Genomic DNA, 231,776 nt, shown 5'->3' on the forward strand with positions numbered 1-231,776 from the left:
CAGGAAGTAGACATAGAGTGAACTTTCCTCAACATAATAAAGGCCATATATGACAAACCCACATCCAACATCATCCTCAATGGTGAAAAACTGAAAGCATTTCCACTAAGATCAGGAACAAGACAAGGTTGCCCACTCTCACCACTCTTATTCAACATAGTTTTGGAAATTTTAGCCACAGCAATCAGAGAAGAAAAGGAAATAAAGGAATCCAAATCAGAAAAGAAGAAGTAAAGCTGTCACTGTTTGCAGATGTCATGATACTATATATAGAGGATCCTAAAGGTGCTACCAGAAAACTACTAGAGCTAATCAATTAATTTGGTAAAGTATCAGGATACAAAATTAATGCACAGAAATCTCTGACATTCCTATACACTAATGATGAAAAATCTGAAAGTGAAATCAAGAAAACACTCCCATTTACCATTGCAACAAAAAGATTAAAATATCTAGGAATAAGCCTACCTAAGGAGACAAGAGACCTGTATGCAGAAAATTATAAGACACTGATGAAAGAATTTAAAAATGATACAAATAGATGGAGAGGTATACCATGTTCTTGGATTGGAAGAATCAACATTGTGAAAATGACTCTACTACCCAAAGCAATCTACAGATTCAATGCAATCCCTATCAAACTACCAGTGGCATTTTTCACAGAACTAGAACAAATAATTCACAATTTGTATGGAGACAGAAAAGATCCTGAAGAGCCAAAGCAATCTTGAGAACAAAAAACGGAGCTGGAGTAATCAGGCTCCGTGATTTCAGACTGTAGTACAAAGCTACAGTAATCAAGACAGTATGGTACTGGCACAAAATGAAAAGGATAGATCAATGGAACAGGATAGAAAGCCCAGAGATAAACCCAGGCACATATGGTCACCTTATCTTTGATAAAGGAGGCAGGAATATACAGTGGAGAAAGGACAGCCTCTTCAATAAGTGGTGCTGGGAAAACTTGACAGGTACTTGTAAAAGTATGAGATTAGATCACTCCCTGACACCATACACAAAAATAAGCTCAAAATGGATTAAAGACCTAAATATAAGGCCAGACACTATCAAACTCTTAGAGAAGAGGAAAGCATAGGCAGAACACTCTATGACATAAATCACAGCAAGATCCTTTTTGACTCACTTCCTAGAGAAACAGAAATAAAAACAAAAATAAACAAATGGAACCTAATGAAACTACACAGCATTTGCACAGCAAAGGAAACCATAAACAAGACCAAAAGACAAGCCTCAGAATGGGAGAAAATATTTGCAAATGAAACAACTGACAAAGGATTAATCTCCAAAGTTTATAAGCAGCTCATGCAGCTCAATAACAAAAAAACAAACAACCCAATCCAAAAATGGGCAGAAGATCTAAATAGACATTTCTCCAAAGAAGATATACAGACTGCCAGCAAACACATGAAAGAATGCTCAACATCATTAATCATTAAAGAAATGCAAATCAAAACTTCAATGAAATATCATCTCACACCAGTCAGAATGGCCATCATCAAAAAATCTAGAAACAATAAATGCTGGAGAGGGTGTGGACACGCTTGCGCAGCTGGTGCGGATGTGAATTGGTACAGCCACTATGGAGAACAGTATGGAGGTTCCTTGAAAAACTACAAACAGAACTACCATATGACCCAGCAATCCCACTACTGGGCATATACCCTGAGAAAACCATAATTCAAAAAGAATCATGTACCAAAATGTTCATTGCAGCTCTATTTACAGTAGCCCGGAGATGGAAACAACCTAAGTGTCCACCATCGGATGAATGGATAAAGAAGATGTGGCACATATATGCAATGGAATATTACTCAGCCATAAAAAGAAACGAAATTGAGCTATTTGTAATGAGGTGGATAGAGCTAGAGTCTGTCATACAGAGTGAAGTAAGTCAGAAAGAGAAAGACAAATACCGTATGCTAACACATATATATGGAATTTAAGAAAAAAAATGTCATGAAGAACCTAGGGGTAAGACAGGAATAAAGACACAGACCTACTAGAGAATGGACTTGAGGATATGGGGAGGGGGAAGGGTAAGCTTTGACTAACGAGGGAGAGGCATGGGCATATATACAGTACCCAACGTAAGGTAGATAGCTAGTGGGAAGCAGCCGCATAGCTCAGGGAGATCATCTCGGTGCTTTGTGACCACCTGGAGGGGTGGGATAGGGAGGGTGGGAGGGAACGAGACGCCAGAGGGAAGAGATATGGGAACATATGTATATGCATAACTGATTCACTTTTTTATAAAGCAGAAACTAACACACCATTGTAAAGCAATTATACTCCAATAAAGATGTAAAAAATTAAAATTAAAAAAAAGAATACAGGCCTATATTCTTCCTATTGCTCAATTATGATCCATATTTTAGAGAATTAGTATCTGTAATAATGATAGAACTGTGGTTACTCTAAGAAACCTAATGCCATTTGTGTCAGGGGTATTTCATTGCTTTTCCCTGTCAGAGAAAGTAAATGAAGCCTGAAAAAGAGTCATGATTAATCGTATAGTGAGATAATATATGCTTTCATATGCCATTTCGATGCTGTGTTGGGGAATATTTTAGGTATGCTATGGATAGGCTGATGGGCATTTTTAAGTACATAAACTGTAAATCTGTCAGATCATTTAACTTACATGAGAGAAAGAGGAGGAACAATGCTAGGTTTTTACATACAGAAAAAATGTCAGCCTTATAAACTTTCTTCTTTTGGCTGGTTAACAGTTTGTGGGTAGGCGCAACCCTCGATTATTATTACTTGGGTACCTCAGGATCTGAAAGTACTGGCCAGAAGGAAGTGTACAGGAAGTAGGTAGAAAGATGTATGGAATAAACTATTTGATTGAAAAACAGGCAAAGGGAAAAAGTTATCAATAGTTTGAGAAAGAGGTCTTGGAAATTAGGTTATGTCTTCTTGAAAGCAATGGCAGAAACAGAGGATTTACTTGTTTGTGCCATTCTCATTCCAAAAAGGATTAGAGACAAAGTATCAATAGATAGGTTACTTATGTTGGTAGTAGGGTTTTAGATCAAGGTGAATGGTGCGTGAGAATGGGGAGAACCTGGTTTTCTAACTGCAAAGTTTTTTTCTTAACTTGAGCTCTGGACTTGCTGCCATCTTCCAGGGGGAACTTGTTCATCTCCTGATTGAAGAGTATATACTTGGGCAGTTCCGTGGGAGACTACATGATCTTTTCAATTCCTCTCTCTAGTGTTAATATCAAATGAGCATTTTCAATAATATTTACCAAGTCATTCCATTTAGGTTCCTGTATCCTAGTGAAAAATGTCATGTCTCAATAATAGTCTGTTACAGGTAAGCCTTTAAGCTTTTAGCATGTAATACGTTTTAATATCAGAGTTACTATATATATTAAGTAATATTTCACTTTAAAGCTCTAATCTAGACTAAAACTTGTACTTTTTTTTTAGGACAGCCAGTAGAGGGGACTTCATGTTTTCTGCGGATCGTTTGGTAGGTGGATGGAGGCTTTCCATTTTCATTTCACTGTTGTTCCTAGTGATACAATCGTAGTAGGCCAAGGGGCTGTTTTGTTCTAGAGCATTCTGGGGTCAAAAGAGATTGTACCAAGTAACCCACATCTTGCTAGACTTTGCAAGTGTTGTTTCTACTGTTGCATTAAAGCTCTGCCTCAGTCCCATTCACCTCAAAGCATTGTCCATGAACTAATTCTCTGTAGTTCTGAGGTACCACTTACTACCTTTCAAGTGGATCTTGGTAACCTGATCCTGAGGCTTAAATGCCTCCTCTTAGGGCAGTGAAGTGAAGTAAATTAAAAGGAAATCAAAGATGTAAAAGACCTAGTAGTTACCCTTGTGGGATCCATCGAATGCACAAAAACTAATACCTAGCTTGTAGTTTACATGGGGTTGAATATCTATTTTGCCTCTTCTTTTCTGTAGTATCCTCACACGTGAAATACTAAGTTGTACTGTCTATGCTCAGGGACTTGCTGTTAAGAATTGACCAAGCCCAATTCTGTTTAGCTAGTGTCATCTGAGAGGATCTCAGGCCAAATTGGGCTGTCTTGGGTAAGCCCTGTTTACTTCTTGTGTTTATATCTAAATTTGTTCAGTGCTTAGAATGAGGTTGACACATATTCTGCTGTGGTTATTAGTATTCATCTGTTCATGAAATATACTTTGAACTCATGTGAGTCAGACACTGTGCTAGACTGTGTTGTGGGGGGAGGAGATACAGTGGTAAAGCATATAGCATGGTCCCTGATATTGTGGGGTTTACAATCTAAATACTGTTCTCAGTATTTAGTTTGGGAAAGAAAGAAAAGTGACTTATTAAGCTTATAGTTATAATCAGATAGTAGAAGATATATTATTAAAGGGAATGTGATGGTGTTGGTGGGGGGAGGCATGAAACTCTTTATTTACCTTTTCCCTAGGGAAATCTTTATTCCAAAAGAGTGTGGACAACTCCTGTTCCATTTTTGACTTTAAGTATTCTTGGTTCAAAGGCCACTTCTATTTGAGCTTCCAGGGCCAGTAATAATCCTTGGACTGCATCAAGATAAATGTAGTTGACATTCTTGGAGTGATAGGTTATTCTGTCTTTATGCTTTCATCAAACCAAAGGGACAGGTTCAAGGCAATTGTGTCAGTGGCTGCTGTGGGGAAAACAGAGGTCTTGGTGTTCACTGGTAGAAAATGATTGCTCTTTCTTTTGCTCTCCTTGTTCCATTTTTCTGGAGAACATAGGAAGTAAGTTCATGGTTATTGTAAAATGCTTGCCTGGAAGGGCAAGTATTATATCTTAGTCAAATGAGATAATAAGGACCCAGGGCATAATTCACCTCAGGGGATGGTAATTAGGACCTGTCTGTTCTCTGCAGTTGGATTTGAAGGTCCTGATATTGGGGGTGGGGGGTGTGGAGGGTCAGTTGTGATTGTGGTAGGGACAGGAGCTGTTGAGGTTTCTAGTGTTGAGGATTTCTAGTACACTGTCTCTTCTAGCACAAGGGTCCTGTTATAGTGGACATTAATTCTATCCTGAATTTGTCAGGATTGGCTCTCCTGGCGCTCAGATCTTGAGTTCTTTATATTTTAGTCATCCTTCTTCTGGTTTTATATCCTCCTGTAAGGCTAGGACACACTAATTTCTGTCCCAGAGTTGCAGGAGATGGGCAGGAGGTAAGACTCTTTAGAGGAGTGTTACTAGGAGAACTAGGCTCTTCAAAGAAAATGATCCTCTTCTTCCCGTGTACTTTTTGCTCATAAGAAACATTAACCTCCACAGAAGGTGGTGGCTAGAGGTGAGTATGCACACACACACAGTATTCATGAGCTTCCTTGACCCTCTGGTGCTGCAGGTTGACAAAGTGCTGGCCCATTTAGCATTGATCATTTTAATGGCAGCAGGATGTTTTGTTGTGATAACAGAGCATGGGGCCTGACATTTCTCCCTGATGTTCCTGATTCTCAATCAGTAATGTAATATTGATTGGAGAAAATGTGCTTTGCAGACTCAGCACTGCCTTTTTGTAATGGGCTCTGGGTAGTCATAGAAATACCATAACCGGTGGGTTTTAGAGGCTATTCCTAGTAGTTCTGATGGATTCTTTCCTCTGTACCACATATTAAGATCATTAGGAGCCTTTTTTTTTTTTAAGCTGGGAAGTCCCAATGCATTCGACTGGATCCTTCTTCAAGTTCAGTAAATTGGTTCAGCCCCATCCACTCATTTATTTCCTCCTAAGAAATTCAGGCTTTATTTTGCATTATGGTGGGCCTTTGTTAAAAAGTGTCTGACTTGACAATTTCAGAGTACTAAACAAGGCAAAGAAGTTTCCAATGAGCACTATTTCTAGAGTAGCCAGAAGTATATTACTTCCAAGTGTTCCTGCCATGACTCTTGACACTTGCTGTAGTTTTGCATTTCTCATAATATAGCCTGGACTGACTGAATGAGAATCAGAAAGCATACTTGAGCCTTTTAGTGGCAATCATTGCCTAACCGAGGTTGGATACCTAGCAGCAAGCAGCCTGGCATTTGTTTCTATCTCTGTATCTAACACATGATAGGGGCCCCCTTCCTACTTCCATAAGCTAAATCCTTGCCTCGTATGTTACTGACTTTTTGCCTAGTTTTCAGCTCCTGAGGCTTACAGCTAACAGGAGATTCTTAGCAAGTTCTCAACTTATTCTTCCTTTGACTCTCTAGATCAGACTTGTTGTGGAAGAGGGATTGAATCAGCTACCATATAAAGAATGCATGGTGACCACTCCAACAGGTAACCAGGGCTGTTACTCTCATATTCGCCTCATAAAAATTCTGAGATAGAATTGGGGGAAAATGGAAAAAAAGCAGTCTGAGTAAATCAGTATGCAAAATGAGGAGTCTATGTGGAGCTGTTCTTTTAAACAACTTAATAAACTTGGAGACATTTAGCAAAGAAATTTATGTGGATGACCTTTTGTTAATGGCTTGCTGGTCAGTTCAAGTTAAAGGTTAATAAATATTCTTCAGCATGCAGGTGTTGCCTTTGATGATGGCACATTGGGACCAGAGCTAAGAATTGCTGGCAGCTTATCTTCACCTCTGTAGGGAAGCTTCTGGTGTTAACAAATGGGTGGGCTGGTTTGGCATTGAAACTCCAGGTAAAAGGATGAAAAGTAAAAAAAAAAAAGGAAAACTAAAAATGATGAGGATTAGAGAAGGGGCTTTGTTCTGCTCTAATAGAAAGAAGCCAAGGATCCCTATTTTAGGGATTTGAAATTCTGATTTGGTTCTTTAGTAAATAATGGAAGCTGTTATATCCAAAGGTTGATTTTATGAAAATTGGGGGCTGAATTTGCTGCATCATAATTGATACAAATTCAGGATGAGACCAAGGCATGAACATGTCTTGATAATTACTTCAACCTTTCTCTTCTGCTTTTTAATGCAGAATGGAGGCTCATAAAAAGGGACCGGAATGAGGAGGCTCTCTGCTGTGGCTCACAGTGGGGTCCCAGTTTGAATTGATGGGCTTTCTAGCATTCTTGGAGTACAATTCTTGTCTGGATTCAGTTTGAGGAACATGTATGTGAATATCATTCTATCATAAGGCCTGTTCCCAGTCGATGAAGTCTACCTCTCCCAATTATTCCCACAGGTTTTTTATGAAGAATTAAAAAGTAAATATGAAAAATCATGGCTCTTCTTATTACTTTCACAGGGAACCTAAGATGTTATACAGTATGTCTGGACAAGAGTTGCTCTGTACCCATCTGCTTTAAAGCTTAGTTACTTTATTAAATAAGTAGGTCTCTCCAATGATGAAAGATAAATTCTTCGGTTTTATTCCCCAACAGGGTACAAGTATGAAGGAGTGAAATTTGAGAAGGGAAACTGTGGGGTCAGCATAATGAGAAGCGGTAGGTTTGCATATGTGTGACTTTGTCTCTTTGCGTGCATAGATGCAGTTGCTATTTTCCAGGAGAGAGGCGGTCTTGTCTGTCACAATTGCAGCCTTCCTTAGCTTAAATCTCACCACCTGTGTTGTCTATCCTCATGGTGCCTTGGAATCATAGCCTATGTGTCGCCGAGTTTGGCTAATTTTAACTGCAGAGCATCTTCCCTAGTGGCCTATCCCCATGGGCAAGCCAGCTTTGAAAGATTCAGAGGAGGGTGGGAGAACAAGAGGATGCAATGATGCTATCTATCTTGGAGAGAACAGGGCAGCTTGAATTTTGAGGGAATACAGCACAAATTCAGGCCTGCAGAACAACTAGAGAAAATCTTTGTTCTGTTTTTTTAAATTTCTTTTGTGAGGAACAGCCCTACCCTGTCAGGAACTGGACTGAATGGCTTGTTTAATATTTTTAGTTTTATATTTGATGAGTATATGACTATGTAGGCAAAAGAACTTAACTGTGATTAACTCTAGGTATTTCCAATTGCTAGTCTTATAAATATTTGTGTTTGAGTCCAACCGATTATCCTTCTAAACCAACCTTTGTGCAGCAAAATCACATGCCTGTAATTAGGACCTATACCTGTTACATGGGGATGATTATTTCCATTCAGCAACTTAATTCCTTAATTATTCTTTGTACAGGATCCAAGGTATGGTAGAAGCCCCACTTGCTTGCATTGGAAACAGATTTTTTTTTTTTGCCATACCATGCAGCATGTGGGATCTTAGTTCCCCCACCACGGATCCAACCTGTGGTCCCCTGCAGTGGCAGCATGGAGTCTTAACCACTGGACCACCAGGGAAGTCCCCGGATTTTTATTTCACATATAAACATTCCCTTTTCTTCTCTGGCTATGAAGTTCTGTTTGTGAACAATTGAATATCTCCAATAAAATAGGAGCTTTAAGCTCCCTTTTTTATAGAAGGTAGCTCTTAAGCAACGATAGGATTTTCAGGACAATGGTGTTCAACCTTTTAAAACTGGTGAAGACAATGGAGATGGGCTTTTAAGGCACAATTTCTTCTGTTTTAGTCCAGCTTCTGCCCTAAAGGCAGCAGCATGGTCCTCGCACCCCTAGTGTATACAGGATGACCTTGGGGGTGATGCATAGACAGGGTGTTTTTAACCTTAATAGCTATTGGTTGATTTTCATACCTAATAGAAAGAAACTGTTTTTATATTTTCACTAGTGATATAAAGTTTCCTTTTAAAATAAATGTAAAAAAACCAGTTAATTTAAAGAAAAATATTAAGTAAATAACCATACAAGTAGAATTTTGGTGTGGCCTAAAATCTTGACGATGGTATGAAAATGGTTGACTTTTGGCAAACACTTCCTTAAAGGAATTCAGACTCAAAAATAGCTCTGTGTTCAGAAACCAAGGGTGTGGTGGTGGTGTTGGTTGTGGTTCTCTAGGGGGGAGAGGGAACATATATTACTTTTTCACTGTTTGCCAATGAAGCCTCTGCCATTGAAGTCATTGCTGGGTCTAAGTGATATCTCTTGACGCCAGCTTAATCTAAATGGAGAGCCTTTGTTCTGTAGCCCCCATTCTTCCATAAATATTTATATTTTTGCCAGATGAAAGTAACACAGTTTCTTTAAAATAATAGGAGTAAAATGTTCCTGATATTAGAAAAGTTCAAGGAGCAGCTTAATAAAACACTTTATTTACTGTAATCATGGAAGCACGACAGCTCTAAAACTTGCAAGCCAGCAATAAAACTAGCGTATCCTAGTTTCATTGACCTGAATTAAGTATAAAATATGAGCATATCCGAAGTAAAAGCTGTTAGCTTAAGAAGAATTGCTTCCATTTTGACAATGTCTTTATTTATTGTATTAATAACAGTCAAAAACTCTGCTTTGGCCTATTCTTGGACTTTCACTGTATCTCCTCCTAATCCCTCTTTCCTTCTTTTTTATTTCCTTCTTCAAGGTGAGGCAATGGAACAAGGTTTACGAGACTGCTGTCGATCCATACGAATTGGAAAGATCCTGATTCAGAGTGATGAGGAGACACAAAGAGCCAAAGTATATTATGCCAAGTTCCCCCCAGACATTTACAGGAGAAAAGTCCTTCTGATGTATCCGATTCTCAGTGAGTGGCTTGTGTTTAGTTTGTAACCTTTGGTTAGGGTTTAAATTCAACTTAGTGCCTGCCTTCTAGGTACCCTTATATAAAGGCGAAAACCGTTTCTAAATGTGTTTTTTGTTTTTCTCAAAAACCATTCTTTAGAAAACCATTTCTAAATGTGTTTTTTGTTTTGATTTGGAGTTGCCCTGGGAAGTTCTCTGGGGAATTCTTATTTTGTAATAAGAGAATACACATTAGTCAAACTTTATTAGCTCCAAAAACTTCTATCTTAAAATTAACACATTGAAGCAAAGGATTTAATGAGGCAAAATATATAGAACACAGAAAATACATTGAAATATGTCCCTTCTCTAGCCCAATGAGTATAGCAATGATTTTCTCAAGGATTTATCCTCTTTGGAGGTAATTTTTTTTTTCCTATTCTAGTCTGTTTCCTAAGCTTACTCATATCCTGGGGTTAGGGGTGGTGGGTGGGTGTTATATTTGATATCTCAAATACTGAACGAATTTAGGGCTTGTTGTGCATTTGAAAACTGAAAAGTATATGGGTTATGTCTGTTATTGAAAATAACATCATTGATAAAAAACAGGCACCTTCAAATGAAGCTTTGTCTTGTAGTATCTTTTTTGTTTTAACAGCTTTATTGGAGTGTAATTCCTTTACAATGGTGTGTTAGTTTCTGCTTTATAACAGAGTGAATCAGCTATACATATACATATATCCCCATATCTCCTTCCTCTTGCATCTCCCTCCCACGCTCCCTATCCCACCCGTCTAGGTGGTCACAAAGCACCGAGCTGATCTCTCTGTGCTATGCGGCTGCTTCTCACTGGCTATCTGTTTTACAATTGGTAGTGTATATATGTCCATGCCACTCTCTCACTTCGTCCCAGCTTACCCTTCCCCCTCCCTGTGTCCTTAAGTCCATTCCCTACATCTGCGTCTTAATTTCTGTCCTGCCCCTAGGTTCTTAAGAACCCTTTTTTTTTTTTAGATTCCATATATATGTGTTATTAGCATATGGTATTTGTTTTTCTCTTTCTGACTTACTTCATTGTATGACAGACTCTAGGTCCATCCACCTCACTACATATAACTCAATTTTGCTTCTTTTTATGGCTGAGTAACATTCCATTGTATATATGTGCCACATCTTTTTATTTTATTTTTTATTTATCTATTTTTTACATCTTTATTGGAGTATAATTGCTTTACAATGGTGTGTTAGTTTCTGCTTTATAACAAAGTGAATCAGTTATACATATACATATGTTCCCATATCTCTTCCCTCTTGCATCTCCCTCCCTCCCACCCTCCCTATCCCACCCCTCTAGGTTGTGCCACATCTTCTTTATCCATTCATCTGTTGATGGACACTTAGGTTGCTTCCATAGAAGCTGCAATGAACATTGTGGTACATGACTCTTTTTGAACTATGGTTTTCTCAAGGTGTCTAGTAGTATCTTTTTTTTTAAATTAATTTATTTATGGCTGTGTTGGGTCTTCATTTTTGTGCGAGGGCTTTCTCTAGTTGTGGCAAGCGGGGGCCACTCTTCATTGCGGTGCGCGGGCCTCTCACTATCGCTGCCTCTCTTGTTCTCAGCGGAGCACAGGCTCCAGACGCGCAGGCTCAGTAATTGTGGCTCATGGGCCCAGTTGCTCTGCGGCATGTGGGATCTTCCCAGACCAGGGCTCGAATGTCCCCTGCATTGGCAGGCAGATTCTCAACCACTGCGCCACCAGGGAAGCCCTCTAGTAGTATCTTGTATTACATTACTAAACTGCCTTTACTTCAAAGAAGCTCAAAGACATTTTGAGATGAATGTTAAAGTTGCCAATGCATTTGGTTGTCATTTTATTTCAGGCACTGGAAACACTGTAATTGAAGCTGTAAAGGTTCTCATAGAACATGGAGTTCAACCTAGTGTTATTATCCTACTCAGTCTGTTCTCCACTCCTCATGGTGAGTTCATGCTCTTGATGGTCATGGGGTGGTTAAGTGTACATCTGCCTAGCCTCTTATCCTGAGGAAAAGTTCATTTGCTTCCACATTAAATTCAAATTGAATTTTGGTAGTTATAACTTGTGTTTGTCATCTCTAAGCTTAGTGGTAATACTTTACACCATTCTACTGTTGTTCAAATTCAAATGGAGAAGTATGAATTAATTCCATTGAAGGGGATTGCAGTTGTTTTCATGGTGGCCCTGTTTGAGTAGAGCTTGCAAATGGCTGAAAGGTCACTATTTCTCCTGCCTCCCCACCTGAGCCTGAAAACTGCTCTCAAACAGCAAGAAACTCGAGGTTCTAGCTAGCCCTGTGGTCTTACTGAAGTAAGCTTTGCAGTGTGAAGCAAAGATCAAAAGTTTGTAAAGTTAGACTTCTGCTCAAAGGGCACAGTGAAAGAACTTGTGTCCTCCATTTCCTGAGAGAGGTAAGCCTAATTTACGACCCTAGTTTTTTTTGCCATGTAATCTAAGACGATTGTGAAAGTATCCTAAGAAAATAATCATAAAGGCATGTAGAAATTCAGCATTTAGGATAGTCACTGTAAAGCTGTATTTCATGTAAGAGAAAATTTGAAAGTATATAAATGACTTACTTGGAAATGGTTAAATAAATATACAGTTGACCCTTGAACAACGTGGGTTTGAACTGCGTTGGTCCACTTATACGTGGATATTTTTCAATACTGAAAACTACAGTACTACACAGTCCATGGTTGGTTGAATTCATGTATGCAGAGGAACTGCAGATACAGAGGGTCAACTATAAGTTATATATGTGGATTAACCCCCATGTTGTTCAAGGGTCAACTGTATATTCAAAGAGTATAATATTATATAACTGTTAGATCATGTTTTTGAAAAAATATTTAATGACATCAAAGAATCTGGTAAATGTAAGAGCAGAATAAACAACAGCATTAGAATAGTATAAAATGTCATCGCCAAGTTTAGAGATGACTAATACAAATTATGACTATTATGACTACCAAAATCAGGCTTGGATTAAGATGGGACCTAATAAATCTTTCCTCAGCATGAAAGGCTAGACAGATGCACAATACTATTTCAATTTTCATTTTAAATCACATAATATTAATAGTGGTTGTCTTAGGGTGGTGGGATTCTAAGTGATTCATTTTCTTTTTTAAGCTTTTTTTTTGTATTTTCCAAATGTTCTACAATGAATTTGTATTTGTTTCATAATCGAGAAGAAAAAGAAATATGTGGCTTCTAGTTAGGGCGTTTCCTCATTTCCAAAGGTTCCAAGTCTCAGCCAACCCTGAAGAGGCTACAGAGAAACCAGTTGGGATGGCTGCATTTAGTATGCCATTGATTATCTTGCTGTTTCATAATAAAAAATTACCTGTAGTTCAAATGTTGATGGTGACAAAGGGTAATTTGCTTGGTTATCCATCCATATAACAGAGGTGGCATTGTAAACACTGAGATAACCAAATAATTATTGGGTTTTCTGTCTTTGGGAGTAGAAAAGTAACCGTGTTAGTTGTAATAGTATACATTAGAATAGTATACTAATTCTTTGACATTATAGATGAAAAAATCTTATTCCGTGGCAGCCTTGCTATGGCTTTTTAGTTTGACTGGCATCCTAGCTAGTCCCTTTCCTTTCTTCCTCCATCTCCTCCCCGCCCAAGCTAGAGTCATAACTTCTCAAAAGCTAGCTTTCTCTAACATAACAAAGAAGTCTTTGCACTTGTTTCAACAGTGTTCCAGTTGAGAAACCAGCATCTTATGTATGATCCTGTTTCCAGAAAGGACTGTATTCTCTGTATTCCAGCTGCCTTTAAAATAAAACAAAAAAAGACTCTTCAGGGGAAAAGTTGCTATAACTGAATATATTTTTCAGATCTTGGAGAGAAAACAATTTGATTCTAAGAATTTATTAGTGAGTGGGTGGAAACATAGTCTGACTACTATCAAAACTTTTCAGATACAGACATTATATAAACTAAGAGATTAACCAAGTCTGACTATGTGTCCAAAGGTCATTGCTCTTGGTCTGTCAATATTAGATCTAGTGACTGATTATAAAATTACTGAATTCCAAGTAATGTTATCAAAAAATTCCGCCATAATGACAATTCTCTTTTATTTTTTGAAGGTGCCAAATCAATCATTCAGGAGTTTCCAGAGATCACAATTTTAACTACTGAAGTTCATCCTGTTGCACCTACACATTTTGGACAGAAATACTTTGGAACAGACTAAGTTATTGAAGGAAAATTATTCTATTGTGTAATATTACAGTTATGAGTTTCTACCTGTTTGACTAATTCATTTGAGGAATGACATAGAAAATCATTTTAAAGATACTTTGTAATTTTTGGAAGTAGATATATTAAAAGGAAATACTTGAGGTTTGTTTTTTTATTTAGCTATTTCTTGACCGTTGGCACCAAATTCAGCAATGAAGCACACGCAACTCTTCAAAAATATTTTAATAATGTTCTTATGCAAATTGCTGATCCATCAGTGCATTAAACTGTTCCCTAATTTATGAACCTCAGTTTAGAGGTTGCTTGCAGCCACAAATAAAACCCAAATGGGAGTCAGTTCATTGGCCCACTCTAGTTTGCATTTTGTTTAGTTTGCTTTTAGTTCTAGGGAGATTTCATATATGTGGCTGTTGTCACCTTCCTCTACGCTTTACTTCCTAGTACAATACACACTGGTAACTTGGAGAGGATGAATAAAGAATGCCTCATAAAATTTTACGTTTCCATTAGTGTCCTTACTCAGTTGGCAGATCCAGGGTATACAGTTAGCTCTTCGTTCAAGCCATTATGTTCTTCATGGCTCACTTCCTACCATGTGCATTGTTGGTAGGTGCCTTGTCAAGTGTAATGCAGTGAAGACGATGGTGGGGCATTCCAGCAACTGGAAATGTAACACTAATTGCTCAGATTGAACCAGGGATGTCTGGATGTTGACAAGGGAGGGCTAAATACTGTTAATGCCATCAATGACCTAGAAATGAATTGGTGGTGATTTTTCTGAGGTGTGGGGGAATGGATGGTTTTTTGCTGGGCGTATGGCCAATAAGTAAATTAAAATGCTTCATTTTTGTGTTTTCATACAAATTGTGAAATTTTTTGTTCTAGTTCTGTGAAAAATGCCACTGGTAGTTTGACAGGGATTGCATTGAATCTGTAGATTGCTTTGGGCAGTAGAGTCATTTTCACAATGTTGATTCGTCCAATCCAAGAACATGGTATATCTCTCCATCTATTTGTATCATCTTTAATTTCTTTTATCAGTGTCTTATAATTTTCTGCAAACAGGTCTTTTGTCTCCTTAGGTAGGTTTATTCCTAGATATTTTAATCTTTTTATTGCAATGGTCAATGGGAGTGTTTTCTTGATTTCACTTTCAGATTTTTCATCATTAGTGTATAGGAATGCCAGAGATTTCTGTGCATTAATTTTGTATCCTGATACTTTACCAGATTCATTGATTAGCTCTAGTAGTTTTGTGGTAGCATCTTTAGGATCCTCTATGTATAGTATCATGTCATCTGCAAACAGTGACAGCTTTACTTCTTCTTTTCCAATTTGGATTCCTTTTATTTCCTTTTCTTCTCTGATTGCTGTGGCTAAAACTTCCAAAACTATGTTGAATAAGAGTGGTGAGAGTGGGCAACCTTGTCTTGTTCCTGATCTTACTGGAAATGCTTTCAGTTTTTCACCATTGAGGATGATGTTGACTGTGGGTTTGTCATTTATGGCCTTTATTATGTTGAGGAAAGTTCCCTTTATGCCTACTTTCTGCAGGGTTTTTATCATAAATGGGTGTTGAATTTTGTCAAAAGCTTTCTCTGCATCTATTGAGATGATCATATGGTTTTTCTCCTTCAATTTGTTAATATGGTTTATCACATTGATTGATTTGTGTATATTGAAGAATCCTTGCATTCCTGGAATAAACCCCACTTGATCATGGTATATGATCCTTTTAATGTGCTGATGGATTCTATTTGCTAGTATTTTGTTGAGGATTTTTGCATCTATGTTCATCAGTGATATTGGCCTGTAGTTTTCTTTCTTTGTGACATCCTTGTCTGGTTTTCGTATCAAGGTGATGGTGGCCTCGTAGAATGAGTTTGGGAGTGTTCCTCCCTGTGCTATATTTTGGAAGAGTTTGAGAAGGATAGGTGTTATCTCTTCTCTAAATGTTTGATAGAATTCGCCTGTGAAGCCATCTGGTCCTGGGCTTTTGTTTGTTGGAAGATTTTTAATCACAGTTTCAATTTCAGTGCTTGTGATTGGTCTGTTCATATTTTCTATTTCTTCCTGATTCAGTCTTGGCAGGTTGTGAATTTCTAAGAATTTATCCATTTCTTCCAGATTGTACATTTTATTGGCAGAACTATCAAACTCTTAGAGGAAAACATAGGCAGAACACTCTATGACATAAATCACAGCAAGATCCTTTTTGACCCACCTCCTAGAGAAATGGAAATAAAACCAAAAATATACACATGGGACCTAATGAAACTTCAGAGCTTTTGCACAGCAAAGGAAACTAAACAAGACCAAAAGACAACCCTCAGAATGGGAGAAAATATTTGCAAATGAAGCAACTGACAAAGGATTAATCTTCAAAATTTATAAGCATCACATGCAGCTCAATAACAAAAAAACAAACAACCCAATCCAAAAATGGGCAGAAGAACGAAATAGACATTTCTCCAAAGAAGATATACAGACTGCCAACAAACACATGAAAGAATGCTCAACATCATTAATCATTAGAGAAATGCAAATCAAAACTACAATGAAATATCATCTCACACTAGTCAAAATGGCCATCATCAAAAAATCTAGAAACAATAAATGCTGGAGAGGGTGTGGAGAAAAGGGAACACTCTTGCACTGCTGGTGGGAATGTGAATTGGTACAGCCACTATGGAAAACAGTATGGAGGTTCCTTAAAAAACTACAAATAGAACTACCATATGACTCAGCAATCCCACTACTGGGCATATACCCTAAGAAAACCATAATTCTAATAGAGTCATGTACCAAAATGTTCATTGCAGCTCTATTTACAATAGCTAGGAGATGGAAACAACCTACGTGTCCACCATCTGATGAATGGATAAAGAAGATGTGGCACATATATACAATGGAATATTACTCAGCCATAAAAAGAAACGGAATTGAGCTATTTGTAATGAGGTGGATGGACCTAGCGTCTGTCATACAGAGTGAAGTAAGTCAGAAAGCGAAAGACAAATACCGTATGCTAACACATATATATGGAATTCAAGAAAAAATATATCATGAAGAGCCTAGGGGTAAGACAGGAGTAAAGACACAGACCTACTAGAGAATGGACTTGAGGATATGGGGAGGGGGAAGGGTAAGCTGTGACAAAGCGAGAGAGAGGCATGGACATATATATATACTACCAAATGTAAGGTAGATAGCTAGTGGGAAGCAGCCGCATAGCACAGGGAGATCAGCTTGGTGCTTTGTGGCCGCCTGGAGGGGTGGGATAGGGAGGGTGGGAGGGAGGGAGACGCAAGAGGGAAGAGATATGGGAACATATGTATATGTATAACTGATTCACTTTGTTATCAAGCAGAAACTAACACACCATTGTAAAGCAATTATACTCTAATAAAGATGTAAAAAAAAATCTCCCACGTGAAAAAAATAAAAAAATAAAATGCTTCATTTTTAATTTGGATGTTTCTACTAGAGGCTTTTAATTTGGAACTTAGTTCTTTTGCATGTTTGTCAATTGTAGATGTATTAAAATGGGAAAAAATACCATGATATTAAAAAAAGCCCTAAGATTTATATGTGTTCATATTTAGGCTTCTGAAAGGAAGATAAATCATTTTAGGAAAGGATGTTCATGTTCTGAAACTTGCTTGTAAAACCCTGATCTCATTTTACATTGATATTAAAACATTTTAACAATGGTGGCTGGCTGTTTACTTGATTAATTATACTCCTATAGCCCCATAGGCAGCTCTTGTGGCCTTCTGATTTTTTTTTAAAAAAAAAAAGCAGAAAAGAACAGAAGCCCGTTTCTTAGAATCAAAGCTGACAGAAGTCAGCAAAAATTCCGGGAAAGGAAGGAAAGCTGGTGTAGAATGGACTGCATTTTCCCTTTGGAGCCTAGAAGGACTTCACTATATTTTTCCCTTTATTTTTGAAGACTGTCATAATAAACTGAGATTAATTGATAGATTACCCATATTACAATTCTTCCAAGGCAAATGTTGCTCTCATGTTCTTGTTGAAATTATCATCTGTATTTGTCAGTTAAGTATGTTGATACAATGTATATTTTGTTTATTACTGATTAGCAGAAGCTCTAACTGAAGCCCATTAAAACCAAGATCTTTATCTCCTTGTCCCAGGAAAGATGTGAGCCAGAAAATTTAGATAGAGACCAGATCTGCTTCAGGTTGATGCACTGAATTAGTTTGGAAAGGTGATGTCTACCACTGTAGGAATCAGTGCTTCTGAGTTAGTGCTTATATTAGGGTTTCAGTATTTTGTTTGAAGTGACTTTCCAGAACATTAGACAAATTCATATTCGAGTATAGGTATAAAATATTTCAAGCAGATTAATTTTATATTATCAGCCATTTAAATTTAATGTGTCTCTCTGTTCCTTTTCATCACTGAACATGATTGGGAATTGACTACATTTGGTTCCCACATAAACGGAATTCCTACTATAAGCAGTAGGAATTATTCAGTGGGGTCACATTTCCCACTGGTGATTGTCCTCTACCCCTCTGCAGATTTCAAGAGCAGTTGTAACTATGTCTTTTGAAGTTTGAATCTTTTTAGCAAATGAGGCATTATTTGTAGGGTTAACCAATTGCAGGACTCTTTTGAACCCATGAAATTTTCTAAATGACACAAAATTAGCAGTCTATTCAAAACTAGTTGTTTTTAATGACGTGAACTTCACAACAGTATAAACTGTGTAGATTCCTTATTGAAGAAAGAAACCCTAACACAATAAAAACAAGAAGCAGTATACATGAGTGTTTATCAAAAGTTGAATGTGCATCAGAATCACCTGGAGGGCCACAGATGGCTGGGCCTCACACCTAGAGTTTCTGACTCAGTAGGTCTGGAGGAGGTCCCAAGGACTTGCATATCTAAGTTCCTAGGTGATACTGATGTTGCTGGTTGGGTGGCCACAACTTGATTTCAGACATTTCTTCTTATATAAGCATTTAATTATACAAATTTCCCTATAAATACTGGTTTGGTTATACCCAACAAATTTTGATATGTTGTGTTTTCATTTTTATTTGGGTCAAAATACTTTTTTCATTTCCCTTTTGATTCCTTCTTTGATCTAGGGCTATTTAGAAGTGTGCTATTTAATCTTCAAATATTTATTGGATTTTCTAGATTTCTTTTTGGTATTGATTCCTAATTTAATTCAGAGAATATACATCATATAATTTGAATCCTTTTCAATTTTAAATTTATTTGTCTTATGGCCCATAATATAGTCTCTCTTGGTAAATCTTCCCTGTGTGCTTTAAAAGTATGTGTATACTACTGTTGTTGGGTGGAGTGTTCTATAAATGTCAGTTAGCTCATGTTGATTGATGGTGTTGTTCAGGTCTTTGATTTATTTACAAATTTTCTGTTTATTCTATCAATTATTGAGAGGGGTGTTGAAATCGCTGACTTAAATTCTGGATTTGTCTGTTTCTCCTTTCAGTTCTATCAGTTTTTCCTTCATGTATTTTGAAGCTCTGTTGTTAGGTGCATAAACTTTTAGGATTGCTATGTCCTCTTGATGGATTGATACTTTGTCATTATGAAATGTCTCCTTTTATCCCTAATAATATTCTTTGTTCTGAAATCTACTTTGGCTGCTGTAAATATAAACATTCCAGCTTTCTTTCGATAGTGTTAGTATGGTATTTGTTTTTTTCATCCTTTTACTTTTAACCTATTGTGTTTTATGTTTATTCTGGATTTCCTGCAGGCAGCCTAGAGTTGGATCTTGCTTTTTCATCCAAGTCTCTTTTTTAATTGGGATGTTTAGATCATTTTAATTTAATGTGATTATTGATATGCTTGGTTTTTAAATCTACCATTTTGCTATTTGTCTTCTATTAGTCCCATTTGCTTTTTCCTCTTTTTCGACCTTCTTTGGATTAATTGAGTATTTATGATTCCATTTTGTCTCTTTTAATGGCTTATTAGATATAATGCTTTGTTTTTTAGTGGTTCCTTTAGGGCTTATAGTATACATCTTTAACTTATCACAATCTATTTCACATTTCAGAACTTAAACAATATATTGTACTTCCATTCCCCCCTCCCCAGCCTTTGTGCTATTATTGTCATACACTTTACTTCTACATGTGTTACACTCCACAATTCATTGCTATTATATTTTGCTTTCAACAATTATCTTTTAAAGAGATGTAAAAAGAAATAAGAAAAAAAGAAGTCATTTTAATTTATCTATTTTGGGTGCTTTCTATTTCTTTGTGTAGATCCAGGTTTCCATCACATATTATTTTCCTTCTACCCAAAGGACTTCCTTTAACATTTCTTATAGTGCAGGTCTCCTAGTAAGAGATTCTTTCAGCTTTTGTGTGTATGAAAAAGTTTATTTCACCTCTGCTTTTGAAAGATATTTCTCCAGTGTGGAATTTTAGCTTGGCAGTTTTTTCTCTTTCAGTACCATAAAGATGTTGCTTCACTCTCTTTCTTGTCATGTTATTGATAGGTCTGCTGTTATTCTTCCATTTATGTTTAATGCAATTACTGAAAAGTAGGATTTACATCTGCCATTTTGCTATTTGTTTTCTATATGTCTTATATATCTATTTTGTCCCTCTGTTCCTCCGTTACTGCTTTCTTTTATGTTAATTGGATATTTTCTAGTGTGCCTGTGTCAGATATCTTCAAGACCACTCTCAGGGCTCATTAGGACTCAGAATTCATTATAATTATGGTTATGATTTATTACAGCAAAAGAATATGAAGCACAATCAGCAAAGGGAAAGGCACATGGGGCAAAGTCTGGAGGAAATCAGGTACAAGCTTCCAAGAGTCCTCTTCCAGTAGAACTGCACAGGATGCACTTAATTCCTCTATCTATAGATTGTAACATGTGTGAAGTGTAGTCTACCAGAGTTCACTTGCTTAAGATTCCAGAGTTTTTACTGAGGTTTGGTCACATAGGTACCCAATGCCTGCATGATTGATCACAGTTATCAAAACAGACCACCTTAAGGAAAGCAAGTGTTCACCATAAATTACGTTATTTACAGACTATCTAAACATATTGATAGACTGTGTTTCAAACCTCCAAGTGTGCAAAAACACTTTTATGAGTTAAAATATTCTAAGAGCTCAATTCCTGGTAGTTGGACAAGGGCCATTTATGAAAACAGACTCTTAATGGGAATGTGCAGATTTTGAGCAACTTAGACCTGCTAAGTCAACTCTTTCTGCAAAATTCACCCTCTTGGCCTTTGGCTCTCTTACAGGAAAATGATTGTATTTTTCTGAGTACCTACATTTAGTTTAGCATTTATATTGATATAAAAGATGTAGTAATATATTAACATGAGTATGCCCAGCATGGAGGAGCCAGTGCAGGATAGGGATAGACATGAAGAAGCAACTAGGTCATCCTATAAAGCCATTATATAAATCTCCATATTTTTGTATTAATTTGTCTTTGGCTTATAGTTATTTGTACCTTATGATAAACTTGTGTAGAACTATTTAGCACATTAATTAACTGATGCTAACTACATCAGATTCCTCTTAACATCAACCATTTCCCATTGATTTCACATCCTGGCGAGGCTTTAATTCAGTTTCCCAATACATATACTTATCAATATATATATGAGATAATTGAATCTTAGGAGCAATGCCAATATTAAACTGTATCACACTATGGTTATAGTCCAGTTTTGTTTCATTCCACAGGCCAGTAAGAATCAAGAGAGGTACTTATTATACCTTCCCAGCATAACTGACCTTTGCTCGTTTACAAGGTGTTATTATGGATGGGTATTGTCACAACTGGCCAGGATTGGGTTATTTCCAGGTTCTAAGTCACGTGTATTAATTTGCTAGTGTTGTTATAACAAAATATCATAGACTGAGTAGCTTAAACAACAGAATTTTATTTTCTCCGTTTTGGAGTCTAGAAGTCTAAGATGAAGGTGTTGGCAGGTTTAGTTTCTTCTGAGGACTCTCTTCTTAGCTTGCAGATGGCTGTCTTCTCTGTCCTCACATGGTCTTTCCTCTGTGTGTACATATCCCTGGTCTCCCCTTGTGTGTCCTAATTTCCTCTTATAAGGATACCAGTCATATTAGATAAGGGCCCACCCTAATGGCCCCACTTTAACTTAATCACCCCCTTAAAGGCCTTGTCTCCTGTACAGTCACACTCAGAGTTACTGGGGGTTAAGGCTTCAACATATGATTTTGTCCCTAATAGGGAGACAAAGCTAGTCATCTTTTTGGCGTTTACATGATTTTACTGAGACTGTTTCCATTATGTGCTGTTGTGTAGCAGGGCCCATCTCTTTCCTATGGCAAGGACAAGAGTGTAATTCAGTATGGTTCTTACTCTTGCTGACTGCATTACAGGGTATATCTGATTTTGATCCATTCTTGGGATGAGGGCTAGCAGAGTTGCATCAATGCAAATTACTCTTTGCCCCTAGAAAACTTCCATACGTCTGAAGGTCCAAAAGTTTTCATAAGTGTGCCCTAGGTGAAGAGTCATTGCTCCATTGCTACTTAAGGCTGAATCTGTTTTAAAATAGTCAAGAGACCCTGTTGGGGATTAGGGTACAAGCCCTTTCCCAACATCAAGGCCTAGCATTGTCCAGCATTATTCATTGAATCTGCCTGATTTAGTTCACTAAAGCCTCATCATCTTCCCAGGCTGATTCCCATTCTTTTCCTTTCTTCTGAAAGAGAATCCCTTCTAATTGGTCTGTCCTCACTAACACAACTTTTTCTTCTGATTGCCACTCATTAAAAGTGAATTGAGTTTGCCCTTTGATGCTTAAACTGGCACCTATCTCTCCTACAGCTCTCTTCTATATCATGACCAATGTCTTCTATCTCATGGACCAATCTACCAGGCATGTTGTTGCCGTTGCACACTAATTGCCTGATTTTGATTAGGATACATGTTTTGTACCCAAAAATGTTGGCTCCCCCATACTAAGGTTATATGTGTAGTAGTCACACCTAGTTGCAATTTACTCTGAGTATGCCATAAAGGCCTCCCCGGGCCCTCCTTGTCTCAAGGTAGGGTCATTTCCTGTGGGGATACAAGCCTACCAGAACATTTTCATCAACTCAGTAAGAAACCCTGTATTCATTACAGGAAGTCCCCTACATACGAACAATTTCCGTTCCAAGAGCATTGTTCATAAGTCCAATTTGTTTGTAAGTCCAACAAAGTTAGCTTAGGCACCCAACTAACACAATAGGCTGTATAGTACTGTACTGTAATAGGTTTATAATACTTTTTACACAAATAATACATAAACACAAAAAATAAAACCTTTTTAATCTTACAGTACAGTACCTTGAAAAGTACAGTAGTCCAGTACAACAGCTGGCATACAGGGGCAGGCATCGAGTGAACAGGCAAGAAGAGTTACTGACTGGAGGAGGGAGAGGAGGTGGGAGATGGTAGAGCTGAAGGATCCTCAGCAATAGGAGACGGAGGGCAAGCTGCAGTTTCACTCACACATGATGTTGATGGCACAGGTTCTGGTTCCTTGCTGGATTCAATTCTATCTACCCTCTTGAAAAAACGATCCAGTGATGTCTGGGTAGTAGCTCTTTTTTTCTCGTCATCCTGGGCTTGAAATAAAGACACTGTACTACTGTCCTCTATACAGTACTGTACAATAAAGTACACAAAAGCACAACCACTTGTAGAAGATGCACACATGTGACAACGTATGCCAGACATGTGAATTACGTGATTCGACATGCAAACATACGTTCACATCTTTGAAAGTTCGCAACTTGAAGGTTCGTATGTAGGAGACTTACTGTAGTAGTCACTCTCCATTTTCCCTCCATCAGTCCCTGGAAACCACTAATCTACTTCCTGTCTTTTTGGATTTGCCTATTCTGAACTTTGATATAAATGTAATCGTATAATATGTGATCCGTTTTCAGTTGATTTTCATGTATATTGTAAGGAAAGAGTTCGACTTTATTCTTTTTTTTCTTTTTGGCTGAGCTGTGTGTGGCATGCAGGATCTTAGTTCCCCAACCAGGGATCAAACCTGCAGCCCCTGCAGTGGAAGCATGGAGTCTTAACCACTGGACTGCCAGGGAAGTTCCTGACTTCATTCTTTTGCATTTTGTAGTTATCCAGTTATCTCAGCACCATTTGTTAAAAAGTATTTATTCCCCACTGAATTGTCTTGGTACCCTGTCAAAAATTAATTGACCATAAATGTAAGAGTATACTTTTGGACTCTCAATTCTGTTTCATTGTTGTATATGTCTATCCTTATGTCAGTTTTGATTACTGTAGTTTTTTAGTAAGTTTTGATATCAGGAAGTTTGAGTTCTTCTACTTTTTTCTTCTTTAGGATTATTTTGGCTACTTGGAATCCCTTGCAATTCCTTATGAATTTTAAGATAAGCTTTTCCATTTCTGCAAAATGGGCCACTGGGATTTTGATATGGATTACATTGAATCTGCAGGTCACTTTGAGTAATGTTGACATCTTAACAATATTGTTTTCCAATTCATGAACATGAGATCTTTCCATTTATTTGTGTCTTTAATTTCTTTCAACAATGTTTTGTAGTTTTCATTGTACAAGTCTTGTACCTCCTTGGTTAAATTTATCCCTAAGTATTTTATTCATTTTGATGCCATTGTAAATGAAATTGTTTTCTTAATTTCCTTTCAGAATGTTCATTGCTACTGTATAGGTATAGTAGTGATTTTCTGTGTTGATCTTTATTTTTTTCTTTAAAGTTTTTTGATGTGGACCATTTTTAAAGTCTTTATTGAATTTGTTACAATATTGCTTCTGTTTTTATGTCTTGGTGTTTTGGCCATGAGGCATGTGGGATCTTAGCTCCCTGACCAGAGATTAAACCCGCACCCCCTGCATTGGAAGGTGAAGTCTTAACCACTGGACCACCGGGGAAGTCCCTGAGTTGATCTTATATCCTGCAACTTTGCTGAATTTGTTTATTAGCACTAAAAGGTTTTTTTTTGTGTGTAATCTTTAGGATTTTCTATATATAAGATTATGTTATATGCATATAGAAATAATTTTACTTCTTCCTTTTCAATTTGAATGCCTTTTATTTCTTTTTTGCCAAATTCTTGTGGCTAGAATTTCCATTATAATGTTGAATAAAAGTGGTGAAAGCAGACATCTTTGTCCTGTTCCTGATCTTAGGGGGGGATAATTTCAGAATTTCATCGTTGAGTATCATTATAAAATGTATACCTCTTCATCTCTCTTAACATGTTTTGTTTGAAGTCTATTTTGGCTGATAATAGTATACTCACTTCAGTTTTCTTAAGGTTGCTCTTTGCATTATATGTCTTTACTTTCAGCCTATTTTTATTTTTGAATCTAAACTGTCTCTCCTGTTTACAGCATGTAGTTGGATATTATTTTATCCATTCTGACAATCTCTGCCTTTTGATTGTATTGATTAATTCATTCACATTTACTATTATTATCGATGTATCAATACTTGGGTTTATGTCTGCCATTTTACTTTTTCTTTTCTGTATGTCTTATATCTTTCTTGTTCCTCCATTCTCCCTTCCCTACTTTCTTTTGCATTAAGTTTTATAATATTATACTTTAATTATTGTTCACTATATTTTTGTGTTATTTTCTTATTGGTTACTTTAGACTCCAGGGCTTACCATATACATCTCAACTTACCAGAATCTACTTTAGATTCACACTGAATTCCAATGACATATAGAAATGTTACTCTTGTATAGCTCTATTCCCTCTTCCCCCTCTTTGTGCTATTATTGTTATATATATTACATCTAAATGTTACAAACCCAACAGTTCATTGTTACAATTGTTACTTTGTATAATTTTATGTCTTTTAAAGAACCTAAGAAAGAATAAATATATAGTCACAGAGTTTGTTATATTAACCTTCCTATTTATCATTTCTTCTTTTCTCATTGTTTTGTATAGATTCAACTTACTATCTTGTATCATCTCCTTACTCTGATATGGCTTTGCTCCCCCCTACCTCCCTTGTGCTTCAATTGCCAAATATATAATATTATTATATGTTATAGGTCCAACAGTACATTGTATACAAATTGTTTTGTACAATTGCTTTTATCAGTTAAGAAAGGAAAAAATATGCATTTATACATTTATAATTATATTATGAATTTTAATTGTGTATATTTATATTACATATAATTATAATTACCTTTACTGGTACTCTGTGTGGGGATTTGAATTACTGTCTGAGGTCACTTGTTTTCATACCAAAGAACTTTCTTTCACATTTCTTACTAAGCAGGGCTGCTAGCAACATATTCTCTCTTTCTTGTTTGTCTAGGAATGTATTTATTTCTCTGTTTTTTATCATGGTAAAATATATATAACATAAAACTTGCCATTTTAATCAGTTTAAGTGCACTGGCATTAATTATATTTACAGTGTTGTACAACCAAGCCACTATTTCATTTTTTGTTATCCAAACAGAAACTCTAACCATTAAGCAATAATTCCCCATTCTCTCCCTCCAGACCCTGGTAACCTTATATCTTCTTTCTCTCTCTATGAATTTGCCTAATCTAGATATTTCATGTAAGTGAAATCATACAATATGTATCCTTTTGTGTCTGGCATAATTTTTCAAAGTTCATCCACATTTTAGCATGTGTCAGAACTTCATTCCTCTAAGGCTGAATGATATTCCACTGTATGTAAATAACAGTATCTGTTTATTCATTTATCTGATGATGGACACTTGGCTTGCTTCTACCTTTTGGCTATTGTGATATGGCTGCAGTGGGCATTAACATACAAGTATCTGTTTGAGTCCCTGTTTTCAATTTTTTGGACATACATGTAGGAGTGGAATTGCTGGATCATATGGTAATTCTATGTTTAGCTTTTTGTGGAGTTGGTAAACTTTTCACAGCAGCTGTACTATTTTACATTTTCAACAGCAATGTACAAGGGTTCCAGTTTATCTACATCCTCGCTAACACTTGTAATTATATATATAATAGCCATCCTAATGGGTGTGAAGTGATATCTCATTGTAGTTTTGATTTGAATTTTCCTGATGACTGGATTTTGATCATCTTCTCTTGTGCTTATTGCCCATTTGTATATCTTCTTTTCAGAAATGTCTATTCTAGTTCTTTGCCCATTTTTAAATTGGGTTGTTTGTTTGCTATTCAGTTGTGGGAGTACTTATATAAACAATATTAAGCCCTTACCACTTATATGATTTGCGAATATTTTCTCCTATTCTGTAGATAATATTTTTGCTCTTATTGTTAATATCTGTTGATGCACAAAAGCTTTTCAATTTGATGACATGCAACTTATGTAGTTTTGGTTATTGTTGCTTGTACTTTGGGTGTCATATCTAAGAATCCATTGCCAAATCCAAGGTCATGAATATTTCCCTCTATGTTTTCTTTTAAGAATTTTGTGGTTGTAGCTTTATGTTTAGGTCTTTGATCCATTTTGAGTTAACTTTTTTATATGGTTTGAGGTAAGTGTCCAACTTCATTCTTTTGCATGTGGATATCCAGTCATCCCAGTACCATCTGTTGAGAGGCTATTCTTTCCTCACTGAATGGACTTAGCACACTTATGAAAAATCAACCAGCCATAGACATATGAGCTTATTTCTGGCCTGTCATTTCTATTGCACTGTCTATACGTCAGTCCTTATCCTAGCAGCACACTGTCACTGTTTTCATTACTATAACTTAGTAGTAAGGTTTGATATCAAGAAGTGTGAGTCTTTTTAATTTGTTCTTCTTTTTCAAGATTGTTTGGTTGTTTGGAGCCCTTTGCAATTCCATATGAATTTAAGGATCAACTTTTCCATATCTGCTAAATAGGCTGTTGGAATATTGATAGAAATTATATTAAATCTGTAGATTATTTTGAGTAGTATGAAGGTCTTGACAATGTTAAGTATTTCTGTCAATAAACGCTTGATGTCTCTTCATTTATTTAGGTTTTCTTTAATTTCTATCAGCACTGTTTTGTAGTTTTTCAGTGTACAGGACTTTCATCTCCTTGGTTAAATTTAGTCCTAGTTATTTTATTCTTTCAGATGTTATTATAAATGGAATTGCCTTATTTCTTTTCTCAGATTGTTAATTGCTGATTTATAGAAACAAAACTGATTTGTGTGTATTGTTCTTGTACCCTACAACTTTGTTAAAATCATTTATTAGCTCTAGTAGCTTTCTTGCGGATTCCTTGTTGTTTCCCCTATATAGGATCATATCATCTGTAAATAGGGTAGTTTTACTTTTTACTTTCCAATTTGGGTGCCTCTTATTTCTTTCTCTTGTCTAATTGCTCTGGCTAGAATTTACAATACAATGTTGAATAACGGTGGCAAAAGTGGGAATACTTATCCCTGATCTTAGGGAGAAGGCTTTCAGTCTTTTTCCATTGAATATGAGGTTACTTTTGGGGTTTTCATTAGTGTCCTTTATAATATTGAGGAATTTCCTTTCTATTCTAATGTTCTGAGTGTTCTTTCATGAAAGTGTTAGATTTTGTCAAATGCCTTTCTGCATTAATTGAGATAACCATGTGTTTTTTTTCTTCGTTCTATCAATATAAGGTATTGATTGATTTTCTCATGTTAAACCACCCTTGCATTTCTGGAATAAATCCCACTTGGTCAGAGTGTATAATCCTTTTAATATGCTATTTGATTCAGTTTACCAGTATTTTGTCAAGGCTGTTTCCATCTATAACCATAATGGATAATGGTATGTAATTTTCTTTCCTTATGATATTTTTATTTGGCTTTGGTATCAGAATAATACTGGCCTCATAGAATGAGATAGGAATTGTCCCTTCCTTTTCAATTATTGGGAAGGGTTTGAGAAGGATTGGTGTTAATTCTTCTTTCAATGCTTGGTAGAATTCACCACTGAAACCACCTGTTCTAGGGCTTTCCTTTGTTAGAAGGTTTTGATTCAGTCTCCTTACTTGTCATAGGTGCTCAGGTTTTCTGTTTCTTTCTGAGTCAGTGTAAATAATTTGTGTGTTTCTAGGAATATGTCCATTTCATCTAGGTTATCTAATTAGTCGGTGTACAGTTCTTCATAGTAGTCTCTTATAATCCTTTTAATTTCTGTAAGGTTGATGGTAATGGCTCCCTTTCATTTCTTATTTTATTCCAATTCTATTGATAAATAATTGACATGCATCACTCTATAAGTTTAAGGTGTACAGCATGATGGTTTAATTTACATATATTGTGAAATGATTATCACAATTGGTTTAGTGAACATATGTCATCTCATACAGATACAACAAAAGAAAAGAAAAAAATTCTTGTGATGAAACTCTTAGAATCTATTCTCTTAACTTTCCTATATATCATACAGCAGTGTTAACTAGAGTCATCATGCTGTACATTACATCTCTAGTACTTATTTGTCTTAAACAGGAAGTTTGTACATTTTGACCGTTTTCCTCCAGTTCCCTATCCCTCACCCCAACCCCGCCTCTGGTGACTACAAATCTGATCTCATTTTCTATGAGTTGGGTGGGGTTTTGGGGAGTTTTGTTTTTGTTTTTTTAGATTCCACCTATAAGTGAAATCATACAGTAATTGTCTTTCTTGGCCTGACTTATTTCACACAGCATAATGTGTTCAAGGTCCATTCATGTTGTTGCAAATGGTAGGATTTCCTCATTTTTATGGCTGAATAATATAAATATAAACATATACATATGTATATATATATATATATCTCACAACATTTTTATGCATTCATCCCTTGATGGACACTTAGGTTGTTTCCATATATTGACTACTGTAAATAATGCTGTAATGAACATCTGTGCATATATCTTTTCAAGGTAATGTTTTCGTTTTCTTTGCATATGAAACAAAATGAAATCGCTAGATCATATGGTAGTTCTATTTTTAATTTTTCGAGGAAAATCCATACAGTTTTCCATAGTAACTGCACAAATTTACATTCCCATCAATGAGCAGAATTCCCTTTTCTCCACATCATCTTCAACACTTGTTATTTTTAATTAATATTTTTGATATAGCCATTCTAATAGAATGAGGTGATATTGCATTGTGGTTTTGATTTGCGTTTCAGTGATGAATAATAATGTAGAGCATATTTTCCTGTACCTGTTGCCAATTTGCATGTCTTCTTGGGAAAAATGCCTATGCAGACCTTCTGCCCATTTTTTTTTAAACTTCAAAACTCTCTTATAACCAAACTCATGCAGGGTTAGCCCTTTAACCCAGCTGACAGCAAAACAATGTCTCTAACAGGATCTAGGATGGAGGTGCACACCTAATGAAGAGAGTCTCTTATAAAAAGGATTAAAAATATATATATACATATCTCCATAAGTGTTTTTTTGGGTTTTTGGGGGGGGTATTTTGCGGTATGCGGGCCTCTCACTGTTGTGGCCTCACCCGTTGCAGAACACAGGCTCTGGACTCGCAGGCTCAGTGGCCATGGCTCACGGGCCTAGCTGCTCCATGGCATGTGGGATCTTCCCGTACCAGGGCACTAACCCACGTCCCCTGCATTGGCAGGCAGACTCTCAACCACTGCGCCACCAGGGAAGCCCCCATAAGTGTTTTTTGTAAAAGGCAAAATTCACCAGTGTTGCAGAAAAAAAAAATCCCAAAGTGATTTCAGTCCAAGCCCTGCTCCCCAAATGAAAAAACAGCATTGGCAGTCTGTGTTGGCTCAAAAACCCCAACTCAAGGTGCATCTAAGAGAAAATCATTTCTTTTCTCTTAAAAAACCTCTCTCCTCCTTCCTTTTCAACCTCCACAGCTTATTCCTACAAACACCCAAAGAATAACAGTATACATAAGCCCCAGCTCATTTTCCCCAGTCTCTGCCTATCGGTGAAGGTTCACACCAAGGATGGTTCCTTAGCAATTTTTGCCTCTACTACAGTCAGGAAATCAATCCCTAAATTCTGGGAACTTGCAAAATATCCTCGGGCTTCCTGAGGGCACCGTGAAAGATCACGGGGACAGTGTACCTAACCAAGACTAGAATGCCAGGCTGCGCAAAGGGGGCCTTTCCAAATAAAAACACCCAACACTGTAAAACCTAAAGTCTAACCTACCATGTAAAAACAAGTAGCAGCTGGCTGTACCAAAAAGGTGCTTATCTCCCCACTTTGACCATAAAAGTAATAACAAAGGGAAGGAAAGTGCAGAGTATTTGACCTCATCTCCTTTCCAAGAACCTTGACTCATGGACATGCATATTCCAGGCCAGAAGTTCCAGGGCGATCTTTCTGTTTCTGGCTGGATAAAGCAAATCAAAAAGACAACCTACTAAATGGGAGAAAATATTTGCAAGTGATATGTCAGATGAGAGGTTAATATCCAAAATAAATAAACAGCTCATACAACTCAATATCAAAAAAACAAATAACCCTAGCAAAAATGGACAGAAGACCCGAATAGACATTTTTCCAAAGAAGACATACAGATGTTCAACAGGCACATGAAAAGATGTTCAACATGGCAAATCATCAGGGAAATACTAATCAAAACTACAATGAGGGCTTCCCTGGTGGCGCAGTGGTTGAGAGTCCGCCTGCCTATGCAGGGGACACGGGTTCGTGCCCCGGTCCAGGAAGATCCCACATGCCGTGGAGCGGCTGGGCCCATGAGCCATGGCCACTGAGCCTGCGCATCCGGAGCCTGTGCTCCGCGACGGGAGAGGCCACAACAGTGAGAGGCCCGCATACCGCAAAAAAAAAAAAAAATACAATGAGATATCACTTCACACCTGTCAGAATGGCTATCATCAAAAACAACACAAATAAGAAATGTTGGCAAGGGTGTGGAGAAAAGGGAACCCTTGTACATTGTTGGTGGGAATGTAAATTGGTGCATCTACTGTGGAAAAGAGTATGGAGGTTTCTCATAAATCTAAAAATAGAACTACCCTATATCTTTCAAATGGAGAATTACTCCATTGACATTCAAATTGATTGTTGATAGGTATGTACTTACTGCCATTTTGTTACCTGTGTTCTGTTTTTGTGTGTGTACTTTGTTCTTTTCTTTTTTTTTAAGTTTCTTCCCTTGTGTTCTTTTTTTTAATTTAACTTTTATTTTATATTGGAGTATAGTTGATTTACAATATTGTGTTAGTTTCAGGTGTACAGCAAAGTAAATCAGTTATAAATATACATATATCCATTCTTTTTTAGGTTCTTTTCCCATATAGGTTATTATAGAATATTGAGTAGAGTTCCCTGTGCTATACAGTAGGTCCTTGTTGAGTATTTTATGGAGAGTAGTGTGTATATGTTAATCCCAAACTCCTAATTTACATTCACCCCCCACCTTTCCCCTTTGGTAACCATAAATTTGTTTTCAAAGTCTGTGAGTCTGTTTCTGTTTTGTAAATAAGTTAATTTGTATAATTTTTTAAGATTCCACATATAAGTGATATCATATGATATTTGTCTTTCTATATCTGACTTACTTCACTGAGTACAATTGTCTCTAGGTCCATTCATGTTGCTGCAAATGGCATTATTTCATTCTTTTTTATGGCTGAGTAATATTCCATTGTATATATGTGCCACATCTTCTTTATCCATTCATCTGTCGATGGACATTTAGGTTGCTTCCATGTCTTGGCTATTGTAAATAGTGCTGCAATGAACATTGGGGTGCATGTATCCTTTCTAATTATGATTTTCTCCAGATACGTGCCCAGAAGTAGGCTTGCTGAATCATATGGTAGTTCTATTTTAGTTTTTTAAGGAACCTCCATACTGTTCTTCATAGTGGTTGTACCAATTTACATTCCCAACAACAGTGTAGGAGGGTTCCCTCTCCAGCATTCATTGTTTGTAGACATTTTTTTTTTGGGGCCAAGTGGCACAGCTTGTGGAATCTTAGTTCCTTCACCAGGGATTGAACCCCTGCCCCATGCAGTGGAAGTGCAGCATCCTAACCACTGGACCACCAGGGAATTCCCTGCTTGTAGACTTTTTGATGATGTCCATTCTGACCAGTGTGAGGTGATACCTCATTGTAGTTTTGATTAGCATTTCTTTAATAATTTGTGATGTTGAGCATCCTTTCCTGTGCTTTTTGGCCATCTGTATGTCTTCTTTGGAGAAATGTCTATTTAGATCTTCTGCCCATTTTATGATTTGGTTGTTTTTTTGACCATAAAAGTAATATGGTTGTTTGGGTTTTTTTTGATATTGAGCTCCATGAGCTGTTTTTATATTTTGTAGATTAATCCCTTGTCAGTCACTGCATTCACAAATAATTTCTCCCATTCTTTGGGTTGTCTTTTCATTTTGTTTATGATTTCTTTTGCTGTACAAAAGCTTTTAAGTTTAATTAGTTCCCATTTGTTTATTTTTTTTAATTTTAATACTCTAGGAGATGGATCCAAAAAATTATTGCTGTCATTTTATGTCAAAAGAGTATTTTGCTTTTGTTTTCCTCTAGGAGTTTTATAGTATCTGATCTTACATTTAGGTCTTTAATCCATTTTGAGTTTATTTTTGTGTATGGTATTAGAGAATGTTCTAACTTCATTCTTTTACATGTAATTGTCCAGTTTTCTTAGCACCACATATTGAAGAGAATGTCTTTTCTCCATTGTATATTCTTGCCCCCTTTGTTATAGATTAATTGTTCATAAGTGCATGGGTTTATTTCTGGGCCTTCTATCCTATTCCATTGATCAATGTGTCTGTTTTTGTGCCAGTACCATACTGTTTTGATTACTGTAGCTTTGTAGTATAGTCTGAGGTCAGACAGCATGATTCCTCCAGCTCTGTTTTTCTTTCTCAAGATTCGTTCTGCTATTCAGGGTCTTTTGTGTTTCCATACAAATTTTAAAATTATTTGTTTTAGTTCTGTGAAAAATGCCATTGGTAATTTGATAGGGATTGCACTGGATCTGTAGACTGCCTTAGATATTATGGTCATTTTAACAACATTGATTCTACCAATCCAAGAACATGGTAGATCTTTTCATCTGTTTGTGCCATGTTCAGTTTCTTTCATCAGCATCTTATAGTTTTTGGAGTACAGGTCTTTTGCTTCCTTAGGTAGGTTTATTCCTAGGTGTTTTATTCTTTTTGATGCAACAGTAAATGGGATTTTTCCCCTTAATTTCTCTTACATTGCATTGCTAGTGTGTAGAAATGAGGCAGATTTATTTATATTAATTTTGTATCCTGCAACATTACCAAATTCATTGATGAGCTCTAGTTTTCTTGTGGAATCTTTAGGATTTTCTATGTATGGTAGTATCGTGTTATCATTACTTCTTCTTTTCCATTTTGGATTCCTTTTATTTCTTTCTCTTCTCTGATTGCTGTCACTAGGACTTCCAAAAGTATGTTGAATAAAAGTGGTGAGAGTGTGCATCCTTGTCTTGTTCCTGATCTTAGAGGAAATGTTTTCAGCTTTTTAGTGTTGATGACGTTAGCTGTGGGTTTGTAATAGATGTTGATAACCTGCAACAAAATACTAGCAAACCAAATCCAATAATACATTAAAAGAATCATACACCATGATCAAGTGCGATTTATGCCAGCAATGCAAGTATTTTTCAATATATGCCAATCAATCAAAGTGATATACTACATTAACAAATTGAAGAATAAAAACCAGATGATCCTCTCAATAGATGCAGAAAAAGATGTTGGTAAAATTCAAAATCCACTTATGATGAAAACTCTCCAGAAAGTGGGTGTAGAGGGAACATACCTCAACATATTGCCATTTTATTATTTTTTTCCAGTTGTTTTTGTAGTTCTCTGTTCATCTCTTCTTCTTTTTGTTTCTCCTATTGTAGTTTGATGACTTTTTTAATAGTGTGTGTGCATTCATTTCTTTTTGATTTCTGTGTCTCTGTTGTAGGTTTTTGACTTGTGGTTACCATGGGGTTCATCTATGTTGACCCATAATTATATCTAATTAGCTTAAACTGATAGTCATTTAAGTTCAAACACATACTAAAATATCTACATTTTTTACTCTCCTCCCCCACTTTTTGTATTTTTGGTATCATATTTTATATCTTCATGCTTATCCCTTTATATTTTATTGTAGTTATAGTTGCTTTTACAATTTTTTTGTCTTTTAGTCTATGTGCTGGCTTATTTAAGTCATCTTTAATCTTTAATATACATTTGCCTTTCCTATTGGGATTTTCCATTTTCTATAGATTCTTCTTTTCCATTTGGAGAAGACCCTTACACATTTATTTTAGGGTAGGTTTATTATTGATGAATTCTTTTAGTTTTTGCTTCTCTGAGAAGTTCTTTATCTCTCCTTCTATTCTAAATGGTAATCTTGTTAGCTAGTATCCTAGGTTGCAAGTTTTTGCTTTCAGCACTTTGAATATATCATGCCACTCCCTTTTGGTCTGCAAAGTTTTTGCAGAAAAATCAGCAGATAGCCTTAAGAGGATTCCCTTGTATATGTTTTTTACTAGGAGTTTTATGGTTTCCAGCCTTACATTTAGGTCTTTATCCCATTTTGAGTTTATTTTTGTATATGTTGTGATGGAGTATTCTAATTCATTTTTTTTTTACATGTAAGGTTTCCAGTTTTTCTAGCACCACTTATTGAAGAGACTATCTTTTCTCTGTTACATATTCTTGCCTCTTTTGTTAGATTAATTGACCATAAAAGTTTGCATTTATTTTTGGTCTGTCTATTGTGTTTCATTGACATATATGTCTCTTTTCATGTAGGTACCATATGGTTGTGATTACTGTAGCTTTGTAGTATAGTCTCAAGTCTGAGAGGGTTATATCTCCAGCAATGTTATTCCTTCTCAAGATTGTTTTGACTATTCAGGGTCTTTTGTGTTTCTATACAAATTTTAAAACTATTTGTTCTAGTTCTGGGGAAAATGCCATTTGTGTTTTGATAGGGATTACATTGAATCTGTAGGTTGCCTTGGGTATTATGGTCATTTTAACAATATTAATACTTCCAATCCATGAACACAGTATACCTTTCCATCTGTTCATTTCATCTTCAGTTACTATCATCTGTGTCTTATAGCTTTCTGAGTACAGCCCTTTTACTTCCTTAGTTAGATTTATTCCTAGGTGTTTTATTCTTTTTGATGCAATGGTAAATGGGATTGTTTCTTTAATTTCTTTTTCTGATAGTTTGTTGTTAATTTATAGAAATTCAACAGATTTCTATATACTAAGTATCTTGAAACTGTACCAAATTCATTGATGAGTTCTAGTAGTTTTTGGTGGTTTCTTTAAGATTTTCTATGTATAGTATCATGTCATCTGCAAACAGTGACAGTTTTACTTCTTTCTTTACGATTTGGATTCATTTTATTTATTTTTCTTGTCTGATTGCTGTGGCTAGGACTTCCAATACTGTATTGAATAAAAATGGTGAGAGTGGGCATCATTGTCTTGTTCCTCATCTTCGAGGAAATGCTATCACCTATTCATCATTGAGTATGATTTTAGCTGTGGGTTTATCATATATGACGTGTATTAATTTGAGATATGTTCCCTCTATACCTACTTTGTGGAGAGTTTTTTTTTTATCATAAATGGAATTTGAAAATTGTCAAAAGCTTTTTCTGCATCTATTGAGATGATCACATGATTTTTTTTTTTCGGTACGTGGGCCTCTCACTGTTGTGGCCTCTCCCATTGCGGAGCACAGGCTCCAGACGCACAGGCTCAGCAGCCATGGCTCACAGGCCTAGCTGCTCTGCGGCATGTGGGATCTTCCTGGACAGGAGCACGAACCCATGTCCCCTGCATCGGCAGGTGGACTCTCAACCACTGCACCACCAGGGAAGCCCGATCACATGATTTTTATTCTTCAAGTTTTTAATGCATTGTATAACATTGATTGATTTGTGGATATTGATCCATCCTTGCATCTGTGCAATAAATCCCACTTGATCATAGTATATGATCCTTTTGTTTTATTTTTGGGTTCAGTTTCCTAATATTTTGTTGAGGATTTTTGCATGTATGTTCATCAATGATATTGGCCTGTACTTTTCTTTTTTTGTGATATCTTTGTCTGGTTTTGGTATAAGAGTGATGCTAGCCTCACACAATGAGTTCAGAATGGTTAATTCCTCTGAAATTTTTTGGAATAGTTTGAAAAAGATAAGTGTTAAGTCTTCTCTAAATGTTCAGTAGAATTCACCTGTTAACCCATTAAGTCCTGGACATTTGTTTGTTGGGAGATTTTTTAAATTATTATTATTGATTCTATTTTATTTCTGGTGATCAATCTTATCATATTTTCAATTTCTTCCTGGTTCAGTCTTGGGAGATTGTATATTTCTAGTAATTTGTCCATTTCTTCTAGGTTGTCCATTTTAGTTGTGTGATTTACTGCCTTATTACATATGTGCCTTTACTAATATGCTTTTTCTCTTGTAATCTTCATGTTTGTTGTTGTGGCCTTTTCTTTTTCACTTAGAGAAGTCCCATTAACATTTTTTGTAAAGCTGGTTTTGTGGTGCTAAACTCTTTTAGCTTTTGCTTGTCTGTAAAACTTTTGATCTCTTTATTAAATCTGAATGGAAGCCTTGCCAGGTAGAGTATTCTTGGTTGTAGGTTTTCCTCTTTCATCACTTTAAATATATCATGCCATTCCTTTCCGGCCTGCAGAGTTTCTGCTGAAAAGTCAACTGATAGCTTTATGGGAATTCCCTTGTATGCAGCTTGTTGCTTTTCCCTTGCTGCTTTTAATATTTTCTCTTTATTTTTAATTTTTGCCATTTTAATTACAGTGGGTCTTGGTGTGGTCGTCATTGGATTGATCCTATTTGGAACTTTCTGTGTTTTTTGGGCCTTGATATCTGTTTCCATTTTCAGCCTAGGGAAATTTTCACTATTATGTTTTAAATTATGTTCTCTGCCTCTTCCTCTCTGTCTTCTTCTGGGACACCAGAATGCTAAAATTAGTAGGTTTGATGTTGTGTCTGAGGTCTCAAACTCTCCTAATTTCCTTTTACTCTTTTGTCTTTTTTTGTTCAGCTTCAGTGATTTCCACTACTCTGTCTTCTGGCTTGCTGATCTGTTCTTCTGTATCACTGAATCTACTGTTCATTCCTTCTATTGTATTTTTCATTTCAGTTATTGTGTTCTTCACATTTTTTTGGATCTTCTTTATATTTTCTAGCTCTTTGTTATACTTCTCCTCTGTTCTCCACAGTTCTTTGATCATCTTTACAGTTATTACCTTGAATTCTTTATCTTGTTGATTGCCTAGCTCCATTTCACTTAGTTCTTCTAGTTTTATTTTGTTTCTTCAATTGGAACATGTTTCTCTGTCATCTCCTTTTTCTTAACTTGCTGTTTTTAGTTCTATGTATATGATAGGTTGGTTACATTTCTTGACCTTGAGAAGTTGCCTTTTGTAGGAGACATTCTATGTGTTCCGATAGTTCATTCCCCTCTTGTCATGAAAGCTATAAGCTCTAGTGTACCCCCTCATTGGGCTGTGTGGGTCTTTCTGTTGTGGCTGGCTGACTACTGTGCATGGTCTGGTAGCGTGGTTGGCCCCTAGTCTGGTTGTTTGCCAGACCCTGATCTGTGCAGAGGCTGTTGGTTGCTGGTTGGTGAGGCTGAGTCACAAGGCAGCTGACTGCAGAATCCCAGTGAGTCCTGGGTCTAGTGCTGGCTCACTGGTGGGCAGAGCTGGGTTCTAGGATGTGTGGTTATGGGGCCAGTGTTCCTGGACCTATTGTTGGCCCACTGGTGTATGGAACTATTTCTTGACATGGCTGGCTGCATGTTCTTTGATGTCCCATAGGTGGTGCTGGCCTGCTGCTGAGTGGGGCCAGGGTCTGGAGGTTCCCAGGGCTGGTTCCAGCCTGGTTATGTGCTAGTTGTGTTCTGACAAGGCAGGCTGCAGAGCTGCAGTTGTCCTGGGACCTATGTCCAGGCTGGTGTGCATGGCCAGTGTCTAAGAGATCATTGTGGGTGAAGCTGGTTTTTAGGTTGGTAGGATCTGGTAGTTGGGCTGGGTCCTGCCATGGCAGGCTGTGGTGCTGCAGTTGTCATGGGGCTTTTGTCCACCTGCTGCTGGGCTGGTGCCTGCCCACTGGTGGGTGAGGCTGGTCCTGAGGTTACAGCTGGCTCACCAGTGGGTGGGGTCAAGTTCTAGGAGATCCTGTGGCTGGTGTCTGCTCACTGGTCAGTAGAGCTTGTCCTGTGGTCTCTGGCTGCTGGTCTCTAGGGGTCCTGGTTCTAGTATCTGTGCACTGGTGTATGGTGCTATGTCCTGGGTCCTCTGGTAGATAGGACTGTATCCAGGGCGTCTGTATCCTCAGGGGTTATTAAGGCACCCTGCTTGCTGGTAGGTGGAGCTGTGTCCCTGCACAGCTATTTGCTTGACCTGAGGCATCCCAGTACTGGTGCCAACAAGCTGGAGGGTGGGGTTGGGTCCCTGTACACATAACTGGAGGGAGGTTTTCAAAATGGCACTTGCCAGCACCTGTGTCCATGTGGTAGGATGAGCTCTGCAAAATGGCTGCCACCAGTGTCTGTGTCCCCAGGGTGAGCTGCAGTTGCTTCTTGCCTCTCTGGGAGTCTCTCCAAGATAAGCAGGTGGGTCTGATATAGATTACTTTCAAGTTACTGCTTCTGCCCTGGGTCCAAGTGTGTGAGATTTTTGTGTGCCCTTTAAGAGTGGAGTCTATTTCCCACAGCCCTCTCAGTCTCCCAGAAGAAAGCTGTACTGGCCTTCAAATCCAAATGTTCTGGGGGCTCATCTTCCCAGCACAGGACCCCTGAGCTGGGAAGCCTAATGTGGAGCTTTTTTCCCCTCACTTAGTGGGGAGAACCTCTGCAATTATAATTATCCTCCCATTTGTGGTTTGCCCACCCAGAGGTGTGGGTCTTGACTATACTGCATCTTTGTCCCTCCTACCTGTCTTGTGGTTCTTTTTTATATCTTTAATTGTAGAAGATCTTTTCTGGTAGATTCTTATTTTTCTGTTCATTAGTTGCTCTATAAGCAGTTGTAATTTTGGTGTGCCCATGAGAGGAGGTGAGCTCAGAGTCTTCCTACTCTGACATCTTTCAACAATCTTGATGATCATATGATTTTATCCTTGATTTTGTTAATGTAGTGTATCACATTGACTGATTTGTGAATGCTGAACCATTCTTGCATCCTTGGAATAAATCCCACTTCATCATGGTGTATGATCCTTTTAATGTATTGTTGGATTCAATTTGCTACTATTTTATTGAGGATTTTTGCATCTAAGTTCATCAGGGATATTGGCTTGTAATTTTCTTTTCTTGTGGTATCTTTGTCACTTGGTTTTATTATGGTAGTCCTGGACTTATAAAATGAATTTGGAAGAGGTCCCTTGTCTTCAGTTTTTCCAAGTATTTGAGAAGGATTGGTAGTAATTCTACTCTTAATGTTTGGTAGAATTTAGCAGTGAAGCTGTCTGGTCCTGGACTTTTGTTTCTTGCATTTAAAAAAAATTTATTTGCTTTATTTATTTATTTTTGGCTGCATTGGATCTTCTTTTCAGTGCACAGGCTTCTCACTGCAGTGGCTTCTATTGTTGCAGAGCACAGGCTATAGGCACGCGGACTTCAGTAGTTGTGGCTCACAGGCTCTGGAGTGCAGGCTCGGTAGTCGTGGTGTGTGGGCTTTGTTGCTCCACGGCATGTAGGATCTTCCCAGAGCAAGGATCGAACCTGTGTCCCCTGCATTGGCAGGTGGATTCTCAACCACTGTGCCACCAGGGAAGCCCCTCTTGGAATGTTTTAGATTACTGATTCAATCTCCTTAGTAGTAATCAATCTGTTCAGATTTTCTGCTTCTTTTTTTAAAAAATAAATTTATTTATTTATTTATGGCTGCATTGGGTCTTCGTTGCTGCACATGGGCTTTCTCTAGCTGTGGAGAGCAGGGGCTACTCTTTGTTGTGGTTCACAGGCTTATCATTGTGGTGGCTTCTCTTGTTGTGGAGCATGGGCTCTAGGCACGTGGGCTTTAGTAGTTGTGGCACGCGGGCTCAGTAGTTGTGGCTTGCAGGCTCTAGAGCACAGGCTCAGTAGTTGTGGTGCATGGGCTTAGGTGCTCCATGGCATGTGGGATCGTCCCAGACCAGGGATTTAACCCATGTCCCCTGCATTGGCAGATGGATTCTTAACCACTGCGCCACCAGGGAAGTCCAGATTTTCTGTTTCTTTATGATTCAGTCTTGGTAGGTTGTATGTTTCTAGGAATCTATTCATTTCCTCTGTATTGTCTAATTTGTTGACATATAATTGTTCATAGTAATGATTCTTTGATTTCTCTGATATCAGTTGTAACATTCTTTCATTTTTTATTTTATTTATTTGAGTCCTCTGATTTTTTTCTTGGTGAGCCTCACTAAAGTTTTGCCAATTTTATCTTTTCAAATAATGAACTCTTAGTTTTACTGATATTTTCTATTGTCTTTTTAGTCTCTATTTTATTATTTATGCTCTAATCTTTGTTATTTCCTTCCTTCTACTAACTTTGAGCTCAGTTTGTTCTTTTTCTAGGGGTAGGGTCCTAGGTTGTTTATTTGAGATTTTTCTTACTTCTTAATTTAGTTGATAATCGGTATAAACTTACCTCTTAGAACTGTTTTTCCTGCATTCAATATGTTCTGCTATGTTGTGTTTCCATTTTCCTTTTTCCCAAAAAACTTTTAAATTTCCCCTTTAATGTTTTCTTTAATTCATTGGTTGTTAAGGAGAGTTTGCTTAAATTCTAGGTGTTTATGAATTTTCCAGTTTTCCTCTTGTTATTAATTTCTAGTTTCATGCCATTGTGGTCAGAGAAGGTATTTAGTATGATTTCAAACTTCTTGAATTTGCTAAGATTTATTTTGTGGCCTAACGTGTGGTCTATCCTAGAAAATGTTCCATGTGTGCTTGAGAACAACATGTATTCTGCTGTTGTTGGATAGAATGTATATATATATATATATATGTATATCTGTTAGGTTCATTTGATCTACAGTGTCATTCAGATCTACTGTTTCTTTATTAATTCTCTTTCTGGATGATCTACCCATTGTTGAGAGTGGGATATCAAAGTCCTCAACTCCTCATATTGCTGTTTATTTCTCATTTTACCTCTGTTAGTTTTTACTTAATATGTTTAGGTGCTCTGATGCTGGGCACATAGATATTACACTTGTTATATCGTCTTAATGGATTGACCCTTTTATGTTTATATAATGACTTTCTTTGTCTTTTTTAATTACTAGTTTTAATTTAAAGTATTTTGTCTGATGTATTATAGCTACCCCAAGTTTTTCTTGTTGTTGTTACTATTTGCTTGAACGTATCTTTCTCCATTCCCCTACTCTCAATCTATTTGTGTTTTTAAGGCCAAAATGAGTCTCTTGTAGGTAGCCTGTTGTTAGATCTTATATTTTATCCATTCATCCATTCTGTGTCATTTGATTGGAGAATTTAATTCATTTACATTTAAAGTAATTATTCATAAGGACTTAGTACTGTCATTTTGTTAATTGTTTTCTGGCTCTTTTGTAGATCCATTGTCCCTTGTTTCTTATCCTGCTGTCTTTGTTTTGTTTTTATGTCTTTTGGTATCAGTGTGCTTTGACTTCTTTATTATATTTTTTTGTGCAATTGCTTCAGGTTTTTCCCTTGTGGTTACCATAAGGCTTATGAAAAATATCTTAAAATTATAACATCTTATTTTAAGCTGATAACAACTTTACTGCAATAGAATTCCCAAACTTTGCATTTCTACTTCTCCTCCCATTCACATTTTAGTTTATTACTGTTACAATTTCCATATTTCTATATTGTGTAACTAATAACAGGTTATTGTAGTTAAGCTTATTTTTCCTTATTTTCCTGTCAGGGAGGGGGAGGATGTGTGCTACTGGCTGAGAACAGCTGGATAGGACTTCTGGCTTGTTTCCCTACCCCAGTGAGGATGAGCTCCTCAGTTACCTAGATTCTCTGATCAGGCTTACTAGGTGGCCAGGACTGGGTACTATATTCAGTAGTAGATGGGGCTATGAATTACGTTCTCTCCCCTAGCAGGGCATTATGGGATCCAGGGCCTTTATGGCTCACTAGGAACCCAAATCAGACAATAGTGTACACTGAATTCCCTGGTTAGGTACGGCTACCAGTTTTGCTCTGCATACAGGGAAAACCAGGGATGTGCTCTCTGTTCAAGTGCCACTGTAAGCAGGGCTATTGGTTGGGTTATGCAGCCTCGCATGCACTCTGGCTAGGTTCCCTGTTCAGGCAGACTGAAAGCTGTATTCAGTACTGATTAGGGCTATGAATTAGTTTCCCTGTCCAGGTGCAATGGAAGAAGCAGCTCTAAATCTGGTAAAATTCTTTTTTTGCCTTAAGCTAACCCATGACCCAAGTTCACTGGCTGAACAAGTCCACTGGCTTTTCCCTGGAGATTATTGGCTGTGCCTGCCCATATCCTGGCTTGAGTGTTGCTGGCTTAAACAGATTCCAGGTATTCTCACCATTCCTTCTCATAAGACGGAGCTAGGAGACACTCTCTAGAGTGGGTGGGACCATGTCTCAGTTCTCCTGCCTGGGCAGGATGGGGAGGAGCTACTCTAGACCTCTCCCAATTTTTCCCAAACAGGTTTTCTTGTCAGGAGGGTCTGAGAGCTACCTTCAACCTTGGCTAATTAATCCCCTTGCCTGGGCATAGCAGGGGAACCCACCACACCCAGTACTGGCTTTCTTCTGAGGACAATCAGTTCTGCCTACCCACCTCTCAGTACCCAGCTTCCAGCTACTCTCACCAGCCCCTCTGGCCAGAAGGGGCTGGAAGACACAGTCCCCAGTGGGTGGGGCTGACTCAGCTCCTGTATGGGTGTGGGAAAACCAGCCTCTAGTGCTGGCAAAATTCCTCATTTGAAAAACTGAGTCAGACAGATCTGCACCACAATGAGTTCCTTGAGTGCACCATCTTGGTTCTGCAGATAAGCAAAGCCACTGGTTGAGATTACCACTCGAGCACTGCTGGTATGAACTCGGTTTGCCAATGCCTGTGTGCTGGTTGTTGTAAACCCCTCCCCCTTCTTTGTAACAGTCAGATTCCCAGTGGTTGAGCCCTGCAAGCTCCCCTGCAGTCCCCATGAGGCAAGACTAGAATAGGGGCCACAATGCTGGGGGTGTTTGTTGTCCTCCCTGGGCTCTTTTCCCACTGGAAGAACTGGAGGCTCAGCAGAGACCCCTCCATGTGGTGCTGCACTGGCTTGGGGTATGGGCAATGTGGTTTTGTGTATAGCTGCTTCCCTTACCCTTCTAATGCAGTCTGTCTTGGTCTCTGTAGTGCAGGTAGCTGTTTTGGCCTCACCCGTGTGTTCTAGGATTATTTCAGTGGTGTCTTATTCATGAGTAGTTCGTAGTTGTTCTTCTTGTGAGAGAGAGTAAAGTGACAAATAATCTATGTCACCATCTTGGTGACATCACTCCTCATTTTTTGTTTTAGTTGTTGGTGTATTCTCTTTTTTTCTCCCTCATTCTAGCTAGTTTTATCAATATTGTTGTCTTCAAAGTCTCAATTTTAGATATCTGTGATTCTATTGTCTTTCTCTTCTCCAGTCTTTATGATTTTCTTCTGTTCTGTGTTGAGTTTGCTCTATTTTTTTTAGTTCCTCCAGGTATAAAATTAGGTTATTGCTTCAAGATCTTTCTTAATGTAAGCATGTATAGCTATAACTTTCCCTCTAACCACTGCCTTTGCTGCATCCTGTAACTTTTGGTCTGTGTTTTATTTTTCTTTTATCTCTAAGTATTATCTAATTTCTCTCATTATTTCTTCTTTGAGTATGCTGTTTAATTTTTACATATTTGTGGATTTTCCATTTTCCTCCTGTTTTAGATTTCTAGCTTCATTCCCTTATGGTCTACATTAGTCTGCTTGGGCCACCATAACAGAATACCACAGACTGGGTAGCTTAAACAATGGATATTTATTTTCTCATATTTCTGGAGGCTGGATGTCCAAGATCAAGGGGCCAACAGTGTCAGTTTATGTGAGTCCTCATTTTCTGGCTTGCAGATAGCTGCTTTTTTGCTGTGCCCTCACATGGCCTTTCCTCTGTTTGCATATGAAGAAATAGATCTCTGGTGTCACTCACTATTCTAACAAGGACACCAGTCCTATTAGATTAAGGCCTCACCCTTATGACCTAATTTAATTTTAATTACCTCCTCAAAGGCCCAATCTCCAAACATCATTACATTGGGGATTGTGGTTTCAACATATGAATTTCAGGGGAGACAAAAATTCAATCCATATCATGGTCTGAGAAGACGTTTTGTTGATTTCAAGCTTTTAAATTAATGAGACTTTTTTGTGGCCTAATATATCGTTCATCCTGGAGAATGTTCCATGTGTTCTCAAGAAGAATGCAGATTCTTCTGTTGTTGGATGAAGTGCTTCTCTCTCTCTCTCTCTCTCTCTCTCTCTCTCTCTCTCTATATATATATATATACTACTGAATATATATATATATACTACTGAATATATATATATATACTACTGAATATATATATATACTACTGAATATACATATATATATAATATATGCTTTATGTATTTGGTGCTTCTGTTGTTTGGGTCACATATGTTTATAATTGCTAAATATATATTTGATGAATAGACACTTATCAATATATAATGGCCTTCTCTCTTGTAATAATTTTTGACTTAAAATTTATTTTGTCTAATATTAGTATAGTGATATTAACTCTCTTTTGGTTACTATTTGAATGGAATGTATTTTTCCATTCATTCACTTTGAACCTATTTGTATCTTTGGTTCTAAAATGAGTCTCTTGTAGAAAGCATATTCTTGGATTATGCTTTTTTTATCATTCTGCAAATCCCTGATATTGACTGGAGTGTTTAATCTATTTACATTCATGATAAGGATGGAATTTCTTCTGCCATTTGTTTTCTATCTTATAGCATTTTTAATCCCTCATTTCCTCCATTTCTGCCCTCTTGTAGTTAGATGATTTTTTGTAGTGAACCATTTTGATTCCCTTCTCATTTCTTTTTGTGTATATGCTTTAGTTATTTTTATTGTGCTTAAAATGGGGCTATTATTTAGTGTTTGATGTTTATAACCATCTAGTTTGTATTGATACCAACCTAACTTCAATAGCATACAAAAACTATGCTCCTATATAGCTCCATAGCTCCATTCCCTCTCTACATCACTGTTGTCACAAATTACATCTTTATACACTGTGTTCCCAATAACATAGATTTATAATTATTTTTATGCACTTATCTATTAAATCATGTAGGAAATTAAAATTATATACATACATAAAAATATAATAGTACTGCCTTTTATGTTTTCCCGTGTATTTACCTTTACCACAGATTTTTATTTCTTCAAATAGCTTTTTTTTTTTTGCGGTACGCGGGCCTCTCACTGTTGTGGCCTCTCCCATTGCAGAGCACAGGTTATGGACGCGCAGGCTCAACGGCCATGGATCATGGGCCCAGCTGCTCCACGGCACTTGGGATCCTCCCGGACCGGGGCACAAACCCACGTCCCCTGCATCGGCAGGCCGACTCCCAACCACTGCACCACCAGGGAAGACCCTCTCCCTCATTTTTGAATGACTGTTTTGCTGGATATAAAATTCTTGGTTGACAGTTTTTTCTTTCTGCACTTTAAATATGTCATCCAACTGCCTTCTTGTCTCTATTGCTTTTGATGAGAATAGTTGTTAATCTTATCAAGGATCACATGTATGTGACAAATTACTTCTCTGTTGCTGATTTCAAGATTCTTTCATTTTCTTTGGCTTTTGACAGTTTGTTTATACTGTGTCTCAGCACGTGTCTCTTTGAGTTTATCCTGCTTGGAGTTGATTGACCTTTTGTCAATCATTTGTAAGTTCATGTCTTTCATCAAATTTGGTTATTTTTCAGACATTATTTCTTCAAATATTTTTGTGTCCCTTTCTCTCTTCTCTCTCCTCCTCCTTCTTTTCCCCCTCCTCTTCCTCCTACCCTACTCCTCCTTCCCTTCTTCTTCTCCTTCTCCTCCCCCTCCCTCCTTCTCCTCCTTCCCCTTCCTCTTCTCTTCCTCCTCCTTCTTCTTCTCCTTCCCCTCCTCCTCCCCCTTCTCCTCCCCCTCCTCCTCCGCCTTCTTCTTCTTCTCCTTCTCCTCCTCCTCCTCCTCCTTCTTCTTCTCCTTCTTCTTCTACTTCTTCTTCTTCTTCTCCTTCCCCTCCTCCTCCCTCCCCTCCTCCTCCTCCTTTTCTTCCTCTTCTTCTTCTTCTCCTCTTCCTCCTCCCCCTTCTTCTTCTCCTTCTTCTTCTTCTCCTTCTTCTCCTTCTCTTCCCCCTCCTTCTTCTTCTTCTCTCCCATAATACGTTAAGCTATGTTCACTTTCCTTCATTCTTTTCTGCTCTTCAGACTTAATTTAAATGGTTCTGTCTTCAAGTTCACTGATTTCTTTCTTCTGCCTGCTAAATTGCCTGTTAAATCCCTCTATCGAATTTTAATTTCAGTTATTTTAATTTTCAGGTTCAGAATTTCTGGTTTTTTAAATAATTTCTATATTTTTATTGATATTCTCATTTTTTATACCTAATTTTTTGGTTTCCTTTTCTTATCTGTCTATGGTTTCCTTAACTCTTTTGTCATATTTATGACAGTTGATTTAAAGTCTTTACCTAGTAAGTTCAATGTCTGGGCTTCTTCAGGGTCCGTTCCTATCAATATATGTCTTCCTTTGTGCCATAATTTCCTGTTTTTTAAAAAAAGACCCTTTTAAAACAGTTGGGTGTTTGAATATTATCATGTGGCAAGTCTGAAAATAAGATTTTTCCCTTTCTCATGTATATTAATCTGCTTAGGATACCATAATAAAATACCAAAGACTGAGTGGTTTAAACAACAAATTTGGGTCTTCCCTGGTGGTGCAGTGATTAAGAATCTGCCTGCCAATGCAGGGGACACGGATTTGAGCCCTGGTCTGGGAAGATCCCACATGCCGTGGAGCAACTAAACCTGTGTGCCATAACTACTGAGCCTGCTTTCTAGAGCCCATGAGCCACAACTACTGAACCCGTGTGCCACAACTACTGAAGCCTGCACACCTAGAGCCTGTGCTCCACAAGAGAAGCCACCGCAATGAGAAGCCTGTGCACTGCAATGAAGAGCAGACCCTGCTTGCCGCAACTAGAGAAAGACCGCATGCAGCAACGAAGTCCCAACACAGCCAAAAATAAATAAAATAAATAAATTAACAAAACAAAACAAAATCAAATTTGTTTTCTCATATTTCTGGAAGCCGGAAGTCCAAGATGAGGGTGCTGGCAGGGTTGGTTTCTGATGAGACTTCTCTTCCTGGCTTTCAAACTCCTTACTGTGATCTCACATGACATTTCTTCTATGTACATGCATGCCTAGTGTCTTTTCCTCTCAATAAGGACAGCAGTCCTAATACATTAGGACCCCACTATTATGCCCTAATTTAATGTTAATTACCTCATTAAAGGCCATATCACCAAATACCATTACAATGGGATTTAGGGGTTGAACTTATGGATTTTGAGGGGACATAATTCAATCCATAACACCAGGGTTTGCTGGTTTTATTTTTTGTTTTGGAAGACTGTTGTAGTCTGTTGAGTGACTTTTTAAAAATATTGATATAGTTGCATTTTTTTAAATTTTTCTTTTTTTCATGTAAACCCTTTTTAAAGTCTTTACTGAATTTCTTACAATATTGTTTTTGTTTTATGTTTTGGTGTTTTGGCCACAAGGCATGTGGGATCTCAGCTCCCTGACAAGGGACTGAACCTGCACCCCTGCATTGGAAGGTGAAGACTCAACCACTGAACCACCAAGGAAGTCCCGAAATAGTGGCATTTATGATGCCATTTTACTTTTTATTTTCTATGTTTCTCATTCTTTCTCCTTCCTTTATTCCTCCTTTGCTGATTTTTTTTTTTTAGCCATGCAACGTGGCTTGCAGGATCTTAGTTCAAGGAACAGAAATCAAAAACATGCCCCCTGCAGAGGAAGTGTGGAGTTCTAAGCACTGGACTACCAGGGAATTCCCTGATTTTTTTTTAAAGTAAGGAAAATATTTATTTTAGTTAAATTGTAAATTAGGCAAAAGGCAATTTTATGAATATTCAGGGCACACGTGCTACTTTTTGTTTTTTTACATCTTTATTGGCGTATAATTGCTTTACAATGGTGTGTTAGTTTCTGCTTTATAACAAAGTGAATCAGTTATACATATACATATGTTCCCATATCTCTTCCCTCTTGCGTCTCCCTCCCTCTCACCCTCCCTATCCCACCCCTCCAGGTGGTCACAAAGCAGTGAGCTGATCTCCCTGTGCTATGCGGCTTCTTCCCACTAGCTATCTATTTTACGTTTGGTAGTGTATATATGTCCACGCCACCCTCTCGCTTTATCACAGCTTACACTTCCCCCTCCCCATATCCTCAAGTCCATTCTCTAGTAGGTCTGTGTCTTTATTCCTGTCTTACCACTAGGTTCTTCATGATATTTTTTTCCTTAAATTCCATGTATATGTGTTAGCATACGGTATTTGTCTTTCTCTTTCTGACTTACTGTATGACAGACGCTAGGTCCATCCACCTCATTACAAATAGCTCAATTTCGTTTCTTTTTAGGGCTGAGTAGTATTCCATTGTATATATGTGCTATATCTTCTTTATTCATTCATCCGATGATGGACACATAGGTTGTTTCCATCTCCAGGCTATTGTAAATAGAGCTGTAACGAACATTTTGGTACAGGACTATTTTTGAATTATGGTGTTCTCAGGGTATATGCCCAGTAGTGGGATTGCTGAGTCATATGGTAGTTCTATTTGTAGTTTTTTAAGGAAACTCCATACTGTTCTCCATAGTGGCTGTACCAATTCACATTCCCACGAGCAGTGCAAGAGTGTTCCCTTTTCTCCACACCCTCTGCAGCATTTATTGTTTCTAGATATTTTGATGATGGCCATTCTGACTGGTGTGAGATGATATCTCATTGTAGTTTTGATTTGCATTTGTCTAATGATTAATGATGTTGAGCATTCTTTCATGTGTTTGTTGGCAGTCTGTGTATCTTCTTTGGAGAAATGTCTATTTAGGTCTTCTGCCCATTTTTAGATTGGGTTGTTTGGTTTTTTGTTATTGAGCTGCATGTGCTGCTTATAAATTTTGGAGATTAATCCTTTGTCAGTTGCTTCATTTGAAAATATTTTCTCCCATTCTAAGGGTTGTCTTTCAGTCTTGTTTATGGTTTCCTTTGCTGTGCAAAAGCTTTGAAGTTTCATTAGGTCCCATTTGTTTATTTTTATTTTATTTCCATTTCTCTAGGAGGAGGGTCAAAAAGGATCTTGCTGTGATTTATGACATAGAGTGTTCTGCATATGTTTTCCTCTAAGAGTTTGATAGTTTCTGGCATTACATTTACGTCCTTAATCCATTTTGAGCTTATTATTGTGTGTAGTGTTAGGGAGTGATCGAATCTCATACTTTTACATGTACCTGTCCAGTTTTCCCAGCACCACTTATTGAAGAGGCTGTCCTTTCTCCACTGTACATTCCTGTCTCCTTTATCAAAGATAAGGTGACCATATATGCATGGGTTTATATCTGGACTTTCTATCCTGTTCCATTGATCTATCTTTCTGTTTTTGTGCCAGTACCATACAGTCTTGATTGCTGTAGCTTTGTAGTATAGTCTGAAGACAGGGAGCCTGATTACTGCAGCTCCGCTTTTCGTTCTCATGATTGCTTTGGCTATTCAGGGTCTTTTGTGTTTCCATATAAATTTTGAAATATTTTGTTCTAGTTCTGTGAAAAATGCCAGTGGTAGTTTGATAGGGATTGCATTGAATCTCTAGATTGCATTGGGTAGTACAGTCATTTTCACAATGTTGATTCTTCCAATCCAAGAACATGGTATATCTCTCCATCTATTTGTATCATCTTTATTTACTTTCATCAGTGTCTTATAATTTTCTGCATACATGTTTTTTGTCTCCTTAGGTAGGTTTATTCGTAGATATTTTATTCTTTTTGTTGCAATGGTAAATGGGAGTGTTTTCTTGATTTCAATTTCAGATTTTTCATTATTAGTGTATAGGAATTCCCGACATGTCTGTGCATTAATTTTGTATCCTGCTACTTAACCAAATTCATTGATTAGCTCTTAGTAGTTTTCTGGTAGCATCTTTCGGATTCTCTATGTATAGTATCATGTCATCTGCAAACAGTGACAGATTTACTTCGTCTTTTCCAATTTGGATTCCTTTTATTTCCTTTTCTTCTCTGATTGCTGTGGCTAAAACTTCCAAAACTATGTTGAATAAGAGTGGTGAGAATGGGCAACCTTGTCTTGTTCCTGATCTGAGTGGAAATGCTTTCAGTTTTTCACCATTGAGGATGATGTTGGATGTGGGTTTGTTATATCTGGCGTTTATTATGTTGAGGAAAGTTCCCTCTATGCCTACTTTCTGCAGGGTTTTTATCATAAATGGGTGTTGAATTTTGTCGAAAGCTTTGTCTGCATCTATTGAGATGATCATATGGTTTTTCTCCTTCAATTTTTTTTTTTTTTTTTGGCTGTACGCGGGCCTCTCACTGTTGTGGCCTCTCCCGTTACGGAGCACAGGCTCCGGATGCGCAGGCTCAGCGGCCATGGCTCACGGGCCCAGCCGCTCCGCGGCATGTGGGATCTTCCCGGACCAGGGCACGAACCCGTGTCCCCTTCAATTTTTTAATATGGTGTAACACGTTGATTGATTTGCATATACTTAAGGATCCTTGCCTTCCTGGAATAAATCCCACTTGATCATGGTGTCTGATTCTTTTAATGTGCTGTTGGATTCTGTTTGCTAGTATATTGTTGAGGATTTTTGCATCTGTGTTCATCAGTGATATTGGCCTGTAGTTTTCTTTCTTTGTGACATCCTTGCCTGGTTTTGGTATCAGGGTGATGGTGGCCTCGTAGAATGAGTTTGGGAGTGTTCCACTCTCTGCTATATTTTGGAAGAGTTTGCAAAGGATAGGTGTTAGCTCTTCTCTAAATGTTTGATAGAATTCGCCTGTGAAGCCATCTGGTCCTCGGCTTGTGTTTCTTGGAAGATTTTAATCAAAGTTTCAATTTCAGTGCTTGTGATTCGTCTGATCATATTTTCTATTCTTCCTGATTCAGTCTTGGCATGTTGTGCATTTCTAAGAACTTTTCCATTTCTTCCAGGTTGTCCATTTTACTGGCATAGAGTTGCTTGTTGTAATCTCTCATGATCTTTTGTATTTCTACAGTGTCAGCTGTTACTTCTCCTTTTTCATTTCTAATTCTATTGATTTGAGTCTTCTCCCTTTTTTTCCTGATGAGTCTGGCTAATGGTTTATCAATTTTGTTTATCTTCTCAAAGAACCAGCTTTTAGTTTTATTGATCTTTGCTATCATTTCCTTCATTTCTTTCTTATTTATATCTGATCTGATTTTTATGATTTCTTTCCTTCTGCTAACTTTGGGGTTTTTTTGTTCTTCTTTCTCTAATTGCTTTAGGTGCAAAGTTAGGTTGTTTATTTGAGATGTTTCCTGTTTCTTAAGGTAGGATTGTATTGCTATAAACTTCCCTATTAGAATTGCTTTTGCTGCATCCCATAGGTTTTGGGTCATTGAGTCTCCATTGTCATTTGTTTCTAGGTATTTTTTTATTTCCGCTTTGATTTCTTCAGTGATCTGTTATTAAGTAGTGAATTGTTTAGCCTCCATGTGTTTGTATTTTTTACAGATCTTCTCCTGTAATTGATATCTAGTCTCATAGCGTTGTGGTCAGAAAAGATACTTGATACAATTTGAATTTTCTTAAATTTACCAAGGCTAGATTTGTGACCAGGATATGATCTATGCTGGAGAATGTTCCGTGAGCACTTGAGAAAAATGTGTATTCTATTGTTTTTGGATGGAATGTCCTATAATTATCAATTAAGTCCATCTTGTTTGGTTTATCACTTAAAGCTTGTGTTTCCTTATTTATTTTCATTTTGTATGATCTGTCCATTGGTGAAAGTGGGGTGTTAAAGTCCTCTACTATGAATGTGTTACTGTCGATTTCCCCTTTTATGGCTGTTAGTATTTGCCTTATGTATTGAGGTGCTCCTATGATGGGTGCATAAGTATTTACAATTGTTATATCTTCTTCTTGGATCGATCCCTTGATCATTATGTAGTGTCCTTCTTTGTCTCTTCTAATAGTCTTTATTTTAAAGTCTATTTTCTCTGATATGAGAATTGCTACTCCAGCTTTCTTTCGGTTTCCATTTGTATGGAATATCTTTTTCCATCCCCTTACTTTCAGTCTGTATGTGTCTCTAGGTCTGAAGTGGGTCTCTTGTAGACAGCATATATATGGGTCTCGTTTTCGTATCCATTCAGCCAACCTGTGTCTTTTGGTGGGAGCATTTATTCCATTTACATTTAAGGTAGTTATCAATATGTATGTTCCTATTCCCATTTTCTTGATTATTTTGAGTTCGTTATTGTAGGTCTTTTCCCTCTTTTGTGTTTCTTGTCTCGAGAATTTCCTTTAGCATTTGTTGTAAAGCTGGTTTGGTGGTGCTGAACTCTCTCAGCCTTTGCTTGTCTGTAAAGGTTTTAATTTCTCCATCAAATGTGAATGAGATCCTTGCTGGGTATAGTAATCTTGGTTGTAGGTTTTTCTCCTTCATCACTTTCAACATGTCCTGTCATTCCCTTCTGTCTTGCAGAGTTTCTGCTGAAAGATCAGCTGTTTACCTTATGGGGATTCCCTTTTGTGTAATTTGTTGTTTTTCCCTTGTTGCTTTTAATATGTTTTCTTTGTGTTTAATTTTTGACAGTTTGATTAATATGTGTCTTGGCGTATTTCTCCTTGTATTTATCCTGTATGGGACTCTCTGTGCTTCCTGGACTTGATTAACTATTTCCTTTCCCATATTAGGGAAGTTTTCAACTATAATTTTTTCATATATTTTCTCAGTCCCTTTCTTTTTCTCTTCTTCTTCTGGAACCACTATAATTCGAATGTTGGTGTGTGTAATGTCCCAGAGGTCTATGAGATTGCCCTCAATTCTTTTCATTCTTTTTTGTTTCTTCTGCTCTGCAGTAGTTATTTCCAATATTTTCTCTTCCAGATCACTTATCCATTCTTCTGCCTCAGTTATTCTGCTATTGATCCCATCTAGAATATTTTTAATTTCATTTATTGTGTTGTTCATCATTGTTTGTTTCATCTTCATTTCTTCTAGGTCCTTGTTAAATGTTTCTTGCATTATGTCTATTCTATTTCCAAGGCTTTGGATCATCTTTACTATCATTATTCTGAATTATTTTTCAGGTAGACTGCCTATTTCCTCTTCATTTGTTAGGTCTCGTGTGTTTTTATCTTGCTCCTTAATCTGCTGTGTGTTTTTCTGTCTTCTCATTTTGCTTATCTTACTGTGTTTGGGGTCTCCTTTTTGCAGGCTGCAGGTTTGTAGTTCCTGTTATTTTTGGTGTGTGTCCCCAGTGGCTAAAGCTGTTTTAGTGTGTTGTGTGGGCTTCCTGGTGGAGGGGAGTAGTGCCTGTGTTCTGGTGGATGAGGCTGGATCTTGTCTATTTTTTTTTTTTTTGTGGTACACGGGCCTCTCACTGTTGTGGCCTCTCCGTTTGCAGAGCACAGGCTCCGGATGTGCAGGCTCAGCGGCCATGGCTCACGGGCCCAGCCGCTCCACTGCATGTGGTATCTTCCTGGACCGGGGCACAAACTCGTGTCCCCTGCATTGGCTGGTGGACTCTCAACCTCTGCGCCACCAGGGAAGCCCTGGATCTTGTCTTTCTGTTGGGCAGGTCCACGTCTGGTTGTATGTTTTGGTGTGTCTGTGGACTTATTATGATTTTAGGTAGCCTCTCTGCTAATGGTTGGGGTTTTGTTCCTCTCTTGCTAGTTGTTTGGCATAGGGTTTCCAGCACTGTAGGTGCTGGTCGTTGAGTGAAGCTGGGTGCTGGTGTTGCGATGGAGATCTCTGGGAGATTTTCGCCATTTGATATTATGTTGACCTGAGAGGTCTCTTGTGGACCAGTGTCCTCAAGTTGGCTCTCCCACCTCAGAGGCACAGCACTGACTCCTGGCTGCAGCACCAAGAGCCTTTAATCCACATGGCTCAGAATACAAGGGAGAAAACGTAGAAAGAAAGAATGAAAGAAAGAAAGAAGTAAAGAAAGAAAGAAGGGAAGGAAGGAAGGAGGGAAGTAAGGAAGGAAGATGAAAGAAAGAAAGAAAGAAAGAAAGGAGGGAGGGTGGAGGGAGGGAAGAAGGAAGAAAGGAAGGAATGAGGGCAGGAAGGAAAGAAAGAACGAAAGAAAGAAGATAAAATAAAGTAAGGTAAAATAAAATAATTAAAATGAAAAATAATTATTAAGAAAAAAATGTTTTTTCAAAAAGAAAAAAAACCCCAAAAAACAAAAACAACAACAACAACAAAAAAACGGATGGATAGTATCCTAGGACAAATCGTGGAAGCAAAGCTATACAGACAAAATCTCACACAAAAGCATACACATACACACAAAAAGAGGAAAAGGGGAATAACTAGTAAAGCTTGCTCTCAAAGTCCACCTCCTCAGTTTGGGATGATTCGTTGTCTATTCATGTATTCCGCAGATGCAGGGTACCTCAAGTTGATTGTGGAGCTTTAATCTGCTGCTTCTGAGGCTGCTGGGATATATTTCCCTTTCTCTTCTTTGTTCTCACAGCTTCCGGGGCTCAGGTTTGGATTTGGCCCTGCCTCTGCTTGTAGGTAGCCGGAGGGTGTCTGTTCTTCACTCAGACAGGACGGGGTTAAAGGAGCAGCTGCTTCGGGGACTCTGGCTCACTCAGGCTGAGGGGAGGGAGGGGTATGGAGTGCGGGGTGAGCCTGTGGCGGCAGAGGCCAATGTGATGTTGTACCAGCCTGAGGTGCGCAGTGCGTTCTCCCAGGTAAGTTGTCCCTGGCCCCTGAGACCCTGGCAGTGGCGGGCTGCACAGGCTCCCCGGAAGCGGGGTGTGGATAGTGACCTGTGCTAGCACACAGACTTCTTGGTGGCGGCAGCAGCAAACTTAGTGTCTCATGCCCGTCTGTGGGGTCCACGCTTTTAGCCGTGGCTCATAGCCGTTTCTGGAGCTCCTTTAAGCAGCGCTCTTAACCCCCTCTCCTCGCGCACCAGGAAACAAAGAGGGAAGAAAAAGTCTCTTGCCTCTTCGGCAGGTCCAGACTTTTCTCCGGACTCCCTCCCGGCTAGCCCTGGTGCACTAACCCCCTGCAGGCTGTGTTCACGCTGCCAACCCCAGTCCTCTCCCTGCGCTCTGACCAAAGCCCAACCCTCAGCTCCCAGCCACCCACCCCACCCTGGCGTGTGAGCACACAAGCATCTCGGGCTGGTGAGTGCCAGTCAGCACTGATCCTCTGTGCGGGAATCTCTCTGCTTTGCCCTCTGCACCCCTGTTGCTGTGCTCTCCTCCGCGGCCCCGAAGCTTTCCCCCTCCGCCACCTGCAGTCTCTGCCCGCGAAGGGGCTTCCTAGTGTGGAAGCCTTTCCTCCTTCACAGCTCCCTCCCACTGGTGCAGGTCCCGTCCCTATCCTTTTGTCTCTGTTTATTCTTTTTTCTTTTGCCCTACCCAGGTACGTGAGGAATTTCTTGCCTTTTGGGAGATCTGAGGTCTTCTGCCAGCATTCAGTAGGTGTTCTGTATGAGTTGTTCCACGTGTAGATGTATTTCTGATGTATCTGTGGGGAGGAAGGTGATCTCTGCATCTTACTCTTCCGCCATCTTCCCCTCGTCCCCCCTGATTATTTTTAAGTGGATATTTTGCACTGTAATATTTTAATTTTAAATTACTTTGACTATATGTTTAGTGACTTTTACAAACTATTTTGTGTACACCATGTTCCTTTTGGTTGTAGTCACTGAAGTCTCTGTTCCTTTTGCTCATGTTCAGCTTATGTTTTGACAGAGATTTTCTTGAATGCCAGGAGATAAAGACAAAACAAGGGATAACAAAAGAAACATAAAAGAGAAATAAAATCAACCTCTCCAACCAAACACCTTTTCCAGTTTTTGCAGATTGGCTCTGTGCTGGGGCACTCTTTTAACAGGCTTGCACTGAACCTAAGGATAAGCCCACGGTGAAAGCTGAGAACTTCTCTCTTGCCCTGGACATGAACGTGGGTATCTAAATTCACCTGCATCCATGGGTGCTTTAGGGTGCTTCCTAATTTTCCAAACAATCTCCCTCACCTTTTCCTCTCAAACTTTAAGTAGTGTATTGTCTTAGCCATATCTTTTGCCCCAGGCATCTGTAGGGTTTTACTCCTCCTTGCAGTATTTTCCAGCAATGCCCACAACTATTCCATCCTGAGTTCCAAGTTTGGAAACTAAAGATTGGTGTCTTGCATCAGTCCTTCAAGTTGCTCCCAGACAGGTTAGAACAGACATACACAGGCCCCATCAGAGTAAGTTCTGCTCTGCTCCAACTGGAACTAGAGAGCAAAGTCTCACCAGGGGGAACATGGTCTGCCACCACTTCAAGACTGCCACTGCATCAAGGAGTGGGTATGGCAAGGGCAGGTAAAAATGCCAGAAAGTTTTCCTATCGTTTTCAAATTTTCTTTTTCCTGATTCAGTGTTCACTTGGTTGCTGTAAATAGTTGACTGTTTTCCAGATTTCTGACTAAGTTGGTTGTTTATGCTATTTTTTATTTTTTAACATTTCTGTGAGGGACTTCCCGGAGGTCCAGTGGTTAAGACTCCATGCTTCCACTGCAGGGGGTGCAGGTTCAATCCCTGGTCGGGGAACTAGGATTCCACATGCCATGCAGTGTGGCTAAGAAAAGAAAATATTTCTGTGAGAGGACAGGAGCTTAGAGTTGCCTGGTCAGCCATTTTGTTGATGCAACTCTTTTAATTGTGAAAGATAGTTTTGCTGGTTGTAAAATTCTTCATTGATAGTTTTCTTTTCTTTCAGCCTTTTGCATATATCACTTTTTTTTTTTTGGTGGTACATGGGCCTCTCACCGTTGCGGCCTCTCCCGTTGTGGAGCACAGGCTCCAGACGCACAGGCTCAGCAGCCATGGCTCACGGGCCCAGCCACTCTGCGGCATGTGGGATCCTCCCAGACTGGGACACGAACCCGTGTCCCCTGCATCGGCAGGTGGACTCCCAACCACTGCACCACCAGGGAAGTCCCATATATCACTTTTATATCTTCTGGCCTACATGGTTTCTAGTGAGAAATAAACTGTTACTCTTATTGAGATTGTCTTGTACATGATGAGTCATTTTTCTCTTGCTGTTTTCTAGATTTTCTATTTGTCATTGGGTTTCAACATTTTTTTACTTTAAACTGTCTGGGTGTGGCTCTCTTTAAATTGATCCTATTTGAGTTCGTTGAGCTCTTGGATATATAGCTAAATGTTTGGCATTAAATTTGGGAAATTTTCAGCCATTATTTCTTTGGATACTTTTTGTGCTCCTTTCCCTCTCTTTTCTCCTTGTGGTACTTCCATTACATATATGTTGGTTTATTAAATGATGCCCTACATTTATTTGACTCTACTAACTTTTCTTCATCCTTTTCCCTCTCTATTCTTTGGATTACATAATTTCCATCATGTGTCTTTAAGTTTGCTGATTCTTTCATCTTCCAGCTTAAATCTACCGTTGAGCACCTCAGTAAATTTTTCATTTAAATTATTTTAGTTTTGAACTCCAGAATTTCCTATTGTTGGGTTTTTTTTTTTTTTGGTAAATTTTTGTCTATTGATTCTATTTGAAAAAAAAGTACCATTGTACTTTTATTGCTTTGATCATGGTTTCCTTTAGTTCTTTGAGCATATTTATTATAGCTGCTTTGAAGTCTTTGCCTGCTAAGTCCAACATGTGGTCTCTCTCAAAGGCAGTTTGTGTTACCTGATTTTTTCCCCATGTATTGATCATACTTTCATTTTTCTATGCATGTTCCATAATTTGTTATTGGAAATTGGACATTTCTGATAACACATTGTAGTAACTCAGGGGTACTGATCACTCTGCCTTTGGGGCTTTTTTTGGCTTGTTTTTTGGTTTAGAGACTTAGCTGTACTATTTAAATGAAGTCTATCTCTGTTGCAATGTGAAGTATTTGATGTCACTCTTCAGAGCATGCAGCCTTGGACATGCATACAGTCCCCATGGGATGACATAATTTTAGCAGGCCTCTTTATTACTGTGTCTTTCCCTTATATATGTTAAGCTGTCTGCCTCTGGTAGTATAATATCCAGCCATTTGCATCTACTAATTGCTGGGTGATTGCTCTATTTATTAAAACAGTGACCTGGGTCATAAATTGCTGTACAGTCTGATCCAATTGACTTTGGGCATTTTTGCAGCAGTAGTCTTTGAAACCAGTTTTTGAAGTTTGTTCCTACTACAGGAGGGCTCTTGTTTGCTGTGTAGGGGTGGAAAATTTTTCCTTTCCCCCTTCTAGGTTATTTGGCTGGTCTAATAATTAAATTGATATAACAGGTTAACGAGAAAAACAACAAAAGTTTAATAACATGTATACTTCCTGCATAAATGGGAGATACCCAGGAAAACTGAGTAACTCTCTGAAATGGGTTAAGTTGTCACCTTAAGTACTATCTTCAGCTAAAGACAAAAGATGTTGGGGGTGGGGAATCACTTATGGGAAGTTAACAGGAAATGCATAGTAGTTATACAGATTGAAGTCATTGCCTCTCCACTGATAAGAGTTTTTAGAGATTTAGAGTCCTCTTTCTCTTCCTGGTACAGAAAGGGAGACATGCTTACAAATAGAGATTTCCCTTATAAATGTAAATGTTTCTTACAAAAGGATACATTCTACTCAGTTTTCAGAGCTTCTCTTATGTCTGTTGTTTTTCTTTAATAACCAGCTTAAGATAGTCAATATGCCAAAGAGTCATATTTTGGAGTGGCAAAATCTGCTCCCCTTCAGTTGTCTCTTTCCATGATTCTCCCTGTTAAACATCTAGCTGGTCTATGGCTTATCTTGTTTCTCTAATGGAGCTATTGCATCCTCTTCATTGCTTACTACTAAAATCTCCATTGCTTTTAAGAGCACCATTAAGCTTGAATTACCCTACATTGTATTCCAAATAAATTCTATTCTCTTGGGGAGAGCATTGAGCTATCTGTTCTTATTTCCTGCCTCTCATCCTTGGGCAAAATCTCTACACCACTGCCCCAGAACAGCTGGCAGGAAAAGTGGCCCACTTCTCTCAGAGTGAAACTTCTGATTTATGAGCAGGACACTGGTTGGGGGTAGTAACCTCTGGCCTTCTTGGCTTACCTTTCCTGGAGCTCTCTCCTTGGCTGCCTCTCCTTGCTGCATGAGCAAGCTTGTGTGAGGATGATCAGACACTGGTATTCTCAGTCTGCCTTGCCTGGGGTGGAACTTCTGTCCCACATTTGTGGGCTGGTGGATGAAGAGTCCCAAAGTTATCAACCACTCTTGCCTAGGATAGAGCTTCTGCCACATGGAACTGGAGGGTGGGATGAGGGTGGTCTGCCACTCCAGGGCAAATTCCGTAGCCTTCACTGGTAACTTGCAGGGAGAGGTCGGCTGCACCTTCTTGGGGTAGAGCTTGCAACATGCTGAGCCAGTGAGGGGGGCAAATGCAGGGAGCAGGTTGTATTTCAAATGCCATAAAGTTGCTGTTAGTAGTGAAATGTAGTAGATTTTCTTACATCACCGTTTCTTCATTTGCTATATGCTCTTCGGAGAATTCCCAGACTTAAAATGCCTGTTTCTTTTTTTGTTTTGTTTTTGTGGTTCGCAGGCCTCTCACCGTTGCGGAGCACAGGCTCTGGACGTGCAGGCCCAGTGGCCATGGCTCACGGGCCCAGCTGCTCCGCAGCATGTGTGATCTTCCCGGACCGGGGCACGAACCTGTGTCCCCTGCATCGGCAGGCGGACTCTCAACCACTGCGCCACCAGGGAAGCCCTTAAAATGCCTGTTTTAAAAGTAATTTTTGATGGGGAAAGTGTCTGTGGAGGTTTTCACACCACTATTCTGGAATTTATCTCCTTTGGCCATTATTTCTTCAAAGTGTTTCTCTGCATCCTCCCCTTAGAACAAACAATTACTTTTATATTAAGCAGCTTGGAGTTGTCCCACAGCTCAACGATTGTATGTTCTTTTTATTTCAGTCTTTTTTCTTCTGTTTAATTTTAGATAATTTCTAAACAACTTGCTATGCAATCAAGTTCATGAATCATTTTTCTTCTGTTTCTAATGATCTGTTAATAGCATACAGCTCATTTTTCATCTTTGTCATTTTTTTTAAATATAGAAGTTCAATTTTTATATTTTTCATGTTTCTTCTTAACATGCTTATGTTTTCTTGTACCCTTTTGAACATATGGAATATAATTATAATAACTGTTTTAACATTTGTTTTTTACAATTTCTATTATCTCACTTCTGGGTCTATTTTTACCGTTAATTTTTCTTTCCTTTATTGGTTTTATTTTACTGCTCATTTGAATGGCTGGTAATTATGTATTGAGTGCCAGATACTGTGAATTTTTTCATGTTGGGTGCTAGATATGTTCTTTTCTGTTTCTTTTTCTAATCTTTTGGCCATGCAGCATGTGGGATCTTAGTTTCCGGACCAGGGACCGAACCTGCGCCCCCTGCATTGGAAGTGTGGAGTCTTAACCACTGGACTGCCAGGGAAGTTCATTAGATATTTTCATTACTGTTAATTCTCTTTTTAAAATTTATTAATTAATTTATTTGGTTGCATCAGGTCTTAGTTGTGGCAGGCAGGCTCCTTAGTTGCGGCTCATGGGCTCCTTAGTTGTAGCTAGCCAGCTTCTTAGTTACGGCAGGCAGGCTCCTTAGTTGCAGCTCAAGGTCTCCCTAGTTGTGGCTCACCAGCTCCTTAGTTGCAGCACGTGGGCTCCTTAGTTACAGCAGGCGGGCTCCTTAGTTGCTGCTCACGGGCTCCTTAGTTTTGGCTCGCCATCTCCTTAGTTGTGACATGCATGTGGAATCTAATTCCCAGACCAGTGATTGAACCTGGGCCCAGAATCTTAACCACTGCACCACTAGGGAAGTCCTGTAATTCTTGAGTTTTGTTCTGAGACACAGTGAAGTTACTTATGAACAATTTGATCTTCATAAGGCTTGTTCTTAAGCTTTGCTCAGTAGGTCCAGAGCACCCTTTAGTCAAGGCAAAATTTTCCCCATTACTCACTACATAATACCCTTGTGAACACTTATAGCTCTTGGTCCATGAGTTACCAGTTTTTTCCACTCTGGCTGGAGGCAAAATGAACTGTTTCTGGCCCAGAGATTCAGAGATTGTTTCCTGTGTTCCTTTTGGATAGTTCTTGAGGGTCTCCACTTTGAGAACCACTGCTATGTAGCATAAATTCACACAACATTAAAAGAGATATTTAAACTTTAGGCATGCAATTTGCAAGATCTAATAAATGACAGGGGGGTTGAGAGTAAAAAAAAAAAGGCATAATGCTTATAATAGAAAATTCTCCTTAAAGGCCCATTTCTGACATTTAAAAACCAGTGTCAGTGTCACTAAAAATAACACTGACATGAACTAAATATTCCAACAGCTGTCATCTTAAAACTCCTTGAATTTGATGAGAAACATTTGGTCCCCTGTTGTCTGAAGAGAAGACTTTATATAGTACCTGCTGTGTACATAGCCGATCTCTCTGATATCCTTAGCAACAGCCATTATGCTGCTCATCCAACTGCTCCAAAGCCTTGGGTAATAGGGAGGATTATGGAAATCGCAAATTCTGAAAATATAATAAACTCAGCCATAGACTTTGCATTAATTGGTAACCTGTAGCCCAGTTTGATAATGCAACACAGTATCACATACAGGTTCACTTATTTGATTTGATGATTCTATAAAGATGGGACACAATTTAAAGTAGGAATTCTTAACTAGGATATATGAACATATTTCAGAGTATCTGGAAACCCTCTGAAATTATAAAATTCTCTGTGTGTTCGTGTGTGCGTGTACTTTTCTATGGAGAGTGTCCATGGCTTTCTTTAGATTCTCAAAGGAGTGCATGACCAAAATAAGATTTAGGGTCCCTAGTTTAAGGCAACCTCAAATGAATTCAATTTCCCTCTCTCCCTACTATCCTTCTTTTCTTTCTTGACAATAGTATTCACAAAGGTAATAGCTCATAGCAGTGAGAATTATTATAAAGAAGTAGATTTAAAGCTGGATTGGGTAGCACTAGAAAAACTCCATAAAAATGCATTGTTTTATTTATCAACTAGGATTGTAGTGTCTACACCCTATGAAAACAGTCATATAAGGGCAAAGTTGTTTCTGATGACTTTGGTTGAACTGAACTTGTCTAAAACTACCGGTGAGTAAAAAGTAGAAAACTTCCCAAGTTCATGACAAGTGAAAGTATTTAAAAGTAATGTTTATCTATAGAGCTCCAGGTGGTTTTGTTACAATAATCAGACAGAGGCAGTGATGGAAATGCAAATCTGAAGTTCTCTGGATCAGTATAGGCATAGAAGAGGTAAGTTAATTTTACCCACAACAAAATTACAGTTTTAATAGATTGATAATATGTAGGTAGAAAATAGAAGGCTTCAAAGTTTAGGGGAAATCATAATCAAGTGGAAAATAGGTTAAAATGTTAATGTTTCCCATCTTGGCTTGTTTCCCCCAGTATTCCCCCTTAATTTTTTACAACTCACAGAACCCTCAACCCTCAGTACCCAGTAGCCCTGCCACACACACACTTATGATTCAGAAGCCACTTCAGATTTGCATCTGTACTCGTTCCCTCTGAACTACATTACTCTAATAAGTGCCTTCTAATTGTCCAGGGTAATTTATGTATGGTACGACAGTGGATTGGTAAATATAACTTAATAACAATTTCTGACTAATTGATATCCTACATTCTTTAATGTTCCAATAGCAAAACTTTTGCTTTCCTTGTACAATGAATTGCATTTTATTTTTCTTGAAATTCTTATATACTACAGCCATATTTATTTTAGAGTTTGCCAATGCCAACTAAAGAATGTTGCTTGCCATCTGGCTCTACAAGGCTTAAGTCACTGGACACTGTAGTCACTGACCTTTAAACACACCCTGAAATGAGTTCAGGGTAGAGATCAGGAATGAGGCACTCTGGGAAAAGCTGGCAGAACAGGCCTTCAGATAGATATTTTCAGTAGGAAGTTTTATAAACCCAAATTCTTGCATCTTCTCATACCTAGAAAAGCACTAAAATCATTAATGGAGACAACTGCTCCCCGTGACTAGCAGCAACCTTCTACTGAGATGTGTGCTTAATTGCATATACCCCTTTCACCAAAATCACACATATACTGACCTCCCCCAAACCCCAACCTCTTCAGAGTAGTTCCTCAGAGCTATCTGAGAGGCTGTCTCATGGGCTATAGTCCTTAGCCCCAAATAAAACTGAGCTCACAGCTCTCACATTGTGGGTTTTTTTTTTTTTTTTGTCAATACCAACATTGTCAGGATCTGGGTCTAATATTGTGCTAATTTGCAAAGTTGATATAAATACTTCAGTTAAGGTTTATGAGGAAACTTTCTTTTAAAACCATAAACATATTCAAATACTTTTAATAAAAGTTTGCTTAAAATGTACTTTTTACTATCATAAATTTTCCACCCCGTGAAAGTCTAAACAATGAAACATGCTACTGTGTGAGAATGAGTATTTTAACATTCAAAAAGAAACTAATTTTTCAATTTCCCTACATTTGGTGAGAAAATTAATTTGTAAATTTTGTTGTTTATAACATCAAGAAAATACATGTCTATATCTTTACACATTCCTGTATGAACCATTTTACGTATATCTATAAATTAAAGCTTCCTTTTAAACATCTATGTCTTGAATTTCCTTAGTAACCTCTACTCAAATAAGATTCCTGTATAAAGGTCTCCTCTTTTATGCATTTTTAAAATCTAGAATCATCAGCTACATTTGTTTCTGGTATTTGAATTTTTTACATTGTGTTTGTTATGCAAATTAAAGCTGTTTGTAGCTGATGCACTGGAATAAATGAAATGGGATTTTTCAACTGAGATGTTCTGAGGTCTACCTAGTCTAAGTAAGTACTTTTAAAATAAGCTTAACTGGAATAAAAGACTTCTTTCTGGTTTGTGTTAAGTCTGACCTCTACAGGTTGGGCCTTTCCAAAGTGATTCTCCATTATTATTTAGTCATGGTCAGCAATTTTGTTTCAAACTTCAGCTTTCAGTGCTCTGCATTTTCAATGACTTCTGCCTTCTTGTTGGCTAATTCTGTCTTAAAATGATTTTTTTGTGCAAATGAAGCATCTATTGAGGGGAAGCTTATCTGAGGCTTACTGAATAAGGGTCTCTCCAAATGTTTCCCTGAGGGTAAGATATAACTTAGGAGCAAGTGGACCACTGTAATCTTTTCTCAGCATCATTGTATTTTTTTTCAGGTAACATGCATCTGGAGAATAATAAACATAGTCTTCACTGTAAGAAAAAGGAAACCAGAGTTCATATCACCCTTAGACATATAAGTTTTCTCTTTCTTTTTACTTATCACAATAACAGAGGGAAAGGCAAAAGATGTGTGAGGCTGAGCAGACTGAACTTAAGTGACATTAGACTAGTCAGCATTCTACCAGAAAGCCATTGCTGCTAATTTCCCAACTAATATCCATGTAGGAACATAAGAAACACTGAGCACAGGAATAGGGGGTGTTTGGAAGATGAGATGTTACAGAAGAGTCTACATACCACATACAAATCAACCTGGGAGTGAATAAACTCCACTATTATACCCATGAAATGAGAAGTATAGAAACTTCCATCAAGGTGGTCTGAAATTTTAGCCTTTGCCAACATTGTTTAACAACTCCATAATATAGAAAAGAAATGACAATTTTATGCATGTGCTTTTAATAAAGAACTTAGGAAGATAAAGCTGGTCAGTATTTGTGGGTATTTTTGTAGCAAGACACATGGTTTTAAGAATATTATATACAATTACTTTGAGCAGATTGGTGGAAAAAAGGATTTGTAGCAAATTGGCAACTTGAGCTTAACTGCTGAGGTCTCCAGTGCTTTTCTTTTTCTGGCTCTCCAATGCATTTCATATATTACCACGACCCAGTACAGGCTTTCCTGCTGCATCCCTTTGCTGATTTAGCCAGCAGGATGACAGCCATTATTCCTTAAATGCATCTTATCTTACTGTTTTTTTTCCCCTTTAACACCATTCCCTACTAAGAATCTATTTCCTGATATATTGCATTCATGTCTAACTCAATCTGCTGATGGCCATATACGAGGCTGCTACAAAGAATACATTTAATAGTTTTGAACACTGTGTGGGACACAGCCCTAGCCCTTTTGGGGAAGTAAACGGTCATGGGTTGCATGCTATTAGGTGCCATCCGTTCATTATTATATTACATAATACCTGCATGCAAAAGACTACAATTTAATATGGTACATTATAGCTCTGGTTAAAGAAATGCAGATGTACCATACCTCATAAACTATTTACTACTGATTGGATGGAACTCATGAATTTTCAAAGAACATGAGACTTGTGGAAAGGTCTAACAATCTTGTCACATGCCTTCTGTGACTCTGATAGAGGCACAGAACATGTCTTTGGCACCAACTGAGTACCTTAGCTACTCTAGGAGCAGAAGTTTTAGAATGTATGAATGGAATATTCACTTGCAGTGACTGTTGGACTTTTTTCTAAGAGGACAGAGACTCATTCCTTTAAAGTATTTGCTCCTGATGACCAGGCAGCCTGCTTTGGGGGCACTGTGTGTGTGCACACATGTATAGATATATATGTGTGATGATAGGTGAAAGGGACAGGCTTTGCATGACTGTTACATTCCTATGAATTTGGGCCATATTAAATTTCAGATGCACATTACAATAATGTATATTCAATATTCTTATACTGCTAGGATTGTGCTTAAATATTCATTAATCTCAATGTCTACACTTTGTGCAACTTGGCATAAACATGAGGAAGCACATTCTTTTCTCTGGCAAAGACAATCCTGAGAGTGGGCTCTATGGGTGCCAGAGGACATAATGGCACTGGCTGATGCCACACAGTGTGAAATATATGTGTCACATGGGGCCAGAAGGGGAAAGAAGCACATATTACATTTCTATCACATAGAAAATAAGAATTGTATAAATTGCATACTTTCAGCTTTTGGACAAAGTGAGACTCTTCTGAAATGTGGTCCTGCCCCAATTGCTCTCAGTGTTCTAAGCTGCTCCATGGTTATCCCAGTACTGGGAAGCCAAGTCACTCTAACGGTGCACTGGACATGGCAACTGTGAGTTCTGTCCCAGAGAGCTATGTGCTTTTGGAGGGTGCTTCATTTCTTTTGTCCTTAATTTTTAAGGTTGTACCATGGGGAAAATCACTTCTATTCCGCCTCTTTCCAAGGACATTGTTGGAATGAATGGAATATCATTAATAAGGTACTCTAAGTTCTGCAAGAACAAATCATCAATGAGAGCGTGGAAGAAAGAATGGAGCACACTGATTTGCTTAGAAATACTGTTCTGGTTAAACTTTGCATTCCATTCCTGCAATGAAGGATATATAAGAGCACTGGGGAGTTACATAGCACCTTTCACCTGTATGATCCTAACAATGAGTGTCTTTGTTTTGCAGATGGGGAAGATGGGTACCAAAGATTGGGGAATGAGATCCCACGGAGGTTATTGGACATGGCCCCAAGGAAAAGCAAGCAAAGGAGCCAGATCAGGGTATGCTAATTATCAAACAAACCTGTCTGTCTTCCTTATAAATAGTCAACCAATTGGGGGTGGTGGTGGTGTCTAGGTACAGAAGTCAATACTCAATGACCAATAACGGGGATAATATCAGAATCTATAAGCTATCAGAATAAAGGTTCAGAGATAGGAATAGGGTTTCTTTATTCCCCTAAGCCCCCAGGTAAAACCCTGATTTATTTGGCCTTTTGAAAACAGTGTAAGTCTGTAAGACATTAAACAATCAACTTTGCATTATAGCTTTCCTGAGCTTTACCCTTCCAGTGCTTTTTTGTAGTTCCCTGACACTGTCTTTTATGACCTGATTTCTATGAGTGCTGAGTGCTGATACACTCTATTAATTAAATAAGTTCTTGATTCCTTCATGACTTTGAATCATAGTTAGTGGCTATTCTGCCTAAACTCTTGGCAGAAGATGATGGATGGGAAAGATTGCTTTGAGGCCTACTGGCCGTGGAGTAAGCAACAGCCCTACCTTTAGGAAAGGTGCATTTCTATATGAATATAAGGCAAGGCTTGTCAAACATAAGACCATGTGGATGATCAAATAAGCTTTCAAGATAAACCCAAACAAGAGAGTGTTTTAAAGGGAAAGAGGAAGGGGAAAAAAAATCTTCCCATCTGAACATACACGATTTCTTCATGAAACCCAGTGTGCATAATCCTCTAGGCTGGTTCTTGGCATCTGAGTTTGAGAAACAGTCCCTGGCCCTAATAGATTTAGTCGTGTCTAGTATCCTCTCAAATGAAATGCTGGCCACAATCACAATCCATTTAATTTATGCTGAAAGTCTTACCGTGACCAAAATTACCTAGAGGATTCAAATGAACATGTCTTTTGTTGCTTTAAGTAGCTGAATTGCTCACATTCACAGCTCTACTCAAATCTGAACACTGAATTGTTTGTGGCAGGCAATTCTTTTTTACTCAAAAAGGTTTTAGGGGGAATAATTTAGCAAAACTAACATCCCTCTAGGAGCTCAATAACTTGATATCAGTACGATGCCTCTAACTCACTGATCTCTGTAAGAGTTGGGACTTCTATTGTTAGCAGCTGGGCACTATGACACTGACTGAGAAATGAAAACCATCAATACTCTTAGGTATTATTATTATAGAGAAGCAGCATTAATGTCCATACTCATTGATTCAGGCACTAGGACTAAAATAAAGGCTTATTATAAATAAATTGGGAAATGGATGTAAACTATCTTAATGGCTGCACTACTACTGGAACTAAAAAAAAAAGAAAAGAAAAGAAAAAAGAGAAAGAGTTGGCATATTACTGTTAGGTTTTTCACTATCTGTACACTAATCCCTGTTGTGAAAAAGAAATATCTTTAGTGCTAATCCTTAGGCTAATTTCAACTGTGAAACTTCACCCTTATTAACAGTATTGTAATTAAACCTGAACATCATCCTTAAACCCCTTAACAAAGCCAATGGTCAATAACTTAGGCTTATAGTTTTTCTTTCATCATAAGAGTAATTCATAAAGGCTAAAATAAAGCTAGGTAGCAGAGAAAAGAATAAACGTTATTGGAGAATTTTACCACAGTGTGGCATTAAAAGTCTTTAAAACACTGATCATTATGTTAAATAAAATGGAAATCTGATCTGATCTTCTCTCTTAGCTGTGGTGTTTTCAGGAATATCACACATCTATGACAGAGAACAGGTTTTACATAGTTGTTCAATTCCCAATTTGAGGACCTTGATCACAGTGTTGAATCTCCCTCTTGAATTTTAGGTACCTGATATAGGGAAGGTGTTCACAGCTCAGCAAATATTTAAATTGCTATTTAAAAAAATATGATTGAATAAAAACTTCAGATTTTTTTAAGCCTAAATTTTCACAACACCACAGAAGAATTTTGTGTAAATATGCTGCACATATGCATGCTTATAAATGCACATGTGTACAAGCAGCAAGCTAGTCTGATTCCCCTCAATAAAACAAAGACTCTATAGATATGATTAACAGCCTTTCTAGGGAAGTTAAAGACTCCAAGGAAGTCTTTTGAGTTCCCCTTTACCTGACAAGAGTAATGAAAAGAGCCTCTGGAAAGATAAATATGTTACATTTAGGCTTTCACAGATGGGGAGAGGGGAAATGAAGAAAGAAGCAGAGGAAGACTGGCTTGAATTAATTGCTACCAGATTGATGAGTTCAGCTAGTAAATTAAATAACCTGTAAAGTCCTGAAACATCTATCTGCACAGCAAGAATTTGATGGGATGCTTTCAAATTGTGAAGCTTCCAATCTGCCATGGTGACTTATTTTGAAGATTAGAATGGTTCCCAACACTGAACTCTGTGAGCTTCATTGGAGATAGAGGGTCCTGGGAATGAAAAAAAGAAATTCACAAGTGAGCTAAACTACTGTAAATATCCACATGGTAACATCCATTGACAATAATATGCAACTGTTATATATTTTTGAAGAGTATGCATCAGCATTGAAAAATATTAAGTGAAAAAAGCAGGATGCAAAATTATATATACAATGTTATACTTATTTTTAACCCAGAATCATTATCTGGAACAAAGACCAATGAAATACACTAAGTTGTTGAAAGTGGTGGATTCATGGGTAATTTATTTTCATTTTCTCTACTTTCTATTTGTATTTTCCACATTTCCTCTAGTACATATACATAATAATTTGATAATGCAAAAATATTTATTTCTGAAATTCACAAGAAATAACATAAGCTTTGAAATTGGGCAATTCTGAATTTGAATTCTAACTTTGCTATTTGCTATCTCTGTGATTCTGGACAAATTAGTTTCTTCATCTGTAAAACAGGCATAACAAAATCTAACTAAAACGATATCTGGCATATAGTAGGTACTCAAGCAGCTATTATTAGTATAAGCTTTCTGGAAAACAATTTGGCCATATATATTAATGGTCTTTTAAAAAGTTCATACCAGTAGTTTTGCTTCTAGGAGCCTATCATAGGAAAATGATTATAAATGAGGAAAAATGTTTAAGTTCAATGATATTATTGGCAGCCTTACTCATAATAGTGAAAAACTGAATAAAATCTTAATGTTGGACAGCAGAGAATTGGTTAAATAAACAATAGCACTTTGATGTAATGGGAAATTACTTTCAGCATTAGTGAAAAAAGCAGAATTCGAAACTGAACACAATATGGTCTCAATGTTTAACAAATATATTCATATAAAATATCGATGGAATATAACAAAATGTTAACATGAGTTATCTTCAGGTGGTGGGATTATAGGTGATTTAAATTTTCTTCATAGTTTTTTCTCTTTTCTTTTATGTTTAATATACTTTTTAAATTATTTCTAACTTTTCCTTTTGGCCATGCCGTGTGGCTTGTGGGATCTTAGTTCCCTGACCAGGGATTGAAAATGGGCTCACGGCAGTGAAAGTGTTGACTCCTAACCACTGGACCTCCAGGGAATTTCTTAAAGTATTTTTTTATTATAAAAGCAATTCATGTTCATCATAGAATAATTGGAAACTATAGAAAGGGATAAAGAAAAAAATGACCTATCATCTCAGAGACTGTTTTCCACGCCCCCTTCTTCTCATTCATTCATTTGACAAATATTTATTGAATACTTACCATGTGCCAGGCATTGTGCTAGAAGCTGGCACTAAAATGTGAACAAGACATAGTGACTGCTCTCAAGGAGCTTACAATCTAGTTTGGGCGACAGAAAAGTAAGTAGGCTATTACAACACAGAATAAAAGGGCTCTCATAATGTTATGGTGGCACCCAAAAGACATCAGTCAGTGATATACCCGAGTAAATGATGTGGAGGCTGAAACCTAGAGAATAAATACTATATAGCCAGCTGAAGGAGACTGGAATGGAGGAGGTGGGAGGTTGCTGAGGAAGCATCCCAATCATGGGAAGCATCAGTGGCATGTTTGAGGGGCTGAAAGAAGTTGAGGTGTGGCTCAAGTATAGAATGTGGGGATAGAACTGGTGGAGAAGAAGCTTCAGAGTTAAGAATCTGGAGAGATGAGCAGGGGCTGGATCATAAAAGGTCTTGTAAGCCATGTTAAGGAGTTCAGACTATGCTGAAGCCAACAAAAGAGCCATTACACAGATTTAAGTTTTTCATCATTCTAGCTGCAATATGGAGAATGGACTGGAAGAGGGGCAAGACGGGAATCAGGAAAATCAGTTAAAAAGCTATTGCAGTAACACAGATGACAGACACATGGTTTGGGGTCATGGTAATCAGGCTAGAAAAAGTACACAGCTTCCAGAGATATTTAGGAAGTACAATCAACACACCTCAGTGAATAATTAGATGTGAGTGGGAGATGAAGGAGAAGGAACAAAACAGGAAATGGATTTTGGGGTGGGTGAAATTGAAAGGCACTTGGTTATTCAGGTCTGGAACTCAGTAAAGAGTTCTGGGCTGGAGATACATATCCAGTAGTTATCAGCATACATATGCCCTTTAGCCAAGAAATGGGTAGATTCCCTAAGGAATGAGTAGATTTATGTGATGGTCAGGAGAAAACCTAGCAAAGTTTGGGAAGACACTGTCTTAAGAAGGAGATGTCTGATGGTAGGGGTGGGGGGAAAAAGGGTGTAGGAAGTTCCAGAGAAGCATGAGAGAAGGATTTTTTTAATTTTTAAATTTAAATGTATTAAAATTAACTTCTGTTTGGTTTACAGTTCTGCGAGCTTTTACACATGGGTGGAATCTTGTAACCACCATCTCAAATACAATGTAGAACTTCCTCAGCCCCCTAAGCCAGGCAACCACCAATCTGTTTTCTCTCTATGTATTTTTGCCTTTTCCAAAATTTCATACAAATGGAATCATATAGCACATAGCCTTTAAAAAAATATTTTTGTTTTTTTAAATTGAAGTATAGTTGACTTACAATATTATATTAGTTTCAGGTATACAACATAGTGATTTGATATTTTTATAGATTATGCACCATACAAAGGTTATTACAATATTATTGATGACATTCCCTGTGCTATGAACTGGGATTTTTTCACTTACAATAATGCATTTTAGGTTCGTCTATGTTGCTATAAGTATCAATTGTTCATCAAATCAAAAGATTGCTGCGTAGCATACTTTGTTTACTCTTTTTTTTTACATCTTTATTGGAGTATAATTGCTTTACAATGGTGTGTTAGTTTCTGCTTTATAACAAAGTGAATCAGCTATACATATACATATGTCCCCATATCTCTTCCCTCTTGCGTCTCCCTCCTCCCACCTTCCCTATGCCACCCCTCTAGGTGGTCACAAAGCACGGAGTTGATCTCCCTGTGCTATGTGGCTGCTTCCCACTAGCTATCTATTTTACGTTTGGTAGTTTACTCTTTACCCATTGAAGGACATTTCTTTTGTTTTCCAGGTTTGGGCTAGTATAAATAAAGCTGCTATAACCATTCATATACAGATTTTTGTGTGAACACAGGTTTTCATTTTCTAGGGGAAATATGCAGGAGTAGGATTACTGGGTCATATGGTAAGTGTATGTTTAACGTTGTAAGAAACTTTATAAGGAACTGTCAAACTGTTTTTCAGAGTACCTGAGCTATTTTGCAACCCCACAAGAAATGTATGAGAGTTCCAATTGTTCTGCATCCTTATCAGCACTTGGAATTATCCCTATGTAAAAACAAAATTACCCATTCCAGTATGGGTATAAAGGAATCTCCTTGTGTTTTAATTTGCATTTTCTTAATGGCTAGTGATATTGAGCAGCTTTCCTTCCCCCCCGCCTCCTCAATGGATATCTATATTTTATTTATTTATTAAAAAACTTTTTTTTGTTTTAAAAAAATTTATTTTTTGGCTGCGTTGGGTGTTCGTTGCTGTGTGTGGGCTTTCTCTAGTTGCGGCGAGCAGGAGCTACTCTTCGTTGCGGTGCACGGCCTTCTCATTGCGGTGGCTTCTCGTTGTGGAGCACGGGCTCGAGGCACGTGGGCTTCAGTAGTTATGATGTACGAACTTCAGTGGTTGTGGCGTGCAGGTGTGCGGGCTTTCAGTAGTTGTGGCTTGCAGGCTCTAGAGCACAGGCTCAGTAGTTGTGGTGCAAGGGCTTTGTTGCTCCACGGCATGTGGGATCTTCCTGGACCAGGGCTCGAACCTATGTCCCTGCATTGACAGTCAGATTCTTAACCATTGCACCACCAGGGAAGTCCCATGGATATCTGTTTTTTAAAAGTAACTCCACTTCCATACTACCAATTTTCAAATGTGAATGACTATATTTTAACAAAGACTTTTGGCACTAATTTCATAGACTATTCACAATCAATTTTAATTTATTTTAATTGAAATATAGTTGATGTACAACATTATGTTAGCTTCAAGTGTACTACATGGTGATCTGACATTTGCATACATTATGAAATTATCACCCTGATAAGTCTAGTAACCATCTGTCTCCATAGAAAGTTATTACAATATTATTGAACATATTCGTATTTAAGGCCAGCGTTTATTGATTTTGTGTGGATGATCTGTCTATTGATGTAAGTAGGGTGGTAAATTTCCCTACAATTATTGCATTACTGTCAAGTTCTCCTTTATGTTTGTTAATATTTGCTTTATGTATTTACGTGCTACTATGTTGAGGTCCTTTTTTGTCTCTTGTAACACTCTTACACTTTGTTTTAAAATCTATTTTGTCTGATGCAAGTACTGCTACCCCAGCTTTCTTTTAGCTTCCATTTGCATGGAATACATTTTTCCATCTCCTTACTTTGTTTGTGTGTGGCTTTAGATATGAAGTTGAGTCTCTTGTAGGGAGCATGTGTATGGGTCTTGTTTTTTTTTCTTTTTATTTTTGCGGTATGCAGGCCTCTCACTGTTGTGGCCTCTCCCGTTGCGGAGCACAGGCTCCAGACATGCAGGCTCAGCGGCCATGGCTCACGGGCCCAGCTGCTCCGTGGCATGTGGGATCCTCCCAGACCGGGGCACAAACCCGTGTCCCCTGCATCGGCAGGCGGACTCTCAACCACTGTGCCACCAGGGAAGCCCATGGGTCTTGCTTTTTAATCCATTCAGCCACTCTATGTCTTTAGATTGGAGCATTTACTCCATCTACATTTAAAGTAATTATTGATAGGTATTACTTATTGCCATTTTGTGAACTGTTTTGGGGTTGGTTTTGTAGCTCTTTTTGTTGTTGTTCCCTTCTTCATTTGCTGTCTTCCCTTATAATTTAATGACTACCTTTAGTGTTTCTCTTTTTTGTGTATGTATCTATTATATGGTTTTGGTTTGTAGTTGTCATGAGGTACATATATAACAACCTCTCTCTATATATGTGATTATTTTAAGTTGATGATCTCTTAAGTTCAAGTGCATTCTAACCATCTTACATTTCTACTCCTCCCCACCCCCAGTGTTTGTTTTTGGCATCATATTTTACATCTTTTTGTTTTGTGTATCCCATAACTACTTATTGTGGATATAGATGATTTTACTGCTTTTGTCTTTTAACCTTCCTACTAGATTTATAAGTGGTTATTCTACTACCTTTACTGCATGTTTGCCTTTACCAGTGAGATTTTTCTTTTCATAATTTTCATATTTCTAGTTGTGGCCTTTTTTGCTTAGAGAAGTGCCTTTAACATTTCTTGTTAAGCTGGTTTAGTGGTGCTGAACTCTTTTTGCTTTTGCTTTGTAAAACTCTTTATCACTTCTTCAAATCTGAATGAGAACTTTGCAGGGTAGAGTAGTCTTGGTTGTAACTTTTTTCCTTTCATCACTTCCAGTATATTGTGCCAATCCCTTTTGGCCTGCAGAGTTTCTGCTGAAAAGTCAGATGATAGCTTTATGGGAGTGCCCTTATACATAACATGTTGCTTTTCTGTTGCTGCTTTTAAGATTCTCATTTTAATTTTGCCATTTAGATATAATGTGTCTTGGTGTGCACCTCTTTGTGTTCATCTTGTTTGGGACCCTCTGTGCTTCCTGAATCTGGATGTCTTTTCCTTTCCCAGGTTAGGGAAGTTTTCAGCTATTATTTCTTCAAATAAGTTCTCTAACCCTTTATCTATATCTCTTCTCTTTCTGTGATCCCTATAATGAGAATGTAGTACGCTGATGTTGTCTCAGAGGTCTCTTATACGACCCTCATTTTTTTAAAAGCCCTTTTTTTCTTTTTCTTGTTCAGCTTGGGTGACTTCCACTATGCTGTTTCATCTAGATCTCTGATCCATTCCTCTGTGTCATCTAATCCATTGTTGACTCCTTCTAGTGTTTTTTAATTTCTGTTATTGTATTCTTCTACTGTATTTGACTCTTCTTTACATTTTCTAACCCTTTGTTGAAATTTTCACTGTGTTCATCCATTCTTCTCTTGAGTTTGTTAAACATCTTTATTATGATTACCTTGAACTCTTTATCATGTAGATTGCTTATCTCCATTTCATTTCATTTAGTTCTTCTTCTGGGGTTTTATCTTGTTCCTTTGTTTGGAATATATTCCTCTGTCACTTCATTTTGCCTAATTTGCTGTTTTTATTTCTATGTATTTGGTAGGTTGGTTATGTTTCCCGATCTTGGAGAAGTGACCTTATGTAGGAGACGTCCTATGGGGCCCAGCAGCATGCTCCCCTCAGGACACCAGTGCTATATGCTCTAGGGGTGCCCCCATGTGGGCTGCATGTGCCATTCTGTTGTGTCAGGGCTAACTACTGGGGTTGTGTTGGTGGGTAGGTCTTGATCCCAGTCTGGTTGGCTGTGAGGCCATGCCTTGTGCAGTAGCTGTGGGCCTACTGAAGTGTGGGCTAGGCTTCCTACATGGCTGGCTGTGTGGCCCTGAGGGGTTTGGAGCTGCTGCCAGCCTGCTGGTAGATGGGGCTGAGTCCCCAGTGCTAACAGGCTGGTAGGAGGATTCCAAAATGGTGCTTGCCAGTGCTGGTATTATCATAATAGAATGAGGTCCCTAATGGCTGCTGCCACTGTCTCCATTCCCCAGGTGAGTAGCAGTTGCCCCCCTGCCTCTCCAGGAGTCTCTCCAAGACCAACAAGTGGGTCTGACCCAGGCTCCTTTCAAACTACTTCCTCTGCCCTGGGACTTGGAACATGTGGGATTTTGCATGTGCCCTTTAAGAGCAGAGTCTGTTTCTTACAGCCTTCCAGCTCTCTCAACCTAAGCCCTGATAGTTTTCAATGTCAGATGTTCTGGGAGCCCATTTTCCCAGTGCAGGATGCCCAGGCTGGGGAGCCTGACATGGCAGTCAGACCCCTTGCTCCTTGGGGACAATCTCTAGGACTGTGATATTCCTCCCATTTGTGGTCGCTGACCTGGGGGTGTGGATTCTGACTATACTGCATCTCTGCCCCTCCTACCCATCTCATTGTGGTTTCTTCTTTATGTCTTTAGTTGTAGGAAATCTTTTCTGCTAGGTTTCAGGTCTTTCTCATAGATAGCTACTCTGTAAGTAGTTGTAATTCTGGTGTGTCTATCGGAGTAGATAAGTTCAGGGTCTTCTTACTCTGCTATCTTGGCAACCCCATCAAGCATGTTTTCTTATGTTTATTTCCACTTCTTTGGTGAAGTGTCCATTGAAAACTTTTGCCCATTACTTTATTGTGTTGGTTTTCTTACTTTTGACATTTTAGAGCACTTTACATTTTCTGGATACAAGTCCTTTATCAGATATGTGTTTTGCAAATATTTTCTCCCAGTCAGTGGCTTGTCTTTTTATTCTCTTAACAATGTTCTTCTCAGAGAATACATTTTTAATTTTGTTGAAGTCCAATTTGTAAATTTTTTCTTTTATGTATATTACTTTTGATGTCATATCTAAGAACTATTTGCCTAACTCAAAGTGATAAAGATTTTCTCCTACATTTTCTTCTAAGATTTTTATAGTTTTACATTTTACATTTAGGTCTATGATCCATTTTGAGTTAAGTTTTGCATATGTTGTGAGGTGTAATAGTATAGGTATGTCCAATTATTCTATCACTATTTGTTGAAGACTATTTTCTCCATTGAATTACCATTGTATCTTTGTGTAAAAATCAGTTGAGAATCTTTATATGGGTCTATTTCTGTATTTTATTTTTTATTCTGTTCCATTGGCTTATGGGGCTGTCCTTTGGCTAATACCACACTGTCTTGACTACTGTAGCATTATAGTATGTCTTAAAATTGGACAGTTTGAGTCCTTCAGTTATGTATTTTTTTCAGAATTGTTTTGGCTATTCTAGTTCCCTTACTTTTCCATTTAAATTTTAGTGTAAGCTTGTCTATCTCTACAAAATATTTGATTAAAATAAAAAATTTTAATTAGGATTGTATTAAAGTTGTCTATCAATTTAGGAAGTATTGACATCTTACTTATACTGAGTCTTCTGACCCATAAGCATAGTATGTATCTCGTTTATTTAGGTCTTCCATGGTTTTTTTCATCAGTGTTTTACAAGTTTCAGCATACAGATATTGTGTATGATTTGTTACATTTATATCTAGTTATTTAATTTTTTGAAGTTACTGTAAATTGTATTGTGTTTTTGATTTTGGTTTCCCAGTTGTGCATTGCTAGTGTACAGAAACATAATAGATGTTTGTGCATTGATCTTGTATGCTGTGAACTTGATAAACTCACTCATTAGTTCTAGGAGTTTTTGTAGATTCTTTGGATGATATGTGGACAATCATGACATCTGCAAATAGAGATAATTTTACTTCTTCTTTTACAATTAGAGTTACTTTAATCTCCTTTTTTAGCCCTATTTCATGTGTTCGGACTTTCATTATGATATGGGATAGGAGTGATATGAGCGACTATATGAAGTTGTGGTTAATAAAGGAAAAAACTACTGGTAAATAGTGAAGACTTAACAGGCTAGTTAAGGTTGGAGGCCACAAATGTGTAGTCTCAGTTGTGTTATTTCTAATCGCTGCAAACAGTATTTATAATCAGTTGTGTTATTTTTGTAGTGGTTCTCAGCAGGCTGAGTACAGAAATGGAGAAGGCAGACATCTGGATTGAATCTGGAATTTGGATTTTTGCTGGCTAAAGCAATGGAGTTAGGGAGAAAAAATATTGGCAAGAGAGAGGTTGAAGTATTAAGGCTTGATAGTGAAGGAAGTAACCCATGTAAAAAATTTGTTTTTACTTATATTTTTGGTATAATTCCTTTCAGTGTTTTTCTACACATGTAGATACATTTTAATACTTAAAAGTTTTTAATTAAATTAAAAATGTAATTTTATAATGTTTTCAAGGTCCATCCCATGTTGTAGCATGTATTCTTTTGGTTGCCAAATGACATTCCATTGTATGGATATGCCACATTTTATTTATCTACTCATCAGTAGATGGATATTAGTGATGTTTCCACTTTTTGGCTATTATGAATAATGCTTCTGTGAACATTTATGCAGTAGTTTTTGTTTGGACATATGTTTTCATTTCTCTTGGTTATATACCAAGGAGTGGAATTGCTGGGGCATATGGTAATTTTATGTTTAACATATTGAAGGACTTCCAAACTGTTTCCAAAGTGATTGCACCATTCTACACTGCCACCAGAAATGTATGAGGATTCCAATTTCTTTACATCCTCACTAACACTTGTTATCTGTCTTCTGGATTATAGCCATCCTAGTGGAAATTAAATGGTATCTCATGGTTTTGATTTGTATTCCCTAATAGCTAATGATGTTAAGCATTTTTCATGTGCTTATTATTTTTTTTTTTTGCAGTACGCGGGCCTCTCACTTTTGTGGCCTCTCCCGTTGCGGAGCACAGGCTCCGGACACGCAGGCTCAGCGGCCATGGCTCACGGGCCCAGCCACTCCGCAGCATGTGAGATCTTACCAGACCGGGACACGAACCCATGTCCCCTGCATTGGCAGGCAGACTCTCAACCACTGCGCCACCAGGGAAGCCCCTTCATGTGCTTACTGATCATTTGTATATGGAGAAATGTCTATTCAAATCCTTTGCTCATTAAAAAAGTTGTATTATCTTTTCATTTATAGAATTGTAAGAGTTCTTTATATATTCTGCATACAAGCCTCCTAACAAATATTTGATTTACAAATGTTTTCTCTCAAAAGATCACATATCATATGCTTCAATGGAATCATGGATTATATTCAATGTCCAGAATAGGCAAATCTATAGAGACAGAAAGTAGATTAGTAGTTTCCTAGGGGTGGGAGTGGACGAATGGGGAGTGACTGTTAATGAGTATGGGGATTCTTTTGGGGGCAATAAAAATGTTCTAAAATTGATTGTGGTGATGGTTGTATGACTCTGTGAATATCCTAAAAACAACTGAATTGTATACTGTAAGTGATCAAATTACATGGTATGTGAATTATATCTTAATAAAATTTTAGAATTAAATGCAATCATACAGCTTTTCCACATAATCTTATCAATTATTCTTCAAAATAATTACTTTTAACAGTACATAATAGTTCATCATAATGATTTAATAATTTATTTCACTATTCCTCTATTGTTATTTAGTTTTATTTCCAATTTTCTGATATTATAATAAATTAATGATGAATAGTCATACAGTTCTCTGATTATTTCATTAAAATACATTCCTAAAATGGAGTTATCAGATAAAATTGCATGGGCCATTTAAGGTTTTGATATATGTTATATATTTTGCCTGCAAAAAATTATCTAAGATTTTAACCTTATATCAGCAGCATATAAAAGCATGTGTTTCAACGTGTTCTTGCCAACATTGTAAAAACTGGCTGCTTTAGTGGACAAAAATTGATATTTAGCATTATTTTAATTTGCATTTCTTTCTAGTGAAGTTGAATAAGTTTAAAAACATTTCAGAAGAGAACAAAAACGTAAAAAATATCTAATAATTTAGACATACTTCTTTTTTTCTTTTTATCTTTTTTAAACATCTTTACTGGAATATAATTGCTTTACACTGTTGTGTTAGTTTCTGCTGTATAAAAAAGTGAATCAGCTATACGTATACTTATATCCCCATATCCCCTCCATTTTGTGTCTCCCGCCCATCCTCTCTATCCCACCTCTCTAGGTGGTCACAACACTGAGCTGATCTCCCCGCACGATGCAGCTGCTTCCCACTAGCTATCTATTTTACATTTGGTAGTGTATATATGTCCAGGCCACTCTCTCACTTCATCCCAGCTTAACCTTCCCCCTCCCCATGCTCTTAAGTCCATTCTCTACATCTGCACCTTTATTCCTGTCCTGCTGCTAGGTTCTTCAGAACCATTTTTTTTTAAGATTCCATATATATGTGTTAGCATATGGTATTTGTTTTTCTCCTTCTGACTTACTTCACTCTGCATGACAGATTCTAGGTCCATCCACCTCAGTACAAATAACTCAATTTCGTTTCTTTCTATGGCTGAGTAATATTCCGTTGTATATATGTACCACATCTTCTTTATCCATTCATCTGTTGATGGACACTTAGGTTGCTTCCATGTCCTGGCTATGGTAAATAGTGCTGCAATGAACATTGTGGTACATGACTCTTTTTGAATTATGGTTTTCTCAGGGTATATGCCCAGTAGTGGGATTGCTAGGTCATATGGTAGTTGTATTTTTAGTTTTTTAAGGAACCTCCATACTGTTCTCCATAGTGGCTGTATCAACTTACATTCCCACCAACAGTATAGGAGAGTTTCCTTTTCCCCACACCCTCTCTAGCATTTACTGTTTGTAGATTTTTTGATGATGGCCATTCTTACTGGTGTGAGGTAATGCCTCATTGTAGTTTTGATTTGCATTTCTCTAATGATTAATGATGTTGAGCATTCTTTCATGTGTTTGTTGGCAGTCTGTATATCTTCTTTGGAGAAATGTCTATTTAGTTCTTCTGCCCAGTTTTGGATTGGGTTGTTTGTTTTTTTGTTATTGAGCTGCATGAGCTGCTTATAAATTTTGAAGATTAATCCTTTGTCAGTTGCTTCATTTGCAAATATTTTCTCCCATTCTGAGGGTTGTCTTTTGGTCTTGTTTAGTTTCCTTTGCTGTGCAAAAGCTTTTAAGTTTCATTAGGTCCCATTTGTTTATTTTTGTTTTTATTTCCATTTCTCTAGGAGGTGGGTCAAAAAGGATCTTGCTGTGATGTATGTCATAGAGTGTTCTGCCTATGTTTTCCTCTAAGAGTTTTATAGTGTCTGGCCTTACATTTAGGTCTTTAATCCATTTTGAGTTTATTTTTGTGTATGGTGTTAGGGAGATTTCTAATTTCATTCTTTTACATGTAGATTTCCAGTTTTCCCAGCACCACTTATTGAAGAGGCTGTCTTTTCTACCTTGTATATTCTTGCCTCCTTTATCAAAAATAAGGTGATCATACGTGCGTGGGTTTATCTCTTGGCTTTCTATCCTGTTCCATGGATGTATATTTCTGGTTTTGTGCCAGTAGCATACTGTCTTGATTATTGTAGTTTTGTAGTATAGTCTGAAGTCAGGGAGCCTGATTCCTCCAGCTCTTTTTTTCTTCCTCAAGATTGCTTTGGCTATTTGGGGTCTTTTGTGTTTCCATACAAATTGTGAAATTGTTTGTTCTAGTTCTGTGAAAAATGCCATTGGTAGTTTGATAGGGATTGCACGGAATCTGTATATTGCTTTGGGTAGTAGAGTCATTTTCACAATGTTGATTCTGCCAATCCAAGAACATGGTATAAATCTCCATCTGTTTGTATCACCTTTAATTTCTTTCATCAGTGTCTTATAGTTTTCTGCATGCAGGTCTTCTGTCTCCTTAGGTAGGTTTATTCCTAGGTATTTTATTCTTTTTGTTGCAATGATCCCCTTTTATGGTTGTTAGCATTTGCCTTATGTGTTGAGGTGCTCCTATGCTGGGTGCATAAATATTTATAATTGTTATATCTTCTTCTTGGACAGATCCCTTTTTCATTATGTAGTGTCCTTCTTTGTCTCTTGTAATAGTCTTTATTTTAAAGTCTATTTTGTCTGATGTGAGAATTGCTACCCCAGCTTTCTTTTTTTTTTTTTGCGGTACGCGGGCCTCTCACTCTTGTGGCCTCTGCCATTTCAGAGCACAGGCTCCGGACGCGCAGGCTCAGTGGCCATGGCTCACGGGCCTAGCCACTCTGCGGCATGTGGGATCTTCCTGGACCGGGGCATGAACCCGTGTCCCCTGCATCGGCAGGCGGACTCTCAACCACTGCGCCACCATGGAAGCTCTACCCCAGCTTTCTTTTGATTTGCATTTGCATGGAATATCTGTTTCCAGCCCCTCACTTTCAGTCTGTACGTGTCCCTAGGTCTGAAGTGGGTCTCTTCAGACCTAGAGACACATACAGCATATATATGGGTCTTGTTTTTGTATCCAGTTAGCCAGGCTATAGACATACATAACTTATTCAACCATTCTCATGTTGATAGACATTCAAGTTGTTTTCTGTTTGGGGCTTTTACAAACATTACTGTAGTAATTATGTACATTAAAAAATTATTCATATTGTTAAACTTTGAAATGATTGCCCCATTCTTCCCTCCTGTGTTCCCAAATACTTTTCTATTATTATTAGAACATGACCCTGTTATTCCCACAAAATTAATCGGTTAATTTATTTGAACAGAGTGCCCTGGGAAAAGCACTGCTTAAAGGCAATTTTGCTTACCTAGGAAATCATATCAAAAATATATTTTATGCTGGGTCACATGATAGTTCTATTTTTAGTTTTTTAAGGAACCTCGATACTGGTCTCCATAGGAGTTGTATCAATTTTCATTCCCACCAACAGTGCAAGAGGGTTCCCTTTTCTCCACACCCTCTGAAGCATTTGTTGTTTGTAGATTTTCTGATGATGCCCATTCTAACTGGTGGGAGGTGATACCTCATTGTAGTTTTGATTTGCATTTCTCTAATGATTAGTGATGTTGAGCATCCTTTCATGTGTTTGTTGGCAATCTGTGTATCTTCTTTGGAGAAATGTCTATTTAGGTCTTCTGCCCATTTTTGGATTGGGCATATACCCTGAGAAAACCATAATTCAAAAAGAGTCATGTACCACAATGTTCATTGCAGCTTTATTTACAATAGCCAGGACATGGAAGCAACCTAAGTGTCCATCAACAGGTGAATGGATGAAGTAGATGTGGCACATATATACAATGGAGTATTACTCAGCCATTAAAAGAAACGAAATTGAGTTATTTGTAGTGAGGTGGATGGACCTAGAGTCTGTCATACAGAGTGAAGTAAGTCAGAAAGAGAAAAACAAATACCATATGCTAACACATATATATGGAATCTAAAAAAAAAAAAGGTTCTGAAGAACCTAGCAGCAGGACAGGAATAAAGACACAGACGTAGAGAATGGACTTGAGGACATGGGGTGGGGGAAGGGTAAGCTGGGACAAAGTGAGAGAGTGGCCTGGACATATATACACTACCAAATGTAAAATAGATAGGTAGTGGGAAGCAGCCACGTAGCACAGGGAGATCAGCTCGGTGCTTTGTAACCACCTAGATGGGTGGGATATGGAGGGTGGGAGGGAGATGCCAGAGGGAGGGGATATGGGGATATATGTGTACGTATAGCTGATTCACTTTGTTATACAGCAGGAACTAACACAACAATGTAAAGCAATTATCCTCCAATAAAGATGTTAAATAAAATGAAATCTAAAACATATATATATGTATATATTTTATGGCTTAATATTTACCCAAGATATTCTGAAAAAAAAGGGTTACATGGTCATATAAGTTTCGAAAAAACTTATTCCACTTTAGGGGATTCACAAAATTCCTTAGCATATTTTAAGTGTTGAGAAGTACTGCACTAAAGACAAAGTTCCATGATCTGCACATAAGAAAATAAGTTCAGCCAAATAAGTTCAGAGGGCTACTATACCCCCCACTTGGAGAGTCACAAAACTTATTTGCATAATTCCTATGCTAAAGGTAACTCTCTAATTTTGATACAGGGTTTCCTAAATTTATTTCACCAGGTAACTTTTTCCCCTTTAACTTCTGTTGGCATGTCAAAGAATACCCATAGTAAAATGCGAAAATAAGAAAATGAGAGAGATAAGCACCATGGATATCTGAAATCTAGGTTCTAGTACCATACAAGTGTCACACATTTCATCAGGGCTTTGGATAAGAAGACAGATTTAATTCTTCCCTCTTTTTTTTTTTTGTGGTACGCGGGCCTCTCACTGTTGTGGTCTCTCCCGTTGCGGAGCACAGGCTCTGGATGTGCAGGCTCAGCGGCCATGGCTCACGGGCCCAGCCGCTCCATGCATGTGGGATCTTCCCAGACTGGGGCACGAACCCGTGTCCCCTGCATCGGTAGGCGGACTCTCAACCACTGCACTACCAGGGAAGCCCAATTCTTCCCTGTTTTAAACCTTTGATTATAAGTGAAGGTGTAGTAAATATCCCAAGTCAGGTTTTTAAATGTAGTGCCATATTGGAAAGGGCATGATCTGAGGTCAGACAGACCTGTGTTGCAATCTTAGGTTATCCACTTACTAGCTAGATAGGTGGTTTAACTTCTCTGGACTTCAGTTTTCTCATAAGTAAAATGGGAATAGTAACATTCACCTGACAGAGTTGATATGAGGATTAAATGAGATAACATACGTAAAGTACATAGCAAAGTGACTGTCATATAGAAGGTTTTACATAGTACCTATACTGGTGCACAGCAGGGTTCTGTAAGGTAAAGAAGTGAAGACCTGAGAGCCCATAGATTGATAGGCTTCTGAATAATTGCCAGCTTTTTCATGGGAATAGAATTGGAAGGCTTATCAGATCAGAGCTTCAAGCTCCATGGTATTTTTATTACTAAAATTTTCCTTTTAGTACTGAATTACATTGGGTTTATTTACCTGTCAATGTTTCAAAGAGAAGGGTTTTTAGCTTTTCACCAGGCCAAAGAGAATCCCATGTGTAAGGCTGCCTGCCACTGATGGACAAATAAGTAGCATTTCGGGAGAGTTGGAGTGTAGGGATGGTGCTTTTTGCCTGTTAGTGGGTAAGAGTAGGTTATTAACTGACATAATGGAGTCAGGCAAAAAGAACCTATTTGTAATCTTTTTCATTTCAGAGACCTGAAATTCACTAGGACAAGGTTTATAATTCATAGTATGAAAGTAAATAACCGAAATGAGATGTATGGCTGTTCCTGGATACCCTGGGGTCTTTTAGCCAAAGTGAATAGTGTGAGTTTACAGGGAGTAAGGGAGTCTTTTTCAGTACAATACACAGGGAAATTATGTATAGAACTTCTGCTTACGTGAATAATACAAGAGGGAAGAATTCAACATCTTGTTTGCCAGGGTGATAACTTACTCCTTTTCCAGTTCTGCTCCCCAAGACTGCCTCTTAGCAGTCCAGATGGTACTCTATGTGTCTCCCTCAGAATACTGACCTGTTTGAGAGATGCAGGAAATGTGAAAACTGCTACGTTTCCGTTTCCACAGCAAGAGATGATGATCCTTCTGGATAATCTGTAAGGTTGAAAAGTGAAATAAACAAATGTCCCTTTCTTTTGTATGGGTGGGTATCCATTTATTGGCATGTTTGTTTCTCGGTCAATCCCTGGAGGCAGCGGACATCCACAAACATCTAAAGACTGATGTGCTATATACTGAAGCATTTGTAACCAGTCCAAGCATTCACATTTCAAGAGCTGTCAGCCTGCTGTACTATGAATTAAGGTTATTTTATTTGTCAGCATTATCTGATCTGTAATAGTGGCTGGTATTTGACTTAAATAGCTGTGATGACAGCTCAACTTCATTTGTTTTTAACAGAATGTTTTGGGTCTTGCTACTCACAAAATTACCCTGTCTTGTTATTCCACTGGACATAATTGAGATAGCTGTTATAGTACTTTAGGTGTTGGTGTGTTTCTAAAAAGGAATGAAGTATCCAGAAAATAAGAGGCTTTGGAATCAACAAGCAACATCATTTACGGTACAAATGTTCTTGTTTTCAACACCCAGCCTTTTGAGGAGCAAAGTACACTCTGAATCAGCTTTCTTAATGTACAGATAATCACTTTCTTTATATTCCTTGCATAATAATATACTTGGCACTTTGAGATAAAAAAAAGTTGACAGTGGTTGTCCCTTATAGTTTCTGCTTAGTACATTCTCCTTTATGAAATTGATGTGCTGTTCGGAGTGCTCCCATAAGTGTGAGGTCTGGATCCCAGAAGATAGAGGCCAGCCAGAGTGGGTTACCCTTGCCACAGCAGGCTGGCAACTTCTCATGCCACTGAGTTAACCAGGCACACTCCAGAGACAAGTTTGCTTTCTCCCAGGAAGAGTGGAAAAGTAAAAAGTGGCTCTTAGAATGTCTGTCTTTGGAATCATAGTGGGCACGACATTCTGTCTTCTTTGGAATCCTGGGCCCAGGGTATTCTTGCCCTTAAGTCTGAACAAAAAGCAGTTGTATTGGCCCAGCTCTTCAGTGAAGGATATACAGAGAATTACTTATGTTTGTCAAACACCTCAAAAGAGAAAAAGAGGCAGCAAGTGCTTGAGCATACATCTCATCTTACCTATATATTTCTATCAAGAAAGCAATTGATAAGTGTAAAAGACAATTCTGGAACTTCAATGCACTATTTGCCTTGTTGTTTCCTCCTGACGGTTGGCTGTTTCAGAACTTTGTAGGTATGGTTTGGTAGTGCACCTTTTCAGAAATTGGCTTTTAGTATTCTGCTGAATGGGTTTCTTTTACTCTTTACCATTGCAATCCACACTTCTATTTGGCACAGAACAATTCCCCCTAGCAATTATTTAAATTAAAATCAGTCTTGCAGACATTGAAACTTGAGCTGAAAAACTCGATTATCAACTTCCTTCATAGTTTCACTCCCAGAGGAGATTAAGCTGAGATGGCAAAGGTAGAGTCATCGCCAGGTGAGGACTAAATTGAAAGAATGCAGATACTTCAAAAAAATCAGGCTCTGCATAACAGAAGACAAATGCAGAACTTAGGAAAACAATTTACTTTCTCCTTCTACCATCTGCACCTACACTGCTTTCACTACCCCCACCTGCTCTTATTGCCTATGCTGTAGTGATTTTTACCATTATTCAAAAAATGTTTACTTGAACCAAGAATGATGTCATTTTAGTCTTAGTGTATGCTGGCTCAGCTCTGTTTCTCTTCCTGTCTCATCCTCCTAGCTCTCCTCCCTTCCTTTAAAATCCTATATACCTACATAAACCTTTGATACTATGGGAAGTGACCATAACAGTATATGTACACTTCTTTGTAGCCATTGGTTCTCAGAGATTGGAAAGAATAGGGAAATGGACATAATGTGGAATCTTGAAGAACTTAGGTTGAGTTATGACTGCTTTATTGCCTTACATAAGTGACTTTACCTCCCCAGTTTCAACTTTTTCATCTGTAAAATAGGGCAATACTCTCTCATTCACAGTATTTTTGTAATGCTCTTTCCTGAATTATGAGTGTCTTTAGGTTTTATCTTTTACCCTCTGACTTTCTCTTTTCCATTTATTTCCTTGTCCACATGAATGCATGTCAACATTGCTTAGGTGATGCCAAATTTTATACTTTATCTCCTTTTCCTAGCTTTATTCTCTCTCTTGATTATCTCCTACACCATTCATGGGTTTAAACACCATCTCTATATGAATGACTCCTAGATCTCTCTAGTCACTGGGACTGTTTCCAGTTATTTAAAATGTCTCCTGGCTTTAATCCTTCTCCATTTCTAGTGTCACACCCCTCTGGAAGCCACTGTGACACATGCTCAACTACTTATTGCTTTTTCTGGTTCCTGTCTCTGCACATTTCAATATATCCTGCATGCTACTACCTAACTTTTCTAAAATTTATCTTTCATTATATTAATATCCCTCAAGATCATAAAATTAATATCTATTCCCTCCTGTAGCAAAACTACAAAACCCTCTACCATGTGGCCATCTTAATTTTCTAATATTACTGCTCACAACCCACAATGCCCACCCAGTACATAGGAATGGATGGCCTTCTTAGTGTTCTTACCACATTCAAGTCACACTTCTTACATAGAATGCCATTTCTTTCTTCCTAGCATCTACCCAGATGTTACCCATCCTAATAACATCTAGCTGAAGTCCTATTTCTTCCACAAAACTTTCACCACTATAGCCCATACACTTATCTCCTTTATTGATATACTGATATTGATATCGATATTGTTTAAGCATCACTGACAATCACACACTTACCATGTGTACCACACAGTACTTAGCATAGGGCTAAGCTTACCTAGGTATGTAATTGCTAACATCACTTTTATAGCAATGAGCACATTAAATCTTGTGTTAGACTTGTGTGCTTTTCCTATCCTTCCGTACAACTGCAAATTCCTTGAGGGCAGAGGCCATGTTTTATTTATCTTTATATCCCTCCACAATGCCTTGTCTGAGGCATACCTTCAGGAAATACTTTCTGAATTGAACTGATTGATTGGAGACCTGGAATATTTCAGGGACATGAACCAATTTAGGGCTCAGGGTTGGACAATGCAGGTAAAGCAGTAAAATGAATATCCATATTACTGCATAAGTTAAGTTTTCCAGGAGCTGAGGGCATGGCCATTCCCTTCTTATCTATAAACAGGAGGAATAAGTCTCTTGAAAAATGCCTAGGTGCTCAAAAGAGTAGCCCCTCCCTAACTCAGTATATTATGTTTTTTGCTTTCAGTGTTGAGACCTAGGATTCTTATTCTTGAGTAAAGGCAAATGACAAGTGTGAGAATAGGTTGTTTATAGCTTGGTGGTCAAAATGCTAGGTGGAGGTTATAAGAGGGAGCAACTGGTGTACCTAGAGAGGATAGTTGAAGAAAGAAATTTGGTTCCAGGATACGGAGAGTATATTAATAAATATAAGCTTACAGTGGATGCTAAAATATATCAATATCTTCCAAAAAAGGAAAAGAGCCATTTGGTGAAAGATATAAAGTTGTGATTATTCAGCTTGATTCCTGACTCCTCATTATCAAATGTGATCATAGAACATCACACCTTAAAGCTGAAGATAGCTTAAAGATCATGGAATTGAAACTGAGCTCCAGAGAAGAGAAGGGACTTTCCAAAAGTCATACATTGAGCCCAGTGGCAGAGCTGGGAAATGATCCCCATGCCAGAGTATTATCCATGTTTTTCCATCATTCTATTACCGATGAAAGAGGCACAGGAACTGAGAAGTTTTCTTTTAAATGGACCTTAAAAAAGTCTACAAATTGAAAAGTAAGTAGGATCAAAGGAGAGAAACTGGGTGGTACAGTGGTTAAGGGTTTGGATTTTGGAGCCAGATTCTGTCACTGACTGGCTGTGTAACTTTGGGATTCTCTGTGCTTCAGTTTACTCATCTGTAAAATGGGGGTAATTTAATATTTACAACTTACAAAGTGATTATGACTCTTAAATGTGACAGTGCCTGTAAATCACCTGGCATATAATAGTCATTCAACAAATGTTAGTTGTACCCTTGGATTCAAACAATCATCTATATGTAACTTTACTTTGCTAGGGATGCAGAAAACATGAAATGAAGGTTATGAAGTCTTTAACTTCAAGGAGTTCCTATCCAGTCCCTTACCATTCAAACTCTTTTATGGAGCCAGGTTACTTTCTTCATCACTTAGCTTGAGGTCTCCTGATTATTTTTGACTTTCCTTGTACCTTCTGCCTCTTCATTCCTTGCCACCAATCCAAATGCTATCTAATCTTTAACATTCAAATTCTACCCTCTCTGTAAAGCCTTTCCTGATGAGCCCAGCCTACAGAAATCACTTTCCTTTAAGTTCCTATAGCACAAACTTTATAGTTCTACTCATTTGGTCAACATCATATCCTATATTGTGTTTTGTCAATCAACTTTTCATACATGTGTCTTATCTCCCCAAATAAATTTAATAAATGTTAGTTTCTCCCTTTCCCTTCTCTTTTTCCTATATGTTCTTGGTCAACCAGCCAGACATCCTCCCCCAGAGTAGTACCGTCTTCTATATGTAGGAATGAGAGAAAACAGCCTTTTGGAAAAGAGCCACACAATTAATCATCCCAAATGTGTAATCATAAGTATATGACTCATAGGAATATCAGGTTGGTAAGATGTTAGTATAGGCCAATGTATCTTGAATTCCTATATAGAACACTGATAAAGAATTGACTGAGACTGCCTCTCGCCTTCTGAGATGGCCCACACTCTGTCTATGGAGTGTGTATCTCTCTCAATAAATCTACTTCTTTCCTATCACTTTGCCTCTCGCTGAATTCCTTCTGTGCTGAGACATAAAGAACCTGAATTACAGCAAGTCCTGAGGCCAGGTGTGCGATCTCAAAAGACAGTGGGTTCAAGTCCCAATCCGGGTTTTGGCTGGGTTTGAGTCCCAGCCAGTGGGTTCAAATCCCAATCTGAAGTGTGCGGTTTCAGCTGGCAAGCCACGAAGGGACAGTGATAAGGTAGGAAAATGTTGAGAGTCAGGTCTTGGTCCTAAATGGGCCTGTGGGACGCCAGGAGCCAGGTGTACTGGGGAGGGTGCTCCACCAACGTCTACTCATTTCTGATGGGCCGGTCAACCCCATATGCCTAATGCAGGTCCAGGACAAAATTGTTGCTGCAGGATTCGATAATCTGTACTCTTCTCCTTGACTCTGAGGTTTTTCTCCTACATTCTATGTTTATTCCTGTTCCCTTTATTTCCCTTTCTCCCTTCTTTCTTCTTTCCTTCCTTCCTTCCTTTCTCTCTCTCTCTCCCTCTCTCTTTTTATTTCTTTCTCTCCCCTCCCTCCAACCCTTACAAGTGCTGATCCTTTATTCCCGACGTACAGCTAGGCCAACTCCTGCTCATCATCGACACTATGGGGGACACCTTCTGTACCATTCGTTTGTGGCAAATTTTCAGGCATTAACACCTGGTTGGGAGACTACCTTGGAAGGGGTAGCATCTAAAATCATAAGTGCCAATCTTGACCAAATTGCGTGGTGGATTTTGACATGAGAGCAGAACTTTTGGATACCACAAGAGTTAAAGACATTACCTCAGGCTTGGGTCTGAAATGGGTCAGGTTGCATCAATCCTGACTGATACCCCTCTGGACCATATACTCCAGGATTGGGAAAGATTCAGACAACAGGAATTAAAAGAGAAAAAACTTATTAGGCTATGTAATCAGGTTTGGCCACAATATGAGTTAGGAAATTTAAAATGGGGTGAGGTACCATATGTCCAAATTTTCATGGCCTTGTATTTAGGCAATAAAACACAAAAGGAATTTAAGGCATGCATAGCTTGGAGGGATAACTCTAGGAAGGACACAGAGGACATTTTAACTGACCTACCCTACAGGGCTATGCAGTACACTGGGTGGGGAATGATGCTGTCCCTGAGGTAGACCCACAATGGAATTCTATTGATAGGGATAGATGGAGTCTGTTTGATAGATGGTATGAAGAAATTTACAGTAAAACCTGTTAATTATGAAAAGGTGAAAGAGGTCCAATAGGGACAGGATGAAAATCCTGCCATCTTCCAAGGGAGACTAGTGGAAGTTTTTAGGAAATATATGAACATGGGTCCCTCCTCCTCTAAGGAACAGGACCTTTCGGCTATGAATTTCATAGCCCAGTCTGCCCCAGATGTCAGGTGGAAAATTCAGAAAGCAACTGCTGGTCCTCAGACTCCAATGAATGATTTGCTCCTATTGGCTTATTCGGTTTTCAATAATAGGGATATGGCTGAAAAGGTTAAATGCACCCAGATAAATACGCAAAAGGCTCAAAAGATGGCAGTGGCTTTGTCCCCTCAGAGACCACCAAAGGGGAAGCCAACTTTCCTGGGCCAATCTGGCCCTGGTGGATCATTAGTCCCACGGGTACCCAGACAGGACCAGTGTACCCTGTGTAGACAAAAGGGGTACTGGAAGGAGGATCAAAATCAATGTGCCCTTTGCAAACAGCCAGGATATTGGAGGAGGGAATGCCCCAGATGCCAGACAACAATGGGGACCCCTTGGCCATTGATGGTTTTGCAATCAGAAGACTGAAGGGGCCAAAGGCCAAAAGCTGCTCTGCCTGAAACCGAGCAGGACCCTGTAGGGGCTCCTGGGCACAGAGAGCCTTTCTGTTCAGCCTCCATGACCTTCCCTAAGATTCATGAACAGCTGCTAATCTGGGAAGGGAAGGGATGCAGAGTCAAGGGAGGAACAGCCAAGAAACAATAGTGCAGCCTTGGGTCAGGGTCCTGGTTCCACCTCAAGGGATACACATAACAATATCTTTAAGCCCTTTTATAGAATTAAAAACCAATAAATGGAAGATGTCAGCATTCTCCATACCAGAGAAGACCAATTAAGGCCAGACTAAAGGAACCAGAGAAGCCCATCAAGATTACCTGAGATGAGATTAAAGGATAGGCTCTGTACACACCCTAATCTTGTCAGCAACCTCGCCCTTAACTATTGCTATAAAACTCTTCATCAAGTCCTCCCAGGTTGGGACACATAATTTTCAAGGGCAGGAGTCTACTGTGTCCCCCTTTGCCTGGCAAAGCAATAAAGCTATTCTTCTTCTTCACCCAAAACTCTGTTTCTGAGATTCCATTTGGCACCAGTGTATAGAGGCTGAGATTTCGGCATCACGCCTAGAGATAACATCTCATAACTAGTGCTGAGCCTCAGGGGGTCATTGATGTGGCAGGCCACTCGACAGAATTTCTTATAGATACTGGTGCAACCTTTTCAATCTTAACCCAAAGAGTTGGAAGACTTAGCAATCATAAGGAATATGCAGTGAGGTGTCAGGGAAGTGGAAGGGGCACACTTTCCAGGAACCCCTTTTGTGCAACATCAATGCCAGCTGTTTCTACATTCCTTTGTTTGTGCCTGATTGTCCCATCCCCTTAATGGGAAGAGACTTATAAACTAAGTTAGGGGCCACTCTGTTTCTTGAGGGGCAAGGGAACCACTCTCATCACCAAATGATTCTAACAGAAAGTGGAAAGGAATAGAAGCCTTAGTAGACCCTGGAGTGTGAAATATCAGGGTCCCAGACTTGGTCAAAGATATCCAGCTGGTGATTAATACCTGAACCAAAATGGGAGACCACCAGTCAGACTAAACTGACCATAGCTGATAGGATTTTGGGGGGAACCCTTCTCCCCTAAGGCAAATGGGGGAAAATAAAACATTCCAACATAGGTGAATGGGTGTGCCAGTTCTTTGATAACATTGAGGTAGCTACCCAATTCTTTGAGGGAAAGAAAAAAAAATTGTCTGGACTTAAGGGAACAAAATCATCCTAGAAGGAATTTGCCTGCCTTTTTCATGCCTTTGAGATGCAAATGTTCTATCTGGTCTTCTCAGGGAAACCCTTATCTCTGCCATTTTTTAAAATGCAAATTTTGGGAAAAGGGCTAGAGAATTTGGAACTTGACTTATCAAGGACAAATAAAAATCTTAAGTGTCTTCTCCATAAACATTACTAAAAAGGATTTAGACATCTAGACAGGTGACCTTGATTTGTTCCATCTGCCTTTTCCATCTGCCAGAAGCCCAATTTGAATCCAACCTCTTGTAACTGATGGGTTTTACATTGTTTTACCTGATTCAGGGCTGAAATTTTGGAATGGGAACTATGAGATCTCTGTGTTTGTTTGTGTGTTCATATGTATCTATGCGTGTGTTGTAGATGTATGGTACTGCCAAAATTAATTTGTAAAAGAGCTCTATTTAATTGACTTAAAGGAAATTAAGCACTTATATAAATACTCAGAAATGTAAAAGAATCTGGCTAGAATGAATTTCTGTTTCAAGTCATCTGAGAAATATTCAGTACTAATCAGATAGCTGGTATTAAAGGTGGCTTAAGCTTATTGGTTTGATGTCTTTAGAGTCATCAATGTTAAGTATAGTACTTCTGTTGTACCTAGGTTTACTAGAGGTCAAATAAGACCTTATATCTGTTGCAAATTTGTCAGCAAGGAAAGTAAGTGACTCAATGTGAAAAAAAACTTTTAAGGAAAGTAAGATGTGTGTTTTCAGTAAAAGATGTGTGAGGAATGGGAAAGGAACACTGAGAAAAGAGTTGTACATGATCAGGATTTTCTAAGATTGGATTGAATTTAGTTGGGTAAATGGATTTTGTTGGGAGTAAGCTGAGGCAAGACTTGGAATTGGTTTCTCTCTCTGTTAATACTTTGTTCTAAGTATTCTTGGAATGCTACTTTTGATAACAGATTGTGTGAGTTTCTTTGCCTTTAAGTGATCTGTATTTGCTTTTGAGATCTCTTGTAACTTTTGTAAAAGAATAAGTATTATCTCACAGTGACCTATGATCTTATTTGACCAAGTGTTTTGAAACATTTTGGCAAACTTCCCAAACATCGAATTTTAATTAAAGTTCTTTTGACTTCCAGCTAACTTTGGGATGCTTTAGCAGGCCCCTGAGGCATCTCAGAGAGAAATATTTAACTAGGATTATTTGGTATGTTAAATTAAATGTAATCAGTCATAATTCTGGTTATTGTAACCAAGCTTCTTTATCAATTACACTGCAATCAGATGTTTAACCATGCCTTTTAAGTCTTTTGTCATTTATAGATAGTTATTTTTGTACTTTGATGCTGTTGCAAAAGTGCTTCATCTTCAAGAAGATTCATAGGAAGGCTATGGAAACAGTTACAATAGTTCCACAACAAGATGATGGCTATGAGAGGATTCCAGCCCTTAAAACAAGGAGGCATCTGGCCCCTGGGGTCCCTATATCAGGCATCCAGAGACTTTTACTCCCTGACAGGCAGGGTCGACGCATCTGCTCAGCCTTGAAGCAGTTACAGAAGACAGACCATTGCCCCTAAGCTTCCCATAAGAATATGGGAGTAAAATCTCTGAAGGGGGAATGAAACAGGAGGGAAGGGGGCAGGGCACAACCTTTAAAAGAATGACATAGCTGTTGAGGACACAACAAAAACTAGTTAGAAACAACTAGGTCCAAGATTGTAGAAGGTTCAACTTCCAGTAGACCTTGAGCCTTATTATATGCTCACTGTAATACATTAGCATATTAAATGACACACTCACAGGTGCCATGACAGTTCCAAGGCTGACCTGAAAAGGCCAAAAAGTGGGCGGTGGCCCAATTCCTGGAAATCCCTGCCCCCTCCCTGAAATAGTTGGAATAATCCTCCCACTTATTAGCCTATGAAATTACCCAGCCCATAAAAACTAACCACCCCATATTTCGGTGCCTCTTGCCTTCCCCACACTCTGTCTATTGAGTGTGTATCTCTCTAATCTAAATCTAATTCTTACCTAAAAAAAAAAAAGAATTGACTGAGACTAAGGACTCTTCCAATTTAGCCCTACCTATTGCCACTATGCATGGCAATAAGTAAGGGCACTTTGGTGCCTTTGAAGGGGTATATTCTTTAAGGTAGGAAGCATGAATTTAACTTATGACCTTGCCTAAGTCCTGTGGTAGTATCTTAAAGTTCCTCAGGCATAATCACAGATGCCTGGTTAGGCCCAAAGAATTAAGTGATAAGGTAACTTTCTCTTCAAGCAAGATTCAGTGGCTGTCTCTGATTGGAAGGTGATTGCACAGAATATCACCCAGAGATGATTCTAAACAATAAAGCTCTTGATGTGTAAGGTCTCATCTTAGAACCAGAGTTCTTATATATAGGATATCCTTAGAGAGTCTGAGTTCTGATGAAGAGAAGGTCTCTTACCAATGCTTTCAGAAGGTACAGCATTTAGAGCAATCTCTGGCATAGAATGGAAGTGTGCTTTAGTAGAGTATCACCTCACCATCTTCCTAAACCAACATTATCCTCATAACAAGCCCCTGCTTAAAAACCATCAGTAGTTCCCCATTATCCACAGAAGAGTCCTTAGTCTTGTACCTAAGGTCCTATTCAATCTAACACTAATTCACCTGTGGCATTAAGCTAACAATCATCATCTATATGCAACCCTATTTTGCAAGGGTTGAAGATAGTACTGAAATGAAGGTGATGAGGTCTATGACTTCAAGTAGTTCCCGTCCAATCCACTACCATTCAAACTCTTTGTTGGAGTTAGGCTACTTTCTTCTTCATATCCTCCTCACTTAGCTTGGGGTCTCATGCATTATAACCTGTGGTTTTCCTTTTAACTTTTGCTGTTTCATTCCTTGCCACAAATCCAAATCCCATGTCATCTTTAAGGCCCAAATTCTCTCTCCTCTATAAAGCCTTTCCTGACTAGCCCAGCCTAAAAGAACCACTTTCTCCTTTGAATTCCTATAGGACAAATTTTATGGTTCTATTTATTTGGTCAATAACATACCCTGTATTGTGTTTTGTAAGACAACTTTTCATGTATGTGTCTTATCTTCCCAAATAAATGCAAGACGCTTGAGTTCAGACACAAAAATGCATAATGTCCCTTCCATAAGGGACATTTAAGTGTATGACATTCAATGTCATACACTTAATATGCTCTCAAATTATACTAGCTTATTTCTTCTGTTCTTTTTCGTAATGGGTTATTTATCACAGCAGAAGAAACTACCAGACTGAAAATAAATAAATCAGAAAGCTTCTACCTTGAGCAGTTACTAATTATCTCATCCACAAAAGTTTTGCCCAAAGGAGTAGGAAATTATGCTATATATAAAGCATATAATATGCTAGAGTCTGAGGTCAATATTTTCCTGGATAAGTGTCCAGCATTTGACAAGTTTAATTCTTCCAAGCCCTGGTTATCATTAACACTGGAAAGTTGTATTAGCAAATTCAAGCAAATTTTGTTTCTCATATGAAGATTTTTTAACTTGAAAAAAATATCTCACCTGGAATATTAAAATTATCAAATTTAAAGAGTTGATTTTCAGTCTCATTAGCTACAGCTAGAAAGAAATTTTGGTGAGTTAAGGAAAGCTTGGTTCTTTTCTCCTGGATGCTTTTAAAATATCATTCTTGTCATAGTTAATACATTGGTATAGAGTAACTGGAATAGGCTGTGCATAATTATTGTGTACCCTAGGACTTGATCCTGACCTGGAACTCCCTACTGGATTCTCAAACCAGGCTGATGGAATACTCATGGATAGTTGATGGAATAGTTAATGGATAGTCATCAAATCACAAGAGAACAAAAGATGAAGGGAAGAAAAAGACCTACAAAAACAAATCCAAAACAATTAACAAAACGGCAATAAGAATATACATATCGATAATTACCTTAAGTATAAATGGATTAAATGCTTCAACCAAAAGACAGAGACTGGCTGAAAGGACACAAAAGCAAGACCTGTATATAGGCTGTCTACAAGAGATCCATTTCAGGTCCAGGGAAACATACAGACTGAAAGAGAGGGGATGGAAAAAGGTATTCCATGCAAATGGAAATCAGAAGAAAGCTGGAGTAGCGATACTCATATCAGACAAAATAGACTTTAAAATAAGGACTGTTACAAGAGACAAAAAAGGACACTACATAATGGTCAAGTGATCAATCCAAGAAGAAGATGCAGCAATTGTAAATATATATTCACCCAACATAGGAGTACCTCAATATATAAGGCAAATTCTAGCAGCCATAAAAGGAGAAACCAACAGTAACACAATAATAGTGAGGGACTTTAACATCCCACTTAGATCAATGAACAGATCACCCAGACAGGAAATCAATAAGGAAACACAGCCATTAAATGACACATTAGACCACATGGACCTAATGGATATTTAAAGAGCATTCCATCCAAAAGCAGCAGAATACACATTCTTAAGTGCACATAGAACATTCTCCAGGATAGATCACATGCTGGGCCACAAAGCAAGCATCAATAAATTTAAGACAATTGAAATCATACCAGGCATCTTTCCTGACCACAACTTTATGAGAATAGAAATCAACTACAAGGAAGAAACTGTAAAAAACACAAACACGTGGAGACTAAACAACCAATGGATCACTGAAGAAAGCAAAGAGGAAATCAAAAAATATCTAGAGACAAATGAAAATGAAAACATGATGATCCAAAACCTATGGGACACAGGGACTTCCCTGGTGATCAAGTGGTTAAAACTCCGTGCTTCCACTGCAGGGGGCATGGGTTTGATCCCCGGTCATGGAATTAAGATCCTGCATGCCGTATGGTGCAGCCAACAAACAAACAAACGAAAACCACAAAACAAGCAAAAACCCCACAAAACCTATGGGATGCAGCAAAAGCAGTTCTAAGAGGGAAGTTTATAGCAATACAATCTTACCTCAGGAGACAAGACAAATCTCAAATAAACAACCTAATGCTACACCTAAAGTAACTAGAGAAGGAAGAACAAAGAAAACCCAAAGTGAGTAGACGGAAAGAAATCATAAAGATCAGAGCAGAAATAAATGAAATAGAGATGAAGAAAACAATAGAAAAGATTGCTGAAACTAAAGCTGGTTCTTTGAAAAGATAAACAAAATTGATAAACCTTTAGCCAGACTCATCAAGAAAAAAAGGAAGAGGGCTCAAATCGATAAAATTAGAAATGAAAAAGGAGAAGTTACTCACTGACACTGCAGAAATACAAAGGATCACAGGAGACTATTAGAAGCAACTCTATGCCAATAGAATGGAAAACCTAGAAGAAATGGACAAATTCTTAGAAAGGAACAACCCTCCAAGACTGAACCAAGAAAAAATAGAAAATATGAACAAACCAATCATAAGTACTGAAATGGGAACTATGATTTTAAAAATTCCACAAAACAAAAGTCCAGGACCAGATGGCTAAACAGGCAAATTCTATCAAACATTTAGAGAAGAGTTAACACCTATCCTTCTCAAACTATTCCCAAAATACTGCAGATGAAGGAACACTCCAAAATGCATTCTATGAGGTCACCATCACTCTGATACCGAAACCAGACAAAGAAACCACAAAAAAGAAAATTACAGGCCAATATCACTGATGAACATAGATGCAAAAATCCTCAACAAAATACTAGCAAACCAAATCCAACAACACATTAAAAGGATCGTACACCATGATCAAGTGGGATTTATTGCAGGGATGCAAGGATTTTTCAATATCCACAAATCAATCAGTGTGATGCACCACACCAACAAGTTAAAAACTAAAAACCACATGATCATCTCAGTAGATGCAGAAAAAGCTTTTGACAAAATGTAACACCAATTTATGATAAAAAGTCTCGAGAAAGTGGGCATAGAGGGAACTTACTTCAACATACTAAAGACCATACATGACAAAGCCACAGCTAACATCATACTCAATGGTGAAAAGCTGAAAGCATTTCCTCTAAAATCAGAAACAAGATAAGGATATCCACCCTTGCCACTTTTACTCAACATAGTATTGGAAGTCCTAGCCATAGCAATCAGAGAAGAAAAAGAAATAAAAGGAATCCAAACTGGAAATGAAGAAGTAAAACTGTCACTCTTTGTAGATGACATGATACTGTAAATAGAAAATCCTAAATGCACTACCAGAAAACTACTAGAGCTAATCAATAAAGTTGGTAAAGTTGCAGGATCCAAAATTAATACACAGAAATCTGTTGCATGTCTATACACTGACATTGAAAGATCAGAAAGAGAAATTAAGGAAACAATCCCATTTACCAACACATCAAAAAGAATAAAATACCTAGGAATAAACCTACCTAAGGAGGCAAAAGACCTGTACTCTGAAAACTGTAAGATGCTGATGAAAGAAATCGAAGAAGACACAAACAGATGGAAAGATATTTCATGTTCTTGGGTTGGAAGAATCAATATTGTCAAAATGACTATACTACCCAAGGCAATCTACAGATTCAATGCAATCTCTGTCAAATTACCAACCGTGTTTTTCACATAAGTAGCACAAGTAATTTTAAAATTTGTACAGAGACACAAAAGACCCCGAATAGCCAAATAATCTTGAGAAAGAAAAACAGACCTGGAGGAATCAGGCTCCTTGACTTCAGACTATACTACAAAGCTACACTCATCAAAAGAGTGTGGTACTGGCAGTAAATAGAAATATAGATCAATGAAACAGGACAGAAAGCCCAGAAATAAACCCAAGCACCTATGGTCAATTAATCCATGACAAAGGAGGCAAGAATATACAATGGAGAAAAAGTCTCTTCAATAAGTGGTGCTGGGAAAACTGGACAGCTACATGTAAAAGAATGAAGTTAGAACATTCTCTAACACCATACACAAAAATAAACTCAAAATGGATTAAAGACCTAAATGTAAGTCTGGATATTATTAAACTCTTAGAGGAAGACATAGGCAGAACACTCTTTGACATAAATCTCAGTAATATCTTTTTGTATCCACCTCCTAGATTACTAAAATAAAAACAAACATAAACAAATGGAAGTAATTAAACTTAAAAGCTTTTGCAAAGCAAAGGAAACCATAAACAAAATGAACAGAGAACCCACAGAATGGGAGAAAATATTTGCAAATAAAGTGACTGACAATGGGTTAATCTCCAAAATATACAAACAGCACATGCAGCTCAATATCGAAAAAACAAACAACCCAATTAAAAACTGGGCAGAAGATCTAAATAGACATTTCACCAACGAAGACATACAGGTGGCCAAAAAGCACATGAAAAAATGCTCAACATTGGTAAGTACTAGAGAAATGCAAATCAAAACTACATTGAGGTCTCACTTCACACTGGTCAGACTGGCCATCCTCAAGTCTATAAATAAGTGCTGGAGAGGGTGTGGAGAAAAGGGAACTCTCCTACACTGTTGGTGGGAATATAAATTGGTGCAACCACTATAAAGAACAGTATGGAGGTTCCTTAGAAAACTAAAAATAGAAATACCATATGATCCAGCAATCCCACTCCAGGGCATATATCCAGAGAGAGGCATACTTTGAAAAGATATATGTACCCCAATGTTCATAGCAACACTATTTACAATAGCCAAGACATGGAAGCAACCTAAATGTCCATCGACAGATGAACGGATAAAGAAGTACATATATACAGCGGAATATTATTCAGCCATAAAAAAGAATGAAATAATGCTGTTTACAGCAACATTGATGGACCTAGAGATGCTTATACTCAGTGAAGTAAGTCAGACAGAAAGACAAATATCATACGATATCATTTATTTTGGGAAACTAAAAAAAGGATACAAATGAACTTATTTACAAAATGGAAACGGACTCACAGACTTCGAAAACAAACTTTTGGTTACCAAAGGGGAAAGGTTGGGGTAGGGGGAGGGATAAATTAGGAGTCTGGGATTAAAATATACCCACTACAATATATAAAATAGATAATCAGTGAGGACCTACTATACAGCACAGGGAACTCTACTCACTATTCTGTAATAACCTATACAGGAAAAGAATCTGAAAAAGAATGGATATATATATGTATAAATGAATCATTTTACTGTATACCTGAAACTAACATAACACTGTAAATCAACTATACTCCAACATAAAATAAAAATTAAATTAAAAAAAGAAGAACATACCAAAAATAATGAAGAAAAATTATGGTAATAAGTGATGAAAGGGTCAGAATTGCCAGCAGTAGTCAAAAGGGATTTTATTCTATATATGTTTTACAACTTTTAATGATTTGTATATTCATGAATTCTTCCTATTGTTAAAGTTAATAAAAAGTCATAAAAGCCAAAGAAAATCTCCTCAGAATTATACATCGATCTGTCACTTTTGATTTGCACATTTTTTCTATGCATGTGTACACTAATCTCATCAGAGAAGCCTCTTTAAATCTCTTGACTTCATAAAGGTGTTCCTTTACCTCATATGTTGCTGTACTAAAACAAGGCAGGGACCTACCTACTGTATAGAACAGGGAGCTATACTCAATATTTTGTAATAACCTATAAGGGAAAAGAATGAAAAAAATAGATTTATATGTATGCATACCTAAATCACTTTGTTGTACACTGGAAAATAACACAACATTATAAATCAACTATACTACTATTAAAATAAATTAAAATAGATAAATAAATAAATAAAATGCAAAGTAATAAAAAATAAATTAAGGCAGGGATTTTAAAGAAGATAAAGACTGTATAAAGTTCCTGATTATGATATTACATATTTTTGAAACAGGTTACACTTTTTCCCTATTTTACCAATTTATATACATTTTAGAATGCTTTGCATTATATAATGTACAAGTACATAATTTATAGTAAACTAAATATTATATTTGGGGCTAGGACTGAAACCCTAATATTATTCCTTAAAGAAATTAAGTTCAATACACGAAATTTTAACTTATAGTAACTTTCCCAGGAATCTAAGTTGTCAAAAGTGCAAGGACTACTTGTATATAACCAGTTTTGCACAGAAATTTTGGGTAAGTGAGGATAACACAGAATCAGACGAATAGTACAGCATGAGAACGTGTGTTAGAGAAAAAGGGGAGTTTTCCAATATTTAAATTTGTTAGATACTGTAATGGGTGATAAAGGAGGGTTGTGAATCTCTTTCAATGGACTTTTAAAACACCTCACTTATTTGGGATGGTACAGTGTTCTTGCTAAAGCTATAGGTGGCTTATACTCTGTGACTTACAATTTATGTAAGAAGCAGTTGAATGAATTATATAGTAAGATGGCATGAAGTCACAGCACTGTGTCTCATGTGTATTTGTCCAAAGGACAGATACAACATTATACTGGAAAGAATCCAGTATTTGGAATCAGGATGCCTTACTTTAAGTCCAAGTTCTGCCTCTTTCTTGCTATGTGATCTTGCAAAAGTTATCTCACATCTCCAAATCTTAGTCTCCTCAGTTATAAAATGGGAATGGTATTAATAATAATGCCTACTTAACCTGACAGTTGTGAGACAAAGGATATGAAAAACAGTATATGAAAGTCCTTTGTAAACTATAAAATGGTGTACCTATTTTTTATGATTGACTAATTTTTAAAAAGTCTAGCACTGAAAACTACTTCAAGAAAATAACCTCTTTATAATGCGGTACTGCATCTATAATTAAAGTTTTCCACTTGCCAAAACAAGGCTCAGATATGAATAGTTTTTTCCATTGGGGAGATATTTCAAACCATGTTAAGACCCTAGAAGTCTATGATTTCTATTAGAGTTTGGATTTCTTAACACCAAAATAAAAGTTCTTATCACTTGTAACCACGGTAAGTCAGTCTGATAGCTGAAGGATGGTAGGTCAAAATGCCATCAGTTTTTCAATAAAGAGTCAGAAGGGTGAGGTAAAGGAGCTGCTTGTGTTATAAGTTCTTTGGGCTGGGTAAGAACTCCTTCCTTTTCTAACTATAGATTTTGGACTGTTTTGTCTTCCTTAGTCATAGTAACAATGCCTTACTCTAAAACCGGACTTCCAGGTAGAGAAGCTGGGACTAGATCACCTAACTGGGGAAACATTTAGAAAGGCTTGTTTCCCACCTCTGCTCCCCACCTCAATGCCTTTCCATGTCCTTATTCAGCTGCGTTCATCCCAGGTACAGTCTGTAATAACTACTACAAGTTCTCACTCAAAATTTCTGTCAGCTACTGTATTATTGGGACCAGTCTGCTATTAACAACATAAACAAATGTTAGAGGCACAGAAGTAAGCATGGAGACAAAGAATAGGCGGCAATGGGGTTACAGGACATGAGAACTTAACTTTTAGCTCTTCATAAAAATCTCAAGATGACTCAATAATCTGGTGGGAGAAAGGTGGAGGGCAAAGTTCTAATTCCTTATTTTTCCTTTGAGGGCTGCCTTTTAGAAAAGTATACTACGTGGATGTGTAGCCTTGCCCCTATATACTATCATTTATTTTTTCATGTACTAGACCATTCTAAAGCAGAATGGGAATGAGATTTTAAAGAAAATTTAGCCAATGTGCATGAACCAGGGCAGAGAAAGGTGAGCTGTTACCCACTGATTGAATCAATTCAAGCAAAGCACTCCAAGTGACAACTGGCAGGATTGTTTACAAACATGCACAACACTGTTTATTATGTTTCCTGATTTATCTGACTGGTTATAAATTATAGTATCACAAAGCTGGTAAGGAACCTTCCAAGCTGTCATCTAATCCTACCGAAGCCACCTACATTTGCTAAACAAATCTGGCCATACTTGCCCTTCTCCATCCAAAGGGCACTTATGAGGTTGACATGCTTATATAATCTTTCTGTACACTATTTTCTCATTACACTACATTCGTTGTGTTAACACAGTCTTTATTAGCCTGCTGAGTGGAGAAAAGACTTCCTTCTCACCCTACTTACCTCGGTTGTCATCCTCATTTTCTTCCCAGGGCTCTTCATTTGCTAGCAATGGGTTCTGCGACTCATTCATACACCTCATAGGGAAAGAGTGTCCATCACCAGGGCTGGTGGGGAAATGAAGGCAGTGAGATCCTGCAGCTGACATAGACATTTTATGAAGGTAATAACCCTATTAGAAATAGGAGTGGGGTTCTTAGAAAGACTTAAACCATTTAGCTTATTGACTAAAGCCATTCTGGAATAGGTTCTTACAATAGCATCATTTAGTTGCCCTATTGCTCTCAATTTCTATATCTGTTTGTTTGTCTGCATCAGTCTTGACTCTTTTAGTTTTTAAGCAACTCTTTAATTGCTTCCCACAATGGCCAGTATGGCAAAGTGCACATAAAGCAAACTTCATAAATATAACTTAATGATGAGGATTCCAATTTATATCCCATTATACTATTGATTTGGCTCTAAATTTTCAAGAAAAATTAGCAGATTCAGAATCACTGAGAGAAGAAGAAGAACTACAATCCTGCAGCCTGTAGAACAAAAACCACATTCACAGAAAGATAGACAAGATGAAAAGACAGAGGGCTATGTACCAGATAAAGGAAAAAGAAAAAAACCCAGAAAAACAACTAAATGAAGTGGAGATAGGCAACCTTCCAGAAAAATGATTCAGAATAATGATAGTGAAGATGATCCAGGACCTCGGAAAAAGAATGGAGGCAAAGATCAAGAAGATGCAAGAAATGTTTAACAAAGACCTAGAAGAGTTAAAGAATAAACAAACAGAGATGAACTATACAATAACTGAAATGAAAACTACACTGGAAGGAATCAATAGCAGAATAACTGAGGCAGAAGAACGGATAAAGGACCTGGAAGACAGAATGGTGGAATTCACTGCTGAGGAAGAGAATAAAGAAAAAAGAATGAAAAGAAATGAAGACAGCCTAAGAAACCTCTGGGACAACACCAAACACAACAACATTTGCATTATAGGGGCCCCAGAAGGAGAAGAGAGAGTGAAAGGAACAGAGAAAATATTTGAAGAGATTATACTCGAAAACATCCCTAACTTGGGAAAGGAAATAGCCACCCAAGTCCAGGAAGTCCAGAGTCCCATATAGGATAAACCCAAGGAGAAACATGCCAAGACACATAGTAATCAAATTGGCAAAAATTAAAGACAAAGAAAAATTATGGAAAGTAGCAAGGGAAAAACGACAAATAACATACAAGGGAACTCTCATAAGGTTAACAGCTGATTTCTCAGCAGAAATTCTACAAGTCAGAAGGGAGTGGCATGATATACTTAAAGTGATGAATGGGAAGAACCTACAACTAAGATTACTCTACCCAGCAAGGATCTCATTCACATTCGATGGAGAAATCAAAAGCTTTACAGACAAGCATAAGCTGAGAGAATTCAGCACCACCAAACCAGCTCTACAACAAATGCTAAAGGAACTTCTCTAAGTGGGAAACACAAGAGAAGAAAAGGACCTACAAAAACAAACCCAAAACAATTAAGAAAATGGGCACAGGAACATACATATCGATAATTACCCTAAACGTGAATGGATTAAATGCTCCAACCAAAAGACACAGGCTTGATGAATGGATACAAAAACAAGAACCATATATATGCTGTCTACAAGAGACCCACTTCAGACCTAGGGTCACATACAGATTGAAAGTGAGGAGATGGAAAAAGATATTCCATGAAAATGGAAATGAAAAGAAAGCTGGAGTAGCTATACTCATATCAGATAAAACAGACTTTAAAATAAAAAATGTTACAAGAGACAAGGAAGGACACTACATAATGATCAAGGGATCAATCCAAGAAGAAGATATAACAATTATAAATATACATGCACCCAACATAGAAGCACCTCAATACATAAGGCAACTGCTAACAGCTATAAAAGAGGAAATCAACAGTAACACAATAATAGTCAGGGACTTTAACACCTCACTTACACCAATGGAAAGATCATCCAAAATGAAAATAAATAAGGAAACAGAAGCTTTAAATGACACAATAGATCAGATAGATTTATTTGATATTTATAGGACATTCCATCCAAAAACAGCAGATTACACTTTCTTCTCAAGTGTGCATGGAACATTCTCCAGATAGATCACATCTTGGGTCACAAATCAAGCCTCAGTAAATTTAAGAAAATTGAAATCATATCAAGCATCTTTTCTCACCACAACGCTATGAGATTAGAAATGAATTACAGGGAAAAAAACCGTAAAAAACACAAACACATGGATGCTAAACAATATGTTACTAAATAACCGAGAGATCACTGAAAAAGTCAAAGAGGAAATCAAAAAATACCTATGGATACAGATACACCAGAAATATATCTACACGTGGAACAAATCCTACAGAACACCTACTGAACGCTGGCAGAAGGCCTCAGACCTCCCAAAAGGCAAGAAACCCCCCACGTATCTGGGTAGGGCAAAAGAAAAAAGAATAAACAGAGACAAAAGGATAGGGACGGGACCTGCACCAGTGGGAGGGAGCTGTGAAGGAGGAGAGGTTTCCACACACTAGGAAGCCCCTTCGCCGGCAGAGACTGCAGGTGGCGGAGGGGGAAAGCTTCGGAGCCGTGGAGGAGAGCACAGCAACAGGGTTGTGGGGGGCAAAGCGGAGAGATTCCCGCACAGAGGATCAGTGCAGACAGGCACTCACCAGCCCGAGAGGCTTGTCTGCTCCCCCGCCGGGGTGGGCGGGGCTGAGAGCTGAGGCTCAGGCTTCGGTCGGAGTGCAGGGAGAGGACTGGGGTTGGCGGCATGAACACAGCCGGAAGAGGGCTAGTGCACCATGGCTAGACGGGAGGGAGTCCGGAGAAAAGTCTGGACCTGCTGAAGAGGCAAGAGACTTTTTCTTCACCCTTTGTTTTCTGGTGCACGAGGAGAGGGGATTAAGAACGCTGCTTTAAGGAGCTCCAGAGACGGGCGTGAGCCGCGGCTAAAAGCGCAGACCCCAGAGACAAACATGAGACGCTAAGGCTGCTGCTGCCACCACAAGGAAGCCTGTTTGCGAGCACAGGTCACTATCCACAGCCCCCTTCCAGGGAGCCTGTGCAGCCCGCCACTGCCAGGGTCCCAGGATCCAGGAACAACTTCCCCGGGAGAACACACGGTGCACCTCAGGCTGGTGCAACGTCATGTTGGCCTCTGCCGCCGCAGGCCCGCCCCGCATCTTTACCCCTCCCTTCCCCTGGCCTGAGTGAGCCAGAGCCCCCGAATCAGCGGCTCCTTTAACCCCGTCCTGTCTCAGTGAAGAAGAGATGCCCTCCGGTGACCTACATGCAGAGGCGGGGCCAAATCCAAAGCTGAGCCCCTGGGAGCTGTGAGAACAAAGAAAAGAAAGGGAAGTCTCTCCCAGCAGCCTCAGAAGCAGCGGAGTAAAGCTCCACAATCAACTTGATGTACCCTGCATCTGTGGAATACATGAATAGACAACAAATCATCCCAAACTGAGGAGGTGGACTTTGAGAGCAAGATTTATAATTTTTCCCCTTTTCCTCTTTTTGTGTGTATGTGTATGCTTCTGTGTGAGATTTTGTCTGTATAGCTTTGCTTCCACAATTTCTCCGAGGGTTCTATCCATCCGTTTTATTTTTCTCTTAATAATTATTTTTAATTTTAATAACTTTATTATATTTTATCTTACTTTATTTTACTTTATCTTCTTTATTTCTTTTTTCCTTCCTTCCCTCCTTACTTCCTTCCTCCCTCCCTCCCTCCCTGCCTCTTTTCTTTCTTTCTTTCTTTCTACTTCTACTAATTCTTTCTTTCTACTTTTTCTCCCTTTTATTCTGAGCCATGTGGATGAAAGGATCTTGGTGCTGCAGCCAGGAGTCAGTGCTGTGCCTCTGAGGTGGGAGAGCCAAATTCAGGACACTGGTCCACAAGAGACCTCCCAGCTCCACGTAATATCAAATGGCAAAAATCTCCCAGAGATCTTCATCTCAACACCAGCACCCAGCTTCACTCAACGACCAGCAAGCTACAGTGCTGGACACCCTATGCCAAGCAACTAGCAAGAGAGGAACAAAACCCCACCCATTAGCAGAGAGTCTGCCGAAAATCATAATAAGTCCACAGACACCCCAAACACACCGCCAGATGTGGACCTGCCGACCAGAAAGACAAGATCCAGCCTCATCCACCAGAACACAGGCACTAGTCCCCTCCACCAGGAAGCCTACACAACCCACTGAACCAACATTAGCCACTGGGGACAGACACCAAAAACAACGGGAACTACGAACTCACAGTCTGCAAAAAGGAGACCCCAAACACAGTAAGATAATCAAAATGAGAAGAGAGAGAAACACACAGCAGATGAAGGAGCAAGATAAAAACCCACCAGACCTAACAAATGAAGAGGAAATAGGCAGTCTACCTGAAAAAGAATTCAGAATAATGATAGTAAAGATGATCCAAAATCTTGGAAATAGAATAGACACAATGCAAGAAACATTTAACAAGTACCTAGAAGAATTAAAGATGAAAGAAACAACGATGAACAACACAATAAATGAAATTAAAAATACTCTAGAAAGGATTAATAGCAGAATAACTGAGGCAGAAGAACGGATAAGTGACCTGGAACATAAACTAGTGGAAATAACTACTGCAGAGCGAATAAAGAAAAAAGAATGAAAAGAACTGAGGACAGTCTCAGAGACCTCTGGGACAACATTAAACACAACAACATTCGAATTATAGGGGTTCCAGAAGAAGAAGAGATAAAGAAAGGGACTGAGAAAATATTTGGAGAGATTATAGTTGAAAACTTCCCTAATATGGGAAAGGAAATAGTTAATCAAATCCAGGAAGCACAGAGAGTCCCATACAGGATAAATCCAAGGAGAAATATGCCAAGACACATATTAATCAAACTGTAAAAAATTAAATAAAAAGAAAATATATTAAAAGCAGCAAGGGAAAAACAACAAATAACACACGAGGGAATTCCCAGAAGGTTAACAGCTGATCTTTCAGCAGAAACTCTGCAAGCCAGAAGGGACTGGCAGGACATATTTAAAGTGATGAAGGAGAAAAACCTGCAACCAAGATTACTCCACCCAGAAAGTATCTCATTCAGATTTAATGGAGAAATTTAAACCTTTACAGACAAGCAAAAGCTGAGAGAGTTCAGCACCACCAAACCAGCTCTACAACAACTGCTAAAGGAACTGCTCTAGGCAAGAAACACAAGAGAAGGTAAAGACTTATAATAACGAACCCAAAACAATTAAGAAAATGGGAATAGGAACATACATATCGATAATTACCTTAAATGTAAATGGATTAAATGCTCCCACCAAAAGACACAGATTGGCTGAATGGATACAAAAACAAGACCCATAAATTTGCTGTCTACAAGAGACCCACTTCAGACCTAGAGACACATACAGACTGAAAGTAAGGGGATAGAAAAAGATATTTCATTCAAATGGAAACCAAAAGAAAGCTGGAGTAGCAATTCCCATATCAGAGAAAATAGACTTTAAAATAAAGACTATTAGAAGAGACAAAGAAGGACACTACATAATGATCAAGGGTTCGATCCAAGAAGAAGATACAACAATTGTAAATATTTAGGCACCCAACATAGGAGCACCTCAATACATAAGGCAAATACTAACAGCCACAAAAGGGGAAATCGACTGTAACACATTTATAGTAGGGGACTTTAACACCCCACTTTCACCAATGGACAGATCATCCAAAATGAAAATCAATAAGGAAACTCAAGCTTTAAATGATACATTAAACAAGATGGACCTAATTGATATCTATAGGACATTCCATCCAAAAAACAACAGAATACACATTTTCCTCAAGTGCTCATGGAACATTCTCCAGGATAGATCATATCTTGGGTCACAAATCAAGCCTAGGTAAATTTAAGAAAATTGAAATTGTATCAAGTATCTTTTCCGACCACAACGCCATGAGACTAGATATCAATTACAGGAAAAGATCTGTAAAAAATACAAACACATGGAGGCTAAACAATACACTACTTAATAACGAAGTGATCACTGAAGAAATCAAAGAGGAAATAAAAAAAATACCTAGAAACAAATGACAATGGAGACACAATGACCCAAAACCTATGGGATGCAGCAAAAGCAGTTCTAAGAGGGAAGTTTATAGCAATACAAGCCCACCTTAAGAAACAGGAAACAACTCGAATAAACAACCTAACCTTGCACCTAAAGCTATTAGAGAAAGAAGAACAAAAAAAACCCCAAAGTTAGCAGAAGGAAAGAAATCATAAAAATCAGATCAGAAATAAATGTAAAGGAAATGAAAGAAATGATAGCAAAGATCAATAAAAGTAAAAGCTGGTTCTTTGAGAAGATAAACAAAATTGATCAACCATTAGCCAGACTCATCAAGAAAAAGAGGGAGAGGACTCAAATCAATAAAATTAGAAATGAAAAAGGAGAAGTTAAAACAGACACCACAGAAATACAAAGCATCCTACGAGACTACTACAAGCAACTTTATGCCAATAAGATGCACAACCTGGAAGAAATGGACAAATTATTTGAAAGGTATAACCTTCCAAGACTGAACCAGGAAGAAACAGAAAATATGAACAGACAAATCACAAGTAATGAAATTGAAACTGTGATTAAAAATTTTCCAACAAACAAAAGTCCAGGACCAGATGGCTTCAGAGGAGAACTCTATCAAACATTGCAAGAAGAGCTAACACCCATCCTTCTCAAACTCTTCCAAAATACTGCAGAGGAAGGAACACTCCCAAACTCATTTTATGAGGCCAGCATCACCCTGATACCAAAACCAGACAAAGATACTACAAAAAATAGAGAAAATTACAGACCAATATCACTGACGAATATAGATGCAAAAATCCTCAACAAAATACTAGCAAACAGAATCCAACAACACATTAAAAGGATCATACACCATGATCAAGTGGGATTTATTCCAGGGTTGCAAGGATTCTTCAATATACGCAAATCAATCACCGTGATACACCATATTAACAAACTGAAGAATAAAAACAAATGATCATCTCAATAGTTGCAGAAAAAGCTTTTTACAAAATTCAACACCAATTTATGATAAAAACTCTCCAGAAAGTGGGCATAGAAGGAACCTACCTCAACATAATATAGGCCATATATGACAAACCCACAGAAACATCATTCTCAATGGTGAAAAACTGACAGCATTTCCTCTAAGATCAGGAACAAGACAAGGATGCCCACTCTCACCACTATTATTCAACATAGTTTTGGAAGTCCTAGCCATGGCAATTAGAGAAGAAAAAGAAATAAAAGGAATACAAATTGGAAAAGAAGATGTAAAACTGTCACTGTTTGCTGATGACATGATGCTTTACATAGAGAATCCTAAAAATGCCACCAGAAAACTACTAGAGTTAATCAATGAATTTGGTAAAGTAGCGGGATACAAAATTAATGCACAGAAGTCTCTAGCATCCCTATATACTAATGATGAAAAATCTGAAAGAGAAATTATGGAAACACTACCATTTACCATTGCAACATAAAGAATAAAATACCTAGGAATAAACCTACCTAGGGAGACAAAAGACGTGTATGCAGAAAGCTATGACACTGATGAAAGAAATTAAAGATGATACCAACAGATGGAGAGATATACCATGTTCTTGGATTGGAAGAATCTATATTGTGAAAATGACTCTACTACCCAAAGCAATCTACAGATTCAATGCAATCACTATCAAATTACCAATGGCATTTTTTACAGAACTAGAACAAATCATCTTAAAATTTGTATGGAGACACAAAAGACCCCAAATAGCCAAAGCAGTCTTGAGGGAAAAAAATGGAGCTGGAGGAATCAGACTCCCTCCCTGCAGACTATACTACAAAGCTACAGTAATCAAGACAATATGGTACTGGCATGAAAACAGAAACATAGATCAATGGAATAAGATAGAAAGCCCAGAGATAAACCCACGCACCTATGGTCAACTCATCTATGACAAAGGAGGCAAAGGTAAAAATGGACAAAGACGGTCTCTTCAATAAGTGGTGCTGGGAAAACTGGACAGCTCCATGTAAAAGAAAGAAATTAGAACACTCCCTAACACCATACAGAAAAATAAACTCAAAATGGATTCGAGACCTAAATGTAAGACAGGACACTATAAAACTCTTAGAGGAAAACATAGGAAGAACACTCTAAGACATAAATCACAGCAAGATCTTTTTTGACCCACCTCCTAGAGTAAAGGAAATCAAAACAAAAATAAACAAATGGGACTTAATGAAACTTCAAAGCTTTTGCACAGCAAGGGAAACCATAAACAAGACGAAAAGACAACCCTCAGAATGGGAGAAAATATTTGCAAACGAATCAATGGACAAAGGATTAATCTCCAAAATATATAAACAGCTCATGCAGCTCAATATTAAAGAAACAAGCAACCCAATCAAAAAAAGGGCAGAAGACCTAAATAGACATTTCTCCAAAGAAGACATACAGATGAACAAGAAGCACATGAAAAGCTGCTCAACATCACTAATTATTAGAGAAATGCAAATCAAAAGTACAATGAGGTATCACCTCACACCATTTAGAATGGGCATCATCAGAAAATCTACAAACAACAAATGCTGGAGAGGGTGTGGCTAATAGGGGACCCTCTTGCACTGTTGGTGGAAATGTAAATTGATACAGCCACGATGGAGAACAGTATGGAGGTTCCTTAAAAAACTAAAAATAGAATTACCATGTGATCCAGCAATCCCACTACTGGGCATATACCCAGAGAAAACCATAATTCAAAAAGACACATGCACCCCAGTGTTCATTGCAGCACTATTTACAATAGCCAGGTCATGGAAGCAAGCTAAATGCCTATCGACAGTTGAATGGATAAAGAAGATGTGGTACATATATACAATGGAATATTAATCAGCCATAAAAAGGAACGAATTGAGTCATTTGTTGAGACGTGGATGGATCTATAGACTGTCATACAGAGTGAAGTAAGTCAGAAAGAGAAAAACAAATGTCGCATATTAACGCATGTATGTGGAACCTAGAACAATGGTACAGATGAACTGGTTTTCAGGGCAGAACTTGAGACACAGATGTAGAGAACAAATGTATGGACACCAAGGGGGGAAATCTGCGGTGGGGTGGGGATGATGGTGTGCTGGCGATTGGGATTGACATGTATACACTGATGTGTATAAAATTGATGACTAGGGCTTCCCTGGTGGCGCAGTGGTTGAGAGTCCACCTGCTGATGCAGGGGACACGGGTTCATGCCCTGGTCTGGCAAGATCCCACATGCCGCGGAGCAGGTGGGCCTGTGAGCCATGGCCACTGAGCCTGCACGTCCGGAGCCTGTGTTCCGCAACGGGAGAGGCAACAACAGTGAGAGGCCTGCGTCCCAGAAAAAAAAAAATTGATGGCTAATAAGAACGTGCAGTGTAAAAAAACAAACAAAAAACAACTAATACTAAATTTTCTTTGGGTTATTTGTATGGAAATATGTTAATATAGATGTTTCAGACATTACATGAAATTTCTAAAAATCTTATATGTTCTGGTATAATAAGTCATAATTCTAGTTATTACTTTAAAATGTATATCTCAGAAATAACTAAATTTCCTTGTCAATTGCATTATTATGAACTTTCATCAAATCTTTAACCATGGTCATTTTTAAGTCTTTTGTCATTTACAGACAGTTCTGGGTGTACTCTGATGCTTTTGCAAAAATGTTCCTATAAAAGGGTTTCATCTTCAAGGAATTCATGGGAAACACTCTGACAAGTACAGGTTTCTGGTAACTGACTATACTGCTGAACTGAATGAATAAGCATTTTGAGAACTCCAGTGGAAAACCGATGAATTCATAAAAGTGCTTACGAAAGATCAAGATGAAAAAAAAATTAATTACATGGGACTAAGTGTACTGATGAGGATGATTATAATTTTTGTGACTTTCTGTTTGAATAAAAAAGAATCATTGAATTCACTGGAGATAAGGTGCTGTGAATTGGTGATAGATAATAATAATGGCTGAATGCCCTGTTATTTGGCTTGTATGGCAGAAACGTTATTAAAAGCTGGGAGAAAGAGCCAAAGTGAGGCATTTCTCAGAGTGCAGATCCTTGGGGCAATTATCCTACCCCAGAATTGACAGTTCTCTACAGAGGATGTAACTATATTGATTATAAGTGAGTGGGCTTTGATTTTTGCTCTTGTTCTTTATTCCAAAGAAGACTCATTTTAGACCTCCCTTTGGTGTAGTGATATTGTGTGTTTGTGTATGTATGTGTGTGAGTGGGGTGCAAATAATTGCTGGTATTAGTTATTAATCAACATTACCCACTGACACAGTTTTGTCTTGTGATTTATAGCCAGGGCATAGGATATACCACAGCTTTTAAATAAATGAGCCTGTAAACACTAACTGGTACAGAGGCACTACTAGGGCAATTAATGAAGAGGAGAAAATCTTTCTTAATTACCACCTTACTCCAGCAAAGTTTCCTCAAATAAGTGAACAAATGGCTGTATCCCTGTCTGAAGAATGGATCTAAAGGGGATTGCAAGAAGCCTATAAATAAGCTTTGCTCTAGAGCTAGTTTAGTTGATAGTAGTTTTAATCTGGTTCATGAAGTCACTCAGAGGACACAAGCCCATCTCTCCTTCATTGCTTTCTCTTCATTCCTGTGGCAATTATAAGAATTACCTAGAATCTCTAAATCAATCTTTGTTTGTTCTTGCTTTTTGTTCTTGTTTAAATTTAAAACTTTAACTTTTCCCTCCATGAAAGTAATATAAACATTTAATCCCAAAATATGAAAAGTGGAGACAAAAAAAATAATTTCTAAGGCTGTTGCCCATACCACTTAGAGCATTTTGGGGGTATATTTCCCCTCTGTTGTTTTTCTTCTCCATATATTTGTTTTTTTCATTTATAAATTATTTTAATTGTTGTATAGTTGATGTACAATATTATATAAGTTACAGATGTACAATATAGTGATATACAATTTTTTTTGTCAATCCCAAACTCCCTATCTCCCCCCCCTTTGCTCCTGGTAACCATAAGTTTGTTCTCTGAGTCTGTGAGTCTGTTTCTGTTTTGTAAATAAGTTCATCTGTATCATTATTTTTAGATTCCACATAATTGATATCATACGATATTTCTCTTTCTCTGTCTGACTTACTTTACCTAGTATGACAATCTCTAAGTCCATCTATGTGGCCGCAAATGGCATTATTTCATTCTTTTTAATGGCTGAGTAATATTCCATTGTGTATATGTATCACAACTTCTTTATCCATTCATCTGTCTATAGACATTTAGGTTGCTTCCATGTCTTGGTTATTGTAAACAGTGCTGCAGTGAATATTGGGGTGCATGTATCCTTTCAGACTATGTTTTTCTCTGGATATATGCCCGGGAGTGGGATTGCAGGATCATATTGCAGCTCTATTCTTAGTTTCTTAAGGAAACTCCATTACCCTGATACTAAAACCAGATAAAGATACCACAAAAAAGAAAATTACAGGCCAATATCACTGATGAACATAGATGCAAAAATCCTCAACAAAACACTTACAGTCTGAATCCAACAATACATTAAAAGGATCATACAGCATAATCAAGTGGGATTTATCTCAGGGATGTAAGGATTCTTCAATATCCACAAATCAATCAGTGTGATACACCACATCAACAAATTGAAGACTAAAAACCATATGATCATCTCAATAGGTGCAGAAAAAGCTTTTGACAAAATTCAACACCTATTTATGATAAAATCTCTCCAGAAAGTGGGCATAGAGGGAAGATACGTCAACATAGTAAAGCCTATATACGACAAACCTACAGCTAACATCCTACTCAATGGTGAAAAGCTGAAAGCATTTCCTCCAAGATCAGGAACAAGACAAGGATGTCCACTCTCACCACTTTTATTCAACATACTTTTGGAAGTCCTAGCTATAGTAATAAGAGAAGGAAAATAAATAAAAGGAATCCAAATTGGAAAAGAAGAAGTTAAACTATCACTGTTTGCAGATGACATGATACTATACATAAAAAATACTAAAGATAGCACCAGGAAACTACTAGAACTAACCAATGAATTTGGTAAAGTTGCAGGATACAAAATTAATACACAGAAATCTCTTGCTTTTCTATACACTAACAATGAAAGATCATAAAGAGAAATTCAAGAAACAATCCCATTTACTATCACACCAAAAAGGATAAAATACCTAGGAATAAACCTAAGGAGGCAAAACACCTGTACTCCGAAAACTATAAGACGCTGCTGAACGAAATCGAATGACACAAACAGATGGAAAGATATACTATATTCTTGGATTGGAAGAATCAATACTGTCAAAATGACTATACTACCCAAGGCAATCTACAGATTCAATGTAATCCCCATAAAATTACCAATGGCATTTTTCACAGAACTAGAACAAAAAATCTTAAAATTTGTATGGAGACACAAAAGACCCCGAATAGCCAAAGCAATCTTGAGAAAGAAAAACAGAGCTGGAGGAATCAGGCTCCTGGGCTTCAGACTATACTACAAAGCTATAGCCATCAAAACAGTATGGTATCAGCACAGAAATAGAAATATAGATAAATGGAACAGAATAGAAGGTCCATATATTTATATATATCAAAAAACATAAGCATCTCCATGTCCAGTGTTCCAGTAATTCCATTTCTGGGAGTTATTCTAAAGCTAGAGATAAACTAGGCACAAAAATGTTCATTGTGACATTATTTCCAGGCAATAATTCGGAAACAAACTAAACAAACTAAACTATGGGAATATATATTTCCCCACTGGCTGGAATACAATATAGTTAAAAGTAATGGTTATAAAGACTATGTCACAGGCTTCCCTGGTAGTGCAGTGGTTGGGAATCTGCCTGCCAATGCAGGGGACACGGGCTCAATCCCTGGTCTGGGAGTATCCCACATGCCACAGAGCAGCTAGGCCTGTGTGCCACAGCTACTGAGCCTGACCTCTAGAACCCACGAGCCACAACTACTGAGCCCACATGCACAACTACTGAAGCCCATGTGCCTGGAGCTCATGCTCCGCAACAAGAGAAGCCACCACAATGAAGAGTAGCCCCTGCTTGCCGCAACTAGAGAAAGCCTGTGCACAGCAATGAAGACCCAATGAAGACCCAAATTTATTTAAATTTAAATAAATTTAAAAAGTAAAGACTATGTCACAATAAGGGGAAATGATTACTATATTTTAAGTGAAAAATGTAAAGTTCAACGTGGTATGTATACTGTGATTAAAAATATGTACAAATACATACAGAAGAAAAACAACAGAGTTGTTTACAATCCAAATTCATTTACAAATGACTGGTACCAGTTTACACTGCTACAAACAAAGCATGAGAATGCTTATTGTATCATGCCCTCACCACCTGATTTATCTTTACTAACCTAGTAATGAAAAACTCGGGAAATACAGTTTTACATTGGACTGATATCTAGTGCATAATACAGTCAAAATTGAATTTGCTACTTCAAGGCATGGTCCAGCATCAACTTCTTTCAGTGGTAATAGTTACCTACCTGGACCCAATAGGTATTAACCAGAACTTCTTGTTATCTCCAAACACCTGCTGGATATTTTTGATGAAGCCAAGGTTGAACCCATTTTTCTCTGGGCCACTTGTAAACACTGGAGTACAGAAGGCCTCTATGGTGGGGTAGGGAAGTTGAAGAAAAGAAGAAGAGAGCAATAATCAGGACCATTACAATTTTACAGTTCTCCATGAATGTGACTTGCTTCTACAATATTTTTTGCTGTGGTAGCACAGGCCCCTCATTCTTAGTTATTGCTAAATTACTTGGTAAAAACCAGCTGAATCACTTTAATACAAAGTAAGTTTGTTATTAAACATAAAGAATTGGTACACTCTTTTTAAACAAAATGCAGAAGAAACACATGATGGTAGAAATAATTGAACAGTCACAGGGGTAGTATGTAGTTTGTACTGCATGTAAGGAGTGAAGGAACAAATCTAACAGCACTTTATTTGAATCTAAATGGCAGTAACAGCCAAATGGTCTCTATATTTAGAGCTGGGATGAAAGTAATGACGCATAAAGAGATGGTAATGACATTGATTTGGTTTTGAAACATTTCAGAAATGAACATGTTCACACTGAAGCCTGCAATGTAAGAAATTGAGTTTTACTCCAGAAAAAATGTCAATGGGTGAACTATAATCACCTCAATGACTATGAGAAATTGGACCATGTTAGTGCACATTATTTTTAGATACACATTTATCCCATTAAGCAAACACTTTCACTGTTGGACTCTGGCTGCATCTGACCATTTCCCTTTTGTTCTTTGTTTTCAGATTGTGTTATCATGAAGCTTTTAGTACTCTTCTACGTTGTAGCTGATCTCTAAGCCAAATATGCTAATCTACTACCCTAGCAACTAAGTGCTACATATATATTTGGTTTAGAAAATAAGTGCAAATACTTTCTTAGCTGTTATCATTATTAGCAAATGAATTCCAAAAGTATAGTGGCTTTTGCACTATACTTTCCTCAAATTTATCTTAGCTAAACATTCAGTATTTGGACACTTTCTCCTTAACCCTCATGCATTGATCTGTGTACAGTATAAATATTTGTTTCACCATGAAAACGATTATTGCACTGGATCCATCAGAAATGCAATTCTCCAAATAAAAGCCCAGAATATAGAGTAGTGGAAAAATTTTCAGAGAAAAATTTTCATTTCTTGTGCTCATTTTCTAGAGACTCACTTGTTCAATGTGTTTATCTCATTCCCACAGTCCCTACACAGCTCCTTGATAACTGTAGATATTCAATGATTTGTTGGTTTGGATCTTTTCTCAGGACTCTGTTTTTAGAAGTGTTCAATAAATTAGATTTTTCTATCTTTATTGACCTTGACTTCCTCCTTCTGATGCTCCCTTCTGTACTGATTCTTTCCTTCACTTCCTTATGTGAACACCCTTTCAAAATTTTCAAGCTGTAAATCTGGGGAACTATTACCCAGAATGAACTATAAAAAGCAATGGTTATTTTTGGTTTTGTGTGAGGTTTTATTCACTAATGTCCTCTTTAGTCTGTAAGCTTCATTCACTATGGCTCTCCAGTTTGGTAAAACATGTTTACATCTGTTTCCGTTTGGAGGCAAAGAGATGTCACTGCAGGTGAAATGTTTCATTGGAAGTTTCTCTCTTCCTTGGGAACAATCCATAGGTCACAGGGATATACATTCACATGTTTTTTTCCTAGTCTTAATATCCAGTCTTACCTAAGGTGGTTTTGTTTCTGCTGACAAGCCAACAATGGTAACCAAAGAGAATCACAAGGCTGACAAAAAACATGCAGGCCACAAAGAGGAGGAAAAGGACATGGAACTTAGAGCGAACACTGGGCAATTCCCCCTAGAAAAGAAATAATAAACAAACAGAAAGAAAGGATTAAAGTCATAAGGTTTGGCTAGTTTTTCTGTATAGGTTAGTACTTTCTTCCATATGTATAAAATGTCTAGCTGTAATTAAAAAAGTAGATTTTGTAAAATTTTTACAAAACAGTTCTTTCTGTGGATGACCATACCTTATTATGGATATGCTATCAGCCTACACAGCCTAAAATGGATCTTTGCTTAAGTGCAGTTCAGTGTAAAATAGAGTATATAATGTACCAATTAGAAAAGGGTAAGGTTAAAAGAGTATACTGAAGCCATAACTGGTATGCAACCTCTTAAGCTTGTATTCCATTTAGTTTGTAAATTTTGAGTCATTGGCTAGAGGTGATCTTGAGGTCATATGGTTCACCCTCTTGTTTCAAGGTGGGTTATTCTGGAATACTTTATATGTCATGTTTCTTTGGATATATGTGTGCTAAAAATGTCACAGTGATATATGTAGGAAGTTAAAACACATAGGTAGAATTTTAAAATACTCTACCTCTAAGTCGACTTGATTTTAAAGCTACTGCAAATTTTGTGTGGTTGTTTTTTATAGTTGAAGTAGAATGTGCTGGTATATTACATCCTGTGAAACAGCTGTTTAGACAGTAAAATCATGCAAGATTTGACAGGTAATTGTAAAAGTAGGTAGCTAAAGATTTTTATAGTTAGCTGGGACATCTCATTTTCCATATGGCAACAGTTTTGTTTTTTTAAAGCAGCCCCAGACTAGAATGAATTTTCTAAAGTTTTATAGCATGCACAGCATGTAACATTTTGTCTTCTGAAGAGAACATTAGGAAACATTTTCAATTTTGGAGTAAGCATTTGGGAGAAAGACTTTTCTTTATTTCCCCCTTTCCTGTGTTGATCATTGTTTTGGTGTGATGAATTGCTTTGAAATATTTCCAAATGCTCTTGAGTAGTAAAGGTGATTCTTGGTTGAAGTGGACCTTGACATTAGGATCTAGTTCTACTACAGTTTGGAAGGAGAACGTTAAGGCTTGGAAACACTTGGCAAATTCAGATGGTACAGATTTTTTTCGTCTCTTAGAGGAGATTTATATTTATTTTGATGTAAGGAAATATTGGGAATCTTCCAGACAGTATGTGTTTGAAGGATGAAGATAAAGTGAAGTAAACCAGTCAGATGCTTTCAGCTGAGGGGTGGTCTGGGTGAAATTTGCCTGGGGGCAGAGCACCCCAGGAAATAGCTATACCAAGGACTTTGACCTTCATGAACTTTTATGTGAAGCTCCTTTTTGAAATGATTCCTCTACAAAATCTTGGCCTAAGCACCCAAATTGAATTTGATTGGTTTTTTTTGTTTTGTTTTGAATTTATAGGAAAGACTTTGTAGTGGTTTTTGCCTGGCTGTGTTTTTGTTTTCATAATCTCTACTTTTTTAATAAGTTTTTAAAAGCTTTTAAAGCTCACATTTATTTTACTTCTTATCTTTCATGTTTAAATGGACAATAGGAAATGGCTGGGCAGTAGGGACTGATATAAAGTCAGTTCACACTCTGAGGGGCTGAGCTGCAAGTCTTTCCCTTCCCTAATTGCTCTTATAGAACTCTCTTCTGTCTGCCAAAGCATATCTACTGTGTTGTCCCTTGATAAAATCCTTAATATTTAACTTTCTTTTTTGTTAGAAGAGGGTGATGGCCCTATGTTCAAAATTACCTACTCAGGAGATAACCAAGCTAAATTACTCAAAGCAATAACCACCAGAAACAGTGGTTATTGGTAGATTAATCCTATTATCTCAGTTCTAAAAGAATTCATAGCCTCTATGAGGAGATTCATGGCCCAGTGTGGGAGGTGTATATTACTACTTTTTTCATAAGTCAAATATCAATTTCCTATCAAAGTGCTACTCTTTAAGTTAATATTGAGAGGAGAACCACAATCTGATGGTCTTCTGAATTCTTTATTTCAAAGGAGCTAGAGCTTCTCTATAGCAGGACCATAATGGGCAGTAGGACATGGTACAGCGTTTAAGATTACTGGGCTTAAGAGTCAGACAAGTTCAAGTTCTCACTTTGCAACTTAGAAGCTGGGTGATCCTGAGCAAGTCACTTAACTACTATGACCCTCAGTTTTATCATCTTTAAATTAGTCTAATAATTCCTGCTTTACCTAGTTCACAAGGTTGTGGTGAGGATAAGATGATATAATAGATATGAAAGTGCTTTGAAAATGGTAAAGTACCATACAAATGGAGGTTGCTATTCTTAGGAGCACAGCTAGTCTCCTTGATACATGGCTTTTAAAATACATGGCAGTGTTTACTTTTCATTTTAGGGGAGACTCAATTTGAACTGAGAAAGCCATCTTTAAACTACACTAAAGTGCTCTCTGGCTGGAGAGACTGCAAAGAAGCATTTCTCTGAACTGTCAATGCCCTTTTCATTATGAGGGCAAGCCAGGGCAGGTTTCCTCGCCTGGTATCTGTCAGCATGAGCTAGTTTATTGTGGAGAAAAAAATGAAGGAATAGGAAAAGGGCAAGGCTATTTTCACCCCTTGCTTGTGAATACTGGCACATTTCTGGAGATTAATTCATATCTAGATATTAACTTTCGAGGGTAAAAGAAGCATACAGCACCTGGCTGGCATTGTGGTATTTGATTATTGGCTGACTAGGAGGGCCAAAGGCAAAATGTTTGAAATACAACATTGTTTACTCTGTTATCAAAGGGTAGTTTTTAAACAGTAGCCTACTCTGTTAAGGACCAAGTAAAGTCTGTAGTGAAGACCAAGGCTGACACTTTCCCTGCTGAATTGGTTGCAGGAGATTTTTTTTATGGTAGTGGCTTAGCGTGTGAATAGAATGCCAAAAAGGTCATGGAAACCTGGGCAATAGATAAGAGATCCTGTGATGTGGAAAGGGGCCAAAGAAGAGACACCAGGATGATGAAGCATTTTGTATTTGGGGACAATTTATGATAAAACTTCATTTCTGCTTATACTTTTATATCCCTGGGTTGAAGATTTTGATATGCATTATATAATTCTTGATTCTTAAAGTTATTAAATATTGGAATTGATTAAGCAAGTCGAAGAGAGAATGCAAAGCCCATACCTCTATAATATTCTACACTATATTTTCTACACTACTAGGGATCAAAGCACTAATTAATAATTTAAATATTCTCAGCTATTTATGTTCTCACTGCCTTGCCTTTCTCCTTTTTTTCTCCAGTTTATTATAATCTATATTCTACTCACAGGATTTATGTGCTTCACCTCTCTCCCTGAGGTGAGATATTCCAGTTATACAGGCTCTTGTGCAATTCCTAAAGTAATAACCAGTAGCTCTGCCCACATCTGCTTTTTGCTATTCAGGTTCAGTTTGGAAAGCCCTCATCATGTAAGGTTATAATGTCTTAGTAACTGTATTGTAGTTGTATGTGGGGAAGACATATCTTCTGGAGTCCATTGGCATGAAATTAAAAAAAAATCACTATACTGCTGCAGACCCCATATACATATGTAAACTGAAAATCTGCCTTCAATTTTTTGGAAATAGATGGGATATAACTGATATCTTCAAGTAGAAGAAAGGTGAAAGTAGGATTTTAAAAAAGATTTCATTATAATGATTGAAATCATGTTTTGAAAAGTAAAATATTTTCAACATCTGTTTCATTGTTTTAAAGGTATTATCCAGTGTAAGGTTAATCTTTTTCTTTTAACCTTGCACTGGATAATATCTTATGATTTCCTCATTTCTTTCTTTCTTTTTTTTTTGATGTGGACCATTTTTAAAGTCTTTATTGAATTTGTTAGACTATTACTTCTGTTTTATGCTTTGGATTTTTGGCCGTGAGGCATGTGGGATCTTAGCTCCCTGACCAGGGATCGAACCCACACCCCCTGCATTGGAAGGTGAAGTCTTAACCACCGGACTGCCAGGGAAGTCCCTCAACATGTTTCATTTGATCTTGGCAATGAGCCAGTGAAGCAGGTAGCAGAGCCAGTATTAGAACTCAGTTCTCCTTATACTCTACCCAGAGTTTGTCATACAAAGTTCAAATAAGACTCTCCCTTTTCATTTTGGTCTTTTGTGAAGATGAGTTAATGAATCTTTCTGTCCAGTAGGAATTTTGCAACTTCCTTTGAACAGGGATTTAGAAAGTATTTTCTGACAACGAGGGAGTGCTTTGTCAGCCTTTTTCTTAGGAAACTAGGGATTTAGAATTAGTTTCAACATTTTTCAAACCTAAAATTGGTAAGAAGTCGATTTTTAAAACTTGATTAGATAAATACATTGTAAAGAATCAGTAAGTCTCAAGAGATTAGGTTCCTGGAGGCCCAACAAGATTCTCATGTATGATAGAAACTTTAACTGACATCTAAATAACAGCCTCTTAAATCTCAGAATATTTAATGTGGGAAACTTGTTTTCTGTGCTTTCCCTTCTGATCACTTCAGTATTAGCTACTTAAAAATGTAAAAAAGAAAAAGATAATGTGAACAATGTCACAGATTGGAATAGGTGTGTATTTATTCTTGGTGGGGGGACCCTTCTGGATTTTTTAACTTACTCTCCAGTATTTGATGAAATAGCTGAAGACCGTTGTAGCAATGTACAGGCAATAGAGAACAGAATAAGCTAAGAACTGAAGGAAGAATTTATAGTTGGAAAATCCAATGCAGTTATTAACCCTAAAAAAGGAAAAAAAGAAAAACTAATTTGAAATCAGGATCCATTGATTTAGAACACACTGATACAGAGTGAACTGTGTTACCCCTGCTGCTTCATTATCTGTTGTGTAGAAACTCAACAGAAATTTAAGTCCCTTAATAGGAACAGACTGGAAACACAAGTTCATGTCTCACTTGTTTTTCCTTTTATTTACAGACACAGAGACAGCTGGCCTACCTAACAGTTCTGGACTGGTTCCTGACACACCCAAGCAAACCTGGATCTTGGATGCTGAAAACCTACTACAATCTCCGCAGCTATACTTAGTATATTATGGCATGTTCTCTTTATAGTTAGATGATTTCATACTGGTTCTCTAGGTCAGACATACAAAATTTGGAGAATTGCTTAAATTAACAATCTAGAGTTTTTCAAACATCAAGACAGCTAAAAAAAGAACTGAATTATGTAATGTCAAAGGGGACAACTATCTGTACTCTCTTTCGTTATTATAGCTAATGGACAAGAGACCATTAGCTCTGTGACACCAGGAATTCACTATCACACCTTTGATGGTATATTTATTCTTGCTTTAAAATGTTACGCCTTCCCTGTTCCCCACACAAATACAAAGCCCAATGAATTATGGTAGGGGAAACAGGCATTTTACAACTATGCTTAGGAAAGTAGGCATTGAACAACTTTGACCCTATTAGAGGGGAGAAATTAATCAAAAGGACATACCAAGGGCAATGATGATCCATTTTTAATACACACCTACAAAAGGAAGAAAATACAGTGTGATAAACTTCAGAATTGAACTCAGGGTATCACCAGTATTTTTACATGGTCCCAGTACACTCATTCTTAGATTTCCACTATAGCTTCTCCAAAACTATTCTGTCCTCAGTTGTTCCTAGGATGAGCCAATCACAAAACTTTAGGATCATGCTGGCAGCAAGTTACATGCCTAAAATTCCAACCTTTAAAAGGCATTTTTAAAAGGGAACTCTAGGATACTGACACAGAGAATAGGTCCAAGATACCTCTCCTCATTTTATTTACTTAGTTTAATAAAAGTAAAGAAGAAAACATGACTGCAGCCTGTGCTTGAATCAAGGGTAAGAGAAACATGGATGGAACAAGCACTCAAGAAGAAGGCCATAAAGCTTATATTTATTAGCATAAAAATGGGATTTTACAAAGCTGGAGCAATTTGAGTAACAAAATAAAGTAGTATTGATTTATAACCCCAAATGTAAAATGATTGTCCATGCCCACATATTGATATAAGTAAATGATTTAATAAATAAATGAGGGAGAAGAGACAAATCTCCCATGTAGAGGAATTCCAAATAATTTATGTAGATACTCTGCCTGCAAGGCAGGGTGCAGGAAGCATAACTTCTCATTCCTTTAGTGTTGGCTGTACACAGAGATTTCCTTCTAAAGAGTACAGTATGGAGTGGGGGTGGAAGAAGAGTAACTTTACAGTGGAGAAATCTGGCAAACACTGCCTCAGTCAGATGATTAAGATTAACATTGCAGTGATAAGTCATGTCTATAGTATGTACCCTTGATATGATATAATGAGAATGGCACTTAATCTCTCTGGTCTTCCTCCCCCAAAAGACATTATCTAAATCTAATTATGAGAAAAATATCAGACAAATCCCACCTGAGGGATATTCTGCAAAATACCCGACAATTCTAAAAACCGTCAAGGTTATCAAAAACAAGTAAAGTCTGAGAAACTATCACAGCTAAGAGGAGCCTAGAAGACATGACAACTAAATGTAATATGGTATCCTGGATAGGATCCTGTAACAGAACAAGGACTTCAGGGAAAAACTGAGAAAATCTAAATAGAGTATGGATTTTGGCTAAAAATAAAAAATCAGTGCTGGTTCATTAATTGTAAGAAGTGTACCATATTAATGTAAGATATTACATGGAAAATGGTGTGGGGCATATAAGAACTATCTTTACAATGATTCTATAAATCTAAAACTGTTCTAAAATAAAATGTTTATTTTTTTAAATGCAGTTTTATTTCTCTTTCCTATCTTTATAATAGTTTGAATCATCATCATCCCTGTGAGGGTATTTGGCATGTGCTCATTATGATTGAAAGGAAATGCTCTTTAGGATCAACATGTTAGGATCAGTCACTTGGTTTTTAAGGCAACCATCAGTGGCCAAGCTCAGCCCAGGGGAATTATGGCTGTCACTTACATGGCACAGACAGAGCAGTGGTGGCAGCGATCTGGCTTGATCAAATGGCACCGGTCACAGAACCTTACGTCTATAGGAAAAATAAGGTGGTTAGCACTGGTTAGGGATCAATATGACACCATATATCTTACTAGCAAATCTGGGTGACTTGTTATACACTGATTACAGGCACTCAAACTCATCTCATTTCAAGTTACCAAGCAAAAGACAGATCACATAAGAGAATTGTGGTATGTATTTTTTTCCCTGTTGGATCAATCTTAAAAGCACCTTTTGGGGGATGAGTGTAAGGGGAAAAGTTTTCATATCTGGATATCTGATCATAAAATTCTGTATTATGAAACAAACTATACCGTCAATTGCTTGAGTTATCTTGGGAAAATCATTTAGCCTCTGTTTATTCCAACTTTCCTATCTGAAAACAGGATTCATAATTTATCTCCTGTCTCCAGAGGTTGGATTGTATGAGGTGGATAAAACTCCTAAAGCATGGTAAAGAAGGTGGTTCTTAGAATAAGAATTTGAAGAATAGAAGAGACATTCTAGAACAAATTAGTTCAATTGACCATTCCACAGATATAGAAAATAAAGACCTGAGCCATGTCAAGTACCTTATACAAAATCACACAGTAAGCAAGTGGCAAGGCTGTGACTAGTACAGTTTTTCTGACCCTTTAGTTCAGGATTCTTTTCACTTTGTAAGTATGATATAAAAAATCAGTTCTCCTTCCCTCTCTACCTCCTTCCTTCTTTTCTTTATTTCCTTGCATGAAAGACATTTTCCTTTCCTTCTAATTTTCTCTGTGTTCATTGATAGAGTATGACTGTTTATGTGATTATTAAGTGTAACAACTAAAATTATGAAAATTTGAGCTAATATAATAATTAAACCTAAAGTGTACCTTAAGCACACATAACTGATTCAACATAATGAACTATTAATTCAGCAGAGTTTCTGTGTTCATTCTAGCAATGTGGTGGTGGTGGTGACCAAAGTATGTGTATAACTGAGGTAACAAGGAGGGGAGAGGGACATGCATGTTTAGTTCCTTCAACATGTTTTTAAAGATACGGTCAAACACCACTATCCAGTTTAAGCCACCATCACCTCTAACTTAGATGACTGCAATAGCTGCCTAATTATTTGCTTTCACTCTTGCCCCCTCACAATACATTCTCTACAGAATAGCCAGGTGATTTGTTAAAATCTAAATCAGATCATATCACTCTCCACTAAAAATCTTCAATGGAGTTCCAAACCCTTAGCATGGCAAGTTACTTTTTTTTTTTTTTTTGGTGGCTTTGCATGGATTGTGGGATCTTAGTTCTCTGACCAGTGATTGAACCTGGCCCCGGTAGTGAAAGCACTGAGTCCTAACCACTGGACCACCAGGGAATTCCTGCAAGCTACTTTTTCTTATTAAGGTCTCAGATCAAATGACATTGCCTCAGAGAAGCCTTCTCTATTACTCTATATCATGAGCACTGCAAACAAATGCTTCAAGGGTCCAGGGAACAGTGAGTAGTGAGTGAAGAACCTGAGAATTCGTGCTGTGTTTAAAAAGAGCGGCTACTACTCAGCTCTAGCTAATTTTTGCCATGGGGAAATGCAGATCGAATGTTACCAGTGTCTGAGTTTTCAAGAGTAGCCAAAAATTGTGGATTTTCATGCAGAAATATTCTAATTGTTAAAAATTAGTAAAAATGCAAAGTTTTAAAAGACACATTAGAGGTCAAACAGAATATATCTCTGGGTCCAATTCCTCCCATATACTTCTAGTTTGTAATCTCTGCTCTATCGCACCATTCTGTTTACTACTGTTTGAAATTATATAGAAAATTTCCTATCTGTCTCCTTTTCAATATACTTCAGTATGCATGAAGACTTTTAAACAAACCATAACCACCATGACATTAATGCTCTAACAAAGTAAACAATAAATCTTTAATATCATCTAATACCCAGACTATATTAAGACATCCCCAATTGTCATATGGGATCTTAATAAATATTGGTTGAATAAATAAATGATAAATAGATGAACATAAGTGTCCAACAGTATACTTCCCAAAGCCTTGAAACACGAACTTCCTTATTAGAAACATTAGAATTATTTGTCAAAAAAGCATTCGTTTTCAAATTTTAAAAGGTGGAGAGGGCTTCCCTGGTGGCACAGTGGTTAAGAATCTGCTTGCCAGTGCAGGGGACACGGGTTTGAGCCCTGGTCTGGGAAGCTGCCACATGCTGAGGGGCAACTAAGCCCATGCATGAAAACTACTGAGCCTGTGCTCTAGAGCCTGCGAGCCACAACTACTGAGCCTGTGCTCTAGAGCCCACGAGCCACAACTACTGAAGACTGCACACCTAGAGCCTGAGCTCCGCAACAAGAGAAGCCACTGCAATGAGAAGCCCGCGCATTGCAATGAAGAGTAGCCCCCACTCGCTGCAACTAGAGAAAGGCCACGTGCAGCAACAAAGACCCAACTAAGCCAAAAATAAATAAATAAATGTATAAAAAAAATAAATAAAAGGAGGAGAATTGCTCAGCCAGTACTGTTCTACTCATGCATATGAAAACTAACAATAAAACTCCATAGTGAGTATTACTGAAGAAAAATGAAGACATATCTGCACAATCACTTGTACAAGAATTTCATAGCAGATTTACTCATAATAGTTGAGCACTGGAAACAACCCACTTGAGCATCAACTGGTGAACTGATAAAGAAAATATGATATTCATACAGTGAAATACTACTCAGAAATGACAATGAAAATACTAGGAACCAAAACCTATGGGGTGCAGCAAAAGCAGTTCTAAGATGGAAGTTTATAGAAATACAATGCTACCTCAAGAAACTAGAAAAATCTCAAATAAACAACCTAACCTTACACCTAAAGCAATTAGAGAAAGAAGAACAATAAAAACCTAAACTTAGCAGAAGGAAAGAAATCAAAGATCAGATCAGAAATAAATGAAAAAGAAATGAAGGAAACAATAGCAAAGACCAATCAAACTAAAAGATGGTTCTTTGAAAAGATAAACAAAATTGATAAACCTTTAGTGAGACTCAAAGAAAAAAAAGGAAGAGGGCTCAAATCAATAAAATTAGAAATGAAAAAGAAGTTACTCACTGACACTGGAGAAATACAAAGGTTCATGAGAGACTACCACAAGCAAATATATGCCAATAAAATGGACAACCTAGAAGAAATGGACAAATTCTTAGAAAAGTACAACTTTCCAAGACTGAAACAGGAATAAATAGAAAATATAAACAGACTAATCACAAGCACTGAAATTGAAACTGTGATTAAAAATCTTCCAAAAAACAAGAGCCCAGGGCCAGTTGGCTTCACAGGAGAATTCTATAAAACATTTAGAGAAGAGCTAACATCTATCCTTCTCAAACTCTTCCAAAATATATCAGAGGGAGGAACACTCCCAAACTCATTTAATGAGGCCCCCATCACTCACCCTGATAGCAAAACCAGACAAAGATGTGACAAAAAAAGAAAAATACAGGCCAATATCACTGATGAACATAGATGTAAAAATCCTCAACAAAATACTAGCAAACAGAATCCAACAGCACATTAAAAGGATCACACACCATGATCAAGCAGGGTTTATCCCATGAATGCAAGGATTCTTCAATATACACAAATCAATCAATGTGATACACCATATTAAAAAACTGCAGGATAAAAACCATATGATCGTCTCAATAGATGCAGAAAAACTTTTGACAAAACTCAACACACATTTATGATAAAAACTCTCCAGAAAGTGGGCAGAGAGAGAGCCTACCTCAACATAATAAAAGCCATATATGACAAACCCACAGCCAACATCATTCTCAATGGTGAAAAACTGAAAGTATTTCCTCTAAGATCAGGAACAAGACAAGGGTGCCCACTCTCACCACTATTATTCAACATAGTTTTGGAAGTTTTGGCTATGGCAATCAGAGAAGAAAAAGAAATAAAATGAATACAAATTGGAAAAGAAGTAAAACTGTCACTGTCTATGGATGACATGATACTATACATAGAGAATCCTAAAGATGCCACCAGAAAACTACTAGAGTAAATCAAATTTGGTAAAGCTGCAGGATACAAAATTAATGCACAGAAATTTCTTGCATTCCTACACAATAACAATGAGAAATAAGAAAGAGAAATTATAGAATTACCATATGACCCAGCAATCCCACTACTGGGCATATACCCTGAGAAACCAAAATTCAAAAAGAGTCATGTACCAAAATGTTCATTGCAGCTCTATTTACGATAGCCCGGAGATGGAAACAACCTAAGTGCCCATCATCGGATGAATGGGTAAAGAAGATGTGGCACATATATACAATGGAATATTACTCAGCCTTAAAAAGAAACGAAATTGAGCTATTTGTAATGAGATGGATAGACCTAGAGTCTGTCATACAGAGTGAAGTAAGTCAGAAAGAAAAAGACAAATACCGTATGCTAACACATATATATGGAATTTAAGAAAAAAAAAATGTCCTGAAGAACCTAGGGGTAAGACAGGAATAAAGACGCAGACCTACTAGAGAATGGACTTGAGGATATGGGGAGGGGGAAGGGTGAGCTTTGACAGGGTGAAAGAGAGTCATGGACATATACATACTAACAAACATAGTAAGGTAGATAGCTAGTGGGAAGCAGCCGCATGGCACAGGGATATTAGCTCGGTGCTTTGTGACAGCCTGGAGGGGTGGGATAGGGAGAGTGGGAGGGAGGGAGACACAAGAGGGAAGACATATGGGAGCATATGTATATGTATAACTGATTCACTTTGTTATAAAGCAGAAACTAACACACCATTGTAAAGCAATTATACCCCAATAAAGATGTTAAAAAAATAAAAAAATAAAAAAATAAATTAAGGAAACACTCCCATTTACCACTGCAAAAGAAAGAACAAAATATCTAGGAATAAACCTACCTAAGGAGGCAAAAGACCAGCATGCAGAAAACTATAAGACACTGATGAAAGAAATCAAAGATGATACAAATAGATGGAGAGATATACCATGCTCTTGGATTGGAAGAATCAGTATTGTGAAAATGACTATACTACGCAAAGCAACCTAAAGATTCAATGCCATCCCTACAAATTACCAATGGCATTTTTCACAGAGCTAGAACAAAAAATTTTACAATTTTTATGGAAACACAAAAGACTCCAAACAGACAAAGCAATCTTCAGAAAGAAAAATGAAGGTGGAGGAGTCAGGCTCCCTGACTTCAGACAATACTACAAAGCTACAGTAATCAAGACAGAATGGTACTGGCAAACAAACAGAAATATAGATCAATGGAACAGGATAGAAAGTCCAGAGATATACCCACACACATATGGTCACATTATCTTTTTTTTTTTTTTTTTTTTTTTTTTTTTTGCAGTAAGTGAGCCTCTCACTGTTGTGGCCTCTCCTGCTGCGGAGCACAGGCTCCGGATGCGCAGGCTCAGCGGCCATTGCTCATGGGCCTAGCCGCTCTGCAGCATGTGGGATCTTCCCGAACCAGGGCATGAACCTGTGTCCCCTGCATCGGCAGGTGGACTCTCAACCACTGCGCCACCAGGGAAGCCCTGGTCACCTTATCTTTGATAAAGGAGGCAAGAATATACAATGTAGAAAAGACAGCCTCTTCAATAAGTGGTGCTGGGAAAACTGGACAGCTACATGTAAAAGAATGAAATTAGAACACTCCCTAACACCATACACAAAAATAAACTCAAAATGGATTAAAGACCTAAATGTAAGGCCAGACACTATAAAACTATTAGAGGAAAACATAGGAAGAACACTCTAAGACATAAATCATAGCAAGATCCTTTTTGACCCACCTCCTAGAGTAATGGAAATAAAAACAAAAATAAACAAATGGGACCTAATGAAACTTCAAAGCTTTTGCACAGCAAAGGAAACCATAAACAAGATGAAAAGACAACCCTCAGAATGGGAGAAAATATCTACAAAGAAACTGACAAAGGATTAATCTCCAAAATATAAAAGCAGCTCATGCAGCTCAATATCAAAAAAACAAACAACCCAATCCAAAAAAGGGCAGAAGACCTAAATAGACATTTCTCCAAAGAAGACATACAGATTGCCAATAAACACATAAAAAGATGCTCAGCATCACTAATCATTAGAGAAATGCAAATCAAAACTGTAATGAGGTATCACCTCACACCGGTCAGAATGGCTATCATCAAAAAATCTATAAACAATAAATTCTGGAGAGGGTGTAGAGAAAAGGGAACCCTCCTGCACTGTTGGTGGGAATGTAAATTGATACAGCCACTATGGAGAACAGTATGGAGGTTTCTTAGAAAACTAAAAGTAGAACTACCATATGACCCAGCTATCCCACTACTGGGCATATACCCTGTGAAAACCATAATTCAAAAAGATACATGTACCACAATGTTCATTGCAGCACTATTTACAATAGCCAGGAAATGGAAGCAACCTAAATGTCCATTGACAGATGAATGGATAAAGAAGTTGTGGCACATATATTCAATGGAATATTACTCAGCCATAGAAATTAATGAAATTGAGTTTTTGTAATGAGGTGGATGGACCTAGAGTCCGTCATACAGAGTGAAATAAGTCAGAAAGAGAAAAACAAATACCGTATGCTAACGCATATATATGGAGTCTAAAAAAAAAAAAGTCCTCAAATACCTAGGGGCAGGACAGGAATAAAGATGCAGACGTAGAGCATGGACTTGACACAGTGGGGGAAGGGGAAGCTGGGACGAAGTGAGGTAGTAGCATTGACATATATACACTACCAAATGTAAAATGGATGGCTAGTGGGAAGCTGCTGCATAGTACAGGGAGATCAGCTCAATGCCCTGTGATGACCTAGAGGGGTAGGATAGGGAGGGTGGGAGGGAGGCTCAAGAGGGAGGGGATATGGGGATATATGTATACATATAGCTGATTCACCTTTTTGTACAGCAGAAACTAACACAACATTGTAAAGCAATTATATTCCAATAAAGATGAAAAAAATGATGTTAAAAAAAAAAAGAAATACTACTCAGCAGTAAAAGGAATGAAATACACAAGAATGTGAATGAGTCTCAAGAACATTATGCTGAATAAAAGAAGCCAGATACAACAGTACATACTGTATGATTCCATTTATACGAAATTCTAGAGCAGGTAGAAGTAATCTATGGTGGAAAACTATCAGAATAATGCTTGTCTTTGGTTGTGGTGGTGGGCTTGACTGGGAAGGAGCATGAGAGAACTTTCTGGGGTGTGGTAATGTTTTCAGAGGTTTTAGTTACACAGGTGTGTACATTTGTCAAAATACTGAATGGTACACTTAAGATTTGTGCATGTTTTGTATGTAAATTTCACCCAAAAAAGAATAATAAAATATTTAGGTGGATGTGTATTGATATCAGCTACTTACTTTGAAATGCATCAAAAAATAAAATGGCTTGCCATCATTAAAAATCTACAAATAACAAATGCTGGAGAGGGTGTGGAGAAAAGGGAACCCTCCTACACTGTTGGTGGGAATATAAATTGGTACAATCACTATAATGAACAGTATGGAGGTTCCTTAAAAAACTAAAAATAGAACTACCATATGATACAGCAATCCCATTCCTGGGCGTATATCCAGAGAAAAGCATACTTCGAAAAGATACATGCACCCTACATGTTCATTACAGCACTATTTACAATAGCCAGGACATGGAAGCAACCTAAATGTCGATCAACAGATGAATAGATAAAGAAGATGTGGTATATATATACGATGGAGTACTACTCAGCAATAAAAAAGAATAATGCCATTTGCAGCAACATGGATGGACTTAGAGATGATCATACTAAATGAAATAAGAGAGAAAGACAAGTACCATATGATATCACTTATATGTGGAATCTAAAAAAATGTTAGAATTTAACTTATTTACAAAACAGAAACAGACTCACAGTCATAGAAAACAAATTTATCATTACCGAAGTGGAAAGGAGGTGGGGAGGGATAAATTAGGAGTTTGGTATTAGCAGATACAAACTAGTATATATGAAATAAACAGCAAGGACCTACTGCATACCACAGAGAACTATATTCAATATCCTGTAATAAACCATAATGGAAAAGAATATGAAAAAGTATATATATACATATATATATATATATATATACACACACACACATTTATGTATGTTTAATTGAATCACTTTATTGTATACCAGAAACTAACACTACATTGTACATCAACTATACTTCAGTAAAAAAAAATTTTTTAAATAAGATATCTTGATGGATGATGGATAGAGGGATGGATTTGTGGACAGATATGTGATAAAGAGATATAGTAAAATGTTAGTGGTGACTCCAGTGGTGGGTATACAGATGTTTATAATTATTCCATCTTGGGTAAATGTTTGACCTTTTTTATAATAAAATGTTGAGAAAAAAATCCACAGTGTTCTTCAGAAGAAAGGAGGAAAAAGGGCTAGATTGAGGATATTTATGACTCAGTCTTTCTGAGATCCTTGTTGATCTGCCTCTCTAAGAGACTTTGGATGAACTGACCTCCACTCCCAGTTCTTGTGTAAACTGGTAGCTTCTTGGCCATATCAGAAAGCATCTGCTTCTGGACCTCAGGTCTTTCTTCATTTTCATAGCGCTCCTTGTCGGTATAGGACAGGTGGAACTGGAAGGAGAAGTGAGAGGCAAGACTTTACTTTCCAAAATTCACAGAAAAGATTAAAAACAACAATAACTATTTGGATGAAAATATTTGTTACCTATCCTTGAAGCTCAGGTACCAATTTGGTTTATAACTTTCTCTGGATAATTATCTCATTTATCTTATTTGGCTTTTATCTAAATATTCATAACTCTGTGTGATAGGTAATATTGTTTTATAACTAAAGAAAATAAAACTTAGATTAAGTACCTTGTCTATGGTTACACTCACTCAACTAATAAAAGCAGCAAAACTAAGCCCCAAACCCAGTTCACTTGACCCCAAGACTTATGCCATTTCCACTCCATTATACCATAATACGATATTGCATGTTGATATGTGATACCTTGCTGCCAGGACCCTGTTGATGATAAACTATGCTTCTTATTAAGTTGTGAGTATTTTTCATAGGTGACACTCTTGGAGTAGCTGGATGAGACTACTTGCAACATTGTCTTCACATTCTATAATAATTTTTCAAATGAATAGAAATTTGGATATTCTCACTATTTCAGAAATTTTTAGTCTGGTATGGAGCTTGTTGCCATGTTTGTGCTACACTTTGCTAATCTGGCAAAAAAAATGCCAACGATTTTCCAAAGTAATACAAACCTGTAAGTTTTCTTCTGTTTGGGCCAAAGGGTAGGCAGAGGTGAAAAAGAGAAAGATCTGTGATCACATTCTCTGGATTTAAACTTAATCTCTGCCATTTAATAGTTCAAAAATCACTTTGGAAAATCAGATACTCTCAACCTAAGTTTCTTTGTCTGTAAAACAGAGGAAATAATACTTACTTCACAAGACTGGTGTAACAGTGCTGGATAATAACAAGTAATTAAAGTCTCTTTTACAAGTCCAATTTCTTAAATCATTTAGAAATATTTGATATAGCCAATCTTTAAATTTTTAACTATTCTAGATAGTGTGTAGCAGTATGTTATTGTGATTTTAATTTGCACTCCTTTGATTACTAATGACATTCAGCACCTTTTTATGAGTTTATTGGCCATTTGGGTATCTTCCTGTGAAATGCCTATTCAAGTTTTTGTCCATTAAAAAATAATTGGGTTATGTGTCTTTTTTATTATTGATTTTGTAATTATTTGAATAGTAATTTATGTATTTTGTATACTAGTCCTTTGTTGAATATTTTCTACCAGTCTGTGGCTTTCCTCTTTACTTCCTTTATGGTGCATTTTGAGGATCTGAAGATCTTGGTGGGAGTGTATATTTATGCAACCACTTTGGAAAACTGTTTGGCATTATCTACGTAAGCTAAATATGTGCCGCCCTATGACTCAGCAATTCCATTCCCAGTTATATACCTAAGAGAACAATGAGTGTGTGTGTGTGTGTGTGTATATGTATGTGTGTTTGTGTGTATGCCAAAAGACAGGTACAAGATTGTTCATAGCAGCTTTATTCATAATAGAAATAAATGGTAACAACACAAGTGTCCTTTAATTGGTGAATGGATAAATCAACTGTGATAAAAGAGAATAACTAACAGCAGTAAAAGGGAATGAATAACTGAAACATACATCAACATGAATGAATCTGGAAAACACTGCACTGAGTGAAAGGCTTACACAAAACAGTGCATACTATGATTCCTTTTTTGTGTGAGGCTCAAAAATAGGCAAAATTAATCTATGGTGATAGAAAGACTAGTGGTTATGTCTGATAGGAAGCTGACTGGGAAAGGGTGTGAAAGAGATTCCTGAGGTGTTGGAAATGTTCAAAATCTTAACCTGGATGGTGATTATATAGGTGTAAATATAGGTAAAAAATCATGAAATCATACTCTTTACAGCTTAGTTCTTGGAATAGAGTATGTATTTGTACATCAGTAAAATAGTAAAACAAATAAATTAATAAAATATTTAAGATAATTTAAATGTATCTGACTTTTAAAATTGGAAATGTATAAAATCAAACACTCTATTTTAAGAACCATACCTGTGGTGGTGCATTTTTATGGTATCATGTCATTCTAAAGTAGAGTGACTTCCTGTGGGTATGTGGAAATGTATAGGGGAATTTTTGGCTATTACATTAAATATGGTGCACTCTAGGCATTTAATGGGTGGAGGCCCAGGAAGCCAAGGATTCTGTGATGAACTGTATAGGCACACACAACTAAGAATTTTCAGAACCAAAAGTCTATAGGTCAATATTATAAAATGGTAACTAAATAATATAAACTTAATATAAAAACAACTGGGTTTTTTTTGTTTTCTTAGAAGAACAATTATGCTAACTGGAAAGTATAAAGTTTTATTTTTTAACTTATTATTAACCTTCTTATTGAAGTATAGCTGATTTAAAAGTATAAAGTTTTAAACAATTCTTTTTTAATGTTGATAATTAAAAGTAGCACCTTGGGGCAGCGCTTTAAGTTCGGGGATGGTCTTGGGAATATAACTTTCTTGTGGTATACTGCCCCAGCTTGAAAGGCACAGGCAGTGTTGTTACTGCTTGTATGTGATGAAACCTTGTGGTTATATAGCCAGTAGGCTTTGGTTTGGAATAGGATGTCATGCCTGGATACCCTATTTCTGGCACTAACCAAGCATTTTTGAGGGTTAGAATGCAATGAGCCAGTAAATGCACTTTGGGTGGGACAACTGGTGATAGACTGGGATGTATTTGGTATTAGATAAATTAATATCATGGCTATCAAATAGGTCCAAAAGATTCACCTTTTCTTTTTACCCATTAAAAATGATTAACATGTGGTCTTAAATGTTAGACATTTGCAGTGATTATCTAAATCCTGTCATCATGTCACCCAGTTTAGGCCAACAAAATTCCTAATCACTCAGCCTTTTTACTGGTCTACAAGCTTTATAAATAGTGTGACAAGGACAATTATTTTATTGAGCTAAAATTCACATAACATAAAATTTCATTTTAAAATGTACATTTTATAGTGTACGAGTCAGTGGCATTTAGTACATTCACAGTGTTTTGCAGCCATCACCACTATCTAGTTCCAGAATATTTTTATCACTCCAAAAGGAAACCCTCTATACATTAAGTGGTGATTCCCTATTCCCTCCATTCCCATTCCCTGGCAACCACTAATCTACGTTCTGCCTCACTGGATTTTTCTTTCTGGATATTTCATATGAATGGAATCAAACAATATGTGGCCTTTGGTGTCTGCTGTATTTCAATTAGCATAATGTTTTCAAGGTTCATCCATGTTGTATCATGTATCAGTAATGTATTCCTTTTTAATGGCTGAATAATATTCCATTGTATGGACATACCACACTTGGTTTATGCATTCCCCTGTTAATGGACATTTGGCTCCTTCCCATCTTTTGGTTACAGTGAATAGTGATCTGTGAACAACTGTGTATAACTATTTGTTTGAACAACTGTTTTCAACTCTCCTGAGTATATACTTAGGAGTAGAACTGCTGGGTCACATGGTAATTCTATGTTTAACCTTATGAGGAAATGAAAAACTGTTTTCCACACTAGCCACGCCATTAAAATTCCCAGTAGCAATGTATGAGGATTCAGAATTCTCCATATTTACACTAACACTTGTTATTTTACATTTTTCTTTCTTTCTCTTTCTTTCTTTCTTTCTTTCTTTCTTTCTTTCTTTCTTTCTTTCTTTCTTTCTTCCTTCTTTCTTTCTTTCTTTTTGTCTTTGTTTTGTTTTTATTACAATTATTTTATTACATTCATCTGAGGTTGTACATATTTGATTTCATGGAATAAAATTCAAAGATGTGAAGAGACCTTCATTATTAGGGAAAGTCATGAACTGATCACAAGATGATATACCTCTAGATTGGTTCTACTCCAGTCTTGTTTTCATATTCCTGCATAGCATTATTCAGATAGCTTTCCTTATTTAAAATAATAAATTAAGACACTAGCACTTCAAGAAAGTGTGCCCAACTCCCACAGTTTCCCACCTCCCCAAAGTTAACATTTTCCTTGGTTTTTGCCTTTTTCTTATGGTTCATAATTCCTTACTTTTTGTATCAGTTATCTATGGTCACAATAATGTTTCATAACATACAACTTTGAAATCTAGAATAATAAGCATCAAGGTTCAAGGGTCTGTGTGCTGGCAATTTTGGCTGAATTGACTAAGCAGTTCTGGTCCCAAACTCACTCACGTATCTGGTAATTGTCTGACTATTGATCCATCTTGGTTGGGATGACCCTGATGACTCAATTCTGCACCCATGTTTGTGTCCCATCAGGCTAGACTGGCATGTTGTCAAGGTGGTGATAGAAGGCAAGAGGAGAAATCCAAATGGAAACATGTAAGTGCTCTTTCAAGCATCTACTTATCTCACATCTACTAACATCCCATTGGATAAAGCAAGTTACATGGCTAGATGCAGGGAGAGTGGGAGGACATAAGAGGTTATGGCAAAGTTCATGACTACAAGAAGCATGAGAAATTGGAACAATTGATGTGATCACTCTACCACACCTACAATCTTCTTTTTCTGCTTCCTGGGCAAAGGAAGACAGCTCATCTGAATAGGAATTTGGATTCAATATTGGAGGATCACTGACAATTTTTTCCTTTATGTTAAAAAAATTTCCATTCAGTAAAATTTACCTTTATATGATATATGATTCCATGATTTCTTTTATTGAAATGTATCTGGCATACAATATTATATTAGTTTCATGTGTACAACATAATGATTTGACATCTCTATGCATTTCAAAATGATCACTACAATGTCCAGTTACCATCTGTCACCATACAAAGTTAACACAATATTGACTGTATTCCGTATACTATACATTACATCCCCATGACTTATTCATTTTATAACTGGAAGTTGATGCCTCTTGATCCCCGTCACCCATTTCCCCCCCCCCACTCCTACCCCTTTTCCTCTGGCAACCTCCACTGGGAATCTGTTCTCTGTATCTATGAGTCTGAGTTCAGTTTTGTTTTGTTTGTTTTGTATTTTAAATTTCACACATAAGTGAAATCATGTGGTATTTGTCTTTCTCTGACTTATTTCACTTAGCATAATACCCTCAAGGTCCAACCATGTTGTTGCAAATGACAATATTTCTTTCTTTTTAACGACTGAGTAGTATTCCATGGTATATATACCATATCTTCTTTATCCATTCATCCACTGATGGACACTTAAGTTGCTTCCATATCTTGGCTATTGTAAATAATGCTGCAGTGAACATAGGGGTGCATATATCTTTTCTAATTCATGTTTTTGTTTCCTTTGGATAGATACCCAAAAATGGAATTCCTGGATCATATGGTAGTTCTATTTTTAACTTTTTGAGGAACCTCTATACTGTTTTCCATACTGGTTGCACCAATTTACATTCCCACCAACAGTGAATAAGGGTACCCCTTCCTCCACATCCTTATCAACTCTTGTTATTTCTTGTCTTTTTTATAACAGTCATTCTAACTGGCATGAGGTGATATCTCACTGTGGTTTTGATTTTCATTTCCCTGATGATTAGTGATGCTGAGCATCTTTTCAAGTGCCTGTTGGCCATCTGTACATCTTTGGGAAAATGTCTATTCAGATACTCTGCCCATTTTTAATCAGATTTTTTTTGTAATTGAATTGTATGAGTTCTTTATATATTTTGGATATCAACCCCTTATTGGGTATATGACTTGAACATACCTTCTTCCATTCAATAGGTTGGTTTTTCGTTTTGTTGATAATTTCCTTTGCCGTGCAGAAGCTTTTTAGTTTGATATAGTCCCATTTGTTTATTTTTCCTCTTGTTGCTCTTGCCTTTGGAGTCAGATCCCTAAAAGCATTGCTAAGACCAATAACAAGGAGCTTACCAGCTATGTTTTCATCTCAGAGTTTCATGGTTTTAGGTCTAACATTCAAGTCTTTAATACATTTTGAGTTAGTTTTAGTATTTAGTGTACGATGTGGTTCAATTTCATTCTTTTGCATGTATCTGTTCAGTTAGTCATATTTTAGCCATCCGGTGTGAAATGTTATCTCATTGTGGTCTTAATTTGCATTTCTCTACTATATATACATATACATACATACATATATGTATATATATATATATATATATATATATACACACACACACGTATTGTTTAGTGAACTATCTATTCAAGTCATTTGCCCATTTTTTAAAGGATAGTCCGTATTGAAAACATTAAGGATCATCTTTTCAGCAAACTGTACTATAACAATTGGACATAATATTAAAAAAACAAACCCTCAATATTACCTCACATCTTACACAAATTACCTCAAAATGAGGATCTTCAAGATGGAGGAGTAAGACATGGAGACCACCTTCGTCCCCACAAATTCATCAAAAATACATCTATATGTGGAACAACTCCTACAGAACACCTACTGAACACTGGTAGAAGACCTCAGACTTCCCAAAAGGCAAGAAAATCCCCATGTACCTGAGTAGGGCAAAAGGAAAAAGAAAAAACAGAGACAAAAGAATAGGGATGGGACCTGCACCTCTGGGAGGGAGCTGTGAAGGTGGAAAAGTTTCCACATACTAGGAAGCCCCCTCACTGGCGGGAATTGGGGGAACTTCAGAGCCTCAGAGGAGAGGGGAGCAACAGGGGTGCTGAGGGAAAGCAGAGAGAATCCTGCACACAGGATCAGTGCCAACCAGCACTCACCAGCCTGAGACACTTATCTGATCACCTGCTGGGTCAGGTGGGGACTGGGTGCTGAGGCACAGGCTTTGGAGGTCAGAAACCAGGGAGGGGACTGGGGCAGGCTGTGCAAAGACAGCCTGAGGGGGCTAGTATACCACAGCTAGCTGGGAGGGAGTCCAGAAAAAAGTCTGGACCTGCCAGAGAGGCAAGAGGCCATTGTCATGGGGTCCACAAGGAGAGGGGCAGGCCCACCATATGAGCTTCTTGTTCCGTGTGCTCACAGATGGCAGGGCACCACCTATGCGAGCTCCAGAGGTGGGCGTGAGCCTGAGAGGCGGGTGCAATGGCTGCTGCCACTGCCACCAAGGGTCCTGTGAGCAAACCCAGGTCAATGTCCACAACTTCCTGGGAGCCTGTGCAGCCTGCCACTGCTGAGGGTCCTGTGATCCAGGGCCAACATCCCCAGGAGAACGCATGGTGCACCTAGGCTGTTGCAGCTTCATGCCTGCCTCTGCCACTGCAAGCAGTCCCAGCACATCCCAATTGTGACTGCTGTATCCGTCCCTCTCGCTGAACTGAGAGAACAAGTGAGCCCTAATTAGTCATTGCTTTCGCCCCCTCTTGCCTGGGCAGGGAACAGACGCCTGAGGGTGGCCCACACGCAGAGGCGGGGCCAAAGCCAAAGCTGAACCCCAGGTGCCATGCGACCAAAGAAGAGAAAGGGAAATCTCTCCAAGCACCCAGAGGAGTAGCGGATTAAACATCCACAATCAGCTTGGTAAACACTGAACCTGGGAATATCTGAATAGACGAGTGTTCCCACAATTGAGCATGTGGACTTTGGGGGCAACTGTGGACTTTGGAGGCAAGTACACACAGGGGTAAGGCCAGATAAGAGTCTGAGCTGGTGCCACAGTGCCCACAGCAGGTCCAGAGACCTACCTAGAAGTATTGGAGGACTTCCTGGGTAGGCAGGGACTGGCTATGGTTCACTGTGGGGGCAAGGACACAGAAAGCTGAAGCCACAGAAAAATATTATTATTATTGCTACTTTTAAAAATTTTGTTGATTTTTTATTATTCTTTTAATTTTTATTTACTTTATATATTCTCTTTTATGCTTTTATTTTTAATATATTTTTAATTTTATTTTTTCCTATTTCTACTATATTTTTTGTTATATTGTAGTTTTTACTTGTTTTGGTTTTTCTTTGTTTTGCATTGTTTTTCTCTTATTTTAAACTATAATTTATATTTTTCTATGTTTACTTCTTTGTTGTTTCATACATTTTTCCTTTTGTTTTCATCTTTCTCTTGTTTTTAGTTTTCTTTTGATCATTTTTGTGTGTTTTATGCTTTCTTTGCCTTTTTTTTTAGTTTGCTTTCTGTGTTTGATTTGATTTTGTTTTTTTGTTTTTGTTAGTTTAATTCTTAGTGTTTGTTTTCATTATGAGGTTTGTTTATTGGTTTGGTTGCTCTCTCCCTTTTTGTTTTCTCTTTTTTATTTTTCTTTTTGTGAGTGTATGTGTGTGTGTGTTTCTTCATGTGATTTTATCTGTTTAGTTTTGCTTTTACCATTTGTCTTGGGGTTTTGTCTGTTCGTTTTCTTTTTTTCCATGCTATGTGGCTTGCAGGGTCTTAGTGCTCTGGCCAGGGGTTGGGCCTGAGCCTCTGAGGTGGGAGAGCTGAGTCCAGGATGTTGGACCACCAGAGAACTCCCAGCCCTATGGAATATTAATTGGTGAGGGCTCTCCCAGAGGTCTCCATCTCAACACTAAGATCTGGCTCCATACAACGGCCAGCAAGCTCCAATGCTGGACGCCTCATGCCAAACAACTAGCTAGACAGGAAAACAAGCCCACCCATTAGCAGACAGGATGCCTAAAGTGATATGAAGCTCACAGACACCCCAAACACACCAACGGACATGGTTCGGCCCACCAGAGGGGCAAGATCCAGCCACACCCACCAGAACACAGGCACCAGTCCCCCCCACCAGGAAGCCTACACAAGCCACTGGACCAACCTCACCCACTGGGGACAGACACCAGAAGTAAGAGGAAGTATGACCCTGCAGCCTGCGGCAAGGAGACCCCAAACACACTAATTTAAACAAACCGAGAAGACAGAGAAATATGCAGCAGATGAAGGAGCAAGGTAAAACCCCACAAGACCAAACAAATGAAGAGGAAATAGGCAGTCTACTTGAAAAGGAATTCAGAGTAATCACAGTAAAGATGATCCAAATCTTGGAAATAGAATACAGAAAATACAAGAAACATTTAATGGGGCTTCCCTGGTGGCGCAGTGGTTGAGAGTCCGCCTGCCGATGCAGGGGACAAGGGTTCGTGCCCCGGTCCAGGAGGATCCCACATGCTGCAGAGCGGCTGGGCCCGTGAGCCATGGCTGCTGAGCCTGCATGTCCGGAGCCTGTGCTCCGCAACGGGAGAGGCCACAACAGTGAGAGGCCCGCGTACCGCAAAAAAAAAAAAAAAAAAGAAAAGAAACGTTTAACAAGGACCTAGAAGAACTGAAGAGCAAACAAACAGTAATAAAGAACAAAATAACTGAAATTTAAAATACTCTATAAGGAATCAATAGCAGAATAACTGAGGTAGAAGAATGGATAAGTGAGCTGGAACATAGAATGGTGGAAATAACTGCCATGGAGCAGAATAAAGAAAAAAGAAGGAAGAGAATTGAGGACAGTCTCAGAGACCTCTGGGACAACATTAAACACACCAACATTCGAATTATAGAGGTCCAAGAAGAAGAAGAGAAAGAGAAAGGGTCTGAGAAAATATCTGAAGAGATTATAGTCGAAAACTTCCCCAACATAGGAAAGGAAATAGCCACCCAAGTCCAGGAAGTGCAGAGAGTCCCAAACAGGATAAACCCTAAGAGAAACAAACCAAGACACATATTAATCAAAATAACAAAAATTAAATTCAAAGAAAAAATATTAAAAGCACCAAGGGAAAAGCAACAAATAACATACAACGGAATCCCCATAAGGTTCTCAGTTGAGTTCTCAGCAGAAACTCTGCAGGCCAGAAGGGAGTGGCATGATATATTTAAAGTGATGAAAGGGAAAAATCTACAACCAAGATTAGTCTACCTAGGAAGATCTCATTCAGATTGAAAGAGAAATCAAAGGCTTTGCAGACAAGCAAAAGCTAAGAGAATTCAGCACCACCAAACCAGCTTTAAAACAAATGCTAAATGAACTTATCTAAGCTGGAAACACAAGAGAAGAAAAGGACATACAAAAACAAACACGAAACTATTAAGAAAATAGTAATAGGAACACACATATGTGAATGGAGTAATGATCCAACCAAAAGACACGGACTGGCTGAATGGATACAAAAACAAGACCCATATTTATGCTGTCTACAAGAGACCCACTTCAGACCTAGGGACACATACAGACTGAAAGTGAGGGGATGGAAAAAGATATTCCATGCAAATGGGAATCAAATGAAAGCTGGAGTAGCAATTCTCATATCAGGCAAAATAGACTTTAAAATAAAGACTATTACAAGAGACAAAGAAGGACACTACATAATGATCAAGGGATCAACCCAAGAAGAAGATATAACAATTGTAAATATTTATGCACCTACATAGGAGCAACTCAATACATAAGGCAAATACTAACAGCCATAAAAGGGGAAATCAACAGTAACACAATAATAGTAGAGGACTTTTACACCCCACTTTCACCAATGGACAGATCATCCAAAATGAAAAAAAATAAGGAAACACAAGCTTTAAATGACACAATAGACCGGATATATTTAATTGATATTAAGAGGACATGCCATCTGAAAACAGCAGATTACACTTTCTTCTCAAGTGCACATTGAACATTCTGCAGGATAGATCATATCTTCGGTCACAAATCAAGCCTTGGTAAAGTTAAGAATATTGAAATTGTACCAAGTATCTTCTGCGACCACAACGCTTTGAAATTAGAAATCAATTACAGGAAAGAAACTGTAAAAAACACAAACACATGGAGGCTCAACAATACGCTACTAAATAAACAAGAGATCACTGAAGAAAGCAGAGAGGAAATCAAAAAATACCTAGAGACAAATGACAATGAAAACACAATGACCCTAAACCTATGGGATGCAGCAAAAGCAGTTCTCAGAGGAAAGTTTATTGGAAGACAATCTTACCTCAAGAAACAAGAAAAATCTCAAATAAAGAATCTAACCTTACACCTAAAGGAACTAGAGTAAGAAGAGCAAAAAAAAAAAAAACAACCCAATGTTAGTAGAAGGAAAGAAATCATAAAGATTAGAGCAGAAATAAATGAAATAGAAACAAAACAATAGCAAAGATTAATAAAAACTAAAAGCTGGTTGTTTGAGAAGATAAACAAAATTGATAAACCTTTAACCAGATGCATCAAGAAAAAGAGGGAGAGGACTCAAATCAAAAAAATTAGAAATGAAAAAGGAGAAGTTACAACGGACACCACAGAAATGCAATACGTCATAAGAGACTACTACAAGCAACTCTATGCCAATGAAATGGACAACCTGGAAGAAATGGACAAATTATTAGAAAGGTATTACCTTCCAAGACTGAACCAAGAAGAAATAGAAAATATGAACAGACCAATCACAAGTAATGTAATTGAAACTGTGATTAAAGGTCTTCCAACAAACAGAAGTCCAGACCAGACAGCTTCCCAGGTAAATACGGTCAAAGATTTAGAGAAGAGCTAACACCCATCCTCTGAAACTCTTCCAAAAAATTTCAGAGGATGGAAAACTCCCAAACTCATTCTACGAGTCCACCATCACCTTTATTCCAAAACCAGACAAAGATATTACAAAAAAGAGAAAATTACAGACTAATATCCCTGATGAATACAGATGCAAAAATCCTCAACAAAATACTAGCAAACAGAACCCAATAACACATCAAAAGGATCACACACCATGACCAAGTGGGATTTATCCCAGGGATGCAAGGATATATGAATTCTTTAATATATGCAAATCAGTCAATGTGGTACACCATATTAACAAATTGAAGAACAAAAACCATATGATCATCTCAGTAGATGCAGAAAAAGCTTTTGACAAAATTCAACACCCATTTATGATAAAAACTCTCCAGAAAGTTGGCATAGAGGGAAACTACCTCAACATAATAAAAGCCGTAACAACAGATCAGAGCAAACACCATTCTCAATGGTGAAAAACTGAAAGCATTTCCTCTAAAATCAGGAACAAGACAAGGATGTCCACTCTCACCAATATTATTTAACATAGGTTTGGAAGTCCTAGCCATGGAAATCAGAGACGAAAAAGAAATAAAAAGAATACAATTTGGAAAAGAAGAAGTAAAACTATCACTGTTTGCAGATGATATGATACTATACATAGAAAATCCTAAAGATGCCACCAGAAAACTACTAGAGCTAATCAATGAATTTGGTAAAGTTGCAGGATATAAAGTTAATGCACAGAAATCTCCTGCATTCCTATACACTAACAACAAAAGATAAGAAAGAGAAATTTAGGAAACAATCTCATTCACCACTGCAACAAAAAGAATAAAATACCTCAGAATAAACCTGCCTAAGGAGACAAAAGACCTGTATGCAGAAAACTATAAGACACTGATGAAAGAAATCAAAGATGATACCAACAGTTGGAGAGACATACCATGTTCTTGAATTGGAAGAATCTATATTGCAAAAATAGCTAAACTACCCAAAGCAATCTACAGATTCAATGCAATCCCTATCAAATTACCAATGTCATTTTCCACAGAAATAGAACAAAAAATCTGAAAATTTGCATGGAGATACAAAAGACCCCAAATAACCAAAGCAATCTTGAGACAAAAAAATGGAACTGGAGGAATCAGGCTCCCTGACTTCAGACTATACTACAAAGCTACAGTAATGAAGACAGAATGGCACTGGCAAAAAAACAGAAATATAGATCAATGGAACAGGATAGAAAGCCCAGAGATAAACTCACGCACCTATGGTCACCTTATCTTTGATAAAGAAAGTAAGAATATACAATGTAGAAAAGACAGCCTCTTCAATAAGTGGTGCTGGGAAAACTGGACAGCTACATGTAAAGGAATGAAATTAGAATGCACCCTAACACCATACACAAAAATAAACTCAAAATGGATGAAAGACCTAAATGTATGACTGGACACTATAAAACTCTTAGGGGAAAACAAAGGCAGAAGACTCTTTAACATAAATCACAGCAAGATCTTTTTTGACCCACCTCCTAGAGTAATGCAAATAAAAACAAAAATTAAAAAATGGGACCTAATGAGACTTAAAAGCTTTTGCACAGCAAAGGAAACCACAAGGAAGATGAAAAGACAACCCTCAGAATGATAGAAAATATTTCAAATGAATCAATGGACAAAGGATTAATCTCCAAAATATGTAAACAGCTCATGCAGCTGAATAGCAAAAAAACAAACAACCCAATCCAAAAATGGGCAGAAGACCTAAACAGACATTTATCCAAAGAAGACATACAGATGGCCAAGAGGCACATGAAAAGCTTCTCAACATCACTAATTATTAGAGAAATGCAAATCAAAACTACAATGAGGCATCACCTCACACCATTTAGAATGGGCATCATCAGAAAATTTATAAACACTGAATGCTGGAGAGAGTGTGGAGAAAAGGGAACCCTCTTACACTGTTGGTGGGAATGTAAATTGATACAGCCACTATGGGAACAGTATGGAGGTTCCTTCAAAAACTAAAAATAGAGCTACCATATGACCCAGCAATCCCACTCCTGGGCTTAAACCCAGATAAAACCATAATTCAAAAAGACACATGCACCCCAGTGTTCATTGCAGCACTATTGACAATAGCCAGTCATGGAAGCAACCTAAATGCCCATCAACAGAGAAATGGGTAAAGAAGAAGTGGTACATATATTCAATGGAATATTACTCAGCCATAAAGAGGAACAAAATTGGGTCATTTGTAGAGATGTGGATGGATCTAGAGACTGTCATACAGAGTGAAGTAAATCAGAAAGAGAAAAACAAATATCGTATACTAACGTATACCTGTGGAATCTAGAAACATAGTACAGATGAACTGGTTTGCAAGGCAGAAATAGAGACACAGATGTAGAGAACAAATGTATGGACACCAAGCGGGGAAAGGGTGGGTGGGATGACTTGGGAGATTGGGATTGACATATATACACTAATGTGTGTAAAATAGATAACTAATGAGAACCTGCTGTATAGCACAGGGAACTGCACTTTTCTGTACAGTAGAAACTAACACAACATTGTAAAACAGCTATACCCCAATTTAGAAAAATTACCTCAAAATGGATCACATGGCTAAATGTAAATTTTAATTTTATTTTTCATTGTATCAGTATACAAGTTATTGTTTTATTTTTATAAAAGTAATGCAAGCTCATTGTAGAATATATAGACATTACAGAAAAACATTAAGAAAAAAATCCTTCTAATCTTATTCATAAAGAGCCAGTACTATTTTGGTGTAGTCTTTCCTTTCATTTGTATATACAATCATTCCTTTAATTTTCCATACTACTTTTTCACCTAATATTTTTTTCTTCCAGTTTTATTGAAGTATAATTGACATACAGCACAGTATAATTTTAAGGTGTACAGCATAATGATTTGAATTCTATACATAAGGAAATGATTACCACAATAAGTTTAGTGAACATCCATTATCTCATATAGATACAAAATAAAATTATTTGCCCATTTTAAATTTGGTTGTTTGTCTTTTTGTTGTTGAATTGCAAGAATCTTTTATGTATTCTGGATACTTGACACTTATCAGATATATAATTTGCAAATATTTTCCCCCTTCTTTGAGTGGTCTTCTCAATTTTTTGATAGTGTTGTTTGATGCACAAAAGTTTTAAATTTTGATAAAGTCTAATTTATATGTTTTTCTTTTGTTTCTTGTTTTTAATGTCTTATCTAATAATCCATTACCAAATCCAGGCTCATTAAGATTTACCCCTAGGTTTTCTTTTAAGAGTTTAAGAGGTTTAAGTTTTACATTTTGGTGTTTGATCCATTTTTTTATTGTGATAAAATATACACAACATATAGTTCAGCCATTTAAACTATTTTTAAGTGTATAGCTCAGTGGCATTAAGTACATTCACATTGTTGTGCAACCATCACCACCATCCATCCTAAACCCTTTTTTCATCTTTCCAAACTGAAATTCTATACTCATTAAACAACTCCCTATACCTCTTCCCTCCAGCTCCAGGCAGACACCATTTTACTTTCTGTCTCTGTTAATTTGACTACTCTAAGTACCTTATGTAAGTGGAATCATACAGTATTTGCCTTTTTGTGACTGGCTTATTTCACTTATCATAAAGTCCTCAAAGTTCATCCACGTGGTGGCATGTGTCAGTATCCTTCCTTTTGAAGGCTGAATAATATTCCATTGTTTGTATATATTACATTTTGTTTATCCATTCATCTTTCAGTGGACATTTGGCTTGCATCCACCTTTTGGCTATTGTGAATAATGCTGCTGTGAACAAATACTGCCTTGAGACCATGCTTTCAATTCTTTTGGGTACATAACAAGAAGTGGAATTACTGGATCATATGGTAGCTCTATTTTTATTTATTTATTTTTATTATTATTTTTTTTTTTTTGCGGTACGTGGGCCTCTCACTGTTGTGGCCTCTCCCGTTGCAGAGCACAGGCTCCGGCTGCACAGGCTCAGCGGCCATGGCTCACGGGCCTAGCCACTCCGCGGCATGTGGGATCTTCCTGGACCGGGGCATGAATCCGTGTCCCCTGCATCAGCAGGCGGACTCTCAACCACTGTGCCACCAGGGAAGCCCTGGTAGCTCTATTTTTAATTATTTGAGGAGATACCATACTATTTTCCATAGTGGCTGCACCATTTTATGCTCCCATCAACATCTCACGAGTGTTCCAGTTTCTCCACATTCTCGCCAACACTTGCCATTTTCTGCTTTTTTTAAAAAAATAGTATCCCTCCTTATGGATGTGAAGTGGTATTTCATTGTGGTTTTGATATGCATTTCCCCAATGATTAATGATGTTGAGCATCTTCTCATGTGTTTGTTGGTCATTTGGAAAAATGTCTACTCAAGTCCTTTGCCCATTTAGAAATCAGATTGGTTTGTTTTCTGTTGTTGTATAGTTGTAAGAGTTCTTTTATATTCTGGATATTAACCCCTTATCAGATATATGATTTGTAAAAATTTTCTCCCATTCCATAGGTTGCCTTTTCAGTCAGTCTGTTGTGTTTTGATGCCTAGAACTTTAAATGTATTAATGTCATCCAATTTATTTTTACTTTAGTTTACTCTGTTTTTGGTGTCATATCCAAGAAATTATTGCCAAACCAATGTCATGAAATTTATTCCTAGTTTTTCTTCTAAGTGTTTTCTAGTTTTAAAAACTATAGGTTTAGGTTTAGGTCTTTAATCCATTTGAGTTGATTTTTGTACATGGTATAATGTAAGGGTCCAACTTCATTATTTTGCATGTGTGTATCTAGTTTTCCCAACACCATTCGTTGAAAAGACCCTCCTTTCCCTTTGAATGGTCTTGGTACACTTTTCAAAAATCATCTGACCATATATGTGAGGGTTTATTTTGGCCTCTTTATTCTATTCAATTAGTTTCTATGTCTGTACCACACTGTTTTGATTACTGTAGCTTTGTAGTAAGTTTAGAAATGAGGAACTGTGAGACCTCCAACTTTGTTCTTTTTCAAGATTGTTTTGGCTATTTGGAGTCTCTTGAGATTCCATATGAATTTTAGGATAGAATTTTCTATTTATGAAAAAAGTGTCATTGGGATTTTGATAGAGATTGCACTAAATCTGTAGACTAATTTGGGTAGTAATGATATCCCTAACAATATTAACTGTTCCAATTAATGAACATGGGATGTCTTTCCATTTATTTGTATCTAACTTCATTCAGCAACTTTTTTTTAGTTTTCAGTACACAAGATTTTCACCTCCTTGGTTAAGTTTATTCCTAAGTATTTCATTCTTTTTCATGCTTTGTAAAGGTAGCTGTTTAATTTTTCTGATTGCTCATTGCTAGTGTATAGAGATGCAACTGATTACTGTCTGTTGATGTGTTAATTTTGCATCCTGCAATTTTGCTGAAATCATTTATTAGTTCTAACAGGATTTTTGGTGGAACCTTTAGGGTTGGATACAAGTAAGATCATGTTATCTGTGAACAGAGATAACTTTATGTCTTCCTGTCCAATTTTTATTTTTCTTGCCTACATGCACTGAGTAGAAAAAGTGTTTCTCCATCTTCTCTTTTTTTTTGGAATAATTTGAGAAAGATTGGTGCTAATTCTTCTTTAAATGTTTGATAGAATTTACTTGTGAAACTTTCTGGTCCTGGGCTTTTATTTCTTGATAGGTTTTTGATTAATACAATCTTTTTACTTACTATAGGTATATTCCATTTTTAAAATTTCTTCTTGATTCAGTTTTACTAGTTAGTGTGTTTCTAGGAATTTGCCCATTTCATCTTGGTTATCTAATTTGTTGGCACACAATTATTCATGGTATTTTCTTGTAATCCTTTCTGTTTCTGTAAGGTCTATAGTAATGTCCTACTTTCATTTCTGATATTAGTAATTTGTGTCCTCTCTGTCTCCCTCTCTCTCTCTGTTGGTCAGTGTAGTTATAGGTTTGTCAATTTTGTAGATCTTTTCAAAGCCCCACTTTTGTTTTCTTAATCATCCCTATTGTCTTCTATTCCCTATTTAGTTTACCTCTGCTCTAATCCTTATTATTTACCTCTGCTATCTTTGGGGTCAGATTGCTCTTGATTTTCTGTTTCTTTAAGGTGTAAAGAATACTGAATTAATATATTACTCCTTTTTATACTGTAGGTGTTTATAGCTATAAATTTCCCCCGAGCACTGTTTTCTTGCATCCCATAATATTTGGAATGCTATTTTTCAATTTCATTCATTCACAGTATTTTCTAATTTCCTTTGTGGATTCTTATTTAATTCACTGATTGTTTAAGAGTGTGTTGTTCAATTCCACACATTCGTGAATTTATAATTTCCCTTTGGTTATTGATTTCTAGTTTCATTCCATTGAAATCAGAGAAGATTCTTTGTGTGGTTTCAATCTTTTAAATTTATTAAGACTTCTTTTGTTACCAACCATATGATCTATACTGGAGAATGTTCCATGTGCGTATGAGAAGAATGTGTATTCTTCTATTTTGAGGTGGAGCGTTCCATACATGTGTGTTACATCTAATTGGTTTTTTGTGTTGTTAAATCCTGACTTTCCTTATTGATATTCTGTCTAGGTGTTCTATCCATTACTGAAAATAGGGTATTGAAATCTCCAATTATTATTGTAGAGCTGTATATTTTTTCCTTCAGTTCTGTCAATTTTTCACCCTATATTTTGGAGCTCTCTTGTTAGGTACATATATATTTATAACTGTTACACAATTCTGCTCTGTTACTATGAGTCTGACTTTTTTTAAACATTCCATATATAAGTGAGATCATGCAGTATTTGTCTTTCTGTGTCTGGTTTATTTCACTTAGCATAATGTCCTCCAGGTACGTCATGGTGTTACAAATGGCAGGATTTCTTTATTTTTAAAAGCTGAATAATATTCTATTATATGTATATACCGTATTTCTTTATCCATCTGTTTGTGAACAAATAGGTTATCTCCATGTATTTATGACTGAATGCTGCAATGACTATAGGAATGCAGGTATCTCTTTGAGATACAGATTTTGTTTCCTTTGGATATATACCCAGAAGTGGGATTGCTGGATGATACAGTAGTTCTATTACTAATTTTTGAGGAACCACTGTACTGTTTTCCATAATGGCTATACCAATTTACATTCCCACAAACAGTGTACGAAGGTTCACTTTCTCCACATCCTCACCAACACTTGTTACGTTTTGACTTTTTCATGATAGCCATCTGACAGCTGTGAGGTGACACCTCATGTAGATTTGGTTTGCACTTCCCTGATGATTAGTCAGGTTGAGCACTTTTTAATATACTTGCTGGCCATGTGTATGTCTTCTTTTGAAAAATATCTATTCAGGTCCTTTGCCCATTTTTAAATGGGTATATTTGGCTTTTTGCTATTGAGTTGTAAGAGTTCCATATATATTTGAGATAATAACCCGTTTTCAGATATATGGTAATCAAATATTTTCTCCTATTCCATAGGTTGCCTTATTATTGTGCTGATTGTTTCCTCATGTGCAGAAACATTTTAGCTTGATATAATCCCACTTGTTTGTTTTTGCTTTTGTTTGTATGTGCTTTGGTCTCAAATCCAAAAAATCATGCCAAGACCACTGTAAAGGAGTTTTTCCCTTTTCCCTTCTAGGATTTGTATGTTTTCAAGTCTTATATTTAAATCATTAATCCATTTTAAATTAATTTTTGTGAATGGTCTGAGATAAAGGTCCAATTTTATTCTTTTGCATGTGGATATGCAGTTTTTCCAGCAACGTTTATTGAAAGATATTATCATTTTCTCATTGTATATTCATGGCAACTTTGTTGACAGTTAGTTGACTCCATATACATGAGTTTATTTCTGGGCTCTTAATTCTGTTCCATTGGTCTATGTGTCTGTTTTTATGCCAGTATCGTACAGTTTAGATTACTATAGCTTTATAGTATAATTTGAAGTCAGGGAGTGTGATGCTTCCAGCTTTCTTTTTCTTGCTGAAGATTGCCTTAACTATTTGGGATCTTCTGTGGTTACAAATGAACATTAGGATTGTTTTTTCTATTTCAGTAAAAAATGCCATTGGAATCTTGATGGGGGTTGCATTGAATCTATAGATGGCTTTGGATAGTATGGACATTTTAACAATATTAATTCTTCCAATCCATAAGAATGATATGGATTTATTTGTTTTTTCAATTTCTTTCATCATTGTTTTATAGCTTTACTTGTACAGATCTTTCACCTCTTTGGTTAAATTTATTCTTAAGTATTTTATTCTTTGTTTATGCTATTGTAAATGGGGTTGCTTTCTTAATTTCTTTATTGGATAGCTTGTTTTTAGGGTATAAAAACACAACTGATTTTTTTAAATCCTGCAACTTTACAGAATTCATTTATTCTAAATTGGTTTTGGTGGAGTCTTTAGGATTTTCTATATATAACATTATGTCATCTGTGAATAGAAAAGTTAACTTCTTCCTTTCTGATTTTTATGCCTTTTATTTCCTTTTCTTGCCTAATTGCTCTAGCTAGGACTTCCAGTACTATGTTGAATGGAAGTTGTGAGAGTGGGCATCCTTGTCTTGTTCCTGATATTGGAGGAAAATCTTTCAAATTTTCACCATTGAGTATGATATTTGCTACAGGCTTGTCATATATGGTCTTTATTATGTTGAGGTACATTTGTTCTATACTTAATTTGTTGAGAATTTTTAACATGAAAGAATGTTGGAAATTGTCATGTTTTTTTCTGTATCTCTTGAGATAATTATATGATTTTTTAAATCTTTAATTTAAAAAATATGGTGTATCACATTTATTGATTTACGTATGTCAAACCATCCTTTTATCCCAGGTATAAATCCCACTTGGCTGTGGCGAATGATCCTTTTATTATGCTGTTGAATTTGGTTTGATAGTATTTTGTTAAGGATTTTATATCTATGTTGTTTGGGGATACTGGCCTAATTTCTTTCCTTGTAAGTGTCCTTCTCTGACGTTGGTATCATGGTAATGCTGTCTTTGTAAATGTTTTGAAGCATACTAAATTTTTTTGGAAGAATGTGAGAAGGTTTGCTATAAATCTTTCTTTAAATGTTTGACAGAATTCACAAGTGAATCCATCTGGCCCTGGACTTTTATTTGTTTGCAGATTTTTTTTATTACTGATTCAAACGCCTTGTTATTGATTTGTTCAGATTTTTTATTTCTTCATGTTTCAGTCTTGGAAGGTTGTATATTTCTAGGAATATCCACTTCTTCTAGGTTATCTGATTTATTAATTGTTCATATTGTTTATTAATTGTTCATTTAATTGTTCTTATGATCCTTTGTATTTCTGTGGCATCACTCATAACATCTCTTTTTAAAGTTTATTTATTTGAGTCTTCTCTGTTTTCTGCTTCTAGTAAGTGTAGCTAAAGGTCTGTCAATTTTTTATCTTTGCAGAAAACCAGATTTTTGTTTCTCTGATCTTTTCTATTGTTTTTCTAGTTTTTATTTCATTTCTTTCTGCTCTGATATTTGTGATTTCCTTCCTTCTATCAATTTAGGGCTTAGTTTCTTCTTTTTCTAGTTCTCTGAGATGAAAACTTAGGTTGTTTATTTGAGATATTTCTTTTTTCTCAATGTAGGCATTAATTGTTATAAACTTCCCTCTTAGAACTGCTTTTGCTGCATCACATAAGTTTCGGTATATTGTAACGCCATTTTCATTTTTGTCAACATATTTTTTGATTTCTCTCTTGATTTTGATTTCTCTCTTGATTTCTTCTTGACCCATAGGTTGTCCAGGAGGGTGTTGTTTAATTTCCACATATGTGTAAGCCTTCCAGTTTCCCTGTGTTATTGATTTCTACTTTCACACAATTATATTAGAAAATATCATCAATATAATTCAACTTTCTTAAATTTTAAGACTTGTCTTTTGGCCTAACATATGCTCTATCCCAGAAAAAGTTCCGTATGTGCTTGAAAAGAATATGTATTCTACTGCTGTTGTGTAGAATGTTCTGGGTATATCTGTTGGGTACATTTAGTCTACTGAATTATTCATATTTGCTTTTTCATTAGTACTTTTCAGTCTAGATGATCTATCCATTCATAAAATTGGGATATTGAAGTTCTCTATTATTATTTAATTTAATTAATTTTTTATAACATCTTTATTGGAGTTTTTTTTAAACATCTTTATTGGGGTATAATTGCTTTACAATGGTGTGTTAGTTTCTGCTTTATAACAAAGTGAATCAGTTATACATATATGTATGTTCCCATATCTCTTCCCTCTTGCGTCTCCCTCCCTCCCACCCTCCCTATCCCACCCCTCCAGGCGGTCACAAAGCACCAAGCCGATATCCCTGTGCCATGCGGCTGCTTCCCACTAGCTATCTACCTTATGTTTGTTAGTGTGTATATGTCCATGACTCTCTCTCACCCTGTCATTTATTGGAGTTTAATTGCTTTAGAATGGTGTATTAGTTTCTGCTTTATAACAAAGTGAATCAGCTATACATATACATATATACCCACACCTCTTCCCTCTTGCGTCTCCCTCCCTCCCACCCTCCCTATCCCACCCCTCTAGGTGGTCACAAAGCACCGAGCTGATCTCCCTGTGCTATGTGGCTGCTTCCCACCAGCTATCTATTTTACATTTGGTAGTGTACATATGTCCATGCTACTCTCTCACTTTGTCCCAGCTTACCCTTCCCCCTCCACGTGTCCTCAAGTCCATTCTCTAGTAGCTCTGCGTCTTTATTCCCGTCTTGCCCCTAGGTTCTTCACGACCATTTTTTTTTTTTAGATTCTATATATGTGTGTTAGCATATGGTATTTGTTTTTCTCATTCTGACTTACTTCACTCTGTATAACACACTCTAGGTCAGTCCATCTCACTACAAATAACTCAATTTCGTGTCTCTTTATGGCTGGGTAATATTCCATTGTATATATGTGCTACATCTTCTTTATCCATTCATCTGTCAATGGACACTTAGGTTGCTTCCATGTCCTGGCTATTGTAAAGAGAGCTGCAATGAATATTGTGTTCCATGACTCTTTTTGAATTATGGTTTTCTCAGGGTATATGTCCAGTAGTGGGATTGCTGGGTGGGATGGTAGTTCTATTTTTAGTTTTTTAAGGAAACTCCATATGTTTCTCCTTAGTGGCTGTATCAATTTACATTCCCACCAACAGTGCAAGAGGGTTCCCGTTTCTCCACACCCTCTCCAGCATTTACTGCCTGTAGATGTTTTGATGATGGCCATTCTGACCAGTGTGAGATGATATCTCATTGTAGTTTTGATTTGCATTTCTCTAATGATTAATGACGTTGAGAATACCTTCATGTGTTTGCTGGCAATTGGCATATCTTCTTTGGAGAAATGTCTATTTAGGTCTTCTGCCCATTTTTGGATTAGGTTGTTTGTTTTTTAGATATTGAGCTGCATGAGGTGCTTGTAAACTTTGGAGATTAATCCTCTGTCAGTTGCTTCATTTGCAAATATTTTCTCTCATTCTGAGGGTTGTCTTTTCATCTAGTTCATGGTTTCCTTTGCTGTGCAAAAGTTTTTAAGTTTCCTTATGTCCCACTTGTTTATTTTTGTTTTTATTTCCGTTTCTCTAAGAAGTGGGTCAAAAAGGATCTTGCTGTGATTTATGTCATAGTGTTCTGCCTATGCTTTCCTCTAAGAGTTGGATAGTTTCTGGCCTTACATTTAGGTCTTTAATACATTTTGAGTTTATTATTGTGTATGATGTTAGGGAGTGTTCTGATTTCATTCTTTTACATGTAGATTTCCAGTTTTCCCAGCACCATTTATTGAAGAGGCTGCCTTTTCTCCACTGTATATTCTTGCCTCCTTTATCAAAGATAAGGTGACCATATGTGCATGGGTTTATCTCTGAGCATGCTATCCTGTTCCATTGATCTGCATTTCTGTTTTTGTGCCAGTACCATACTTTCTTGATTACTATAGCTTTGGAGTATACTCTGAAGACATGGAGTCTGATTCCTCCAGCTCCATTTTTCTTTCTCAACATTGTTTTGGCTATTCGGGGTCTTTTGTGTTTCCATACAAATTGTGAAATTGTTTGTTCTAGTTCTGTGAAAAATGCCAGTCGTAGTTTGATAGGGATTGCATTGAATCTGTAGATTGCTTTGGGCAGTATAGTCATTTTCACAATGTTGATTCTTCCAATGAAAGAACATGGTATATCTCTCCATCTATTTGTATCATCTTTAATTTTTTCATCAGTGTCTTATAGTTTTCTGCATATGGTCTTTTGTCTGCTTAGGTAGGTTTATTCCTAGATATTTTATTTTTCTAGTTGCAATGGTAAATGGGAGTGTTTTCTTAATTTCACTTTCAGATTTTTCATCATTAATGTATATGAATGCCAGAGATTTCTGTGCATTAATTTTGTATCCTGCTACTTTACCAAATTCATTGATTAGCTCTGGTAGCTTTCTGGTAGCATCTTTAGGATTCTGTATGTATCGTATCATGGCATCTGCAAACAGTGACAGCTTTACTTCTTCTTTTCCAATTTGGATTCCTTTTATTTCTTTTTCCTCTCTTTTTGCTGTGGCTAAACCTTCCAATACTATGTTCAATAATATTGGTGAGAGTGGGCAACCTTGTCTTGTTCCTGATCTTAGTGGAAATGCTTTTCAGTTTTTCACCATTGAGGACTATGTTGGCTGTGGGTTTGTCATATCTGGACTTTATTATGCTGAGGTAAGTTCCCTGTATGCCTACTTTCTGGAGGGTTTTTATCATAAATGGGTGTTGAATTTTGTTGAAAGCTTTCTCTGCATCTACTGAGAGGATCATATGGTTTTTCTCCTCCAGTTTGTTAATATGGTGTATCACATTGATTTTTGTATATTGAAGAATCCTTGCATTCCTGGGATAAATCCCACTTGATCATGGTGTATGATCCTTTTAATGTGTTGTTGGATTCTGTTCGCTAGTATTTTGTGGAGGATTTTTGCATCTAGGTTCATCAGTGATATTGGCCTGCAGTTTTCCTTCTTTGTGACATCTTTGTCTGGTTTTGGTATCTGGGTGATGGTGGCTTCGTAGAATGAGTTTGGGAGTGTTCCTCCCTTTGCTGTATTTTGGAAGAGTTTGAGAAGGAGAGGTGTTAGCTCTTCCCTAAATATTTGATAGAATTCGCCTGTGAAGCTATCTGGTCCTGGGCTTTTGTTTGCTGGAAATTTTTCATCACAGCTTCAATTTCAGTGCTTGTGATTGGTCTGTTCATATTTTCTATTTCTTCCTGGTTCAGTCTCAGAGGCTTGTGCATTTTTAAGAATTTGTCCATTTCTTCCAGGTTGTCCAATTTATTGGCATAGAGTTGCTTGTAGTGATCTCTCATGATCCTTTGTATTTCTGCAGTGTCAGTTGTTACTTCTCCTTTTTCATTTCTAATTTAAGTGATTTGAGTCTTCTCCCTTTTTTTCTTTATGAGTCTCATTAATGGTTTAAAAATTTTGTTTATATTCTCAAAGAACCAGCTTTTAGTTTTATTGACTTTTGCTATCGTTTCCTTCTTATCTTTTTCATTTATTTCTCATCTGACCTTTATGATTTCTTTTCTTCTGCTAACTTTCGGGTTTTTTTGTTCTTCTTTCTCTAATTGCTTTAGGTGTAAGGTTAGGTTGTTTATTTGAGATGTTTCTTGTTTCTTAAGGTAGGATTGTATTGCTATAAACTTCCTTCTTAGAACAGATTTTGCTGCATCCCATAGATTTTAGGTTGTCGTGTTTCCATTGTCATTTGTTTTTAGGTGTTTTTTGATTTCCTGTTTGATTTCTTCAGTGATCTCTTGGTTATTAAGTAGTGTATTGTTTAGCCTCCATGTGTTTGTATTTTTTACAGACTTTTTCCTGTAATTGATATCTAGTCTCAAAATGTTGTGGTCAGAAAACATACTTGATAAGGTTTCAATTTTCTTAAATATACCAAGGCTTGATGTGTGAACCAAGATATGATCTATCCTGGAGAATGTTGCATGAGCACTTGAGAAGAAAGTGTATTGTGTTGTTTTTGGATGGAATGTCCTATATATATATAAATTATGTCCATCTTGTTTAATGTATCATTTAAAGCTTGTGTTTCCTTATTTATTTTCCTTTTGGATGATCTGTCCATTGGTGACAGTGGGGTGTTAAAGTCCCCTACTATGACTGTGTTACTGTCAATTTCCCCTTTTATGGCTGTTAGTATTCTTATTATGTATGAGGTGCTCCTATGTTGGGTGCATATTTACAATTTTTATATCTGCTTCTTGGATCACTCCCTTGATCATTATGTAGTATCCTTCTTTGTCTCCTGTAATAGTCTGTTTTAAAGTCTATTTTGTCTGATATGAGAAACGCCACTGCAGCTTTCTTTTGATTTCCATTTGCATGGAATATCTTTTTCCATCCCCTCACTTTCAGTCCATATGTGTCCCTAGGTCTGAAGTGGGTCTCTTGTAGACAGCATATATACGGGTCTTGTTTTTGTATCCATTCAGCCAGTGTTTGTCTTTTGGTTGGAGCATTTAATCCATTTACATTTAAGGTAATTATCGATATGTATGTTCCTATTATCATTTTCTTAATTGTCCTGGGTTTGTTATTGTAGGTATTTTTATTCTCTTATGTTTCCCGCCTAGAGAAATTGCTTTAGCATTTGTTGTAAAGCTGGTTTGGTGGTGCTGAATTCTCCTAGCTTTTGCTTGTCTGTAAAGGTTTTAATTTCTCCATCAAATCTGAATGAGATCCTTGCTGGGTAGAATCATCTTGGTTGTAGGTTTTTCCCTTTCAACACTTTAAATATGTCCTGTCACTCCCTTCTGGCTTGCAGAGTTTCTGCTGAAGGGTCAGCTGTTAACCTTATGGGGATTCCCTTGTGCGTTATTTTTCCCTTGCTGCTTTTAAGAAATATTTTTGTATTTAATTTTTGATAGCTTGATTAATAGTGCCTTGGCGTGTTGCTCCTTGGATTTATCCAGTATGGGACTCTCTGTGCTTCCTGGGCTTGATTAACTATTTCCTTTCCCATGTTAGGGGAGTTTTCAACTATAATTTCTTCAAATATTTTCTCAGGCCCTTTCTTTTTCTCTTCTTCTTCTGCAACCCCTATAATTCGAATGTAGGTGTGGTTAATGTCCCAGAGGTCTCTGAGACTGTCCTCAATTCTTTTCATTCTTTTTTCTTTATTTTGCTCTGCAGTAGTTATTTCCACTATTTTATCTTCCAGATCACTTATCCCATCTTCTGCCTCAGTTATTCTGCTATTGATTCCTTCTAGAGAATTTTTTATTTCTTTTATTGTGTTGTTCATCATTGTTGTTTGCTCTTTAGTTCTTCTATGTCCTTGTTGAACGTTTCTTGTATTTTCTCCATTCTATTACCAAGATTTTGGATCATCTTTACTATCTTTGTTCTGAATTTTCAGGTAGATTGCCTATTTCCTCTTCATTTGGAAGGTTTGGTGGGATTTTACCTTGCTCCTTCATCTACTGTGTGTTTCTCTGTCTTATCATTTTGCTTAACTTACTGTGTTTGGGGTCTCCTTTTTGCAGGTTGCTGGTTCATAGTTCCCATTGTTTTTGGTGTCTGCCCCCAGTGGCTACAGTTTGTTCGGTGGGTTGTGTAGGCTTCCTGGTGGAGGGGAGTAGTGCCTGTCTTCTGGTGGATGAGGCAGGATTTTGTCTTTCCTGTGAGCAGGTCCACATCTGGTGGTGTGTTTTGTGGTGTCTGTGACCTTATTATGATTTTAGGTAGCCTCTCAGCTGATGGGTGGCGTTGTGTTCATGTCTTTCTAGTTGTTTGGCATAGGGTGTCCAGAACTGTAGCTTGCTGGTCATTGAGTGCAGCTGGGTCTTGGCATTGATATGGAGATCTGTGGGAGATTTTCACCGTTTGATATTACATGGAGCTGGGAGGTCTCTGCTGGACCAATGTCCTGAACTTGGCACTCCCACCTCAGAGGCACAGTCCTGACTCCTGGCCAGAGCCCCAAGAACCTGTCATCCACACGGCTCAGAATAAAAGGGAGAAAAAAAGAAAGAAATAGAGAAAAAGATAAAATGAAATGAAGTTATTAAAATAAAAAATAATTATTAAAAATTTTTTTAAAGTAATAAAAAAAAGAAAGAAGAGAGCAATCAAACCAAAAAACAAATCCACCAATGATAACAAGAGCTAAAATGTATACTAAAAATAAACGAAAAGAAAACAGATGGACAGAACCCTAGGACAAATGGTAAAAGCAAAGCTATACAGAGAAAATCACACACAGAAGCATACACATACACACTCACAAAAAGAGAGAAAGGGGAAAATATATATATATTGTTGCTCCCAAAGTCCACCTCCTCAATTTGGGATGATTCGTTGTGTATTCAGGTATTCCACAGATGCAGGGTACATCAAGTTGATTGTGGAGATTTAATTCACTGCTCCTGAGGCTGCTTGGAGAAATTTCCCCTTCTCTTCTTTGTTCACACAGCTCCCGGGGTTCAGCTTTGGGTTTGGCCCCGCCTCTGCATGTAGGTTGCCTGAGGTCGTCTGTTCTTCGCTCAGACAGGATGGCGTTAAAGTAGCCGCTGATTCAGGGGCTCTGGCTCACTCTGGCCAGGGGGAGGGAGAGGTATGGTATGCGGGGCGAGCCTGTGGCAGCAGAGGCCAGCGTGACGTTCCATCAGCCTGAGGCATGCCCTGTTTTCTCCCTGGGAAGTTGTCCCTGGATCCCGGGACCCTGGCAGTGGCGGGCTGTACAGGCTCCCAGGAGGGGAGGTGTGGATAGTGACCCGTGCTTGCACACAGGCTTCTTGGTGGCTACAGCAGTAGCCTTAGCGTCTCATGCCCATCTCTGGGGTCTGCACTGATAGCCGTGGCTCGTGCCCATCTCTGGAGCTCCTTTAAGCGGTGTTCTTAATCCCCTCTCCTCATGCACCACAAAACAAAGAGGGAAGAAAAAGTCTGTTGCCTCTTAGGCAGGTCCAGACTTTTTCCCAGACTCCCTCCCGTCTAGCTGTGGCACAGTAGCCCCCTTCAGGCTGTGTTCACGCAGTCAACCCCAGTCCTCTTCCTGCAATCCGAGTGATGCCCGAGCCTCAGCTCCCAGCCCCCACTCGCCCTGGTGGGTGAGCAGACAAGCCTCTCGGGTTGGTGAGTGCTGGTCATCACCAATCCTCTGTGCGGGAATCTCTCCACTTTGCCCTCTGCACCCCTGTTGCTGCTCTCTCCTCCGCGGCTCCGAAGCTTCCCCCATCTGCCACCCGCAGTCTCCGCCTGTGAAGCGGTTTCCTAGTGTTTCGAAACCTTTCCTCCTTCACAGCTCCCTCCTACTGGTTCAGGTCCCGTCCCTATTCCTTTTTCCTTTTTTTCTTTTTTCTTTTGCTCTACCCAAGTACATGGGGAGTTTCTTGCCTTTTGGGAGGTCTGAGGTCTTCTGCCAGCGTTCAGTAGGTGTTCTGTAGGAGTTGTTCCACATGTAGATATATTTTTGATGTATTTGTGAGGAGGAAGGTGATCTCCACATCTTACTCTTCCGCCATCTTGAAGCTCCTCTCCTCTATTATTTTATTCTCTCTGTTCCTCCCTTCAGTGTTGTTAATATGTGCTTGATATATTTAGATGCTTTAATGTTAGGTGCACATATATTTACAACTGTCATATCCTCTTGATGAATTTACCTGGTTTAGTATTATATAATGATCTACTTTGTCTCCACTTATGGTTGTTGACTTAAAGTCTATTTGCCTGATATATTGTAGATATCCTTGATCTCTTTTAGCTTCCATTTGCATGGAATATCTTTTTCCATCCCTTCACTTTAAGCTCATATGTATCCTTAAATCTTAAATGAGTCTCTTATAGGCATGTAACTGTGTCTTGCTTTTTTTTTTATCCATTCAGCTACTCTATGTCTTTTGATTGGAGAATTTAACCAATTAACATTAGAAGTAATAATTGATAGGTAAGGATGCACTATACCAGTTTGTTAATTGTTTTCTGGCTGTTTTGTAGTTCCTTTATTCATCCTAAGTGTTTTCCTTTGTGGTTTGATTTTCTGTAGTAGTGTACTTTTATTTCCTTTTCTTTATCTTTTGTGTATCTGCTAGAGTTTTTTGGGGGGTTACCATGGAGCTTACATAAAACATCTTATATTTATAACATTCTACTTGAAGCTGTTAAGAAGTTAACTTCCACTGCATACATAAACACTATCGTATTACTTCCTCCCCAACATTTTATGCGTTTGATTTCTCAATTTACATCACTTTATAGTGTATCCATTAAAAATATTTTACTCATAGTTATTTTTAATACTTTGTTTTTTAATCTTTATACCAGAGTTAAAAGTGATTTACACACCACCATTACAGTATTACAGTATTTTGAATTGTTCTATATATTAACCATTACCAGTGCATTTTTGTTTTACTTTCATAGGTTTTCACATTACTAATTGTCATCTTTTCATTTCATCTTCAACATTTCTTGTAAGGCACTTCTCCTAGAGATGAACTCCTTCAGGTTTTGTTTGGTGGAAAATAACTCTCCTTCATTTCTGAAGGATGGCTTTGCTGGGTAAGACAACCTTTGTAAAAATGCTTGTAGTTTTTTCTACAAGCATTTTTAATATATCATTCCACTCTGTCCTGGCCTGCAAGGTTTCTTCTCAGAAATCCACTGATGGCCCTATGCAGTTTCCCTTGTGATTGACCACTCTTTCTCTTTTTCTGCTTTCAAAACTCCTTGTCTTTGACTTTTGAAAGTTTGACTATAGTATGTCCTGGTAAAGTCCTCTTTTGGTTGAAACTGGGGACTTTTGAGTTTCATGTACCTGGACATACATATCTCTCCCCAAATTTGGGAAATTTTCAGCCATTATTTATTTAAATAAGCTTTCTGCCCCTTTCTCTCTTCTCCTTTTATCCCCATAATGCATATATTCTTATGCTTGATGGTGTCTCATAAGTCCCATGAACTGTCTTCACCCTTTCATTCTTTTTTCTTTTTGTTCCTCTAACTGGATAATTTCATATTACCTATGCTTGAGTTTTCAGGCTCTTTCTTCTGCTTCATCAAATCTGTTGTTGATACTCTCTATATTATTTTTCCTTTCATTCATTGTATTTTTCAGCTCCAGAATTGTTTTTGTTCTTTTTTTAATGGTTTATCTCTATTTGTTTAACTTCTTGTTTTGTTCCTGATTTCGTTGAGTTGTCTATCTGTGTTCTCTTGTAAATTGCCAAGTTCCTTAAAATAATTATTTTGATTTTTTTTATAGATCTCTTTGCAGTTGCTTACCAGAATATTGTGCTCCTTTGGTGGTGTTATTTTTCCTTGAGTGTTTGCATTTCTTGTATCATTGCATGGATGTGTTCACATTTGATGTAGCAACCACTTCTTCCAGAATTTATGGACTGGTTTCAGTGGGGAAAGCCCTTCATCTATTGGTGGGTACAAGTCTTACAGTTGGGTGGGATGAAGCAGTTCTGACTCCAGGGAAGGTGCAGTCTCTGTGCAGCTCTGTCAGCTGTCATCAGCATCAGCAAAGATTGAAGGAGACGTTGGTGGCCAAGGCTGTGGGTGTCTGCAGAAGAAGTGTGGGCTGTTGAGGTCTTCAGTGGTAACGGCTTCTGGGGTCCTCCTGATACCTTTTTCTAGCATGGTGGAAGTCATGGCTGAGGGGATCCTTCGAGGCCCTGGGTCCAGTTTGTGGACACACTTACTGTGGTTGTGTCTATGATGTTTGATGCATGGGTGCCTATGGAGAAGCAATGGAGACAGAGTCTGGAATGGAGGCATGTGTGAAGCCACTGGAGTGGCTCAGGGGTCTAGGGAGGTGGTGGTGTTAGTGCCTGGGGCACAGGCAACCTCACTGCAGTGGTGATAATGGTGTGCAAGGTGCATGCACTTGCAGAGTAGATATGGAGCTATGGTCTGGATAGCAGGCATGCGTGGTGCATGGATGAGCCTGCTACAGTAGTGGCTTGGGTGTTCCATGTTTGAGCACTTGTGAAGCAGCTAATGGACCTGGGTTCTAGAGGGCACGTACACCCACTGCAGCAGTGCTCTCGTTTCTGTGGTGCAGGCACTTGCAGATTGGCTGTGGATACAGGGTCCAGAGCATGTGCTCATGGAGTGATAGTGTCTCTAGTGTCTGGGCCATGGGATACCCTGCAGTGTCAGTGGCTCTGGTGTCTGAGTTATTGGTGTATGTGGAGTGGCCATGGAGCCAGTTTCTGGAGCATGGGCATGCATGGAGTCTGGTGGCAGGTGCTGGGGTCAGGTGGTAGGTACACATGGAGTGGCCATAGGTCTAGTGTCTAGGGCAAGCACAGTGTTGGGGGGGGCGGTGGCAGCCCTGGTACTGAGGCGGCACAACAGCAGCTTCTTCTTGTAGAGAAGTCTCAGCAGTGTCTCCCTCCCTGGGGAGTCTGTGGCAATGTTGGCTGTTGGTTACTTCAGTGGCAAAAGCTGACAGTATCCTCTACAGAGCAGGCTGCTGGGGTCCACACCAACAAACACTATGGAGTCCTCTGCTGTTAAAGCTACAGAAATTCATGTCTGTCATGGGAGCAAAAGTTGCGAGGATCCTCCACAGAGGAGACCAGTGGGGACTGCATGGGCATCTGCCGCAGGGCTGATACTGATAGCCTTTGCCCTGTTTCTTTGTTCTTAGCCTTTTCAGATGTCTCTGCCATGCTGATTTCCCCAGCAATCCTTTCTGTGTGGTTATTCTCCATTTTTTTCCCCACTGTGTTGCTGCAGGCTCTTAATTACTTGAGCCCCCCCAGGGATATTTTCATTTCTGTATAGCTGTCTGTTGTTTTTTGTGGGGGGGGCGGGGATAGAGGCTGGTATCTCCTACTCTGCCATCTTTCTGACATCATTCAGTAGGTCTTTTACTTCTTTGTGTCTTGTAACTGTTTTTGGCTTAAAACCTCTTCGTGTGATATTAGTATATCTACCCTTGCTCTCTTTTGATTACTATTTGCTTGGAATAACTTTTTCCATCCTTTCACTTTCAACCTATTTATGTCTTTGGCTCTAAAGTGAGTCATTTGTAGACAGCATAAAGATAGATGATAATGTTTATCCATTATGCCAACGTCTGCCTTTTAATTGGATAGTTTAATCCATTTATATTTCAAATAATTACTCATAAGGAAGAACTTCTGCCATTTTCTATGTAACCTATATCTCATGTTCCTCGATTCTTGCATTACTACCTTCCTTTGTGTTTTTTAAGCATTTTATTTGAGTATAATTGATTTACAATATTGTGTTAGTTTCAGGTGTACAGCAAAGTGATTCAGTTATACATATACATATATTCATTCTTTCTTTTCTCATATAGGTTATCACAGAATATTGAGTAGAGTTCCCTGTGCTATACAGTAGGTCCTTGTTGGTTATCTTATATGTAGTAGTGTGTGTATGTTCATCCCAAGCTCCTGATTTATCCCTCTCCACCATGTCTTCCCTTCAGTAACCATAAGTTTGTTTCCAATATCTGTGAGTCTGTCTCTGTTTTGTAAATAAGTTCATTTGCATCTTTTTTTAAATTAGAATCCACATATGAGAGATATCACATGATATTTGTCTTTCTCTGTGTTTAATTTTATTTTGTATGTGTACAATTTTGATCCCATAAATGGGAAAATTAAAACCAGTACTTTCCCTAATGTTTGGAGGCTGTTGAAACTTCTTCCATTGTTTTTTTTTCCTACTTTGGAAACTAATCTGTTTCACAGTAGTCACATATTATAAATGCCTGATATGATTAGAATTTTTTATGCACCCTCCCAAATATTGCATGAAACACTTTCATTCAAGGGAACACAATTTGAAAATGATCAATTTAACTATTGTAATTTTTTCTAGTTGTCTCCTAGATTCTCACTGAGTCCTAAATTATTATAGTTTCATAGAATTGAAATAGATGAGTCCTCAGAATCCAAGTGTTTTCTTGTTTCTCTCAATCTATCACCAATACAGATAGTGGTTTCCTAGTCTTAAAGATATCCATGGCTGGTGATTTCACAAACTCCTTCAATAGACTATCTTATTCTTAATTTACATTTATCACTACAAGTCCTTTTTAAAGATCACCCTGAATCTCTCTTTTGTAATGGAAGGTTATTTGCTCCTCTTTTTGCCCTCTTCTTGCCTTATTGGCATTTCTACTTTCCTCTGTTTTTAGCCTTTGTAAAGTAACCAGTATTCTTACCTTCTGGTTTGGCTGTTGTGGGAGTGTAAAAATAGACTTCCAGTAGGTCCAGGTAAAGAACACAAAGATGGCATGGTAGAATATGAGGTAGATAACTGAAATTTAAGAAAAAAATCAGTGTTTATATTTTCATCCATTTCTAAGAGTTCAATAAGATGTAAATCTCAACAAATCTCTATTTTGTTTTCCTATTACCAAGTATTTTCTAGTATTATTATGAAAGGTTAATTCTTACCTTTTTCCCATGCAGTGACAGAAACAATTTATAATGCCAAATTTGGAACCAGAGACTTTCTGGAAGTCGCGTATTTTAAAAGTTGCCATGTGATTCTGGGAGTAAAGGGGAAATGTCCTTTATGACAATGTGGGGGAAGCTACTGTTGCCAATTGTCATTCTCTCTGCCACTATGGGTACTGAAAGATAATAATGATAGTATTTGCACAGTGCTATAGAGTTTACAATGTGATTTCATAATATTATCCAATTTTATTTTTTCAACAAGTTTGTGAGATAGGTAACAGGATAAGGACAGTTTATTAACTATCAGGGGTAATTGATTATCCGAAGTCACACAGCTACTATATAACATAGCCAGGTCTTAAACACAGGACTTCTGACTCTAAATCACAAGTTTTTGTTTCAGTAGCCCCAAAGACTACACACTTTTTTTTTTAATATTTTTTTTATGTGGACCATTTTTAAAGTCTTTATTGAATTTGTTACAATATTACTTCTGTTTTTATATTATGGTTTTTTGGCTCCAAGGCATGTGGGATCTTAGCTCCCTGCCCAGGGACCAAACTCACACCGCCTGCATTGGAAAGCAAAGTCTTAACCACTGGACCGTCAGGGAAGTCCCCAAGACTACACACTTTTGAAATGTGAGTTGTACCTTTGAGACATTTGTGGCTCCCCACCACTTTTGTTTTTATATTCTTTGCCTCCTAGATCGCTCTTCTGATATGGGAAATTTCAGTATTCTTCAAAGAGGTCATTGTAAGACTGAAGGTCATTTTACTGTTTCATTGTGAGTCCTTGCATAGTAAGGTGTGATTACTTCAATCCATCAGGAAGACTCAAGGGAACAATGAGACTCAAGACCAAGTTAATAAGGCTGAGTCTCTCACATATTTATGACGGAATCGAAAAAAGCTGGCCCAGTGCTCCCAGCCCTGTGGTATGAGACCTTTTTAATGTGCTTGTTTTGAGTAATTATGAAATCTCATTTTGAAATTCAAGCAATAGAAAGTAAAAGTAAATGTCAACCACACACATATATCTAACCTCCCCCTCTTCCTCCTAAGGCATAATACCTATTTTGTGTTTGATGTGTATCATTCCAGATCCTCTATTTGTATATGTTTATATAAGTATATAAATACAGTACACATATGGAATTTTTGTTATATTAAATTTTTTTCACTGTATTTTTGAAAGGTAATACACTCACAAGGTTCAAAATAGTACACAGTTAAAAGTCTCCCTTCTATCACTGTCCCTCAGCCACCCAGTTCCCCTCCCTGGAAGCCACAATTGTCACAGCGTCATGAGTTTATTCTGTATCCTATCAGATTTTATACATATAAAAGCACCAAAACAGTGTGCTTTTTCACACAAATAGCAGTATTCTGTACACACTGTTCTGCAACCCATTTCTTTTACACCTGCTATAAGTTGGAGATCATTCCACGTAATATAACTTGGAGAGGGGGAGCTTCCTCATTCTCCTTTTAAAAAGTGGCACGGGATTCCATTGCATGAAAGTACCATAATTTATTTAACCAAATTGTCTCTGATGGAAACTTAGTTTTTCCCCTTCTCTTGCTAATACAAATAATGTTGTAATGAAAAGCTTTGTATACATGTCACTGGCACATGTACTAAAAATATGTATAGGATCAATTCCCTGAAGTGGGACTGCTAGATACAAACACAGGCCTTTTGATAGATACTGCCAAATTGCCATTTTAAAAGTTTTATTTACTTTACATTCTCCTCACCAATAAATGAGAGTAACTCTTCTTCCACAGCATAGTCCTTGTGAAATGTTATTAGAATTTTTTATCTTTGGCAAGACTTTTAAATTTTTTCTTTCTGTGTTATCCTTTGCTATGTTTTTGTTTCTTTGATTTTATGAGGTTTATACAGGGAAGATTCCATGACTATCTAAGTTACATGGGACATATAGTAACCTCTGCTCCTTCAGTATGGAATAGGAGTATGGAACTTTTGGCTGCAAAGAAATTAGGAGAAAATAATTTTATGTTTACGTTCTCACTGTGCACTTCAAAGACAATAAAGTTCAGCAATTTGGATCACTTGAATGATGAGAACTGAACTCTTACACTTGGTAGTATTTTAAGCATTATTTACTTTGCTTTAGTTCCAGTGATTGAGATGGGAAGTGTAGGATTTTAACTTGTTCTAGGTCATAGTACAAATCTATACCTGGCTTAATCATAGAACTAGAAACAGCTGGCTCCCATTTCTGCATTCCATGGTTTCATAGAAGTTATGAATACTTTATAGATGGATGGAAAATGAGGACTCATGAGGTCAAATGATTAAGTCAAAGTCATTCAGTAGATTGGCAGAATAGGGACTATACTATAGATTTCATAAAAATCTAGAGTTGGATGAGAACATAGAGATCATCTAGTTCAACATCCTCATTTTATAGACAGGTAACTGAGGCCTAGAGAGGGTAAGTGACTTGATCAGGGTTACCCAGCAAAGTTACGGAAACACTGGGACCAGAATCCAGGTTTCCTCACCCCCAGTCCAGAGCTCTTTTCCCTAGAGGAGTGGTTCTCAAATTTTAGTGTGCATCAAAATCACTTTGGGAGATTATTAGAATGCAGATTCCCAAATTCTACACCAAAATATTCTGAATCAGTAGTCTGTGATGGAGTCCAAGAACCTACCAACTTCCCCAGGTAATTCTGAGGCAGAAGAACCATGAGAAATAGGGCCTTAGAGGTTATTGGGTTGTTCAGCTTACCATCCCAAGGAGGAAGCTCCTCTCCAAAATCCTTGACAGGCAATTACCATATCTCTGTCACATTTCATCCTGCAGTGAGTATTATGGCTAGGCTTCATGAGTCTCAATTTTATGTTTCTCCATATATATATAGTCTTCCTAAGCTATGGTCCCAAATGTATAGAAGTCCATTCTTTTTCTGTCTTAAAAATGAGCAACATATTTCTCTATAATTACTAATTTTGTACCTAGAATAATCATCCCTATAAACTGCAAGGACACCGAGTCTTTCTTTTTAAGTGTGATGCTCTATTGAGATTTCAGATAACTAGAGAAATCAAACAGCTTATGAACTGTATCCCTGAACTGCCACTATTCATTGACATTGGAATGAAATTGGAAAACATCTTTTTTAAGCAAACAGGCAAAGTAGAGCCCTTCGCTTATTTGGTAGTGATCACAGTCATGGGGCATCTGAAGCCGCTGAAGCTGTTTACCACATGAAAGCCAAAAGCCTTTCAAGTGTTCTTTTTTTCCTTCCATAATGTACAAAGGTTTTCAGGAGAAGGAGAAATCAGCCATAAGGAAATGACCAACTGTCAGAGAAAAATCCACCTCAGCATGCAGTTGTTCTGAATTTTGTCACTGTGTTGCAATGTCAATATCCCATTGTGGGAATAGCTTCTGAAATGAGAATGACTACTTGAGCTTTTTCCCTGAAATAATGACTCATAAACTTCTTGATAAAAATTATGGAATCGAAACCACATGGTGGAAGCAGCATAAAGTTGTTATTAGCAACATCTTTGGTCAGCAGGATGCCTTTCTAGGTATTGCTCCCAGGGACCAATGAGAAGTGAATGATTTTGTGTGTATGTGTGTGCATGTGTATACATGCGTATACATTCTTGTGTGAATAAAAATGAATGCAGTAGATAGACTGCTTTGAATGCAGCAAGATCAGCACCAAAATGGGGAAAATAGGAAAATAATAATGCTTTACTATATATACTCAGACATAAATGCTAAGGCTGTTGCTGTGGCAATTATCTAGCATACCTTTTTTCTTTAAAAAGCTATTGTTGGAAACTATGTTTAGTTTAAAAAGACACTATTTTCTGTAGTATCTTTTATATCAATTGAAAAGCATTTTAGTTGGTAGAAGGGGGTTATGGGGAGATGGGTGCACCTTTCAATTACATACTATAATTCAAATAGGAATATCAGCTGTAGCTTTAGCAATTGAAAGAGTCCTCACTAAAATTCCCATTTTGGCTCAATATAGAAAACCCCAGATTATGATCAGGGGAAAATTGTCAACTAGATAGTCACTTCTCCCTTTGAATGGGATACCTAGTAAAGAGGTCTTGACTCTAATATTTGACTTCACTGCTTTACTTTACTTTCACTGCCTTAAAAGCTCTAACAAAGAGCTGAACCTTGTCTCTCAGCTATTTGAAAGAATGTTTGGAGAGAATGGGGTTAGAGGCCCATAGGTTGTAATCAAGGAGCTAGGGACAATTCACAAGAATATAAGATTGGCTCAAGAGTTGTTTCTATGATTTAGCCACCCCTAGGAGAATACAAGATTTTCTAAATAGTTGTTTCTAAGGTTTAGCCAGCTACCCCCAGGAGTCTCTCTGATGGTGAGATCAAATTCTAGAGCCAAAACATGGCATCATGTTTTGAAAGAGCATGGTTTTCCTTATTGATACCAACTTCAAAAGTTAGGGTTGTCTCCAAGTATACTGATTTCCCCTAGTTACCCATCAGATATCTACCACTCATCAATTTATATAAACTTTTATGAAGCTGATTATGTCTTCAGTCTATACCAATTCTGGGGGGTGGTAAGTCTCATAAGTTTGTCAGCCACTGTGCAAAAGCAGGGCTTCATTTTAGTTGCCTTAAACTATTTTTCACTTTCAAAGAGTTTTCTAGTCCTGTGTATTGGAGTTTGGTAAACAACACAAAGCTAACAAGATATATAGCCTTCGTATGTTTACAATCTTGGATTATAGCCCCTTTCAGTTTTTGTTTTTCCATGCTGAAGAGGCCTCTCTTTTTGGTCCGCTTTGGAGATATATATATATATATATATATATACACATATATATATATATATATACATACACACACACACACACACACACATAAACGACAACCACCTTGTCAGGTTGTGAGAACTAATTGACTTAAATACGGAAGTATCTCACATACTCCAAGGACTTAATTAACATCAGCTTTCTTCCTCTCCCATCCTTCCTCTTAAATCTTAGTGATCTGTTTTCTGACATATGGTGGTAAAAATTACACAGACTTCAGGGACAGACACACCATGGTTTTGTTCAAAAAGAGGAAAATGGTTTGTTTCCAGTCCTCTTCTTGATAATATCTACTTAACATTTCATTGATTCATTCATCTTGGGGATAAAGAAGTACACAGAGCAACATTCATTGGGGAATTATCTTTGTCTGCTTTCCTGGTTTAAAATGGATAGTTGAGATGTCATCATTCTGTATGTATCATATGGATTAAGTATAGCCCAATGCCCCCATGTTGTCAGGGATATTCACAGAGGACACTGAAGCAGAACAGAGACACTTTACTGTCTTTATGGTGGCTAGGGATTTGTGAGCCAATTTTTCACTGGCTGGGGAAGTGGTAGGGTTTGTCAAAATCCCAGCTTGGTTCCCTCAGAATCTATTTCCTTTTGTTTATACAACCAATAAGAGCTCTACCTCATTAATATGATGTTGACTAGATTTATCTTAGTATTATAAAATTTTAGATTAGAAAGAGCCCTTGGATGTCATTTGGTCCAGCAGTCTCCATGATGAATAAATCTGCTTTGCATTATCCCTAACAATTGGTCACCCAACTTTCATTTGAACACCTGAAGTCACGGGAAACTTATCAACTCTCGGGCAGTCCATTCTATCGCTGGATAACTCTGATTGTTAGACATATCTTTGTCATATTAAACAGAAATATGCTTCCTGGTAATGCCCTCCTGTTGATCCTAATTTTTTTCCCATGGAGAGGAATCATATTTTCTTAAAAACATAGAGACTTGTATCTAGACATTTAAAGATCTCTTACAACTCAATAATAAGACAATTCAAAAAAATTTGGCAGAAGACTTGGACACTTCATAAAAGAAGATATACAGATGGCAAACGAGCACATGAAAAGATGGTTATCATTAGTCATTACAGAGGGTAAATTAAAACCATAGGAGATACCACTTCACACACAAAAAACCTGACAACACTAAGTGACAGTGAAGATACAGAGCCACTGGACTTCTCATATCACTGATGGAGATATAAAATGGTAGGACTGCTTTGGAAAACAGTTTGGCAGTTTCTTATAAAGATAAACATAAAATTACCACAGAACCCAGCAATCCTACTTCTAGGTATTTACCCAAAAGAAATAAAAACACACATTTCCACAAAGGCCTGTACATGTATATTCTTATCAATTTTATTTATAATAGCCAAAAACTGAAAACAACCCAAATGCTCATCAGCTGATGAATGAATAAGCAAACTGTAGTACATTTATTATATAGAACACTACTCAGCAATAAAAAGGAACAAACTACTCATACATGCACTGACAAGGATGAATCTTAAATGCATACTGCTAAATAAAGAAGCCAGATACAAAAAGCTATGCATTGTAATATTCAATTTATATGACATTCTGAAAAAGGTAAAACTATAGGGACAGAAAACTGATTATTGGTTGCCAGGGTGGAAAGTCAGAGAACTCTGGGGAAAGGCGATATTTTGAGGGTAATGTAAATATTCTATATCTTGATGGTAGTGGTGTTTACATCATTGTATACATTTGTCAAAACTCAACAACCTGTACACTAATAAGGTGTGATTCTTATTGTATGTAAATCATATCTCAATAAACCTGACAAAAACAAAAAACAAAGAGATTTTAAAATGGGCCTTTTCCAAGGTAAAGTGACGCAGCCACAAGTCAAGGAACAAAGGCAGTCACTGGAAGCTGGAAAAGATAAGATTTGGAATCTCCTCTTGAGCCTCTGGAGGGAGCATGGCCTGCCGATGCCTTGATTTCAGACTTTTGCCCTCCAGGTCCATGAAAGTATAAATTTCTGTTGGTTTATGTCACTATGCTTATGGTAATTAGTAATGGCAGCCCTAGCAAACTAATATACTCGCTATACTCAGTTTTCTCATCTGTAAATGGGCATATGATAATACTTACTTTATAGGGCTATAAATGAGAATTAAATGAATCAATATACCTAAGGCACATTAGAGCAGTAGCTGGCACACATTAAGTGCACTTGAAGTAGTATTTATTATGACTCTTTAATAGTTAAGTGACCTTAGTTATCTTTAGCCTCCAGTCCCTTCACCTGTTAACTGATAATAATCAAAATATTTAGTTTAACACCCAAAGAAAATAAGTAAGTAAATAAGAAAATAAATAAATAAGAGATTACATGGGCCTTTTCCTTTGATGTCTTTTCATCATAGATTTTCTAAAAGTTAGCTATTTATTCTTACTTCCAGTGTAATATTCTTATTTTCCTCATAGCCACATTTAAATGTGTTAGAAGTTATAGGCTGTATGACTGAAAACAGTGTTGACAGGTACACAGCTAGGGTAGGAAGCAAAATCATGTCTCTGAAACCTAGCATTGGCTGAACTCTGGATGATCTTTCCTCACACACACAGACCTCACCATTTTGGCTCCATACATGCCTGCACCAAATGGTAGCCAGATACAAGTGGGGGCTGCAGGAGACATATTGGGAAGGGCACAGGAGCATGGAAGTTCCAGCCCAGCCAACTGGGGAGGAGCAAATTGAAGCTTGGGAGAGTCATATCTTTGAAATGGTATGTCTAGATGTAGCTATAGCAAAAGAGACTTGTCAAAATGTAAGGGAGGAAAATCACTTTTTAAAACATTTATCAAGCGGTGTGTACTATACACACCACTGAATCTTGCTTCATCCTTAACCTCTGCAGTGACTACAAAGGACTTACACTTTCTATTTTATCCACTTCTATACTGTTTGCATTTTATGAGGTTCTATTACCTTTATCACCAAGAAAAACAATAAAGTTTTGTTTTCTAAGTTCATCATTGAGGAATGGTTAAATAAATCATAGTATCAATATATCCATACCATGGAATAATTTGAGGTCATTAAAAAAATGAAATATGTTTGTATATACTAATATGGAAAGACATCTATGATATATTATTAAGTGCAAAAAGTAAATCATAGGAAAATATGCCCAGTGTCATCCAGATTAAAAAACAACCAATCCTAAACAAATTATACAAATCCATAATCATATGTTTATATGTAAATACAGAGAGAAAGATCTAGAAGGATACAAATCAAACCAAATATACTAGTTATCTGTGAATAGACATTGACAGGGGAGGGGGGAGTGTGAGGAGGACTTTATTTTTTATCTTACATATTTTTGTTTAGTTTGAATTTTCAATAAGCATTATTTTTGTAACAAAATTATATTGATATAAATCAGCAAATTGATACTAATTATTATAATTATATATAATTATTATAATTACACTAATATTAACATCAACATAATATTCTTTTAGAAGTGGGTTAGCCCATAAAGAGAGCTTTTGTCTGGTTCCCAAATCCTCATTACAAAGTAATTTTACAATAATAAATATAAAATAGTGTATTATACTCATGCACTTATGGTCAATTAATCTACAACAAAGGAGGCCAGAATATGTAAAAGAATGAAATTAGAACATTCTCTAACAGCATACACAAAAATAAACTCAAAATGGATTAAAGACCTAAATGTAAAACTGGATACCATAAAACTCCTAGAGCAAAAAAAAAAGGCAAAGCACTCTCTGACATAAATCGCAGCAATATCTTTTTGGATCCGTCTCCTAGAGTAATGGAAATAAAATCAAAAATAAACGGACCTAATTAAACTTAAAAGCTTTTGCACAGCAAAGGAAACCATAAACAAAACAAGAAGTTAACTTACAGAATGGAGAAGATATTTGCAAACAATGCGACCAACAAGAGATTAATCTCCAAAGCACAGACACAGCTCATAAAGCTCAATATAAAAAGAAAAAACCAATCAAAAGACGGGCAGAAGATCTAAATAGATATTTCTCCAAAGAAGTCATATAGATGGCCAAAAGGCATATGAAAAGATGCTCAACGTCACTAATTAGAGAAATGCAAATCAAAACTACAATGAGGTATCACACACCAGTCAGAATGGCCATCATCGAAAAGTTTACAAAAATAAATGTTAGAGAGGGTGTGGAGAAAAAGGAACCCTCCTACATTGTTGGTGGGAATGTAAATTGGTACAGCCACTATGGAGAACAGTATGGAGGTTCCTTAAAAAACTAAAATTAGAGATGCCATATGATCCTGCAATCCCACTCCTGGGCATATATCCAGAGAAAACTCTAATTTGAAAAGATACATGCACCCCAATATTCATAGCAGCACTATTTACAATAGCCAAGACATGGAAGCAACCTAAGTGTCCATTGACAGATGAATGGATAAAGAAGATGTGGTATATATACACAATGGAATACTCAGCCATAAAAAAGAATGAAATAATGCCATTTGCAGCAACATGAATGGACCTAGAGATTATCATACTAAGTGAAGTAAGCCAGACAAATATCATATGATATTGCTTATATGTGGAATCTAAAAAAATTGATACACTTGAACTTATTTACAAAACAGAAATAGACTCACAGACATAGAAAACAAACTTATGGTTACCAAAGGGGAAAGGGTGGAAGGGATAAATTAGGAGTTTGGGATTCAAATATACACACTACTATATATAAAATAGGTAACCAACAAGGACCTACTGTATAGCACAGGGAACTATACTAAATATCTTGTAATAACTTATAATGGAAGAGAATGTAAAAAAAAGTATATATATATATGTGTGTGTGTATAACTGAATCTCTTTGCTGTACACTTGAATGTAAACCAACTATATTTCAATAAAAAAAGAATATAAAATGGAGAAAAGACAGTCTCTTCAATAAGTGGGCCTAGGACAGCTGGATGGCTACATGCGAAAGAATGAAATTAGAACATTTTCTCACACCATATACAAAAATAAACTCAAAATGAATTAGGTGAATAAACTCACCTAAATGTGACTGGCAACCATAAAACTCCTAGAAGAGAATGTAGGCAGAACACTCTGACATAAATCATAGTAATATTTTTTTGGATCTGTCTCCTAAGGCAAAGGAAACAAAAGCAAAAATAAACAAATGGGACCTAATTTAAATTATAAGCTTTGCACAGCAAATGAAACCATCAACAAAATGAAAAGACAGCCTACTGAATGGGAGAAAATATTTGCAAATGATAAGGGGTTAATATCCAAAATACATAAACAGCTCATACAACTCAATATCAAAAAAACAAACAATTAAAAAATAGGCAGAAGACCTGAATATTCATTTTCCTAAAGAAGACATACAGATGGCCAACAGGCACATGAAAAGATGTTCAACATTGTTACTCATCAGAGAAATTCAAATCAAAACCATAATGTCACCTCACAACTGTCAGAATAGCTATCATCAAAACGAACACAAATAACAAATGTTGGTGAAGATGTGGAGAAAAGGGAACCCTCATACACTGTTGGTGGGAATGTAAATTGGTGCATCCACTGTGGAAAACAGTATGGAGGTTTCTCAGAAAACTAAAAATAGAACTACCATATGATTTGGCAATTCCACTCCTGGGTATATATCCAAAGAAAACAGAAACACTAATTCAAAAAGATACAGGCACCCCAATATTCATAGCAGCATTATTTACAATAGTCAAGATATGGAAGCAACCTAAGTATCCATCAGCAGACGAACAGATATAGATGTGGTATATATATATATATATATACACACACACACACACACACACACAATGGACTACTACTCAGCCATAAAAAAGAATGAAATTTTGCCATTTGCAACAACATGGATGGACCTGGAGGGTATTATGCTTAGTGAAATAAGTCAGACAGAGAAAAACAGATACTCTATGTTATCACTTATATGTGGAATCTAAAAAATAAAACAAACTAGTGAATATAGCAAAAAAGAAACAGACTCACAGGTATAGAGAACAATCTAGTGGTTACCAGTGGGGAGAGGGAAGGGGGAAGGGGCAAGATAGGGGTAGAGGATAAAGCGACACAAACTACTATGTATAAAATAAATAAGCAACAAGGATATATTGTATAGCTAGCACAGAGAATAACTGAACTATAAACTGAGCATAATCTATAAAAATTTTGAATCACTCTGTTGTACACCTGGCACTAATATAATATTGTAAATCAACTATACTGTAATTAAAAAAAAAGGAAAATAAGAACAACAACAACAAAATAAATTGAAGATTCCCTATACAGTATGGAGGTAAATATAAAAGATCATATTGTGGCCCAAACTTTTTCCTCCCAATGCCCTCTCACCCTGATGGTGTCTAATATACCACCAATAAATTAAGGTTAGTATAATAAAAAAACTGACACAAAGCAGAGTTTTCAAGTGGAAACCTGAATAAGTTCTTTTATTAGTTTGCTAGGGCTGCCATGAAAAGTACTACAGACTAAGTGGCTTAAACAACAGAAATTTTCTTTCTCACAATTTTGGAGGTTGGAAGTCCAAGATCAAGGTGTCGACAAGGTTGTTTCTTCTGAGGCCTCTCCTCTTGGCTTGTAGATGGTGATCTTCTCCCTGTCTCTTCACATGGTCTTCTCTCTTTGTGTGTCTTTTTCCTAATCTCCTCTTCTTATAAGGACACCAGTCATATCGATTAGGGCCCACCCTAGTGACCTCATTTTCATTTAATTACCTCTTTAAAGACCCTACCTCCAAATATGGTCACATCCTAAGTCACTGGAGGTTAGGATTTCAACATATGAATTTTGAGGGGACACAATTCAGCCCATAACAGTTCTATTATTTAGGAATTGCACCTATTTCTAAAATGGTAAATAATTACAATCATTTTTAACTTTAAATGGGAAACTAGAGAATTTAGTATGCAAACCATTCAAAATACAAATGAATTCTCAGATAATGAGTTAAATGTTTGCTTAAAATGATTGATGGCCCTTTTTGAAGATGAACAACTGTGGTCAATACATTACTCTTGATTATATGTGGATTGCCTGACAGATTGTGCCTAATCTCATTTCTAAATTCATCCCTTAGCCTTACCAATCCTTGGACTCTACCAAATTCTTAACCTCTAGTTTATCCCATAGCCTCACTTTAGGAGTAGAGGAGGGAAGACCTTCTACTCAAGATCTTCAAAATACAGACAGTAAGATGCTGAACGAGATCATCCATGCAAAACACTCTTATGAAAGCAAATATTGTGTTTTCTTGTACGGTCTATGGAAGAACAGATGGACTCATGTCTTAAAGAATTTCTGAGTCCTGTATAATCAAGGATGACATAATATATAATATTCTGGACTGTGGTTCAGATGATCTGAGCTTTAGTCCTTTCTGTGCACTAGAATCAGCATGACTAGGTCAAAATATTTTACTTCTTTGGGTCTCAGTTGTTCTACTTACAAAATATGAGTGCAAGGATTTTGACAATATATTTACAAGGGTAGTAGTCGGAATTATAGTCCTGAAATATGTTATCCTTCTTAGAAGAAAGATATTTTAGGTCCTTTCCAACGTTAATAACAATAGTATCTATTACTACTTATTTTTTACTTATCATATGCCATGCACTATGCCAAGAGACTTACATACATCATTTCATTTAGTGCTTTGAACCATGAAAGGTAGGTATTGTTATTCCAATTTTACAGAGGAAGAAAGTGAAACTTAGCTTAAGTTCCCCAAGGTCATATATATAGTAAGTGGCAAAGTCAATATTTGATCCCTGGTACATCTAACACCAAAGTCTGCTAATTTGCTACTTAACAGTGCATTAGAGATTGAAATCTCTTATCAGGAACTGTATTAGTTTCCTAGGGCTGTCATAAAAAATTATCACAAACTGGGTGGCTTAAAACAACATAAATTTATTCTCTTACAGTTTTGGAGGCAAGAAGTCTGAAATTAAAGTATAGGCAAGGCCATGTTCTCTCTGAAGGCTCCAGGGGAGGATGCTTCCTTGTCTCTTCCAAGCTTCTGGCCATTTCTGGCAATCCTTGGTGTTCCTTTGTGGCAACAAAACTCTTATCTCTGCTTCTGTCTTCACATGGCTGTCTTCTCTCTGTGTGTATCTGTGTATCCAAATTTCCCTCTTCTTATAAGGACACCAGCCATAAGGCCCACCCTAATCCAATGTGACCTCATCTTAACTTGATTGCATCTGCAAAGATCCTATTTTTAAATAAATTCACATTCACAGGTTTTGGGTGGACATGAATTTTGGAGGGACACTCTTCAACCCAGTAGAGGAACCATTAAGCAGACAAGAAATGGAAAAACTTTTGCAGTATGTCTGACTATGGTTTTCCTAAGCTGTGAATAATGAATAAAAGGTTACGTGAATTGAGGCTTTCATTTCTTTGTCCCTTATATTTTCTTTGCTATGCCAAATGATGTTCCTACTGGCAGTCATGTTGTACTGTATTCTAAGTTAGTAGTGTAGTATAATTTGAAAGAAGTCACAGATTCACATGGTTAGAACTGTGGTTATTCACATGGTTAGATACTCATTAGGCCTGTTGGTCTGCTTCTAGGCAAGGCTCACTGATTCATGCCAGATAGTTGGGTGCCTGATACTTTCTGAATAGTTTTCATGGCATCTCCTAGTAACCTGCCCTAGTGTTCAGAAGCTCTTTTCAAGTCTAACTTTCAAACTTCTGGCTACAATTGAATCTAATTTTAGTTTATGGATTCTACTGTCTTGAGAATCCTGACATAAAATGTTACAATGAGATTGTTAATACTTAACATTTACAAAGCAATTTAATGCTGCATATTTTACTCCTATATACTTTTACTCCTGCTAGCTTACAGTAAATCTGTAAGATGTTATTAAACTAGCCTTATTTTACAGAAATTGAAGTTCAGAGAAGTTGAGTTACTTACCAAAGGTCATAGAGCTAGTAAATGATAGAGCTGGAACTCCAACCCACATCTTCTGTCCCTAAATCCTGTGCTTTGTCCTATTATACCCCACTTCAGAATAAAGAAGCAAAGTCTAATCTTATTTTTTTAGTGTTATGATAAATTTAAGAGCTATCAGGAGAGAAGTGCTTTGGAATTACAGAATTCTAGAGTCAGAGGGACCTTAAAATTGTACATTGTGGTAACAGTTTCCTAAAGAGATCAAATTCTGGTAACTGGATTGATGCTATTAGAAAGGCTTTGAACTGAGTTTGGCTTACAAATGACACTCTACACTGGTGTGGTTGAGTTCATTGACAACACACAAGAAATGAAAATATACTACTTTGGACACTAGAAAAATGATCATTTGAGCATCAATTTTCTGAGTAAGGAGGTCAACTAAGCAAATGAAATGAGGGAGTTGTAGACTAAAAAGTAAAAAGAACAAGTATAGGTTTGCTTAACAGCATGGACTTTGAAGTCAGGTAGTTCTGGGTTCGCATCCTACCATTTACTAGCTAGATGACCTGGGATTAAGTTACTTAACCTCTCTAAACTTCAGTTTCCTGCAAAATAAAATGGATATAAGAATGTCTACATCATTGTGTTGACGTAAATATTGAAAGATTATACACACACACACACACACACACACAATACTTAGCAGGGTACTCTGCACAATAAGTTGTAGTTTCCAATAATAATAACAATATTATTGTCATTATTTCTATTATGGTGGAGCATCATCTAAGCCCCCACCCAACTTATCTTGAAAGGTTATTGTGGAAAATGACATTTATTTGTAAATATTTATATATGTATACAGAAAATGATCTCTGACTTTAAGAACCATCCATAACAATAAGAGGCAACTCAAGACTTGCTCTAAGGCTGTAACAAAAGTAGCAAACATTTATTAAGTCATCAGTATGTGCTTTATTCACCACTGTTCTAAGGGCTTTACATGCATACCTCATTAAATTTTCATAATAACTCTATGAAATAGGTATTATTATTATTTCTATTCTACATATGAATAAAGTGAGCACAAGGAGGTCAAATAATTTACTATGAGGTAGTGGAGCCAGGATTTGAATTTAGACAGTTCTCATACTTTTAACTACAGTGCTCTACTATCTTCCCACCACTCTGCTCTATTGCCTCTACAGCCAACACCTCTGTTAAATGAGTAATAGCAAACTTCAGCTTTAAAACAGCATAATATGAAAGTTATGTAGTTAATGAATTACAACAATTCCCATGAAGTGAGAATTAAAAGTGGCTATATGAATACTTATGGTTATACCTGATAAAATAATGTGAAACTAAAGGTTTGTTAAGACACATGTTTAGCTTACACATTTTTTAATGAAGAATGCCTCAGTCTGTTTAGAATGGTAGTATAAATTGCAGATCAAGCCAAGATGGGGGTGAGAAGTGAAGAGTAGTATAGTAAATATAATGGAACTGTGATGGTGAAGGACTTAGCCTTTAAAAGCCCCACTGTGGGACCCTTACTCCATGCCTTGAAGAGGGAATGAACTGGGCAGAAAGGCAAGGTACCTAGGACAATAGTGATGAACCAAGAGAAAGCCTAGGGTTAGTATGGCAAACAAACAGAGTGGCTACCTGTGCCCTTTTCTATCATAAATCCTGGTAACTTCAAATTCCTGTCCTACAGCCAGAGGAGCTACTTAAAATATGTTCTGCTCTATCTCTGGGTAAGCTTCCTAAAAACCATTATCCTAAACTTTCCACTAACCTCAGTGTATTCCTGGGAAAGTTGCTCAATTTATAGGCTTTAATGTAATTCACTTTTAGACAGAAAGAGGGATACAGTCCTGACCAAAACAATTTATAATACCTGCTTACCTTTTTCTGCTGGGCTCAAAACAGTCACTGTGAAAAGAGAAAGAAAGGTCAAGATTAGTGATACTTAGAAACATTATTTTTCTAATGCATTTTTCCATAGCATCATTTTTAGTAATTTATTCAATGATACTTTAGGAAACCACCAGCCTGCTAACATAACAGAAGGCAAGGATGATTAAATTCTATCTTTTGCTACCTTCCTTCATTTTAAACCTTGAGTAAGAATTTCTACTCATTCAACAAATACAAGGATAATCTGACTTTTAAAAAGCCAACAAATGGGAAACACTCAAGCTATATAACATGGCAATAAGAACTTAAAAGATGATAAATTAGGAGATGACTATTCATTTTCCCAAAGTATTCACTGTAGAACATCTTTAAAAACCAAGTTTCTCTTGTATATTTAGAGGCAATATAGTGTAGAGGTTGCATGCCAGCTCTGATGTCAGATTTTCTGGGTTAGAAGCCCAGTTGCACTATTTTGTGACCCTGGGTAAGTTCCTTAACTTCCATAACATTGCCTACCTCACAAGGTTACTTAAGAATTAGATGAGTTAATGTATGTAAATGCTGTCTAGCATAGTATCTAGCACAAGGCAAGTACTTAATGAATATTAATTATTATATTTGAATGAAGATTTCATAAAATATTAGAACTGGAAGGGACTTTAGCGATTATCTGGTTTATCTGTCTCATTTACAGATGGGAAAAATGGACTAGAGTAGGATCATATGATTTGCCCAAGGTCACAGAACAAGTTAGTGGTGGAGTTGGGACTATATTCCAGTCTCCAGGACTTCTTCCATGTATTATGTCTACCTTCTCCAATCATTCCTTGTTGGCTTACTGTGATATATATGTAACTTCTGTTCAGAACGTCATTTGTACAAAATGGGGCCTACCTGTCTTTACTCACCACCAACATCTGTGTGCATCTGTACTAGGTGCTAAGGTAAAGTTAAATTATAAGGCATAGATCTCAATCTTGAGAAGCTATTAAATTAAAGTGGTTTTCATACACATTGTTAAGCTTTTAAGGATCAGAAAAGGGGAAAAATCCAAACAGAGAATGAGACTATACTCTAGGGGTTATTTCCTCAGGTTCTTCATTAGTCATAACTTCTCCTCTTTATTTGCAGGTCTATTTTTGTTGAGTCTTTAAAAAATGCTCCTTGTAAGGATCTTTTGAATGGACTTTGTTAAAACTGTTCCATTTTGTCTGTGCTAAAAATCCTACCAGATGATGTCCTCTTTTTCTAATACACTGGCCTGGAGATTGATACCAATTTCTTTGTTTTTTCTTTTCAGTTAGAGAATCCTGGTTAAGAATGATTGACAGAAGTACATCCTCTACTTTGACAAATGGAAGGGGAAACAAGAAGTCTTGATGGGTCAACCTGGGACTTCATGATTTTGCACATACATGTTGTGTGACTACATCAGTCCCACTAGGCCCTGAATTGGGTTAATAACATCTCTTTAAAATGGGACTAGAGAGAGCACAGTTGCTTGGAGAACAATATTAATAAAGAGTAGCTGACAAATTGCTGTTTGGTATATCTCCTTCTACCTCTATCAATGAACAATTACTGCGAAACAAAAAGTGGAGATCCTAACTCTCATTTGATTGGCTACTTGCTACAGCATTTGTGGGTGAGGGAAGGAGAACATCCGGTGCTTTGCAGATATTGGAATGAGACAATGTATATACAGAAAAATAAGTGGGGACCTGTGAAGTCTCTAGGTGGGGGATAGCTGTTTTTAAGTAATTTTAGGACCATCATGTGCAAGTGGGATTGGTTTATATGATCCAAGAACAGAGGGCAGAAATAGAATCAATGAGTAAAAGCTGCAGGTCAACACATTTCAGTTCAATAAAAGAGAAGAAGATGATGATGATAACGATGAGCAGCCAGACTGGCAGCATTGGGAAGGAGTAAGTTTCCCATTATAAACACTTGGAAATGTCCTGTAGGACATTTAGACATTAGTTAGGTATTGGACTTGACTTTTAAAGTCTTTTCACTCCTAAAATCTGTACGGAGTCAATAAGTCTAAGGGAAAAATATTTTCTTGTAAAATTCCCTGTTAGAAGTTACATACTTCTGAGAAAAAAAAAAAGGTGGTCTTTATTCTAAAACATTGTGGCACTTATCTTGGTAGTTCTGCCTTTCCTTTATTTTTCTAATATTGCCTTTTGCGTTATTAAAGGAAAAGACTAAGATACTTCAGTCATATTTAAAATGAAAATGACTAAACTTTTCCAAAATGAATCCTTTATCATGAATCTCTTGGGGAAATGTACACTTAGTCATACTATGGGTAATTTGTCATGCATGATTATAGAGTGATGTGGTGATATGTGTAATTACACACCTGCTCTGTTCCTTCAAATTTTAGCTCACTACCCGGCAAGCTAAGTGACTGGGGTTATCATCAAATAGCTTTTTTTACTCTCTCCTCTTTTCTTTTACCTGTTTACTGATTATTTGCAACCAAGTATGGAGAAAAGGTATGGAAGGGTAGAAAATATGCAAGGGCTTTTCATAAAAGACAACTAGTTTCAAACAAAAGCATATATCATGACTTCCTTTAAATAGACACATTTTAGAATTCACAGAAGGGTATCGGTAGAATAAACCTAATTTGGGATTATATGCGGATGGTCAACAATGTTAGTCCAAGGACATGGAAGAAATTCTACAACGGTGCTGTCCAAGAGAAATATAATACAAACCATGTAATTTAAATGTTCTAGTAGGAACATTTTTTAAAATTAAAAATAATAATAAAAAAGTGGAGTTAACTTTAATAATATATTTTATTTAATCCAATATATCAAAAATATCATTTCAACATGTTATCTACACAGATTATTAACTATATATTTTGCATACTTCTTTTTGCATTAAATTTTTGAAATCTGGTGCATATTTTAAGTTTTCCAGCGCGTCTCAATTCAGGTGCCATATTTCACGTGTTTAATAGCCACATATGGCTAATGGCTACCAAATTAGTGAAGCTCAAAAGGACTTGTGGAAGGAGAGTGGGAAGGCTGAAAATATGAATCTAGTGAGATGAGTGCTTAGTTACAGCATGAAGTTCTCTTTTAATTGATGACTCATTTGGGAAGGGAGTTTACTGCAGTGATGTTTAGCAATCATCACTGATGAATATGGTATGTATTCATATTCTGGCTCTGTCACTTACTTGTTCTGTAATTAATTATTTAATCTCTTTGTGCCTCAGTTTTTTTAATCTGTAAACTGAGGATAAATTAATTTATGTTATAAGGTTGTTATAGGAACTAAATTATAAAATACATGTAAAGTACTTGGGTGCCTGATACATAATAGGTAGTTCATTATTATTAGCTATTTATTATTTTTCTGAAAAAGGTAAACTGTTCAGTGAGGTTAGGTTTTACAATAGTTTGGGACAAAACAACTCTTATTTTTAAAATTATTTATGATATTGATCCCAAAGTTAAATAGGATGGTTTTAAAATAATGTATTCAATGTCAAAATGAATATATTTGATACTCACTTTTTCCAATAGATGTTTCTTATACTTTAGGTTAGGAGAGAGAATAGAATTTGAAATGCAGAACCTAGATACATTTCTCATTATGTTCTGCTTGTTGAAAGCAAACTAATCATGCCAGTCTTCATTTACTCCTCTGAAAAAGTTACTCATACTAGCCATTCATTTACTTTTTCAGCATCCATTCCCAAATCTAGATGATTTTAATACCCACCTAGGGAACTGATAAAAATATAGATTCTAGGGCCCCCTTCATATAACACATCTCTGGGTGGAGGTGTAGGAATGTGTATTACAAAAAACTCAGCAGGTGATTATGATTATCAGCCAGGTTTAAGAATCATTGGAATTATTTTAGATGTTTCATATGATACTTAACTACTCAGGTGTGATGCTTTTGACTGTTTCATATATGGATGAGTTATAAAACTATTTTAGATATAAGAATACCATGATTCATATAGGCTTAAATGGATAGCTTTTACTTATATAGAAATTTGGTTTCTAGAAACTGTTCCTTCTGGTTTTTTGCCTTATCAGTTTTCATTTCTTCTGACTCTCTTTGAAGAAATTCTAGCTTCTCAGTAGAATTATTTCCTGGACCTTTTAATTTTAATCTCAAAATGGATACTGTTAATCACCAAAAATGGCAGAGTAGGAAATTCCAGGCTTTTGTCCTTCCCTAAAAGCCATGCATGAAGTGGCAGAAACTGTCAGAATCAACTTTTGCAGAACTCTGGAAACTGAAAGTTGGGATCTTGAAAAGAAAACAAAATTTACAAATCTTTAACTAGACTGGACAAGAAAAAAGAAGGGAAGACTCAAATTACTAATATCATAAATGAAAGTGGAGATATTAATAGAGAACATTCATAAATGGAAAGGATTATAATAGAATAGTAGGAACAATTTTATGCTAACAAACTGGATAACCTAGATGAAATGGATAAATTCCTAGAAACACAGAAACTACCAAAACTGACAAAAGAAGAAAGAAAATTTGAGCATATTTTTAACAAGTAAAAGATTGAATCAGTAATCAAAACCTCCCAACAAAGAAAAAAGCCAAGACCAGATGGCTTCACTGGCAAACTGTACCAAATATTTAAAGAATTAACACCAATCCTTTTCAAACTCTTACAAAAAACTGAAGAGAATTCATAAACTTTGTCCATCCACATTTATATGTTTTCATGCAGTTCTTTGGATAAGTGGGGTTAATGTGATTTACTGGTGATAATAATCAAGACTAATACATGAATCTTAAAAATGATTAAAAACCAATAGCAGAACATTCGTGTAGGCTTAAGGAAAAGCTTCATTATTATTTAGAAAAACTAATATGATCAAATTTGATTTCATTCTAAATCCATTCACATTATCATAAGATATTATATTTGTCAATGAAAGAAAAAGAAAAGCTGCTGGATTTAAGTAAAGAATCATTTTACCCTTAAATAACAACTTAAATAGATCAAATTACATAAATTCTGGCTAGTGGTGAGGGGGAAGTTTCTGCCAGCTGAGGAATAAAAGACATTATTCTGCTATTTGCTACAACATATGTGTTCCAATGCTAACTATTAAAATCTTGATTACGATTTATGTACAGCCATTTCAAATATAAAACCCGATATTAAAAAGTAAGTTTGTGAAAGCAAGCTCAAGTTTCTCATTAAAGATTATTTTCAAAAAGTTAAAAAAAATATTGAACTCATTCTATGAGGCCAGCATTGTCCTGACACCCATGCCAGATAAAGACATCACAAGGAAAGAAAACTACATACATATTTTATGAATATAGATGCAAAACTACTCAAGTAATTACTAGCAAACCAAATTCAACAGCATATTAGAGGATTACACATCATGATCAAGTGACATGCACCCAAGAAATGTAAGGGGTGATTCAACACATGAAAATCAATAATGTAATACAGTACATTAACAGAATAAAGGAAAAAAATCCACACATTCATCTCAATTGATGCTAGAAAAGCATTTGACAATATTCCACACACTTTCATGAAAAAAAATGCTCAAGAAACTAGAAATAGAAGAAAAGTTCCTCAACTTGATAAGGGGCATTTACGGAAAACCCACACCTAACAGTATACTCAATGGTGAAAGGTTGAAATCTTCTCCCTCAGCTAAGAAATAAGGTCACGATGTTGATTTTCATCAATTCTATTCAACACTGTACTGACAGTTCTAGCCAGTGCAACTAGGCAAGAAAAAGAAAAAAGCATCCAAATTGGAAAAAGGAAATTAAATTATTTTTATTTGCGTATGATATGATTCTATGTATAAATAATTCTAAAGAATCCACCAAAAAAACCCTCTTAGAACCAGTGAACAAATTCAAGCAAAGTTGCAGAACACAAGATCAACACTCCATATCAGTTTTATTTCTAAATACACTAGCAGTGAACAATCAGAAAAGGAAATTAAGAAATCTATTCCATTTATAATAGCATCAAAAAAGAAATACTCGGGAATAAATTTAATCAAGGAGGCTCAGGACTTATACACTTAAAATTCCAAAACAGTGCTGAAAGTGACTGAAGACCTAAATAAATGAAGAGACATCCCATGTGCATGGATTGGAAAACTTGATTTTAAGATGGCATTCTCTTCAAAACAATACATAATTCAGTACAACCCTTATCAAAATTCCAATGAACATTTTGCAGAAGTGGAAAAGCTGATCCTAAAACTCATATGGAATTGCAAGAGACCCTAGCCAAAACAGTCTTATAAAAGAAAAAGTTGGAGGACTCACACATCTTGACTTCAAAATTTAAAACAAAGGTATGGTAATCAAAACAAGTGTGGTACTGGCAGAAGAACAGACAAACGAATCAATGGTACAGAATTAAGAGTACAGAAATAAATCCAGAGCTCTACGGTCAATTGGTTTTTGACAATCATGTCAAGGCTATTCAATGGGGTAAGAATAGTCTCTTCTATAAATGATGCTAGCACAACTGCATAGCCATATGCAAAGAATGAACCTGCACTCCTCCCTCACACCATATACAAAAATGAACTCAAAATGGATCAAAGACTTAAATGTAAGAGATAAAACTATAAAACTCTTAGAAGAAAACACAGGGGTAAATCTTTATGACCTTGCATTTGGCAATGGGTTCTTAGATATGATACCAAAAGCATAGGCCACAAGTAAAAAATATAGATAACTTGAACTTTATCAAAATTAAAAACTTTGTGTATCAAATGATGCTATCAAGGAAGTGAAAAGACAATTCACGGAATGGGAGAAAGTATCCGTGAATTATTTATCTGATAAGGGTTGAGTATCCAAAATACATAAGGAAATCTTATAATTCAACAACAAAAAGATAAATAACCCAATTAAAAATGTGCAAAGGACTTGAATAGACATTTCTTTAAAGAAGATATACAAATGGCCAACAAACACATGAAAAGATGCTCAGTATCACTAGTCAACAGGGCAATGCAAATCAAAATCACAGTGAGATACCACATCATATCCACTATGATGGCTATAATTAAAAAAAGGAAAATAACAAGTTTCGGTGAGAATGTGGAGAAATTGGAACCCTCCAACATTACTGATAGAAATGTAGATTGTGCAGCCATTGTAGAAAATAGTTTGGAGGTTCCTCAAAAAGTTAAACATAGAATTAACATACAGCCCAGCTTTACCACCCCTCTCCCTGGTATTTACACAAAAGAGTTGAAAACAAGTATTTAAACAAATACTTGTACATCAATGTTTATAGCAGCACTATTCAGAATAGACAAAAAATGGAAACAACCCAAATGTCCATCAACCATCAAGGGATGAATGGATAAGATGGATAAAGTGTGGTATACAATGGGATATTATTCAGCCATAAAAAGAAATGAAGTACTGTTACATACTACAATGTGAATAAACCTCAAAAACAGTACACCAATTGAAAGAAGCCAGGCACAAAAGGAGATATACTGTATGATACCACTTACGTGAAACATCCAGAATCCATAGAGACAGAACACAGATTAGTGGTTGGTAGAGACTAGGGGAAGGAGCGAATGGGGAGTGACTGTCTAATGCCTATGAGGTTTTCTTCTGGGGTGATGAAAGTGTTTTGGAACTAGATATTAGTGATGACTGTATAACATTGTGAATGTACTGTCACTAAATTGAATGCTTTAAAATGGTTAATTTTATGTTATGTGAATTGTACCTTAAAAAATGGATCCTGTTACTTTTCTCCCTGTTTAAAGTCTAAGCTTATTTTCTTGAGTCAAGCAGAATCTTATATCCTCATTAATAATAGTAATAACAAGTTATTATTTAATGAGCTCTTACAATGTGCTGTCAACTGTGATGCATGCTTTTCATGCACCATATTATTTAAATCTCATAACAATGCTATAATGGCATATAGTAGGTGATAAGGAAGTATTTGTGGTATGAATGAACAACCATATAAGCAAAGTGCATGTGAGGCAACTGAAGTTGAGAGAGATTAGGTAAGTTGCATCAGGTATCCTAATTAGTAAGTGGCAGAATCCAAACTCTAAGATTTATAAGACAAAAATACCATTTTTGACTTCAGTTCTAACCTGATATTGGGGAGAAAGACATCAGGTTCTGTTTTTAGAAAGAAGTGAGGTCCTTAATATTACTTTTTGAGTCATACTGAAACTCAAATCTGTTGTTTTGGTTGTGCTGCTTTGGTTATCAGGTAGCTTTGATATCCGATTCTATATTATTTACTAAATATGTGAGTTTAGGAAAATTTGATCTAACCTTTCTGAAACCAAGGCCACTCATTTGTTAAAGATTGTCAAGTGAAGATGACAGGATGGACTGGTGGAACCAGAATTGGAAATCAAGGCTACCTTACCCTCCTGGTTTTTAAATAATGGAATCTGATGTAAAATGTTAAGAAAACACTGTGCAGGCCAGTGTCCTGTGAGGGGATGTCCAACAGGACAAATAGGAGTCTTAATGTGAGGGGATTGGAAATATACTGGGACCTCACACTGAATGAATAGGGAACATTGTAGAACACAGTTTTAAGGGTATTAGAAGTGGGATTCTAGCACTGAAGTCACAATAACTATTAGTGGAATCTCCTTTGAGAAGAGACAGGGATTCTTCAATGTGAGAGGCAAGGGGAGATCTCACTATGAGAAAAGCAGAGGCTCTTGAGGAGACAGGATATACCATGAAGACTACACTGTGAATTGATGTATAGTGATTAGAACACTATAAAGCCATTAGTGATAAAGATAGGGGGCTGGGGGTAATCCAAGTGGGATAGGGTCTTGAGATTTGTGTCCGGAAATACTGTGGAATTCTGAGTTTGAAAGCAGAAGATACACTGTGGGAACCATTTTATAGATATGGAGGGGATGAAATGCTCCCTGGTGTTACAGGACAGGATACAAAGAGGAGACCCTGGATTTATAAAAGGGTGGTCTAGGAGAGGGAACAAGAAGTGAGGCTCCCATTGGAAGGGGCAGGAAATACTAGAAACCCCTGTAGGAAAGGATGGTGTTTCCCTAGTTCGAGAAGACAAGGGACAAGTGCAATCCTAGAGGAAAATAAGTGAAGATAATAATAAGAACCCAGAGGAAGAGGATGGCAAAATGTGTAGCTAACAGTGGAAGCGTATTGCAGGAGGTAGAGAGTGGTTTCAAAAAAGATAGCAAGGGGAGATCATCATTAGAAAAGTAATGGCCCTTGGAAGGGGTGTGGGGGATACTGTGGGAACTCTTGTGGGAGGGTAATGAGGATACTCTAGTGTGGACAAAGCAGGACCATAGTGTGATAAAAGCAGGGTGACTAGTATGAGGTTCACAAAATAATGTGGGGCCCCAAATGGGAAGGAGTGAAAACACCTCAAAGCAGCCAGGCAGGAGACTACAGGGAGCTCCAGTGTGACAAAATCAGGGCCTCTTGCATGAGGAGACAGGACAGGATGTATTGTAGGACTCGTATTCTGCTGGAGAAGATGAGAAAATGTTGAAGCCACAGGGAAAGAGGAATGGAGGGCTTATTACTTTGTGAAAAGGGGAGACCACAGTGGGGTAGAACAAGGTGTACTGTGGGGTCCCAAGTGGCAGAAAAATGTGAATCACTTCAGCTGGCTTGAGAGGATCACGGGAAAAGGAGGAATCCTAGTGTTAGATAAAGGCGAGCCATTAAGAGTACAGGAAATATTTTGGGATTCCTAGTAGGAAGGAATGGGAAAATGTGGGGCTTCTAGTTGGGTGAATTGGTGGGATTCATAGCGTAAGTGGACAGTTTAAGTATACAGGGTATGTTGTTTCCTCAACTCTGTAGTATGGGAGCCCCCAGAACCAGAGCACAAGGCACAAGTGGTTGTCCTGTATGACAAAAGGGGGCCCCAGTGGAAAAAGCCAGTAAATTCTTGTGGGTAGGGCCAGGAAATAATGTAAGAAATCTTGGGTCGGAAGCGATGGTGACATGGCGGGACCCTCGTGGCAGGCCGCAAGAAATACTGTGGGAAGCCAGAGGCTGGAGACCAGGAGCTCTCCAGGGAGCTAAAGGAAAACCGCAGTGCGAGGGCTAAGAACATAGGGGGAGCATATTTTCCCCATCTTAGGTACTAGCTCCACTTACCCAAGCAGAGTTCAAAGACGTAGGCATAGTAGGACCAGAGCACGACGAGGACGATAACAAGCACAGGCACCCAGGAAAGTACACGGCGGCAGCACCGTAGCCCCCCGGACAGAGCCATCTTCCAGCCCCGCCGCATCTTCGGCTCGAAGATCGACCGAGCAGGCCTGCTGGCGCTGGGTCGGAACTGCTGGGGCAGCAGTTGAGAGGCGGGAAGGCGCGCTGTGCGGCGCTCCACTGCCTAGCCTGGCGGGAACAGTCTCCCCTAGTCGATACCACCTGTGGGGCTGCAGGGCAGAGTGCGCCCTGCCTGGCACAATAGGCATGAGTCACGGCGAGGAGGAACTGGCGGTGTTGGTGCGGAAAGTGATCCGTCAGGCAGTCGAGGCTGGACACGCTCAGAGGGAGTGCAGTCCCTCCTCTTTCCTCCTCTCCCACGCCCTTGCCACAGCACTGGATGCAGGGCTAGACCTCTGCAAAACTGTAAAGCAGAAGAAATTTGGGTCCGCCCATCTGTTCTTAACCGCACTGCGTCCAGCCTCATCTCGTCTCTGATCTCTGTCTCTGTTTCTCTCTCTTTGTCCCCTCCCTCCCAACTCCACACACACACACACACACACAAACACACACACACACACACACACAGGAGCACACAGACACGCAATGTGAAAGATGCGAACCGTAGCATCTAATGACTTAAAGGTCATCCAACCCCATCCTCTGACGCCTGCTTGAACAATATGCTTAACACGTAGTGCCGCAGTCGCTGGTTGGTTAAGTCCATTGGCAGGGCGCTCCCTCCTTCCTTCTCTTCTTCCCTTTCCCCTGAGTCAGCTTAGTTCATTTTAAGAATAAATAAACATATTGGTACAAAAAAAGCAAATGGGGGAGATACTAATTCTGTGAGGGGGTCAGGGAAAGCTACAAGGTAGTGATATTTAAGCTGAGCTTTAATAATAAATGAGTTTGCTGGGCAGATGGAGGTGGAAGGAACTTTCAGACAGAGGAAACAGCATTTGCAAAGGCATAGAGTAATGAAAATCTAAAAGTGTTCAAGGAACAGTTGGCATGGCTTGAGGAGAGGGTCGGTATATGAAGAGGAGAGGCTGGGAATGAGACTGGGAATACAGGCTGTGGGCACAGAATGCCCTGCCAGGGTATGTGGACATAATCTTGTAAAGCAGATTAGGAACAGCCAATAAAGATTTGGGGACAATAAAAGTGACATTATCAGAATTGTATTTTTGTAAAAGAACTGGCAGGATTTTGTAGAGGAGGATGGCCTGGAAACACAGACACAAATTAGGAGGCAATTTAATTCAGCAAATGTTCTTGGAGTGGTTGCATTGTGTTATGTCAACTTTGGTACATAAAAAGAATGAAAAGACAGGGCCTGTCTCCAGGAAGTTCATGTTCTCATCAGAGCAATAGGTGTTCAATGACATAAGTACAATGATAGAAGTATAGTAAACTTTTGACATGGATTTGATACCTACTGTTCAAAGATTTACAAAGGTCTATGACACGAAGAAATTTGTGATTTTGCTGAGACCCATGTTGCTCTCTATTCTTTTTCATGGTTATGTATGGAGTAAATTTCTGAACTGATATAAGAACTTTGTTGTTTCTTTCAGATTAAGTTACGTTCATGGTTGATATTACTAAATTAATGTTGTAGTGAAATGCAGACTCATTTCAGTTACAATATTTATTTTAATAGCCTTATTAATGATTTGTACCCTAAGGTTCTGACATGGATACTTAGATCTTTTTCCACCTTTCTGAGATATAGTTGACAAATAAAAGTATATATATTTGATGATTTGATATACATATACATTGTGAAATGATTACCACAATCAAGCTAATTAACACATCCATCACCTCACATAGGTACCATTTTTCGACGATTTTTTTTTTTTGGCTGTGTTGGGTCTTCGTTTCTGTGCATGGGCTTTCTCTAGTTGTGGTGAGTGGGGGCCACTCTTCATCGCGGTGCGCGGGCCTCTCACTGTCGCGGCCTCTCTTGTTGCGGAGCACAAGCTCCAGACGCGCAGGCTCAATAGTTGTGGCTCACGGGCCTAGTTGCTCCGCGGCATGTGGGATCCTCCCAGACCAGGGCTCAAACCCGTGTCCCCTGCATTGGCAGGCAGATTCTCAACCACTGCGCCACCAGGGAATCCCTCGACAATTGTTTTTTGTTGAGGTATATTTGACATACAACATTGTGTAAATTTAATGTGTACAACATATTGCTTGGCAGTATGATTGCCATTGTGGCAGTATGATTGCCACTGTAGCCTTAGCTAACACCTCCATCGCATCACATAATGCAAATATGTGCACTTAAATAACTTCCCTCTTATTCCGCCCCCCCACCCACCGCAGCTCCTGGTAACAATATCCGGTTTTTTTTCTTTTTAGATTCCACATGTAAGAGATATCATACAGTATTTGTCTTTCTCTGTCTGACTTATCTCACTTAACATAATGTCCTCAAGATCCATCCATGTTGTTGCAAATGGCAGAATTTCCTTTTTTCTCACAGCTGAATAGCATTTTATATGTACATTAGCTATTGTGAATAATGCTGCAATAAACATGGGAGAATATGTTTCCTCAGTAACCTTTTTTATTTCCTTTGGATATATACCCAGAAGTGGGATTACTGAAACATATGGCTGTTCTATGTTTAATTTTTTGAGGAACCTCCATACTGTTCTCCATAGTGGATGAACAAGTTTACATTTCCACCAACAATGCACAAGGGCTCCTTTTCTCTCCACACTCTCACCAACATGTGTTATCTCATCTTTTTGATGATAACCATTTAACAGGTGTGAGGTGATATATCATTGTGGTTTTGATTTTCATTTCCCTGATAATTAGTGACGTTGAGCACCTTTTCACATACCTGTTGGCAATCTGTATGTCTCCCTTGGAAAAATGACTATTCAGGTTCTCTGTCCATTTTAAAATCAGGGTTTGTCTTGCTATTTAATTAATTATATAAGTTCCTTATATATTCTGGAGATTAACCCCTTACCAGAAATATGGTTTGCAAATATTTTTTCCCATTCTATGGGTTGCTGTTTCATTTTGTTGATTTGTGCTGTGCAAAAGCTTTTTAGTTTGATGTAATTCCACATGTTTATTTTTGCTTTTGTTGCATTTGCTTTTGGTGTCATATCCTGAAAATCATTGCCAAAACTAATGTCAAAGAGTGTTTTCCCCATGTTTTCTTCTAGGAGTTTTACAGTTTCACGTTATACATTTAAGTCTTTAATCCATTTTGAGTTGATTTTTGTGTATGATGTAAGATAAGTGTCCAATTTCATTCTTTTGCATGTGGATATCCATATTTCCCAGAACCATTTATTAAAGAGACTATCATTTTCCCATTGTGTATTCATTGTGTATCCACTCTTGTCAAAAATTAGTAGACTGCCTAGGTGTGGGTTTATTTCTAGATTCTACTCTGTTCCACTGGACTATGCCAGTACCATACTGTTTTGATGACAATAGTTTTGTAATAGAATTTAAAATCAGTAAGTGTGATGCCTCCAGTTTTGTTCTTGCTCAAGATTGCTTTGGCTATTCAGTCTTTTGTGATTCCATATATATTTTGCAATAGTTTTTTCTATTTTTATGAAAAATACCACTCAAATTTTGACAGAGATTGCATTGAATCTGTAGATCACTTTGCATAGTATGGACATTTTAACAATATTAATTTTTCCAGTCCATGACCATAGGATATCTTTCTATTTATTTGTATCTTCTTCAATTTCTTTTACCAATGTCCTAAAGTTTTCAGTGTACAGATTTTTTCATCTCCTCAGTTAAATTTATTTCTAAGTAGTTTTTATTTTTTATGCTATTGTAATAGGGATTGTTTTCTTAATTTCCCTTTCAGATAGTTTGCTATAACCATATAAAGATGTAACTGATTTTTGTTGAGTTTGTATCCTGCAGTTTCACTAAATTCATTTATTAGATCTGGCAGGCTTTTGGTGGAGTCTTTAGGGTTTTCTACATATAAGATCATGTCATCTGCTAACAAAGATAATTTTACTTCTTCCCTTCTGGTTTGGATGCCTTTTATTTCTTTTTCTTGCCTACTCTGTCTAGCTAGGACTTCAGTATATGTTGAGAAGGAGTGGTGAGAGTGGGCGTCCTTGTCTTGTTTCTTATCTTAAAGGAAAAGCTTTCAGATTTTCACCACTGAGTATGATGTTAGGTGTGGGCTTGTCATATATTACCTTTATTAAGTTGAGGGACATTTTTTCTGTACTTAAGTTGTTGAGAGTTTTTAATCATGAAAGGATGTTGAATTTTGTCAAATGCTTTTCCTATTTTTATTGAGATGGTCTTATGATTTTTATTCTTCATTCTGTTAATATGATGTGTCACATTTATTAATTGCATATGTTGAGCCATTCTTGCATCCCAGGGATAAATCTGATTTGATCATGGTATATGATCCTTTTCATGTGCTACTGAATTTGGTTTGCTGGTATATTGTTGAAGACTTTTGTTCATCAGGGACATGGTCCTGTGGTTTTCCTTATTTTAGCGTCCTTGTTTGGCTTTGGTTTCAGAGTAATGCTGGCTTCCTAAAATGAGTTGGAAGTGTTTCTTCCTGTTTAATTTTTTGGGACGAGTTTGAGAAGGTTTAGCATTAATTCTTTTTTAGATGTTTGTGGAATTCACCAGTGAAACCACCTGGCCCTGGGCTTTTATTTGTTGGGAAATTTTTGATTAGTGATTCAAAATTCTTATTATTGGTCGGTTCAGATTTTCTATTTCTTCATGATTCAGTCTTGGTAGGTTATATATTTCTAGGAACTTATCCATTTCTTCTAGGTCATTCTATTTGTTGGTATATAATTGTTCGTTAAAGTCTCTTATTATCCTTTTTATTTCTTGGTATCGGTTAATATGTCTTCTCTTTCATTTAAAATTTTATTTATCTTTTTTCTTAGTCAGTATAGCTAAAATTTTTCAATTTTCTTTGTCTTTTCAAAGAACCAACTCTTAGTTTCTATGATCTTTTCTATTGTCTTTCCAGTCTCTACTTAATTTATTTCTGTTCTAATTTTCATTAATTTCTGCCTTCTGCTAACTTGATCTTAGTTTGTTCTAGTTCCCTAAGGTGGATTATTGAAGTCCCCTGCTATCATTATAGTGCTGTCTATTTCTCCATTCAGTTCGATTGATAGTTCCTTTATATATTTAAGTGCTCCAGTGTTGACTGTGTTTATAATTGTTATATCCTCTTGATGAATTGACTACATTATCATTATATAGTGACTTTTGTCTACTGTGGCAGATTTTGAATGAAAGTCTATTTTGTTTAATTTAAGTATAGCCACTTCTACTCTCTTTTCATTACTATTTGCATGGAATATCTTTTTCTATCCCTTCACTTGTCCTTAATGCTTAAGTGAATCTCTTGTAGGCAGCACATTGTTGGATCTTTTTTTTTTTAATCCATTCAGCCACTCTGTGACTTTTGATAGGAGAACTTAATCCATTTATTTTTAAAGTAATTATTGACAGATAAGTCCTTATTGTTGCCAATTTGTTCATTATTTTCTGACCATTTCTTTAGTTTATTTGTTCCTGTTTCCTCTCTTGCTATGTACCTTTTGATTTGTTAATTATTCCAGTGGTATGCATTGATTCATTTATCTTTATCATTTGTGTGTGCACTAGAGGTTTTTTTTTTTGCATGTGAGGTTACTGTGAAGCTTACAAAATAAATAATTATAACATTCCGTTTTAAGCTAATAAGAACTTAACTTCAGTCATTTGAAAAAATACTTTTACACTTCCCCACATTTTATGCTACTGTTATGACCTTTCACATCTTTTTTATATTGTGTATCCATTAACAAATTATTATAGCTGCATTTACTTTTAATACTTTTATATTTTAAATTTTATTCTAGAGTTCAGTGATTTACATACCACCATTACAGTATTAGAGTGTTCTGAATTTGACTATATATTTGCCTTTACCACTGAGTTTTATATTTTCATATGTTTTCATGCTGTTTCTTAGCTTCCTTTCAAGTTGAAGAACTCCCTTTAGCATTTCTCATGAGTCAGATCTAATAGTGATTATCTTCCTCAGCTCTAGTTTTTCTGGGAATGCAATTATCTTTCCTTCATTTCTGAATGACAGCTTTTCTTGGAATAGTATTCCTAGTTGGCATGTTTTTCTTTGAGCAGTTTGAACATATCATCTGACTCCTTCCTGTCCTGCAAGGTTTCTGCAGAGAAATCCACTGAAAGCCTTAGGGGGGGTTGCCCTGTATGTCACACATTGCATTTCTCTTGTTGCTTCAAAATTCTCTTTGTCTTAGACTTCTTACAATTTGATTATCATGTGACTTGGGGAAATCTTCTTTTATTTGATCTTGCTTGGGGATATTTGGTTTCATGAGTCCAGATGTCCATATCCATCCCAAGATTTGGGAAATATTCAGCCATTATTTCCTTGACTAAGCTTTCTATCCCTTTCTTTTTCTCTTCTCCTTCTTTGACTCCCTTAATGTATATATTTGCATGCTTGATGGTGTCACATAGGTCGTGTGTGATTTTTTTATTCTGTTTCAGTCTTTATTCTAATTCTTCCTCTAATTGCCTTATTTCAAATGACTTGCCTTCAAGTTTTCTGGTTATTATTGGTTGGCCAAAAAGTTCGTTAGGGTTTTTCCATAAGATGTTATGGAAAAACCCTAATGAACTTTTTGGCCAGCCCAATACTTCTGCATAATTGAGTCTGTTGTTGAAGCTGTGTATTGAATTTTCTAGGTTTTGTCATTGTATTCTTCAGATTCAGGATTTCTGTTTGGTTCATTTATTTTTTAATTTTTTAAATAAAATATTGGCTATATTCCCTGTGCAATGTAATATATCCTTGTAGTTTATTTACTTTACATGTAGTAGTTTGTACCTCTTAATCCCCTACCTATATCTTGCCCCACCCCTTCCTTCCCCCTCTGGTAACCGCTAGTTTGTTCCTTATACCTGTGAGCTGGCTTCTTTTTGGTTATATTTATTCACTTATTGTTTAGATTACACATACAAGTTACAACATACAGTATTTGTCTTTGTTGGAATAATTCATTTAGCATAACACACTCCAAGTCCATCCATGTTGTTGCAAATGGCAAAATTCCATTCTTTTTATGGCTGAGCAGTATTCCATTGTGTACACACACACACACACACACACACACACACACATATACCACATATACACATATACACATATACCACATCTTTTAAAAAAAATTTATTGGAGTATAGTTGATTTACAATGTTGTGCTAGTTTCGTGTGTACAGCAAAGTGAATCAGTTATACATATACATATATCCACTCTTCTTTAGATTCTTTTCCCATATAGGCCATTACAGAATATTGAGTAGTGTTTCCTGTGCTGTACAGTAGGTCCTCATTAGTTATCTATTTTACATACAGTAGTGTGTATATGTCAATCCCAATCTCCCAATTTATTCCTCTCCACCTTACCCCCTGATAACCTTAAGTTTGTTTTCTACATCTGTAAATCTATTTCTGTTTTGTAGATAAGTTCACTTGTACCCTTTTTAAAAATTCACATATAAGCAATACCATATGATATTTGACTTACTTCACTCAGTATGACAATCTCTAGGTGGATCCATGTTGCTGAAAATGGCATTATTTTGTTTTTTTTTATGGCTGAGTAAAATTCCATTGTATATATGTACCACATCTTCTTTATCCATTCATCTCTGTATGGACACTTAGGTTGGTTACATATCTTGGTAATTGTAAATAATGCTGTTATGAACACTGGTTTGCATGTATCTTTTTGAATTAGTGTTTTTGTTTTCTTCAGATATGTATCCAGTAGTGGAATTGCTGGGTCATATGGTAGTTCTATTTTTACCATCACATCAAAAAAAAAAAAAGATACCTAGGCATAAACCTATCTGAGGAGGTAAAATGTCCATACTCTGAAAACTATAAGACACTGATGAAAGAAATTAAAGATGACAAAAACAGATGGAAAGAATACTGTGTTCTTGGATTGGAAGAATTAATATTGTTAAAATGACCATACTACCCAAAGCAATACAGATTCAATGCAATCCCTATCAATCCCTATACAATGGCATTTTTCATAACATTAGTACAAATAATTTAAAAGTTTGTTTGGAAACACAAAAGACCCCAAATAGCCAAAACAATCTTGGGAAAGAAGAACAGAACTAGAGGAATAGACTTCCTGACTTCAAACTATACTACAAAGCTACAGTAATCAAAACAGTATGGTACTGGCACAAAAACAAACACATGAATCAATGTAACAGAAGAGAGAGCCCAGAAATAAACCCATACACTTATGGACAAATAACCTACAACAAAGGAGACAAGAATATACAGTGGAAAAATGACAGACTCCTCAATAAGTGGTGCTGGGAAAACTGGACAGATACATGTAAAATAATGAAATTAGAACTTTCTCCCTCCCACCCTCCCTATCCCACCCCTCTAGGTAGTCACAAAGCACCAAGCTGATCTCCCTGTGTGATGCAGCTGCTTCCCACTAGCTACCTGTTTTACATTTGGTAGTGTATATATGTCAATGCCACTGTCTCTCTTCGTCCCAGCTTACACTTCTGCCTCCCTGTGTCCTCAAGTCCATTCTCTACGTCTGCATCTTTATTCCTGCCCTGCCCCTAGGTTCATCAGAACCATATTTTTTTTAGATTCCATATATATATGTTAGCATATGGTATTTGTCTTTCTCTTTCTGACTTACTTCACTCTGTATGACAGACTCTAGGTCCATCCACCTCACTACAAATAATTTCGTTTCTTTCTATGGCTGAGTAATATTCCATTGTATATATGTGCCACATCTTCTTCATCCATTCATCTGTCAATTATTTCTATTATTGTTTTTAGATTCTGCATATAAGTGATATCATATGATATTTGTCTTTCTCTGTCTAACTTACTTCACTTAGTATGATCGTCTCTAGGTCCATCCATGTTGCTGCAAATGGCATTATTTCATTCGTTTTTATGACTGAATAATATTCCATTGTATATATGTACCACATCTTCTTTATCCATTCCTCTGTCGATGGACATTTAGGTTGTTTCCATGTCTTGACTATTGTAAATAGTGCTGCTATAGACATTAGGGTGCATGTTCATTTTCATTTCTAGTTTTCTCCATATATATGCCCAGGAGTGGGATTCCTGGATCATATGGTAGTTCTATTTTTAGCTTTGTAAGGAACCTCCACACTGTTCTTCATAGTGGTTGTACCAATTTACATTCCCGCCAACAGTGTAAGAGCATTTCCTTTTCTCCACACCCTCCCTAGCATTCATTGTTTGTAGGCTTTCTGAAGATGTCCATTCTGACCAGTGTGAGGTGACACCTCATTGTAGTTTTGATTTACTTTTCTCTAATAATTAGTGATGTTGAGCATCATTTCAGGTGCTTTTCGGCCATTATATGTCTTCTTTACAGAAATGTATATTTAGATCTTCTGCCCATTTTTTGATTGGGTTGTTTGTTTTTTCTTATTGAGCTGCATAGTCTGTTTGCATATTTTGGAGATTAATCCCTTGTCAGTCGCTTCATTTGCAAATATATTCCTCCATTCTGTGGGCTTTTTTTTTTTTTCAGTATGCGGGCCTCTCACTGTTGTGACCTCTCCCATTGTGGAGCACAGGCTCCAGATGCACAGGCTCAGTGGCCATGGCTCACAGGCCCAGCTGCTCCACGGCATGTGGGATCTTCCCAGACTGGGGCATGAACCTGTGTTCCCCGCATCGGCAGGTGGACTCTCAACCACTGCACCACCAGGGAAGCCCCCTGTGGGCTTTTTGTTGTGTTTATGGTTTCCTTTTCTGTGCAAAAGCTTTTAAATTTAATTAGGTCCCATTTATTTATTTTTGTTTTTATTTTTATTACTCTAGGAGGTGCAACCAAAAAGATATTGCAGTGATTTATGTCAAGGAGTGTTCTGTCTATGTTTTCCTCTAGGAGTTTTATAGTGTTCGGTCTTCCATTTAGGTCTTTAATCCATTTTGAGTTTATTTTTGTGTATGGTGTTAGTGAATGTTCTAATTTCATTCTTTTACATGTAGCTGTCCAGTTTTCCCAACACCACTTATTGAAGAGGCTGTCATTTCTCTGTTGTGTATTCTAACCTCCTTTCTCATAGATTAATTGACCATAGGTGCATGGATTTATTTTTGGGCTTTCTCTCCTATCACACTGATCCATATTTCTGTTTTATTTGCCAGTACCATACTGCCTTGATTAATGTAGCTTTGTAGTATAGTCTGAAGTCAGTAAGTCTGATTCCTCCAGCTCCGTTTTTCTTTCACATGATTGCTTTGGCTATTTGGGCTATTTGGGATCTTTTGTTTCCATACAAATTTCAAATTATTTTGTTCTAGTCCTGTGAAAAATGCCATTGGTAATTTGATAGGGATTGCATTGAATCTGTAGATTGCCTTGGGTAGTATACTCATTTTGACAAAATTGATTCTTCCAATCCAAAACATGGCAGATCTTTCCATCTGTTTGTGTCATCCTCAGTTTCTTTCTTCAGTGTCTTAGAGTTTTCAGAGTATGGATATTTGCCTCCTTAGGTAGGTTTATTCCTAGGTATTTTATTCTTTTTGATGTGATGGTAAATGGGATTCTTTCTTTAATTTCTCTTTCTGATCTTTCATTGTAAATGTATAGAAATGCAACACATTTCTGTGTATTAATTTTGTATCCTACAACTTTACCAAATTCATTGATGAGCTCTAGTAGTTTTCTGGTGGCATCTTTAGGATTTTCTATGTATAGTATCATGTCATCTCCAAACAGTGACAGTTTTACTTCTTCTTTTCTGGTTTGGTTTCCTTTTATTTCTTTTTCTTCTCTGATTGGCGTGGGTAAGACTTCCAAAACTATGTTGAATAAAAGTGGTGAGAGTGGACATCCTTGTCTTGTTCCTGATCTTAGAGGAAATGCTTTCAGCTTTTCACCATTGTGTATGATGTTAGCTGTGGGTTTGTCATATATGGTCTTTATTATATTGAGGTAGGTTCCCTCTTTGCCCACTTTCCAGAAATTTTTTAACATAAATGGGTGTTGAATTTTGTCAAAAGCTTCTTCTACATCTATTGAGATTATCATCCAGTTTTTATTCTTCAATTTGTTAATGTGTTGTATCACACATTGATTTGCAGATATTGAAAAATCCTTGCATCCCTGGGATAATCCCACTTGATCATGGTGCATGATCATTTTAATGTATTGTTGGATTCTGTTTGCTAGTATTTTGTTGAGGATTTTTGCATCTATGTTCATCAGTACTATTGGTCTGTAATTTTCTTTGTTTGTGGTATCTTTGTCTGGTTTTGGTATCAGAGTGATGGTGGTCTCCTAGAATGCATTTTGGAGTGTTCCTTCCTCTGCAACTTTTTGGAATAGTTTCAGAAGGATGGGTGCTAACTCTTCTCTAAATGTTTGGTAGAATTTGCCTGTGAGGCCATCTGTTCCCAGACTTTTTTTGTTGGAAATTTTTAATCACAGTTTCATTTTCAATACTTGTCATTGGTCTGTTCATAGTTTCTATTTCTGCCTGGTTCAGTCTTGGAGGGTTGTACCTTTCTAAGAATTTAACCATTTCTTCTCAGTTGTCCATTTTATCGGTGTATGGTTGCTTGTAATAGTTTCTTATGATCCTTTGTATTTCTGTGGTGTCCATTGTAACTTCTCCTTTTTCATTTCTAATTTTACTGATTTGAGCCCCCCCCTTTTTTTTTCTTGTTGAGTCTGGCTAAAGGTTTATCAATTTTGTTTATCTTTTCAAAGAACCAGCTTTTAGTTTCATTGATCTTTGCTATTATTTTCTTCGTCTCTATTTTATTTATTTCTGCTCTGATATTTATGATTTCTTTCCTTCTACTAACTTTGGGTTTTGTTTGTTCTTCTTTCTCTAATTGCTTTAGGTGTAGGGCTAGGTTGTTTATTTGTGATTTTTCTTGTTTCCTGAGTTTAGATTTTATTGCTATAAACTTCCCTTTTAGAGCTGCTTTTGCTGCATCCCATAGGTTTTGGATCATTGTGTTTTCATTTTCAATTGTCTCTAGACATTTTTTGATGCCTTCTTTGATTTCTTCAGTGATCCATTGGTTGTTTAATAGCATATTGTTCAGTCTCCACGTGTTTGTGGTTTTTTTACAGTTTTTTTTCTTGTAGTTTATTTCTAATCTCATAGTGTTGTGGTCAGAAAGGAAGCTTGATATGATTTCAGTTTTCTTAAATTTACTGAGGCTTGCTTTATGTCCCAGCATGTGATCTGTCCTGGAGATTGTTCCATGTGCACTTGAGAAGAAAGTGTATTCTGCTGCTTTTGGATGGAATGTTCTATAAATATCCATTAAGTCCATTTGGACTAATGTGTCATTTAAGGCCTGTTTTTCGTTATTGATTTTCTATCTGGATGACCTGTCCATTGATGTAACTGGGGTGTTTATTTCCCCTGCTATTATTGTGTTACTGTCGATTTCCCCTTTTATGGCTGTTAGCATTTGCCTTATGTATTGAGGTGCTCCTATGTTTGTTGCATAAATATTTATAATTGTTATATCTTCTTCTTGGCTTGATTCCTTGATCATCGTGTAGTGTCCTTCCTTATCTCTTGTAACAGTCTTTCTTTTAAAGTCTATTTTATCTGATATGAGTATTGCTCCTCCAGCTTTCTTTTGATTTCCATTTTCATGGAATAAATTTTTCCATCCCCTCTCTTTCAGTCTGTATGTGTCCTTGGATCTGAAGTGGGTCTCTTGTAGACAGAATATATATGGGTCTTGTTCTTGTATCCATTGAGCCAATCTATGTCTTTTAGTTGGAGCATTTAATCCATTTACATTTAAGGTAATTATTGATATGTATGTTCTTATTGCCATTTCGTTAATTGTTTGGGGTTTGTTTTCATAGGTCTTTTTTCTTCCCTTCCTCTTTTGTACTCTTCTCTTGTGATTTGATGACTATCTTTAATGTTGTGTTTGGATTCCTTTTTCTTTATGTGTGTGTGTATCTATTGTAGATTTTTGGTTTGCAGTTCCCATGTGGTTTTGATATTGAAGTCTATATCTATACAAGATTTTCTTAAGTTGCTGGTCTCTTAATTTCAAATGCATTTCTGATATCTTGCATTTGTACTCTCCTCGTGATTGCTGGTTTTGATGTCATATTTGTGTGACATATTTGTGTGGATGATTTCCTACCATTCCTGTATGTTTGCCATTACTGGTGAGCTTTCCCCTTCTTAATTTTCTTGTTTTTATTTGTGGCCTTTTCTTTTCTGCATAGAGAAGTTCCTTCAGCATTTGTTGTAAAGCTGCTTTGGTGGTGCTGAATTCTCTTAGCTTTTGCTCATCTGTAAAGCTTTTGATTTCTCCATCATGTCTGAATGAGCACCTTGCTGGGTAGAGTATTCTTGGTTGTAGGTTTTTCCTTTTCATCACTTTAAATATATCCTGTCACTCCCTTCTGGCCTGCAGAGTTTCTGCTGAAAAATCCGCTGATAACCTTATGGGGATTCCCTTGTATGTTATTTTTTGCTTTTCACTTGTTGCTTTTAATAGTTTCTCTTTGTCTTTAATTTTTGTCAATTTGAGTAATATGTGTCTCAGCGTGCTCCTCCTAGGGCTTATCCTATATGGGACTCTGTGCTTCCTGGTTTGAGTGAGTGTTTCCTTTCCCATGTTAGGGAATTTTTTGGTGTTATCTCTTCAAATATTTTCTCACGCCCTTTCTCTCTCTCTTCTCCTTCTGGGACCCCTATAATGTGAATGCTGGTGCATTTAATGTCATCCCAGGGGTCTCTTAAACTGTCCTCCTTTCTTTTCATTTTGTTCTTTATTCTGTTCTGTGGTGGTGATTTCTACCAATCTCTCTTCCAGCTCACTTATTCATTCTTCTGCCTTGGTTATTCTGCTATTGATTCCTTCTACTGTATTTTTCATTTCAGTTATTTTGTTGTTCATCACAGTTTGTTCTTTAGTTCTTCTAGGTCTTTGTTAAGCATTTCTTGTATCTTCTTGGTCTATGCCTCAGTTCTTTTTGTGAGATCTTGGATCATCTTCACTATCTTTACTCTGAATTTTTTCAGGCTGTTTGTCTATCTCCACTTCAACTAATTGCTCTTCTGTGGTTTTACCTTGTTCTTTCTTTTGGAATATATTTCTCTGTCATCTCATTTTCTCTAACTTTCTGTGTTTGTGGTCTCCATTCTGCGAGCTGCCAGATTATAGTTCTTCTTGTTTCTGGTGTCTTCCCTTTCGTGGGCGAGGTTGGCCCAGTGGCTTGTGCAGGCTTCCTGTTAGGAGGGACTGGTGCCTGCTCACTTGTAGGTGGAGCTGGGTCTTGTCCCTCTTGTGACCCAGGCTGTGTCAAGGTGTGTGTTTAAAGGTGGCTGTGGGCCCAGGATGACTTTAGGCAGCCTGTCTGCTGGTGGGTGTGGCTGTATTCCCACCCTGTTGGTTGTTGGGCCTGCAGCGTCCGAGCATTGGAGGCTGCACACTGCTGAGTGGGGCCAGCTCTCAGTGCCAAAGTGGTGACTTCTGGGAGAGCTCACTCCAGTGAGTATTCTCTGGGGCCTCTGGCATCAGTTTCCTTGCCCCCACAGGGGGCCACAGCTGACCCCTGCCTCCCCAGGAGACCCTCCAAGACCCACAGGTAGGTCTGGCCCAGTCTCCTATGGAGTCACTGCTTAGCCCTGGGTCCCAGTGCATGTGAAACCTTGTGTGCACCCTCCAAGAGTGAAGTCTTTGTTTCCCCCAGTCCTGTGGATCTCCTGTACTCAAGCACTGCTGGCCTTCAAAGCCATATCCTCTGGGGGCTCCTCCTCCCAATGCCAGACCCCCAGGCTGGGTAGCCTGACATGGGGTGCAGATCTCACTCCTGTGGGAGAAACTCTGTGATATAATTATTTTCCAATTTGTGGGTTGCCTACCCAGTGGGTATGGGATTTGATTATATCACAAAAAGTGCCCCTCCTACTATCTCATTGTAACTTCTTTGTCTTTGGATGTAGAATATCTTTTTCAGTAGTTTCCAGTCTTTTTTTGTTGATGATTGTTCAGCAGTTAGTTGTTATTTTTCTGTTTTTGTGAGAGGAGGTGAGCTCAGGTCCTTCTACTCCACTATCTTGTCTCCTCCCCCTGCCTTGGTGTATGGTGAAGACTTCCAAGTATGACACCAGTCAGGCTTCTTTCTTCACCTGAAGACTCCAGAAGGAAGACAGTCCAGCCCATACCTTGATTTTAGACTTCTGACCTCCAGAAGCAGACACTTGAGGACGTGCTGTGACCTCCCAGAAGCTACTTTTCTCCTTCCCCAAAATAATTCCTCATAGGAGGAAGCACAGGTCGGTGCAGGCAGGAAGAAGAGAGGAATGTTTTTAAGGCAAAGGTGGCCTTGGCAGCTGTTGTGGTGGTCCCTCTTCTGTCCTCCACTCCCACCTTGGAGTTTTGACTGCCAGGATGGTGGACTGGGTATGACTGGGGCTCGGCCCTTTTAGGAGTCCCAGGCGATCTGGTCTCCTAAGGAATCCTCCAACCCTCTGCTCTCCTGAAGGAAGCTGGCATGGAGGAAGACCTCAGAGTGTCCAAGCCAGGGGAACCTTGTGGGGTTGCTTGCCTCCGAGTCAGATCCCAGGTGAGACCCCAAATTTGTAGCTGAAATTTGGCCTCTGTACACCAGTACTGAATTGAATCTTGGAGAGAGAGTTTCTTTTCCTTTGTGGTTTTGATTTTCTTTAGTGGTATGCTTGTGTTCTTTCTTTCTAGTATTTTATATATCTATTTTAGGTTTTTGATTTGTGGTTACGATAGGGTTTATATATGTTTACCTAAAACTATATCTACTTGTTTTAAATTGATCATCATTTAAATTCAGACACATTCTATTCTTTTTAAGAAAATTTTTTATACAATTGCAAAGGCTACTTTTCATTTACAGTCATTACAAAATATTGGCTATATTCTTCATGTTGTACAATTTTTAATTTTATTCTTTCTGTTCTTTTTTTAAAAAAATTAATTTGTTATATAGTTTTTAAAGATTACTTTCCATTTATAGCTATTACAGAGTTGTATATTTGGCTATACAAACACATTCTAAAAGATCTACATTTTTTTACTCCCCTCTCCCACACTTGGTGTTTTTGATGTCATATTTTACATCTTCATGTTTATCCCTTTACTGTTTATTGTAGTTACAGTTAATTTTACAAGTTTTTTGTCTTTTAATCTTTTTACTGGCTTATTTAAGTGGTTGACCCATAGCCTTTACTATATATTTCCTTTCCTATGAGGATTTTTACTTTCCTACAGATTCTTACTTCTTGTACCCTTTTCTTTTCTTTTCTTTTTTTTTTTTTTTCAGTATGTGGGCCTGTCACTGTTGTGGCCTCTCCCATTGCCGAGCACAGGCTCCGGATGCGCAGGCTCAGCAGCCATGGCTCACGGGCCCAGCTGCTCCATGGCATGTGGGATCTTCCCAGACCGGGGCATGAACCCGTGTCCCCTGCATCAACAGGCGGACTCTCAACCACTGCACCACCAGGGAAGCCCCTTGTACCCTTTTCTTTTCAACTTAGAGAAAACTCTTTAACATTTCTTTTAGGGTCAGTGTAGTATCAATGAACTCTTAGTTTTTACTTGTCTGAGAAGTTCTTTATCTCTTTTATAATTCTGAGTGGTAGTCTTGCTTGGTAGAATATCCTAGGTTGTAGGTTCTTCTCTTTCAGCACTTTAAATATATCATGCCACTCCCTTCTGTGCTGCAAAGATTTACAGAAAAATCCACTGATAACCTTATGGGGGTTCCCCTGTATGTGACTCATTTTTTTCTGTTGCTGCCTTTAGAATACTCTTTTTATCTTTAACTTTTGCCATTTTAATTATATGTCTTGATGTTGGATCTGCTTGGGTTCATCATTTTTGGTACACTTCGTGCTTCATATAATGACCACCCTCTGTGACCCATATAATATGAATGTTGGTACCACTTGATGTTGTCTCAGAGGTCCTTTAATATGTCCCATTTTTTAAAATTTGCTTTTCTTTTTGCTGTTCTAATTGGGTCATTTCTGTTATCTATCTTCCAGATAGATAACACTGCCTCCAGAACCTTGGTTGTAGGACTAGCACTGAGAAAACATTCTGCTTCAGGGTCTGCAGATGGTGGGCCTGTCATCAGGTGTATGGACAAGTGTAACTCCTGCTGGTCACTGGGTGGTTCCCTGGGTGAGCAGGAATAGCTCCAGACTGTGTCTGAGAAGGACTGGAGCCAAGTCACAGGGCTGCTTCATCATCCATAGCAACACTGGAAGTTTTTAGGCCTGCCTCTGGGGTACAGATAAGTATGTATCCTGTCAGATCTCTAGATGCACAGGACGACTCTCACCATGGCTGAGAGGAGCTAGAGCTAAATCACAGGGCTTCTTCAGGATCTATAGTTGGACCAAAGTTGTGAGTATGTCACTCAAGGCATGGGTGGGTGTGTCTGCTTCTGGTTCTCTCAGCAGAGGGTGCTGATGGCAGGACCAAGGCCAAGTGGGGCTATAGCTGAGTCAGGGGACAAGGTCTGTTCTTGTGTCTGTAGCCCTGATCACAGTTGGTAAGCCTACCACCACTATCTGGGTGCATGCCTGCCTTCTCAAAATGACCCTCCTTGGTGTTGGGCTCTATTGGGATTTCATAATCTCCTACCTAGATCCCAAAGCGCTCCCAAAGGCACTTTTGTTCATGGGTTGCTGCCAAATTATTGTTGCTGTGGGGGGGTATGTGCTGAGGTCTTCCTATTCTACCGTCTTACTCTAAATTTGCCATTATTCATGAATTTTGGGCTGTTGGAACATATCTCTTGAGAATGTCAAGGGTATACTATTTAAACAAAGTATCCTTGAAGAGGCAATGATTAAATGTGAAAGAGAAGGTCTGAGCTGGGTTTTGAATAGTGAATAGGAGTTGAACAAGAAGATAAAAGGTGGGAGTAGGAGTTAAAGGGAAGGAGATTCCAGGAAAATAGAAATATGTAGTGCATTTGTGAAACATCACAGCATATTTGGAAGACTGCAAGTAATCTGATCTTTCTGGAAGATATTATGGTAGTCTAATCAAGAGGAGACAGAGACAGTGGGGAGGAAGAAGATAGGGCAAATGTAAGAGTGTTTTGAGGAAAGAATCAACAGAACTTGTTGACCAACTGGCAGGTGAGGAGTGGGATAAGTCAAAGCTAACAACCATATTTCTAACTTCATTGCTAGATGAACAGTGTTGTAAGTCACCATGATAAGGGCTATGGTGAGAAGAGTGGCTTTGGTGGGGGAAGATGATAACTTTAATTTTTAGACATGATGAATTTTGTCTAAGTCCTCCTCTCGCATGGTAGTCTAGACATCAATCAAATAGACTGGGGCAGGGGGTTTATGAGAGGGATAGCTCATATCCAGAGCAGTATGAAGGGATAAGAGTCACAGAGACTGTTTTATAAAGTGTTATCAAAACATATTTATGTCCGTTTTTTTACTTATAGTTTATGGCTGCTTTTGCTCTATAGCAGCACAGTTGAGTAGTCATGATAGAAACCATATGTCATTCAAAGCCTAAAATTTTTACTATCTGGCTCTTTTTGGAAAAAGTGTGCCATCCCATGGTCTAAGAGAAAGATAAGATTCTAACACCAGATTCCAACTACAGACATCGACTAGAGGATCAAAATCTCATCCAGGCTCTGTAAGGAAAGAAGTGGATATTGGCCAAGGTGGAGGTGGGGGGTCTCACCCTGGGGCCCAACATGAGAAAGGGGAGATTTCATCCAAGGCATCTTGGGATGCCCAAACCAGAGAACAAGGTAAGCTGTAAACAATGTAGAAAGATGAGGAGTCAGAAGTAGGGGGGATTTACTGGAGGTATTCCAAGTCAAAGAGTGCTAGAGGCAGGAATTTGAAGCTGAGACACAGAACCAAACACCCAGAGCCAAGGAAATTAAAATATGAGAGCAAGAACAAATGCAAATAATGTTGTCGAAAATTCCAACTAATCTAGTGACAGAAAGCAGATCAGTGGATGCCTCTAGACAAGATTTGGGAGTTGGGAGGGGCACATGGGAGGGATTAAAAATGTGCACAAGAAGATCTTTTGGGTGACATCTATGTTCACTGCCTTGATTTTGTTGATGGTTTCCTGGGTGTATACAAATATCAAGGTTATCAAAGTGTACACTTTAAATATGTGAAGCTTGTATGTTAATTATATAAAATAAAGCTACAAAGACATATGTAAGAAACAAATATATGTAACTCTGTTTAATGTATTTGAAAAGCTTGACTTATAACCATGGTCTCTCTCTCAAAAAGAAAAAAAAAGAACAAATGCAAATGAGTTAGGATCAATAGCAGTAGTGAGTGGGGTAAGTGTGTCGTTGGAGTAGTGAGAATGAATGTCAGAATGAAAGTGTACTTTGAGAGGTAGTGAGGAAAGTCTGAGACGATTGCTAGAATGCCTATTAGTGTTTGTAGCTTGGTTTTATGAGTTGACTGAGGTGTGATACTTTGGTGGGTCAGTTAGATTAAAGGAGCAATGCCAGAACAGATGCTACCCTTTCTTGGGTCAGGGCACACTGTTCCTAGGTTTTCCTGAAAGAAAATTATGACATATTCTGGAGTGTTTTTTGGTGATAAGAAATGCTCTTCTAGCTGATATGCATCAAACTACACCAAGTATTGGAACTGATTAGTATCAATGGGAGTCTATTACTTGTTTTACCATGTATTCTGGCTCCCCATATGGAGTTTCCCAGACTCCATATGGAGAGACATGGGATGGCTTTTATGGGTAGGATCTAGCAGGGAGTGGGGGAAAAGATATTGAAACCATTTGTATGGGAAGCATTGGAAATTGAAAGGCTAGCATGGTCTTCAATAGCCACAGATGTTATTGGCAGGGTTGGGCGATGCTGATGTGTCTTAAAGAGAGCAAGATAGCATGTCACACTTTTATATCTCCCCTGGAGCTATTCAGCATACTGTCTTGTAGATCTTTTTGAGTAGTTTTTACCTCTTCTGGGTATTATGGGGACTGCCAGGGTTGTGGTATTTGCTCAATGGTATGGGGAAGCTGTGGAGGTGAAAGCCACAGTTGTGGATCAGTGTTTGGGTAAATAGTGTAATGAATTGTTATAAACAAAGTCAGTGTGGTACAGTAGAAATAGTCATATTGTTTGAGGGGGTATAACAGTGCAGGTGCACTTCCAGAACTTGGATAAAGCATGCCTATTGCTTTACCTGTTGTTCTACAGGTATTGGCTGATATAGAGGTGGATCTGCATGTGGAGGACTCTGAACAGTGCTTTTCAGATCAGGATATTAAGTGAGGGTCTTGGGCAAATTTTATATTGTTATGAAGTTCATGGAGATGGAATACTTCTTTGATAAAGAATGTGACAGTAGTAGTTGTGAATGGGAGTCCAGGAAAGGGGATAAAACATCCCATGTTAGTGAGGATGTCTACCATTTTCAATATGGAATTATACATTAAGAAGGAGAAAGATCCACATTGAAGTCCAATAAAATGCTATTTCATGGAGAATTTGGTGGTCAGGATAGCGTAGAGTAATACTTTGGGCCTTCCAGGTCTGTCTTCAGTCTGAGACCACAGTGCCTGGCATACGGTAGGTGCTTAGTAAATATTCATTGCATGAGTGAATGAAGTTTTCACTTACTAGCCATGTTCAGCATTTTTAGTAGGCTGTAGTGTCCCTTCAGTGTAGTGTGGAAGAACTACATACCCGAAGTAGAGGCTACTCCCACCAGGACATAGAACACTCTTTGACCATTGGGGTTATCTGTAAGTGGCTAGGTGAATAAGCATCTTATGTCAGAGGTTCCCAAAACTATCACTAGGTTCAATGATTTGCCAGAAAGGGTCATAGGACTCAGTATATAGTCTTACTTGTGGTTAAGATTTATTGTAGTGATGCAGTAAGGACACACAGATGGTAAGGGAAAAAGAAACAGGTGGAGTCTGGAGGAATCCCTTTGCAGGCTTCCTTATGCTTTCTTCCACCCATAAGGGGTCACACAGAGTATACTCTTTCCCCATCAACAAAACTACAGCAAAATAAATGAAATGTTGTCTACTATGGTGGCCCATTAGACTCAGTGCCTAAGATTTCTGTGGGGAGACTAATGACATAAGCACTCTTCCTAGCACATACCCAAATTCCTGACTCCCAGAAGGAAGGCAGATGTTCATCATGGAACCAGATTGCTTACACAAAGAGTCTAGGCACAGTGACCCACCCCCCCGAGTCAGTTAACTGTTGACTGGAAATACTCCAAAAGCCAAGTTCCCAGATGCCAGCCAAGGGCCAAACTTATAAGCAGGTTCTTCTAAGGATAGCAGTCTCAGGTCTGGTACATTAACTCTTTTCTGCACAGTGCCCATCTGCTGTGTTACAGCTGATATAGATGACCAGAATATTCTCAGGTCAGATCATCTTTCAGGATAGGATTCCTCTACCACCCCTCTGATATTTGTGTGCTGTTTTGACTTCAGGATCATAGGAAAAGGAAAAGTTAAAATATCTGTAAAATAAAGTCTACCTACTTGGCATAGACTGAGGTTTTCTGGCATCTGCTGCCCTGAATTGTAATGGTTAGCTTAGCCTTCCACGAAATTTTGAGATCCTTCAAGGTAATGTTCTCCATGTCTTGATGGTGGCCTTGATCATCAACTTCTTTTTCTCACTTTGGGTAGCTGCTTTTAGCCATGACCAGTTTTTGTTTTCTGTTTGTTTGTTTGTTTTTTGAGAATTAGAGGCAGAGTAGGAGTTTGCCAAGGTAAATGGATAATTGGATGGATGTGGTCAGGCAAATGTTATGGAAGAAGTAGTTTTCAGCTCCTGAAATGTGGCTGTTCAGTATAACTTTCCTTTACTGGACAAGTCAATTAATGGAGTGGTCATTATGGAAGAATGTTAAGAAACTATCAATAATATCCAGTAACCCCAGGAACTGCTGAACTTTCTCGATTATGTGGAGAGCTCCTCAGTATAGAACTTCTGAAATTTTCTCTAGAATTATGTGGAACCCTCAGCTCAACATAGTTCAAGAATTCCTCTTTTAGGATTTAAAGAGCAAGTTTGACCTAGAGATGGTAGTGCTATACCTGGTCTAAAATCAAGGATGTTATTCATTTTTAACACAGATGTCACTTAGAGCTTCCTTTTCCTTGGGAATTTGGTGAATGTATCTTGAATCCTCAATTTCACTACCTGGACAAGTCCAGCATTCTCCCCATGATTTCTGTGAATGTTCAATCTTATATCCTCATATATGCCTCTTTGCTGTTTAAAGACATAAAGTAGATATTAGTGATTGCCTAGGGCTGGGGTTGGAGGGAGGGGCATGAGGTGAAATGAGTGACTGTTAATGTGTATGGAGTTTATTTTTGTGGTGACGAAAATGTTCTAAAATTGATTTTGATGATGGTTACACAGCATTGTGAATTTTTTTAATTTAAAAAATTTTTATTTTATATTGAAATATAGTTGATTAACAATGTTGTATTAGTTTCAGGTGTACAGCAAAGTGACTCAGTTATACATATACATGCATCTATTCTTTTTCAAGTTCTTTTCCCATATAGGTTATTACAGAAATGAGTGACTGCTAATGTGTATGGAGTTTCTTTTGGGAGTGATGAAAATGTTGCGAATTTTCTAAAAAACATTAAATTGTACATTTTAAATGGATGAAATGTATGGTATGTGAATCATATCTCAATAAAGCTGTTTTTTAAAAGTAAGGACATAGGGACTTCGCTGGTGGTGCAGTGGTTAACAATCCACCTGTCAGTGCAGGGGGCACAGGTTCGATCCCTGGTCCGGGAAGATCCCACATGCCGTGGAGCAACTAAGCCCATGCGCCACAACTACTGAGCCTGTGCACCACAACCAATGAGCCCATGCACCACAACTACTGAAGCCCATGCACTCTAGAGCCTCCATGCCGCAACTACTGAGCCTGCATGCTGCAACTACTGAAGCCCACATGCCTAGACCCCATGCTCCACAACAAGAGAAGTCACCGCAATCAGAAGCCCGCACACCACAACAAAGAGTAGCCCGCACTCGCCGCAACTAGAGAAAGCCCATGCACAGCAATGAAGACCCAATGCAGCCAAACAACAAAATTTTTAAAAAGTAAAGTAAGGACTAAGTAGATTTGTTAGATTTATCACCAGAAGAATTGTAGCAGTTCGCCTTCCTACAGTCTATGTGTGGGAGTGCCTATTTCCTCATAGTCTCACCAACAGAATGTGTTGTCATATTTTTGCCAGTCTGATAGGTGAAAAATAGTGTCTCTGTATTTTCACTTCATATTTCTCTAATTTTGAGTGAGCTTAAACATTTTCCATATGTTTAAGGATCATTTTTATATCTTTTTTGATGAATTGTCTATTTATATTTTCCCCATTTTTTTAATTGAGTTTTTGGTTTTTTTTGTGGGGGCAGGGTATGTATGTGTGATCTTGTTCACTTGATTCTTAACATCTCTTTGTAAATAGGTTAGGTATATCAGCCCTTGTCAGTCAGTGCCCACACTCTTTGCCATTATACTCTACTGCTGCTCTGCTCTGGCACTTTATCCACTTAAACCCCATTTTTCCAACCTCTATAATTGGAAGTGGCTCAAATACTTGCCATAGAATAATTTAAATGTAGTGTAAGCCCTTAAAACCCACTATCTAGGACCACGTTTCACAACTGTGTTCCCCTGAAGCTCCACCAGTCCTGGGGAACGGAGGCAGGTAGAGCAGCTTGATAGCCTATTCTGGGTGGTTTGGAGAAGTCTTTGATTCCAAGACTTTCAGCTATATATTTTTTCTGTAGTCCTAGCCCTACAAGGTGAAGAACCTAATATCTCTTTGTTGCAATCTTTCTGGCCACCCTCCCTACACACACATACTACTAATAAATCAAGGTGAAATCACTTTCTGGGGTATCAAGGCTTCTTTGCCTTGGCTGTCAGCTTATGCAGGAGGGCAGTGAAGGAGGTCCAACGTTCTGTTTCCTGGGCTGTAGATCAGCTTAAGAAAAAAGCTATAAAGCTTTTTTGTTTGTTTCAGTCTTATCTGTGCCACTGTCAGAACCTAGTCCAACATCCTTACTATTCTCCTTTTTGGACTGAATCTGCTGTATCTTTTTTTAAAGCTGGTTCTTGGCTTCTTCAGCTGCCTTCTCCTTGACAAATTGGAAGTTACTTTAAAAATTAAAAATGTAATTAGCATATGACACAGCAATTACATTGTTGGGCATTTATCCCAGAGAAATGTAAACTTATGTTCACACAAAAATTTGTACATCAGTGATCACGTGGTTTTATTCATAATAGCTAAAAAGAACCCAGTTTTCCTTCAACAGGTAGTTAAACTGTGGTATATTCATACCATGGAATATACTAAACAACAAACAGGAATGAATTATCAAAACACACAACAAGTTGGATGATTTGAAAATCATTATGTTGAGTGGAAAAAATCCAGTCTCAAAATGTCACTTAGAGTACAGTTCTATTTATGTGTTCTTGAAAAGACAAAATCAAAGTGTCAGAGAACAAATCAGTGGTTCCCAGGGATAATGGGTGGTGGTAGGGTGTGAGTAGAAAAAGACAGCACAAGGAATATTTTTGGTGATGCACATGTTCTTTGTTATGATTGTGGTAGTGCTTATACCTGTGTTAAAATTCATAGAACTGTATGGCAAAAATCATTTTTGCTTTGTTTTAAGTTTTTAAATAAACTAAATTTTTTTTCTTTTGGTATCAGTGTGATGGTGGCCTCTTAGAATGTGATTGGAAGTGTTCCCTCCTCTGCAATTTTTTTGGAGTAGTTTGAGAAGGATAGGTGTTAACTGTTCTTTAAATGTTTGGTAGAATTCATCTGTGAATCTGTCTGGTTCTTGACTGTTGTTTGTTGGGAGATTGGGAGTTTTTTTAATCACTGTATTTTACAGTATTTTGTACAGTACTGTATATTGACTATATTATATTCAATTTCATTACTGGTAAGTGGCCTGTTCATATTTTCTATTTCTTTCTGTTCAGTCTTGAGAGATAGCACATTTCAATGCATTTGTCCATTTCTTCTAGGTTGTCCAATTTATGGGCATATAATTGTAGTAATTTATTATGATCTTTTGTATTTCCTTGGTGTTGGTTTTAACTTCTTTTTCATTTCTGATTTTATCTATTTGGACCCTCTCTCTTTTTTTCTTGATGAGTCTGACTAAAGGTTTATCAGTTTGGCTTATCTTTTCAGAGAACCAGCTGTTGATTGCACTGATCTTTTCTACTATTTTTAATCTCTATTTAATTTATTTCTATTTTGATCGTTATTATTTCTTCCCTTCTACTAACTTCGGGCTTTGTTCTTCCTTTTATAGTTCATTTAAGTGTATGGTTAGGTGGTTTATTTGAAATTTTTCTTGTTTCTTGAGATAGGTTTGTATTGCTATAAACTTTCCTCTTAGAACTACTTTTGCTGAATCCCACTGTTTGCATCATTGTGTTTTCGTTCCCATTTGTCTGCAAATATTTTTCAGTTTTCTCTTTGATTTCTTAAGTAATGCAATTGGTGGTTTGGTAACCTATTATTTAGCCTCTGTATGTTTCTGTTTTTTTACAGTTTTTTCTTGTGGTTGATTTCTACAAGAAAATTTGTGGTCAGAAAAGATGCTTGATATGGTTTCAATCTTAACTTTATTGAGATTTGTTTTGTGGCCTAGCATGTGATCTATCCTGGAGAATGTTCCATGTGCATTTGAAAAAAATGTGTATTCTACTGCTTTTGAATGGAATGTTCTCTATATATCTTCTAAGTTTGTCTGGCCTACTGTGTCACTTAAGGCCAGTGTTTCCTTATTGATTTTCTGCCTTGATAATCTATCCATTGATGTAAGTGGGGTGTTAAAGTCCCCTACTATTATTGTGTTGCTGTCAATTTCTCCCTTTGTGTTTGTTAATATTTGCTTTATGTATTTAGGTGCTGCTGTGGTGGGTGCTTATGTATTTACAATTGTTATATCTTCTTGGATTGATCCCTTGATCATTATGTAATGTCCTTCTTTGACTCTTCTTACAGTCTTTGTTTTAAAGTTTATTTTGTCTGATATAAATATTGCTACCCTAGTGTTCTTTTTGTATCTATTTGCATGGAATACGTTTTTCCATCTCCTTACTTTCAATCTGTGTGTGTCTTTAAATCTGAGGTGAGCCTCTTGTAGGCAGCATATAGATGGGTCTTGGTTTTTTTAACCATCCAGCCACTCTATGACTTTTGACTTGAGCATTTAAATCATTTACATTTAAAGCAATTGTTGATAGGTATGCACTTGTTGTCATTTTGTTAATTGTTTGGAGGCTGTCTTTGTAGTTCTTTTTTATTCTTTTCTTCTTTTTTTGCCCTCTCCTCTTGTGGTTTGATGACTATCTAAAGTGCTATGTTTGGATTCCTTTCTCTTTTTTGTGTGTATATCTATTATGGATTTTTGGTTTGTGGTTAGCATGGTGTTTATATTACAGGAACCTATATATACATGAATATTTTAAGTTGATGATCTCTTAAGTTCAAACACATTCTAACAACCCTGCATTTTTGCTGCCCACCCCCACCACATGTAATGTTTTTGACATCATATTTTACATCTTTTTGTTTTTTGTATCCCTTAACTACTTATTGTAGATATAGATGATTTTACTACTATTATCTTTTAACCTTCCTACTAGCTTTATAAATGGTTAACCTACTACCTTTAATGTATAGTTAAGGGCAGAGTCTGTTTCCTATTGCCCTCCAGCTCTCTGGAATGCAAACCCCACTGACCTTCAAAGCCAGACATTCTGTGGGCTTATCTTCCCAGTGCAGGACCCCTGGGCTGGGGAGCTCAATGTGGGGATCAGACCTCTCATTTCTTGGGGGGAATCACTGCAATTGTGATTATCCTCCCGCTTGTAGGTCATCTAGCTGGGGATGTTGGTCTTGACTATGCCATGTTGCCTCCTCTCTTACCCTTCTTCTTTTGGTTCCTTCTTTATATTTTTAGTTGTGGAAGATCTTTTATGCTAGTCTTCAGGTCGATCTTATCAGTAGTTGCTCTGTAAATTGTTGTAATTTTGGTTTGTCCTTGGGAGGAGGTGAGCTCAGCATCTTCTTACTCTGCCATCTTGGCTACTCCTCCTTCCATACAAAATCAGAGGATTATTAGAGTGGTGTTTCTTGTACTGTGGTCCCCAAGCCCCAGATCTGGGAACATGTTAGGAATGTATATTCTCTACCCTCACCCCAGACTTACTGAATCCAACACAGCATTAGAAGTCCTAGCCACAGCAATCAAGTAAGAAAAAGAAATAAAAGGAATCCAAATTGGAAAGGAAGAAATAAAACTGTCACTGTTTGCAGATGATATGATATTATACATAGAAAATCCTAAAGACATCACCAAAACCTGTTAGAACTCATAATGAATTCAGTAAAGTTTCAGGATACACAATTCATATCCAGATGTATGTTGTGTTTCTATACACTAGCAATGGACTATTAGAAAGAGAAATTAAGGAAATAATACCATTGACAATTACATCAAAAGGAATAAAATATCTAGGAATAAATCTAACCAAGGAACTAAAAGATCTGTACTCTGAAAACTATATGCATTGATGAAAGAAATTGAAGATAACACCAACAACTGGAAAGATATATGTAGGTAAACACAAAAGACCCTGAATAGTCAAAACAATCTTGAGAAAGAAGAAAAAATTTGAGGGTGTCACACTCCCTGATTTCAAACTATACTACAAAGCTTCAGTCATCAAAACATTATGGTACTGACACAAAAACAGACACACAGATCAGTGGAACAGAATAGAGAGCCCAGAAATGATCCCACACTTACCTGGGCAATTAGTCAACAACAAAGGAGACAAGAATATACAGTGGGGGAAAGAAAGCCTCTTTAATAAATGGTGTTGGGAAAATTGGACAGCTACATGCAAAAGAATCACCATATACAAAAATAAACTGAAAATTGATTAAAGATTTTAATCTAAGCTCTAAAACCATAAAATTCCTAAAAGTAAACTTTGGCAGTGCACTCTTTGACATTGGCCTTAGCAATTGTTTTGGATATGCCTCCTCAAGGAAGGGCAACAAAAGCAAAAGTAAACAAATGGGATTACATCAAACTAAAAATTTTTGCACAGCAAAGGAAACTATGAACAAAACAGAAAGGCGGCTTACTCAATGGTAGAAGATATTTGCAAACAATATATATGATAGGGGGTTAATATCTAAAATATGCAAAAGACTCATTCAACTCAACATAAAGAAAAACCCAATTAAAAACTGGGCAGAGGACCTGAACAGACATGTTTCCAAAGAAGACATGCAGACAGATGGCCAACAGACACAGAAAAGATACTCAACATCACTAATTATTAGAGAAATGCAAATCAAAATCACAATGAACTATCACCTCACACCTGTCAGAATGATTATTATCAAGAAGGCAGCAAATAACAAGTGTTGGTGAGGATGTGGAGAAAAGGGAACCCTCATGCACTGTCGGTGGGAATGTAAATTGGTGCAGCTAATATGGAGTTTCCTGAGTAGTTAAAAGTAGCACTACCACACATTCCAGAAATTCCACTTCTGGGTATTTTTCTAAAGAAAAAAAAACACGAATTCAAAAAGATATGTGCACTTCCCCCATGTTCATTGTAGCATTATTCATAATAGCCAAGATATGGAAGCACCTAAGTATCCATCAATAGATAAATGGATAAAGAAGATGTGGTATATATTTACACAATGGAATATTAGTTAGCCATGGAGAAGAGTCTTGCAATTTGCTACAATGGGTTGGACTTAGAGGGTATTATGCTATGTGAATTAAGTCAGAAAAAGAAAGATCAATACCATATGATTTCACTTATATGTAGAATCCAAAAAACAAAAGAAGTGAACAAACATAACCAAGTGAAAAAGAGTCATAGATATAGAGAAAAAACAGGTGGTTGCCAGAGGGGAGATGTTGGGGGATGATTGTAATTGGTGAGGGAGATTAAGAGGTACAAATTTCTAATTACAAAATAAATGAGTCTCAGGGATGAAATGTACATGATGGGGAATATAGTCAATTATGTTGTAATATCTTTGTATGGTAACAGATGGTAACTAGACTTATCAAGCTGATCATTTTATAGTGTATAGAAATATACACTATATTTCAAATCACTATGTTATGCAACTGGAACTAACACAGTGTTGTGGGTCAATTAAATTTCGATTTAAAAAAATATGTAGGGCTTCCCTGGTGGCACAGTGGTTGAGAGCTCGCCTGCCGATGCAGGGGACACGGGTTTGTGCCCCGGTCCGGGAGGATCCCACATGCCGCGCAGCGGCTGGGCTCATGAGCCATGGCTGCTGGGCCTACGTGTCCAGAGCCTGTGCTCCATGGTGGGGGAAGCCAAAACAGGGAGAGACCCGTGTACCACAAAAAAAAAAATTAAAAAATAAAAAAATATGTAGATACTGGGTGGAAATGTGTCAAACTCCTAATGGTGGTTATCTCTGGGTGGGGGTAGGGATTATGGGTGATTGTTATTTTTAACTTTATGCTTTTATATATTTCTGGTTGTCTGCAATGTATATGTATTGCTTGTATAATTAGAAAACAACAGATGTCATTAAAATAATAAACTAAGTATAAATTCAACATAAAAATACTAAACATAACAAAGTTAATGAAGTATGGACCTAATTCACTTAAAATATAGTGGAATGGACCTAGAATGTAAAGGACACTGAATGCCCAACAGAGGAATTTGGGATTTATCCATCAAATAGAGGAAATTAAAGTTTTTAAGTGTGGCAGTGAAAAGTATATTGGGATCTTATTTGTACAAAGACCACTCTGAAAAGACTGGAGAGTATATTGAAGGGAGTAAGATAGAAAGTAGGAGATACTCTAGGTAAGAGATTAATACCTAAATGTGGGACAAGGAGAATAAGAACAGAAAAAGTTTGGCTAGGGGCTAGATTTATTAGACATTATGATAAAATCAGAAGGAATTAGCCACTAATTTGATTGGCAGAAGAAAACACTTTGTTACCGAATTCATTATTTGAAAGTATCCTTCCTTCCTCTGCTGTGGATAAGAGCCCAGTTTCATAAAATTATGTATATAGCAACAGGCCTTCAGGTCTATTTGGTAGATGAAGTCACTACCTGACAGACTCATCACTACCAACAGTTCTGTGAATGCTGGCTCTGTCCCCAGTTTCCCATAATAATGACACTTAACAGTTATTGACTGCTTACAATATGCTAGGCCCCATATTAAGTGCCTTATATGCACTGTTTTTTTAATCATGTCAAAAACTCTCAGAGATGGTACTATTGTCCTTCCTTGTTTTGAGATGCAGAAACTATGACACAGACTTGCCTAAAATTCACACAGGAAGTAAGTGATTGACCCAATATTTACAACTTAGACAGCCTAACTATAAAACCCAGTTTCTTTTTTTCTCCTTTCTTAATTTTTATTAAGGTATACTTGATTTACAATGTTGTGTTAGTTCAGGTGTACAGCAAAGTGAATCTGTTTTATATATATATATATATATATATATATATATATACTCTTTTTAAGATTCTTTTCCCATATAGGCCATTATAGAGTGCTGAGTAGAGTTCCCTGTGCTATACACTAGGTCCTTTTTAATTATCTATTTTACATGTAGTACTGTGTATATGTCAATCTTGATCTTCCAATTTATCCCTCCCCCCACCTTACACCCTGGTAACCATGAGTTTATTTTCTACATCTATGATTATATTTCTGTTGTGTAGATAAGTTAATTTGTAGACATTTTTTCTAGATTCCACATATAAGTGATATCATATGATATTTGTCTTTCTCTGTCTGACTTACTTCACTTAGTATGACAATCCCTAGGTTCATGTGTTGCTGCAAATGGCATTATTTTGTTCTATTTTTGCATTTTTTAGTATTTATTATAGTTGCTTTACAATGTTGTGTTAGTTTCTTGCTGTACAGCAAGGCAAATCAATCATACATATACATATGTCCACTCTTTTTAGATTTCCTTCTCATTTAGGTCACCACAGAGGATTGAATAGAATTCCCTGTGCTATACAGTAGATTCTCATTAGTTATCTATTTTATACATAGTAGTGCATCTGTCAGTCACAATCTCCCTATTCATCCCACCTCCCCTTCCCCCCTTGGTAACTGTAAGTTTACTCTTTACATCTGTGACTCTTTCTGCTTTGCAAATAAGGTCATCTCTATAATTTTTCTAGATTCCACATATAACCAATATTATGTGATATTTGTTTTTCTCTTTCTGACTTACTTCACTCTGTATGACATTCTCTAGGTCCATCCACGTCTCTGCAAATGGCACTATTTCATTCCTTTTGAGGGCTGAGTAATATTCCATTGTATATATGTACCACATCTTTATCCATTCCACTGTCAATGGACATTTAGGTTGTTTCCATGTCTTAGCTATTGTAAATAGTGCTGCAGTGAACACTGGAGTGCATGCATCATTTCGAATTATAGTTTTCTCTGGATATATGCCTAGGAGTGGGATTGCTGGGTCATATGGTAGCTCTGTTTTTAGTTTTTTAAGGAAGGTCCATACTGTTTTCCATAGTGGCTGTACCAATTTACATTCCCACCAACAGTGTAGGAGGGTACCCTTTTCTCCACACCCTCTCTAGTATTTATTGTTCGTACACTTTTTGATGACGGCCATTCTGACCAGTGTGAGGTGATACCTCACTGCAGTTTTTTTTTTAACATTTTTATTGGAATATAATTGCTTTTCAATGGTGTGTTAGCTTCTGCTTTATAACAAAGTGAATGAGTTATACATATACATATATCCCCATATCTCTTCCCTCTTGCGTCTGCCTCCCTCCCACCCTCCCTTTCCCACCCTTCTAGCTGGTCACAAAGCACCGAGCTGATCTCCCTGTGCTATGTGACTGCTGCCCACTAGCGATCTATTTTACATTTGGTAGTGTATATATGTCCATATATACACTACCACTCTCTTACTTTGTCCCAGCTTACCCTTCCCCCTCCCCGTGTCCTCAAGTCCATTCTCTAATAGGTCTGCGTCTTGCATTTCTCTAATTATTAGTGACATTGAGCATCTTTTCATGTGTTTGTTGGCCATCTGTATGTCTTCTTTGGAGAAATGTCTATTTAGGTCTTCCACCCATTTTTATTGGGTCGTTTGTTTTTTTGATATTGAGCTGCATGAGTTGTTTATATATTTTGGAGATTAATCCCTTGTCGGTTGCTTCATTTGCAAATATTTTCTCCCATTCTGAGGGTTGTCTTTTGGTCTTGCTTATGGTTTCCTTTGCTGCGCAAAAGCTTTTAAGTTTAATTAGGTCCCATTTATTTATTTTTGGGTTTTTAAAACATATTTATTGGAGTATAATTGCTTTACAATGGTGTGTTAGTTTCTGCTGTATAACAAAGTGAATCAGCCATACGTATACATATATCTCCATATCTCCCCCCTCTTACATCTCCCTCCCAACCTCCTTATCCCACCCCTCTAGGTGGTCACAGAGCACCAAGCTGATCTCCCTGTGCTATGTGGCTGCTTCCCACAGCTATCTATTTTACAGTTAGTAGTGTATATATGTCCATGCCACTCTCTCACTTCGTCCCAGCTTACCCTTCCCACTTCCCATGTCCTCAAGTCCATTCTCTTCATCTGTGTCTTTATTCCTTTCCTGCTCCTAAGTTCCACAGAACCATTTTTTTTCTCTTTTTTTTTTTAGATTCCATATATATGTGTTAGCATATGGTATTTGTTTTTCTCTTTCTGACTTACTTCACTCTGTATGACAGTCTCTAGGTCCATCAACCTTACTACAATAACTCAATTTTGTTTCTTTTTTTGGCTGAGTAACATTCTATTGTATATATGTGCCACATCTTCTTTATCCTTTCATCTGTCGATGGACATGTGTTGCTTCCATGTCCTGGCTATTGTAAATAGAGCTGCAATGAATATTGTGGTACATGCCTCTTTTTGAATTAGGCTTTTCTCAGGGTATATGCCCAGTAGTGGGATTGCTGGGTCATATGGTAGTTCTATTTTTAGTTTTTTAAGGAACCTCCATACTGTTCTCCATAGTGGCTGCATCAATTTATATTCCCACCAACAGTGCAAGAGTGTTCCCTTTTTATTTTCATTACTCTAGGAGGTGGATCAAAAAAGAACTTGTTTTGATTTATATCAGAGAGTGTTCTGCCTATGTTTTCCTCTAAGAGTTTTAGAGTATCCAGACTTATATTTAGGGCTTTAATCCATTATGAGTTTATTTCTGTGTTTGGTGTTAGGGAGTGTTCTAATTTCATCCTTTACATGTAGGTTTACAGTTTTCCCAGCACTACTTATTGAAGAGACTCTCTTTTCTCCATTATATATTCTTGCCTCCTTTTTCACAGATTAGGTGGCCATAGGTGCATGGGTTTATCTCTCGACTTTCTATCCTGTTCCATTTATCTATATTTCTGTTTTTGTGCCAGTACCATACTGTTTTGATTACTGTAGCTTTGTAGCATAGTCTGAATCAGGGAGCCTTATTCCTCCAGCTCCATTCCTCTTTCACAAGATTGCTTTGGCTATTCGGGGTCTTTTGTGTTTCCATACAAAGTGTAAAATTTTTTGTTCTAATTCTTTGAAAAATGCCCTTGGTAATTTGATAGGGATTGCATTGAATCTGTAGATTGCTTTGGATAGTATAGTAATTTTCACAATATTGAGTCTTTCAATCCAAAACATGGTATATCTCTGCATCTGTTTCTGTCATCTTTTTTATTTCTTTCATCAGTATCTTAAAGTTTTCTGAGTACAGGTTTTTAGTCTCCTTAGGTAGGTTTATTCCTAGGTATTTTATCCTTTTTGATGTGATGGTAAATGGGATTGTTTCCATAATCTCTCTTTCTGATCTTTCATTGTAAGTGTATAGGAATGCAAGAGATTTCTGTGTATTAATTTTGTATCCTGCAAGTTTACCAAATTCATTGATGAGCTCTAGTAGTTTTCTGGTAGGATCTTTAGGATTTTCTATGTATAGCATTATGTCATCTGCAAACAGTGACAGTTTTACTTCTTCTTTTCCAATGTGGATTCCTTTTATTTCTTTTTCTTCTCTGATAGCCTTGTCTAGGACTTCCAAAACTATGTAGAATAAGTATGGCGAGAGTGGACATCCTTGTCTTGTTCCTGATCTTAGAGGAAATGCTTTCAGTTTTTCACCATTCAGAATGATGTTTGCTGTGGGCTTATCTTATATGGCCTTTATTAGTTGAGGTAGGTTCCCTCATAAATGGGTGTTGAATTTTGTCCAAAGCTCTTTCAGCATGTATTGAGATGATCATATAGTTTTTTTCTTCAATTCATTGATGTGGTGTATCACACTGATTGATTTGCAGATATTGAAGAATCCTTGCACTCCTGGGATAAATCCCACTTCCTCATGGTGTATCATCCTTTTAATGTGTTGTTGGGATCCATTTGTTAGTAGTTTGTTGAGGATTTTTGCATCTTTGTTCATCAGTGATATTGGCCTGTAATTTTCTTTTTTGTGATATCTTTGTCTGGTTTTGGTATCAGCATGTTGGTGGTCTCATAGAATGAGCTCAGGAGTGTTCCTTCCCCTGCAATTTTTTAGAAGAATTTCAGAATGTTAGCTGTTAACTCTTCTCTAAATGTTTGTTAGAATTCACCTGTGAAGCCGTCTGGTCCTGAAGTTTTGCTGGTTGGAAGATTTTTAATCACAGTTTCACCTTTATTACTTGTGATTGGTCAGTTCATATTTTCTGTTTCTTTCTGGTTCAGTCTTGGAAGGTTGTGTCTTTCTAAGAATTTGTACATTTCGTTTAGGTTGTCCATTTTATTGGCATAAACTTGCTTGCAGTAATCTATTATGATCCTTTGTATTTCTGTGGTGTCCACTGTAACTTCTCCTTTTTCATTTCTAATGCATGTTAATAGCGGGTCCAGAAAACTGTAGCCAGCAGGTTAAAAACAGCTGTTACCTGCTTTTGTAAATAAAAATTTATTGGAACACAGCCATGCCCGTTCATTTATGTGTTGTTTATGACTGCTTTTGTGGGACAGCAAAATTGAGTAGTTTCAATCGATATCATATAGCTCACAAAGCCTAAAATCTGTTTACCCTTTACAGGAAATATTTGTTGACCCCTGATATGTGAGATGACCCATCTTGCATGATTGGAGGTCTCTATGCATGGAAATGCTAAATCTATATTTTAGTTAGAGACATTTGGAAGTACTGAGGGGAAGAAGCTAGTTGCAGGAACCAGAGAGGAAGTTATCAAAACAGGGTAAAAAGAACTAGGGAGGGCTTAGTGCAAATAGATAAAAGGGATCAGCTTTTCGATATGCCAGTAGAAATAGGTTCTCCAGAATTTGGCTGAAGAGAGAGAGTGAGAGGGTGCATATGTGAGAGAGAGAGAGAGAGAGAGAGAGAGAGAGAGAGAGAGAGAGAGAG

At 37.4% G+C, this 231,776-nt stretch overlaps 2 protein-coding genes across 2 annotated transcripts in view; one reads left to right on the top strand and one right to left on the bottom strand.

Annotated features, from left to right (window-relative positions):
- The window catches only part of UPRT (uracil phosphoribosyltransferase homolog), a 46,406-nt gene extending 31,689 nt beyond the window's left edge, over positions 1–14,717 (top strand). Inside the window, exons 2-7 of the mRNA XM_029241364.1 lie at positions 3,459–3,501; positions 6,223–6,292; positions 7,356–7,418; positions 9,401–9,562; positions 11,425–11,523; positions 13,690–14,717. Coding sequence (XP_029097197.1) covers positions 3,459–3,501; positions 6,223–6,292; positions 7,356–7,418; positions 9,401–9,562; positions 11,425–11,523; positions 13,690–13,796 — 544 coding nt within the window. The 3' untranslated portion in view covers positions 13,797–14,717. The remainder of the gene's footprint in view (positions 1–3,458; positions 3,502–6,222; positions 6,293–7,355; positions 7,419–9,400; positions 9,563–11,424; positions 11,524–13,689) is intronic.
- A 55,275-nt stretch (positions 14,718–69,992) lies between these two features.
- ZDHHC15 (zinc finger DHHC-type containing 15) lies at positions 69,993–196,190 on the bottom strand. The gene is made up of 12 exons (XM_029241363.1): positions 196,045–196,190; positions 185,869–185,895; positions 169,860–169,954; positions 136,038–136,158; positions 127,433–127,502; positions 125,942–125,974; positions 125,097–125,217; positions 120,390–120,522; positions 118,658–118,784; positions 105,004–105,107; positions 86,130–86,208; positions 69,993–70,094 (listed from the first exon to the last, which is right to left on the bottom strand). The coding sequence occupies exons 1-11, from the start codon at positions 196,178–196,180 to the stop codon at positions 86,162–86,164; spliced, it is 1,014 nt and encodes a 337-aa protein (XP_029097196.1). The 5' UTR covers positions 196,181–196,190; the 3' UTR covers positions 69,993–70,094; positions 86,130–86,161.
- Between the last annotated feature and the right edge of the window lie 35,586 nt (positions 196,191–231,776).

Source organism: Monodon monoceros, unplaced genomic scaffold (assembly GCF_005190385.1).
Source record: "Monodon monoceros isolate NGI ecotype Baffin Bay Population unplaced genomic scaffold, NGI_Narwhal_1 Super_Scaffold_22, whole genome shotgun sequence".
Classification (NCBI taxonomy): domain Eukaryota; kingdom Metazoa; phylum Chordata; class Mammalia; order Artiodactyla; family Monodontidae; genus Monodon; species Monodon monoceros.

Excerpts from the sequence above, each read along its gene's own strand:
- ZDHHC15 (XM_029241363.1), bottom strand. The coding sequence starts at position 196,180 with ATGCGGCGGGGCTGGAAGATGGCTCTGTCCGGGGGGCTACGGTGCTGC. Across the intron at positions 125,975-127,432 it reads CACTGCTCTGTCTGTGCCAT|GTGTGTATTAAAAATGGATC; the intron begins GTAAGTGACAGC and ends TTCCTTTTGTAG. Across the intron at positions 125,218-125,941 it reads ATGGATCATCATTGCCCTTG|GGTTAATAACTGCATTGGAT; the intron begins GTATGTCCTTTT and ends TTCCTTTTTTAG.